General features: G+C 37.2%; 15 protein-coding genes across 20 annotated transcripts; 10 read left to right on the forward strand and 5 right to left on the reverse strand.

The window, feature by feature from the left end:
- The first annotated feature begins 1557 nt into the window (after window positions 1-1557).
- Window positions 1558-7379, forward strand: drc1 (dynein regulatory complex subunit 1 homolog (Chlamydomonas)). 2 transcript variants are annotated; one of them, XM_079375260.1, is made up of 16 exons: window positions 1558-1776; window positions 1910-1997; window positions 2980-3092; window positions 3189-3372; window positions 3453-3590; window positions 3759-3845; window positions 3957-4079; window positions 4206-4345; window positions 4724-4858; window positions 4941-5277; window positions 5945-6034; window positions 6379-6480; window positions 6567-6664; window positions 6747-6899; window positions 7005-7107; window positions 7188-7379. In XM_079375260.1, exons 1-16 carry the CDS (start codon window positions 1646-1648, stop codon window positions 7239-7241), a joined length of 2076 nt encoding a protein of 691 aa, XP_079231386.1. In that variant the 5' UTR covers window positions 1558-1645; the 3' UTR covers window positions 7242-7379. The 2 variants fall into 2 exon arrangements, with proteins under 2 accessions (XP_079231386.1, XP_079231387.1); XM_079375261.1 differs by having other exon boundaries at window positions 6379-6474; window positions 7188-7378.
- A 109-nt stretch (window positions 7380-7488) lies between these two features.
- On the forward strand, window positions 7489-11487 carry LOC306843661 (voltage-gated potassium channel regulatory subunit KCNF1-like). Its single transcript, XM_079375262.1, has 2 exons — window positions 7489-7814; window positions 9815-11487. Exons 1-2 carry the CDS (start codon window positions 7655-7657, stop codon window positions 11176-11178), a joined length of 1524 nt encoding a protein of 507 aa, XP_079231388.1. The 5' UTR covers window positions 7489-7654; the 3' UTR covers window positions 11179-11487.
- A 2190-nt stretch (window positions 11488-13677) lies between these two features.
- LOC306843491 (voltage-gated potassium channel regulatory subunit KCNF1-like) lies at window positions 13678-15150 on the forward strand (the record flags this gene model as incomplete). Its single annotated transcript, XM_079375018.1, has 1 exon — window positions 13678-15150. The coding sequence occupies one exon, from the start codon at window positions 13678-13680 to the stop codon at window positions 15148-15150; it is 1473 nt and encodes a 490-aa protein (XP_079231144.1).
- A 5153-nt stretch (window positions 15151-20303) lies between these two features.
- On the reverse strand, window positions 20304-23595 carry LOC306843443 (uncharacterized protein). The gene is made up of 2 exons (XM_079374959.1): window positions 23161-23595; window positions 20304-22336 (listed from the first exon to the last, which is right to left on the reverse strand). Exons 1-2 carry the CDS (start codon window positions 23495-23497, stop codon window positions 21678-21680), a joined length of 996 nt encoding a protein of 331 aa, XP_079231085.1. The 5' UTR covers window positions 23498-23595; the 3' UTR covers window positions 20304-21677.
- A 40-nt stretch (window positions 23596-23635) lies between these two features.
- On the reverse strand, window positions 23636-53060 carry LOC306843934 (rho-associated protein kinase 2-like). Its single transcript, XM_079375679.1, has 33 exons — window positions 52453-53060; window positions 48820-48901; window positions 48153-48253; window positions 47579-47716; window positions 46437-46697; window positions 45890-46034; window positions 45655-45793; window positions 42790-42881; window positions 39394-39556; window positions 38309-38393; window positions 37821-37909; window positions 37439-37487; window positions 37227-37362; window positions 36706-36797; window positions 35632-35878; window positions 34788-34894; window positions 34493-34652; window positions 33847-34007; window positions 33403-33587; window positions 33094-33163; window positions 32866-32969; window positions 31248-31434; window positions 31019-31112; window positions 30831-30925; window positions 30520-30702; window positions 30249-30420; window positions 28696-28763; window positions 28522-28610; window positions 27846-27924; window positions 27488-27752; window positions 26676-26952; window positions 23934-24755; window positions 23636-23846 (listed from the first exon to the last, which is right to left on the reverse strand). The coding sequence occupies exons 1-32, from the start codon at window positions 52549-52551 to the stop codon at window positions 24752-24754; spliced, it is 4218 nt and encodes a 1405-aa protein (XP_079231805.1). The 5' UTR covers window positions 52552-53060; the 3' UTR covers window positions 23636-23846; window positions 23934-24751.
- Window positions 53061-61536: 8476 nt separating this feature from the next.
- Window positions 61537-75485, forward strand: LOC306844019 (adenylate kinase 9-like). The gene is made up of 37 exons (XM_079375840.1): window positions 61537-61770; window positions 62270-62398; window positions 62637-62700; window positions 62782-62834; window positions 62935-63031; window positions 63222-63334; window positions 63440-63616; window positions 64077-64199; window positions 64286-64360; window positions 64817-64918; window positions 64994-65133; window positions 65215-65537; window positions 65668-65712; window positions 66226-66356; window positions 66436-66580; window positions 66723-66840; window positions 67145-67224; window positions 67624-67674; window positions 67830-68024; window positions 68124-68248; window positions 68501-68704; window positions 68810-69115; window positions 69192-69313; window positions 70173-70392; window positions 70541-70633; window positions 70713-70928; window positions 71081-71299; window positions 71383-71596; window positions 71711-71912; window positions 72006-72152; window positions 73469-73686; window positions 73775-73971; window positions 74050-74219; window positions 74364-74462; window positions 74581-74683; window positions 74892-75006; window positions 75152-75485. The coding sequence occupies exons 2-37, from the start codon at window positions 62279-62281 to the stop codon at window positions 75379-75381; spliced, it is 5352 nt and encodes a 1783-aa protein (XP_079231966.1). The 5' UTR covers window positions 61537-61770; window positions 62270-62278; the 3' UTR covers window positions 75382-75485.
- A 5503-nt stretch (window positions 75486-80988) lies between these two features.
- LOC306844375 (small RNA 2'-O-methyltransferase-like) lies at window positions 80989-83731 on the forward strand. The gene is made up of 6 exons (XM_079376461.1): window positions 80989-81320; window positions 81415-81530; window positions 81704-81838; window positions 81933-82115; window positions 82216-82387; window positions 83057-83731. Exons 1-6 carry the CDS (start codon window positions 81237-81239, stop codon window positions 83540-83542), a joined length of 1176 nt encoding a protein of 391 aa, XP_079232587.1. The 5' UTR covers window positions 80989-81236; the 3' UTR covers window positions 83543-83731.
- Window positions 83562-103536, reverse strand: fam102bb (family with sequence similarity 102 member Bb). 2 transcript variants are annotated; one of them, XM_079376462.1, is made up of 11 exons: window positions 103031-103536; window positions 96915-97035; window positions 96794-96823; window positions 95760-95876; window positions 95099-95145; window positions 94471-94574; window positions 92461-92556; window positions 89062-89266; window positions 88816-88952; window positions 86749-86818; window positions 83562-86304 (listed from the first exon to the last, which is right to left on the reverse strand). In XM_079376462.1, the coding sequence occupies exons 1-11, from the start codon at window positions 103162-103164 to the stop codon at window positions 86262-86264; spliced, it is 1104 nt and encodes a 367-aa protein (XP_079232588.1). In that variant the 5' UTR covers window positions 103165-103536; the 3' UTR covers window positions 83562-86261. The 2 variants fall into 2 exon arrangements, with proteins under 2 accessions (XP_079232588.1, XP_079232589.1); XM_079376463.1 differs by lacking the exon at window positions 92461-92556 and having other exon boundaries at window positions 83734-86304.
- Window positions 103537-105030: 1494 nt separating this feature from the next.
- On the forward strand, window positions 105031-111601 carry LOC306843863 (olfactomedin-like protein 2B). The gene is made up of 8 exons (XM_079375561.1): window positions 105031-105517; window positions 106571-106834; window positions 106955-107062; window positions 107137-107298; window positions 107904-108087; window positions 108372-109376; window positions 110016-110192; window positions 110266-111601. Exons 1-8 carry the CDS (start codon window positions 105362-105364, stop codon window positions 110883-110885), a joined length of 2676 nt encoding a protein of 891 aa, XP_079231687.1. The 5' UTR covers window positions 105031-105361; the 3' UTR covers window positions 110886-111601.
- Window positions 111602-111933: 332 nt separating this feature from the next.
- On the reverse strand, window positions 111934-149159 carry LOC306844269 (cyclic AMP-dependent transcription factor ATF-6 alpha-like). Of its 2 annotated transcripts, none has more exons than XM_079376269.1 (16): window positions 148778-149159; window positions 148056-148135; window positions 147745-147832; window positions 147476-147573; window positions 146066-146192; window positions 145784-145987; window positions 144140-144318; window positions 133801-133986; window positions 132334-132425; window positions 131928-132068; window positions 130267-130377; window positions 129396-129495; window positions 126747-126820; window positions 125599-125710; window positions 121033-121117; window positions 111934-113637 (listed from the first exon to the last, which is right to left on the reverse strand). In XM_079376269.1, the coding sequence occupies exons 1-16, from the start codon at window positions 148866-148868 to the stop codon at window positions 113435-113437; spliced, it is 1971 nt and encodes a 656-aa protein (XP_079232395.1). In that variant the 5' UTR covers window positions 148869-149159; the 3' UTR covers window positions 111934-113434. The 2 variants fall into 2 exon arrangements, with proteins under 2 accessions (XP_079232395.1, XP_079232394.1); XM_079376268.1 differs by having other exon boundaries at window positions 126747-126817; window positions 148778-148999.
- Window positions 149160-157798: 8639 nt separating this feature from the next.
- On the forward strand, window positions 157799-178777 carry LOC306843969 (retinoic acid receptor RXR-gamma-B-like; the record flags this gene model as incomplete). 3 transcript variants are annotated; one of them, XM_079375738.1, is made up of 11 exons in its annotated part: window positions 157799-157935; window positions 159593-159653; window positions 172502-172734; window positions 174285-174429; window positions 174536-174715; window positions 175238-175398; window positions 175542-175671; window positions 177137-177269; window positions 177406-177497; window positions 178020-178125; window positions 178221-178777. In XM_079375738.1, the coding sequence occupies 9 exons, from the start codon at window positions 172552-172554 to the stop codon at window positions 178366-178368; spliced, it is 1278 nt and encodes a 425-aa protein (XP_079231864.1). In that variant the 3' UTR covers window positions 178369-178777. The 3 variants fall into 3 exon arrangements, with proteins under 3 accessions (XP_079231864.1, XP_079231863.1, XP_079231865.1); XM_079375737.1 differs by lacking the exon at window positions 159593-159653; XM_079375739.1 differs by lacking the exons at window positions 157799-157935; window positions 159593-159653 and adding an exon at window positions 161975-162044.
- Window positions 178778-180499: 1722 nt separating this feature from the next.
- lmx1a (LIM homeobox transcription factor 1, alpha) lies at window positions 180500-189493 on the forward strand (the record flags this gene model as incomplete). The annotated part of the gene is made up of 7 exons (XM_079376322.1): window positions 180500-180678; window positions 186232-186449; window positions 187238-187419; window positions 187764-187841; window positions 188164-188248; window positions 189118-189276; window positions 189363-189493. 7 exons carry the CDS (start codon window positions 180500-180502, stop codon window positions 189491-189493), a joined length of 1032 nt encoding a protein of 343 aa, XP_079232448.1.
- Window positions 189494-194088: 4595 nt separating this feature from the next.
- selp (selectin P) lies at window positions 194089-214462 on the reverse strand. Its single transcript, XM_079375019.1, has 26 exons — window positions 214374-214462; window positions 214230-214287; window positions 213751-214137; window positions 213296-213406; window positions 213016-213207; window positions 212744-212935; window positions 212434-212625; window positions 212146-212322; window positions 211839-212024; window positions 211618-211740; window positions 211505-211526; window positions 208443-208716; window positions 201320-201391; window positions 201064-201127; window positions 200588-200956; window positions 199864-199971; window positions 199595-199780; window positions 199314-199502; window positions 198848-199033; window positions 198501-198686; window positions 198203-198391; window positions 197596-197781; window positions 197142-197327; window positions 195384-195569; window positions 194913-195116; window positions 194089-194758 (listed from the first exon to the last, which is right to left on the reverse strand). The coding sequence occupies exons 1-26, from the start codon at window positions 214374-214376 to the stop codon at window positions 194580-194582; spliced, it is 4407 nt and encodes a 1468-aa protein (XP_079231145.1). The 5' UTR covers window positions 214377-214462; the 3' UTR covers window positions 194089-194579.
- Window positions 214463-216654: 2192 nt separating this feature from the next.
- On the forward strand, window positions 216655-219929 carry LOC306843579 (14 kDa phosphohistidine phosphatase). Its single transcript, XM_079375110.1, has 3 exons — window positions 216655-216868; window positions 217202-217326; window positions 217698-219929. Exons 1-3 carry the CDS (start codon window positions 216727-216729, stop codon window positions 217776-217778), a joined length of 348 nt encoding a protein of 115 aa, XP_079231236.1. The 5' UTR covers window positions 216655-216726; the 3' UTR covers window positions 217779-219929.
- Window positions 219930-224949: 5020 nt separating this feature from the next.
- LOC306843493 (zona pellucida sperm-binding protein 3-like) lies at window positions 224950-227707 on the forward strand (the record flags this gene model as incomplete). Its single annotated transcript, XM_079375020.1, has 8 exons — window positions 224950-225501; window positions 225591-225709; window positions 225790-225893; window positions 225975-226152; window positions 226222-226339; window positions 226407-226492; window positions 226560-226648; window positions 227499-227707. 8 exons carry the CDS (start codon window positions 224950-224952, stop codon window positions 227705-227707), a joined length of 1455 nt encoding a protein of 484 aa, XP_079231146.1.
- Between the last annotated feature and the right edge of the window lie 2359 nt (window positions 227708-230066).

Consider the following 230066-nt stretch of genomic DNA (forward strand, 5'->3'; position numbering starts at 1 on the left):
TTTAGCAGATTTTGGCTTAGGTTATTGATTTTGCAGTGAACATCAAGTGTCAATCCAATATCTGTATTGTTTTTTTTAACTAAATCTAAAACTCCTAAAAAGAAAAGAAAAGAAAAACATGGTATAATTGTAATTGCCCATCCAACATGTAATAGCTAAATATTTTATTAATATATCAGCCATATTACAAAGTGACAGATGCATTCATGCCAAAAACAAATACGTAGAGTTTGATTGAATGACTCAACCACCTTTGTTATCATTATCCTCAACAACAACAACTACATGAAAAGTGTTTTCTCCTCCCCTCAAATTAGTTGCATTGTACTGAGTATTGTTTATCTCCATTGCCTGAGACAGACCTTCAACCCATTTTTTGGGTTGTGAAAACCACTAATCCAAAGGCCATTCTTTTATTTTCTAGATGGTAATCCTCTTTATTAAAGTGAAACGCATCCCTAAAAACATGCCTGGATGCACACACACAAATACACGTTACACCGAAAGACAGGAGAACTTTGGTTGATTGATGTACAGTATCTTCTGCTCATAATGCCGATCAGTCAAGCAAAGGTAAAAGTGCACCTTGCTAAAAGTTAAGCCACTAAAATCCCTAAAGTGATTACCATGCCAACACAAGTACTTTAGCCACAGACTGTGTGACTACTTATTCTGCGGTCTTCTCACTTTAGAGGCTAATACTTAAAAGAGCTCCAGAAAAATCTGGCAAAACAGATTTAATGGATGAGCAAAATGTTAATTTGTAGAGCAAGAGAATTAAGCTTGCAGCTATGAAACAAAGAATCAGGTTAAAGTCTCATGCATAGTCTTTTAATTTGATGGCACACTCAGGTGCACAAGTAAAGCTAGACACAAACTAAAAGCTATCAGGAATCGGAGACTGCGAACAAAAAAAGAGAGACACAGAGAGAAAGCCGTAAAGACAGCTTGCCTAAATTATCGCCACATTCAGCTTGTTACACAAACATCACAGCTGCTGCTGCTAAGACATGTAGTACTTTTTGCTGATTTATGTCCCTGCAATTCTTACTGTTTGTTCTTGTTTTCCCCATGACAAAATATATATTTTTTATGTGGCATATACTTATTTGATTCTATCTAAAATATTTTTAAACATATTAAAAATACAATAGCCTATATTTGCCAAATTACATTCAAACATATTCCATAAAACATGTATTTTGTTATTATTATTACCATTTTATATGTATGTATTTATATAGGTATATACATTATATTTAATTCAGTTTTGTATGCATATTTTAATATATGCATTTAAAATATATTATATTATACATATGTTAAATATATTTAAAATACATATATTAAAATAAATTTATGTACAAAACGGAATTAAATATTCATAAATCATAAATACAATAATATTATATTATATATATTATATGATATATAATAATAACTGTACAATATATTTAAATATATGCATTCATCATATCATTTCAGCATGTGGACGGCTCTGTTTTGCTGTCACTGATCTATGATATTGCAGTACCAACACTCGGCCACTTGCGCAGTATCATAGCAACGCTATTGTAAACAAAATTCTCTCGTTCATCGCGCTGTGTTATATTTCTTGGAGTAGTGCTTATTAACGCAACTGAATATGCAGCAACCCGAACCTTTAGCAGGGGAAGAGGCAGATGAATCTGGACCATCTGTTGAGTCTAAAAACCCAGAGGAGAGAATTACCGTCCGTCGCCTCCGCATAGCTGCACGAAATGAGGCCAAAACACGGTAAAACATTCATCTCGAGCTCATTAACGTAGCTCGGTACCTTGTTTCATTAGCTAGGTGAATTAACTTATTCTGGATTTTTATACGCGCAATGACATACTTACATATTGATTTTTTATTGATTTTTTTGCAGTCAAGAGCTTGGCGAAGATTCCCAGGAAAAAGAGGATATTAAAGAAGAGATACGGAAAAGTCAGAAGGAAGTGGAGAAATGTAAAAGGGTCAGTCGTCTGCATTTAATTATATTTTTCAAATGTAACGTCTTGCTTTTATTCCTATACATTATATTATATTATACAGTGTCGGGGAGTAACTGGTTACATGTAAGTTAACTAAATTACAAAATAAATGTAATTGTAATCAGTCACAGTTACTGAGAAACAAATGTGTAATTAAATTACAGTTACTTATGAAAATGTTAACGATTAAGTTACATCTAAATAGTTTTTCACACAAAACCACATGTAGATTTAATTGATTTCTTTCATAAATTGCAGTGACTGCTCTAAAATATGAGATAAAAAATGTTTCAGGAGTTTAGGACATAGAATATGACATATTTGATATCTGTTTTATTTCCTATTTGGGTTTATGTGTATGCTTTTTTTTTATTAAGATTAACAGTTTTTCCAAGCCATTGTTAGATGCTAGTGTTTCCTGTCATAACTATGCAAAGATCTGATTTCAAAAACAGAATCTGAGCTACTAAACTATTTTCTTGTTATGATTTTAAATCTGTATTTAACCTCAGAGTGATCTCAAAGTAAGTCTCATTTTGTTGTGTTTGCGATTTAAAATTAAATGATTATAACATTAATTCAAGTGATTAAGACTTTTGAAAGTCTGACAGTAATCAGTGTTGAATAATACTGTAAGGTTAACCCTGCCTGGTTTACATGTTTGAAAATAATTAACAGTTGAAAACATTAGAAATGTAGAAAAGTAATCAGATGTAATTAGTTACATTAATAAAGTAATTGAAATAGTTATGCTACTTGTTACATTTTAGACAGAGTAACTTGTAATATGTAACCTATTACATTTCCAAAGTAACCTTGCCAAGACTGATATTATATTGTTATGTTATGATAAGAAATATTAGACAAGCAAATACTGTAGTTTTGAAATACTATAGTATTGAATATTGTGCACATAGTGTGTAAGGTAGATCAGGATTTTCACTTTTATCTGCCCTTTTTGCAGCACATGACAAAATTACAAAGTGATGGTCTAGAGTTGGTGACCAACATTCAGGTTGCTGTAGATGCCAGAGAGTCTGACAGGAGAACAGAGCTAGAGGAGACATGTCAACTGAGGTATATCCAATGAAACACTTCCCTCTGTCACTGTAAGTCTTTGTATCTCTGTAAAGTTTGTATTCACACTAAAAATGTATAATTTGATTCTATAAGGAGAGATAAGCTGGAAAACGAGGCCAAGTCCAGCCAGGAAAAGTTTGAAGAGATCACTCGCAAATGGACGGATGCCAAAATGAAACAGACCCCACTGGATCTAAGAGATGCTCTGAACAGCCAGCAACAACTCTGTGAACAGATTGTAGCGGATAAGAATAAACTGATCAGTGAGCTACAGCAGGTGAACTTCAGTCTGCAACAAATACATGCAAAAACATATAGACTACAAATCAAGGGTAAATAAGAGTGTTTTTTGTATAGGAGCTGAAGGCAAGTGATGATCGCTATGTGAAGGACCTGAAAAAACAGGCTAAAGACATAGACCTGCTAATTGAGAGGATGGAAGAACAGATCTCAAGTCTAAAAAAGTCATACCGAGAAGACCTGAAGCAGATTGAGGTGTTGTACTGCCTCCTGTAGGCTGGAGGCCACATACAATTATCATTCCACCCTCATAATATTCTCCTTATATGTTTGGTTTCATAAGAAATGAGCAACTACACTATAAAATGGCATAGCTATGAATGCACACTATTTTTTGTCATTTATTTTCTGTGAACATTAAAGAACTCATTTGATGACGAGAGGAGAACGTTGCTAACAAAACACAGGAAGAAATGGGACCATCAGAGGAAGGAACGAAGCGAGAAAGAGGTACAGTATGTAAAAAAAGTAACACACAAGTTCAAAACACACATTGGATTGAAACCGATTTTCATGTGAATATGTTTGAAACCACTTTGACAACAGCATCTTTCTTTGCAGCTGAAGAACATGTTGCAGGGTTTAAGTCTCCTGGAGGAACATGAGGACTTTCTGCAGAAGCTGAGGGTTCAGAAAGCTGAAGAATACAACATAGACAAAATCAAAATGGATACAGAAGTACAGGTGAATTTGATATGGACTTAATTATGAGAATAACTCTGTACGTACTGCTTCTATGTAATTATATGCTTGAGACGGTAGTGCTATAGGTACAAATAAAAATCTGTATTTGTGTCTGTGTGTGTGTAGAATTTAAGAAAGAAGTTACAAGAGGTGAAGTTCAACTGCCATCTGAATGAAGAAAAACTTGATTACAAATATGAGGTGCTAAAGAAAAGAGAGGAAGAAAACGCCATCTTAAAATCCCAACTGAAGAGGAAAATTATAAGGTATTATAACTTTTACAGATTAGTCTGGGTGCACTACCATTAAAAGTTTAAGGTCAGATTTTTTTAAAGAAATTAATACTTTTATTCAATCAAAATGACTGTTTTCAACATTATAATAATACAAAATATTTCTTAATAACCAAATTAAAATAATTTCTGAAGGATCATGTGACAATGTAGCCTGGCGTAATAGTAAATGGTAATGGTAAAATTCAGCTTTGCCATCATAAGAATATATTACAATTTAAAATGTAAAAAATAGAAAATTGTTATTTTATATTGTTATAATATTTCACAATATCAGTAATCACCCCACTGCAGGAAAACAGTCATGATTCCTGGTGATTTTAAATTTAGAACTGACCTGATTTTTTCCAGAATGCAAGATATTCTAAACAACCTAAAGTCTAAATGCGCCAATCAGGAGAAGCAGTCGAAAGCAGAGGAACAATCACTGAGAAATGACTACGCACGCATCAAACAACAGTACAAAGACATGCAGAAGAAAGCAAGGTGAGTGCACTTACTCTCATCATGACCTAGAAAGACATTCAGACAGCCCCAGGACAAACCTTGTTTTTGTGTATTTGGACAGACACTTTGCAGCGCTGGATGCCGAGCGTTTTGAGAAGATATGGTTGATAAGTGAAGGTGAAGTAAAGGCCCTGGCACACAGGGCGCTGGAGACAGACAGAATAATTCACGAGCAGCAGCTGGGTCTGGCTTGGGTGTCTCCTCTGCTCACCTTCATGGAGCGCTCCGGTCCGATCGAACATAAGACCCTGCGGACGGCCTCACAGGCAGCTGCAGATACCCTGCAAGAGGAAACAGGAGGAGATTCAGTGGAGGAATCTGAGGGTCTCGAGGGCACTGGTAGTGGAGTGAACAGGAGAACGGTGAAGAGAATTCTGGAGCTACTGTGTGATGAATTGGTGAGTGGGTGATCGTGGCTGATTCATTAGTTTGAGATATTTTTAACTGCTTGAAATCTTGAAAAATTGAACATCTTGAAATTGTTCTTGAAAATCTTTCACGTATATTAAATAATATATCATACTCCTAGAATATAGGATCTTATTATGGTGTTAAAGGGGTTTACTGTCTCTCATGTTGTTCCAAACCTGTATGACTTTCATTCTTCTATGGAACACGAAAGAATATATTTTATAATGTTTAAACGATTTTGTCCATATTATGAAAACCAGAGAGGTGTAATGTTGTTTAGACCTATATTTCTTGTGCAAAGTCAATTTTGCTTCACATAAAATGTATCTTATTTTAAGAAACTCTAGACATTTGCACTGAAAAACAAGACTAAATAAAGACAAAAAGGCTGTAGAAGAACATATTTTTTTTAGCCGTGTGATCAGAAGGTACAGTAAAAGTTCTCTTTACTTAATTTTACCTTCATAAAACCTGCAGATACCCTGTAAATAGTTAAAGCAATTGTTTTTCTTTACAAAATCCTCTTAGAAGACAGCAAAAATCCCCTAATAGATAAATCACCATTGTGTATGACAATGAAATTATATCTGCTCTATCATTTCACATTTTCATTTACAAACTCTTGCAATATCTTATTCTATCTCTTTTTTTCAGGGTTTTCTCGTAGACAGTAAACTGCTGAAGCTGGTGTCTCATCTGGAGAAGAATGAGCAGTCCCTTATAAAGCTAGATTGCATTTTCACAGTAAGTACAATTAGACCTGTGGTTCTCAACTGGGGGACAGGATCAACTAGGTGGCCTCAGCAAACTTACACAAGGGCCTCAAATAAGTCTATAAATTGTTTAAATAAAGTGGCATAATTAAGATGCTAAATAAATTCTAAAGTAAAGATGTACAATAAGACATCTTATTTTAATTTTTATTTCAGCAGAAGTTCCAGAGGTACATACCAGCTTAGATAGAAGGGGCTTTGAATGTTATCTTGTACAAAGGGGAAACTTGGGAGTCAAAAAGGTTGAGAACCACTGAAGAACCAGAAAGTCTGATGTCTCAGTTGATTTCTTTTTTTTTTTTTGTATGCACACAGGCAATAGGGATCGAGAATGAGAATGATGTACAAAAAATGGCTGAGTTCTTAATGAATTACAGACAGCATGACCGAGAGCAGAGGGAACTGATGGAGGTAAAGGTATATCCATCACAGCTCAACCTCTCACTATGCCACTCTGGAAACAAAATTAAATATGTTGCATTTCTCTTTTGTGTTTTTATTAGGAAGAGGAAACCACCAACAACCAACCCTCTGACTTTATTCATCATAATGATCTACTAGTGGCTCTGAAAGATTTTACCGCCCAATACTGCAGACCCCAGTCAGTGCACTTGCATTTCAAACCTAAAAGTTTCTGCTGTCATACATATTCCCTAAAATCAACTATTTGTTGTTATGTCCAGTGATCTTCAGGCCTCACGGAAGAGCAGTGTTTTGGGGTTGGATATGAGAGATGACTCTGAAGATACAGTATACTGGGAGAGCATAGCTAATGTCATCCCAGAGTCCAAACTCAAGCTCTGGAGTGCTCTAGATACAGCTCTCAACAAGTATCAGTAAGTGTGCATTTCGTTGTCAATAATTATAGCATACTACACCCAAATTAAAACCTTGATTTAGACTTAGAGAAATTAACATTAACAATGCTGTTTTATTCCCAGTACTGTACTGACTGAAAGGGCTAAGCTTCTGGCAGATACACAGAATGTTCAACAACAGAATACTGAGCTCCGACAGCTGCTGCATCTTTATACAACTTCCAAGGTGACTGACTGAGTGTGTTACCTGATGTTAAAGTTCAGTTTGGCTGTTCTCAAATCATATAACTTGATTTCTCCTGATAGGCCAGTGCTGAGCCAGAGATGCAGCCCACCAGGATGAGGCAGTTCCACAAGTGATATACTTTAGAAAAATAAAATGATGAACAAATCTGTATTTGTGTTCTAAATCATGATAAACATGCATTTTAGGACTGCAATTGAAATTTTCGAGTTTAAGTTAAATTATGGGGATCGAAATAAACCATTTTCAACACAATAATCTGAATACTTTTTTTTTTTAGCTTGTAAGCAGTGCATGGTTTGTGGCAGGTTTTTTTTGTGTGTGTTTTTTTCCAGTGACACAGCACTGCAGTTTCCACTTTTCAACACTAGATGGGGATGTTGCGACAAGCATAACTTCTAGTTAGTTGTCTGTTTTGCACTTATTTATATTTATAATTCGCAATATAAAAATAATTCGTTTATATGTGTGAGTGTAAAAAAGAGATCATAAGGTGATAATAAATAAATTCCCCCCAATCTTCCGCTATATGTTAAATGAATCTCCCGAGTCCCCGACTTCAAAAGATGCAAGCGCAACGGTCAAAGACGTCCGTTTTAGCGCATATTTACACAGAAGAGCTATGGACGAGCAGTGGCATGAAGAGCAGACTTTGAAGACTTTCTTTACAGACTGCAGTCCAAACATAAGTAAGTTTTATCACAAACAAATGACCCTTAAATCTGAACGTGTTCAAACTAAATCACAGTTTTTTTGTTTTAAAACAATAGTAGCATACATTCAGGTTTAGCAAAAAACTGAAGGAACACTTTCAGAACAAAAGCATTGTTTAATAATGTGAGGTTGAGTAAGATGTCACATTATTTTATTATTAGTTAATTGATAAACATATTTCGTTTATTGATCAATAAGACATATTAATATAAACGTTACATATATTAGTAAGTTAATTAGTTTATTCATTAGTGTTTTGCCCAAACAAATGTTCTGATATTTGTCTGTTATGACAAATATTGCATTCTTTCAAGAGCTATCCTGGGCAATAACACTGGAAACTGACCTCAAAAAATTATGCATACCCTTATTAATATTCGCCGATGCACAACTAGCCCCGGTCTTCTATATTTTTTTTATCAGTCAAGGGCATGTTTTTTTAAATGTCCTATCTATCTATCTATCTATCTATCTATATACAGGTGCATCTAAAAAAATTAGAATATCATGAAAAAGTTCATTTTTTGTAAGTTATTTCAAAAAGTGAAACTTTCATATATTCTAGATTCATTGCGTGTAAAGTAAAACATTTCAAAAGTTTTTTTAATTTTAATTTTGATGATTAGAGCTTACAGCTCATGAAAGTCAAAAATCCAGTACCTCAAAATATTAGAATATTTAAATTGGAGTTTCATGAAATGACCATCCCTACAGTATAAATTCTGGGTATCTCTTGTTCTTTGAAACCACAATCAGAAGACTGCTGACTTGGCAATGGTCCAGAAGACAATCATTGACACCCTCCACAAAGAGAGTAAATCACAGGGTCATTACTGAAAGGGGTGGCTGTTCACAAAGTGCTGTATCAAAGTATATTAAATGCAAAGTTGACTGGAAGGAAGAAATTGGGTTGGGAAAGGTGTATGAGCCACAGGGATGACTGCAAGCTTGAGAATACTGTCAAGCAAAGCCGATTCAAACACTTGGGAGAGCTTCACAAAAAGTGGACTGAAGCTGGAGCCAGTGAATCAAGAGTCACTACGCTACTATGTCTTCTGAAACAGAAACAACGTCAGAAGAATCTTACCTGGGCTAAGGAGAAAAGAAACAGGCTGTTGCTCAGTGGTCCAAAGTCCTCTTTTCAGATAAAAGTCAATTTTGCATTTCATTTGGAAATCAAGGTCTGGAGGAAGACTGGAGCGGCACAGAATCCAAGCAGCTTGAAGTCCAGTGTGAAGTTTCCGAAGTCAGTGATGATTTGGGGTGCCGTGACATCTGCTGGTGTTGGTCCATTGTGTTTTATCAAGTCTGCAGCTGTCTACCAGGAGATTTTGGAGCACTTTATGCTTCCATCTGCTGACAAGCTTTATGCAGATGCTGATTTCCTTTTCCAGCAGGACTTTAGCACCTGCCCACAGTGTCAAAACCACTTCCAAGTGGTTTGCTGACCATGATATTACTGTGCTTGATTGGCCAGCCAACATGCCTGACCTGAACCCCATATGGAATCTATGGGATATTTTCAAGAGAAAGATGAGAAACAGTCAATCCAAGAATACAGACGAGCTGAAGGCTCAATAGTGCCTCAGCAGAGCCACAGGCTGATCGCTTCCATGCCACACCTCACTGGTGCTGGAGTTTGTGCTAAAAGAGCTGTACTGTATGTGTGTGTATTTATATATACATAACAAATATGCACATTACACATACATATATTATGTAAAAAAAAAACTTTTATTTTGGATGTGATTAATAGTTTGACAGCACTAATTTTGTGATAGGCTACTGGATTTTTGACTTTCATGAGCTGTAAGCTCTAATCATCAAAAAAAAAAAAAAATACTTTACACGTAATGATTCTAGAATATATGAAAGTTTCTCTTTTTGAAATGTTACAAAAAGAAAAATATTTTTTCATGATATTAAAATTTTTTGAGATGCACCTGTATATATTCATTCATTCATTCATTTTCAGTTGACATGTGGGAGTTCCCAAGGACTCCTTCCTCGGACTGTAACGGCTCAGAGGCGAGTGAGGAGACGGAGATTGCTGTGAATATCGGTGGTGCCAAGCACATTCTCTATGGGGGCGTGCTGAACCGATATCCCGAGACGCGTTTGGCGGAGCTGTTGAACCGAGCCACGGGTTCCACACAAGAAGATCTCTGCGCGCTCTGTGATGACTATGATGACTTAAAGCGAGAGTTTTACTTCGACAGAGATCCAGAGGCCTTCAAATGCATCCTCGAGCTATATTACTACGGAGAGATTCATATTAAGCGAGGAATCTGTCCCATGCGCTTCATAAGAGAGATGGACTATTGGGGTATCAACGTAAAGTATCTGGACGAATGCGGTATAATTAGTTTAAATGAGGTGCAAACCGAGCTGGCAGAAATAGTAGAGATGGTAAAGACCATGCTGGATGACCTGGAGGATGATGCGACGGTGACTAGAGGCCAGAGGTGTCAAGCGTTCCTGTGGAAACTCATGGAGAAACCAGAGTCATCTTTAGCCGCGCGCGTAATCGCAGTGGTGTCTTTCGTGTTCATCTTGCTCTCCTCTGTGGTCATGTGCGTGGGAACCATCCCGGAGCTGCAAGTGAAAGATGCCCAGGGTAACCTCGTGGAACACCCGACCCTTGAGTCCATCGAGATGGCTTGCATCATCTGGTTCACAGTGGAATACATTTTGCGCTTCGTGTCCTCTTCGAACAAACTGTGCTTTGTGTTTTCCTTCATGAATATAGTAGACTTTCTAGCCATCATGCCATTCTATTTAGTGTTGATTCTGGGTGCTGCTCAGATGAAGCTGGCTAATGTGCAACAGGCAGTGCAGGCGGTGCGCATTTTGCGCATTACGCGCATTTTCAAACTCACACGCCACTCAGCAGGTCTGCAAGCTCTCACCATGGTGCTCAAAAGTAGCTTGAGAGAGCTGGGTCTGATGCTCATGTATATGACTGTGGGAATTTTCTTGTTCTCTGCACTGGGGTACACATTGGACCAGAGCCACCCGGAAACCAAGTTCACCAGCATCCCACAGTCCCTCTGGTGGGGTATCATTGCCATGACCACTGTGGGTTATGGAGACATCTATCCTAAAACAACGCTGGGCAGGTGTAATGCCGCTGCAAGTTTCCTGTGTGGAATCGTAGCTATCGCCTTACCAATACACCTGATCATTCACAACTTCATCATGGTTTACAATAAGCAGCGTGTGCTAGAAACCTCTGCAAAGCATGAGATTGCACTCATGGCATTACACATGAAGGATGAAGCGCAGGAGTGTTCGCAGGCTACAAAAATGCCATCACAGGCTTCGGTTGGCAACAGCTAGGCATGGTATAGTGCTGGCGTGTCCACATAACAAAGTGACCTGTATGTCCCGTTACTGATACAGCAAATGCGTCCAAAGACCAACTGTCTACAAATGCAAGACCAACTAGAGAGTGATTCATCAACTTCAAAATAATAAAATACATAGGAAATAAAACCAATCAATAACATCTATTGCTCCTACGGTCATTTGTACTCTATCTATCTATCTATCTATCTATCTATCTATCTATCTATCTATCTATCTATCTATCCAGTGACTATTGTGATCCATCTCTTTCAGTGAATAACGCTGCCGGCTCAGAGCATTAAAAATGAAAAAAAAAAAATTATTTCATGCCAATAATCAAAACTCATATATTTTAAAATGTAAAATCATTATAATGTGATTATTTTAATACCAAATAGTAATTTATTTGTAATCGGTATGACTAAAAAATAAATATTCCAACACTGCTTGAAATTTTATGTTGAAGTTATTGGGATGAAATAAACATTATCGACACTTTAAATAGTGAGAAAATATTTGTATTTAAAATGGACTGATAAAGATAAACATACAAGCATCGTGTGGACGACAAAAGAGAGTCAGGGTATTCCAGTTTGATCACATGGCACAACTTGTTGCCCTGCAGTTCCCACTTTTCAACACTAGAGCGAGATATTTCAACACAAAATTGAGCTGCTGCGTGCTAATACACCATTGGACGACTGCTGTTTGACACAAACGACAAGAATAACTAACTAAAGTGCTTTCTAGTGTGCATTTAGTTGTACTGAGTGGAGAAACCAGTGGTTTACAAAAGAAAAGCTTACGTTTGGTCGAATTTTACATTCGAAACATTTCTATAATTAAAATAATAGGCTTAAAAAACTGTATGAGTATAAAAAGTTTAAGAAAGTGTGAGTGCCATGAGATGTCGTAAGTCTATATTTTTAAATGTACCCCTATCAATATAACCACAGTAAGAGAGTATATGTTTTATGACTACATGAGTTGCAGCCTGTCCCTGGTCCTTCAATCCGAAAACAATTTATGACGCTTCACCCCTCCCATCACGCTTGCTCCATCCCTACACACACACACACACACACACACTGCTCCTGTCACCCGTCTTTACTCATGTTGCGCTCTTTCGGATTTATTCTGCTCTACACGCAGGCATCATGCAGCTGAAGTCAGACGCTTTTTAAGACTTTCTTCACAGGTTTTGATCCAAACATGTAAGTTTGTTTGTTTTTTTAATCACAATTGACCATTTGCATTAGAACATTATTTATAACATGGAGCACTCGACTTTATTAATGCGAACACGACTTAAGCTAGTGTTTGAATAGCCTAATGTATTGAATTCTTAGGTAAAAATGATTTTTCAATATATTAAATAAAACCTCTTTCATCTTAAAGCGAGCAAAAGGAGTTTTGTCCTCTTTCTTGCTCATTTACAAATAGAAAAGAAGAAACAGCTTTCACATGGGGAAGATGTTAAGGGCTGTATCTCAGTAACTAGTCTTAGCAATGGTTTAGGCTATATGTGACCCTGGACCACAAAACCAGTCGCTGGAGTATATTTGTAACAATAGTCAAAATTACATTGTAGGGATCAAAATTATTGATTTTTCTTTTATGCCAAAAATCATTAGGATATTAAGTAAAGATCATGTTCCATGAAGATATTTTGTAAATATCCTACTGTAAATATATCAAAACGTAATTGTTGATTAGCGATATGCATTGCTAAGAACTTCATTTGGACAACTTTAAAGGCAATTTTCTCAATATTTGGATTTTTTTTTTGCACCCTCAGATTCCAGATTTTCAAATGGTTGTATCTCAGCAAAATATTGTCCTATCCTAACAAACCATACATCACTGGAAAGTTTATTTATTTAGCTTTCAGATGATGTATATATCTCAATTTTGGAAAATTGACCCTTATGACTGGTTTCGTGGTCTTGGGTCACATATGTTGGCGCAAAAATCAAAACGTAAATTTGAATTTTTATTAAAATGTTAATATCATGTCTGTATAAATCTGCCCTCAAGAAAAAAAAGCAGGCTATTTTTCAAACGTCATATATGGCCAAGTTGTCACATAGGCTACATTTGAAATGTTATAAATTAAATAGCCTATTACTTACAATATTTTTGTCCACACAATGATATAATATTTAAGTCTCCTTTTACGCTTTTGTTGTCCCAGGATTTACAATAGCATTTTTCATTGTGACTGACAACTTACCCCATTGTGCGCTTCTGTTGGCAAATGTTGTCACAAAAGGTCAGCATGTGTTCAAGGAACGTAGTCTCTTTTTTTCCGGCAAAAAGGAAGCAGATTATGTGGAAATTATGTGGGAGTTTCTAGCCCCGGTCTCTCCTAATATTTATGTAGCCTAGCTACTAGTCGTGGACATGTTGCTTTTTATAACCTATGGTCCTCTAGATTAGAAATGATTCCTATTTTGTTTTTGTTTAAAACTCTGAATTGTTTCAGCTGGCATGTGGGAGTTCCCGAGGACTCGTTACGCGGACTGTAACGGCTCAGAGGCGAGTGAGGAGACGGAGATTGCTGTGAATATTGGTGGTGTCAAGCACATTCTCTATGGGGGCGTGCTGAACCGATATCCCGAGACGCGTTTGGCGGAGCTGTTGAACCGAGCCACGGGTTCCACACAAGAAGATCTCTGCGCGCTCTGTGATGACTATGATGACTTAAAGCGAGAGTTTTACTTCGACAGAGACCCAGAGGCCTTCAAATGCATCCTCGAGCTATATTACTACGGAGAGATTCATATGAAGCGAGGAATCTGTCCCATGTGCTTCATGAGAGAGATGGACTATTGGGGGATCGACGCGGATTATCTGGACGAATGCTGTATAATTAGTTTAAATGAGGTGCAAACCGAGCTGGCAGAAATAGCAGAGAAGGTCAAGACCATCCTGGATGACCTGGAGGATGATGCGACGGTGACTAGAGGCCAGAGGTTTCAAGCGTTCCTGTGGAAACTCATGGAGAAACCAGAGTCATCTTTAGCCGCGCGCGTAATCGCAGTGGTGTCTTTCGCGTTTATCTTGCTCTCCTCTGTGGTCATGTGCGTGGGAACCATCCCGGAGCTGCAAGTGGAAGATGCCCAGGGTAACCTCGTGGAACACCCGACCCTTGAGTCCATCGAGACGGCTTGCATCATCTGGTTCACAGTGGAATACATTTTGCGTTTCCTGTCCTCTTCGAACCAGCTGCGCTTTGTGTTTTCCTTCATGAATATAATAGACTTTCTAGCCATCATGCCATTCTACGTGGTGTTGATTCTTACGCATTTGGGTTCTGCTATCATGGAGCTCGCCAACGTCCAGCAGGCGGTGCAGGCGTTACGCATCATGCGCATAGCGCGCATTTTCAAACTTGCGCGCCATTCAGCAGGTCTGCAAACTCTTACGTTCGCACTCAAAAGCAGCTTGAAAGAGCTGGGTCTGCTGCTCATGTACATGAGCGTGGGGATTTTCCTGTTTTCCGCGCTGGGGTACACATTGGAGCAGAGCCACCCGGAGACCATGTTCACCAGCATCCCACAGTCCTTCTGGTGGGCTATCATTACTATGACCACTGTGGGTTATGGGGACATCTATCCTAAAACAACCCTGGGCAGGTGTAACGCCGCTGTCAGTTTTCTGTGTGGCGTAATAGCTATAGCGTTGCCAATCCACCCGATTATTAACAACTTCGTCATTGTTTACAGTAAGCAGCGTGTGCTAGAAACCGCTGCCAAGCATGAGATCGAACTCATGGCGTTACGCGCGAAGGAGGAAGCGCAGGCGTGTCCGGAGGCTGGAAGAACGGCTTCGGCTGGCAGCAGCTCGGTGTGGGATAGCGCTGCTGTGAGCGCGTCGCAGAGTGACACATATATCCCGTTACTTGGTGATCCAGCAAATATGTCCAAAGGCCAGTCTACCCACAAATGCAAGAACAACTAGAGAGTGGTTTGCGCTTGTCCTCTGTCAATACTTCAGAATAATAAACTAATTCGGAAACAGAAATAATCGATATGAACAGTACACTGTGATTACAGGAAAACGGCTGAACTCGTACACTCTATCTATCTATCTATCTATCTATCTATCTATCTGTCTGTCTGTCTGTCTGTCTGTCTATCTGTCTGTCTGTCTGTCTGTCTGTCTACCTATCTATCTGTCTATCTAATGTTTAAATATGTAGTTTTTGTAAGTCTAACTCAAAAATAAATCGTTTCATGTCAGTAATCAGATCTTCTAGCTTTTAACATAAAATGGCTCTTTATCAGGTTTGTTCACATACATTGTAACTATATGTAAGTGTATGCACTCCCAAGTCTCTTTTCAGAAAATAATTAAATAAAATGGGTTACTAAGGGTCAATGCAACTATCAAAACAACACTTTATCAAGAAACATTAAAGTAAAACAATAAAGTAAATTAAAAGGGTTGATCATAATTGTAAGTAAAATGTATTCAAAAATCATTAAATGAATTTAGGGCAATCATTTAAATCTTACACACATCAAAGGCTTCAAGACTCCTTGTCTCTGAAGACATGTTACAGTAATGGGAATATCTGACTGGTCTCTTAACTGAATGAGCCTGAAGGAAGAAAAATGACTTGGATTTATAGAATCACAACCTAATTTGTATACATTTTTTGTAACATATTTTTTCAATGATCTTTAAAATAAAATGACTAATGTCTTTATTAATTTTCTTTCCATGTTAAACTGTTCTTCTATCTAATTTCTGGTATCAAACAACAGAAAATTGTTTAAATTATCATTATTATTACTATGTAGATTGATCAATAGCAATACTTCAAAACTGTAAAACAAAACCAGTAAATAATATGTGTGTTTTTGCTATGGTGACTGAATGTGCATGCTATGATAGGCCAGTTGATGTCTAAAACCTTGTAGCAATTACAATATGGTGCTTTAGATACATCGGATGATTTAAACAATTCAGTCTGATCTTGTCCTGTAGAGATATCTATGAATTTACCTGTGTATTTTTTTTTTATCTCACCTGCCCATTAAACTTCAGTGTGAACTACCATCCCCCTCTGTGGGAGTTTGAATGATGTGTCACTTGAGGGTTTGAATTTTGCCGCAGTGCTTTGAGCGTCCCTCGGGTGTCAGACACTCATTTGTTGGCTCCAGAAATACATGGGTGGACGTGGGTGTGTTTGTGTGTGGGTGTTATTCATTCTGTCTGAGTGAATTAATGCAATGAATGTGTTTGTGCCCACATGGAAAGATCTTTGTGTTTGTGCGTGTAGGTCTACTGATGGTTGGACACTGAGATATGGCTTAGATCTGGCATGTGGGTGGACAAAAGAGCAACCGGTGCTAATAGCCAGTAATCACTGACCCCACCAACACAACTAAATCAGTATCACGCAACACAAAATGGGGAATACAAGCCACATTTCAGTGTCTACAACATAAACAACAGCGAAATGCACCTCTATAACTTTCACACCATCATGTTGTTGTCCAGCTAAGAAGGAAGCACATGTTCCATGCAGCTGACGGCGTCCAAAATCTCAATTGCACATGGATCAGTATTGAGTTACACACACTACATTGTAACCAGAGCACATAGTCAGCCTCCCTCCCTCCACATCAGACACATTTTGGAATCTCAAAGCCTACCGCTTTTCAGTTCTAAAAATAAGTTTCCCCTCTAGGAGTTCTAGGAGGTAAAATCAGCCATTACACACAAGCCGCTACGTTTCGTACAAATCGTCTGTTTTTCAGAGGTCATCGTGCTTGACCTTTTGAAAGTACACATATTTGTTTTCAAGAGACAAACAGGTGTGAGCTAATAATTTTCCATAGTTTATGTGCTGAGGAGGATAGAATGTGAATAACTGGAATCTAATGAATAAAATGACTGTTTAAATTTGCAGATCCGCTTACAGTAAATGTACCAAGAGGCAAAAGAAGCTGCTGTGATTTAAATGGACTGAGAGAAAGAGACCTTCTTCCACATCAAGAGTAATTTTCAGAGGAAAAAATGGAGGAAAAGCATAATTGCACAACTGATACTTTAAAGTACTGAAGAAGCCCCCTTTTTCTTTTAGAATAAAGCTATTTCTTCACAAAAAGTACTCACCACACTTCTTGGTTAAATCTAGGGAAAAGTAATCACAGTGATCACAACTGACCTTTACTGATGGTGGGAAATTAGGGAAAGAAAATGGGAGAGAAATCTCTGAAAAGCAAAAAATAACAGGCCTATTCACCTTTCATGGGTTTAAACTTTGTTGTTTAAAACGGGGCTTTCAAAATAGGGTCTGAGGATTGAGGGGCCACAGAAGAGTGCTGGGAGGTCATCAGAAAATTTGAGAGAAAAGACAAAGGTTTTTACATAAAGTGTTTTTAAAGCAGTCATATTTAACAAGATTAAGTTTAACTATTTATTGTGCAAAGTGCTTCAGGAAATTGTAAATGTTTCTGTTCAGGTTTATACAAATAAAAATTTGATGTAAAAATATACTTTCAAGTTAAAATATATTTTTGAAAACAATATTTTAATAATTTGCTTTGGCCTTAGTCAAGTGTAAACTTTTTTTGCATGAAAGGGGGTCTCTTGTAAAAGCAGATGAACATATTTGGAGGTCCCTGGCAACAAAAAAGTTTTTCTGAGGTATTTATTTAATTACTTATACATAGAACAATAAATGTCCTTGTCTGGACTCAAACCCAGGTCCTAATCAGCACTACAGCCAGGCATAACACACTACCCCTTTGCCACTTCTCAGCCAATATCAAACCAAGCCATAATTTTTATTCTCAAAACGTTCCTTACCCATGGCATTCATGTGACCGTGAAATAAGCTCTTAAAATATCCAGACCAGCGTGGATTTAGCAAATAGCAACCTTTGACTGAAATCAATGAAAAAAGGAGTTATGCTGAGAGTTAAGTGCAGGTTATTGGAAACATGGCCGGGTGCCACAACCACATTAAAAACACAAGGTACTCAACTATGCTGCTGTGCCACCCTGTTTGGTAAATGAGGATGAAAATGAGAGCATGAAGAAGAATATAAATAAACTGGATGGTGAACGCTTAACTTCCTCTTGACAGACGGCATCAAGTCATAAATAAATGATGCCACTAAGGTTATATGTGCAGAGCTGTCAATATCTCGTCAGTGCATGAAAAAGACACGTGGCTCTCAGGGAGCCATTCCTCACCACCCCATGTCATCTCAGCTGCTGTGAGGAATATCAATCCGGTAGGACTCGCTCCACATTACAGGAAGGGACAGTCACACTATAGTCTACTCACAACAGCAAGGTCATCCTTAGAACAGCATAGCAGGCTAAGATTGAAAAGCCCAGTAAATCCCTGCTCTTAAATCTTATGGCGGCACACTCGGTCTACAATATTCCTGCCCTTCAGTCGCGCAAGACCCCACAAAAGACACAATTTTATTGAAGATATATTTCACACACTGTGCTTACATTATCAGCAGACGCCTAATTAAGGAGATTGGCCATGAGTGGCAGAGCAAGCCGGGTCCAGAGCGGAGCAGGTCCATTACTCTGTATAATTAATTACTGGTATAAAGCAGACGTATCATCATATTTCTCTCAGGATATGGGCAATATTCTGAGCACAATGTTTTTGGCAAAGAGTTCTTAAAGAGTTAGCGTGACCTTTTTGAAGCTTTTTGACTAATGGATCAGTGTTTCAGATAGAAATCTTATTTTACCCACACACCCTTATATGGTAGTTTTTCCACATGATTCTTCAGGAATCATTCAAACCATTTCTTTTTCTTATCAGTGTTGAAGTGAAACATCACTGTTTCTGAAGGATGATGTGACACTGAAGCTTAAGAAGAAAAAAAACCTTTATACATGTCTTAACTGTCACTTTCATCAGTTTAAAACTAAGTATATAGCCTACACACATCTTCCTTCATTAAAAAAAAGTTCAGTAATAGAATCAGAGGTGAAAGATTCCTTTGACTGATTCAAACGAATCAGTTCATAAGAGTCACTTGTTTCTTGAATGGCATCAGAATCACAACAATCACAATGGATTCTTGTGGGACTAATATATATATATATATATATATATATATATATATATATATATATATAGGCAATATTACATCTCATTCAGTACAGACAAACCATTTGATTTAATTGTGCCTTTGAAAATGAAATACTATTAATATAGGCTATGCATGTAAGCAAATGGAGAGTAATTCATTTTGAACAATTCCATTAGCATTAATGCTTTTAGTAACAATTAAGTGGTAGTGTGGAATAGCCTAGAATTAATTATCATACTTTTCTCCTAAAAGAATATATAAAGTTTTATCATTATCATTATATATTATGCCAAATCTCCTATCAATTCAAAATGAATGGTGACAGTAAATTCTGTTTACTGTAACAGCTAAACAATGATATATGATTATTGGCCTTAAAATATTATTGGTCAACTTCAGAGTTGTTCAAGGTCACAAAGCATCTTTGTGAGTCTCTGTGAGCTATTTAAACCTTCTAAAAGGGTTTATTCTGGCTATAAAAGTGCATGAGATTTGTGGCCTGAAATGCATTGTTAAAGACGGTTCAGGTAATGGTCAGTCTCTCAGAGGAATTATCAAAATCATCACGCTGCATTGAACACTGAACCAATCACATCCTTAATGCAATGCAGAAGGTGAAAACAGGGTCAGACACATTCTTTTGCATTTTTGAAGATTTAAAAGTGTAAACTACATAACACTAGATTATTCTTAAGCTATTATCCATAACGTATCCTTTCAACCATGTCAGATCAATTTATTATTGTTTCAGTATTTATTATGGCTTTCTTAATGGGGACTCTACATGCCCATTCATAACTCACCATGCCATTTTCCTGCTTGAATAAATACATTATAGTGCTTTTACAGCAATGTCAATAAAAATGCAGAATCAATTACATTTTGGAAGCCATATATATATATATACATACAGTGCTGCTTGAAAGTTTGTGAAAGAATTTTCTATATTTCTGCATATAAGTCCTGAAAGTAGACAAGAGAACCGAATGAAACAAGTGAGATAAAAATATTTTCTTTGTCATTTATTTATTTAGAAAAATGATCCAGTATTACATATCTGTGCATTGCAAAAGTATGTGAATCTTTGTTTTCAGTATCTGGTGTGACCATTTTGCTGCAGTAACTGAAGGTAAAGTTTCTTGTAAATGCTGATCAGTCCTGCACAATAACATGTAGGAGTTTTAACCCATTCCTTTGTGCAGAACCACTCTGTGATGTTGGTAGGTTTCCTCCTATGAACTGCTTGCTTAGGTCCTTCTACAACATTTTAATTGGATTAAGGTCTGGACTTTGACTCAGCCATTCCAAAACATTAACTTTGTTCTTCTTTAACCATTCTTTGATAGAATGACTTGTGTGCTTGGGGTTGTTGTCTTGCTGCATGACCCACATTCTCTTGAGACTCTGTTCTTAGATGTCCTGACGTTTTCCTTTAGAATTTGCTGGTATAATTCAGAACTCATTGTTCCATCAATGCTGGCAGGCTGTCCTGGCCAAGACGCAGCAAAACAGGCCCAAGCACCACCATGTTTCACAGATGGGATAAGATTCTTAAACTGGAATTCAGTGTGTTCTTTTCTATGAACACAATAGTGTGAAAGTTTGTAAACCCTTTAGAATTTTCTATATTTCGGCATAAATATGATCCAAAACATAATCAGATTTTCACACAAGTCCTGAAATTAGACAAAGATATATATATAGGGGGCAGAAGTTGGAACAAGTACACAATCTGATCATTTCTATCCTCTTTATACTCTCCATGAAAAGGTTTAATTTTCATAAGTAGCCTCCCCTGGAAATGGCCCTTGTACACAGAAGTTATAAATCTGTACAATGCACAAAGGTATTTTACAAAGATACACTAGGGATTTCTGAGGACACATAGCATACATCAAATTGATAGACAAAAAAAGGATATAGACAGATATAGTGAAATTACAGTTTGTAATGTATTAATAAAAGCCGTAACAGACAGAGTTGTGATTTTTTTCTGAAACCACATTTCCCTCAGGACATACAGTATATACCTCTAATTACTTTGATTAGAATTTAGTGCCCTCTGCTGACCAACATCAGGTTTTCATTCTTTAAAAATAGTACCAAACCGGCTTTAAAAGCACAAATTATACTTGGAATAAATTAACCGGAAACTCTCAGTATTTTACTGGATTATTTTTTTCAAAAATATTTGTAAATAGAGATTTTCGAGTTCAACAAACTTTTTTAAAATGAAATAATCCATGTTGAAACATTTACTTTAGGTCTATATGAAATTTAGGTCTATATGTAAAGTTTTTTCTTCAATATTAAGCATAGTACAATCATGAAATATGAATTTCTGATATAAAAAAAAAGTATAGTAAATATTGCATTATCATTTTTTAAGTAAATGATATGATTTTCTTAGTCCTTGATGCCAAGGTCAGTGGCAGCAATTTCAGTGACGTTTCTACCCTTAATGTGTTCAGGTGTTTGACAAGTGATTTTATCATCATGAAAAATTCTTTTTTCATTCATACGCAGCCAATGCCATAGATATGCCAAACTAGAGTTGCAGTGCCATGGATTACCAGACAGCACAGCATGCAAACGTCCATCCAGTATACCTGGAGTTAGGTTTTGCAGATAGTTGTTTCTGAGGTCAAGGAAAACAAGTTCGTCCTGCTTGAGGAAAATTCCAGCAGGCAGGTTCTCCAAACGGTTGCCGCTCAAGAACATCTGGCGAAGGTTTGGATTACCAGTGAATGCTGATGCATCTAAAGACTTTAGTCTGTTGTTTTCCAGATACAGAGCCTCAAGTTTGGGCAGAGAGGTCAGAGCTCCAGGAGTCAGTTCCTTCAGCTGGTTATTTCTTAAGTCTAAGCTCTCGAGATTGTTGAGTCTTTGCAGGAAGGCCACGGGCAGCTGGGAGAATTTGTTAGATGACAAATCTAACCTCTGGAGAGAGTTGTTTACAGGCAGACAGTCAGAATCTATCTCTGAAAGCAGGTTGTCTGAGAGTGTGAGCTCCACAAGAGGAGAATGATGAAACACTCGCGATGGTAAAGCTGTCAGTTTGTTACCTATTAGGATAGGATCATATTATTAACCAATACACATAAACACACATGAACAAGTGTGCTTATTCTGATTCTGCAGTACTTTGAAGAAATCATTTGAGATATTTGTCCAGTGAATTCATCAGATATTCGTTCCATACCGATTCAGTGTAAAAATAAAAATTCTTCATTATTTATTCACCTTCCAGTTGTCCAAAGTTCCAAATACGTATTAATTTTTTTAAATGTTCCCCATTGATTCCCATAGTATTTTTTCCCCATATGGAAATAGATGACTCATTTACTTGTTTAGGTCCTGAATGAGTCAGTGTTTTTGAACTAATAGATTGAGGAAATTATTCAATGACTCGGTTAATTGTTTCATTCTAAAGTCAGCATTTTTTAATTAATCACCAATGTAAATTTAGTGATTCAATGACTCACCATAAAGACTGAATTCAAAATATCATACAGCCATTACTACTTTTAGTATTTCAGAAATAGTAGTGTGTTAGCATACTTTTACAAATTCAGCGATATAACATTGTTTTGCTCATGAATCAGTGAATCAGAATGATTCAGTGGTTTTGAATGAATCAATGAATGATTGGATAACTCACTCAAAAGACACTTGTTTAGCTCCTGATAGAACAAATCCATGATACACATAAAACCATAATTTTGTCACCACCTACTGCGGTAACAAAGTAACCTTTAGAAAAAATCCCTACTATTGATAAGTTCTCACAAATGCACAGCCGGACTGACAGTCTCTATGGGATCCACAGACAAATGGATTAAATCTGAGGACCGTAACTAAGTAAACACTAAACACACAGACTCATTACCTGTAAGGTCAAGCACAAGAAGATTAGACAGCCCCAAAAGCAGATCCGCAGGTAATGTACGCAGCTGGTTTCTGATCAGACTGAGCTGCCTCAGATGGGACAAGATCTTCAGGTCATCAGATGTTATGGAGCTTAAATTGCTGAAGCGGACACTGAGGTCTGTAGTGTTACCTGGGAAGGCCTTGCTGGGTAACTGTTTGAAGTTAACAGACACACAGTTGACTTGGACCTCATCGGAGCTGAAGACAAGTCCGCATTTTCCTGGGTTCGAAACACTCTGCGTATCAGCAAAGCAGCTGAGTAGCACTGCAAGTGTTAGAAAATAATAGCTGTACATATTTATGACAAGACAGAAATAAGATTAAACGAGGATCTTAATAGAGACCTCGATGTCTCAGTCTTGAACTGATTCTGCTTTTATAACCTGAATCACATATCACATTGGTCAACATGCAGTCAAGGATTTTCCAGGTCAACGTTTGGTTTCAATGCTTGTGCAACATTGGACTTTTATTAACCAATTTTTGTGAATCATTTACAACAATGGAAAGAGCATGCTTTTTTAACTCTTTGTAAATGACAATGGCACCATATCTTAAGTAAACATTTTTTCATGTTACTTTTTACAGTGCCTCAGTAAATATCATCTAATATTTTAACATTTAAGTTTCCCACCTGCTTAAATACTGCAATCTATAAAAGCTATATCTTCTTATAAACAAGTAATGATGATTATGCTAATTGAATACATAAATGCAATCTTTCTCCTAGACAAAGCCATTTTGTTTCCTGTATAAATGCCCCAGATGAGTTTTGGATCATCACACATAAGGAGTCAATCAAATAAAGCAAAGATTTTTTATTATCAATTTCACAATGTTTCAACGGTTTGTCAGTGTCAACATGGCAAAATGATGAAACACAGAAAATGTTTGGACCGGAGGTCTTCATGTTCCACTATGCATACAGATTATGTCTAATTTTTGTCACAGCAATTATAAAATGCTAAAATGTGCTACGGATTGCATCATCAGTCTTTAATAATGCATATATTTTGAGCAGATAGTTCTGGCAAACAACTAAGAAATGCTCTTTGAAAAGCAGTTTTCAAAGGTTTTCTTTGATATAATGCATGATAAAATATAATCTGTCACTAAATATTTATCTGTTTTCCTAACAAAAATAGACATGATATTTGAGTATATACTGTAAATTCAGATTATCATGTAATTGCAGAGCCAAAGTAGGCCTATATTCTGTTTCAAACACACACTCTGGCAAACAGTCACACTTACTGACAACTTTGCAAGGAGAACAAAAAGTTAAAAATTATTTAATTAAAAATGTTTTTGAAGAATTGTGTAGTCTACAAAGACATAAAACACTCTTAAAATGGCTTAAAATTTAAACTACACCCTTTAGGTGATTTATGGCTTATTCTGTTTTAAATATTAGACCGCCCCTTCCCCAGTCATTTATACTTGTGGAGTTTGGCACTTGGAAGTCCTGGCATTTGCCAAAATGAACACTATGACATTCTCTGCTTTCATAGTTCCCAGATGGATTATCACCTATCCAACCTTCACCAAGGTTAGCTGAAATTAAAAGAGAAGAGAGAAGTTTCAGGTCAACATAAATTATGGCAGACATTTCACATCCCATTCTCTATTCAACAGCTTCTCCACCACACCATCAGTTTTCAGATCTGCCTCATTCAAACTAAGCCAGACTTTTTTAATTCAGCCAAACTCTTACACACAAACATGCCCACTCATATTAGTGCATCAAACAATATCAAAACTTGCCCTAGTTATAGACCTTCACATTGGAAAAACAAAACTTCTTTAAAACCAAAGCATAAACACACAGACACAAATACATGCTAAGGCACCACTGTGGTTACCCCACAAACTCAACTCCTCAGAAGTCTAATACATCATCATCATCATCATCATCATCCATTTCAACATCAAGAGACCAACCCCAGTCCTTCAGGCCCAACTCAAGCAATCTGGAACAAAGAGGAGTCATTCGGCCTCATGTAAAAATATCAACGGAAAAAATGATGGCCATCCATGTTTAACTGAAGGTATACAGATCAATGCAGTTTTTTGAAAAAGAGTCTTTTCTTTAAATTCTACAAAGATGTGAGAGTGACAGATGCTGCTCTTTATTTACACTTAATTGTAATTATTATAAGATTTTCATTTTTTTGGCAGATATTTGCCCCAAACCCTCATGATATAGTTTTTTCTTCTTCTTGGAAAGTCTGATATTTAATCAGATACTGTGTTAAAAATCCTCAGTTAGAATTCGATGCCAATATTATGGAATTAAAAGAGAGATTACATTGTTAGTGGATGTATTTTTTAGTATTTACACGCAAGCAAAGAAGATCTATTCCGTTTTAGATGCATACAGAGAACAGAACAGACAGCCAAATATCCGAAGGTGATGTTTTAGGGCAGCACAGACAAGCAGAAAACCTGGGCGGTAAGCAGTGATGCAGTGTACTTACATATAAGCACAAGTGGGGAAGGTCAAAGGTCAAAGGTGAACAGGTCAATGAAGTATGATACGGAGCATGGGGCCAGGGCTATAAAAGGTTAGCAGTATAATGTAAGCTACTGAGTACCTGCGCAGCCACATCTAACTTTTTTTTGCCAGGTTAACATATGCAGCATCTACATTTTCCTCAACTGAAGCTGCAGTTCACCCAAAAATGAAAATGCTGACATTATATATTCACTTTCATTTTGTTCCAAACCCGTATGTAATCCCCCCCACCCCCCATGGAAAACAAATAGGGAATTTTTAAGAATTTACACTGCTTTTCTTCCAAAGTGAGCACAACTGCCAAGCTCCAAAAATTGACAAAAAAAGAATCAAAATACTGGAAGTAGTCTATACAAGTTGATTTTTGGGTGATTTTCTCTTTTAATTGAGCAAATGATTGTATTTAAAGCAACTTGCAATTAAGGTTCTATACAAATATAAGGAACAACAACATTAGCAATGCTCCAATCCTCATTCTCGAAAGTTAAGCAGAAGAGTTCAAGCTAGTACAGAAGTGTAAGTAGGAAACAGTAAAGAAGATTTGAATGACTATAGAAAGTGACTTTGTATAAATGAGTAACACATTCAAATGTTCATAGAAACCTGTCAAGGAATGATAAAATATCATCCCCTTTAACACAAAATTGTGGGCTAAAAACTAATGGCATGAGTTTGGACCCTACATAATATAATATTAACGGAACTATAATATATTATTAACAGAAACTGCGAGTGTCAATATAGGTCAATTAATTAATCACAAATCATTTTGCGAATCCAGAAGTTGAATTAATATTAATATCAATTATTATTCAAATAAATCTAATATTATTAAATATATATAATAATTTACCACTGCTTTATAATTCCCCATATTTTAACCTCGTTTGACTGTATGTAACATTATTCTCCCTCAAGACCCTTTGTAAGTAGCTGTTGATCTGTGAAGTGGTTCTCACCTGGTCTTGGGTGAGGGCTGCTGTCGGGTGGAATGCACTTTGACGGCTCCTCTGTGTGAAAGTCTGGGAGATGAATGGGCTGACAGGTGAGGAGAGGGCTGAGGGGAGAGGCCAGGTGGTGATGCCTCGGAGGGAGGAGAAGCTATAGCTATGCTTGAGGAGTGGGCTTTCGGTTTCCGTGGGACCCTCTTGAGTAAGCGGCTGACCCATTTCTGCTGCTCTTCTGTGGAATTGGCCAGCAGCAGTAGCTCTTTTGCTGTAGACATGTCATAGTTCACTGGAGAAAAAACAAACAAAAAAAGTGGCAGTAAAGACATTTATAATGTTAATATAGTATCATGGTTTCTACAAAAATATTAAGCAGCTGTTTTCAGCATTGATAGTAAGAAATGACACTGTAGACTGAAGCAATGGCAGCTAAAAAATTAGCTTTGTTATTACAGATATAAAATGATATTTCACAATATTACAGGTACTATATAGTTTTAATAAAATACATGCAGCCTTGGTATTTAAAAAATCTTATTGACCACAAACTTTTAGTAGTGTAAATAAATAAAGTGTAATAATAATAACATTGATATAAATTTCTTTACATTTTCTTTCATTTCTTTTATTTATGAATATGTGTTTGTAATATTAATAATTAATTATTTATATTATAATCAAATATTTAAAATAAATAATCAAAGGAATTTATGGCATCTTATATATCTTAATTCATAATTCATTACAGTACCAAAAATGCAAAATTCGAATGTGTATAACAAGCTCCAGACGGTTATATAAATCTGAATATGTGACCTCCTGACCTCTGCAAGGAGCTAGGACCTCTTCTTTGAGATCTATGTGGTCTTTATGGCATTTGATTCGGCAGCGTCTGCACTCCAGGGCTGGTGGGGGCTTGAAGACGTGCCACAGAGGCCTTGGACATGCTTCACAGCTAGAGGGGAAGTGGTAAAGCGTAAGCACGAACTCGTGACCTTTGTGTGGGATAAACGATGACCTTTCAGCTGCTGATAAGGCTTCCACAGCAAGCTCCTCTTTCTTACTCTCTCCCTCATTAGCATATAATATCTACAGACAGAACAGAAGAAAAAATTAGGTTTGGTAAGATTAATCTCAAAGAATGATAAAACATTTCCTGGAAGGACAAATTAAGCATGTTACCTGAAAGATGCGTGGGATTTCTCTTGGATCTGCACGGTACACGTCTGTCTGAGTGACAGGTCTCACATGGAAGAGTTTGCTAAGAGGGGAAAAAGAAAGCAAAAAATTCAATGGCCTGGCTAATGTTGTGCAAGAAAGCAGTAAATGTTTAATATATATATATATATATATATATTTGAACTGCATAAAAAAAATTCCCATCCATTTGAATTACTCAGTTTTAATTAATAAACTTAATGTGGTGCATATCTATCAATCATATACAAACATACAATCATATACATGTGTGCATATTTCTATAATAGTGCTAATAAACAATGTTTAAAAAAAATAATAACTAGGTTTATATATTTATCAATAAATCTATCCAATTTGTTTCAATCTCATACATTTTTTAACAATGAACAGATTTAGCTGATTTAAGCAATTTGAATAAATACATTTTACATATTTGATTATTTAAATAAAATCAAATAGATGCAAATTGTTAATAAAAATATTCCATGAATATGCCATGATTTTTTGAGGGCAGTTTCATTTATGTATAAATGACAAATATGTATCACTTTAAGTTTATTAGTTTATGTTAAAATGCCATAATACAAGTTACAACATACATACATACAACTCAAATACATAAATCTTAAATTTAGGCCTAAACATCTTTAAAACTCACTCTATGTCCAGAATCATGAAGGGGCTGGACTGCTCTCTGTCTTGCTCCGAGTCATAAAACAGGATCTTCTTGCTGCTAACCACCACATACTGCAATTTACACAAAGATTGACACACAGATGATCAGAGAGGGTTTGTTGTTGTGACGTATGAGTGTGTATGTTTAAACCTTTACCTTATTTTCCCATCCAAACCGTTTGGTATTCTTGGTAGGCATTGAGAGCCATCCTTCAAGACTAGAATCTGTGGTAAAAGAAAAACAGAAGAGTGTTTAGCAAATTTTATTTAAGATTACAGAGCAACGCAGGTTTTGTCAAACTGAAAATGATCAGGCAGACTCATTTTTCTTCAAGCAATTGGAGGCCTTTAAAAAAACACCTTTCCTAGGTCCAGAATGCAAAACTGTACTGGAAGTCTCTTGGAATAAAAGGGTTTCAGTAGTGTTAATGGTGATCAGTGTGATTATGTGCAAAATTATGTCAAATCTAATGAGCATCACACCATGTTGGAAAATGTCTTTCAAAACATAATGCAGTGGTTCCCAACCTTTCCATCTTATGTATAAACATCAGACGAGAACTGTTGTAGAGGAAATATTTTCTGCTATGAGAATCACAATTATTATTGTAAGTTTTTAATATCTCAGTGTGTTAAGCCATTAATTACAATAAATTAATAAATAAAAAAATAAAAAAAATAATAATAATTTTTGAAACATTCTTAAGTATTATTTAGTTACTGATTTTTTTTTCAAATCCTTAATCTTTTTTAAGTAATTATTTTTATAGGTTAAACAAAGCCAATTGTATAGGTTAAACATGTTTGACAGATTAAATGAAGCAAAAACAAACAAACAATTCCCTGCTTGGGGTATGCGTACACCTGGTTGGGAATCTCTGACCTAGTGAGTTGCCTACCTACAGAGCATTTTTGAATTTCATAGGCTCATTTATGCCCCAAAATGCTGTGATTAGTATTTGAACTCCACACTGAAGGAAGGTAAAGGAGAGCAAGGGGCAGTATGCGTGCTGGTTGTCCATGCAGGGTCACCTGCAGACTCTTGGTCAGTAGGCTTCTCATATGTGAGGGCGGGCCTTTGCCCCCACTCGACTTCCTCATCCTCATCCTCCTCTTCCTCTGAGTCAGAAGGGAACCGAGGAACGATCCGGCATGGCCGGGTATCAATACACACTGACTTGGAGCTTCGTTGGTATGTGAAGGACATAGACTCTGAGGTGTGTGAGTGTGTGATGCGCACTACAGCGGTGAGAGTGGAAAGGAGTGAAAGAAGAATGAAGGAAAAGAAGCAAAAGATGCATAAATTTAGTATGGCATTTTAGTATGCCATTTGAACATTAAAACGAGGGGAAGAAGTGAACAAAAAAGAGATGGAAACTGAGAACAGGTAAGATAAAAACAGTGGCAGTAATGTATTGATTATGTGTTCTAGAGTCAATGGATATTCATGGATAAAATGAAATTAATGAATAGATACAGTAGACAGACAGACAGATTTGCCAGGTGTTTTTAAGTTTTAGAAAGTACAGTGAGTGCTTCTATTTATATTGAATGGTTGGAGGTTGCACAACACATTGTACTGACCAAAATGAATTAAATAGTGGTATAAATGAAACATTTGTGTCTTAAGCCCATCCATAGCATCGATTATGGCATGAATTACCACATTAGGCTGTCCTGTGTTTGAGGGGTCATAACCTGGATAGTTACCTGGATAAGCGTCATCACCCTCCAGGTCGTTGCCGGTGCTGCTGATGCTGGTGGTGTCCAGAGAATGGATGCTGAGAGAAGTGATCTGACAGCGCAGACGCTCAATATCACTGTCTTTACTGTCCAGGGCCATCTGCATCTCCAGTCGCACCTGAGACTCCTCTGCTAACGTCTGCAAACAGAACAACAGATTTATATATCTATGCAGAATAGTGGCTAGGTTCCCAGGTGGTTACATTTCTTTTAAATCTATATATTTAATGTCACTAACAGCCTGCATTTCATTGATTTCCCTCTGGTATTTGATGATGGTGTTGTTGAGTTTATCTTTCTCGGTGCGGAGCTGCGACTGGAGCTGTCTGTTCTCCTTCTCCTTCCTGCGGACGTCAGAGTTGTTGCCTTGCGGTGTTCTGACATCATTCTTCTTCATAACCTCAGCCAGCTTGTTTATAGCCTACAATAAAAACATCTGATATAATTTGCCTGAGACATGCTAATAACACCTAAGCTATGAGAACAATGGAGTAAAATATACATGTATACAGTAGTTATAAAGTCTTGATTCAAATAAGCCAAACACACCTGAATCTTAAGGGTTCGCTCAGACTGGATTTGCTTTTCGAAGGACAGGATCAAAGATTTCGAGTGTTTTTCTTCTTCTCTGGCTTTCTCCAGTTCTGTGTATACACATTTATAAATGTTAATGAATGTTATACCATCAATTCATTCATAATATTATAATATTAACCGACATTCAGCAGTCTACTCACTATGCTGTAGGTGTTTGAGCTGATTGTTGAGCTCTTCTTTCTCATTAGCCAGGTTGCCAACATCCACAGTCATTGTGCGGTTCGATTCCTCCAGCTTGCATTACATAAAATATTTAAAAATGTAATTAATTAATATTAATAAATGTTTATGTTGTGTGCACAGACTAATTATTATTTCTGATCTTTTATTATATATTTATTCATGAATTAAATCCATTCTTATACTCACTGAGCTGATGGTATTGTCCTTTTCGCTGAGTTCCTGCCGGTGTCTGGCAATCATGTCTTTGATCTCCAGCTCCTTCATGATCTTTTCTTTCTCCAGGTCTGAGTATTGCTCCTCAGCAATGGTGCGCGCCAACTCTTCAGAGTCTGCCTTTGTCAGGCTTGCCTCTAGCTGTGTTGCTAATGAGTCCCTACAGAAACATACATCAACCAGTTTGCATATGAACAGGAATTTGGTGTACAAAGATGCAAGCATAGATATTGTTATCTGTTCATTCATTCTATTTGCATCTATTTATTTACCATACTAGCCTTGCACTAATTGATGTGGTTTCACATGCATATGTGACCCTGAACCACAAAACCTAAATCATAAAATAACGGTGAATAAATAAGCTTTCCACTGATGTATGGTTTGTTAGGATAGGACAATATTTGGCCAAGATACAACTATTTGAATATCTGGAATCTGAGGGTGCAAAAAAAATCTAAATATTGAGAAATATCCTCACCACTTTCTACAGGGGCACCATTGAGAGTGTGCTGACCACCTGCATCACTGTCTGATACTGCTGACTGCAAGACCCTACAACGGACAGTGAACACTGCCGCAAAGATCATCGGTGCCCCTTTCCCCTCCATCCAGCAAGGCCTCCAGCATCGTGATAGACCCCACCCACCCCTCCCACAACCTCTTCCAGCTCCTACCATCAGGTAGAAGGTACCGGAGTATCAGCTCGCTCTGTCAGATTGCTCAACAGCTTTTTTCCCCAGGCTGTGAGAGCTCTTAACTCCAATCTCCCTGTCCCCCTCTGACCCCCCACCCACCCAACTCATTAATACAGTTGACAACTTTTCCTAAGTGCAATTCTGAGTGTGCTACACACAGGTGAGTGGGCTATACAAACCACCTGTAGTAATGCACTCATCCCACTATATGCACACTAGACACTTTCTATGAACATTCCCTGCTGCAAAGACTCAATAAGAAAATGTTTACTTGAGCATCGCACTACAAAATAATGTTTACTTGAGCATTGCATTACAAATCTTTTTGCACTATGCGCTGCTTCCCACAAAATCTCTCTTTAATCTGCACAACAATTTAATGTACGAAATATATATACAATTTTTTTTTTTTGCACAATTTCATGTACAGTATATATGTAAAGTTCTTGTACAGTCTCAGTTCGTGTTTGTCTAGGCAACTAGGTATAGTAGTTATAGTATTTATAGTATATGTATAGTCAGATGCTCTATTGTTTTTTTTTGCATTGTTGTATGTTTATCTTATGTTTAACTAGTATGTAGCACCGTGGTCCTGCGAGACACGACATTTCGTTCCACTATATGTCCACACATGTAGCAGAATGACAATAAAGCTCAACTTGACTTGACTTCTAGTGGTTGAAGCAGTTGAAACTACAAGTAAATTGTTAAGAAACATTGTTTTGGTCATTACATGAGTTCTGTGCAGATGTATCTATCAGATGAATCTTGATTACAGGTGATAGTGTCAAACAAAAATAGTCGCGTAGTGCAGTTTATAAAATTAGTCCAGTCATTTTCATATGTCCTGCCACCCTTTTTTAGAAAACAAATACTTGTGTGGAAATACACACCTCTCTTCCTCCAGGTCCTCTATTCTCTGCTGTGCATCTTTGTAGAGTTTAGCCTTTTCATCACTGTCCTCCTTCAGCTCTCGAATCTGAGTCTTATACAGTTTCTGAAATCAAAGAAAAATGTTTCAGTTTAAAACAAATATGGAGGACACAGATACAAAAAAACAATCCAAATACATCCCTCCACACATTCTCTGACAAAATATGTTAAAGCCTGGTCAGACATACTGTGAAGTACTGCTCTGACTCCAACTGATCCTTCAGCTCTTTCAGCTGTTTGTCAGCTTCTTCTCTCTCCCTGTGTGGACAAAGACAGCTTTTTGCATTGCATGCACAATATATGTGTGCTATGTAACATTATGCTTATTAGTGTTTCGTTTTGTAAATTTAGAAAAACAGGATAAAAAAACGATAATCAAGTTTTATTAATCATTCTAATTATATGAGAATAGGGGTGTTCACACCACAACTTGAAAGACAATGACAAAAGAACAATATAATTGAAATATATATCATCCATCATGAAACCTAACTCACCTGCGTAGTTCTTGATTTTGTTTCTCCAGGCTGAGTTTGAGCTCCAGCAGATGGTTGAGCTCTTGTTTGAGCTGTTTCTCTGAGGAGCGCAGGGTGCTGACCTCCTGCCTGTGTACATTGAGATCTGCCTGAAACAGAGTCTTCTTCTGAGTCTCCTGCTGCACACGTATACTCAGCACCTCCACCTGTCATACACACACACACACACACACACACACAAAAGACTGGATTTAATATCTTGGACTCTCCACACACCATGTGATGCATATGTGTAATTTTAAAATGCCTTTCATTTTAAGTTTAAAATGAAGTTTTGTCAAGAAATATGTGCCAAAATTAGTGTTGAAAAGTGTGAAAAATATGTGCAAGTGTTGAAAATATTGGCAAAAAACGCAACATATTACAAAAATATGCCAGACAAGAAGAACAGTCAGATACGTGTACCTCCTCAGTGAGTTTTTCTTTGAGCGAGCGGAGCTCCTGAAGCTCATGTTTGGCTTGCTTGTAGTCACAGTCTAATACTGAGTTTTCCTTCTCCAGCTGCATCAGTCTGTTTTCCAACTGTTGCTTCGCAGATCGTTCTTCCAGCAGCTTATGTTCCATATCTGTCACACAAACACACTCAACATCACCAAACGGCGAACGAGCCACAACAGGTTTATACTACAGACTTTGGAAAGACTTACTCAGCTAGAACAAAAAAAAAATAAAAAAAAATGGAAAAGTCATTTTGGAATGAGGAAAACATTTTTTTCATACAGGGGTAATGTAAGGCACTTCCAAAAGAATCATGTAAATCTTGACAGGCAAGTTTCTGGTGTCAAAGTAAAGATTAAACACATACGTTTATTGTTGCGAGTCTCAAATTCCTTTTGAGTAATAGTTTATATAGTATATAGTGTGTTACAAGATAGTTTTTAAGAGAAGGAATTGAGCACTTTCTCCAGAGTAAATGAATGGGTAACTAAGTTAACCATGATTGTTTTTCTCTCACTCTAAACTGAGCTCCCCTTTTAAAATTTTTTCATTCATAGTGAAATTGGTACATGTTTGTAGAGTTTTTAAATTAGAGGCAACTGTGTAATTTTACCTTTCAGGGCCTCAGACTTGGCCTCCTCAATGGATTGGTTGATTTTGTTGTTGTCAGCCAATCTGGCTTTAGTGGCTTTATGCTCTGCCTCCTCCTGCTCTAGACTCTGCTGAATGGCTTTGAGTTTAAAAGAAAGATCAATCTCCTGCTTGCTCTTCTCCTGTGGGTGAAGGGGACAACATTAATAGGGGCTTCAAAAAATACACATAACCACACACACATCATATGCAGAGAATGTGAGTCATTTAGTCTCTTGCTAAAACACATACGCACACGCACACACACACACACACACCTTTTCCAGGGCAGTAAGATCCTCCTGTAACTGTCTTTTCTCTGCTTCAGCCTTTGATAGAGAACTCTTTATGTGCTTTAACTCATTTTCCAGTCCAGAGACACGGCCTGAAAATGTAAGAAACATAGAAATAAAAATTTAATTGAAATAAAAACAGGCTGACAAAAACACAAGAATGAAGTTGAAGCCAAAGGTCAGGAATTCGGGTTAATAGTAATTTCAAACCTCAACCCATAAAAACCATAAATGGGTGTTTCTTCTATAGGCACATTTGGCCCTGTGGACCTTTAGAATATAAATAGATCATAAAACACTTCAAACTCTTCAAACCTTTTTTTATATTGCTATTATTTTGCGGTGGAAATCATATATTAAATATTGTTAGAATAAAAATGGATAAAACAAATTTAATATTAATACAATAGGAGATAAAAGCACACACAGAAACAAACCTTTAAAATTTAATAGACAAAAATGAGAATACAACACAGAAGAGATATTTGTTGTTTGCCTGTTTTTTTTCTGTCCAGCCACATAACGTCAGCTACCTGCCTCTGACCTTAAAATAACGCTCTATTCATGTTTACACTCGCTGTGGGCAGCTCCACCCCAACACAACAACACTGCCCAGCAGACAAGAGCCTAGTGTGTCCTGCAGCGAGGAGCTGACCACTACACACTCAAACATAAATATTTGCTTTCACTCACTCACACAGACCTGCACACAAATGTGATCCCTAGAATGTAACACAATCTCCTTCTAGGAAGCTTGGTAGATGCTAATTCACAGCTACATCTGTCTGATGAACAGAAACAGGCATAGACACACATGCAATGCACTCACCTTGTAGGTCATCGATGGTCTCTGAGCCGAGGCTTCTCTCTCGCTTCTCCACCTCCAGTGAGGTTTGCAGGCTCAGTCTCTCCTGTTCCAGACCCAGCCGGCTGCTCTCCAGCTGGGCCAGACGCTCCTGAAGCTCCCTGAGAGAGACCTCCAGCTGCTGGGACTGTCTCAATGCCTCGCCCTGGGCCTTCTTCAGCCGCTCGGACTCCTCCACCTCTGCCTGGTGCTTAGCATTCACCTCCTCCAACTAAAGACACATTCATTCAGTATCAGAATCTCATTTATTATATCCTTAAAAACAAAACAAATTTACACAACTGTCTAAAATTTTGGGGTCAGGAAGATTTTTTTGTCATGTTTTAGAAAGAAGTCTCTTGTGCTCTTCAAGGATGCATTTATTTCCAGGATTCTTTGATGAAAAGAAAGTTTAAAAGAACAGCATTTATTTGAAATTAATACATTTACATTTATTCATTTAGCTGACGCTTTTATCCAAAGCGACTTACAATTGCTATATATATATCAGAGGTCGCACGCCTCTGGAGCAACTAGGGGTTAAGTGTCTTGCTCAGGGACACATTGGTGTCTCACAGTGGATTCGAACCCGGGTCTCTCACACCAAAGGCATGTGTCTTATCCACTGCGCCTTGAATAAAATTATTGATTGCTTTAAAAAAAAAAAATACTGACCCCACACTTTTGATCGGTAGTTTAAGCTAAAATGATTTTTGGGCTTCAGAAATGTATATGAATATAAGCAGACTTGAATTCAACAGCATTTTGTTCCATTAGAGGATTTTTTCACTTACTAAAACTTATGAACTTATTAAAAGCTTTTCTTGTAAATATAAAAAAAAAAATTGGCTGTGACAGGAGAAAGTATTTTAACATTGGAAAATTGACTAGCAAAAAGCACAAACCTCAGTAAGTTTCTTTTTTTTTTCTATAGCCATTTTTTGATGCTTTTAATTTGTAGCTGTCCAAAAATCTGATAAAAATGTTGCATCTGGCTATTTGTTAAATAGTTATAGTTCTGAGGTTAATGGTTTGATAAAGTTTTGCTCAGGGACCCACCTGTCTTTCCAGGTGAATGTTTTTCTCGGTGGAGATATGAGAGTTCTGGGTCTTCTTCTTCAGTTCGGCTAGCTGCTCTTTCAGGCTGCTCACTGTAAGAGAGAGAAATGCTAAATATGTTAACATCACAACATCAGCAGAGCAGAACTAATACTTTCTAGATGGGAGAACGTCAGAGACTAGCACTGAGCAAATCACTTTGGTGAATCAAGTATGTCAGCAAAATATTGTCAGTATTAAAGAAACGAAATTCAGAATATTTTGAACTACCAAAAGCTGCACATAAGCTGCATCTAAAGCAGCATGTAATTCAACAAATGTTGAGTAATACTGAAGGTTAAGGTGGGGTAATCCCCCAAGTATAAAGCACATTATGATCGTAATTTTTTTGTAGATCGATCCAATATTGATGCATCAGTGAATCAATATTTTTCCGCTCCTTGTAAATACACAATGTAGTGACTGTTTTTATTTGAATGTCATTGTTGAGGGTCAGTCAAGTGTGTTTCTAATGTTCTCACACTCATTCTCAAGCTGACGCTTTCTGTCTGTTTCTTGGCCAGCCTTTCTTACGCTCGCAGAACGCTGGTGCTTCAATAAAGCTTTCTCTTTCTCCAGTTCCCTCAGAGAGTCTTCCACCGCCTGTCTCGCATTCACCTGCAACAAGAGAGAAACAGTTAGAGGAGCTTGAAGAAAGCTTTTTTTGGGTGAGTGCAATTTAAAACTGTCTTACTTCTTCTTCAAGCTCTTTGGACAACTTCTCTAGCCGCTGATTTGCTGTTCTATTAAGACACAATGCAGATTAAATTTGTTGTAAGTGAAGATATACAGTGTTTTGAACTTTACATACGTATGAATTTGACTTAACAGAATTACAGTGTGGTCCAAAAGTCTGAGTTCACAAAAATGTAATTTAAAGAAAAATTCAACAAAAGAAACACTAAAATTGAAGTATTAATGATACTGTAATATTTCAGAATTTCTATTGAGCGTTCCATTTAAACTACAGTGGAAACATCCTTTTTTAAAAGTTGTATTAAACAAACTAGAAAAAAAATGCAAAAAATAAATATTTTGGCATTTGGATCCCACTGTATGTTTATGAGTATTTGTACCTGCATTTATTTTCCAGTTCCTCCTTTGCTAGCATCTCATGTTTGACTTTTTCTTCCAACTTTTTCAGCCTCTTTTGCAGGTCACTGGACTGGGAATATGCACAAAACACATGTGAAAAGTCAATAAAAAAAAATTATTCCAGTTGTTTTCCCATTCTATTAAAAGCAGCAATTATCTAAAGAATGTGGAGAAACACTCCAATTATGTTGAGTAACAGCACCAAACGGCTGGGGTATATTCTGCTGCAGAGCAAGTCATATAAGCATCTATTTTAGAAATCTAAGTGCTAATTTTGTTCCACCCGCTATTTTAGAGCAATATTCCCCACACTTTTTGCCTTATGTACGCTCACAGCTCTATCAGTAAGACTCAAATACCCCTTTATCAACATCAAACCAGAAATATGTTCCTTTTAATTCGTAGTTTTTATAAATGAGCAATAATTAATATGATAAAAGTCAGTAATAATATTTAAAAATATATGCACCTCTGCCTGGTTTAAATTATGATCCTCATTGACACTATCAGCATTAGATTCCTCTTCTGAACACTTATTGTTTTGGTTTAACAATCTGAAAGAGAGATAGAAAGAGCATTATGGTAAAAGTTCAACTCTTCTCAGCAAGCTTCATCCTTGTTTACTCTGCAGCAACACACTTTGAGGTTTCGTAAATCAATTCAAGTTGAAAAAGACAGTTTGGAGAATAAGTTAGAAAGAGAGAGGGAACAAGAAAGAGAGAGAGAAAATGAAAGAAAATCTCAAAGCGACTATTCAGTCTCCAGCCAATCTCAGCCAGCGGCCCATGTGGCTTCACTCAGCCACACTGGAGAAACTGAGAAAGCGAGGGAGGAAACAGTGAAAGGATAAGGGAAAAAGGAGGGAATTGTGATGGAACAAATACAGCACTCATTCACGGTTACTAAAATCATACAAAAATAGGGTATATCCTGTCTCTATCAATCCATAACAGGAGCTTGCTGTCGTTTTACAGTTCTTTAGTGTTCTTTGAGTCAGCGTGCGTTTTACCTGTGTAAAAGTCAAACAGCGCTACAGTGTCTGAAATATGGACTTTAAACTCTGTCTCAGATTTCACCATTTTCGTTATTTATCTCTTTTCACTGTACATGTTCATTTAGAAAAGATTGAAAATGAAAAATATATTTTTACAGTCATACACACACTTTAAATATTTTTTTTTTTAAATAATTATATCCAGACTTGCACAACAACATGAATATATCATTTTCTAGTTATGCTCAGCTCAAATATAGTTCATATGCTAGAAATAGTTTTGAGTGCAAAATCTTTATCGAGTAATGAACGCCTGTAAAAGTTATGGAAATTCATAGGCCAAAATGTGTTGGAACCCTGTTGGGACTCTTTGAATCCTTTTTCCACACGTCAGTTATATTACATTGCCATATTATGCAACAAACCAATTATGTAAGATGAAATTAAAAATATTTGTAATAACAATATTTTACATTGTAATACAACATTTCACTAGCCACTCTTCCATTGACAGAATCCATCTAGTCACAAACAGACACAAAACACATTTTCAAACTTACTGGTCCTCCCTGAAATACGTGAAGCCCACAAATGGTAACTGATTTCCTGTGAAGGCACGGGGAGGGGCAAAGGTCTCGGTTCCTAACGGATCATCCTTTATATCATCATCAAAGTTACTGGTGTCAATATCACTACTCAGCTCCGGCACCACTGGAGCCATGGCTGAAAGACAGAGAGAGGCAGAGAGAGAGGGGGGGGGGGATATTGTAAAAGATTTGAGCAAAAATAGTGTGTCCTGTTTGAGTGCTTGTGTGTGAGAGAGAGTCTCACAGTGAAAGGCTCAGTGTGTGTAGCACACAAAGCAGACACTGTACTGAAGGGAGGAGTGGCATGTATGACTTGCCAAGCTGGCCGGTGCTTACTCACTACCTACTGTGCTCACATACACTCACGCTCACTTACACATCCAAAACACTCCCTGCCTCTGGAGCGAATGTGCTGAGCACGCTGGGAGAACATGTGTCAAACATCTAATGGGGATGGGCTGCATTCAGACTCTCCACAGTCAAACGAAAACAGACAGAGATGTTGGATCTTTGTGCTTTAAGTTTAGCTTTTGAATTAGGGAGGATTTAATACATACAAGAAAAAAAAGTATTAATTAATTTTATTCATTCCAAACAAACATAAATAGATATTTTGAAAAACAAAATTGGATAAAAAAAATTATTTAAATGGGTTGCATTCATTTTTTTCCCTTTATGAATTGTTATATTTTTACCATTTGGCACACCTACACATTCAAATTGAGCTAATTAATATCTTTTATCTTTTAATATCTTAATAGTTTGATTTTTAATGTCTAGTTTTCCTCATTTTTAGAGTCAATTGTCTGTTTTTAAAAGGATAGTTCACCCAAAAATTTAAATTCTGTTAGTAATTACTCACCCTCATGTTGTTCCAAACCTTCATTCATCTTCGGAACACAAAGTAAGATATTTTTGATGAAATCTGAGAGCTTTCTGACCCTGTACAGACAGCAACGGAGCTGCCATGTTTAAGGCCCAGAAAGGTAGTAAGGACATTGTTAAAATAGTCCATGTGACATCAGTGGTTCAACCATAATGTAAGCTACGTAAAGCTCGTCTGACACAGAAGAGAAGAAATTATTGAATAGTTATTTGAAGTCGTTATTTTTGTTTTCTTTGTGCACAAAAAGTTCTCTCACATGGACTATTTTACCGATGTCCTTACTATCTTTCTGCCCCTGTTGCATTGCTGTCTATGGAGGGTCAGAAAGCTCTCGGATTTCATCAACAATTACAGGTTTGGAATGACATGAGGGTGAGTAATTAATGACAGAATTTTCAATATTGGGTGAACTATCCCTTTAATGCATAAACACAGTACTAAATCAATTAATTCAAGTAATTCAAAATAAATAAATAACTGCCACTGATGGCACCAATCTATAAAAATTCTCAATGTGGAAATCCATTACTGCAATTTCACTGTAGTATAGAGTTGTCTTTCTCTGCACAATGGAACCATCCATGTTTTTTTTCAATATACTGTAAAACCAATTAAGACATAATATCAATAATACAATAAACATCTATTAAACTTATCAAAAATGTACCAAAAAAAAGTATGTCAGCATGTACGCAAGAAAAACAGTCTTGAAGAGAAAATCGAATTGGTTTCTTTCCAACAAAATAAAATCTGTTTTATTTTATTCTGCATTGCAAGAAAAAGAAAGAAAATGATATGTTGATATAGGGCAACACCGCACCATACAGATATTTTGATGCATTTTTTTCCCAGAATGCTCCTTGATAGCACCGCTAATAACAGACTACTGTGGAGGCAGAGAGAAAGCAAATACAGAATGTACATATGGGCATCACTAGAGCGAGGGATAGAGAGAGGAGCAGAAAATGAGTCCAACTCTGTGGTTTTGAGGCTCTTCTCTCATTAGTAACAGTGTACGAGCCAAATGCTGGGTTCCACCCTTACTGAAACCAACCCCATACCCCCATAACCCTGTCCCAAACACCAAACCCCCACCAGGAGCAAATCACAGCACAACACAGCAGAGAGCAATGTTACAGAACAAAACTAAACTAACAAAAATAAAGTACTAATGGCACAAAACAGCAAAACGTGTAACATCACTCTTTGTTGTTTTATCACATCACGTAATTAAAGGGATAGTTTACACAAAGATGAAAATTCTGTCATTAATCACTCACCTTCTTGTTGTTCCAAACCTGTAAGACCTTTGTTCATCTTCGGAAAACATGTTAAGATATTTTTGATGAAATCCGAGAGCTCTCTGACCCTTCAAAGACAGCAACACAACTGAAATGTTCCAAGGTCTAGAAACGTAGTAAGGATATCAGTAAAATAGTCTATGTGCCATCAGGGGTTCAACTGTAATTATACGAAGCTACGAGAATAGTTTCTGTGCCGAAAAGAAAACAAAAATAACGACTTTATTCAACAATTATTCTCCTCCTCATCCCATCTGCTGTGGCACACCGCATGCACTTGCTTACGCTTCATGTAAACAATGCATGCGCATGACAATGTAAGAATCAGAATTGAAGAATTGAGAAGAATTGTGGAATAAAGACTTTTTTTGTCTTTGCGCAAAAAAAGTATTCTCGTAGCTTCGTAAAATTACGGTTGAACGACTGATGTCATATGGACTATTTTACCGATTTCCTTGCTACATTTCTGGACCTGGGAACATTTCCATTGTGTTGCTGTTTTTGAAGGGTCAGAGAGCTCTCGGATTTCATAAAAAATATCTTAATCTGTGTTCCGAAGATGCAAAAAGCTCTTACGGGTTTGGAACGACATGAGGGTGAGTAATTAATGACAGAATTTTCATTTTGGGTGAACTATCCCTTTAAGCTTCATGGAGAAATATACATCAATTAAGCTAAGATAAATTATGGTTAACAAGCCTAACACATCTAAACCAGTTAATTGTTTTAGTTACTGTATTATAGTAAATATAAATCAATAAAACAGTCAGTGGGTAGAAACCACAATAATAAAAAAAGTTTCATCACAAAGTGAATTCCAGACTATGTATGCATGACAGAAATAGCTTTTTCTGAAGCATAGCATGAGGGTGTGAAGTGAATGTTTGCATTTGTCTGGAGAAAAATATGAGCAGCAATTTCATTCAAATTAAAAGCTGTACTTCAAAACGCCATATTCGTAATCTGAGCAGATATGAACGACTCAAGGTATGAACCGATGCAAGACTTCAGTATATACATCTACTGTATACCGTTATCATTCTGCACAAGCATAATGTAATAGTAAGTGAGTAATATTGACTTAATAGTGATAATTACTTAATTGGCTATAATTATCGTGAATGATCACGATTTTCACAAGTCATGATCACAGATCAGCCACACTCACACTCAGAGGCTTACTGTCTCGTATGGTGCCGAAGGTCCACTGATCGTTCTTGAAGAAAGGGTGACATTTTATTTCATCCACTCCAGTCCGGCCAAGCCTCACCTCCCTGAACATAGCAAAACACTGGTCAGCAAACCAAACAGAGAACCACAACCACGCTCACTAAACCGTTAAGTGAGGTTTGTGTGTGTGAGACTGGAACTTCCAACAGCGAGTGGCTGATGGGAAACGGCAGAGCATAGATGAGTTGAGGAGCGAAAGCAACACATGCAGCAACATCCAAAAATAAGGAACGGTCGTTCCCCTCCCATTCCTTGCATCTGGAGTGGAGAGGGGTGCAGCAGTTTGGACTGCCACGTGTGGGACATTCCTGTAACTAGAATGTAAAGGGAGGGATGTGTGTGTGTGTTGTGCTTTTACATGAAAACATAAACCCCTCTCTGGACATTTGATCAGGAATGCTCGTATGTATGTGCATGTGAGAGGGAGGAGAAAAAGAGAGTTATAGGAAAACAGATTGAAGTTGTCAGGCTGAAAGAGTGACCTGGCATTAAAAAGAATTGCAGTAGAAGCATTGGAACATGAAGTTGATGTTTTACCACTGACTGATTTTTGACTATAAAAACCATAAAATGAATAGATGTAGACCTGTACATCATTTTTAAAAAGTTGACTTGAGGTGATTTCATTTTATGTACACTACCATTTCAAAAACTGGGGGTCGATAAGATTATTTATTGTTTGTTAAAGCAGCCTCTTATGCTCTTCAAGGCTGCATTTACTGTATCAATAATAGAGTAATAGTGATCAAAACAGTATTTCTTTTTTCCATTTAAATATATTTTAATAGATTTCTATATTCCAGTCTTTAATGTCACAGGATCCTTCGGGAATAATTTTTAATATGTTGATTTCATATTATTATCATTTACATTTAGTCATTTTGCAGAAGCTTTTATCCAAAGCGACTTACAAATGAGGACAACTGAAGCAATCAAAATCAAAAAAGAGCAATGATATGTAAATGCTATAACAAATGTCATTTAGCTTAACGCAGTACACTTAGCAAGGGTTTTTTTAATAATAAAAAGAAAACAGATAGAATAGAAAAAGAATAGAGCAAGCTAGAGGCCTTTTTTGCTTTTGTTAATTCTATAATAAACAAAAAGAAAACAAATAGATAGAATACAAAAAATTATAATAGCTAGTATTAGTTTTTTAAAAAAGAAAACAAGCAGCTAGTAAATGAAGAGATTGCAAGTCTAAAAGGGACAAGTTTTTTTTTTTTAAAGAATAGAATTATAATAGAGAGTGCTAGATTTAGAGGGTCAAATAAAGATGGAAGAGATGTGTTTTTAGCCAATTCTTGAAGATGGCTAAGGACTACTCGGATTGAGTTGGGCAGGTCATTCCACCAGGAGAGAACATTTTATTTAAAAGTCAGTGAAAGTGATTTTGTGCCTCTTTGGGATGGCACAATAAAGCGACATTCACTCGCAGAATGCAAGCTTCTAAAGGGCACATAAGTCTGAAGTAATGAATTTAGGTAAAGGGGTTCAGAACCAGAGGTGGTTTTGTAGGCAAATTTAATGCCTTGAATTTTATGAGAGCAGCTATTGGTAGCCAGTGCAAATTGATAAACAGAGGTGTGACGTGCGCTCTTTTCGGCTCATTAAAAATGTATCTTGCTGCCGCGTTCTGGATTAATTGTAAAGGTTTGATAGAACAGGCTGTAAGACCTGCCAAGAGAGCATTGCAATAGTCCAGCCTAGACAGAACAATAGATTGAACAAGGAATTGTGAAGCATGTTCCAAAAGAAAGGGCCTGATCTTCTTAATGTTGAATAAAGCAAATCTGCAGGACCGGGCAGTTTTAATGTGGCAATGTGGTCTGCGAAAGTCAGCTGATCATCAATCATAACTCGAAGGTTTCTGGCTGTTTTTGAAGGAGTTATGGTTCAAATGTGCCTAACCGGATGGTGAAATTGTGATGAAACGATGGGTTTGATGGAACCACAAGCAGTCCTGGCAAGGTTGAGCTGAAGGTGATGGTCCCTCACCCAGCAAGAAATGTCTGTTAGACAAGCTGAGATGCAAGCAGCTATTGTCGGATCATCAGGATGGAATGAGAGGAAGAGTTGAGTGTCATCAGCACAGCAGTGATATGAAAAGCCATGTTTCTGAATGACAGAACCTAGTGATGCCATGTAGACAGAGAAGATAAGTCTGAGCCCTGAGGCACCCCAGTAGTTAGATGTTGTGACTTTGACACCTCACCTCTCTAAGATACTTTGAAGGACCTATCTGAGAGGTAAGACTCAAACCACTGGAGTGCAGTTCCTGAGATGCCCTTTGCCAATTGGTTTGACAGGAGTATCTGGTGGTTAGCAGTGTCAAAAGCAGCAGAAAGATCCAGCAAATTAAGTATTATCAATGTTGAAAACGGCTGTGCTGCTTGATATTTGTGTGGAAACTGATACATTTTTCCCCTGGTGGGAACAGGAGGTGTCCTTGCTGAATTAAAAAAAAAGCTGACCCCAATAATACAAACTGATACAAAAAATAATATTAAGTATAACTTATATCATATAATTTCAGTATAGCTATTTTTTATTTTATATAATTACAAACATTTTCATGGTTAAGTTATCTTTTTAATTTTGCAATAAAATTAAGCACCATTTCAACTTGAATGGAATTTTTTTATTCCTATTATTGATAGTCACAATTTATTTATTTTCAGAAAAATCAATATTACCCAATCTCTAGAAATAAATTAATATTTTTACATGCTGCTTTTGATGTCACATCCCATGACAGTAAGTGACTAATTTTTAAAAGAGTTTACTCTGTCCAAACTCTATGTTTCTCTCTCTTACCTGTCCGACAGAAAGGCACAGATGAGGTCTTTGGCCTCATTTGACATTTCAATATCATCTGGGAAAGTTAATCTGTTTTTGTGATCCATGATCTTTCCGTAGGTGCCCACCAGGGACTCTGCATAAAATGGTGTGTCACCTGTCCACATCAACAGAAGAGTAATATATGATTGTAAGAATAGTGAGATGAGATCACAGGATATTGAAGGATACAGATGAAGTTGGTGCTACTCACCCACTAGCAGTTCATAAATGAAAACACCAACAGACCACCAGTCACACTCCCGGCCATAGTAACCTGTTCCTCCTTGAGACATCAAAACCTCTGGGGAAATGTAATCAGGAGTCCCAACGGCAGTGTCACAGCGGACCATACCAGACTAAACACAAATACAGATGCATATACACAAATATAACTATTATTTGCACTGGTTAAACCAATGTTGCTATGTTGTCTGTGCACGCTGGGAAAAATACTCCCTTTAAAATCCATTGACAGGTTATGGTAATTCATGCTGCACTACATGATCTAACCAGAAGATGGCAGCGCTGACATAATTATTACCATAGCATGGGGGATTTATGCAAAAATGCGAAATGCAAAACGTACGGTTTCAACTAGGTTTCTTGTCCTAAAATTGTCTCAATACACTATGATGTGTGACAAACTAATGGCAATCTTGAATACAATGCAATTTTAAACGTAGACTCTTTCTTTCTTTCTACACTCAATTACACAAACACACACATCAAAAGCACCTATCACATAACCCAAAACACACCGAGTCCATCTTCATGCATGTTCCAAAGTCAGCGAGTTTCAGGTGTCCATTGCGGTCGAGCAGCATGTTGTCTGGTTTGATGTCTCTGTGAATGAAGCCCAGAGAATGGATGGCATCCAGTGCCAGCACCACTTCTGCCGTGTAGAATCGAGCCCACTCTTCTGGGATGTCATAGTTGCTGGTCAGAGTCACCAGGTCTCCACCGGGCATGAACTCCATCACCAAATAAAGGTACTTCTCATCTTGAAACGCACAGCAAAGCTATGTGGACAGAGAGAGAGAGAGAGAGAGAGAGAGAGAGAGAGAGAGGTGAACAGGTGTCACAAAACCACCATTTTAGCAGTCACTAACAATACAGTGTAATTTCACAACACGATTCCAATTGCAACACCATTTAATAACATTTATTTATGTAATAATCTATTCTTATATTTCATTTTTTTATAATATTCATTACATTTAAATTATTATACATATTGAAATAAATATTCTAAACATAAAATTAAAAAACAAAAACAAAAATAGACATGTAGTCCAAGTATTTCTCAATTAATTCTTAATCAGGTTTTTCAGAGTAATTATTAATTATTATTTAAGATGACTGTCCATCATAAAGACAGCATTTTGTTAATAATTATCACCAAATCAACATTACGGCAGCAATTATGTTAGGCTTCAAGGTCTAATGAGCAGATCTGACATTTCTTCTCTTGCCTATTTACATTAGGTAGGTCTTTACAACATGTGCAGGTGCATCTTGTGAGGAGCAAGCATTCAAACACAGCCGCCTGTCGGTCAGATAGCACTTGGTTTGCATTTTTTTTTACATTTTATTATCAACTTAGTATCAAGGTATTGGTAATTTTGAAAATTCCTAGAGGTGATTATTTAATCTTTTAACAGTGTCCTTGTATGCACTCTAGAATAGTTTTTTTTTCAGTTTGCCAGATATAGATGAAGTTCTCAAACATACAAAAAAGTACCACACATGCATATCTACAGTGGTGTGAAAAAGTGTTGGCCCCCTTCCTGATTTTTAATATTTTTGCATGTTTGTCACACTTCAATGTTTCAGATCATCAAAAAATCAGGAAGGGGCCAACACTTTTTCACACCACTGTATATATGAAAGGGAATCCCACCTGAACTATCCAAGGACTCTTGGAGAATGCCATAATGTCACGCTCCTCCCAGAAGAAGGCGGAGTCAGAGCGTTTGACCATCTCAAACTTGCTGAGCTGCTTCATGGCATACACTTGTTGGGATGCTTTGTGTCGTACCTACATGCATATATATGCATTAATATCATAAACATCCACATAAACCCTTAATGAAACTGCACATATTCTGCAATGTTATTTAATGCAAACAAGTGTTTAATGTATCTATAACTGACTGTATAAGCAACACATATTGCTCTACCATAGTTAATTATTTATAAAGACTGACTTAAATATTTTAGAGTGACAAGTATCACACTAAAAGAATAAGACAATATGTGTCTATCACAAGGACAAAAGCATGCACACTCTGTGTTATTGTAGGTAAGTAGGAGCAGGCAGAACATGTGCGTACAAGCCTCACTGGCATTAACACACACACACAGACACACAGACAAAACGCTATGCCTGAAGACAAACAGCAGATAACATGGGCAGACTCTCACCTAAACACACACACACACATTCACACACTCTCTAGTACACACTCACTCACCAGCTGCACTGCGCCAAACGCTCCACGACCAATCAGTTTGACTCTGTGAAAATCATCTAGCTTCACCTGTAGTTCCCTGAGGCTACTCACAGACTTTTCATCTAGAGAGATTTTACCATGCATATTACATTAATACATTTTATCATTTAATAATTAACAAACACATGTACATTATGCAAGGTTAAAAAAATTAATCAGGGCACAAAAGCTCCCCAGTTATTTAATTAACATTTTTTATGTAACTATTAAAAAAAGATGTATGTATATACTGTATGTATATATAGTGACTCGTGTTAGGTATTGCCAATATACTATAATGGTGTACTTGCTGAATTACTGTTTTTGCACAATATTTAGTCATTTTACACAATATTTACTTAAAGTAACTAAATGTTTAACTGTAAAGTGTCTATTTCATGTTGGGAAGGCTGACAATAGGATTTGGATGTGTATTGATATATTCATATATTGCTATGACAATATAGCAATATACAGTATGAGCGTTTATCATTTTATATTCCAGAAAAAAAAAATGTTAGCAAGAAGTTACTGAGATAAAGTTCTATAATTACCGACAATATTAATTCATAAAGCTTAATTCAGCAAAATAAATAAAACATTCACATACAATAAATGTTATAATCTTTGCACTTCCAAAGAGACTTACATCTGTTTAAGAAGGAATCTATGTTTTTGTTCTTTCTCAGTGCGGGATGATTTAGATCAAGGGCCAGAGCAGTTACTGAATCCTGCAGAAGACAAGAGCAAAAAGACAAAAAAAAAAAAAACACTTAAAGACATAGTTCTTATCATCTCAAATAAGAGCGATTTCTACAGTTGGCTTTTCTCTTTATTCACCCAGCCAAAAATGACTTCATTACTCTCCTCTAATCCCACATCTAAGCCCACTCTGACACAGTCCTGTTGTGTCATTTAACTTTGGATATAAACCGAAAGAAGAGATTTAAGAGTGGGATTACGCCTGTATAGTCCCCTTACAATGAGAATTAAGCAACTGTATTTTTATAAATGGCTTTAGGAAATTAATGATATGGCACTGAATGATCCTGGAAATTACCTCACATACCCCTCCAAACACACACAGTGACACTGCAGAGCTAAAAATACATAGAAGACACACATATAGCACACACACTGACCCCCACCCCCAACATTCCCAGCCCAAACACTTCCATTTGGCCGAGCCAACATCATAAACTAGCTGGCCCAACATAATAGGTTAATAACAGTGTTTTGCTGCAGCTGGAACAAGAAAAACAGCTAATCCAGGGCTCCACAGTTAGGACAGTTGAAGAGCACAGTGGTAATGTGACAGAGTTTCAACCCATATATGTAATATTTTTTCATAAATTAATTATTTTATTTTATTTTATTCAGCTAGGACACATTAAATTGATCAAAAATTGACAGTAAAGGCACTTAATGCGACAAAAGATTTCTATTTCAAATATATGCTGTGCTTTTGAGCTTTCTATTTATCACAGAATCCTGAAAACAAATCATGGTTTCCAAAAAATATTAGGCTGCAGAACTCTTTTCAACATTGATAATATAAAAAAGATTTTGAGCAGCAAATCCCCATTAGAATGATTTTGGAAGGATCATGTGACACTGAAGACTGGAATAATGGCTGCTGAAAATTCAGCCATCACGGGTATAAATTACAATTTAAAATATATTTAAATAGAAAACAGTTATTTCACAATATTATTAATTTTTCCTGCATTCTTTATGAAATAAATGCAGCTTTGGTGAACGGACTTTAAAAAAAATATGTGATATACCTTCAAAATGTTTAAGTTCGCAAGGTGTGTTATTTGTGAATTCTGTTTCCTTAACACAAACAGTCACTCGCATACAAGCCAAAATGCACACATGCACAATCAACAATGACAGAATCCTGTTTTCCTTGCACCAGGAGTCAGTCCACAATACAGCGTTTAAAAAGCACAAACACACACACAAAGGAAGCTGGAGCCAGCTATCTCTCTCCTCAATTGAAGGATGTGACCTCAGCTTCCTGTATGACATTTCCAATGGTAGCAATGCAGCAGGAAACAATGAGTCTGCATCCAGTATTCTAAATGAAAGATCATTAGTCATGAGACTCATTATAAAAAATGCCCATAGTTTAGTTGTATCACAAATATCACAATAAAGACCACAACTAATATGACTTGAGTACCAGAACGGGGTTGTGATCTCAATATCATGAACTAAAATGGAGCTCTGTCTGACAAGCATGACTTGGAAGAGCATGGGATTGAAGACAGGATTTAATCCTCTGGATAAAAGAGGAATGAAATGCAACTCAACATAGGCGGTGTATATTTTCAACTCTGTAACTGAGAGTTGACTTAGCATGCATGGCTAAGCAGCTGAGGTAGTGAGTGGATGTTTCTAAATAAACGTGCTGTGGAATGAACCAGCAGGGATTTAGTTAGGTCTTTCCCTGGGCCTCCCATAGGCAGAGCATGACAGGGACACACACACACACACACATACACCAAAAATACATCACCCAATACCTCCAGCGTCTGTTCATAGATAGCTATCATTTTCCATCAATGGAACAGTTCAGCATGCAACGCTATTATCTAATTTTCCAACAGAGCAACAGAGTAATAAAAGGGTTTGTCTTTATAAATATTTCTGCCAAATTATTTATTTTAAAACATGTATTAATCATTTTAATTAAAGCTGCACTCAAACTGGCTGATACCGCAGTTGTCTTGGACTTTTACTGTGGATGTAGTATTTTCCAAAACAAAAGTATCCATGTACAATAATATCCTGAATTCATAACATTACTGAATTCAATAATGAAATGCCTTTAACTGAAAATTGAGTGTTTAATCTTATTATTATACATTACTGACACTCTATCCTCCAATTTGATACTGTTAAGTGCTTTGACACAATCTGTATTGTTAAAAGCACTGTATAAATAAAGGTGACTTGATTTGACTTTGGATAAAAGCATATGTGAAATGACTAATAATACCATAGGCAGACAGTTGTGGCCTATTGAACAGTAAAGAAGCAACCAGAGAAAGTAGGGTGTGCCAACTTTTAGTCTTGCTCAAAAATGTAGTTCTTGTCTGGAATGAGGTTTTTTTCTGCTGAGTAGAATGCTCTGTAATAAGGTAAGAGATTTCGGTCTTTGATGGGAAGAGACAATAGGAGCACACATTCTAGACATTCCCACCCTGTAAAGCTTGCTTGACAAGTCCTCACATTTCACCTTAACCCAGTCATTGAATAAACATGTATGGTATCTTCACATTTCATAAAGCTATAGTTACTGACTTAATGATATTCATGTAAAATAAGTGAAGCCTGGTGCTTTAGGCCTGAACAATAATAAAGTGCTGTATTTGGGGAAAATATTACCATGAAAAGACACCAGCATTACTGTGGAGGAGGGCGTGTTGATAACACACTGATCAGAGATAAGACACAGGAACATTACCACAATCCTCTGGTACAAACGTCCACTCATTTGTTTACACCCTCAACATATAATTCAGTTTTGTTTTGTGTTGTACAACCTATATGTGTAGGAAGCTTTCCTGTATTTTCATTATTTTGCTGGGTGGTCTTATTATAACAGAATAAATTAGGCCTATATTAACATTATAACATAAACAAACATAAAATATAAGCAAACTTTGATAAACATTCTTTGCACCAGCCAATGTGGACTATAGGTCATTTAGATAATTAAAAAATAAGTACATTCGACTAGTGTTTTGAAATGTGATTATATTAATTTACTTTACAAATGGACCTTTTTCCCCTTTTTGAAACGAAGGTATCTCTCTAGTTATTTACAGGTACATTCATTTTCTATTATACATGATATTCTGGTATTTATTCTAAAAAAAAAAAAGTTCTTTACATGCTACATATCTTTTCAAAAAATTTATGTAGGCCTACACATATAATAATCATTTTGAATGAACGCATTATTTTTTCCCTGCTATTGCTACTGGAGATGCAAGCTCTTGCTATAACTGTAGTCATTTTTAAACAGTAATTTCATCAACTCATTAATGTTGACAAAATAAATGTCGACAAAAGTTGGTCAAGATGTGTCTAATAATGTTTATAAAATTTTAGAAAGATATAAAACTGCTTCCTTGAGATTTGAATGAATATTGAGTTCATGATCCAAACTTCTGACTAAACAAAACTTCCCAGATATGTATTTTAGTTAGAAGGTCTACAAGACAAACACGCTTCCTTTTGTATAGCATCCCATTACCCATAACCTTACCAGCAAACTCTCCAAATTCAGCGGTGATCGTTGGTCCCTGATGAGTGACTCCAGTATTCTCACCCGCTTTTCTAGTCTCTTTCCTGCTCCGGTCGACATTGCGGCAGCTCGGTGTTGTCAAGGTCCCAGTAGACATCAGATTGAGAGCCGCGATTGAGAGACTTCAAACGTCCGAATCAAACTTGTCACTACCTGTCGTAACTCAACGCGACGCCTCTCGAAGCTCACTGGTTTTGGGTGAAAGAATTCTTCAACCAAAGACTTTATACACGGCATAAATGAACGGAATACAGTAATTTTGTGTCTTGTCCTCCGGTGTAAATGACAGCGGCGTTCCGCGCGCTTGTGCCAGCAGCATAAAATCAAAGGTTAGACGCACGAGTTCAGGAAGCAGAGTGCGTCTCCCGCCCCGGTTCAAAAATCACAGGGGAGAAACCTGCCGCGTACGGTCTGCGTTGAAAAACACACTCACTGTTATTTTAGGGCAAATGAAGCAGAGGGGAGTATGAGTACATGTAGGCTATGTGAATGTGAACGGCGTGTTTCTTTGTTGCAGTGTGTCCCTCCCCTGCGGCCGCTGGAATTCTTCGGATCTTATCTCAGCCATCGCTTTTACCAGCCGAACGACACTCTCTAAATACGATCCCATATACTACTCTAGATATATTTAGACGATTGCATGTATTTATGATGACACGAATGAGCTTATTATAGACGACTTCATGTGCGTGTAATTCAGCACTGAAATTCTGCGTACTGATGATAAAAATTGACAAACATATCTGCGATGACCACGGTGACCATTCATAGCAGGCTATTGTAATAATTTTGATGTAAAAAAAAACAACAATTAAAAACAATTTTTCTGTGTTAACTATTATATTAAGGGGCAACATAACATTTGCTCTATTTCGTTTTTCATATAACAATATAATATTGAAACAGCATGTCATGCATCAGCCCATGATACCTTTGCATTTTTTTTTCTTTTCTGAGATTGTGTGTGTGTGTGTGTGTGTGTTATATATATATATATATATATATATATATATATGTGTGTGTGTGTGTGAGTGTGTGCATGTTTATGTGGTTTATGAGGACACAAATTTGTATAATGACATGGATGACAGAGGTATTACAATATGAAGGTGGTTTATGAGGACACTGCCTATGTCCCCGTAATTCAAAAGGCTTAAAAACATACTAAATGGTGTTTTTTTTATCTAAAAATGCACAGAGTCTCCTGTGAGGGCTAGGTTTAGGTGTAGGGTTGGTGTAGGGCAATAGCACACACAGTTTATTCAGTATAAAAACCATTACGCCTGGAGAGTCCCCATAAACCACAAAAACCAACATGTGTGTGCGTGTGTGTGTATGTTTGTATGTATGTATATACAGTGCCCTCCATAAGTATTGGAACAGTAAAGACAAAATTGCTCTGTTGGCTGTGGAGTCAAGACATTTGCAAATATGATTAAAAGATGAATATGAGACAAAACTACAGAATGTCACATTTTATTATTAGCCGTTTCAACACATATGTTTTACCAAATAAAAAGAACAGCACTTTTAGAGTTCATCCCACTCATTGATGTGAGCATAAGTATCGGGACAGTTGAACATAAGGCAGATATAAAAGATTAAAAGCTATTATTTAGTTGCAGATCCCTTGCGCACAATCACAGCAGTGAGTCTGTGACCCATAGACATCACCAGACTCTTGGTCTCATCCTTTGAAACACTTTTCCCAGCCTTTAATGCAGCCAATCCCAATTGTTGTTTAATTGTTTTGGGGAGTTTCTGCCTTTACTTTCCTCTTCAGCTGGTGAAATTCATGTTCAATCGGATTTAAATCTGGAGATTGACTTGGGCAATCTAAGACTTTCCATTTCTTTGCCCTTATAAATTCCTTGACTGAACTGGCACAGTGTTTTGGGTCATTGTCCTGATGCAATATTAAGCACTTCCCAATGAATCTGGTGGCATTTTCTTGAATATTGGTAGGCAAGATGGTTTTGTACCCTTCCAAATTCATTCTGCTACTGTCATCATAGATTAACCCTTGTGCAACCTTATGGACATTTTAGTTGTTGGTTTTTTTTTGTTTTTGTTTTTATATATATAATTTTGCCTGTGTTAATGCTAACTGCATAGATTTTGGCTCAGGTGTGTATTTTATTGGAATTTTAATATTCCACCCTCATTTCCTTTAATAAATTATTTTACACTAGGTACAAAAAAGTGAAACACTCAGCACCTTTTGGACAAAAATATCCCCATTGTAACCCATTAAAACTGCTAATTTTAATCACAATGCCGTTTAACTGTAAAATGCAATTTTTGTTAATAGGCTTTCATTCTGTTGGCAAGGCATCAAAATTAATTTTTTTACTATTTTTTACCAGATGTTGCCATTTTTTCAGGTTTGGTCTATAAAGGGTCTATAAAGCAAATACTCGCTTTATTCCTGTTTTCTGCTTCTGCATATTATAGAGCCAATTGGATAAATAATGCAGTTATAATTGTGTGGGTGTGTTGGGATGTCAGAGTGTGGTTTGTATGTGTGTCATAAAAAAAAGTGTGTGTGTGTGTGTGCTTGTAATATTTGAGAAAGAAAACTCTACTGTAAATCACAAATCCAAGCACTGTGTGCACCAGCAGAGTGTTGCTGGTATCTAATGGGGAAAATTTGGTACTGTGCCCAAACAAAATCTTACTGAGAGCAAATTTTTGAGATATCAACCTCAACACAACTTGTTTAGATTTATGGCTTTGATTTTCTAGCAGGTTTAGAGTTCAACATGTTTCATATATAAAATATTCATAAAATAACAAAATATTGTTCATAACACATTTGCATAAACTTAAAACTGTATAACTTTTTTTACTTTGTTTTACTTCAACAATAATCTGCCATGGCTCTTAAAATGAGACCAAACATAAGTCTGTGCTCCCAAACTTCCAATTTTTATGACAATTTTATGTTTTTTTGACATGGACATTTTTGTCCACTCTGGACCTAAGTGTAACTTTTTTTTATTGATTCACAAGGGTTAAGTCATCAGTAAAGTTGAGAGAGCCTGTTCCAGAGGCAGCCATGCATGCCCATGCCATGACACCACCTCCACCATGCTTTACAGATGAGGCTGTATGCTTGGGATCATTTGCAGTTCCCTTTTTGTCTCTCCACATTTTTGCTTTCCCATCACTTAGATAAAGGTTCATCTTTGTCTCATCGGTCCATAAACACAGTTTCAAAACTCTTCTGGCTCACCTTTGTGCTTTTTTGCAAACTCTAATCTTACCTTTCTATTTTTGCTGCTGGTCAGAGGTTTGCATCTTGCTGTGTAGCATCTGTAATTCTGTGTCAAAGTCTCCTGAGGACAGTAGATTGTCAGAGCATCACCCCAGCTTTCTGGAAGTTGTTGGTGATTTTACAGACACGTCTTTTAGGGTTCATTTTGTCATCAACTACTGTTTTCTCAGCCGATCAGGTAGTTGTTGGTTGCTGGTGTCGCTGGTGGTTTCCAAACTCTTGATTTCTCCATGCCCTTTATTTTTGCTAGAGCTCTAATTGACTTCCTCTTTTCTTTTAGCATCCAAATTGCTTGCTTTTCTCTCAAAGTTAGCTCCCTCATCTTCATCCTGGTTTGTGCATCATCATCGAATGCAAGATTCAGAATACAGAAGTAATGAATATAACTGATACAACACATTCCCTGCTTTTAATATCTGAAGAATTAATGCAACAGGACACAGCTGATCACTTAGAAAGACCTGTGAGGCAACTGTTCCAATACTTATGACCACATCAGAGAGGGATGAAACTCTAAAAGTGCTGAACTTCTTAGCTGGTAAAACATCTACGTCTTAAATCACCCAATAATAAAATGTGACATTCTGTAGTTTTGTCTCATATTCATCTTTTAATCATATTTGTAAATGTCTTGACTCCACAGCCAACAGAACAATTTTGTCTTTACTGTTCCAATACTTTTGCAGGGCACTATACAGGTCCTTCTCAAAAAATTAGCATATTGTGATAAAGTTAATTATTTTCTGTAATGTACTGATAAACATTAGACTTTCATATATTTTAGATTCATTACAACACAACTGAAGTAGTTCAAGCCTTTTATTGTTTTAATATTGATGATTTTGGCATACAGCTCATGAAAACCCAAAATCTCAAAAAATTAGCATATCATGAAAAGGTTCTCCAAACGAGCTATTAACCTAATCATCTGAATCAACTAATTAACTCTAAACACCTACAAAAGATTCCTGAGGCTTTTAAAAACTCCCAGCCTGGTTCATTACTCAAAACCGCAATCATGGGTAAGACTGCCGACCTGACTGCTGTCCAGAAGGCCATCATTGACACCCTCAAGCAAGAGGGTAAGACACAGAAAGAAATTTCTGAACGAATGGGCTGTTCCCAGAGTGCTGTATCAAGGCACCTCAGTGGGAAGTCTGTGGGAAGGAAAAAGTGTGGCAGAAAACGCAGCACAACGAGAAGAGGTGACCGGACCCTGAGGAAGATTGTGGAGAAGGACCGATTCCAGACCTTGGGGGACCTGCGGAAGCAGTGGACTGAGTCTGGAGTAGAAACATCCAGAGCCACCGTGTACAGGTGTGTGCAGGAAATGGGCTACAGGTGCCGCATTCCCCAGGTCAAGCCACTTTTGAACAGAGAAGCAGCACTGGACTGTTGCTCAGTGGTCCAAAGTACTTTTTTCGGATGAAAGCAAATTTTGCATGTCATTCGGAAATCAAGGTGCCAGAGTCTGGAGGAAGACTGGGGAGAGGGAAATGCCAAAATGCCTGAAGTCCAGTGTCAAGTACCCACAGTCAGTGATGCTGGTGTTGGTCCACTGTGTTTTATCAAGGGCAGGGTCAATGCAGCTAGCTATCAGGAGATTTTGGAGCACTTCATGCTTCCATCTGCTGAAAAGCTTTATGGAGATGAAGATTTCATTTTTCAGCACGACCTGGCACCTGCTCACAGTGCCAAAACCACTGGTAAATGGTTTACTGACCATGGTATTACTGTGCTCAATTGGCCTGCCAACTCTCCTGACCTGAACCCCATAGAGAATCTGTGGGATATTGTGAAGAGAAAGTTGAGAGACGCAAGACCCAACACTCTGGATGAGCTTAAGGCCGCTATCGAAGCATCCTGGGCCTCCATAACGCCACGCGTTATTGAAGCAGTCATTTCTGCAAAAGGATTCCCGACCAAGTATTGAGTGCATAAATGAACATAATGGCCATTCTTTTATTGGTCGGATGAAATATGACGTACGTATATATATGCAGCAATAAATTTATATTTTTTTCTTAAAACCTTCAGTGTTTTGTCCATTTTTGTGTATCAAAATCCATGTGGGGCCCACATTGAAGTGTTGGCTAATATTTCATTAACTTGTTACTCTGTATTATTTGATGAGGCGCCTTTCTGATAAGAAAGACGCATGCTTTAGTTGTGTATATATGTGTAATGAGGGGTCTGAGGCAGAGGGATCCATTTGCAGCTTTATTGATAAGACGGGGTCAAACAGGCAGAGATCAGTCAACAGCGACAGGGGTGTCAGAGATAAATCAGAATCCATAAACGATATCCAGGCTAGAGTCGAGGCAGGCGGCAGACAGGGGAAGTGAACAACAGTCCAGAGATCAGGTCACAAAGGCAGGTAGCAGAGAATCACAGAGTCGCATAAACAGTTCAAGGTCGTAAACGGGAGATCAATAAACAAGGAAAACCATGGTAGCCGGAGCAATACAAGACTTCGCGGTGTGTTGTTGGAGATTGCAGCTTATATGGGCTAACAGTGATTGGAAACACCTGTGCTGCAATCAGTCTCAGGTACAGGGCATTGTGGGAAATGCAGTTCGGTTAATATTCCGGTGATGGTGCCCTCCGGTGGTGTTCAGGGAGGGCCACAGAGGCCGAGTTTGTGACAATATGTATGCAAGTGAAGTGATTTCATATGTGGATGTGCGTGAACTTTTCAGTGTAAACAGAAGGCATGGATCAAGTTCATATGTATGTGCGAGTATTTAGGTGTATATGCATGGATCAAGTTCATTTGTATATGCGAGTATGTATATATATGTGTGTCTGCATGCAGCGAGTTTATGTTTGTGCGTGTGTATGCATGGATCGTGTTTATATGCATTAGCGAGTGTCTATAGGTGTATATGCATGCGTCAAGTTTATATGTAGGCCTATATGCAAGTTATTCACAAGTGTATATGCATTCATTACTAACATAATATGTATTGGTATGGATTTCATATTAGTGTGCATGTGTATTTCATATATATATTTTGAACATCCAATAGTATAGCCTACATGTATATGTGAGTAATTTATAGGTGTATATGCACGTGTTTTATGTATGTATTGATATGCGAAGTTTGTTTTAAATCCTACGTGGCGCCTCAAAAAAAAAGCAAACAGTTAGGTCACCTTTGTCCTCCTCTCTCATGTAGTATAGCCTATGAGCACTATAGTAAAATGGACACGACACCCCTAGTCCGAACGTTCACAGTTATTTATCACTCCGCATTGTCTCAAGTAGGGATGAAGAGACAGACAGCCAGAGACAGGCCAGCCTCCACTTTGAAAAACACGGTCATTCTAGCCGCCACGTTGTTTTGTGGTGCGCGCATATACTAGGCGTTGCGGTAATAGCGTGTAAAAACTCAGTATAAAGGAAAAGCGATCTCTGGCATTCATTTATTAAACCAGTTTCTCTGTCAATAATGAATAAATAAATGAATGAATGAACGAATAAATAAATACATTTTAAATAATACACATTTAAAAAACAGTCTGACAAAATGAAAATGACTTCAAATGTTGAGTAATATTTAATGTACAATTTCCAAATAATATGAAAATAACTGTCTGATGAGAAATAACAAAATAAAAGCCTTTCATTAACTTGCATATTTATCTGTAAATTCACATAGTTATAAAAAGAAAACTCCGTTTCCACAAAAACGTTTCACTTTTGATTAACAGTAGCTACACCACTCCAGAAATTAATTTGCCCAATGCCAGGACAGTCTGATTTCCTATTAGAAAATAAAATTCCTCCAAAATCTCACATATGACCAATTTTGTCTTTGATTTCGGATAGCTCTAAAAAGGAAACTCCCTGTTTCCACAGAACAATTTCAATTCAGATTAATAGTCCACTGCCCCAGGGTGTCACTCATCCAGTTTCAAGACGACCTGATGTTGCATTACAAAATACCCCCCCCCCCCCCCCCCCCCCAAAAACCCTCATATATGACCAGTTTTGTCTTTGATTTTGGATAGCTCTAAAAAGGAAACTCCCTGTTTCCACAGAACAATTTCAATTCAGATTAATAGTCCACTGCCCCAGGGTGTCACTCAACCAGTTATATAGATATACTGTCAGTCAAAAGTAAAACTGTTCTGTCGAAACAGGGAGTCTCATTTTTAGAGATATTCATAATCAGACAAAACTGGTTATATATGAGTTTTTGGAGGGCTTTTATTCTGTAATGCTACATCAGGCCATCCTAAAACTGATTAAGTAACACCGTGGGGTAGTGGGCTGTCAATCTGAATTAAAACTGGTCTGTGGAAACAGGGAGTTTCATTTTTAGAGCTATTCAAAATGTGACAAAACCGGTAGAATATGAGATTTGGAGGGCTTTTATTATTTAATGCAACATCAGATCGTCTTGAAACTGGTTGAGTGACACCCTGGGGCAGTGGACTATTAATCTGAATTGAAAATGGTCCGTGGAAACAGGGACTGTCCATTTTTAGAGCTATTCAAAATTAATGACAAAACTGCTCATATATGAGGTTTTTGTAGGGCTTTTATTATGTAATGCTACATCAGACAGTCCTAAAACTGACTGAGTGGCACCCTGGAGTTGTGAACTACTAATCTGAATTAAAAGTGGTGTGTGGAAACAGGGAGATCTGTTTTAACAAGCTATTACCGCAACGCCTAGTATATGCGCGCATTACAACATAACGTCGCGGCTAGAATGACCGTGTTTTTCAAAGTGGAGGCTGGCCTGACCGCAGTAGCGATTCTAGGTTTATGTTTATCATTGTCATATTATACATTTTGCGTTAAATGTTTTTTAAAAAATGTAGATTTCAAGAATTTTAGTTCGCCCAATACATTAAAAAAAATAAATAAATAAATAAATACTTTGTAATAATAATAATAATATATTATATATATATATATATAAACCATCGTATAATTTGTAATGGTTTTACTGGTTTTAATGAAAAAGTTATTGGTTTTAATGGAAACTGTAATGGTGCCTGTCGGTTTCTGCTGATATTGGTCACCTGCTATTGATGGCTTAAAAAAAACAAACAAACAAAAAAAACACTAAATCCTAATGTAATATGTCCCAAAACACACTACAGGAACCATTACATAATGGTGTTAATGGTTAAAAGTTGATGGTTTGTAATGTTTGTAAGGGTATTAATGAAAATCATTAGAATTTCTGTGATGGTTTCTATTGTTTTTGTCAGCCATGTGTTCTGTGATAATATTTGCCATAAATGCGACAGGATTGCTGTGATATTGTGAAATAATAGTGGCTGTTTGTAGTTGTGGTGGGCCTGTTTGGGAGAAAATGCAGGGCCATTTTTTACTCCCAGTCCGTCTCTGCAGGTAATCTTGAATATAACTGAGTAGATATTTGTCAGACAACGCCCACCTCTTGCACAGTTTTAATGTTAGGAATGAGGAAGCAGTTTGTTGTGTCCTCAGGGTTTAGCTTGTTTAATTAATTTCTATGGACTAAACTAGAGAATCCAGCATTAAATGACTATGATTATTTTTTACTGCTCCTATTAAGTATTTTATTGGGGATAGTTAATAGTTTGTGGCATATTGAGACATATCCAACTGAAATAATGAATAATAATAATAATTTAAATATATATATATATATATATTTTTTTTTTTTTTTTCTTTGTGTCCCTATGATGTAGAGTTAACATTCCAGCGTGTGTGTAAATAAATTGCTAGTTGGGAACGCTTAACACTGACCTCTGGTGGTCCTATTGAATGAGTTCATTTTTAAGCAGATATGAAAACGCTTCTGGAAAATGTCTTGTTAAAAATATTTTAATACAGGATTCTGGGACGCATTTTACAGCTTATACCGGCCCACGTCAACAAAATAAAGAGCTCGTCAAATCCTGTCTGTTCTGTTGTGGGCAGGTTGCCATGACACCGTTCAACAAATGAAGAGCGGATCAGATGGAGGCTACAGTCTGTTGCTGCAGTCACTATTAAAGTGAGTAAAATCAATGAGCTACGAGAGTATTGTCTTTAATTGACGCATCGAAGTATATATGATTAAGTTACAGAAGAACAGAAAATTAAAAAAAAAAATTCACTTGATATTGCGCGCGATAATCAAAACATTATCCCCCGGTTTCACAATCAAGGCTTAAGCCTAACTTAGTCCTAGACTAAAATGTAAATCTGAGCTGTTTCAACTGAAAGAAACTTGCACTGATTGATCATAAAACATATCAGTGCCTTTGTTTTGTCTTTAGATGCACACCAGTAATGTTTTTTTTTTCTAAGGCACGTTTATAAAAATGACTTAAATGTCCTAATTGAACAATGGCCTAATCCTGGTTTAGTCTAAGCCCTGTCTGTGAAACCGAGCCTAGGTTTTATAAAATCTTAATGTCAGTTGATAATTAACGATGATTTGATATTGAACTTTAGAGTTTGACTTCTTGATTAATTGAAATAGATAACAGCTCTGCATTTTTGCTTTACAGTATCATACAATGTCATCCAGTGTCCCTAAAGCGTCCAACTTCCCTTTAGTGGATAAACTTATCGAAGATGAAGCAGAGAGAGAGATTCTGCTCTCTAAACCTACATGTTTTATCATCCTTGGAAAACCAGTGAGTTGTCTTATCTTTTTTTTTTTTAATTCGTTAGGGCTGAATTCAGGTTGATTGGGACACATTTCCCCAGGCATTTCAATGGCAAAATGTGTCCCAATCAACCTAAATTCACCTCAATATTCTTCTGTCAAAACAAACAAATATTATATACATATATATATATATATATATATATATATATATTTATTTATTTAAATTTTATTTTTAAATGTTTTGTGTGATTTTTTTTTTTCAGGGTGTTGGGAAATCTACTCTTGCCAGAAAATTAGCCAAGACTTGGAATTGCATCCTCATTGATGGTAAATGATCAAGTGGCTTTGATGTCACATTGCCATTATTACTTGTGGAGTTTCTGAATATTTCATTTTCACCCCATTTAGATACAGATCTTCTCAACAGCCACATCAGTGATGAGACAGAACAAGGTATACAGGTGTGTATCACTGATGTTTAGTTATTTACATGGTCACAATAGAAATAACTGATTCCCTGAAAAATATTCTAGCTGTTTCATATAAGATATTTTGCTATAGCTCTTTAAGATTCTGGCTGAAGGAAAAGCTGTTCCAGAAGAGATGATGGTCAAGTTAATTGTTGACCGTCTCAAGTCACCTGATGTAGAACATTATGGTAAGTGTATGACACAACGGAAATAACATAACTGAATAAAAATTAGTTAACCAAATAAACAAATTGCTGATATATATATATATATATATATATATATATATATATATATATATATATATATATATATATATATATATATATATATATATATGTGTATTTGTAATGACTTGTCTGAATTGCGGTTGAGCAGGTTATGTTCTGGCCTGTTTGCCATCAATGTCAGAGGAATACCTGAAGATACAGGAACAAATAGACTTGATTAAAAGCCTCAGAATGCCACCAGACTTCATCATCAACATCAAGGTTTTTCATAATCTTAATACCACCTATACTACACTGGATTTTAAGATGCTGACATTGTGTTATTCACTTCACACTTTGTACGGATAAGTGTGTTTATGTGTGCAGTGTGCAGACAGGGACCTGATCCGCAGACTATCAGATGAGCGTCAACATCCAGAGACAGGCCGTGTGTTCCAGAGGGAAAAGTGGGACCCTGATATGAAGAAAGAGTCACTCATGAAAAGCAGCAACAGAGAGAATGAGGAAGAGGAAGAGGAAGAAACAGAAGATCTGGAGGAAGAGGTAATACAACCAGCTTCCTTAACCAGCTTGACCTTCATTGAAAATATTTCTTCTGATAATTCTGCTTCTTTTCAAAATGTTTAACAACAAAAACTGTTAGAAATATTAACTTTACTAACCACAGTTATTGTTGTGATTCCATTCCACACTCTGCAATTAAATTAATATTAAATATAAAAATAAGAGAAATATCACTGAAATATCACTATTTTTATTGTTTAGCTTTTTACTAATGTCAAATTATCATGTGGTCCCATTTTACGTTTGAGAAGGCCCCCAAGTGGGTCCTGCCCTCCCCCCAAATGAGACCAGTATATCACTGCAATGATTTATTTGCCAGACACTTTACCAAAGCACTGTATAAACTATTTACAGTAAGTTTACAACAAAAGTTAAGTTTCATGAATGATTTCAGAACTGCCAAATAATGAAGTTCTGTGCAATTAAAAATCTGTTTAAGATGGAAGAGTTGGAACTCCAGAAAGACATGATCACACAGCTAGTAAGAGTGAGTGAAAATTACCCAGAGAACACCAACAGCAGGATCATGCACTATAAGGACACCATCCTCAAGCCTCTAGAGGTAATGGCATCTATAATATTGCACACTTACAAACTGTACACACTATTATAGAAACAATCAGCATTACGCTTATGTTGGATGTGCAGGATTACATGGCAGACCACAATCCTCCATTTTTGTTTGAGCTGGATGGAAACAAGGATCCAGAGGATCTCTTTGAGGTGGGTGAACTCAGTCAAGCTGTAATGACTAAGGATGGAAACTATAACATTTCAGTAACTGTTCTAATTCTATGAGAATAATTTAGCCCATATCACAACTATAATGATAAAGGCATAGGGGAACTATATTGTTGGAATGAAAAATCTGAAAAGTTGTTGCAAACCTGCATGAATTTCTTTCTTCTGTTGAATATAAAAGAGGATATATTTAATAATGTTGATAGAGTCAACTGTTTGGTTACCCACATTATTAAAAATATCTTCTTTTGTGTTCAAGAAATTCATACAGGTTTGGAACAACTTGAGGGTGAGTAAATGATGACAATTTTCATTTTTGGCTGAACTATAGCTGTAAAATATAATTCTGTCTTGAAATCACTAAATCATTCAAATAATATGATATATAATGTGATGATTTAAACACTAAACTTTACACTTGTCTGTGCATGTCCACAGTCAGTAATGTCTCGTTTGGAGTTCATGGCTGTAAGATGTCCAGCTGTACCTGTGCATTTAATGCCGATAGAGGAAGCAGAGCTTGCTGATCAGATGGACACGGTCAGTTACTGTAAACACACACCTCTCTAGACTGACCTTCATTTTATGTGCCTCTTCACCTTGTCTGTTTTTTAGGAGGAACTGTTTCGGACTCTGTCTTCCTGTAAAAATGTCGCACCAGGCTTTCATTGGCGAAGGAGTCGATGGTCTGGCAACTGTCCGGTGGTGCTCAAAGAGGGCAGGATAGTCAAGGGCAGGCCAGAGTTTGCCGTTGGGTTAGTGAAAACTAATTTATTATAAATAAACTTTTTCATCCCGAGGGGCTGTTTATAAATTCATTCTTTTCTCTCCACCAGCTTCATGGACAAGTTCTATGTCCTGTCATCTCATGAAGCCCTGCAGAAGTTCATGGCAAACCCTCGACGCTACTTGCTGCCACACATGCCTCACTTGCCTTGCAAGGTGTCTGTGATCGGCCCGCCATGCTCAGGAAAGAGCACAATGTGTGCACTGCTAGCTGAGTATTATGGGGCTGTAGTGGTAGATGTTGAAGCGCTGATGCAGCATACACTTGGTATGTTCACAAAAGACATGTTGGACAAAGTGCGTCAAGATGCCACGCTCGCAGGCTTAGAGAAGGTCAGGACCAAGATGCAGCTTGAGGCTACAAATGCATCAGGTTAGAAAACACCAGCTTGGTAAATCTACAAAACAAGCTACATGGCATGATAGAATAATTTCTTAATTTGTTTTTAAATTGGAAAGATATTCTGGGACATCTTTAAGATGGTCTTTCTTCATTTTTGTAGGTAATGTGACAACTAATGAAGGAGAGTCTGGTGAAACTTACACAGGTGAGGTCAATCCACAGACAGCATGGACTTTACACCTCCTCGGTTTCATTGATAACAATGTATGTTCTGTGCTTTAACATATTGTTGACTGGTATCGTTCACTTTATTTTTAGATACACACCCAGTCGGTGAAATACGTGAAAAAAGTATGAAGTTAAATAGTAATCCAGTAGTTAAAGTGTTAAAATACTTAAAATTATAAATACTATTGAATGCACCGTGCTACCATTATTTGTTATTGATAACTAAAACTATAAAAAGGTGTTTTCATTCTATGAAATAAAGCTATACAATAAAATATAAATATCAGATTAAAAACGTAAACTAGATTAAAACTCTAAACCTCTGAAGTACTAAAATTACTAAAACTAAAACAAAAATAAAGCTACATAGAAATATTCAAAACAACGAAACTAATACAAATTACTAATAATTAAACAAATTTAATTATTAAAAAAATATATAAAAATAGCCTAAAAATAGAAAATAACCCTGAATTGGTCATTTTTACAGCAATAGAGATGACAGAAGATCACCCAGATGTTCAAGCTTTTGTGGAGGAAGCAGTGAAGAAAGCAGCAGAGTCTCCAATCACAGCTCCACGGGAGCTTTTTTTGGAGGCCTTTGAGAAGCACATAAGAGAGGTAGACCGCTGAACTTCCTCCTTTAGCTCTCAAACTTACGTAGCATTATTTGTGTTTAAGAGTGCCTGTGGGTTGTTAGATTGAGGCTGAAGATGTTGAACATAAAAGGGGATGGATACTGGACAACATTCCCAGCAGCAGATCACAGCTGATCACTATTGAGGAACTACATAGTGCTGTAACACCAGAAGTCCTATTCTGTCTGAAAGACAATGATGGAGATGGTGAGAAAAAAGACATGCATTTTGATGTATATGTGCACCCATCATTTCTTAGTCTTGATTTTGACATCAAATAATATTTTATGGTTGTTTAGGCCAAGATGTCCACTTAGTTGTGATGGTCACTTGTTGCTATTTATTGAAGGAAGGACTGTACTAACCAGGATGTATGAACGGAATAAAGAACAGATGGATAGAGCTGTGCTGGCCCGCCTACAAAAAGAAAGAAAACTGCAAAAGTCACAAGATATCGATGAGAGACTGTGAGTATGGCTAATATAAGAGCCAAAAAAATTTCAAAAAAGGAGTTCAGAAAATGTTTAATCACTGGAGGAAATCCTTCTGTTTAGCATTTTATTCTAATTTAATAACTTTGCAATTAGAAATATTATGAAACGTTCAGTATGTTCAAAATCCTAGAACTGCTTCCAGGTTTAAATTAGATATTCATTCAGATCAAATTGTATTTAAATGGATCTCTAAAACCGGTGGAGAAAAACAATTACATATTTTAAAATGGTGGTAAGGTTCTGTTTTCAGCAGAGTTTCAGCAGTTTTTCTTTGCAGGAAACACACTGAGGCCTCAAAGAAAGGTTCACAGCCTACTGACACCAAGTCCAAACTAGAGACACTGCATGAGGAGTCAGGTAGTACTCTTTAACATCTCCCAACAACAGATACTTTGCATTCACACTGACAGAAATTAAACTGCTGGAAGTCATCAGTCTGCACATACACTGCGCATACACTTCCATAATAACAAAATGTTACAAAAGTTATTTTTCTTTTTATTTATTATATTTTAACTTTCTATTCATCAAAGAATCAAAAAAATAAATAAAATAAAATTGCATAAGTTTCCACAAAATATTAAGCAGCACTGTTCTCAACATATTAAGAAATATTTCTTGAGCAGCAGAATCAACATGTCAGAATGATTGAAGGATCATGTGACACTGATAACTGGAGTAATGGCTGCTTAAAATCCAGCATTTTTATTTAAATGTTAAAATATGTTTTGGTAAGTAATTTCTATGTATTTGCAGAGAGTTTTGAGAAGTCTGATCATGAAGAAGACAAAACTCTAAACGATGAAGGTTTGTAGTCTTATTGTTTTTTTTATATACTGTATATATCTTTATATTTTTTTTCTTCAGCACTCACTGTTATTTACCTTTACGTGAGTGCCAGTTATAATTTTATGTCTTCATGGTGTTTATTTGTGCATATCTAAATGTATCTGGGCGTGCAGAGATGGTGCTGCCAACGGTGTGGGAAAATGGTTATCCTGACGGCCCAGAGATGGAGGCTTTTAGTGTGCAGCTGAAGCAATTTTTGGCAGATTGGGAAAACATGGAGCACACAATCACCTGCAGCTACGCTATACTGGACATCAGCAACAAAACCCCTCAGGACACACTCCAAGAGATGATTTACCATATGGAGAGTATGTGGAGTGGACTATCTGACTGTTTCAAGCTCTTTCTTTCACTCTAAATTAGCAGCCACTCCATCTCACTCGCTATATCTTTACTTTCTCGCTTAGAGCCATTCAAGTACACAGCTATGAGCATATCTAGTACAGATCTGGAGGAGGAGGAAGAGGCCCTACATGCGCTGACACAGGCTGAGAAACGATATGTTAATGATGAGGAGGAACAAGAATCAGAGGTTGCACCCTTCATTAATGCAGCTCTAATTAAATATCCCGTTTCACTCCCAAATACATCATAAAAGAGATGTAAAATGGACTGTGAATAAAATCCATGCTGATTTTTTATTTTAATTTTAATAAAATTAAATTTTTTCATCAACTCACAAACCCCAGTTTGGAAAACCCTGACTTAGTGTAAAAAAAGTGTAAAAACACCTGTTACTCATTCTCAGAATATCATACCACTCTTTTGTTTATGATGGTCTCAGGAGTATGCCAGGTTTAAGAGGCACCTGGGAGACTCCAAGCATTTTTGTCCAGTGGTGCTGAAGGAGAGGGGTATGCTGCAACCATGTCTGGACGAATATGCTGCAAAGTACAGAGAAAAAGTCTATTATTTCTCAAGCACAGAGGCACAAGAAAAGTTCCTACAGAATCCTGAACTCTACATCTCTAACACACACCTACTAAAGGTATGAGCAGCATTTTATTAAGATAACTGATAAAAACACACAAACATGTTGGCAAGTGGCAACAGACCTCTGACCTTGTTTTGTACTTTTGAACATCACCACCAGCCACCTGCGCTGCGGGTCTTCATGCTAGGAGTGAGAGGCTCTGGGAAGACCACCCATGGGAAGTGGCTTGCAGAGCAGCTGGGAGTCTTTCACATCCAGTTCCGAGAGCGGCTGCAGGAGCTCATCTTACGGAAGACCCAGAAACATGTGTCATATGCAGATGATACTGAACCCGCTGAGGAACCTCCAGAGGAGCTGCAGGGCCTGCTGGAGGCTCAGGCTCAGGGTCAGACCACAGTGTCCCCTCCAGACCAGGATGACAAGCCAGGTGATGAGGATACTGCATCTGATAATCCTGACACAAAGGTAAAAGAGTGATGTTTGTATTTTTGTATTTTGAGGCATTGCTTGCCACTGAATAACTGTAATTGTGTTTTTGTAGGAAGAACAAGCATTGACTGATGATGATGAGGCCATAAAGGCATACCTGCAGGATGGAGATCCTCTCCCACTGGAGATACTGGAAATGGTTTTATTACAGTGGTGGAACCAGGAGCCCTACAAGTAAATGCTCATTCACACAAAAAGGACAAAAAAAAGCATAGCTATAAATAGACTGATAATCGGTTTTACCAAAACTCACACTTTTAAAGAGTTTTCCTTCTTTAATATCTTATCTGCCTATAAATTAAAAAAAAAAACTGTAGCTTAACAATGTAACGAAATGGCCCAAAACAAAGATAAAAATATATATATTTTTTTATATTGTTTATATACTATTATTTAATCATATTTTAAATTATATTTCATTCTCATTTTTTTACTTTTATGTGCTTTGTCATGTCTAGTTTTTCGAATATTTTCTAAAAGTCTTTTAAAAATATTTTTATAAAGCTTTAAATTATTTTTATTTCAGTTTCAGGAACTTAAACTTATTATTGGTACTTAAACTTATTTCAGTCATAACAAACTTAAAAGACTTAGAATGTTAATCATCTAATATTTATACTTTAAGCTTTATTTAAATGATTGAAAATGATTTTTAAAAGTTTCAGTTTTAGTTAATAACACTGATTTAAGAGCATTTAGATCACAAAATATATTTTATAATGGCACAATTAACAATAACAGTAATATATTTACATTTAGTCATTTAGCAGATGCTTTTATCCAAAGCGACTTACAAATGAGATATATTTGTTTTAGATATTATTGTTAAAAGTAGACATAATGCATGTTTTTACTCTTGTAGTCTATTGATACTATGTCAAAAAGCGAAAATAAAAGTAGTCCATATGAATTTCATTCTATATTCAAAGGGAAAATAACAACATGGGTTTGGATGTATGAAGACGACTAAATAATGAAATATAGACACATTTGTAATGTTTTGGCAAAATATTGCTTAAAATTTCTCTCTCAGATCAACAGGGTTTATTCTGGAGGGATTTCCCCAAAACCAAGAGGAAGTGTCCTTCATGGTGGAGCATCACTTGTTTCCAGATGTAGTGGCAATGATGTCGGTAGAGGTTTCTGACATGGTCCGGCGTTTCCTGCCTTCGCGGCTCACACGTTGGAGAGAGAGACGAGACCGCAGGCAAGAACAATTGCGTCTGGTCATTAAGCTGAGGAGGGAACTCAGGGTGAGTGTTTATCCAAAACTTCAGCACTTAGGATAAAAGGTTGTAAAAATCAAAAAGGCAAAATAAACAGCTGATATGTACTGTAAAGCAGGTGAAACTATTTTTGACTAAATATTGCCACAAATTTATGGTCTGTGACAAACTGCAGGAGCGGGCCATCACACAGAGAAGAGCTGAGCTTATGGCTGAACGTGCACCAAAAAAACCTAGCCCACTCACTCTGAAGCCCCTCAAAGAACAGGTCATCGATCACTGTCATTGTGTCTTACTTCGGTGAATGGCTCAGACAGATTCTGACTGGACTTTTGTTGCTCCTTCAGGATGAGGATGATGAGGAGGTGCAAGAAGAATCAGAGGCGATGGACGAAGAGCAGCAGGAATTGGAGGAGATGGAGGCCGTGCTGCTGGAGGAGTTTCCTGCTGTGGATGAAGAGGAGGCAGAGGATGAAGAAACAGAAGCTGGTGCAGAAGAGGGGCTGGAAATGGAGATCAGCCAGAGGTTTGAGAAGGATGACAACAACCTCACCAGTATGATGGTAAGGAGAAGATGTTGAAAGGGCATTTTAGAATCAAATGTATAGGCCATTATGCTATTTAATTCCTAAGGATATTGCCTTTTCTTGTTAGGAAGATTTTAATGCTTTTGTTCAATTAAATTCATTAAAATAAAGTATGGATTGTTTTTTAGGACTTTCTAACAGACAACCAAATCCCCCGTCTGGTTGTAAGTGCAGGCCGCCCGCCTCGGATTGTGAGGTACCAGCTCCTACAGGGAATCAAACCTCTGATGCTTAACAGAGAGTCACTGTTTCAAATGTGCCAGCCAATCAGCTACAGTCTTGCCAGAAGACTCCTGTATAGATCCTTTAAATATCCCAGTGCCTTCGGGTGCTGGGATCCTGTTAAGGTAAGGGCAGATATATAACATTTTCAATGAGTATGAAAATAAAAGCCTAAAACAGCATAAAAATAATATGATATGTTCTGTAGTATGCAGAAGGAGATTTGATCCAGCCTCAGCAGGGCCCTTTCAACACCACCTTCCCAGTCATCCTACAGCAATTCATTTACTTTTTTGCATCCAAGGAGACACGCAACACCTTCATCCTCAACCCAATCAAATATCTTCATCAACCAAAGCCCAACCCTTCCTTTCCCATCAAACTGGCTATCATTGGCCCACCCAAAGCAGGCAAAACCACAGGTCAGTCATTACAAGTGTTAAACTTGTAGTTTTTAGACACTCAAAAATATATAATACCTAAAGAGCAATTGTTTTTGTAGTAGTTAATGGCCTCTTAACTGTGTGGACACTCAGTGGCCCGGGTGTTTGCATGTGAATATGGTCTCGCTCGTCTCTCAATTGGGGATGCAATACGTATGGTGCTCAACAACCAGGCCAAAACTGAGTTGGCTAATCAAGTGCAAAAGCATTTGAACCAGGGCTTGACTGTACCTGATGAACTGGCCATCCAGTGCCTGGAAGTGGCAGTAATGAGCCTGGTCTGCAGCACACGTGGGTGAGGACCACAATTATATCCCAATCAAAGAATGTACTTCTGCAAGAAAAATAACCTATATGTGTGTGTGTCACTATACATTGTGATCCTAAGTTTTGTGTTGGACGGCTTCCCTGTGACCAAGCATCAGGCTGAATCGCTTGAATCCTGCAGCATTATTCCTATGCTAGTGATTGAACTGCAACTGGACACGACAGAAGTGCTGCGGAGAGGCCTGAGCGACAGAGAAAAAAACAGCAGGTCAGACCAGCACAGTTATTTATTTAATTAATTTTTTTAATTTTATATTTTCAGTTTGCTTTTAGTTCATGTTTTAGTAATTTTATGTGCTTTATTTTTTATATATATTTTTAAAATATTTATATAAGTAATTTTAAATATTAAAGGTGGGGTACGTATTTTTTTAAAACACTTAGAAAACTGACTTGTAGCCAATCAGCAGTAAGAAGCGTGTCTACTCATGATACAGAGGAGACAGCGCTTAGTGCACATGATGGACATTAGCCGAGCAATGACAAAAAAACTAAAGAGTAAAACGTCTGCAAACAAAAGGAGGCTTACACCGTGTCTACACCGGTCATGCCATGCTGCATCCAGTGTAGACAGCATCACTGATTATAAGGAGTACTAGTTTTTTGTCGTGCCGCTCGCGTCCGGTGTAGACATGGTGTTACGATAAGGCAAGAAATAGGACCCGTGTAAATATCGGATCAGAGAGAACTCAAGGACCGGGAAGGCCTGTGATCAGACGCAGAGGTTGCTTTGTTTCTTCTTGATAGGTGAATAACATTGGTACTCATTTCTACATTTCTATTTAGCTTTAATTTCTATTTATAACATTTCTATTTAGCTTTAATTTCTATTTATAATTTAGATATTGTTTTAAATTATAATATTTAGATTTCATTTTATTTAATGAAAATTATTTTTAGTACTTTTTGTTAAGAATTTAATAAACAACACTGACCTAAACTTACCTGGGGGGTATTCCAGAAAGTAGGTTATGTGACATACCTGGGCAAGGGTAAGCAAATAAACTCAGCTTTCAGTTCCAAAAACAGAGGTAACTTTCAGAGTATGTAAAAAGTCATAGAAGCTTAATCACTGAACATAACCTAATTAGACTCCAGTGGGTGTGACAGATTGCGCACAATATTATATATTATTATATTAAATGATATATTATTATGATTAAATGATATAGCCTATATATATATATATATATATATATATATATATATATATATAAAATGATTTCACAATGATATGCATTAAGTATGCAAATGGTCTTTGAATGGAAGAAATAAAGAAATAGTATAACACCCTTTTTCTTAGCGTCCGTTTCCATAGCGACTCATCGATTTGCCGCTCTTTTGAGAATGTCTTGCATGTTAACCAGGAACATACTCTGAGTTGAATAATATTACTCTGATGATTTTTTTTTTTTTTTTTTTTACCATGGACAGTGATACAAATTTTGTGGTATTGTGGTCTGGCATATTATGTATATTAAATGCAAATATTCAAAATTTGATCATGGCATCTCTCTCCAGCAGGCCTTACCCAATGCATGACAGCCCCCAGGTCCTAAACATTCGCAACTCTTTCTTCAGACGGGAAGTTGAAGCTCTCAGGCTACACTTTCATCAACAGTATCACAACTGGACTCCCGTTGATGCTCACAAGAGCAAGTGGTGGGTGTGGGAGAAAGTTTTAGATGAGGTTCGCATTAGCTTGAGACACATTCATGATTACCTGGAAAAGATTCACAAAGGTGAGAGCATGCAAATGACGCACAGTTGTCAAACAAGAATCACTAGTATTATACATTCTTCTATGACAGCGTTCTGTCATTCTCACAGGCCAGGCAGCCTGTATAGACAGACTGTGCATTACCCCACAAGAGCTGCAGTCCCGGCTAGGGGAGTTTGGGCAGTACTGTCCAGTTAGCTTAGCGCTTCATCGCCATCTGGTGGACTGTTCACATAATACCTCACTGGAATTGGCTGCAGAGTTCAGGGGCCACTTCTACAAAATGGCCAGCAGGGAATTTCTGGAGGTAAAGGATCAGATGGTCCAGCATCACACAGAAATATTGGTTTAATTCACTCACATCTCTCGTTATGTGTTTAATAAGAGATTTCTGGAGTCCCCGGAACAGTTTGTGGCTCCAGGTTGCCCCTACCCATTACCTCCTCCTCCACTCCTGCCTCATAAACTCAATGCAGGCCAGGTGAAGAGTAGGTTCCCTCAACAGGTGGAGATGAAGGGTTTCTGCCCCGTCACTTATGTGGATGGTCAACAGAGGTACAGCAAAGACACACTACAACACTTCCAGAAAGAATAACCTTAATTTTACTGTAGTCTTGCTCACTCTAATCATTAAGCTACATTTTGAACTTCATTCTAAGTAAAAACACATTCCTGCCACGTTACGCTCTTCACCTGTAGGTATGAGGCCTTGGTGCGTGGAAACACGGAGTATGCTGTTGAGTACCGAAATAAGATCTTTATCTTTGAGAATGCAAAGAAACAAGAAACATTTCTCCAGTGAGTAGTTATTTTGCAGAGGGGATTCCTGATTGGCTAGTGCAACTACTTTGCCATTACAGGAATAAAATACATTTTAAAATAGAAAACACATAATTCACAACAGAACTGTTCTTAGGTCACCTGAGACTTACTGGGACCAGAAACTTCCACATAAACTACCTCCGTTGGAAGATCCGGTCTCACTAACCTCTTTACCGATCCTGGGCTATTTGGAACAAGTAAGAGGGCACTGAAACACAGAATGTGCTGCTTTTGTCTACCTATAAATATTGGTCACATAATTGTGTAACCATCAGTAAATCATGTTTTTAACAAGTGGTAAAATAGTGTTTAAAACTTAGTTTTTTTGGTGGCAATTTATTTATCTTATCTTAACCACAGTTGAGTTTGCTATTATTGTATATGTACGTTTGTTTTCTATTGTAGAGTGTGGCAGTACCTATAATCAAAGCCATGACAGCTGTTGGCCAACTCAAGCCAAAGTTGCCCTTTCTCAGTGTGAAGAAATCTGCTATATTGTACTTGGCTTTTCATCTTAAAGGTGGCCTTGAATGTCTTATTTTAGCTTCCTTTTAGAATAGCTGAAAATTTATTCATTCACTCGTTTGTTCATTCATTTATTCAATGTAGGATATTTTCAGGTCTAAGTAAACACTTGAAATCTTTCTACCTTTCCACCCCTACAGCATTCAACAGCAGGAACACTGACTATGTACGTCAGAAGTACAAAAAGAAACTTCAAAAGTTTGAGGAAAGCTGTGAGCTCATCTCATACCTGAGTACCACCATGAAGACATACAAATCCCCTCACAACCTGCCCCCTGATTTTGCACAGAAGCTGGACAGGTTTCTGGCCCTGGAGAAGTCCACCAAAACAGCCTCGGGTCTGATACAGCTTGGGGAAGTTAGAACGTAACTTCAAATAATAAAAATCCCGGAGTCAGACTAAGCACATCACGATATTTGACAGTATTGGTTGATGTTACAGTAGTAAAATTAATAAATATACATTTTGAGAGGACCTTGTTAACGTGTTCTTTTCATTGGACAATTAAATATATGACTGAGCCCAATAACTACATTTTAATTGATTTTTGTGATGTGTTCTTGTATTGAACGTTTGGTGTTGTTGGTTTTTTTAAATGAAGAACTTATGGATAATGAATAAAAAAACGACTGATAGAAAAACGTCAGATAGATACACTATATTGCCAAAAGTATTGGGTCACCCCCTTCTAATGAACAGGTTTGACTACTTTAGTCATTTCCATGAGTGCAATGTTTAATGTTTTAAGCATATAATGATATTCTAGGGAATTGCGTGCTTCTAATTTTATAGCAACAGTTTGGACAGGACCCTTTTCTATTCTAACCTGACAATGCCTCTGTGTATAAGGTTGTTAGGTTAATATAGTGTAGATACTGCATGAATAAATATGCAGAACGGTTCGTCATCGTTGTGCGCCACTGGCCTCGGTTGCACATCATATGTAATTAGACTACAACTATCTATAATTTAACATAATAGCTACAAGGTGTGCAACATCTGCTCTCTTTCCCCCAGCATAGTTTTGTTTATATGGATATTGAAAGTGGTGGAGAGGCATTTGGCAGACTGTTGTTTGAGGTAAATAGATGTTATGCCTCTTGATAATGTAAGCTGATTTGATAATTGAGTACTTGAGTTATTGTGGAAATGTGTTTCCACTTCATTCTTCTCCACTCTCAAAGTGTTTTAAATATAACCGGTCAGCTGTTTTCAGACTTGTGTCCAAAGACGTGTAAGAATTTTAAGGCCTTGTGCACTGGAGAGGCAGGTTTGTCCAAGAGTAACCTTGAGCTGAGCTATAAGGGCTCAATTTTCCACAGAGTTGTGCCAAATGGCTGGCTGCAGGGTGGAGGTAAGATAACGATAATCATAATTGTAATCTATAATCTATGGCCCAACATTTGAGTGTACAGAGTTTGTGCTACATAAATGTGTTGGTACTTGGTACATACTTTGGTCGTTAAAGTCAGCATGAAATGGAAATTGTGTCTTTTTTTCCCTGCCGTGACATAAGAAAAATGAAAAAATGTAGGCCGGGACCTAATTTTGTAGGCCAGTACCTAATTAACTTGATAATTCTCACAAGATTGCAAGGACATGAAAAAAGTCATGTGTACGGATAAACATTGCAATATTCCATTAAAATAAGAATAGTCAATTATGATGTCATCGTGACTTTAAGGTGTGTGATATACACATTGTTTCTTACATATAAAAAGATACAAAAATTGTTGTATCCAACAACAAGCGTGGCATTCTGGGAATGGCTAATCAAGGTGCTCATAGCAATGGCTTTCAGTTCTACATCACACTGCCGCCAGCCTCCTTCCTGGCTGGACCAAAAATGTGTGGCTTTTGGGTAATGACAGAAAAATAGATTTTATACTGTATATACACAAGAAAGCCCAAGTTATGAGCGCTTGTCTTGATATTTGGCTTTGCATTATTAATGCAGACAACATCCAAAAGGTAAATACCTATTTTACCTTAGGATTTACCTCAGGATTTCAGCATCCTGTTATGCTGCCTTGTCGGATTCGGTTACCCTTCTATATGTCTGTAGCTGTTTATAAAAGAACCAAAATGCTTTTCAGAGTATGAAATAGAGGAGTTTAGGCATTACCAGAGAGGATTTGCAGAACATTAAAGCAATTCTGTGTGAAAAAGAGAGGCAGATCATGGTAACTTATACTGCCTTGTTGGATTTGGTGACCATGCTGTATGTAACTGAATGCTTTCTAAAATACAGAAGAGAGAAATTTTGAAATCTGGAGAACAATAAATGCATTCTGTGTGAAATAATGGGGTGTAATATTTCTGTGACCTGTATGCTTCAAAACAGAGGAGATTAGACATCCCCAGAGTGAATCTGGAGAACATTAAATCCATTCAAATAGTTTCCAATAACTTCTTTTGCTGCTTTCAACTGAATAATGAATTCCACTCATTCAACTGCTGGGGGCTACCAAAGGGCAAAAATACACAAAACAATGTAGTTGCTTTAAGTACGTCCTTATAACAGTGGTTCTCAATTCCAGTCCTGGGGCCCCCCTGCTCTCCACATTTTGCAGGTCTCCCTTATTTAATACACCTGATTGAGATCACCAGGGGCCGTATGTATATAGCCACTCAGAGTAAAATTTTAGTCTTAAGTGTGCCAAAATTCTAAGAATTACATAATTTTACTCCTATACTTAGATTTAAGAATAAGTGTGATTCATAAAGGCTCGGTTTCACAGACAGGGCTTAAACTAAACCAGGATTAGGCCATTGTTCAATTAGGAAATTTAAGTAATTTTTATTAACATGTCATAGAAAAGAACATTACTGGTGTGCATCTCGTGACAAAACGAAGGCACCGATATATTTTAAGAGCAGTCAGTGCAAGTTTCTTTCAGTTAACACTTACACTTTAGTCTGGGACTAGGCTTAAGCCTTGTCTGTGAAACCGGGGGATAGATTCCTAAGTGTTAAGACTAGGTCTCAGCTCCTAAATTATTTAAGAGTGCTGGGGAGGTCTCCTAACCTAGTTAGGGGTAACAAGATGGCAGTACAGTCAAGGAGACCGCGCACTTTCCAAGAACGGTGTTGGAATTCTATGATGACAGGGAGTTGATAAAAATGGTACAGACTTGATCATCAAGGTATTCTTTTTGTTATCGACAGTCAGAAATTCAATAACTCCTCAAACTCTACGAAACAATGCTTTAACTGCAGAACTGAAGGTAATAATGACTCTGCGTTTTTGGCAACTGGAAAAATGCAGCAGTGCACCAGTGATGACTTGAGCCCATCACAGCACTAACCACCCCAAACATAGTAAGGCAGTTCATTGACTTCCCAACTGACCTTCAAACATTACGGCAAAAGCAAGAAGCTTTTATGAGAATTGCAGGCTTCCCCAGAGTTGTTGGAGCCATCGATGGCACTCACGTTCGCATCATTTCTCCAACTGTAAATGAGGCATATGTCAATAGAAAAGGATTCCACAGCATCAATGTTCAAGTTGTGTTTGATGCTGCTTACAATATCCTGGATCTTGTGCCAAAATGGCCAGGGTCAACACATGATTCTCAGGTTCTATCTGAGAGTGGCCTCACTGGGTTATTTGAACAAAATTATGTTCGCCCCAGATGTCATCTGGTGGGTGACACAGGATACCCTTTAAAATGCTGGCTTTTTACCCCGTACAGAAGACCACAAGTTGAACAGCAGCTCAATTATAACAGGTACTGTACAGGACTGAACTTCATGCAATACACCAGTTTTGTTCAATAAGTGCATTCTTGATTTTTTCCTTATAACATGTTTCGCCTTGAAGAGCACACAAAGCAAAAAGAGCTGTGGTGGAGAGAGGAATTGGACAGCTGAAAAGGAGATTCCATGTCCTTCATGGATAGATTAGACAGTCCCCTGAGCGCGCTAGTCGCATTATTATGGCTTGCGGCATTGTGCACAATATTTGCAAAGCTCGAAATATACCACTTCTTGATGATGATGATAACGACGATGACAGTGATGATGATTATGGTAATGACAACAGTATTATCAACCCCACATTACAAAGTGGTTCAAGCAGAGAATCAATAAGGGACTGCTTTGTAAACTTACATTTTGGGTAAGAAAAACTTGTAGACAATAAGTAATAATTAACTAATTTGTGTTCACACACTTATTTACTCAAACATAAGTTCAAACATTGAGCACTTTAATCTCTTCAGTTTTAGTGTAATATTAATTTTGAACTTCCAACAACTTGATTTGTAAATTTTATTTTTTTAAGAGACTCAATGTCATCTTCAGGGGCTTCACTGTGCAAACCCTGTGTCCTCTTCTGGAGGACACAGGAAGACATCCTGAGATGTGGTGCAATGTGGCACGTCAGATGGCCCGGCTCCAGCGTCATCAGCACTACATTCATATGCAGAAAATATTAAAGTGCAAACACGTTTATTCAATCCGATGTGTTATTCAAATTTTTTTTTTAACTAATGTCAATTTAATCAAGAAATTCTTAATTCCCATTAATTTTCTTACCATCTTCGTAACTCCTTTAATTTGAGCAGTGCAGGGTCCAGGGCATCTGCAATGTCACAAATGGAAGGGTTGGCCATTCCCAGTATCTCCTCTACCATTTCCGCAATCTCAGACCGAGGATTACATGGAGGGCCTCAATCTATTGTCCATTCTCTGACAAGAACTCAGCTACTGACCACACAGAAACAATCATTTCATATATATATAAAAAAAAAAAAACGTTTAGTAAAATTAAAATCAACTGCACCTGTGGAATGCATACTTTCCTTGTATCTCTTTGCCAGATGTTGCCAATACATTGTACCACCTTTTCTCAGTCTTCAGCAGACCGGCTGTCCAAGAAAATGCTGCATTTAAAGTCATGGCAATTTTTTACCATGCATTTTTTTTTCTTGTTACAGTTGGACTGAATTTTCCTTTTATGATGTCCTTACATTTAAACACTGATTGGACTAGAACAGGGGTGCCCAACCCTGCTCCTGGTGATCGACTGCCCTGCAAAGTTTAGCTCCAACTCTAATCAAACACACCTGAAGCAACTAATTAAAGTCTTCAGGATCGCGTGAAAATTAAAGGCAGGTGTGTTTGATTAGAGTTGCACAACACTTAAGTCAGCTCTTAATAATCAGTCTTAGACTTTACTGAAAGTTGATTTTAGTCTCTTCATAAAACTCTCCTACTCTTAGATAACTCCTACTTATAACTAAGATTTTTTTTTAAGTCAAAACTTAAGAGCATTTCTGAGAAGTTTTATAGGCCCAGCGCTTTAGTTCAATACGGATCTCAATCTGGACCCATGTTCACAAAACATCTTAAGGCTAAAAGTAGCTCATAACTCGCAGATTTAGGGGAAAAAAATAATGGGCGAGTCAGTCCTAAATTTAGGACTCTTAAGTTTTTGCTCTAAGAGTATTTCACAAAGCATTTTAGCACTAAAACTAGCTCCTAAATCTGTGAAAGTTTAGGAGTAGTGAAGAGAACTAAAGTGAAATTACTTTAGACTGAATCACAAACTATCCTAAAATGGCTGTTGCTGGCAATCTGCCTTGAATGTAAATCTTTTAGAAATAATTGACAATAATGAGCTTTTGAAAAGGTATATCACCTTACTTGTGGGGGTAATATGACTGTTGTAGAACTTGTCAGGGACAGCTTTACTTTAGCCTATTTCCTTATTAACCAGTTGGGCAAGAAGTAACAGCTCCTCTTGCATCCAGTTTGGTTTTCTTTTAAGTTTGCATGTCTTCCTATAAGCCATGATTACTCCACTCTGTTAATTAAAAGGCTGTTTGCATATTCACTAATCGTTTACAAGAAGCATACATATAAGAGGCTGGCAATTAGCTGAACAAACTTGTTTAATTAGACTCTTAGCCTGCATTTTTAAATATTTATTTGAATGTGGCAATTAACATTTTTATTTTTAAACCTTTATTTGAATATGGCAACATAGAAATATTGTAGAATCAGCTAATCAAGGGGTTGGAACTGAAGTCTACAGTAGCAATGTTAATATAATTTAACTAAAATAAATATCTAAATTAACACCGGTCCAGTAATATAACCTCGAATTTGCTTTAAAGGTTGAGTATAGCAAGAGCATCCACCCTGCTCAGCTGACGGTGTCACCTCGAGCATGTGTTTAATGAAGACAGAGCCGAGCAGACCTGACCAAGACAGCCACCATGACCACGCCGTTTTCTCCTCCGCTTTATATGCAGCGATACCAGTTTGTTATCGACTATGTGAAAACCTACCGCCCTAAAAAGGTAAATAAACGTATGAATGACATTTTAAAGTTAAGTCGCGATGGCCTTTGACGCTACGCTTTAACTAGCGTGCTAATCAATAGTTTTTCCACAGGTCATCGATTTCGGATGCGCAGAATGTTGCTTACTAAACAAACTTAAGTTTCATCGCAACGGTATACAGTTACTAGTGGGAGTTGATATCAACGGCGGCGTTCTCCTGAAGAGAATGTAAGTTTGGTATCTCTTACCTGCAGACCTTCCATTGGTGTGTAGCATTGAAATAACAGTGTTATCCCATAAGGCCAACGGTTTATGCTACACAAGGGGGCTCCACGTGCTTTGGCCATATGCAAATCAGGCTTCCTCTGTTCATTCATCTTGTGTGATTTATTTTTTGCCAGGCACACGTTGGCTCCACTTATTAGTGATTATCTACAGCCAAGTGATGGGCCTTTGACCATTGAGTTGTATCAAGGCTCTGTGACAGAAAGAGAGCCCTGCACCAGAGGATTTGATCTTGTGACATGTGTGGAGTTGTAAGTGTGCCACATCTTTACAAATAAACTTAGTTACTTTGAAATTGTATGTTCAACTTGAGTTTTGTCAATGTAAACATCTCTTCCATTTAAGAATCGAACACCTGGAGCTTGTGGAGGTGGCAAGGTTTTCTGAGGTGGTGTTTGGCTACATGGCTCCGGGTGCCGTGATCGTAAGCACACCAAATGTAGAGTTCAACCCACTGCTGCCAGGCCTGAGAGGATTCAGAAACCATGACCACAAGTTTGAATGGACCAGAGCGGAATTTCAAACTTGGTAATTAAATGTTCAATATCTAGTGAAAACACATGGTGATTTAGGATCAGATTTATATAGATGTGTTCATGTTAAAAATAAGTTTTTCTCTCCCTAACAGGGCTCACAATGTGTGTAGAGACCATGGCTACACCGTGCAATTCACAGGAGTTGGAGAAGCTGTTGGCCACTGGAGAGAAGTGGGATTCTGCACCCAGATTGCTGTGTTCCAGAAGAATTTCCATGATTCCATGAGCAATGCTGAACGCTTGGAACCCTCAGTCTATAGACTGGTGTGCAACTTTTTCTTATTAGAAATTCCATATTTGTTTAAAGGTGTCATTGTACTTTTTAAATGCTTATCACTTGTACTAAAACAGTCACAATTTACTAGTGCAGCAAAAGCTTTTTTATAAAAATGTAATTTCGGCATAAAGTTAGCATGAATTGATCCATGCAATTTTTAATTAGGCTAGAATAACTTGTAACTTTATTTTCCAGTGGAATGACCAGTCATTTAGAGCGTTTAAAACCCGCCCCTTTCTTACAATGGAATGCAATCTTGCATTTGAGATATTTCCTCCACCCCAATCAACAACCGATACATTCTTTCTTCCATAATCTGTTTTGCTCCGATGAACACCACAATATAGTAGTTTCAGTACATTGCGACTGTATTATGCAATCTTTGGAAGGATATACAGAGCAAGAGATGCTACATGCAGCCATGAACGGCATTATTGAAAAAGAAAAAAATGTAAGGTGGGGACTTGGTTTTGCCCATTGGTTGATGATTGAAAGTTTGAGGTCAAAATACAAAACATGCACAGACAAATTTTTGAAAATGTTAAACTTTTCTTTTAATGCTGACTTAACAGGTTTAAGCTAAAAAAGTTATTTTTGTCCTAAAACTGGTGATATTTGCACTCATATCTTATCTTTCTTTGCTGTTCCTTTTTTAGATGTACAAAGTAGTGTATCCGAGCCTAAGTGATAACAACATCTACCAGAGAACTTTAGTTAATGAAGTCTTGTATGAGGCACAACACCTGAGACAGGAATGGCTCAGCAGAATGAACATGGATTCCAACAATAATGCACACTTCTGTGCTCCTCCATTAATGGACGTATTCCAGCATGGACTTGAAGGGGGTACACGTGACTGGCAGCCTGTCTACCAGCAAGGCGGCACCATTTGCGTTCCTTTGGCACGTGTGTGGTCCAGTCCCAGAGTGAGAGCACTGTGTGGGAGCATGCAGCGTCTCAGGGAGGAACTGCTGGTGGACTCCCGAGTGAGGATGAGTGCTGATGGAACGGTGCTAAACCTGCCTGCTGCTGATGAAGAGGAGGTGGAGGAAGAAGAGGAAGATGTGAAAGCAGTATCAGGTGTAGCAAACAACGTGGAGGAGGACTGGGACAGGGAGCTCGGGTGTTCCGGAAATGTATAACAGATCCAGAAAACTTTGTAACCAGAATAAAAGAATGCAAGCTGCATTTCTTTATTGCATGTTTTTCTTTTCTGACTGTAATTGTAGCATCAACAGAAAGACATATTTCAATCAAATTGCCAAATCTGTGATCGATGGAGAAGACAATCATTAAACATGTCATTAATAAAAATGCAAATATGTGACACCACCTCTGAAATGCAGTTTTATTTAACAGTGCATGGTACATACTTTACCAGCATCATAACAGAACACATGGCATGGAAGCCACTATTGGTCAAAAGTTAGAACACAACATTGCAAGACAGTCAAAAAAGCAATGTCACTTTTAAACATCAGACACCGTACAATTACAAGGACCAAAAACTTCACAGAAGAGAAAGCCACCATGTTTTTACAACATGTAAAGTACCAGGTTACTTACAGGTTATGTAAGAGTAATTAGGAAACACGGAGGGGAAAAAGTGAATTTTCACACAATTTTAGTATCACTAAAGCTCAAATACATAAAAATAGACTTTCATTTTGGCAGTATATCAATTAAAAAACTAAAAATCAAGTTTAAAGTAACACTCATATTACTGAGTGTCTGATGAAAAGTAATGAAGCTGAAATATCACAGATAACATCTAAATATACTGGTATTTGCAAACATTCACTACGGAGGCCTTAAAGGGACATGATGAAGAACAATATGTGATGGGAGATAAAAAGTATATCTATGTTTTTGTATTTTCTCGCAAAAGTTCCCTTTGAGAAACATTGCGATGAAATGTTTACGTTCCCAGAAGAAACTTTTTCCAAAAAAATATTTGAATTCTCTCAAGACATTTTGCATTTTTTTGCTAAATGATTGCGTTCCTGCAATAAATATTTGCGTTCACTCAAACCTTTCATTTCTAGTGCTTCTTGGGTGAACGCAAAGGTTTTGCAAGTGGACAGTTTCTGTAAGCAATCCAAAACATTTGCTAGAGAACGCAAAAGCACTGATACATAATTTTCCCTCCCATCTCATATCTGTACATATCACCTCGGGTCTTTAGGGGCTCCGTACATTCGCAGTGTGGTGCTTTGATATTTGTGCAGTAATTGCGAAAGATAAAATAATAAACCTGAGACGTATGGCCGAGTTGAATCCAAGCTTCCCATCAGTATTTAGTTTTTTTAGTGTTTGGATATTGACTGACCTGGATCAATCTGATGGAAATAGCAAAGATTACACAAAATGCTTTGGACACATTGAGTAGGTGTGACACCCATGCATTTCTACACTATAACTCTAGACAGTTATGAGATAATCAAGTGCTACAAGATTGAATACACACTCGCTCAACTGCGAATCCTCACACACCCTTAAATCGCAGAGGCTAGTGCATTTATATTAATAAAACAGTGAATGGCTTCTGACAAGATATGGGCATACGGTCACATACAACAAGAGAAGCACTAATGTATCATTTTGATATGCCTTATAGCTGACCTTACAGACAGAGATACCATGAAAATAGTCATTAAAATACCTTCATTTTAGCGATACATCGAGTAACTACAAAAACGTGGATAAAAAAAAAGTTTTTGTAGTGTTATAGAGGGGCTAAGAAGAGCTACACGCCGCTCGAGAGCCTTGTGCTAAATGTTTCAAGCATTACTGAAATTAAATTGAAGTTTTATTGTATTGAAGTTATTGATTAGTATTGAAGTTAAATGCTTCGCTCTGCGCTGCCACGTTACTAATAGCTTGAGAACAGCTTGGCTCATTTTGTCCTCGCATAAAAGCCGATACATTTACATGATGTCATTAATGATGCCAGAGGTGTACTTATCAGATATTCAGCTGCTTGGATTTTAGGTAGCTAATGTGTCTATATATTGAACTGCAAAATCACTTAAGAAGTCCCATTCAACATATAATGCAGCTATAGGAGTTTCATCTACATTTAAGTTCTCAAGCCGAAAGTTGCTTTTGATGAGGAATAAAGAAGAAATACACATTTTCGTGTATGGTTTAACTCGATCAACAGCTCAACCTCAAAACTCCCTACAGTGTTGGAGATACATAGACAGCCCATGTAAAGTCCTTCAATTCAAAGTGCTATTCAAATGAACATTTTTTCAAGTCTGAAAACGGCTCCATCTGTCAAAATGCAGCACGACTTCTCACATGTACAAAGTGAGATGCCGCGGGTGGGTGAGGACGGTGTGATTTCCATTCTGACAGTAATGAGATGACAAAAAAATTTGTAAAGGGGTCACCTTCATCTGCAGAGAGACTATACACATGATACATATTGTAAAAGATGTATACAATCCATCAAATGCTACTGACAGACCCCTAAAATGGCTCACAAACATGTAAACATGGGTAAAAATAAAGAGAGATCTTACTAATACAACAATATGAAATATATATATATTTTTTTCAAAATCAGCAAGGAAAATAGAGAAAAAAAGCTCTTTGATTTTCAATGCGGACCTAATAGGAGACAAACTTTACCTCACAGTGAAACACAGACACCTATAATGTCAGCCTTATACAGAGGAGCTGTCAGTTCTTTATGTAGCCAGCAGAGGACACCATTCCATCGAAAGGATGAAACAGGTTCGTGACAAACACTCCTAGTGTGAGAGGAGACCAACATGTCTGAATCTCTTCGTCCTTTCCTCCTCCCACGAAACAGACTTTGGTTTTTGACACTTTTCCTTCTGGCATCTCCCAACTCTAGCGTTTGATCACCACCTGTTCGTAGGCACCAGCTCCAACCCTGAAAAGAGAAGAAATCAGCATTTACATTCAACACGGTTAATGCACCGATTTACATTTTTATAGAGCGTGGGGGAATACAACTGTTTATTTTGATGTTATTTAAAGAGACAGTAACCCAAATTATTTCCTCACCCTCATGTCATTCCAAACCTGTTTGCCTGACTTGTATGAAATGCAGTAAGAGATGCTCTATATTTCATGTCTTCATCATACAGGCTATTGTATGGCTTTTGAAACACAAGTACATTTATGGTGCCTTCTAGAATATTTTAAAGCTTAACAGACTCAGTCCCCCATTGACTTTCATTACATGGAAAAGAGCAGCTTGGATGTTCTACTAAACATCTCCTTTTGTGCTCCAAGTCAGTCATAAGGGTATGGAATGGCATTTTAGCAAGTAAATGATGACAGCATTTTCATTTTTGGCTGAACTATTCCTCACCTGGCAGGAAGGTGATGGCTACCAAGTGCTGTGCTCCCACCAGGACCCACAAACAAACGCAGACCTTCCTCTGAAACACACACACACACATTTGAAATAGATATCGTCTCCATTCTGCATGCACAAAGTCACGACTCTTCCCTGGGGATACAAAAACCAAATTGGTCCATTTCTAATGAGAGTCTGTCGCCAGGTCATCTAAAAATAATATGAAAACTAATAGGACACACACACACACACACACACACACACAGAGACGTGCTCTGGCACAGAGACACTTCAGTGCACCTACTGAGAAGCAGCAGCTACCTGTAAACATTGATACCAATTAAACAACCTGTTTCTAGCTCTGTGTTTTTTATTTTTGTTTGCTCTCAATGTAAATTCCAAGTCTGCACTGATGCCGATTCGTCACAAGCAAGTTAGTGGCCCAAAATGCAATTTCATAGCAGAAAAAAATTCAGTGTTAGTAATCAGCATGGAAGATGGAATTTATGATATATTATTTGAAAGACAACAATCTGAAAGACTACAATCCCAAGAGACACTGCAAATGATGTATACAAATAACAGCACAATATAAAACAATTGATTTATAGCCATCAGAATTAAAGAAAGACGGAATTTATATTATGGAAATGTAATGACTAACAATATTAAATGTTTAGTAATCGTTAATATGGGAATGAACTTCAATCCCATGAAGCACTGCTGATGTAAACAATTCAAAAAATGGTATGATATAAAACAAATATTTAATCTATAGCCTTTTATTATAAGCATAAAATGAAATATAATTGAGGTTTATTGCAAAATAGACAAAACAGATCGTAAAAAGACTAATTTGATTACATCATTTGCAGTTCTTCACGACAGCTCACACACTGATAAGCTCTTTTGGTGCAGTTCTCATTACTATGGTAACAGCGACTTCTCTGATTGGTGGATTTAAAGTGTTGCCTGCTTCATATATAGCTTTTCACTGGAAATTTGGTCATTTATAGTTTTTTTTAAAAATTAGGTTAAAATTACAGTAATAAGAGGTGGTTAACATTCATAAATTGTTGATCATCAAGCCAATTATTATATTTACTGTTTTTATTATTTATATTATATAGGAATTTAATATAAAGAATATCGGAAGAATATGCCACCCTAATATCGGTATCGGACCCAAAAAACCCTTATCGGCCAGGCTCTAGTATTTTATATCACTTACACTATCTTTTAAATGTTTGGGGTTGCTAAGATTTAATGTTTTTGAAAGAAGTGTCCAATGCTCAGCGAGGTTGCATTTATTTAATCAAAAATTCAGTAAAATTTTGTCTTACTACTGTCAATGTTGAAAACAGTTGTGCTGCTTAATATGTTTGTGGAAACCATTATACATACATTTTTTGAGGATTTTTTGATTAATGGAAATAAAAGCATTTATTTGAAACTTTATAAATGTTACTCATTTACTCTGATGGAAATGTGCTAATAGTACCTTAAAGGAACACTCCACTTTTTTTGAAAATAGGCTCATTTTACAACTCCCCTAGAGTTAACCAGTTGGGTTTTACCGTTTTTGAATCCATTCAGCCGATCTCCGGGTCTGGCGGTAGCACTTTTATCTTAGCTTTGCATAGATCATTGAATCAGATTAGACCATTAGCAATTCGCTCAAAAATGACCAAAGAGTTTCGATAATTTTCCTATTTAAAGCTTGACTCTTCTGTAGTTACATCATGTACGAAGACCGACGGAAAATGAAAAGTTGTGATTTTCTAGGCCGATATGGCTAGGAACTATACTCTCGTTCCAGCGTAATAATCAAGGAACTTTGCTACCGTACCATGGGTGCAGCAGGCGCAATGATATTATGCAGCGCCTGAAAGTAGTCCCCAGCTATATCATAACTAGTTACTTAGCTGGGGACTACTTTCAAGCGCTGCGTAATATCATTACAAAATGGAAAAACTCAACTCAACTCCTAGGGGAATTGTAAAATGAGCCTATTTTCAAAAAAAGTGGAGTGTTCCTTTAAGCAAATTCTGTTAATAAACATGAAGAAGCCATTATTACCTTCAGCGCTGGAATCTAGCAGACTGTGGGTGAAATCCTGGCTTTGAAGAATCTTCTCTACCACATCATCGGCATCCACCCGCGTAGCATCCACCCTTTTCAGCTGAGACTCCATTGAGTCTTGTTTCACTGGGTACCTTGTATATATGAGAAAATAAATCAGATAAATCTACAATCATTTAATATCCTGAACCTAAAGCTCTATAATGAATATAGAGCAGGCAGTGGTAGCAGTGTCTGTCTGACCTGCTGGCAGCTCTGTCAGGGGTTGATGGGTATTCAGGCACAGCAGCACAGACCCCCGGGGCTGTAGGGGGCACTGTGGTTTGGTCACTCTCCTCACTAGGCTCAGGGATGCTGGCAATGCCGGTGGAAGCGCTGCCGATCGAAGTGTTCCTCCTGTGGGAGAACTCCGACAGACTGGAGGAACGTGAGTGACTTGTACTATATCCTGAGAAACAACACAACATTGTTTTCAATTATTATTAGTAATATTATTTTTTTAATGAAGGAAAAAAAGTTGATCAATGCTGGTAATATACAACATGCACTTTAAAAACCTTCAGAAATTAACCAATGAAGGGACATTCAACATCCCCCACCCACACTTGCTATTCAGGTTTCCAGAGCTTTAGAAAGTGATAATGCTAGTATGGGCGGCTACTAAAGGGAATATCCTCCCACACATGTATACCCACATAACAACTCCAGTTTCCAGTCAGAGACAGATATGTGATGAACACTTCTGTTTGCTCTGTGGACTTTAAAACTAACTTTACACTTTGAGAGGATCTAACGCAAAAGGTCAAAGTGAGCAATGTGTAACCCAATTTAAGAGAATAGCTTTAATGAAATAAGGACTGAGTGCTGTCTCCTCTCTGGAAGTACTAGAGGAAATAGTGTTATCAAATTAGATCTGAGACATTTAATCCAGCTATTTTGTGATGCCACCGAATCTTTCTAAAAGACTAATTTCAGATTATTGAATAAAGCAAACAGCACTTTCTATAAAAGGGAACAAAATAGGGCCTGGAATGCTTAAACGTGTCATCTTTTACCATGCCCAGGAAAATGGTCAAAGGAGGTGCTTAAATTGTTGATTGTCAAAAAAGGAGGTCAAGCTTAATATTATATGAACTATTTTATTAATTTTATATGAGGTATTTTACATCACTCCCATTCAAATGTTTGTGGTCAGTTAGATTTTTTGTTTAAAAGAAATTAATACATGTATTCAACAAGGACACATTAAATTGATCATAAGTAAAAGATTTGTGTTTAAATAAATACTGTTCTTTTAAACTTTTATTCATCGGATAACCCTATTACAGTTTCCACAAAAATATTAAGCAGCACAACTGTTTTCAACATTGATAATAATAAGAAATGTTTCTTGAGCACCAAATCAGCATACAGGTACAGGTGCTGGTCATAAAATTAGAATATCATGAAAAAGTTGATTTATTTCAGTAATACCATTCAAAAAGTGAAACTTGTATATTAGATTCATTCATTACACACAGACTGATATATTTCAAATGTTTATTTCCTTTAATTTTGATGATTATAACTGACAACAAATTAAAGTCCCAAATTCAGTATCTCAGAAAATTAGAATATCAATTACGACCAACGCAAAAAAAATTTTTTTTAGAAATGTTGGCCAACTGAAAAGTATGAACATGTACAGCACTCAATATTTAGTTGGGGCTCCTTTGGCCTGGATTACTGCAGCAATGCGGCGTGGCATGGAGTCGATCAGTCTGTGGAACTGCTCAGGTGTTATGAGAGCCCATGTTGCTCTGATAGTGGCCTTCAGCTCTTCTGAATTGTTGGGTCTGGCGTATTGCATCTTCCTCTTCACAATACCCCATAGGTTTTCTATGGGGTTAAGGTCAGGCGAGTTTGCTGGCCAATCAAGAACTGGGATACCATGGTCCTTAAACCAGGTACTGGTAGCTTTGGCAGTGTGTGCAGGTGCCAAGTCCTGTTGGAAAATGAAATCTGCATCTCCATAAAGTTGGTCAGCAGCAGGAAGCATGAAGTGCTCTAAAGCTTCCTGGTAGACAGCTGCGTTGACCTTGGACCTCAGAAAACACAATGGACCAACACCAGCAGATGACATGGCACCCCAAACCAACAATGACTGTGGAGACTTTACACTGGACCTCAAGCAACGTGGATTATGTGCCTCTCCTCTCTTCCTCCAGACTCTGGGACCTTGATTTCCAAAGGAAATGCAAAATTTACTTTCATCAGAGAACATAACTTTGGACCACTCAGCAGCAGTCCAGTCCTTTTTGTCTTTAGTCCAGTCAAGACGCTTCTGACGCTGTCTCTTGTTCAAGAGTGGCTTGACACAAGGAATGCGACAGCTGAAACCCATGTCTTGAATACGTCTGTGCGTGGTGGTTCTTGAAGCACTGACTCCAGCTGCAGTCCACTCTTTGTGAATCTCCCCCACATTTTTGAATGAGTTTTGTTTCACAATCCTCTCCAGGGTGCGGTTATCCCTATTGCTTGTACACTTTTTTTCTACCACATCTTGTCCTTCCCTTCGCCTCTCTATTAATGTGCTTGGACACACAGAGCTCTGTGAACAGCCAGCCTCTTTAGCAATGACCTTTTGTGTTTTGCCCTCCTTGTGCAAGGTGTCAATGGTCGTCTTTTGGACAACTGTCAAGTCAGCAGTCTTCCCCATGATTATGTAGCCTACAGAACTAGACTGAGAGACCATTTAAAGGCTTTTGCAGGTGTTTTGAGTTAATTAGCTGATTAGAGTGTGGCACCAGGTGTCTTCAATATTGAACATTTTCACAATATTCTAATTTTCTGAGATACTGAATTTGGGACTTTCATTAGTTGTCAGTTATAATCATCAAAATTAAAGGAAATAAACATTTGAAATATATCAGTCTGTGTGTAATGAATTAATCTAATATACAAGTTTCACTTTTTGAATGGTATTACTGAAATAAATCAACTTTTTCATGATATTCTAATTTTATGACCAGCACCTGTATATTAAAGACTGGAGTAATTGCTGCTGATAATTCATCAGCAATTTATGCCATCACAGGAATAAATTACATTTTCAAATATATTAAAATAGAAAACATTTATTTTAAATTGTAATAATATTTCAAAAACAAAAACAAAAAAACTTTACTGACCCCAAATCTTTGAACGATAGTGTACATTAAAATTAAAATCAATTAAAATTACAATATTTTTAGGTCAATGCCTCCCCAATGGAGGATACTAATTCAAACATTTCTCACAACAAAAAACATAGGATTTGTGTCCCTAATGCTTTAATCACAGTAATGGGACACCAAACTGTACCATATATGTGGAAAGTGCAAGCTACTGTAACAAAATATAATATGAGATAATGGATTTGCGCACACATTCTCTCTCTCTCTCAGAACAGAGACACGTGACATGCAGCCTACGTGCAAAATTACAAATTCTGTTAATCATCTTGCAATACCACTGCATTGTGTTGACTGACAGCCTGATAATGTTACAGCCAGGGTTACAGACACATTAATCAGGCATGCATTCAAGTCCAGCAAGACAACAGAATCACGTTGACTCACGATTAAGTGACCAGAGAGAAAATAGTGGAAAGGGAAAGCCTACCTGATACTTTGGACTGCTGACTAGCGTAACTGGACGTTCGAGAGTGTCCACACAGCCCGAGCTCATCAGTCAGAGAGCCACACTTCCCTGATGTCTCTGTGGACATAAGGGATTCAGTTCAGTCTTAATTAAACCTGCTCAAGCACTTTATGGAATTCAACGCCAATCTAACCTGTTCCTCTTCTATTTCCAACTTTAAAATACATTATACTGTATATCTAATGTAGCCATGCTTTTGTCCATTGGAGTATTCAGGCATTTAATATGATTTGACTATTTAAATTAGGACTGTTGATTAGAAAACAAATAGATGCATTTTAAGTCCAATATAATTAGAGTGGTTCAGGATCATGTCAACCAGACACTGATCAGACAAATAAGGCATATATAATCGGTAAGTGTAGCTCAGTAGCTCGTTTCAATAAATGTTATATTGAATGCAAATACAAATATATTTAATCTGTGTTGCAACTTTAACCTTTAGCCCTCACAAAAAGAGAAATGTATTATGGATATCAATATGAATGTTGCTCATAGCTGGCAATTTGGAATCTGACAGCAAAATTAAAAATTTTCACAAAGGTGTTGAATTGGTTACAAAAGCTTTTTGATGATTGTAACCCTTAAAACTTCCTTGACAAGCACACTGTTTTATTTCCTGTGTTGGCATATTTCCTGTTAAAACAGGACGTTAGGGCATGACATATTTTTATCTTTCAATCATGATTTGCTATTTGCTATTCTAGTTTACAGCAGATGGTGCATACAGCAGAAGGAGGGATTTTCTCATTCTAGTATGCATGTTATTGTCAAAAAATTTGCATATAAAATATGAATAATTTTGTTATTAACAAAATTTTTGGTCGTTACTCATTTTGGTCTCGTGTGAAAAAGAATGTAAATTTTAAGTATGCTAGCATCAGTGTTGCTATTTTTAACTAAAACTATTAGAAATTGTTCTCAATAATTTAAATAAAGCTAAAAAAACAGAAACGTTGCCTTTGCAACTAACTGAAATTAAATAAGTTCAAACTGAAGTACTAGAATTATTAAAAATAGAAAGAAAAAAAAAGAAATGACAAAATCATGTAACAAAATGACTAAATCTTAAACTAAAATTACAATGAAAACTGAAAATTAATAATAAATAATATAAAAATAACACTGGCTAGTATATGCATGGCCTTAAAACAATTAAAAATACCTATAATATACCACTAACAGACTTCTCAGGTGCTAAAAGACTGGTTGACCATCCTGACCAATCTCTAAATTAGTTTGCTTCATCAAAAGAGTAGCATTTCTCGGCTGAAAACCCATGCTAACTCATATTTAACTTATAAAACTCTTCAAACATGTTCTTCTGAACAAATGGCGATGCTGATTAATTCATCAATCGCCTCTAACACAAAGCCACTTTTGGCATCTTGTCTTTTATTTCATTAATGTTTCAGATTAAATGGCCTAATATGAATATTAATATGCCTTTAATATTGTTCAATTATCGCAAATAAAAATCACTACAGAAGCGGCACTGAGACTAGTAAGCTAATCATATTTTATGAATTGTACGCCTGCTCTACATCATAAGCAGTTAGTCATACTGAATGAATATGAGAGCAAAGTCAAGAGCTGCATACGGTTAAATTATACATTAAAGACTGATGCTTTTGCCGGCCTCTGGACAGAAAAGGCACACAGCATGTATGAGGGCAAAGAAAGGATAAAAGAGAGAGTGGGGGAAGAGAGAGAGAGAGAGAGCACTCTTTCAAGCTCCCGTTAGTTCAGCGGCATCAAATCAAACATACAGTCCTGCACTTTGCTACAAGACTAGATGCAGAATTAATGAGAAGCTTCTCAAAGGGTGTTTGATTTGGACAGTCGATTAGAGTGCCCAACATAAAGATACAAGAAATGCAAACACATTTAAGCACACATAAAGGACAAATGAATATGAAGCTGTGTCTCATTTTTTGATTCCCCGCAAACACTGACCAGTGTGAGGTTTACCTGAGAGACTCAGAAAAGGTTTCTGTGCGTCTCCTCCTTTCCTGTCTTCCAGCAGGCTCTCTGCATCACCCTGAATGCCTATTACCGTTGCGGTGGATGGAGGCCTAATACATGGAGAACACACAATCAAGAATACGGTTTAAATGGATTTGAATAAACAGACTGAAAAATGTTGAATTAAAGAACTAAAGCATCTGAAGCCACCCACTGACGGTGGTCCAAAAGCAGCCCCCAGAATCCCCAAACTACATACTCTCCCCAAACTCCAACCCACACGAATGTTTTTAGCAGGTTTTTGTCTTCACGCACACTGTGTACATGTGTGGGTGGACAGTGTTGGTTTCCAGTATGCAAATCTGTGTTCAAAGCTCTGATTTCCCCAGAGCCCTCATTCACACTCCTTCCCGATCACACACGGGCCGTTTCTGAGAAAATACTATAATAGCAACTTCAAATGTTTAACAGGAAATGGTCTCTGTGGGTCTTAAATCTAAATCTAAAAATGCAGCTATGGTGGTGTAGAGATAAAAAAGGGCCTTATTACAACCCAACTTCAATTCTTTCTGGCTTCAGTAGCATCTCCTACCAAATTATAACACATTCAAAAGCATTTAAAAGTAACACTCACGTTTTGAAACAGGGGTCCCCAGACATCAGCTGTGTGCTGATAATCACCTGCAGGCAAAGACAAATGACAAAAAGAGAGAGACTGAATGTGTATGACACAACATTTTATTTATTTATTTACATTTGCTGAGAATGTGATCATGCAAAATTCACATGCATGTTTTAGATGGTTTTCAGGGCATTGCAAGGCAGTTGCTAAAGTGCTCGGAGTGATTATTAGAGTGATGAACAGAAGTTGCAATAGTCTTTTCTTCTCTATTGTTATGTGTATCTGAATGAAACGCTTCTTGGACAAGAAAAAATGCTGGGGTGGATTTGCTATTTTTCCAGTGGGAACTGATTGAATGACTGTCATTGAATGTCATTGAATGTGATTGAATGTCATTGCATAATGGAGGGGAAGTTATTTTGGGGAAGTTAAGATTATTAGAGTGCACACACACACACAAAACAACAACATGTATAATAAATACTGCAATATTCCATAAAAATAAGAATTGTCGAATTTGATTTCATAGGGATTTTCAGCATGAGTAAGACTAATAGTTACCAAAAGCACCCCTAATAATAGCCACAAATTCAAAACCCAGAATAGAATAGAGAATGAGATATATAAAGAATATCTGAGAAGACCCCGAAAGAAAGTCTGAGCGGTTCTGTACCTTAAGGATGGAGTTGTCCTGTCTAGTGTTCTTGGTGTCATAACCCTCCAGCAGACACCTGCGTGTGGTACTACCCGATCCTGCAAACTCCGCCAGGTTGAGATCAGCAAAGCCCAGCTGTACAGAGAGCCAAAGCAGCACACATTCAGGAAGAAAAAAATATTTTTGCCAGTAGAAAAATCATTTAAAAATAAAAGGCACTGATGCTTTATATTATAATAATAAATAAATAAGATTATTTATTAATAAGGTGAATGCTTTTATGAACAGAAGTGCAATACTCATACACAAACAGAATCACATACAAACACAGTGTTCCAGAGTGATCTATTTTCAGCTGTTCCTTTGCTATCAATATTTCATAATCCTCTACAGAACTGTCTACTTGATGAATTACCAATGCTCTGTGTTAGTTTCTATTCATGAAAGGTAAATTTAGTATATTTCTTCTTTTTTTGCAAGTTGAAGATTTTAGCTTAAAACATCCATGAATGTACATGGAAATATTATTATAATATTTTAGTTTAGCTTTTTTCACTATTTAAAAAACAATGGCCCGGTTTCACAGACAGGGTTTAGCCTAAACCAGGATTAGGCCATAGTTCAATTAAGACATTTTAGTATTTTTTATAAATGTGCCTTAGAAAAAACATTACTGATGTGTATCTTGAGACAAAACAAAGGCACTAATACATTTTTAGATCAGTCAGTGCAAGTTTCTTTCAGTTGAAACAGCTCAGATTTACATTTTAGTCTAGGACTAGGCTTAAGCCTTGTCTGTGAAACCGGGGGAATGTTTATTTAAATAGTCCTGCATAGTGACTAGTATTTTAATCTTTTTAAATTTTCCACAGTCTCTCAATTAACATCATGTTATAAAAACCACATGTAATAATTACAAAACAATTAATAAATGCTTTTTAAAAAATAGTTTTAGATGGCTTAAAGAATGTCACACTTTGCTTTTTGTCAACTACACACAAACAAATTGAATAGTGTTGGTATGTTTCATTCAAAAAAGTAGAAGAAAGTACCTTTGCATACGTTTTTCCCCCTTTCAGTTCCTGTTACATAAAAAACAATTAAATCATTCTGAGTATTTTAACTCCAAACTGTTTACTGTAAACCAAAAAGAGTGCACGAGTGCGTTTGTACCTTTCTGACTGAAACTCGACACACACAGGGGTCAAGGACTCCGGTTCCAGCATTAGCGCTCATTTTACAGGGGAAGGAGAATCTTTTTCTCCAGCGTACACAGTTTGCCTGGACCGTCTCGCTGTGAAATGCAAACATACACTGGGTTGTTAATGCAAGGTATTGCTATAAAGAACACAAACTTGGCTCAAGACTTTAAAACAAATATCCACTCATCCAAAACAGCGTGAACTCTCTCACCCCATCTGATCTGCATTTGCAAAATCCAACAGGGGTGGACAGTTCCTGCAGCATTGCTCCTCAGGGAGATTTGGAAATGATTTCACAACAGATTGAGTCACACAATTCAGCCTCATAGCGAGTTTTAATATTCACTTCAAGTCGACTGCATTAAAAGAGTCTGACTCACATTCTGTGATTAATTGGAGCCTGGAGTCAGAAGGCCACACTGACAACAAGAAAGTTAATTAATTTCCCATCTGAAAATGGACCTCCCTGCGCAGGTGTTCTGCTTGCTAATTAGACAGATGTTTGCAGACAGGGCAGACGAGCAAGGCCCAAAGGACTTTTGTAGAGATACAAGTCTATAAAATGAATTTCAGGGAAATTGTGTTGTTATTATACACATCTAAGACAGTGAACACAACACTGCAAGCATGTCAATTTCAGAATAAAGCGTTTTGTCCCTGTTACAGTCAAAAGACACGGCTAACACAAAGATTGCATGCAAATGCAAGGTTGTGCCCTTTTAAGAACTTAATAAAATATCAATGCTTTGGAGGAGGAAGTGTATCATATTAATAATATTTCACTAAAAGCATATATATTCACTAACGTTCAAAGTTTTGGGATTGTGAATGTTTTTGAAAGAAGTCTCTTATGCTTACCAAAGCTGCATTTATTTGATCAAAAACACAATAAAAACAATATTGTGAAATATATTAAAACAGAAAAGTTATTTTAAAATGTACCTTATTGATGCAATGATAAAGCTGAATATTAAGCAGCCATTATTACTCCAGTCTCTTCAGAAATCATTTAAACATGCTGATACTTTTCTTATTATTATTATCAATGTTGAAAACAGCTATGCTACTTAATATAGGCCTGAATATTGAATATTCCTGAATAAGAGTAATTTAAATAAATAATAAATAAAAATCTTACCACTATAACCTTAAACTCTTGAATGGTAATGCAAGTCAATATTACATTAAATAAATCAACCATAAAAGTGTCAATAAATAAATAACATGTAACTTAAAATTCTTCAAATGGACATTGATGTATTTATTGACAAATACATGTATATTAATGAAATTTAATTAAATGAAAAATTTATTTAATAATACAGCACACATAGTCCTCCGCAGATTCTCCTATTCTATTATGAAGAAAATAATTTGCATTTGATGCATCATTTATATTTTATTAGGGAAAAAAAACAATGCACAACTCATACACTTCATACTCTTTATATAAACACAGAGTCTCTCCTTATTTTCTGTCATCTCCTAATGGTCCACAATGACGTCTTTGGGAAACACAGCCAAAGCAACACATAATCGGGCACCTCCCATCCAGCTGGGGAGATTCCCTACCATAAGGCCTGCGCTTCGTGCCGAGTGAATCACTGGGTGAAAAAACAGCCTCTAATGCATGAACCAGAATAAACCACAGCTGGATGAAACCTTCAAATCTGATTCTGTCACCAAAGCAGCAGAGGCCAGTGACTTCTCTAAACAATGCTAGCATACCAACCAAAAACTATTTTCCTTCCACTAAACATGTGGTGGTTTCTAAGGAAATAAACAGTGTGACAGAGTTTCTTTCATGCTAACAACACAATGACACAAACAAAAGCTTGTTCAGCTGAATTGCAAAGGTTCTAACTCTCAAAATATCACACTTTTTTTATTTGCGATAGATGGGCAAAGGGAATAGAAGCCTGCTGTGTTAATAGAGACCTCAGAGGACTTTAAGTGTTTTAGACTGGTATAAAGCACTAAAAACTTTGCTGACTCATTGTAAACAACCTGCTTTTTGCTTAAATTAAGCTCTTGTCATGCATATAAAAAAAAAAAAAAAAACACTGACAACAAACAAAGATTAAAATCAATTTGAAATGCATTTCGAAAGCCATTTTACTTCCGTAATGAGACAGAGTAAACAGGATAACACAAATTGTAGGATGGAACTTGATACAAGTAGTTAAAATTCTGTTTAATTTGCATGTGTTTAAGCATACCATTCAAGATATTGATATGACATTTTTAAATTGTCATTTTAGAATCTGCAACAGTAGCCAAAAAAATAAAGTCCAAACAGCTGTTTGGCTGCTGGATAACACTATAACCAATGGCTCACATAGTGATGTCTGCCAAACAGTGTTAATTTCGTTGACGAATAATTATCGTCATAATTTTCGTTAACGACAACGAGACGATAACGAACGAAAACTCTTTTTGAATGACAAAAATTATGACGTAAATCTATTGACAGTTTCGTCAACGAATAAAAACGAGACGAAAATGTTAGGGAGGGACGATTTGGGAAGAGATTAATTGAGAATGAATCAGCTGCATAGAAGGTTAGATGTGAATATATGAACTGGCGGAACATAAGCTAAAATACACTTGCTGCACGGCGCGTAAAACCGATATGTGGGAGTAAGAGAAGAGCAGGCATATGGATAAATCTGTTGACCCAAGAGAGAACTCAAATCGGTCCGGTTTTCTGAGCAAAGACACTGAAGCATACACACACAGAAAGCGCGTCTAACAGCACGTGGGTACTCTTTCACGTCGCATGAATGGAGAAATACACACAAAATGATGTCGGAATGTCCGTTTTGACGAGTATTCACGTAAACACAGTTGATTACATCTTAAGTGAACGTAAACAGTAGACAGAACATGTATCAGTACATTGCATCCATTGCATCTGTGCATTCAGTTTTAAAGGGATAGCAGCCTAATTTAGTTGTTATTGTCCGAGTCACTGATGTTAATCAAGCAACAAAAGAAAGACATACAATCACTCCCTGCTCTTGACTGAAAAACTTTAGTAGCCCTAAAGATTAATCTAAATGTATTTATATAAATAAATATGTCTGCTTGAAAGAATTAAGAATATGGTAAAAAGTTGTTATAAAGAATGCATAATTAGCCTATATAACCATTGGTATTTCATTAAAAAGAAGACCATGTTCTTGTTCTTTATGAGAAGTGGTTTATTTAATTTTAACAAAGGCATGTTGTGTGTCACTGCAGTTAAATCGCAGTCTATCATGATAAAACCTTCAAATCAAACCTATATAATGAGTTTGAATATTTTAGAGAAATGCATAATAAATGCACTGTAACTAAACCCATTCGATTTTAGCCGACTAAATTTGCTGTAGATTTAGTCAACTAAAATCTTATGATTTTTACTAAAACTAAAAACAATTCAGATGACTAAAATATGACTAAAACTAAATGGGATTTTAGTCAAAAAAAAACTATGACTAAAACTAAATCAAAATTTGCTGTCAAAATTAACACTGCTGCCAAAAAGGAAAGTTATTTCAAGGCACATCAAGTTGGTCAAATTTCTCCTTAGTGCTCCATTATCAGTCCAAAGTCCTGCTTTCATGCTTCTTCTCACCAACACAAGGGCAGCACTGCAAATGATAATTCCAGGTAATATGACTCCTTTCCTTACCAATATGATTATAGGCAAATTACTGGCAGTGAGACTATAAACGAAAAGCTGCAGACTCATAATTCAGACATACAACCCGAGCAAGGCCAGAGCTCCAATCGATACAGGAGACCTCCATCTTCATAATAACTGCACCACAGGTGAAATTCAGACTTTTGCTTTCTAGCTCTCTCATAATGAATAATGTTTAGCCTCTGACTCTCGGATCTAATAAGCTCCATTGGCTTACTGGAACAATTCAGTATCACAATGACTCATTAATACCTTCCCTACAAAGCACTAATGATGCGAAAACACAAAGGACATAATGAATTCAGCAGCATTAAATACTAATGGTATGCATTACTAGCACAATCTACCATATTTGCACTCATTATCTTCCTGGAAAAATGGCAAAGTACTATTTTTTTAATTGGTCCATCAGACAATTAGTGCAGCATGCATGTGCTAGAGCCATTAGCATCACTGCACTCGCTGGAATAACGAGCTGGTAAACCAATGCTTATGCCAAAATGTGCAACAGGCTTAATATTGTAATAAATAACCATGACAAGTCACCGGTCTTATTTCCGTATTTGGAATATATGCCGTTGCCATGGCAAAGTCGGCTGAGCAAAAGAGCGCAGGAGTGCTTTGGTTCAGTGTGCTCTTTCCTTAGGTTCTCCCACAGGATGTCTGCAATGAAACAGGAGTTCTTCAAAAGGATCACCACAGGCAGATGGAGGCAAACTCAAGTCTGGAGGGAGAATAAACGAACCTTAGACACTCCCTACAAACTGCATAACGGAAGAGAGAAGCACTCATGCAAACCCAAGCTCGATCTTCTAAGCTGCTGTGGTTTTGGTCCGCAGCTCTCTTTCTGTTTGGATGAATAAGCTACTTGCTTATGCATTGTCAGGGAGTTGTTTGAAGGGAATCTGTCATGGTGAAGTTTGACAGCCCACTTTCACTGCCTGACATTAATATTTAACTGTAGGAAGCCTTTGTATTGCGGAGCTCCAAAAAAGAGTGAATGACAAATGTTGCACCAAGACACAGACAAAGAGTTTGTGATGTCTCTACTGAGAGGGAAGAGACATATTTAGAGCTTGGCGAATTCCAATTCTTGATCAGTTTAATAATTAATTTTATTATTATTAATTACTTGTTGCAGCCCTTTTTGCTCTCGGCTGGGTGCTAATGTATAATGTTCAATGCCACGGGGCCTTTTAAAAATTTTGGACTGAGATACTAAAATGGGAATAGAAACATGAGTGAGATAATAGTCTTGAAGCTCAAACAGCACGATGCTAGCAATGCCAAACTCAAGTGTTTGATTCTCAGGGAATGCATGAACTGATAAATACCCTGAATGCTATGTAACTCGCTTTGAATAAAAGCATCTGCCAAATGCATCAATAAATGTAGAATAATTTTGGAAGGTCCAGCAACTGACTGTCACATTTGCACCTCTGATGGCGTCATAAAAGACAGTAATAATCTGTAATACTGCACAGTTCTCTTAACTGCTCCACATCCGCCCCCTCAGACGTGAAACATTAACATCCTGCATGCAGGTCAACCTGTGTGCAGGTCTGAGAACAGCACAGCACATTTACACATCAAACACACACACGTCTACAGTTATAATGTGTGGCCTCAAGTGACTCAGCACAAGAACTCAGCACACAGGATATGCTTAATATTGCAGTTATTGATAAAAGATAAAAAGTGAAAACAGTAAGGAAACTTTAGCCCACTTTTGTAGATTCTTCTAACTAAAAATACATTTTGCCAGTCAAAGTGAAGTTTTAGTGTTACATTTTAACTGTCAGTGTCAGTGAGTTCTTCATCTACACACTGACAAATTTCGAGAGCAATCCACTTATGATTATGCTTTTCTGATCATGCCCTCTGATATACTATAATTACTTACTAATCATTTACACAGATGACATGTCAGCTTTCCAGAGCACTGGGTCATTTCCTCTTATGTAAAAATAAGTCATGTAGGGCATGCATGGTGTACTATTTTGCAAGGTTTTTGACACCTGAAGTTTAGCTGAGGTTTCAATTTGCCTAGATATTATCATGAAATTAATTCATTTGAAGTAAACACCTTTTAACATGAACATTCTAATAACTTGACATGTCACACAAAATGAAAAGCCTCCTTTGGACTTAAATTGAAATAATCAAAACTACAAAAACACAAAAGTGTTGACTTCAACCTTGACTGAAATAATGGACAATTATACATCTTAAAAGACTAATAATCTTTAAGAAACAGACCATTTCATCCAGCAGCTCTATATACGCGCATGTTTTGGTTATGCTTTATTAAAAAGCAATAAAGAATAAAAACCGCCCAGTATCATCCATAGACATAATAATAAACCATCTTAATCCCTCCACATCTCAAGCCTCCTTACCGCGATGACTCCTCCGAGAATCCGCCGTCAAGCAGGCGGACTTTACAGAACAGAACTCCGTTGACGAACGGAACCGACGACAGCTCGTCCAGCTCAAAATCAACTCTGAACTTAAACTTCTTTTTCTTCATCATCTTGACGTCGATTCCCAGCAGTCCTGTTACCGCTCGATAATGCCTTTGGTCATACGCTGTGGAGGAGCATTACTTTTATTTGCTCATTTTTGGTGAACCTCTGTTGTTAGAGCTGATAGCCGTTAGCCACTGCTGGAATCCCCTTTGCTTATAATAGAAAGCTAGCGTTAAGCTAACGATGATGATACAGTCTTAACGGGTTCTTCTGTCATGAACTACATTGTTACAATCAAAAACGGCACTGAAAATGGATATGCTCGTCAGTGGATGTGCAGTCAGCGGGTGAGAGTCTGTTCCGCTCTGCGGAGGCTTGTGTAGTGCTGCTGCTTGCTGTATTATTGTGTGTTGTCGTGTAGTAGTGGAAACACAGGCGACGCTTCTTAAAGGGCCAGTCAACTCATAAAGCTGAAGTGAAGAGGGGGACAAAGGACAGCCCATAGTGCATAATACTTTTAATAAATGAGTTAATGATTGTATATAATCTGTATAGTACACAAAAACAGAAATCATTAGAATGTTCCCGTGTATAATATAAAAACATTGTGATTTAAAGGTACAGCCTACTCATTTTGACGTTACCCTGGATTGCGTGAGAACCAGTTGCTGTCGTTTATAAATTGTTTTGTGACTTTCAGATTCATTTGCCTAAATATTATAAGTAGAGTTATCAAATTCATAATGTTGTATAATAATGCTAATATTATTAGTATGATTATAAATATACAAATGTGCACTTCTATGGGACAATATTTTGATAATTTGTTAAAAATAATAATTTAAATAATTGAAGACAATAAATAAAATGTTGTAACAATAATATTATTACAAGTGTCTTTATTTATAATTTCCATACTTTCATATTGGAGCTTTTTGTTGTAACAGTTTGGTTCATTTGGTTAATGTGAACACAATTTTCTTTTTCTTTGTTTAAGTGACATGGTGTTACTTATTCAGTTACTTGTTTTAGTGACATATCAGTCACACTATACTTAGTTTACTACCACCAGGTCTGGAAGTAAAAAGAGAAAACTTGACCTCACTTGACTTCACTAAGGGCTCCAGAGAGTGGGTTGGTTCTATGTCACGCAGTAACAACAGTAATATGGCGCAACACTGACCACTATTGGTTAATAATATTAATGTAACACCTTGCACTTGCAGACAGTGGCGCCTCCAGGATTTTTTTTATGGGGTGGCCGAAAGGGGCCAGTAAAAATGTTAGGGTGGCACTGGCACAATAATCCAATGGCAGACAATATTTTTTTTCAATGCCATTTTAGGGGTGGCCGTGCCCCCCCCCCCCCCCCCCCCCCCTTTGGAGGCGCCACTGCTTGCAGATAGGAAAAACAACTAACTTGTAGCTACTGCGTATTTGTATTCTTCTGTCTTAACACACACTAGGTGGCGCTGTAACACTTCAACTGCTATACCTAATGTTCTGGTCTAGCTACACTTTTAGGAACAGAAAAAGTTAACCCTATGCACGCATTCAATTCTAAAACGTTTGATTCACACTTCTTGCATAAAATGAACCTATTTACTAAAACGAATTGAAAAAATAATGATATTTGGGTGTTGTTTGGACATTTTTATGTCCAAATGCAAAATTCCCCATAGCAGCTGCGTGCATGACTGCACAGGTAAGCTCCATACTATCAATGTAAATGTTTTTATTAGGCAACAAACACATTTAAGAAATTCCACATAAATAATTTATAGAATTTTAATAAAGTTTATAATAATGAATAACAGCTTTTCTTATGACAGGTATATGTTGATTTTCTTTCTTGCTTACTTTCTCTTTTTTTAATTTTATAGTCTATAGTTATGACTAGTAATAAAAGTTATTTTATATAGTGTGATAGTGTGAGCATTCGCGGCTACGGATGCGTGCGCGCAACATTCAGCGCGCTCCGTGCGTCTCTCCATCCAGCCCCCTCATTTCAGCTCAAATGTCACGTCACTCCTGCTTCTTCTCAAACCAGTTTCACGCTGAGGACCAGGCACCTGCCCTCATCTGGACTTTACCTCTTCTGGACTTTTGCAAAACCTCATCCCGTTTCAGTTATTTCGCCTGGAGGGCAGTGCTAATGGAGATCTGTTTGATGGTTTATCGTTTTTGAAGAGGAAAAAGCCCGATCTGCAAGTACAATCTACAGTGGCATATGTTTTGCGGGATTATATCACACCTTGCACGATGAATGCGATGGGAATCTGGTGCGTTTTATGGCTCGTGGCATTCGCTCTCACTTCAGCCGCTCCGAAATCAAACCAGCGACGTCTGGAGAACACGAATGAACAGAATGACACTTTGCAAGTTGAAAGAGATAATCAAGAAAACATATTAAGTCAGGTAAGAATCTCTTCACCAGCGCTCGATACGATTACATCTGTGGAGCTTCTTTATTAGTAACACTTCATGATAACTTTCATTAATAACTTATTGACAGTCTCTGCATAATGCTTAACATAATGCGTTTCTGAAGTAACTACAAATAGCCTATGAATAGCATATAAAATATGATTTAAAAATATATTTTTCAAATATAGGCCTAGAAGAAGTTTTCAAAGAAAAGCACAAAATGTGCTCCTGAGAAAGCTGGAGCGATCGTATTTTATGATACACAAAATAATAATAATAATAATTACTAACATTATCGCTTCATTGCCCATTTTATATCGCATGCACATCGTAAAACTGTGTTTTGTTTAAAAAATCTTTAAGATCAAGAAAATTCTGTTCACGATTGGAAAACATTGGTTACACTTTATTTGGTAACACTTTATTTTAAGATGTCCTTGTTACACATTACATGTAATTACTATAGTATTAGCACAAAATTCAGCATAATTACATCCGGTGTAACCAAACCCTAATCCTAACCCTAATCTTATAGTAAATATGTTGTTAATTGCTATTTCTCAGTACTAAAATCAAATGTATAATTACACTGCAACAAGGACACCTTAAAATAAAGTGTAACTCTTGTGTTACAGTGTAATTATATATTTAAGTACTGAGTAATATCAGTTAACTGGTAGCTACACATACTTACTATATGGTTAAGGTTAGGATTTTTGTCTTAGGGTTACTTGCATGAAATTATGTATAATTTATTGTTGTTATTTATTATAATGTAACAAGGGCACCTTAAAATAAAGTGTTACCAAAACATTTTTAAAAAGCCTTTTAAAACTGTGTAATTCGCATACGGTTTGAATGCCTAAATTTGTTAATGTTATTAATGAAAGTTACTCAAAAATGTACCAGAAACAAATGATTAGACTTCACAACGTTGGTAGGCTAACTGAAAAACAGTAATGAACATTAAAATGCACATCAATATACAAACAATGCAACAAAGCTGGCTGGCTGGAAAATGCATCCGTCCTCTTTTCTTTGTAGCTGCTGGGTGATTATGACAAAGTGAAAGCGCTTTCGGAAGGCTCTGACTGTGGCTGTAAATGTGTTGTCAGACCTCTGAGTGCGAGCGCGTGCCAGCGGATTCGGGATGGTCACGCGACGCCTCAAGATTTCTACACAGTGGAGACCATCACCTCAGGACCCCACTGCAAATGTGCATGCGTTGCACCTCCGTCGGCTTTAAACCCCTGTGAGGGCGACTTCCGGCTGAAGAAGCTGCAACAGGCTGGGAAAGATAATATCAAGGTGACCAGAACATCTGCAGTTGGATCTCATAGACCAGAATAAGTAAAAAAATTGGCAGGATATGAATGCATAACATTTCCTACCCCTTAAATAAAACCAGCTCTTGCCATGACGTTACAGCTGTCAACTATTCTGGAATTGCTGGAGGGTTCCTTCTATGGCATGGATCTATTGAAATTGCACTCAGTCACCGCAAAGCTTCTTGATCGCATGGACACAATAGAAAAAGTAAGTAGTGTTTTTGTTTGTTTTCTTATCTTATACATGCTAAACATATTATTAATGTGGTTTATTATTGACAGATGGTCTTAAACAACCAGACCGAGGAGAAGTCGAACACAAGCACCTCTCCAAAGCCACAGCCGCCCACATCTTCACCTACAACTCTGTCTCCACAACCGCAGGAGAAGAGGACCAGTCTGAGGGAGCAGAATGACGAGGCAGCTGCTTTTCAGCACATAGAGGTGGGGGGTGCTATTTAAAACAAATGTTGCATTACATAAGTATCATGTCTAATACGTAACAATGGAACAATCCAAACATTATGTTAAGCAATGAAGTGAAATGGCCCTCCTGCTGTGAGCGTTTGTTTATTTACTTAGGATCACTGTCTCAGAGTCAAAAGTGACCTCATGTTGTGAATTGAAACTCTCACTAATTTATCCCACTGTCAACTCTTACATAAGTTGGCACGAAAAGAGCCAAATGACTTGAACTATCAAATATCCAATGCAGATGATCTATATAATAATCAGTTTATTTTTATTTATTTATTTACAGGGGCAATGCACATTAATAAACATAACTTAAAGGGATAGTTCACCAAACAAATGTCATTTTTCACCCTGATGTCATTCCAAACCCGTAAGACTTTGATTAAGATTGATTTTGGATCTTCTAAGTTTTGTTTACCTGGACTTTCAATGAAGGGACAGAAAAATAAGACAGGTCTTATGGGTTTGGAACAATGTGAGGGTGAGTAAATGATGACAGAATTTATTTATTTTTTCTTTATAATATAATATCGCAAAGGCTGCAGTATCACAGTGTCCTCTGATGTACTTAACAGAGTAAATATGAGGAAAAGTTTGTGGGAGATCTTCTGAAGAGCAGCAGATCAGATCTAAACGAGGCCGTTGCAGCTTTGCAAGAACAAGAGCGCCAAGGAAGGGAGAAGCAACCAAAAATAATTGTTAGGGGGATCACATACTATAAATCTGACCCAGTGGATGAGCCAGACACAGAGGAGAACTGTAAGTATACCTTTGATTTCACCATCTACATTCAAAGATCTCAGACAGAGATGGAAAAACACTCTTAAAGTGCGTTTAGAAACTCTTAAAAACACTCTTAAAAATGAAAGTTCTTTATTGGTAACTGTGGTTCCGTGAATAAGCTTTAACATCCATAGAACTTTTCTACTGGAATTTTTTTTTTCAGATTATTAAAATGTTCTTTACCCCAAGATTCTTTTGGGAACCTAAATTGGTTCTTCAATAGCATTGCTGTGAAAGCCCTTTTTCGTTCTTCATTTCAGTAGATGAAAATCACAGTGGTGACAGCCCAATTGATCTCTTTGCCGACGAGCATCTCCTTCATCACAAAGCTCGCCACTTCAGGCCGGTCATCAAGGCGTGGTCTGTCCGACCAAAACCCAAGAGTGAAGTCTCAAAAGTGGGAGATGACCTTCAAACTCCATTTACTGGACTCTTGGGCTCTGCCTTGCCAATTAAAACACCTACTGAACCAATATCCGTTTGGACTCAAACCAGTCGTTCCACCACAGACAACTCAACAGGAGATGAAAGAACCACACCGACACCTGCTGTGATGGATAATTTGAAAGTCACCATCCACAAGGAACATATTATACCTCAAACCATCATCAAAAAAAAGGAGATGAGCAATATGGAGCCCTCAATTCCATCTGTAAGACAAGCTCAAAACATGCTGGTCAGGTCATCCAATCTGGGCCACATAAAAACAAATGAGTCAGTCACAGCAGCTGCTGCTGAAGTGGTGGCTGCAGAGCCAACCCTGATAGAGATCACCACCAACGGGAAAACATCTGTATCTCCTGTGACCGAAAATGGAATTGTTACCAAGGAAAATCTGAAAGAAAATGCTTCAATGCATTCAATGGAGAATTTAACTCAAAGCACATTTAGGAGAACAACACCATTACCAACTCCTCATTCGGACACTTTAACAGTCACAGAAAGCTCATTGGGATCAACTGCTCATACGAGAGCTACTACCACCATTGTGACGTCACCTCGTGTCATTGAAAGCAAGAGAGACTCAGTTACCCACTTACCCAAGATGACACCTAAACAGACATTAACCTCAGTGCCGTCTTTGATGACCACTACAAAAACTACCACAACAACAACTACAACCACAAGCAAACCTGGCAAACGTAAATACAGCATAAGCTGGGATGAGGAGGAAGAGGTAGTGGTAAAAGAGGAAACGGAAAGAATGAAAGCTGTAAAAACTGTGGTTGAAGAGAGTGTGGTAGAGGGACCTCAGAAGAAGCCAGGTATAGCTTTATGATGTTCTTGTTATTATTTATTATGTAATGTATTAAATTTAGTGTTTATTTGTAATAATTTTATTATAAATGTTAAAATAAATGTAAATTAAGTATATGTGTGGGCATACATTTATACAAAATTACTTATTTTGGAATTACTGATTTTTTTTTTTTATATATATATATATAATTGTACTAATTATGAAAGTAAAAAATTAAAATATTAATAAATACAATAAAATAATATATATATTTTCATTCACTCATAAATAGTTGTACCAATTTATGAAAGCAAAACATTTTCCATCATCACTTAAAGGGAGAGTTCACTCAGAAATGAAAATTCTGTCATTAATTACTCACCTGACATTCCAAACCCGTAAGAGCTTTGTTCACATAGCTTCATAAAATTAAGGTTGAACCACTGATGCCACATTCACTATTTTACTATTTTAGTTGTGTTTCTGTCTATGATTTCATCAAAAATATCTTAATTTGTCTTCCGAAGTTGAACAAAGGTCTTACGGGTTTGGAACGACATGCACCGATGATGCTATAAAACTAAAACTGAGTTGAATTCAGAATGTTTGCAAGGTTTGGCACAAAAATGAATAAAACCAACATAATTCTGGGTTTTGTTTGCAGGAATGTGTAAGGACACTTTGGCCACAATCTCAGAGCCCATCACACACAATACATACGGTCGTAATGAGGGCGCTTGGATGAAGGATCCACTGGCTCAAGATGACAAGATCTATGTCACAAACTATTACTATGGCAACAACCTTCTGGAATTCCGCAACATGGATGTCTTCAAACAAGGTATGGCTCTTTTTTCAGATAAACATTATAAATAAGCAATTTTACTGGTTTTGTTTTCTTGCTTTTATTCAAGGTCGCTTCACTAATTCCTACAAGCTGCCTTATAACTGGATCGGCACCGGCCATGTGGTCTACAAGGGTGCTTTCTATTACAACCGTGCATTCTCTCGAGACATTATTAAGTATGACCTGCGGTTGCGTTACGTGGCTGCCTGGACCATGCTGCACGATGCAGTGTTTGATAACGATGACGCGTCCACGTGGAGGTGGAGAGGAAACTCGGACATGGATCTGGCCGTCGACGAAAGCGGACTTTGGGTGATCTACCCAGCGCTGGACGACGAGGGCTTCTTGCAGGAAATGATTGTCTTGAGCCGCCTGAACCCCAATGATCTAAGCATGAAGCGTGAAACCACATGGAGGACCGGGCTTCGACGCAATCACTATGGCAATTGCTTCATCGTATGTGGCGTTCTTTACGCGACAGATAGCTACAATCAGCAGGACACCAATTTGTCCTACGCCTTTGACACCCACACTAACACTCAGGTGATCCCTCACCTGCCTTTCAGCAACAACTGTACTTACATCACTCAGATCGATTACAACCCCAAAGAGAGGGTGTTGTACGCCTGGGATAACGGAAATCAGGTCACTTATAATATTCAGTTTGCATATGTCGACCCACTGTAGACCAGAGCAAGTTTGTCCTTTGCACAAAGTAGAAGAAACCGTAAATGTGTTCAAGTGGATTGTGGATCAGTTCACTCAGCTTTTCTTAACTTCATGTAGTTTAATGTACTTTTTAATATACTATTATATTTTCAAAGTGTAAAAATGGACCCATATTGTTACTTTTATGGAGAAAACAAAGAAAAGCAACTTCGTTAATGGAATTTCTGAACACCAAAACGCTGCAGCTATGTGAGCTTTGCAGTTTGCATTGACGCCCACTTCTTTAGACATTGTTGCTTGCTTTTGCACTATGAAAATGAACCTCTTTATGTTTATAGCTATACCTCTCATAAGGCTGGCAGAAGTTTTGAGGTGTTGTATTCTTAAATCCAGTAGAATACCTTGTATATACTGTAATATAAAAGCTAAAACATGGGATTGATGAATGTAAAAAATACAATTTGTATTTTCATAAACATCTCAAAGCTGTTTTTTTTTTTCAAACTATCACATGCATATGTAAAAACATTTGCCATTGTATCATTTCAGCAAAACAAGAGTAGACAGTGTTTTGGGCACATTTTCAGTGTTATTTTTTGTCATCAATACGTTTGATACATTTTATCAATGTAATCTTTTTATGCACATTTTATTGCAATTTCATTTAATCTTTTAGCACTTAAGAAATTCAAATCTCTGTCAGACTCAGAAAATGGCTGCAATAAAATGAGTTGAAATAAGACATTTGGCTCTGGTTTTCCTTTCATAGTAAAGATGTCAAGTGAAAGTGTTCTCAGCACAGATATTCTTATTGGTCACTTACTGCAGATGAGAGCAAAGTGCTACACTGTAAACCCCTTGATCCACAGAGCTAAATCTGGACAAACAAAACATCTACCATACTTCAACCCTAAAACACTGTTTACCCCAGTCTTTGAAATTACCCATAATCAGTACTTTACAGCGCCTCAGACCCCACATTTACACAAACCTTCAATTTCAGAGAGCAAATTCAGACTGACATAAGACTCTGTCTGCGTCCTAAAAACAAAAGATGCACACAAATCACCCACAACCTGGAGTCCAGTGTTTATTTCTTTGCATTGTTACAAAATAGCTTTCATCGCCATCACTGTGTGAACAAAAAAATCTTTGCAAAATGTAGAAATTAAATATATTAAAAATAAAAATGCTGCCAGAGAGGAAAAAGGGATTTGTAAAAAAAATAAATGAAACATTTCTACTGCGATGCTAAGGACAAAATGTGAAATTTTCTCACTAAATACTAATATATCATACACATTTTGAAAACAAAGCTCCTCCTGAGTTGAGTTTATAAACTGAAATTCAAATTGAGTTTTTTTATTCAGTGAAAGTGACGACAGATTGGAAAGAATAAGCTAATAATCACATTGCTTTCGAATGATAACTGACTACGGCATCCTAAACAGGACAAGAAACAAGTGCACGTCTAAATAGGCTAGAATAATAGAGACGGATACAGTGAACAAGGACAGATGAGGTACAAATTAACATTAATAATCTGTGTCTCTTCTACAACTTCAAATTAACAACCAGTATTGTTAACAACTGTATTCATGTCAAGCACACCTCATTTAAAGTGCAATTAAGCCACTAAGAAAAAATGAAGGCATGAAATACATTAAAATTAACTGACAGATATTTCATAAGACACCCGACCCCAAACTGCCATTTCAATTTGAATTAGTCTAAAATGATTACCCTTCAAAGACCAAGTATAAAGCAGAAGTATTATCTAAATACTTTAAAACACATTTTTTTGGATATACATTTACAGCACACACCTGAAAATTAAATGGAAAATTGGAAAATGGAAAGTCAATTCCACTGACTCAAAAGTGTAAATAATCCATCTTCCTACTCTTCGATTCAATAGCAATGTCACAAAAACAAAAAGCAAAACAAAAACAAAACTTACTGGCAAAGCAGTTTGTTTGAGGATAGTGGTGTTGAAGAATGTCGCTGAATATGACCATTAAATGTGTACCAAACATGCTTGGTACAAATGTTAAACCTTCATAAATATTCATTCAAATTAATTTTATAAACAAAACAAGCACAGTGCAAACAAAAAAACAAAAACAACTCCCTGACAGCTACCACATACAGCATAAAGCCAGATTGCACTTTGGTTTGGGAGATTTGGATGATGAATGTTCCTGTAATTCAGCTGGTAGAGCACAAACAAACTTGAATGTACTTGCATAAAGTGTACATAAATGTAAATGAGAGTTGTTGGTGAAATCAATAGCCTGGAATAAAGTCTGTAATAATATGTATTGAATGGCTCATCAGTATTGCATGGCTTACTTTATGCATTTGGAAGACGTGCCTTCAAGTGGAATTCTTGACTATTGTTGAATATCTTGGTGATTTGTTAGTTGATTACCAAGATCATGGTTGGCCACTCGAATAAGAAGAGTCACAAAAATGAACACAAAATGCTTATGTAACAAAATAGATGATGGTGCAAAAATGGGTATGTATTCATAACAAAACAAGATTGATAAGATAGATAGCTGAGACTAAGAAGAACCCACGAGGACACCGACGGGGGCCGCAGGCTGGTTGTTGTTGGGGGCCGCGTGATAGAAAGAGTCTGTGTCTGTCTGATTGACCCGTAAGATAGGTGGAATAGTAGATGACTTGATGTGGAGTATCCTGGTGTCCATGACTTCACAGTCGATCTGCATCATCACCTCAAAGTCTTTGTCTTTAATTATGCTCTCTGCAGTGAGACAGAAGAGTCATTGTATTAGCACAGAAAATATAAATCATATAAAACCGCACTCAGTGCTCAACTCTGTGAAAGTAACTGTTAAAGAAATGCAGGTGATATGCCGGGTGGCCTGTGGAGGTTAAGAGGCATTTTAGGGGCTTCTTTCACATAAAGGGTTTACCGAGGTCAGTCACACACTGGCCTTTATCTTCACATAGCAGTAAACACAACAGATGATGACTCCACATGAAAGAAAATGGGGTTATGGAAAGGTGCACTACCTTTCAAAAGTTTGAGGTCACTAGGTTTTCTCATTTAATACTTTTATTCAGCGAGATTGCATTAAACTGATTAAACTTGGCATTAAAGAAATGTATAATGTTAAAGGGGTCTTCGGATGCCCATTTTCCACAAGTTGATATGATTCTTTAGGGTTTAAATGAAAAGTCTGTAACATAGTTTGGTTAAAATTTCTCAATGGTAGTGCAAAAAAACACTTTTAACCCTATCAAAAACAGCTCTTGTCAGAGCAAGGCGTTTTGAAGCATTTCCTTTAAATGTTAATGAGCTCTGCTGACCCCGCCCCTCTCTTCCGAGCAGCTCTCTGAGGGACTGTTTACTTTAGCTGCATTCATCATGTTACTTGCTAATTAGCACATAATTAGGAAAGGCGATTTGCAGAGATTCATTAAAAACCCTTATACTCCCTTCTTCTGGAGGTGAAGCTGGATTACGAATGATTCAAGCGAACGTAGATGCATTTCGTAGATTTTGAAGGCACATTCCCTTCAAAAACAAACATAATCCTCTGCGTCTTCAGCAGCTCAGATGTCAAGAGTAAATGACGACTGCTAAATTCATTATTACATTTAACAATAGAACGCCTCAATCGCTTAACCTGAGACATCTTGTCTTCCCCTGCACCGGAGTCGATGCAATGGCAGTCGGACTGTTTACAGCTCACTCAGGGCGGGTCTAAGGTAAGACGGCTTGTCAATCAACCATCGTGGGAGCAGCCTGTGCAGAACTACATCAATCTGACAGGGCTCTCAGAACAGCCTGATTTGAGAAAGGGGATTTTTAACATTATAAGATGGATGTGTACACATACTTCCAACACACATGTTCAAACAACTTGTAAAGTGAATTTTGCATCCGATGACCCCTTTAAGCAATTTTGAAAGATTTCTATTTCAAATAAATCCTGTCCTTTTGAACTTTCTATTCATCAAAGAATCAAGAAAAAAAGATCACAGTTCCCGCAAAAATATTAAGCAGCAACTGTTTTCAACATTGATAATTATAAGAAATATTACTTAAGAAAATCAACATATTAGAATGATTTCTGACACTGAAGACTGGAGTAAAGGCTGCTGAAAATTCATCTTTGCCATAGCAGGAATAAATCCCATTTTAAAATATATTAAAAGTTATTCATAAAATGTAAGAATATGACTGTTTTACTGCATTTTTGATTAAATAAGTACAACCTTTGTGAACATAAAAAAATCTTACCAACTCCAAATGTTTGAACATTTTACTCATTTCTATGATTTTTCCAGGCCTGGAGATCACAATTAATTTTTTTCCCTCTCTATTTCCAGGTTTTCCATGAATGTGGGGATCATAAAACTTTTAAAAGCAACAAAAAAAAATTCAATATTTTGATTTAAAAAAGTAACAAGATCATCAGAAGTATCATACAAGTGTTGATAAGCAATAACACATTTACTCACCAAAATCTGCTGGTACTCGAGTACCAGATTGTGTTCTACAATACGTGAGCAACACAGATCTAGCTTTGGTTTTACTGACACAGTGGGATGCTCCATCATCCTTTATCTCTGGAAGTGAAGGTCAGGCCGTGAGACTTCATTTCCCATGTTTTGACAGACTCATAAAAGTGTATTTTGTAAGGAACCATTAAAAGCATGATGGTTTGCACTCACTACAGATGTTCTACGGTCTAGTTTCTATAAAGGACAGCTTTCTATACTTCAAATACATGCACAGCATATGGGTGGCAGGAAAATAACTTTTACAGCAGACTTGTGCGATTCGCTCCAGCACTGATAAAAACTTTACAGGCTGGAGAGCATCACGGTAAGTCAATCTAAAGCACTTTTCCAGCCCTTACTGGTGAATACATTTACGCATCCTACACTCAATCGTTCCTGACAAGCGCTTCAGCCACACACCCACAATGATGATCTCAAAACCGGTGATTTACAGTAAACCGAACTGTCAGTCTTTCTGACGTGCTCCTAAAACCAAAACCTTCTCTATCTATCTCTAATGCACCACTGAACAGTCAATGTTATGGGTTAAAAGTTTCAATAGCTCACAAAATCTGTATTTTCACAGGTGCCTCAAAAAAACCTCAGCGGTGCTGCAGAAATCAGAGACGATGGGTTACAGTAATCATCTCACTGCAAGCACTAAAATGACACTGAACTGTTGAGCTGTACACGTCATCACATATTAAAATACAATCGTTTCCGTCCTATATATACACTAAGTTTCCAATATGTCAGAAATTTCATTTTCCATTCTCAAAGGCGGCCTTTCGTTAGGTGAATTCCCTTTGGATATGTCTGGTACTGTGCCTGACTTTCCAAACACCATTTAAAATACTGATTAAGGCAACATGTGGACTCAAGGGTAAATTCCCGATGAGGTTGTGGTTGCGAAGCTTTGAGATTCCAGCCAAACTCACTTTCCCCCATAACTGACATTTTAAGATGAATAATTTGCCCAAAAACAAAAAATTTAAGCAAATATAAAATCGAGAACTGAACTCTGATTCGATATGAATCATTCTTCTGTCCAATTCATGAACCTGATGAACCAGGTCATTAATAAAAAGAACCATCTCGTTCACTGATTTGGTTCTCAACACTCATTGATCAGTGGTTCTTGAGTTAACGGCACACTGGAGAGAAAGATTATGAGTAAATAAATATCTTTTCAGACATTTCAGCAAAAAACAAAAAAAAGCTATAGTATGACTTCAAAAGACTTGGAATAAAATGCACAAGTTGTATGTTGTTGTATGTCACTATGATCTAGACAAAAATTCTCTTCGTGTGTCCATTTGGGGTGAGACAGACAAAGTTGTACTTTTTGGCTCAACTTTTCTTTCCTTAATTCGGCTTTTCACTAGGCTTTTGCCTATAAAGCAATGCCTGTGACTGAAGAGTAAAAATGTTCATGATATGACTTCAATGTGTGCAGTTCACAAACAAACAAACAAAGAAAGAAAAGAGAATGATCATCATCATCTCCAACATTCACAAACGATTATAATGCTGACTCAGAACTCCCACAGGGAAGATAGGGAAAGAGAACAGATAATATATGTACTGACACTGCCAGGCACTGCAACAATAGTTTCCAAACCAAACATGAAATTGAAATTGATGGAGAAAAAAAAGTTTTGTTATTCATGTTGTTTTCAAGATAGAAATCAACCACCTTGAAAACACTGATGAATAACAGAAAGGTTTTTCCTCCATCCCTGCAACACGTGGTTGAAAACACCCGACCCCAACACACAAGCTTGAATGTGTAGACTGGAACAGAATCAGCTGGGGGCAATTTCAAAAACTAGACTCCTGTTGTCCAAAAGTTGTTCTCTTAATAAAACCATGTGAAACCCAACTTTGAACATGCATTTTTAAATTAACACAGGATGGAGCCAGAAAAAAAAACTGATGCAGAGTACACCATGCTCGGCCGTCCTCTCAAGAGGGAATACTTGGATTTCGGTTACATAAACAATTTAAGTCTATGATCTTTAAAATATGCCAGGTTTCTTGTTTTCCGTCGAGGTCGTGTGCTAACTGCACAACTAATCGCAGACTATGTGCGTCAATTACAAGATCTAGCTCTTCCCAGACATCGCATTCTCACACAAGCTCACGCACATAGCAACTGGAATGTTTATTCTTGTCATTAAACAACATGAAGCACATGCCCTCATTTTTGGAGAGAATTTTTTTTTTTACCCCTGCTTCCCAATACTCTCTCACAGTTAGACCGGCTGTGGCTCTATCACTGGAACAGTTCGCACACCTGGTGATCGGTCAGAAAGATTTCCAACTGTATTAAAACAGGTTTGCAATCTGACCTCGTGTCTGCGATTAGTCTCATGATTGCATACACTAGAATAGAAATTCAAATAAGCAACAGACATACCTACTAAAAGTTAGGGGCATTTGGCACTACCAAAATCATAATGACTATATTAATTATACTTCTCTCAATATTCACTTTCAAAAAAACCTTTCCCAAAAGCCTGTTCACACTGCAAGGTCAGTATATCACATTTCCCTTCCTGAGTTCAGTATGGGGTAATCTAATCTGATACTTTGACCACATCCAAGAAATTAAAAGAAAGAAATTTAATAATAGAAGGAATGGAACGATTACAGAAATGATTAAACACCCATCGGACGGATGGATGGATGGATGGACGATGCCATTTCTCACGTTCTCCACTCTTCCCTCACACACTTGGACAGCAACAATGGGAATTATGTAAGGCTGCTATTCATTGACTATAGCTCAGCTTTCAACACTATAGTCCCCATCAAGCTGGCATCTAAACTCACAGACCTCGGCCTAAACTCCTCACTCTGTGACTGGATTCAAGACTTCCTCACCGGCAGACCTCAAGTGGTGAAAGTTGGCCAGTTCACCTCAAACTCCATCACTCTGAACATAGGAACCCCACAGGGCTGTGTCCTGAGTCCCCTGCTCTACTCTCTCTACACGCATGACTGCGTGTCCTCTCACAGCTCCACATCCATTGTCAAATTCGCTGATGACACTGTGGTTCTGGGCCTCATCTCCAACAACGATGAGACCGCATACTTGGATGAGGTAGAGAGACTCTCATCATGGTGCCAGGACAACCGTCTCTCTCTGAATGTGGGGAAAACTAAAGAGCTGATCATGGACTTTAGGAAGAGACAGCAGCAGCCCTACTCTCCTCTCAGGATCAGTGGGACCCCTGTGGAGAGGGTGAGCAGCTTCAAGTACCTCGGTGTAAACATCTCCGAGAACCTGACTTGGACTACACACATCCAAACACAGGTTAAGAAAGCCAGGCAAAGACTGTACCATCTGCGACAGCTGAGGAAATTCAGGGTCTCACCAGCAATCCTGAAAACTTTCTATTCAGGGACCATAGAAAGATAGATATTGACTCAGTGCATCTCAGTGTGGTATGGAAACAGCTCCAATCAGGACTGCAAAGCACTACAGAGAGTTGTGCGCTTAGCTGAGCGCATCTCAGGGTCTGCTCTCCCCTCTCTGCAGGACATCTACCTCAAACGCTGCAAAAATAGAGCTGTTAAAATCTTCAAGGACTCTAATCACCCCGGTAACCATCTATTCACTTTGCTTCCATCTGGTAAGCGCTTCCGTAGCCTGAAGGCAAAAACTGAGAGACTTAGGAGGAGCTTCTTCCCCCAGGCCATCAGGCTCCTAAACTCTAACTCGGTGTCATAATATCACTTGACTCCATGTAATATCACCATATCAATAAGTTATTCATAATTGTTCTCCATGTAAATATCATATTACAATAAGCTATTCATAATTTTTCTCTACCTCATATTGCTGCTATTCAAATACCCTGTACAACTTTTTGCACATTATTTTTTGCACATTCCTCTCATTACTATTTGTCAACAACATACTGACCTGCACATTTATATTTATATATATATATATATTTTTTATCTTATCTTTTATTTTATTTTATGTTTTTACTTCTTAATATTTGTATTCTTTATAATTGCACTGTCCTTGGAGCGGACCTGACCTACATTTCACTGCTGGTTATACTCTGTATAATTGTGTATGTGACAAATAAAACTCTTGAATCTTGAGATGTGTATATATATATATATATATATCCTTAAAAGTGAAGCTGCGGGTTCTTTGATCACCCCCTGGAGTACAGGTCATAAACCCCGCCCTCTCCATGTAAACGAATGGGACTAGAGTCATAACAAAAACAAATTACACTTCCAATACAATTTTCCAAAATATGATTTTGGTCATTTAAGGTAGTTGTTATCACGCTGATATATGTTCAATTGTTTGTTTTTGTGGTAAGTTTGATTTTAGCTAATAATTTGATGCTATAAAAACAGGGGGGGGCTTTATGGTTGATTGGGTCTGCGGGAGTTTGATTCCGCGGCTCCACCTCACGACTCTACTGTGCAGACTCTGGCTCCAAAGGACGTCATTTACTCAAGATGGCAGGGGCCATACTGAGATATTTTGGCTTCACTTTTCTATAGTGGAAGGAAGCGGATATTCTGACCCTTGAATCTGATTGGCTGAGAGGAGTGTGACATTCTAGTGATAACAGAACTCTAACTCCACCAAAATTCCACCGTTTGCATCACTCCGCTTGCGGTATTTCTCACAGCGAGTGTCATGGCGGACGCCCAAATCCACTATAATTTTATTATTAATACTGTTTGTGTCAAGGAATGCAGTTTTAAGAGTTTTTATGCAAGAATGTACTTGTTTACAGTTCAAATATGCAGTTTGTTAAAAGATAATTTCCATCACAGCCGTGCCTAGATACAGCCATATCGCACGGCTACTCGTGACACTGCTCATTTATAAACAAACGTGTGTATACACACCATCACATATCATATTTATTATTTCATATTAATATTATACTTTCTATAATTTATTATATAAATACCAATGAATTAATGAATAAATTAACGCACAAACTACATAAATCAATCAGATGCTAGAACTCAATCCAATCACCTGCAGGGCTCATTACTATTATCATTAGCTTTTTTGTACTGGTCCCCTGTCAAGGCTCCGAGCGGAACATTCTCACCCAGCAGTTTTGTAATCAGAGGCTGCAGGCCTGCTGTGAGTGGAGACACCATTCTGGTTTTAAGGACAAGGATCTGACTGTGATCTCATTAGCTCACAGTCATACACTGCAATGGTCTAAGAGCAGGGCAAGTCTGGGCTGTGGTGGTTTTTTGAGTGTAGGATGAGTGTTGAAATGTAAACGGAGATCTATGTTGCCAGCCAAAAGACATGTTTTTTCCAAGTTTAACTACTGTTAACTTGACAAGGCAACTTAAAAAGCAGTGCTCATTGAGTGACATGCTAAAAAAAAAAAAAAAAAAATTATACACTGCATAATACATTCTGTATGAAAGTCATGTACATATGAGTCTTTCATTTCATGAACCGTATTATTGCCACTTACAGCAAAGGATCTAGATTAATACAAGGCCGAAAACAACACTATATAAGCCTAGATTTAATATAAATTTAAGGAATGATGATTATTATTAGCATTAGATGACAGTTCATTAGAAAATTAGATTCACAATTCTTTTCTCTTACCATTGTAATTCATAGCTGGTAGGATCACAGACATCTTGGGGCGGCTGCCTTTGTTGTGGTTGGTGGCGGGAAGGAGGAGGTGATCCTGTAAGCAAAAGAGGAACAGCCATCAGCCAGCCACAAAAACACATGCACGAGAGTTTATTACATTGCTGAGGACATTGTTAAATTTGGTCTGGTCACTGTTTAAGAAGTCTGAAGCATCAATTTGGTTGCTGAAAAAGTCTAATTGTGTTGCACAGTAAGAGTGAGACAGATAAAAAACTTGTAATTTATCTTAATGCTTTTGATCAGAAATACAGTAAAAAATTTAATATTGTGAAATATTGTTACAGTTTGAAATAAGCATTTAAAAAAATACATTACTCCTGTCTTCGATGTTGCACGATTTTTGAGAAATCATTCTAACATGCTGATTTGGTGCCCTAACCTATCTTAATATTAATAGTCAAAGCAGCTGTGCTGTTAAATATTTTTGCTTGAAAACCATTAGACATTTTTCTTCATGTTCTGATGCATATATAATTAACATTTGCTGAAGCAGCCAGTTTCTTTCAGTGCAAGCAAACTGATGCAAAATGCATAATTCATGCATTTTTTCGTCTTCATATAATTCAAAATCCTTATTTTCATTCTTTGATTCCAATTCTTGAGTTGAGCTCCCCATTCATTAAAATTAAAAGAACAAGTTTCTACAGGTTTTATGAAGGCAAATTTAAGATTGAGACCAAGAAAAAAAACAAAAAAAAAAAAAAACAAATTTAAGGAGAAACAAATTATTTTTAAGTGTAAATGTCTAGGGAGTACACAATGAGTTGTTTTAGCAAAACTATTACTTCCAACAGATATAAATGACTTTTTAGCTTAAGGTTTAATACCTGCTCCCGACCAGTAGAATGAACGAATAAGTTAATAATGTTTACTGTACCTTTTGATAACACTACAAAAAAAGTGATGCTGTTATTTAACATTTTGGTCTTGTTTTCCAGTACAACTGTCTAAAGAGTTGCTGATTTGAGTTGTTTCCAGATATTTGTACTGGAACAACATCAAGAACAGAGGGACATCACTATGATTTGTTTTTATTATTTCTTAAGTGTGCGATTAGTCATGATTAAATCACAGGTAGGACTAAGAATGGGGCAAAAACTTAATTCAGTTACATAATTAATTAATACTAGGGATCATAAAACTTTTTTTGGCATTACTACGATTCAAGACCTTTTTAAGGCCTTCATTTGAGGAAGGCTGAATTAAGATTTCTTAAAACCTTTTTAAGACCCACAGAAACCCTGTGGTAAGTAAATGAAGATAAAATGGGGTGTTTTTTGAAGATAAAATTTTGGGTGTCCAGTTCTGTTCCTGATTAAAAAGATGTGCCTGCCACAAAGACGTCCTGAAATTTTACAAAGATTATAACATTTGTGTTACATCTTATTTTGGCTTATTTTCCTCTTCCCCAAACCACTGTGGTTCCCTAGACTAGATTATGACAATGAAGTGTTTTAGGAAGAGCAGTGGCCAAGTTCTTTCTTTGAGTCCAGCAGGTGACCTTGAATATCTCTAAACCCTGTGGGTGCAATTCTAGTGCCGGTGAGAGGAAAGGTGGAAAAAGAGAGTGACAAAGAGTGAAAGGGTAAGTGACTGGAGAATGATATGAGGTATACCAATCTCATTAGATGGATATGAAATTCTTGCCAACTCTAAGTTGTGATAGGCTCAAAGGGAGCTGCAAATAGAGGATATTACGATCGGCTTACATGAGGATGATAAACATCCCATGAGAAACATCCTTAGCGCAGTTTGAAAAAAATATTAAATGAATTTCCTCATTGAGGTTTTGATGTTCTCATTTCTAACTGAAACAATTAACAACCACTTTGCTTTATTTAAAAGAAATTGTTTAAAAATGTTTTACTTACTCGCCCATGTTATTTGAATTAATTATTTTTTATTTTGTACATCAAAAAAAAGGTAGGTGCCAATTTTCATTTTTGGTTGAGCTATCCATTTTTCCTATTCAGAATTTTTTTTGCTGTTTTGAGATAAAGTGTAATTCTAATACTAATATACTGTATTGTACTCCTGAGGGTTTTTTTTCCTTTCTTTTGGACCCCAGGTCCTGTACATGAACAGAGAAAAACGAAAACAAAACTCTTCAGATATTTTATAATTTATATATATATATATATATATATATATATATATATATATATATATTTTTTTTTTTTTATCTGTCTACTACTAAACAATAGGTCATACATTGGAATTTAATGCATTTGAGTTTTAGATGGATAGAATTGCAACATGATGGGTTAGGCTTTGACCTTTTTTAGGTTCTTAAATGGAGGTCAACATCTGAGGAGGTTCTGGTTCAGGGTTGTGAAAGTCTAACTTCCCAAAAGACTGAATAAACAGACTTTAGAGAAACACAAAACAGGGCAGTGTCTGAATATGACTAAACCAATCAAACATCTTCTGGCTCAACTCATCTAAGATGGGGCTTATTTTGTTTGTTTGAGATTAATGAACACTAAAAACAGACAACTTTGATTTTTGAGTCTTTAAATACAGTTTAGTTGGAAAAATATGGGGGGAAAAAAGCAGTTGGCAAAACAGTCCTACAAAAACATCTTTATTTTCTGATTATGAGTCACTGACATTAGTCATTTCTTTGTTTTAGTTTCACAAAAAAAAAAAAAAAAAAAAAAAAAGGAGAAGTGGATACCTGTTTGCCATTACAAAAAAATCATCAGGATGAAAAAGAGAGTGATAAACATTTACTGTCACATCCCATGCAAACCGGTGGAATATTTCATTATGCTAATTTAGCTTTTTCTGCTTTGGGCCACTGCAGTTCGTCTGAATGCGGATACGCCCGTCCACCGTTCCCTTTGTAACAAAAGAGATTTAGGATTCTTTTTCAAATATGTCAGCCAACATTATTCACATCTTTCAAGTGAATAATCAAAAGCAGGTACTGAGAGCATGGAAAAAAAACATTAAACAAAAAGAATAAAGGAAGGAACTGATGAAAGGTGATGTGCAATTAGAAAAAAAAAAAAAAAAGACCAGATTACTACAAATACAGTCTGACTCCAAATGAATGACACCCAGCTTGAGATCATGTACATGTGCACAAAAAAACTGGCCTGAGTCATCTGAATAACTCTTAGCTGACTAAGAGCTCAGCTGACTCTTTTCGCCCATCACAAAGATGAAAACTAGCAGCAAAAAAAAAAAAAAAAAAAAAAAAAAAAAAAAGACTAAAATAAAGTGTTTTAAAGATAAAACAAAACTATAAATGTGCACTAAAATAGCCAAAATCACAGCTCACTTTTTGTATGTGATGTTTAGGGGTTGGTGAATCTGACATTGAAAACACTAATAATAATAATAATAATAATAATAATAATAATAATAATAATGTGCAGCTAAGTGGTTACAGCAAAAACCAAAAATAATTATAATTATTTGCAAAGAACAAACAAAAAGGTTTATTAAGTTGATACAAACAGCCTCAAACAAATCTCTTGCATAGATTTTGATGATTCTCTGCCATGAATCTCAAACTTTGGCAAACCCACTGAGTAATTGTTGTGTTGTGCAGGTCATCTGACATAAAATCTGGGTACCACTGAATCATAAATGCGCTGGGAATGCCAGACTGAGAAGTTTATTGCTAAAATGTAGTAACGCCACATTTGTAGCACATTTCACAGTCAAATTCATAACACAGCTGCAATATTATGACAACTACTGTAAAACTTTGGCTGATGGATCCATTTTATAACAAAACTAAAAATGATCATTTAAAAATATAATTTAAAAATATGGCATGAGACCACTCAAAAGTATTCCTGTGATGGTAAAGCTGAATTTTCAGCAGTCATTACTCCAGTCTTTAGTGCCAAATGATTGTTCTGAAATCATAATAATGTGCTGATTTGCTGCTCAAAAAATGTCTCATATTCAATGTAGGAAAAAATTTTTTTTGTGGAAACTGTGATGAAAAGAAAGTTCAAAAGAACAGCATTTATTTTGCAACATTATACGTCTCTGTCTCTTTAGATCAATTTCATGCATCTTTGTAAAATAAAAGCATTAATTTATTATTGCCCCCAAACCTTTGAATGCTAGTGGACAGCGTAATTAGTGTAATACATTTTATAATATAATTAAATTTGTATTATACTTCATACAGGTGAAAAAAAAACTCTTACAGCACAGATCAGCTTACTAGCTTGCATATACTCATTTGAATATCACAGAGACATGCCAAATACTAGTGAGGTGGCATTACAAGAACCAGAGTGTAATTTAATTTAAACAAGAATGATCGTTTACAAACTGAAAAAAAAAAAATACAGAAGACCTCCCAAGATCTAACACATGCTAGAAGATTCTCTGACATGCCACTAAGGTGGAAGAGTCTCAAGTGTCCCTTTATGATGCTGTGTGGGCTCTAAAACCAATTAAGCACATCCATGTGTGGCCACAGGCCAACAGAAAGCAGATAGACAGATGGAGCGAGAGATAGGCAGATAGATGGGGAGGTCAACTTACCCGGCGGAAAGAGATCACGTAGAATGTGTCCCCTCTTCTGTTGAGTTCATCAAAGAAGTCATTGTAGGTGCGGTGAGGGGCGTAATACACCTGCAGCTCACTGCTGGGAGTCCTGAATACAGGATACAAACACTTCAAACTCTGATTTACATTTGATTGCCACTGATAACAACTGCCTGCGCTTGATCGTAAGAGGATACGTCTGTAAGGTGTAAAAACAGGTGTTTTGGGTTTTTTTTTTTTTTGCAATAAGCCAGGATAGATTTTCCTCAACAGAAGTCAATAGAAATGGTATTCATAATTCATTGTACTGTAATGTGACATTTCCAAGTGACTTGATTTTATACATAGGACTGTGATAGGACTGTGAAAAGTGGGCATTTCAAAATGCAGTTTGCAGTCTTTTTGTGGAGGTCTCTCCTCTTAAAACACACCAGCATCCAATTGCAGGGTGGCTATTTGACTGGTATCAATTTCACAGTCGAGAAAATATTGTGTGTTAACTACTGGCAAAATATTTTATTAAAGACTGCAAGATGTACACCAACAGCCAGAAACAATGATTCAATAGAAACTTGGCTATTGGTTAACACAAACCTGAACATTAGACTGTTAAAAAGTTATTTCAGAGGCATTACAAAGATTATGAATAAAAAAACAAACAAAAAAATTTCTAGGAATAGCATGTACTGATTCTGATGCACAAAAAGATGAGAAAAGAAATCTAATTGTGTGTGGCATAGTTTGAAATACCCATAACCAGACTTGACGACATCTTTGAAAAATAACGTAAAAAAAAAAAAAAAAAAAAAAAAAAAAAAAAAGTTGGAACAGAATTCTGTAGCTCTACACTCTTCAAATGTGCCAAATCTACCACGTACTTTGGCAGATCATGAATTGGGCCTCAAACTTCACTGTGTTGTCTTGTAATACATGGATTCAAATTGTCCTCAGACAATTTCTCAGAATGCACGTTAGTGAACATAACATTTACACAAAGTTTTCAGAAATATTTTCACACATGAGCAAATACCCCATGAAAAAGGCTATACAGCACTTATACAACACTGCAGACTCAAGAACTCAGGGACTAAATAATACAATTCTTGGCCTGAATGATATTGCAGGAAATTCTTCACACAACTTACTTTTCAGAGGAATCGGTGTACTGGATCTGTGTCATGATCTGTGGTACCTCAGCCCGTTTATCTGCTGCTTTCTGCTGGACAAAGCAAATAAAAATGTCACTTGCTTTTACCCATTTAATAAAGCATGCACAGTAAGACACATGGAAATGTGCATGAGCTCATATTCGCTTTTATATCTCTGCACTTGAGCTCCTGTCGTTGTGTGTTATGCTGATAAACAGCATCTCTCTCAGAATTTGTTTAGATCTGTGCTCTGTGTAGACAGTGTACAGAATCTGGGAAACAGCCATCTGTCAACACACTCATCCATCTTCAATCATCCAACATCTCAGCACCCTGGATGACGACAGTATTTACAGAGTGGCTCAATCCTGGTGACGGAAAGCAAACAATGTGGCAGTACCGGTGTATAATAGTGGAAGCAATCTAGTTTTGTTTTCTTTGAGTTGTTTTTGTTGTTCATGGTGAGGACATTATTTCGAAGTTCCTGTTTAAGACCACCAGGTCTTCTGGTCCAGAGATTTTTCCTGACCTGAAGGTCTTTAATGTGGTGGAAAAGCATGGAAGGATTCCAGATTGGGCGATGGGAACCTATCGGTGGAAAATGGCTATCAGTGGATATGTGTGTATGATTGTGTCTGTCAAGGCAGTGCCCAACATAAGGCAGACACTTCAAACACAGAGCAGCCTTTCAAACAATCAGCTTGCTGCACATTATGTTTCTCTAAATCATAACAAGCCGTCTTTCCAACTGCTTTAACTGTTAGTTATCTGATAAAAAATAAAGAAGAAACTAATGCAAACAAATACAGCCTGATTAATTGCTTGCATAAATCGCACAGTTTCACATTAAGTCAGAATGGGGCTAAAAGAAAGGTTTCTGGAACTAGTTTAGTAAAATTATTAATATCGTAACCCAAGCTGGCGAAATTTCTTAAACATTTATGCGATGTTATACCACAGAAAGCAATCACGATAATTTACAGGATAAGGCTCTCTGGAGTAACAGTGAGGTTCTTGCTTAAGTGCACATTGATGATAGATTACGATTTACCCTTTTTAGGTTTTGAACCTCGGTTTCCAAACCAGAGATCTTAAACCACTAAGCTACTCCACCCTCACCCATGCGGCTCTTATATTGTCTCCTAGATTTGTGGCTGTTGGTATAACCTATAAAATTTCAGCAGTCAATATTTTGTATGGCTAGGAAATAAAATACATTTGTGTACACATTTCTTTGTGACTTTTTGACATCTTTTACAACACCTCGTCTCCTCTGACTCCTTTCATGAGTGTAAGCTATCGCTTTGGCTGAACCCAGACAACTAGACAAACAGAAGTAGAGAACTACATTGTGCTGTTGTCAAGGCATTCAGCACTTTCCATCTTTTGTGCAAGAGACGCAATGCAAATAAACTGAATCCATTCATCTTTTCCCACATTGTGATTCCAGCGTTAATACATTTATGCTGCCTGTGTATTGAATAGTCAGACTGAGACATTTTTTAAATGGTATACACTACCAGTCAAAAGTCTGGGGTAGTAAGATTAATTCAATTAATACACACATTTAGCATGACCACAATACTTTATAACGGTATTTACTGTCCCTTTTGTTCAATGTCATTACAGTGTTATAATAGTGTAATAAACTTTATTAATCCAAAAATATTGAAAAAAATATATAGCTTCCACAAAAAGTATAAGCAGCACATTTGTTTTTATTATTGATAATAATAATAATAAATGTTTTTGAACACCAAATCATATCACAATGATTTCTGAAACATCCTGTGACACTGAAGACTACAGAAAAAGCTGCTGAAAATTGTATTATTGTTTTTACTGTATTTCTAATCAAATAAATGCAGACTTGGTGAGCATAACAGACTTCAAAAACTTTCTTTTTTTTTAAATTTACTGACTTCTGATTTTTGAAAGGTAGTGCAATATTATTAACATTAATTTATTATATGAACAGTGGAAACTGTTGACTGATGACTTCTATATAGGGCTTTTAAAGCTTAAACAACAGGAAGGGTTTATACACATTCAAATCAAGTAAAGCTACTGACAGTGGTTCTGAAGAGAATTAGACTGGAAATTACAAATTACAAAAAAAAGAAAAAAAAGAAAGGAAATTAGTCTGAGAGAGAAAAGACAGATTGACTCAACAGACTGGGGCAGGGGGCTGTTTACTTTCCCAAGACTACTGGATTATACTTAGAGTGGGTTAAAAAGGAGTGAAAGAGATGAGCAGTGTGAAAGGGAAGGGTGCAAAGAGAAGGGTCTCGTCCCTATTGTAAACATTTTGAAGATCTATTTAAAGAAAATAAACAGCGTTATATCCTGGTGGTTCTCAGCTGCCTGTATCTGGGTTGGAGGTATGCAACCCAGTGTCTGCACTTGACCCACACCAAAACATGTGTCATGCTGAAGTTGAAAGAGAAAGAAACAAGGCTCTTCAGTCACTGCACTGGACAATGTCAAGACCCCTTGGTGTCCTCTTGTGCACACAAATCTGATGAGGTTTTCAGATTCAATTTTTAGGACAGATTATCCACAATATCAGAAAGAAAACAAAAAAAATAAAGAATGATAAACAATTCAGTTTTAAAGGAGGAGAATATAGAAGTTGTTAGGTCATACCAGGATGGCTCGGCCTCTGTGTTGAGTGTTGCTCATGCGCCGAGTTTTGGTCCGCTCAACCTCGTGACGATGTACCCAGCCCCTCAGCTCATGCGTTATCCTATAGTTACGAAGAGCAGAAACATCATTTCAGATTTCATAAGATGTCATGTGGTAATAAGAAGAATTATGTCATCCAAAACTGTGTAGTTTAGTATAAAAAAAAGGTATGGTCAACAAGAATTTATCTTTGTGGTCTTATGAACTTTTAATGAATGGCTAGACAAATGGATTTGAAATTGCAACCAAACTACATAATAGATGAACAGAAAACACAGAAAAGAATACAAAAAAATACTGTTTGGTGCCTATTAAAGCAATAAGGTCAAAGAAACTGTGTTCCTTAGCTGGTCTATGGTTTCTACATATAAACAAAGCAACAATTTTTTATAATTAAACAACAAAATAATTCAAATCATTTGTGCATGATACTGGTTAATGAGGTTTCAGGTGTGTGTTTATAGAGTATTTTACAACAGCTTCAAACATGACTCAGCCAATCAAGGAGCAGAATTGTTTTATAACAAGCCAATCTAATGGATGTTGGATGATTCAAAGACTGCAACAATTATCTTTTACTTTCATCACAACAGAGCTCAGATGTTTATGTACCAAAGCTGTTGTTTAGAGCTACTGTAATAAAAATTCCTTTTCGGTTCGGTTCAGATCAGACCAGACAGGGCAAATGTGGGGCACTGCGGCCAGATGTTCTGTAATCTAAATCTGAGAAGAACTGGCTTGTCACAGAACTGCCAGATAGTACTAACACTATTAAATATATATTACAACAGCATTTGAATATCAACTGATGTAAAACTTGCTCAGTACTGACTTCATGCACTTGGTCCTGTTGACAGGTGGCCGGCAGGAGGGTGGAGTTCTGAAATACAGGGGATCCTTCACCACCATCAGTGCCTTCTGCTCGGATACCACATCCTCTAACCTATGAGGAAGAGAGAGAATAAAAACAACATTAAAGACAGTAAAGTGTAAGTAACAAAGGAAAGAATTGAAAATGGGGGATCAGAATCTTTATAAGAACGTTTTTACTCTTAACATCTGAAAGAATACTATGTGCAAGCCAAAATAGTTCCTTCTCATCTTGTCTACAGTAAAAGACAAGATCTTTAAAATCAACAATGCCAACAACTTGTGCCAAGTTCATGCTTAGCGCAGGTACAGTGAACCGGTGCTTAAAATAAAGCCAAGACATCATGAACGACAAAATACTAAATCTCCATGATGTAGTCATTTACAGTTCAATGCAATAGGAAACATGTGGCCTCTGAAATGACATCAAGCACTTCTAGCTGGGAATGAGTGACACTAAAGCTCTGGGAAGCTGGATCTATGTCTCACAATCTTTGCTGACATAGAGAAGCTCATCCCACAGAAGAAGGGATGTCTGGATTACTTTGTGGGCTTAAGGCGGCAATAAATTAAAACAGCAGACTAAACTGTTCTTAATATATTCAATGCTCAATAAAAATACTTTACATAGGACAAATCCTGGGCTATTAGAATCACAATCTCTGCACAGCAAACTCAGACTAGGACACGGGCAGCAAATTGAGGATATAACCCTTTAGGAATGTGACACACATTATGCCGATGAATGATACAGGACGAGCAAGAGATTTCACAAGAGATTTTAAAACTCTTGCAGGCGTTTCTGAACACCCTTTGGAAAACCAACATCTGGATCTCAATCTATATGCTTTCATTCATTCTCCACTGCTGAACTACATAATTCCATTTCCTGCTTTGCTCCCCAGATAGCTAAAAAACTAACAATTTCAAACAATGCATCCCTAGGACCTGGAAAAGAAAACTTTAGTCGAGTGTAGGAACGGATGTTAGTGGAAAAAACACAGCAGAAATGGAAACACCAGAGAGTAAAGAACAAGGCAAGGAAATAAAAATTGACCTAAAACTGAGCCTTGTGGAACACCACCTGTTTTAGTCCCCAAAAAAATTCTCACAATCTTAGCAACGCTGGTGATCTTGTCTAGCTCAGGCTCCGGGAGGTTTGAAACAGGAGGAGTGAAGTGACTTAAATTTGACTAGATGCTTGATGAATGTCTTTGAGAAAACACAGATACATGTTTTAAAAGTAATCATGTCTTCAAATGTCCACTTTTTCATGTGGGTTTTCTGAACTGTTATGAGTTTTATTTTGTTGAGGCAATTTTTTTGGACATGAGAAACCAGTATTGCCTTTCAAAACATTGCCCAGGGTAGATAAAATAACAAACTTAGCTAGCTATCCAGTCATAGTATGCAAACTTGTGTGTGGGGCAGAAAAAGAGCCTCGTTCTCTTACTCAGGCATTTGGACAGAGTCACTCAGCACCTGTGCTGACATGTTTTCCAAAACATCAATGGACTCTACAAGATTTGAAACGTAAGGGGTCTCAGGTGTTTCCAGCCAAACACGGAGCATTAAGCATGACTAGTGTTCGTGCAAATGTAGAAAACTACAGAATAGCATTACCTGTTCACAGGGTTAGAGGGATCAGTCTGAGGACTGTCTGACTCGAAGTTTCTCTCCGACTCTGGGGAAAAGCCCAGCAGGTGTCTGCCACTGAACGCAGGGGCAGCAGGAAATGTAGACCCTCTGTCTCCTCCAAGCAGGCTGGGTGGGACAAACAAAAGGAAACAAGTCAGGATATTAAATAAACCTTTATATAACACATTCCTTCTGGTTCCTTCAGAACAGATGCATATGGGTTGTAGTCAGGCTTTAGAAAAGGAATCTTCCAATGGAACCACCAAGTATTCCTTGTCCAAGTACTTCCTTAACAAATTATTTAATATGGACATTAATTTACTAATCTTAAAGTGCAATCATTTTACAATTACAAATTAAAATACAGAAATGGAATGAATAAATTATTTACCTCATTGGACCAATGTTAAAGACCAAGAAGACCATGACCGCCATAAGACACACAGCTCTCCGTTTTGGCGCAGTTGCTTTCAGCACAGAATTCTTAAGAGAAAATAGTGAAGGTTAACATGTCATTTTACAAGAAGTACAAGTTAAAGGGGTCATATGACGTTGGTAACAAGAATATTATTTTGTGTATTTGGTGTAATGCAATTGTTATGCGGTTTAAGGTTCAAAAAAATTTTTCCACACACTGTATATTACTGTTGCTCCTATATGCCCTGCCTTTCTGAAACACACGATTTTTTACAAAGCTCATCGTTCTGAGAAGCGAGGCGTGCTCTGATTGGCCAGCTATCCAGTGTATTGTGATTGGCCGAATACCTCGAGCGTGAGACGGAAAAGTTACGCCCCTTACCGTATTGTGATGCCGTGTCCCGGCGCGACAACACAAAAACATTAAAACCCATTATAAACGAGGCATTTGTTGCATCCAGTGGGGACATAATTACTGATTATAATGACTTACACTGTCTTTTTATGTCGCGTTGCATCGCGCCGCATAAACATTTTTTCATGTCTGCATTTGTGATCAGAGAAACAACAAACAACAAGCACTACACTACACTGCTCAAAACTCGCGTTTGAATCATCAGTGGCAAGTTCTTTAAATAAGAAAACGTACTTACAGGCTGCGATTCAGAAGCACCAGTCTGTCCTTGGAAAGTTGGAATTGCCCCACTTTATAGAAACAGCCTTTGTACAAGCTAGCGTTGTAGGCTACTCTTCCAGGTTCAGGAAATAGTCCTCCATAAAATGCGCTGCACACACTCTAATATTTGGGTTGAACTGTTCTGGAACAGTGTTGTAAATACAACTTAACCACTGATTTCTAGTTGTGTCCTCTTTTGGAAACCCAAACAAAGTACTTTCGCTTTCACAACGAAACACAGCGACTCCAGGACATGGCGCCAGTGGTAGCAACAATACTACAGCGAGAATAATAGTTCCGTCTTCTTTCATTGCGTATACATTTGGGCGGTGTTTTGCAAATCTTTCCACACTGTGACGTAGACATGTGGGGGGGGCGTGTTTGAATGAGCCATTTTAGGAGGGCGTGGACGAGTCTTAACCTTTATAAAGAATATCTCTTTGGTTCTGAGACTTCAGTTTTTGCAACTTCAGGGATCTTATCTATGCACGAACAGCTTTTAACACTCCAAAGAGAAAGGAAAAGTTGAAATCGCATCATATGACCCATTTAAGACATTTTGACTTGAAATGATGAGGTCAACACATTATTAGAAATATTAGAAAATGTAACATGAATGGATAACCGTTTACAATATGGGTCAATAACATGCATTTAGATATGGTAAATTTTCATTTCATGTTGACTTTAAGTGGGTCTGCTAATAATCTAAGATCTTTCTTCAAATTAAAGCCTGCAAAGAGATCAAGGTGGATGGACACCAACCTCACTCATCAGGCCTTCCACTTGTCTTTTCAATGTGCCATTTTCATTCATCAGCTTCTCGTTCTCTGACAGCGCCACCTTCAGACGGGCCTCCAGCGTCAACAAATACTCCTTTTTCTTCTTCCGGGAGAGAGAAGCAGACTCTCTGTTCTTTATCATGCGCTGCTGTCTCCGAGACGCACATGACTGGAAGAAAAAAAATTAGGTGAAAACTAGTAATTACACTAGTCTTTGCTCATGAGCTGTGACACACAGACAAGGAAGTTTGCTGTTGAACTTCTCTTCCATCACACAAATGAGACCTTTGTTTCAGGCATTTTTAGCAGACACAGACCAACCGATCCTGCAGGAAAAACTGTCACAACGACTGTTTGGCAACATGGTTGAGTCATACTAAAGGCTGTTTATAGTGCAAGTAAATTAAAAAAAGTGATTGAGGCTAGGATGTCCGATTTTTTCACTAGTTCTACCTTTTGTCAAGACAAATGGAGCATGGCTGGACATCCATATGTGCCCGTGGCCCCTATCCACACACACTCCACCTAAAGATAATAGCAGACAGGACCATCTGGCATACTGTCCAGTATAGAGGAATGTGAAAAGAGAGACAGACATTATGTCCTATTTTCCATTCAAAGCCATAAGAATGTTTCTGCTGCTCATTACAGGCTGGAATTATAAGTGGAAAAATGAAAAGGAAAAGTATCAGTAAAAATAATGACGGAAATTAAAAGATAAATAATGATAAAATCCATGATACCACCCATAAAACTTAGCTTCATATAGACTACTGTTAAAAAAAAAAAGTTATTTTTCCTTTTTCTTTACTTTTACTCAGCAAGTACAAAAATAATTGATCAAAATTTTCAAAGACATTTGTGTAACACTTTTTTTTTTTTAAGGACCAATTCTCACTATTAACTAGTAGGTTAACTAATGCCTTATTCTTCATGACTATACTCTAGATCCCTTAACCCGACCCCATACCTAAACTTAACAACTACCTTACTAACTGTTAATAAACCGCAAATTAGGAGTTTCCTGAGGGAAAATAGCAGTTATTTTACATTAGTTAATAGTAAATATGTTCTCTAATCTAAAGTGTTACAGACATTTTTAATGTTACAAAAGATTTCTATTTCAAATAAATGCTGTTCTGATAAACTTTTGATTACTCAAAGAATCCTGAAAAAAAAGTCACTGTTTCCACAAAAAAATATTAAGCAGCTGTTTTCACAATATTTTCCAATATCACTGTGTTATTGTTAAGCATAAGCATATTTTTTTATTTTTTTACTATCTCCAAACTTTTGAACAGTACTGTATATATTTTAGTGGTCACTGGAAGTGTTACCTAAAGCTTTGGGTTGAGGGATTTGAACTTTCTTTATTCAAGTATATAGCAGTTGTAATTGGATATCGCTCCAGTGTTAGCCAAAAGCTTAAAAAAACAACTACATTTTCTAGGTACAGACATAACAATGAGTCTGTTTTATTACAAAAAAAAATAAATAAATAAAAGAAACACTTTAAACAAGTGATGAATTTGTGTGCGCTCCACATTAACAACGTTCTGGAACAGGATTAAAACTTTTACCCAATTAAACCTTAATTAAGCTTACATAAGCAGGGTCTGCACATACTCAAACCACCACCCAGACCTGACAAAACTCAGGATTCAGATGCTTGCAGCAGACATGTCTGAGAACAGACCCCACCCTAAAGAAAGGAGAAAGACGAAGGTGCACAAAAGATCTTTACTGAAAGACTAAAGGAAAACCGAGACCACTAGTGGGGTGGGGTTGACCGTTCTCACAGCCAGACCATTTTAAGACTGTGGACTAATAGTCCTGGTGATTAAACCGCTTGGATCTCCATGTGTCTGTTTGTGCTCCCAACTCATGAGAAAGTGCTCCTAAAACCGGGAACCGGGCCACGGCCAGGGCCTGGGAATGAATAACATGTTTGGTTACAAGAGCGTGGGGTGCCATCACCATGGCGATCGAATCGGTTGGGAGGGGAGGAATTGGTGGATGTTGGCACAGATCACCAAAATTCAGCATTACTGGGGATTTGTGTAGAAACAATGTTCATGACATTTCAGTCCCATATATGACTGAGGGAATGTTCTTTTACACAAACCTCAGTATCATCAAACCAAATGTCAAATCACCCAACACTCAGACTAATGGCAGCCACTTGATAAATTACAAATGAGTGACGCGTACAACTTACATTTACATTTATTCATTTAGCTGACGCTTTTATCCAAAGCGACTTACAATTGTTATACATGTCAGAGGTCACACGCCTCTGGAGCAACTAGGGGTTAAGTGTCTTGCTCAGGGACACATTGGTGTCTCACAGTGGATTCGAACCCGGGTCTCTCGCACCAAAGGCATGCGTCTTATCCACTGCGCCATCACCACCACTTAAAGGATTAGCTCACTTTTAAAAAAACTTTTGCTGATAATTTACTCACCCCCATGTCATCCAAGATGTCCATGTCTTTCTTTCTTCAGTCGAAAAGAAATTAAGCTTTTTGATGAAAACATTTCTCCATATAATGAACTTCAATGGGACCCAAACGGTTCAAGGTCCAAATGACAGTTTCAGTGCAGCTTCAAAGGGCTTTAAACGATACCAGACGATGAATAAGGGTCTTATCTAGCAAAACGATAGGTCATTTAAAAAATAAATAAAAAAAGTTTAAGTTTTATAAGCACAAATGCTCACCTTGCTCTCTTCTGTGATGCGCGTTCGAAAAGGTCACGGTTGACTTAGGCGGAAGTACCGAGTCAGTGTTTACAAATGTGCGGAAGGAGGACCATATATACATATTCAAATGTCTTTGTGTCAGTTTATCATTTAAAATGCCCATTTCGTGTGCGTATCCTGGGTGTTTTAATATTAAAAAGCCTACTGACTCGGTACTTCCGCCTACCTCAACCGTGACCTTTTCCACGTAATTGCGTATTACGCGACGTCACGAACGCGCATCACAGAACAGAGCAAGGCGAGCATTTGTGCTTATAAAACTTAAACTTTTTTATTTATTTTTGAAATGACCGATCGTTTCGCTAGATAAGACCCTTATTCATCGTCTGGTATCGTTTAAAGCCCTTTGACTGTCATTTGGACCTTGAACCGTTTGGGTCCCAATGAAGTCCATTATATTGAGAAATGTTTTCATCAAAAACCTTAATTTCTTTTCGACTGAAGAAAGACATGGACATCTTGGATGACATGGGGGTGAGTAAATTATCAGCAAAAGTTTTTTTAAAAGTGAACTAATCCTTTAAGGAACCTTAATAGCAAAGCCAAGTAGGCTCAAAACATGTCAAACCATCTTTTAACCAACCAATTTTACTAAGTCTCTGACACATTCTTGGTGAATTTATTTGTTAGCTCATGGTTATTACCCAAATTCACAAAGCCAATATAGCAGTATTCTACTAAAATGACTGTTGAAACTGAGCTTGAAAGCTGCTTTGTTTGGCATCGCCTTCAGAAATACATCACAGTTTATTTCACCCTAAGGAATCCAGTTTAGGAGAGATGTGCTAAAGTGAGTTACTCGATGCTGAGTGTCATGAGAAAAGAAAAAAAAGATTTTACTATTCATTTCTATGAACTTAGAAAAGTGCTTTGGGGGAAAAAATAATAAATCTAAAAGTCAAATACACTTGCCTGTTTTGTGAATTTTTTAACTTCACCTAGATCAAATAGTCTCTAAATCTGCATTCTGGAGCAATATCCTAGTTTCTAGATGGCATTCACAACAACCTATAATTAAAAGGAACAATTTACAATTTAAAAAGGAACTATAATTAAAGGAACAATTTAAAATTTTAACTCACATGTTGTTCCAAACCCGTATGTTGTTATTTTTCCATTGAACACAAGCACAGAATTTTTACATTATCTTCTCACATATTCTTTCCATACAATGACAGTTCAAAAAATTCTATATTAAAATACCATAAAAGTAGTCCATTTTTGTAGGTCTTGGCTGATATGCAACTATCTGTTATTAGCGGTAAGTAGTTGACATATAACTTTTAGAATTATGGAGTTGCTCAGATCATATTCCTTCCCTATTACTATGTAACTGCTAGTTTAATCAAGGCAGACTATGATTATCTAATATCTAGAGAGAAGAGCGGTCAATGTTAATAACAATTTACTATAACAAAACTTTCTACATTTTCTGACACATGGGCATGGCCAGTGCATTTTTTGAAATTAAATTAATACTTTTAGTCTGCAGTAGTGCATTAATTTGATTGAAACTGACATCAAAAGACATGTATAATGTTACAAAGATTACCATTTCAAATAAATGCTGTTCTTTTGAACTTTCTATTCATCAAAAAGGAGAATGTCTATTCATCCTGAAAAATGTACCACGGTTTTCATAAAAAAACATTAGCCAGCACACCAAATCAGCATATTAGAATGATTTGTGAAGGATTACGAGACCCTGAAGACTGTAGCAATGGCTGCTGAAAATTCAGCTTTGCAATCACATTAATAAATGACATTTTTAAATATATTGAAATAGAAAAGTTATTTTTAGTTGCATTAATTTTTCACAATATTACCGTTTTACTGTATTTGATCAAATTAGCACAGTCTTAACAAATACTCGCCAATTAATCAGTCAGGTAATATATTGGTTTATTAACAGTGTGTAAAGGAAAAGCACAAAGAGTCTCCGCCTACAGTCTTCTGGGGCATGGAAATAAAATCCGCTCGACGCTACACAGACTGTCTTGCCAAAGAACATTAATCTTAAACTGCTATAACAAAGCAGAACATACACTCTGCTACACCGTCATCAGCATTCAGCTGTTTCAAACATCCCACAACGCAATAACTCACAAGCAGCCATACATAAACACAGACACACACACACTCAGACACCTGCCCCACCTGTCAGTTTAGTGTTGAACTGCAATTCCTCCTAAACCCCCTCAAACCCAAAATCTCCTCTGAGGCCAAACCACAAGCAGCCCTAGTTAAACCACAGCTGTGCTAACCCTCCACAAATACACACACACACACACACACACACACACACTCAATAGCTCTCTATGAGCTGTGACAGTTTCAATGGGCCTTCACATTTTACCACTGCACAATCATGACATTTAAGCAGAAAAAAAAAAAGACAGGAATGATAAACATAGACTCTGACCTATTTTTAATCTTAAAAAATAACTTAATGGCATCAAGTGATTGTGTTTTTTGAAGATTACAGTTTCTCCCATGAAACCTGTTGGCTTTTAACCAAGGGATACAATCCACTGAATAAATATTTCTACAAAACAGTTCAACGACAATCCTTACGTCACTGTCGGTGACATGGGTGGGTTGGTGTTATTATTTTAACCATTAATTATATCAGTGTGTGAAAACAAACCCAATCAATCAATCATATATACACACACACACACACACATTTATACACACATTAAAATGTGTACGTATATATGATCCTACAAGCAGGAAAAAAAAAATCCTCATCCTTGAGCCTGATTACATAAGATGTATGAAATGCATAAAAGCATCACTTCATTTTTTCCTTTCTCTCTGCATAGAGTGGCCTGCGTGAGTGTGAGAGTTCATGCATAAGCGCATGTGTGTGTTTGCCACGTAGGAGTGCAATACCCCAACCAAGAGTCTGGAGCTCAGAATAAAGGACAAAAACAGAAGCAGGAGAGAGAGAACATGTGGCTGCGCTCTGCTAAAAAGTGTTGTTGTTTTTTTTTTTCTGAAAGCCGACAGACGTTGAGGCTACAGAGACAAGTCTTTCATCATATTCCCCTTAACGTCAGATCAAACTCAGTCATTGCTTACATACTAAACACATTAGATATTCTTCAACCTATTCACACCTCCAAACATATCATATAAATCGACATTTGAAACTTATTTTGGAGAATGATATTTCTAAAATGACATAAGACGATTTATAATTACAGACTAGAATAAAATCTGAAACCTGCAGAAGTGCGACATGCAAAGAAAATGTGGATTTTACAAGGAAACCACTGGAGACAATAACTGTTACTATAAATGTGTGAAGCTGTTTTGCTTCTCTTTCTGCCCAGACATTCACGACCGAGTCTAAATGACAGCTTGTGTGAACTGAATACATTGAACACTGTGTATTAAAAAAAAAAATTAAAAGAATTAAAAAAAAAAAAAAAAAAAAAAAACAGGCCATGAACTACCACATAAATGTGCATTTCATTCCCATCTGCACATGCATGGGGCTGTTGCACAGCTGATACTAATCGACTAAATAATGATAAAATATGGATCTAACTCAATGTGTCATATTTTAACACTGTTGGAAATAGAAATCACGGGAGGCTGTACCATGGGAGTTTTATATACATGGTCCATTCAGTTGAGCAACACCAGCGAAGTAAATGCTCGTTCATAAAAACTGTGCAACTGTGTGCTTTTAATGGCATGTGCTGAATAATGCTTCCGTGCATGTAATAAAATTAGTTATGGATGGATATCCTGGTGATTTGGAGCAGGCAGCTGCAATGTGATATAGTATCCCCCCCCCAACCAGATGCCTTCAAGGTGCTTCCAATGCTACATAATGACTGCAATGTAAATACTGGACTATAATGATACTATCGCACTAATAAATGCATAAATGCATTCATATGACTCCATTATTAGGGTGTACAATGTAGACAATGTACTGCCCACATAGGTGGGACAATGAATCACACCAGGTACTGACCAGGCAATAAGAATGAAGACGAATTAATGATAATAAAGATGAAACATTATGATAATTAAAATGCATCCCCTAGTGAAAAATAAATATACTAAAATGTATTTGAAATACATTCACGCTAAATATACTACAAATACATTTACATATGTGCTTAATAAAAATACCCTGCAATTGTACTTTTAGAATAATAAACTGCTATACTTACAGTCTGCTAAATTGGAACATCTAACTAATTTGTACTTAATGTACTTTAATTGTGCAGAAGTAGTGCTGAAGTCCAACTAAATTTATACTGAAGTATATCTGATAGCGCTAAAGTGGAACTATTGTTCCACTTGTGTTAATAGATTTGAACTATACTTAGTATGAAATAAATGTATTTTACATATATTTTTTTTTTACTAAAAAGGTCATTATGATACTTGAATTATTTTAATTAAAACATACTGTTGACAAAAAACAATCATGTGAAGAAAAAAAAAAAAAACTACAAGGACACACTAAAAATGTCTAAATACTGATAGTGTGAATATGCAAATACCATAACACTATAAACACATTTTAATATCCTAAACGGTCTTAAAAACATGTAAACCAATAACACGCAAAGCAAGATGACTTCACAATAAAGTAATGTCTTAACAATAGCAACACGTGTAAAAATAATTACAATGTTTATACATGACTACATTCTTGAACATTCATGTCATTTTAGACAGTCACTAAATGAAGCATTGCATTTTTTAACGAAATTTAGTATGCCATGTGTCAAATAATATTACATGATGAAATAGTGACTAAATTTAAGGCACATTTTCATCAAAAAATCAACATCTCACAGTAGATGGTTGACATGGATTAAAACATTTGAAAGGTGTTTTATCTGGCTGACTGATTTCTCACACAACTGTTGTTAAAAAGTCTGATGTTCAGCAGTAATTCTTGACATTACCCAGTGATGTTTACTACATGGCCTGTGTTTATCAGTACTTCTATGGAGGTCTGTTCACTCACTGTTCTCTCCCAATCAATGCCACCCTATCTACAAATGAACCAAACTTATGTACACACAGGTGCTCTGTTTTTTTGAAATTCAGAGAATTTGTAAAGAGCAGGCAGTGAAAGCTGTAATAACCTCTAATGTAGAAAAGACAGCACTAAATGCACAGGAATTTGGGACTAATCCTGAACTCTATTTAATTACTCTAAGGTCAGCTGAATCTACAGTATGTCGGAACAAATACTTTAATGGAAAATAATGAGCTCACTGGGGACTGATGCTAACAGTAAAATCAATAATATTATGAAATATTATTACAATGTAAAATAACTGCTTTCCTTTTTCATATATTTCAAAATGTAATTTAAATTTATTCCTGTGATGGCAAAACTGAATTTGTCATTGGATTCTTCAGAAGTCTACTATTACTGCCAAAGAAAAGGGGTTTTCAACAAGAGCTTCACGACCCCTAGGGAGTCCACAACAGTAGTGCAGGGGGTTCGCCAATTATTGTTTGATATCAAATTATTTTTTGTAAAAAAAGGGATAAAATACAATAAACACATTTATATGGTAGATACGACAACTTAAGATTCTAGTAACTTTTTAAAATGTAAGCATCGTAGAAGTATTTAAATACATCAATATGGTTCTGTTTGTGTTTAAAAGGCAACACTCAATTTGATACAATATGTACTAGGTGTCCCTTCTTTGCCTCTTTATCCAACGTCATCCTTACTATAGCAATACGTGCTCTTCTCACCTAGAGGTCCTAATGTGTGTCTCTCCTATTTCTACAATAACATCCCCTCCTCCTCTCTGTACTATAAACAGAGTCTAATTTGTCGCATCTGGTTAGGGCTTTTCGCTGATGTCAGGACAGCACATATGGAAGAACACATGCTTTTGATTAAGAAACCATTTGATGAGTAAATACTATCAAAGTAAGACCAGATCCATGGTCGTTCAGGTTCCCTCTCTATCTTTTGTGGTCTCCATATTTATTTAGAGTCGCAGTGAGTAATTCACACAACTAGCACTATTAAACTATAACCATTATAATCAAACAGGTTTCCAAATCACCCCATTCTACTGTACGGAATACCGGAAAGCCCCACCCCAAACTCACGCTATTGGTCGAGCCAGTGTTGCCATGTCGAGACACCCAAACAAACAAAGCAATGTGGAAAGTACTGCAGTCACACTTTTTGGGGATGTCAATCAATTTAAATTTTTGGGAGAGGAAATAACACAGCAGCAGCCGTAAAGCTTTGAGCAAATACACTAGAATTAGAGACTGATGCTATACTAAGTATTACTTCCATACTGAAATTGCACATTAAATGTCTAAAGAAAAATTATCTTTTAAAATCACAATTACATGTTACAGTTACAATATAATAGAATTTTTTTCTCAAACTTTGAGAAAAGTTTGAGGGGGGGGGGGTTAAAAACTTATTTGGCAAACATGCCTTACATAGATCAGAGGCAACAAAGACATTTATAATTTTTATAATATTTAAAAAAAACTGCTCTCCAAGTAGAAAGTTATTTGTATATTGCATTATACGTAATATATTGTATTGCATTATTTTATATTGTAATATTTCACAATAATTTAAATGCAGTCTTTGTGAGAGTAAGAGACTTTTAAAAGCAAACAAACATAAAAAATCTTACACCAAACTTTTGAACAATAGAGTAACTAATTATTTAATCATGAATATTAGTGTATATTCACCACAACTTGAGAAAATACTATATTATTAGAAAAGTGGCTGATGTTTTTTTTGTATTTGGGCCCAAGATAAATTATCAGGCCAAAGATGTTCCATAACAAGGTACTACAGATGAGAGCAAGTTTTTGTAGCCATAACTTCACTGACAGCTGATATTTAAAATTCCTCTTGAAGATCATTACAGATAATTCACAATGAGACCATGCAAAAGTTTATTTTTGTATAAATATTTGCAAACACTTCAACGAATGTTTGCATAGAGATTATTATGACTGCAAACCACATTTGCCATCTAAACTACAAGCCAAGGCAAATCATGTCGGCTTGTACATCAGTCCATTGCCATTCAACAAAACTGCTGCTCTTCTGGTCTCGTTATTTTATAGCACATTTGACACCAAAAAACTAATTTTACATCAATACCGCCAAGTCTTTTACTTCCACTGTCAAGCATCTGGCTTTCTGAAAAACCGAATCTTCATAACAGATCTTTCTTGATGCAGATCTGGACCTGGGAGAACTGCACACTAAATTGGGTTACTTTAAAATAAATAAATAAATAACTAGTTGGTGAGTTGCCATAAACGAATTGGCTAAGCAATCTTACAAAACTTTTTAGTGATTGTGCCATCTTAAAACTGCAGCAATGCAAGCTGTCAGCATATTAGCTCTGCTGCTAAAAATATCAAAACTGAGCTTGTTGAACTCTGTTGAACTAGCTGAATGACAGCTGACTGGAACCATATGCAGTGATGATTTAGAAGTCACAAAATACATCAAAAGCATCCTTAACTAATTTAATACCCAGTGTTTTGCGGTCATGCAGAAACTTACATCATCCTCAGGGATGGAATTCTGCAGTGTCATGGCAACCACAGGAGATGCTGTTACCGGTGCAACAGAGACAGACCTGTCCTGAGCCAGTGTTGGCACTGTGACTACATGCGTGGGCACCACCTGAGGCGTCTGAAGCTGGACAACCCGAGTAGGCTGAGATAGCAGCATTCGCTGACCTGCAAGAGAAGCATACACTGTTTATACACGTCACCATTCAAATTCATTAAGAAATGTGTTGAGTCCCACATTTTTCTTCACTACGGATTTTACGAATCACTAATCACAACACTCTGAAAGTAAAGTTTCCACAGCATAAACTGGTATAATAACCATAAGGAGAGAAAAACTGTTTTAATCAAAAAAGGAAACAGTTTTGCTAAGCACCATCCTTAACCCAGAGCCAAACACGTCACCTCCAGGTAACACGGACAAACACAATTTGTCAGGCGTGACGGGCTGCTATTGGTGTTGAGTTAAATGAGAGGAATTTGTGGTGGCTCCCAACCAGGGGTCATTCCAAACGACTTCCATTCTCTCAGCCACCCACTGACTTACCCATCAGTCTCCCAACAAACTACAATTAACCTCGCATCAAAACTCTGCGGTTAGCCAGAAAATAATTACTGTAGCAGAACGCAATCAGTTCAAAGTGCACTTCCACAATCTTTCGCACAGATGGATTCAATACATATATAAGCAGCTTGTGGCAGCGCTCTCTTTTTGCAAAAGGCTCCTGCTGAGAAAATTAGAAAAAAATAAAAATACAAATAGTACACAAATAGTGCTGTGTCATGTACCATTTATAAACCAAACTGCAGGCCTTATTCTAAGAAACAAGTCATACAATTCTCAAAAATTGAATGAGAATTGACTGTTTGGACACACCGGAGTACCAAGTCTCTAGTGTTTCAGAGAAGATGGGTACAGGATAAGATTTCAATTCAGGCTGCTCTTGCCTTCTGCTCCGCTTGTGTTTCCAGAGGTGTGTGAGGTAAATGTTTATACTACGCATGAGGAAATGGATACTGAACCTCGCAGATTCCTGAGAGCCATAGTTTAACACTCAAGACATTAAACAGAGTCAACCATTTCATCAGAGAACTCCGAAATCTTTTTCCTTCTGTGCTCAAAATAAATCAACACTGACTACACCAAGAATTAAAGCACTAATTTAAAGGTACAAATATCTTACATATAGAGAGAGAGAGAGAGAGAGAGAAAATATGTGAATTCCTTGTTAATTACTCTATTTGTACGTTTACATTAGCACATTCATTCTTAGTGTAGTCAAGTTTTGATTTTCACACATTTTGTATATTATGTTGAGTACACACATTATGTGTACTGACATAAAAGGATGCACCAGCAGTTCAAGAATAATACCCGGTCTGCCTGAAGATAGACTTGAAATGAGACGCCCACCAATAGCACAAACAAAAATTGATGCCTTAGTGCCATCTGCTGTTTTTTTGTAAGCATGCAGCAAGGGCTGCAATACAACCTAAAATAAACCACTGATTTCAACTTGTAACAAAAATGTGATCAACAAAAATAATAAAAGTGATCAAACATACCAAGACTTCCTATTACATATCAGACTTTATCAGATTAAAAGTGTGGCAGAATGGGTTTCTTTATTACCTGTAGAGGGTGCTGGTTGAATGGTGACTGGTGGAGGTTTTACTACAGGCAGAACTGTAGTCTGAAGAGGCTGGATGATGATGGTCTTAGTCTGAAGGGATGCTGCAGCATGGGAGATGGGCATCGTGGTAATGAGCGGTTTAGGCTGAATGGAAACCTTGGGGCTAAGCTGAATGGGCCTCTTTGCTGGCTGGAGAGGCTTTGCTGTGTGAACAAATGTATCCTGTTATTACAAATTGAAGACGAATGATTCAAAGAAGGAAATTAATGTACTTCGCCTACCTTTTGACTGAGTGGTCCTCTTGGAAGGCTTCGTCTCAGCAGGTGGCTCAGCAAAGCCGCTTGAGTCAGAGCAGACAGACAGCGGTGAGGGCTGAGAATGCCAGGAGACGGGAGACAGTGCCTCATCCTTAAAAAAGAATATATAAAATAAGAATAAAAATTTGCAGCATGATGCAGGAATATCATGAAATGCCGTCAGTGCCCTTACATAGAAGAAAGGAGAACTGAAAGTGCACTCAAGCATGGGAACACTGGGGTGTGAATCCAGATGGTCAAGAAGTCTACATATTACTTAACTGTTTGCAGACTTTGCACATATCAAACGACTGATCAATAAATGCATAAATACCTACAGAACACCTGTGATACCACCCACTACTACCTCATGTTTTAATGCATATTCAATCATTGCCTTGCTAGTTATAACCAGTCATGTATGTCATGTTTCTTTAAACATGTTAAAAATAGTTGAACTTATAAAATGCATGTAGTCCCCAGCATTTAGTTTAATTCGCCCAACCATCTATTTTCAGAAAGCAATAAGCTGCTTCTTATACGCCCCTTCCTGTACGTGTATGCCCCTTTGCAGGATGTTGCATCATTCAGTAACAACACGTATTAACATTCAGTTTATGTTATGCAAACTATAACAAATATGTCATGTTAAATAACTCACTAACTTTCATCAAAACTGTGAGGTGACGCTGAGATTCTAGTGTTTAGGATTTCACTAAAACAATGTGTATTTGTCAGTGACATTATAGTTCTTTGAAACCTTGAAAGGAACACTACCTGATTTTGAAGAGTCAACACACATCACAAAATAAGACTGGACACTTCTCAATGTGAGACCGATTAATTAGTTTGATGATGTGCTGAGAGCCGATTAAGACATTCATTAACACACTGGAGTCTTAATTAGACACCTAATTCACATGGGTGTATGTGCGCGTCTGCCCTCTTGATCCCTGAACTACAGCAGCTGGCAGGATCAGTGAAGCTCAAACACACTCCATCTGCGCCTCTGACTGATTAAGTCAATAAAGACAAAAAAAAAAAAGAATTTGTGTGCGTGTATTTATAACAAAAAATGAATTAATTAAATAAAATATTGCATTTAAAATTGCATAAAAATTATATTTGATATATCTTAATCATTTTATTATAAGATACTTCAAATGTAATTTTTATAAAATTTTGTGTCTCATTAACTATTACATATATCTTTGCATATCGATACATGTACAAAATAAATTTGTGTGCAGGTTAGTTTCTCTGTGATTGTAAACAGGGTGGAGTCCAATAACACTGGGCATTTTTCAAATTACTTCCTGACAAATAAGATGCTAATTTCAGTGGGTAGAAATACTAAAGGACTGCGTATTTGTTTTGGGGTGGAGTTTGACTCACATGTGTGGAGCACGGTGAGTGGGGCTCCACTGATGCTGGGGAGGACACTGAACTGAGCGTGTGGTTTGGTGACAGTGAGTCCACGGTTACATCACCATCTGTGAGAGCCGATAGAGAGAAAAAGGATAGAAATGCTTTCGTAAATTTTGCTTTGGTAATACTTGAAGCAATTTTCAGAAATATCAAGTTACTTTGAATTTATTGCTGCTATAGACATTTAGGAACATTTGAAAAGATTGTCCAGTCCACTGAAAACTTAAAATTAGTACCTGATCGAGGGCTACCACTTTCTCTCCAGCCATCCGAATTCCATGCTGGGGGCTCAATGTCAAAGTTCAGGTCAGGAACAGAGGTGTCCTAACAGAGAACAGATCCAAAATGCTTAAATTGCTTACATTTTTTCTACAAATCTCTGGTTAAAGCTACGGTCAAACCAAAAACAAAAGCTATAAAAAACTTGTTGGTCATTAAAAGATGCAATCTGATTTTCAAAATGCAATTCGAAAAAAGAAAATTAAACCCATATTTGACAAACATGTATCATATTTTGACAGATTATCTTTGCAGGGGTTTGACTCACATAGCCTACACTTTCCACCAGAGCCTTCAGAAGCTCGTCAGCATCCCCAAGACCTTCCAGCTCATCAAACAAACTGATATCTACACAAGTAAAAGACATTGTTGTGAAATTAAGCATGACCAAAGGCAGAATGATGCAAAACAAAGGAGTAAAGCCAACAAACCAAGTGCTGAAAGCATGAGTGCAAGACATGAAATCAAAAATGTATCAGTGTCACAATCTTCTTTTGAGTTGTGGGTTTGTAACCAGGTCATACTACCTGCCACCATTCACACTTAGGTGTTATGTAACAAGTAATTTGGTTTCAATTCCAGCTTCTTTTATATGTTGACACACTGTAATTTACTAGTATAACCTGTGTATTCACAATACGATATGAACTATACGAATTAATATGAATATAAATAGTATATGAACATGAATACATAAAGTTTAATCCAAAATAAATGTGTAATAATACAAAGTTAAATAAACGAAGTTTATATTTTATCATGTTTATATTTTCGATTCAACTAACGTACATTTTAAAATTGAAGCCTGCGGATCGATGAGTGGGAGACAGGTTCACCAGTCAGTTATCAAAGTTACAGCATACGGAAAATGATTATACATATAAGTCGCTTCATAAAGACACTTTTCTATACAGAATTTGGCGTTTATCGCGAGCAGCACGCGCAGTGATGGGTATTTCTAGAAAGCGTATCTTAGTAAGATAATCTTACCCCACTCTCCATCCTGATCGATGGAAATATCCCCCGCTTCCTTATTCATCATCGATGGATTTACGAAATCTAACATCAAATCTGACGACATTATGACACGAACACATTAGTAAGGATTAAAAGTGAGTCGGATGAGGAACACTAGTTATCGATGAGTTCTGCGTGAAGTTGTACACACTCGCATTTCCCGATTCTGATGAAACTACATAACACTGCAAGTACACGTCTAGTTTCACGGTAACTCTACGGGTGCCGGAGTGGGACACACACAAGCCTTTTTGTAACCGGCTTGTTTTTTCATCTCTACACCGCAAGGTGGTAGTAGCAAAGCAATCTCTGGTAGTAGACAGTCGGTCTTCCAGCAATTTCGCACTCTCGTCTCATTTGGGCGAATCGGTTCATTTGAACAGTTAATTTAAAGAGTCGGTTAAAAAGCCATCAAGTGGATCATTTCCTGTCATGTTTACATTTTCTGAAACGTCTCAGTAAAGCCCCGTTACGGCGCCCCTGTTTATTAAAAACATTTTATACCGTAATTTCATGTGTCCCAGTTCCGTTTGTTGCAGTTATGCTTCAACCAGAACCTAAAGTTAGGCCTAATTTGCATTCAAGTTAAACAAAAAAAAACTCTTTTTGCACGTTCTAACAAAATGTCGTAAACCAACTTTTTTTTTATGCGTGGTGACAAACCTGATATAAACATATTTACAGTGCGTTTTATTTGTAACTTCTGCTCAATTAACTCGCTTTACTCCATATACAGCTCTGCCCAACTGTATAGACACCGTTAGCTGATCAATTGAAAAGATTCGACTCAAAAGAACGATTCATTTGGCAATCCGACATCCTTATTTCGCATTTGACAGGTACGCTATGATGAAATTTAAATGTTAACATTGCGTTTAAGATCTATATTAAAGTGTTCGTGATCGATTTATTTTTATATCAGATCTCGTTTTTTAAACACAAGCTTTACACTGTTAGTTTCGGTTAAAATGACTCGTTTGAATAGCAAAACAATGAGCATGGGCATTTATTAATCACCGTAGCCTATTAGAGATAGTGTGGGCCATTTGCAAATATAGACATGTAATCACTGCTTGAAAGATGACACTTTGACGTGCCGGGCCACAGGATATCCTATTTAAAGCATCAGTGTTGGATAAATGATACAAGAGTTGTAGCTTATTATATATTCACACACACACACACACACACACACTGTAAGAATAATTGTATGCTAATTCTTTATTTGAGTGACAATAGAACACAATAAAACAATTAACAGGCACAGAGGCTGACAATAGGAACTGAACAAAACATGAAATAAAAATATCTAGGAATATTAAAACTGTTTTGTAAAAACCAGGTTGCTTATTCATAGGCTCTTCATATTCCTTGTTAAGTTTCTAAATGTCAGAGCATCAAGTCACACTGGCTGGTTTGAAGATCTGGAACAGGTGTTCATAACTATAATCCTGTTGGTCTTCTCAGGACATTGTCAGCTTAACCTGAGGTGGTCTACAACAATCTCAGCTGGATCTGACCCTCTTACACATATTAGCCAAGGCCTGTTCTTGTGTTTTCAAAAACGTAAACCTAAAAGTTTTATTTGAAATGTAGCCATTGCTTACTAAAAATTAAACAAAACCTTCATAGAATGAGCGTGTGTGGTTCAAGTCAGGTTAAAATAATATTATCTATTTGCTACTCACTGGTTTATGTGAACATAGGTTAGGTTTTATGGCAAAAACAGCCATGTTAAGCACTGTAAAAGTCATTCATTCTGAGTTTTTTAAGGTAAAGCATCCAGTGACAAACTCATTTGAGTAAGAGGGTTTTGAGGCTTTTTCTTTGTTTCATCATGAAGCAGTATGGTCTATTCAGGTTAATTGTGTGTAAACCCACCAGCCCCCTCCCACAAACAGTCTGAGGATTAACAGGTTAAGGTAACACACGTCAAAAACATCCATTTGGAATGGATTAGAGCTTTGATCACCCTGTCTTTATGTTGCCACAGGAACTTGTTGGTTCAAAATTGTGCTTACTGCACCAAACTTAAATCGACAAGCAGGCAAAAAAGCATAACCCAACTGAAAGTTAGTTTGAGAAGCAAAGCAGCGAGTAATGCAATAAAAGCAAATCATATAGTACAATTTTAGAGCTTTCTACTGGAAAACAGCTGAAGAGCGATGTATATCTAAAACTGAAGGATTCCTGACATCACAATTCGATAAAATCACTCCCACTCAATTTCTGTGCTCCAATTACACTTGCATCTCTGTGGGTGTTTTCACTCAAGAGAAAGCAGAGGTTTGAATAAAAAATGGAGGTTAAAGATAGAAAAGAGCAGAAGAGTGTAAGCAGAGAGTAAGACATTTCACAAACATAGCCCTCTGCTCTCTTCGTATTTTGTTAGTGTGATGGATGTGCTCCGAGATTAATGATGTTGAACAAAGTTGTTGAGCATCGTCTCCTCCAAGCGACAACAGAAGAGGATCACTTATCATCTCAGCTTGTGTGAGGGGGATTTGTGGAGGATTTGGAGAACATATGAGTGGACTGTAGAGAAAAAGAACAGACTGGAAGGAGAGTATTTGACATGGGTTACCAGTTTCCTAATAGAAAGACAATTCATAACATGCACGTGTGTCAGAGAGATATGTTACAGTAAAACACACACTGACACAAACTTGTTGGTCTTCATCCTTTGGTTTGTGTGGATGATGTAGAGTTAGCCGGTGGCCTAGGTTTGGTGTGCTGGGGGTGGGACGTGGCTGGGACACATTGTTTGTCTGGATGGGTTTCTGAATACAAAGGGATTACTGCATACGGTTTGGTTCACTGACAGCTCTGACTGTGAGTGTGTTTGTTAGTGTGTAAGAAAGAGTGTGTGGCTGATTAACTTAGAGATAAGGTGGCAAAAGAAACATGATGGAGGTTAAAAGAGGCAGAAAAAATAAAAAACAACAAATTAAATGAAAGGGATAGTCTGTTACGGAAGCAGACTTCACACAAAGGGATAATAATAATAATAATAATAATAATAGGTAAGGTTTATTTACAGATAACCAGGATCCAGGACACAACACTCAGAGAGAACACAAGAGGTAAGTACACAGGCAGGTAGGTAACAGGTAGGTAGCTGAGATAGCATACAGGAGTCCACTTCGTATGAATGAGACCAGATGTCAGAGAGTAGTGAGGTGTGTGGTTTTATTGTGTGGCTTGATGAGGTGCAGATTACGTGCAGGTGTGCTCATTAGAATTCAGGTGAAGGTGCTCATTGTGATTGGCTGGTCTGAGAGCCTGGTCTATCTGTGACATTACCCCCCTCTCCATGGCCCGCTCCAGAGGGCCGAAAACCCCAACGTCGTGGTGATCTCCCCCTTCCTCTGGGAGCTGGACGATCTGGATGAGTAGAATGGAATCCCTCCAGTAGAGTTGGGTCTAAAATGTCATCTCTGGGGACCCATGACCTCTCCTCTGGACCATAATCCTCCCAGTCCACTAGGTACTCCAAGCGACCACCACGGAGCCGGGAGTCCAGGATTTCCGTCACCTTATAGATAGCTCCGTCCTCCAGTATTAGCGGGAGAGGGGGTTCCTCACTTGGACCAGGCTCTGTGGAGGGAGAAACAGGAGAGTGATAAGGTTTCAGGAGTGATACATGAAAGGTAGAATTAATTCTGTATTGTGGGGGTAACTGCAACTGAAAGGTGACCGGGTTGACTTGTTTCAAGATGGTGAAGGGACCAACATATCTGGGACTTAGCTTTTTGAAGGGCAGGCGCATTCTGATGTCTCTCGTTGACAGCCAGACCTTCTGTCCAGTTGATACTGTGGAGCTTCGGACCTGTGAAGGTCTGCTGTCATCTTGCGCCTGCACACTGCTCGCTGGAACTGATGGTGAGCATCGTCCCAGACCCTCTTGCTCTCTCGGAACCAGTAGTTGACCGCAGGCACTTCCGATGGTTCCCCTGACCAAGGGAATAGTGGTGGCTGGTAACCGAGTACGCACTGGAAGGGAGTGAGTCCAGTAGAAGCTTGACGTAAGGAATTCTGGGCGTACTCGACCCAGCCAATGAACTGGTTCCAAGATTCCTGGTGGCTGTGGCAGAAGGTTCGTAGGAAGTGGCCGATTTCCTGGATCTTCCTCTCCGTCTGCCCGTTCGTCTGGGGATGGTAACCAGATGATAGACTCACGGTCACACCTAGGAGTTTAAAAAAGCCTTTCCATACTCTGGAGATAAATTGTGGACCTCAATCAGACACAGTATCTGAAGACGTAATTGAATAACAACTCAGCCATCTCCATGGCTGTGGGTAGGCCTCTAAGGGGAAGGAGTTGACAGGACTTAGAAAACCGGTCAACAATCACCAATACACAAGTATTACCATCAGATGCAGGCAGGTCGGTGATGAAGTCTACTCCTAGATGTGACCATGGACGGTTGGGAACGGGCAGCGGGAGGAGCTTGCCTGCTGGTAAATGGCGAGGGCTCTTGGACATGGTGCATTCCGCGCAGCCCTGGACGAACCTTCTCACATCCCTGGCCATGCTGGGCCACCAGTATCGATCTTTCAGCAGCGAGAGGGTGCTGTTGGTCCCTGGGTGGGTTGGTCTCTGGGACCATACTGCATACCAGGTGGGCAGCCCGGCGAAGTGGCTGTGGAGGCATTGGCAGGAGTATCTGGCTCAGGACTCCACTGAATGGGACAGGCAATGATCTTTTCTAGAATGATTGACTCAGGTTCCTCGTCGTTTTCTTCAGGAGCATGGATACGGGACAGGGCGTCAGCCTTTAAATTTCTCGGTCCTGGACGATACGTGATAGAAAAGTTAAACCGGGTAAAGAAGAGTGCCCAACGGGCCTGGCGGGGATTGAGTCGTTTAGCATCTCGTAGGTATTGCAAGTTTTTATGGTCGGTGAGGACTGTAAAAAGGTGTTGTGCGCCTTCCAGCCAATGCCTCCACTGGAATCTTACATTTATGTTGTTTAATGCCCGGTAATCAATGCAAGGCTGCAAGCCTCCGTCCTTCTTGGCCACGAAGAAAAAACTCGAAGCAGCAGGGGAGGTGGAAGGGCAGATGTAACCTTGCTTAAGATCCTCACTGATATACTCCTCCATGGCCTTCTGTTCAGGAAGTGACGGGGTAGATTTTACCCTTGGGCACTGGCTCACCTGGCAGGAGATCAGTCGCACAGTCCCATGGCCTATGAGGAGGTAATTGGGAGGCCTTCTTCAGGCTGAAGACGTCTCTGAAGGGGGCATAACATGATGGTATGTCAACAGATTGCTTCTCGACTGGACTTTCTATGGACGTAGAATTTACCGGGATCTTCTGAACAGCTCGATTGAGTGGTTGCGGGATTCTAGGAAAACAATCTGGAAAACAGGGAATGCCCCACTTCAGGACCTCCCCGGTGCGCCAATAGATTTGGGGTTCATGTTGTACGAACCACGGGCGCCCGAGTATGATGTCAGTGAGTGCTCCCTCCAGAACCAGTAGGGTGATGCTCTCTTCATGCAACTGACCAAATCTTATTTGAACGGGACCGGCGCTGTATCTGACAGTAGTTTGTCCAATGGGCTTTCCAGTTATCGAGTGGATTTGGTAGATGGTTTGGTTGGCAAAGGTCGAGAGTTTGAGTTGGCGGCAGAGGCTTCCTGAGATTAAGTTCCTGGCGGAACCGGAATCAAGAAGGGCTTGCACTGGAATGGAGACATTAGGGGCAGTAAGCATGACTTCAGCTGTGAGCGGCTTCATATTCTGACTGATGGGCTGGATGACACTCACCAAAAGTCGAGGCGGGCGAACTGGGCATGTAGATCTTATATGCCCACTCTTTCTGCAGTATAGGCATAATCCATCTTTCAGTCGCCTCTGCCGCTCATAATCAGATATATGAGTACGATCCATTTGCATGGATTCATGGGTAGGTTCTGGAGGGAGGCTTGCCTCTGGGTGGCGGAAGGGAGGAGAACAACGGGCTAAGGATGGCTGTTCAGCAAGACAGGATTGCATGCGTGTGGCGCAACGGATAGACTGTTGAACTCTTCAGACCACAGGTGTCATCCAAGCTGGCAAGCTTGTAGTAAATTGGAAAACGAAACTCTTTGGTTACCAACTTTCTTCAGAATATCTTCTTTTGTGTCCAATAAAAAAAGAAAGTCATAGGTTTGGAACAAAGTGAGGATGAGTAAATGACCCAAATTAAATTTTTTGGTGTACTTGGGTGTACCGCCAATAACACCGAAATGATTGAGCAAAGTGTATAAAAATTTATTATTAGCTGACAGTTATGCCACAAGAAACTGAGTGCAACTTGATTTCTTTTCATGTTTAACCCCAAAAAATGGCTTAAAAAGAAAAAACCAATAAGAGCAAAAAGGAGAGGATAACAAATTGCAGGCCTTACACCATGTGCCACCATTAAGCCCACACAAAGAGAGCAGTGACAAATGACCATTTTAACTGTTCGGTTTGACTTTAATAAATTAACATGATCTAATAGACTTAAAAAAAATGGGGTTCAAACAGAAAGCCTTGATTGGTGTGAGATGGGTTGGAAAAAAAGCCATTCATCTTGTTTACCATGGTGTTGTGTTCTTTAATGGGTCATTTACAATGAGGGGACAGAGTATGTGGGGGTTGTGGGATGGGGTGGGCTTATCCTCAAACCTACAGGGAGGGGCCTTGTGAAGTCACTGGTCATCTTGAGCACTAACCCCACACTAGTTCAAGACTGGTGAATGCTGGTGGCTTCTGAATAACCTTCGGAGGTAGTGAGAGCTCACCCTTGTATGACCCCACACTCTGAGAAACAGTCTGGGGGGAATTGCAAGGAGTCTTTGAGCCATCACACTGAATATGAGCAGGCAGACAGACAGATCTCAATCTCAAATATCATTATATTCCTCAAAATACTCATAAATCCAAGGCACTCGAGTAGTGTGAAAAAATTAAACAGCCTTTATTCACAGGCTTTAGAATTTAAAAACAACACATTTGTGCACTGACGCGTTGCGACTAACTCACCTTCATCAGGTTGTCAATTTACAAACACACTCAAGAGTTCATTTAAACAATCAGTTTGTCACCTGACATAGTCACCGGAACAGGTATCAAAGCAACAACGAGAGAATTACTTATCGTAATTATAATCATACCCAATAAATTCAAATCAATTCAAGACACTGTAACAAGTATTAACAAAGTTAATTAATTAAAAAATTAATTAATAATAATAATAATAATAAAGATATATATAGTAATCTCAAAAAATACATCAAGTACAAAGAAATCAATTACAAAAACGGAGAAAAATCCAATTCTCCATTTAAACCTGGAAATTGTGTTGCTTTCAAAATGTAAATACAGAAAGACTCTCTCTGTTGTAACTTTTGTATCCTATCTCCTCTTCTCATTGACCTCGGAATATGCTCTATACCCACTATTTTCAATGTACTGGAGTTACCATGATTCTCTCTATAATTTAAGACCATGGGATATTGAGGATTACAGATTCGTATAGCATTCTTATGTTCTGCTAATCTCAGTTTTAATTTCCTTTTAGTCATCCCTATTTAAAAACAACCACACGGACACTCCTACCTATACACCACAAATGAAGTATTGCAATTTATAAATTAATTTACCTTAAACTTACGGCCTGATTTTACATCAATAAAAATATTTGTCTTAACAATATTCTCACAATGATTTTTTTTTTGCGTAATTTTTAATGTATCATTATATTCCTGTTTGTTTTACTTTAGTTCTTAATCTTGACATAATCCAGGTTTGCATTAACAGTTATTTTAGTGAATGCAAACAAATATACTCAAATATAGTCAACTTAAAATAAACACAATATTTTGCCAATTACATATTGCACAGTTATGTGAACTGCAACATGTGCTCATGACAACTTGTAACTTCTTACATTTTGGCAAGCTGGTGACTAATTTGGACAGTCACATTCATACACTTTTATACCGTCTGCTCACACCCCACTGACGCTTAAGTTTGGACTGTCATACAAAATAAATCATACTTTTTGCTACAAATCACATTGCACAAATTTGTATGAATTTTCCACCTTGTATAATAATTATGTTTTCTTATATTTCACCTTGTATAATAATGATGTTTTCTTATAATGGGTAAATTGCTTAAATTGTACTCTCTGCCTGACTGAAACAACGCTATTCCTTTTGACACACACTGTTAAAAATAAAAGCGTTCAGTTTAAGAAGGAATTTCTACTTGATTTGGGCTGTATTTCCCACAAACATCAAGCCTATAGAAAAACTGATAGCACCAATGGTCTCTATGATCTATTTAGGATTACAATGGTTTTGGGAAACACAGCCCTGATTCTTAGAAATGACTTATGCTGGTGTAACTACATTTAGTCAAATCGATTCAGTCATATTAAATAATATTTTTACACATTTTTAGGTTCCTGCCAAGACATTTTACAGTGTCCAGTTTGGTACTCTTGCTACTGATGGCTGCCTGAATGGTTAAGTATAGCCATTTAAAACCAAGTCTTACAGCGCTTTTGGGAAACACAGCCCTGATTCTTTGAACTTTTTTTAATGTATCTACTTAGTCTTAGTTAATTCAGTCATATTACATATCATTTTATCTGACATTTTTGAGTCCATCTTGATACTGTTAATTTTGATGGTTGAGTGGTTCATTAGCCACTCAAACCAAGGTCTTTGGTTCAGTTAAAATATATTAAAAAATGCAGTGCAAGACACTTTGTTCAAAAGCATCTGTCAAATGCATAGTTGTAAATGTATTCCAAATTGCTGTTTTTTGTTGCATGTGTGCAGGTCAAGTTATAAAGAACACTGTAATACATGTTATTACCATTGTTATACAGCTTGAATGTTTATTCTGTAAAAACACATTGCACACATGCTGAAGTCATCTGCCTGTGTCTTATCTGATTGTTGTCATTGGTGAAACCCCTCCTCCCGCCTCCCCCTGAGCGGGGCCCCGAGCCAGCAGCAGCGCCGCAGAGTGTAGTTCACTCGAGCTGGGGAGAGGAATCGAGAGGGGTCCCGCGCGCCTCCAGGACAAGACCCGACAGTAAACTGACTCCGAATGGATACTCACGATACATATTTACATCTCCGTAAGTCGCCGTCTTTCTTAATTTCCTGTTGCTGCTCTTCTGTGTCATATTTGCACAGTTGCCCTTGTAGTTTGACTTAAATGTGCATGCCGCGAAAGCGTTAAAACAACTTCGCTGATGAACTTCAGACAGATTGTAGTCCTATCAGTCCGCGTGCTTTTGACATCGGTCAGGTAATTTATGTAATCAATCGCCTTCAAAGCACGCCTGTTGTGTCGAAATCGTTATTTATTGCTTTTGAGACGGTTTCCAGATAGACGTTTTCTATCTTTTCCAGCCGGGTATAGCACGTACACTTCACGAATGAGAATGTGTAGGCTTGTATTTCAACGCAAACTTTGTATTTCAACGCTTGCAACTTGTTTCAGGAGTGAGTGCGAATGACATGTTATTCTAAGCAAAGTCAAAGACAACTCTAGCTAATTGTAGTGCTAGTGTTGAGTGTAAGTCATAAGACTCATATAAAGAGTAGCCCTAATTATTAAAGTGCTTGATGCTGTTTATCAAACTAACATGACATTTTGAAGTCAAGTTTTAATTAATTTAATTATTTTTTATTAAAAACTTAACCGGAATCCAATGGATTAGCACATACTTGCATTATGCCCTGTTGGGAAATCCAATTTAAGATATTTGTTTACAAACTGGTTGATCATATTCCCAAAAACATGTTAAGCTAATATGACCCACTGGTAGGTGGTCCAACATGGTTTACCTACTTACACCAGCTAATGACCAGCTTGAAATGTATCTTCCATGTTCCACATCTACTAGTTTAAGATGGATTTTCCTGCAGAGCAAGAATTCAGCCTACTGTACATAAGCTTTAGGGGTAATATCTGATGCATCATGTATTGTGGAAGAACATACCCAATGCAATGTCGTTTTACTCCTGTTCAGTAGTTTCGTAGTATTAATAAGTAGTGTTAAAGCTGTGAATAATATATAGCTTTATTAACGCATGATGCAATAAAAATGGGAACTAACAGTTAATAAATATAGACTTATACTGTAAACATATGATTTATTCATGTGTCACCATGATGTCTGGGTTGCTTTTAGAACCAGACAGACACACTAAGTGTTTTGAACTTTGAACATTAACCAGGTTAACAAGGTTAGATTAATCACAGTTAATCACATTTTTTGCTTTTGTAGTGAACAGCTGTACACATCCAGTTCCTTTTTAATTACATTCACAGTACACTGACTAATGCTTTTGGTAGAAGCAGCTTACATTGCATTTAAGGTATACATTTTATTAGTTCATGCATTTCCTAGGAATTGAACCCATGACATTGGTGTTGCTAGTGCAGAAAACTACAGACATTTTTAATGTCAATGAAGGGATCATTGAGCCTTCGCGCTCAGCTCTTGTAACTATAGGCTTTCTGAGAATTGCCTATAGCTGACAAGATTCCTCAACCTTTAACAATGCAAACCTACTCTTCAAGTCCAAAGACTCATAGACGAGAAAACAGAAAGAACACATGTATTACAGTCAGGCAGGAGTGGCTTTGAGACCTTTGTTATTGTCAGTGGTACACATACTTTCAAACCGCTCACAGTGGTTTCTGTAGATTTCCTATATGTGCTGTAGGCTTTCAACATGTGACTTGCTGTGCAGCTTTGCCCTTACCATCACTTTCATAACTAGGAGAGTCAGAGAAGCCCAACCAGGAGAAACAGAGGATATGAGAAAAGGACTTATTGGAAGGGTGAGTGTATACTTTTCGCAGATGTTAGCCATTATGTTACTCATTAGATGGTCCATATTAAACCCTTTCAGGGTGATACAAAAGCCCTCAACTTTTTATCAGGGTTCTCATCAACCTGTTGTGGTGTATGTATTCATTCCATTAAAATGAAATGTTTATTGAGATTAGTCCTTTTCAGCAGCAGTTTAACAATTCTTACACACAGTCATAAACCTGTGGAGCCGCTGCTGTAGATAAACAAACTAACAGAGATGCTGTTTTAGCCCTTAGCTTCTGTTAACTCCATGTTCTGGATTTATAGTCATTCTGGGGTAAAGTAGACTGGGGCAAGGGTGGAAATCTATTTTGATCTATGGAAGCATTTGTGCCCTGACTGCTTCTCAGAGGACATCCTGCTTTGAAATGTTAGATGTGGACCCCTTACATCACAGTAGTGGGGTTGAACTGTGTTCACATGCTTGTTAACAAGGGCTAAGAGTCACGTCTTTGACCCTCAAAGTCAGCTATATTATACACTAACATTAAGAAGTTGGTAAGATTTTTAAAAGTTATGTTCGTCAAGCATTTATGTGATCAAACATGCAGCAAACAAGCAACAAACTGTTTTCTTTTTGAATATTTTAAAATATAATTTATTCCTGTGATGGCAAAGCTGAATTTGCAGTAGCCATTACTCCAGTCTTCAGAACAACATTTATTGGCTATAGAAATCTTTTGTAACAAAGACTTTACTGTCACTTCTGATTTCCTAGACCTTTGAACGGTAAAGTAGACATATTGAGGCTGAAGGCTTATTATAGATGAAAGATGATAATAACGTTTAATAAACAATTTTTTTAACCTCTATTGACACAGATTTTCTTAAAGGACACATGGTTAGGCTTATCAAAAGGATGAGTTACTGTAAGAGAGATATCAGTGATGTTTTTGTTAGCAAAAGAAATGCGTGAAGATAGAAAACCTAATACAGTTGATTTGGTGATGAGACTCTTAATATCTCTTCAGGAAGCTCCAATTGTGCCAGTCTTCTGTGTGATCGCAACTCTCATTTCATTCTGACTGATCCATGTGGGGCATTGCTTTTATAGGATGACATATTAAAGAGGCTTTTTTAGAGTCACCCTGAAGGCATTCTGTCATGAAGCCAGCTCTCTCTGCTGCTTGGCTGTCTTTCAGTGAAACTGTAATGGCATCAGGATTGATATATTGTATGCTGTTAAGTCATCACTATATTGAAATATCTCAAAGCTTCTTTTTAATCTTTTTCTGCACAATTAATTTGGCTCAAAATCCCCTTGACACTGAGATGAGTTGACCCACATTGATATCTCAGTCAGTAAATAAAAAGTTATTTATCTTCATTATTTATTCTAATATGCTGATTTGCTGCTCTAGAAACATTTCTTCTTATTACCAATGAAATTACCAAAACTGCTTAATATTTTGGTGGAAACTGATACTTTTTTCAGAAGTCTTTGATTAATAAAAATTTCAAAATAACATTTGTTTGTTTTTGCTCACCTTTGATCAATTTAATGAGTCCTTGCTGAATAAAAGTATTAATTTCTGTCTAAAAAATCTCCAAACATTTGATCGGTAGTGTATGTAATGTATAATATAATAATATCATCTTTTATATTTTTTAACTTTTTTCTTTTTTGGTTATTTGGCTTTAACCTCATGATAGTACATTATGCAGCATTGCACAAAAACAAGCTGTGTCTGAAGTTAGAAGTGCATTAGGTAATGAACACACAAGCAGGTGTGTGAGAGGAGGCTGCCAGGCTTGGCTGTAAACTGTGTTTATAGTGTGTGTGGATGTGTGAGAGAGAGCTGTCATTGCTTCACGGCTCTAAGCACTGATGTGTCTATCTTACTCTGATATTGTGGTCAATTATAGAATGTTCTTGATAATCAGATGTACTTTAAATTTACAGTAATCTTAAAATCTGAATCTAAACAAATTGCTTTTTTATTTTGAACTTCACAAACACTCGAGCGCTCTTCATCCCTGGCAGTGCAACAGGTGGCCTGTCAGGGCTGATATATTTAATGACACTCACAGCCTCTGTCTGGGCAGAAGGAGTTTTGTCAAAGCTTTAGAGAGAGGCTGATCTTTGTGGCAGTAAACGGTTTCTGCTGGATTCAATCGTTGATAATCCGAGTAATCCCATAAACAAGCAGACTCCTCCCTGCGGATCCTCCTCCTACGGCCGTCCTGTTTCGCTCATATTCCATCTGTTCCATCAGCGGAGTGAGTCTTTGTTCGGACAGGTGCTCTGCTGTGCCTGGTGAGGTTTGGTCAAGTGGTGCTCGCAGTCATGTGGCATACGGCGGCGTTGCCTCTTCACGGTCAGAGTCACGGCAGAGAGGGCGGTCACTACAGCCACTGTGAGTATCTGATAATAAGATACTCCTGTAATTCTTGCTTGCTGTAAGTTCCCAGGAACAACATTGTAAGGGAAGATGAGACAATTGTGCTGTTGGAAACAACTGGAGAAAAAAAATGGGACTGATTTCAAAATTGTCCATGAATATGCGCATTTTAGTGATGTGTTGGTGTGCCGTGTGGTTCATTGTCATGAGTAAAGAACCTGTTATATCATTTGTTATTTCCAAGCAGGGCAATACACAGCTCACATCCATCTAGAATTGGTGCTGGAATCGTTTTTACATTACCAAATGGAATTGGGAAAATTATTATTTTTAAAAAGGTTACCTGTACTCTTCGTCTGCAGTTGGTTTGACAAATGGATAGTCCCACCCCAAATTCATGCTGGAGACATGAGAGACATAACATTGAATAAATCTGCCAAATCTAACCTATAAAAATACTTTGAGTGGCATATCTAATAGTCAGGTTGATTCAGTTATTTATTTATTTTTTTACAGTGCACATGTTGAAAGTTTGCTGTTAATTTTTTTTTTACTGTATATTTTGTTATACACTACAGTGTTTTTGAAAGTCAATATGTTCACCAAGAATGCATTTATCATTTTTTAAATAAAAGATACAGTAAAAAATAATATTGTAATATTATTATAATTTAAAATGCCATTTTTAAAAAATATTTTAAATATGAATTTATTCCTGTGCTGTTAATGCTGAATTTTCAGCAGTCGTTACTCCAGTCTTCAGTGTCACATAATCCTTCAGAAATCATTTTAATATCCTGTGTTTGTACTTAAGAAGCATTTTTCTAGTATTATTATTATCAGTGTTGAAAACAGTTAATACTAAGCGTAATATTTTTGTGGAAACAGGATTTTTTGATGAATAGAAAGCTCTAAAGAACAGCAAGAAATAGAAATCATTTGTATCTTTGTAAATATTTTTACTGTCAGTTTGAATCAATTTAACGCATCATTGCTTAGTAAAAGATAAAAGTATTTATCTTTTTCCAAAAATGTTAAATATATTATGAAATATATATATGTTGATTTGACACTTTAGACACTTGCTTGGCATGTCAGTTGTACTTTGTGTGTAATTAATCTGTAACCTCTGCTCTCAGCCGTTGGCAGTGAGAGTACTTGGCAAGGCTCTGTCCTCTAATGCTGTTCAGCTGTTATAGATCAGGGTGAGGTGGCACTGGAGTATTGCGGATATTTTAGGAAAGTCTGCTTGGATCAATCTATTTCAGTGTATCCCTTTATATCTCACACACTCGCTGTACTTCACCCCCTCACTTCTTTGCTTCTCTTCTGTTTCTGTCGGGGCGTTTGTGGGTGTGTGTAAATACTTGGACTGACAAGGACAAACTCCCATTTGATCGCACAATAGAAAGCGGTGACGGAAGTTGTCAATGCCGATTGACGGCCACTCTCTGTTGTTCTTTCTCTTTCTGTTTCTATCTTTCTTTAAGAGGTGTCAATATTGACACAACAAATAAAACTTGCACAATTATGACATAGTATGTGAGCCTGCATGGAAATTTGCATGCGTGTCATTCTTCAAACTAATGTTACTTTAATTTACCTTGGAGTACTTCTAGGTGTCTTTAATATACCATATATATGTTGTTTGGGAAATTACAGCACAAACAAACATTACAAGTATGTGGACATGCCTTAACGGGTTCATCTAGGTTTCTTAATTCCAGTGATGACAAATCTTAAAGGGATAGTTCACCTAAAAATTCAATTCTTCTCTCTTGTCTCTGAAAAAGTTCAGTTTCAGGAATTGTTGTCTTGGGTGTTTGCTTGACTGTTAAGCTCAAACACTGTTTTTTTTTGTTGTTGTGTGTTTGTTTTTTGCAACAGGATAGTCTTGTACACCACTGCTTAAGAGTTTGGGTTCAGTAAGATTTTTCTTAATGAAATTGTAATTTTATTTAGCAAGGATACATTAAGTTGATCAAAAGTTACAGTAAACACTTACATTTGTTACAAACAATATTCATAATTTCCACAAAATTAAACCGCACAACTGTTTTCAACATTGATTATATTAAGAAGTGCTTCTTGAGTACTTCAGCTTTGCCATCACTGTAATAAAATAACATTTTGAAATACATTCAAATAAAAAAATTGGAATAATATTTCACAGTATTTCTGTTTTTCCCTTGTAAAGAAATGCAGCCTTGATAAGCATAAGTGACCTTAACCAAAAAATTTTAGCAATCTTATACCAGTGAGTTCATTCAGTCAAAGACAGTTCATACCCATTAAAAACTGACTTTATTCATCTTTTTATTAGTCAGTTTTGCCACATTGTAAGTATATTTGTGCAGCCAGTGAAGACAATGAATGGAGAGACGTGTTGTCTTGACAGTATTCAGCTGCTGCTTTTGAATAGTTTTCACACTCAGTTAGGATTTCAAGTATTCAGAATCTGTTACTTTTAAGTTCATTTTGATAAACAAAATGTCTGAACACAGTTACTTCACAAACTCTTGTGCAATGTTTAGTGGAACAGTCCCTGCTGATCTCTGCTGATTGTTACATTGTGACATTAGCAGGGGTCATCAAATGTAAGATGTCACAAATATTACTCAGGTTTTTTAAACAAGTTCATCCTCAGTGCTTTAGAATATCAGCTGTCATATGATCACGATATGATAGGATGTTTTGAAACTGATTAATGATCCTTCATTTCCTGTTCCAAGTCTTTCTGATGTCCAGTTGTAGACTGTAATGTTTAGTGTATTGTCTGTCCTTATCTTACCTCACTTTTTTGTGTGACTGTAAAGCAATTGTCAGCGTAAGTTATTTTAAATGAGTGATGCATGTGACAAAATGTGCTTGTTTTGAACACAATAATAGAGAGGTTACTACAGGACACGCTCAGAGTTCATTGACTTCATGCCTAGTTCACACAATGATGTCTCTTTACTTGATACTCTATTATTCTTTAGTTTTCACTTCACTCTTACCTTTTCAAACACTGACTTGTTATGCACATACAGCAGCAGCAGCTATAGGCCTATGTCCTTTTTGCAACAGAAGACACACACTCAAAACAAGCCCTACAAAAAAAAAAGACATTTCATCATTAAAAAAAGCACTCAATACTGCCATAAAAAAATCTCAACATATCCCAGACCTCCTAATGCCTGCATGAGTCCTCTACATTTTCACCTCTGTCAGCAATTCTAGGGACATGAGCATGAACATAATGCATTATTAGAGCAGTTCTGATAAGAAAAACATGAGCTTGTGTGTCTTTGTACTTAAGTGTGTGTGTGTGTGTGTGTGTGTGTAGCATAATTAATGCTTATTCATTTAAAGCATGGTGAATGTAAAGTTTAGGTAGTAAAGATAATATTGTCGCCAGCTACATAATTTAATTTAAGTGTGTAGGTTAATTATTCACATATAAATGACAGTGTGTGCTAATAAACTAGTTTATGATATGGTTGATTAAGCGATGTTGGTAACTGAAATGTGAGGTGTGTGTGTGTGTGTGTGTGTGTGTGTGTGTGCACTCCTGGGCTTTGGAGGATTATGGACACATGGCGGTAATCAGGGTTGATTTAATGTCCTGCAGCTCTCTACGGCAGACTGGGATAGAGTGGGACAGTGTCCCATTTCTCCATCACTTCTACACCCTTCCACCTTTTTGTGTCTGTTGTCCTCTCCACAACCCCCGTCTTCTTGACAGGTGGTTGAAAATATTTGTCAGTGATGAGAAGAGGGTGTAGTGTCATTATTTATCAGATGTCAATCAAGTGATTCAAGAGATTTTGTTTAAAATAGGGGGAAATTGGAACCTGTTGTCATAACCACTGTTTATTTCATGCAGTGGGTATGTGTTTGTCTGTGTGGTTCCAGCCAATAATATGCTGCTAAATCTCAAAACTTACTTTTGGGGATGTCCTGTTATTTAGTATTATACACAAACCAGCACAGTCTAGTTTAATGCAAGTTTTTGCATTTTGACTTTTTTTGAAATCACATTCAATATTGTTTTATTCTGAAAATGCTAAATGTTTCTTGCATTGTTTGTAGCTAAAATGAATGAATAATTCTAATAAATAACATGTTATAATTAAAATAAAATCAATAACTGTATGTAATTGTAATTTTCTCTTAGGAGACAACAGCATTTGTTGGGTCAGTGGAACAATATTAACAAACCATCAATTAAAAACAGAAAATTTTTAATATTTTAAATTACTGTATGCAAGACAAAAATAATACAATAAATATAATGAAATATCAAATAAAATAAACATTAAACAGTAGTTTGAGATCTTTCCCTCTTTATATCGTGTCCTTTCAGTCAACATGTTTTACAAGTTAGTGTGTGAAAGGCTTAATGAATTAGGGCCCTGCTGGAGACTCCACACCTCAGCTGACCAGTAATTAACAAAGATTTGAACTATTCCTCTCCAAATACTGTTGGGTTCCAGTTCATGGAACTGATGTCACAGGTCTGCTGTTCATTGAAACTATACACAGCTTTCTCTGTTTTTAGTGTACAGTGTATCCGTGTAAAAATATTGATTGCAGTGTGTTGCATCAAACATGCTATGGCGGTTTATGTATGTGATTGTGCCTGCATTGACCTGTGCGATTTCGTGTGGTCTCTGCTGAACTTGATAGCACTCTACCAAAGGCTGCACTTCGCTCCCAGACAGCTGTACAAAGGTCATGGGCATTGCCGAGAGTCATTGTGAAATCCTGATGAATGTCTGGCACATGGATGTCTCAGAAGAATAAGATCTGAATTATCAGCTAAAGGTTGAAGCAAGTTTTTTATAGACCTTGTGAAATGTAAATCTGCAGAGATAGAGCTGTAGTGACCTTGCCGTATATGGGGTGTCAATTATACTTGTAGTCAAGGTTGAAAGCATATATTGTGGGGGAGCCTTTACATCCTTCTCTACCTCACAAAAACGTTTGTGTTGATTTAATTGTGAAAATTAATTTGCAATATTATGATTTTTTTTCACTGTCAAGTTCAGCTCTGTATAAAGTTGCAATACCAAAGCCATAAACATTCCATGTGATGCCCCTGCTTTCAACCTTAGGGAGTCTGTCTTAAGCATTGGACTTCTGTGGTCTGTTTTAAATGTAATGGATCAGGTGGGACTTTTAAGAATAGGACTACAGTACGACCATGTTTTCGCCGTACCAAAGGCATCTTGGCCATCTGCCACAAAAATTCCCCCTTCAGGACACGCACACACACACACACACACACACACACACACACACACACATATGCAACCATGCAGCTTGGAAGAATACAGCTATTGCAGACTGTTTGTTTATAACATAGCACAGTGTTTAAGTGCTGAAATTGATGATTATGTCTGGTTAATAAACAATAAATCGTGGATTTGGTCAATTTTAAGGAAAAGAAACGGCAAGATAGAGAATTATATTACAAAAGAAGCTAATTTCAGACTCTTATAGTGTGTGTCTCAAACTCAAGGTGCAAAACTCTAACTGGGGCAGTATGCATTAAAAAGGTACTTATTAATACCTAAAATGTAAATATATGTACCTTTAAGTTAATGATATGTACTTTTTAGGGGTAAAGATGTACCCTAGGGTACTGCCCCAGTGACAGCCCTGTACCTGTACTTTCTCATTTAGCAAGTTTATGAAGTGCATGCTACTACATTTCCCATCATTCTCAGCATTAGGAGGATAAAACGTGTATGACTTTACAGATAATGATTTAATGGATTTGTCTTTATTGTTGTATATTATGGTATAGTACTTTAGTTTTAGCTTGACAACCATTTAGTAAAATACAAGACCTAAACAACTATATTAATGCACTATTTTGACTGCTAAACTCCATTGTCCAATGCAGTGACATGGTAGTTTCGTGTATCTTGTAGCACTCTGTTGTCTCTTTCTTCTCATTTACTAAAATAATTTCAGCTCAAAGCAACATTATATGTTCATTTATTTATTTGGTAAGCAACCATATAATAAGGAGGGAATTGTTGGTGGAATTGTTAGCTAAAAATAAACCACTTCAGGGTGACTCAAATCCCCTTCACTTCATGCCGGGCTCTTGATCAGCCTGTCTGGGTTTATTTTGCAATAATACATTAGCAGTAGCCTATATTGAAATATCCTGCCAGAGATAAATAGTTACACTCACTCACTTTGTCAGAAGATCTGACCAAATCATTGATAAAGCTTTTTGTGTTGCATATCTCGATAAAAGCAACTGCTTGAAGTTTAATTTAATTTTAGATGAATTTGATTTGATCTTCATCTTGATGAATGATGAAACAAGGTAACGGATTGCAACACTATCGGTATTGGCAAAAAATTCAACCTTTGCCCTGTGTGTGTCCTTGTACTACGTTAGATTATATGTGTTTGTGCAGGTACAAACTACCATTACCAGGTACTCGTATGTAGCATCAGCTGCAGATTGATTGGTTAAAGCAGCAGGGCTTAATGGATTCTCTTAGTGAAGTGTCCTCTACATTTATGTACTTAAACAGCATATTATTTCAATTTAGGCCTTAATAATGGAGGTAATTGATGTTCTGCAGTCACGTTTCCACAAGTACTTAATGTTCCTGTGGGCACATGCTTACCCTGTTCGCTGATGTCTGTACATGCTGAATACAAACATATGCGTCATGATATATTTATAGAGACCTGTTACACTGACCTGTATGATTGTTTGGTTTATGCATTACAAGTCAAAGATTTGGAATAATTAAGATTTACAATTGTTTTTTTTAAAAACAAAGTCTCTTATGCTCACCAAGGCTGCATACAGTTGGGCAAAAAAGTATTTAGTCAGCCACCAATTGTGCAAGTTCTCCCACTTAAAAAGATGAGAGAGGCCTGCAATTTTCATCATAGGTACACTTCAACTATGAGAGACAGAATGGGGGGAAAGAATCCAGGAAATAACATTGTAGGATGTGTGAATATCAGTCTTCATCTCTGAACTTAAAATTCTAGCATATAGGAAATACTAGCATCAGGGCACTCCACTAATGTTAGCGTTAATATAGTTCGCTGCCAGTAATGGAGGATGTAGGGATGCACCGATACCACTTTTTCCAGTACTCGCCCGATACCGATACTTTAATTTTTGGTACTTGCCGATACCGTGTACCGATACCGATATTTTTATTGTATTTTTACATTTTTTAAATATTGGGTAAAGAAAACAAATATGTAAAATGTTAGTTGATTAACTTCATTTATCAAATAGATACTGTCAAACCAAAATTTATTCAGACACCTTCAACATTTCTCACATTTTATTCGCTATAGTTTAGAAAATGCTAATAAAATATTACAAGAACTCTAAGTTAAACTGTGTCAGAACAAATTTAGCTTGATAATACCTTTCTATCAATCAATCAAAATTATTCAGACAGCTGTTGGTATGACAATATTTACACAACTATCAATACTTTGTCGGGCCACCCTTAGCCTTAATGGCAGCTTGTAGTCTCCTGGGCATGCGGTCAACCAGGTTCATGAAAGCCTGAATTTCAATTTTTTACATTACTTGGTCTGAATAATTTTTGGTCTCACTTTTGTATCAATTTTACTGGTAGTCCACTGTATGAAGAATTTTTGGGTATAATTTGTCACAGTTTACTTTATTTAGCTATCCTCAGTTACTTAAATTAACTATAGTGTCCTGCACCCACTAGTAAAAAAAATAAAAAATAAAAAATGATATCTGGTCTCTGAATATTTTTTGGTTTGACTGTATATCCTTCTGTTATTTTTCACACTTAATTATGCCCATTAAAATGTCATTTACAATTTTTTGTTACTTTCACTGTTAATTTTTTATTTATTTATTTGCTCTATGGTACATCATCTTAAATAGCATTAGAGCTGCTCCATTGCAGCTGCTCAGTGCTGTAACCACGCTTTTTGCTGTAATTATGCAGGGAACCACTCGTTATAAATCAATCATTTTCAGATATAGAATTTATTTATTTTTTCATCTGAAACATTTAGATTTCAAAGCCATATAATTGCAGAAACGCGCATGAAGCAAGGAAAACACGCACAGCGCGCGCACTTATGTGTACCGGAGCAGATGAAAGGGATAATTACAGAACAGCCTAGCGCATTTCACACAGGCTGATAGTTTCACTTGTTTCACTCGTGTTCAATGCTTAAGGTTAAAAATAAATGATGTTTAAAGTGAATGAATGCCCCTATATGTTGTCATATATTTACGATTTAGTTTTAATTCAAATGATGCGTGCTGAGCGAATCAATAAAGATCACACCACAGAAGTGCGCGCGCGCTCTCTCTATCTCTCTCTCCCTACTGTTAAGTAACTTGTGCATTGTTTTACGTACTCGTTTTTGACATTTCCGACCGAAGTACAAACTTTCCAGTGATATCTGTGAGAAAGGGATATTCACTCGACAAGCTCGCGCATCTGCGCCGCCGCGCGCTGGATCCACTCAGCGTGTTTTGCTTATCAGCTTGCTCACATCAGCTATACAGGCATTAATACTGAATGTTTAACATTATATTCATTGCATGTACATTTTTAGACATCCTTAATCTCTATAACTACATTCTGCTGTCTGTTTTTCTGTTGTTGGTGTTTCTTTGTCTGAATATGGCACTGATCACATGCGTGGTATCGGCGTTTAGTATCGGGGGCATTTTAACGAATACGAGTACCAGTACATGAGCTCAGTATCGACCCGATACCAGTATCGGTATCGGTATCGGTGCATCCCTAGATGAAAGAAATGTTCCAGTTCTCGTTTCGGTGTACAAAGCTGAAGTGTGGCCCCATTTGGACTTTTGTGGTAATGTCCGCCCCGGGACCACGGCGCGAGCGCAACCACGGTTCTGCCGCTTACCGTGTCCCGTGTTGAGTAGCCTTTGCGTGGGGTGCGGCGGGCGGTAGAGTTAAACATTCTGAGAATGTTTAACATTTAACATATTTATTTTATTGTTTTACAATTGTTTTGTTTTCTTTAGGAATCCTGAAAGCACTTTATTTTTCATTGATATTAAGGAGATGTAATTGTTTGTTCAGATCAAATGTTATGACATTGTGGCCCGGTTTCACAGACAGGGCTTAGACTAAGCCAGAATTAGGCCATAGTTTAATTAGGACATTTAAGTAATTTTAATAAACATGCTTAGATAAAAACATTACTGGTGTGCATGTTGAGACAAAACAAAGGCACTGATATATTTGATGATCAGTCAGTGCGAGTTTATTTCAGTTGAAACAGCTAAGACTTGCATTTTAGTCTAGGACTAGTCTTAAGCCTTGTCTGTGAAACTGGGGGTGTATGTCACAATTTTAAACTTAAACTGTGAACCTTTAAAGTAGAGTCTATAAATATATATTTTTATCTTTTTATACATTTAAGGGCAGTCGTGGCCTAATGGATAGAGATTTGGATTTGTAACCTGAAGGTCGTGGGTTTGGGTCTCCGGTCTGGCAGGGATTGTAGGTGGGGGGAGTGAATAACCAACACTCTCTCCACCCTCAATACCACGACTGAGGTGAGACCCTTGAGCAAGGCACCGAACCCCCAACTCCTCCCCGGGCGCCGCAGCATTGGTTGCCCACTGCTCCGGGTGTGTGTTCACTACTGTGTGTACACTTGGATGGGATAAATGCAGAGCACAAATTCCGAGTATGGGTCACCATACTTGGCCACACGCCACTTCCCTTTCCCTTCCCCTTTAACTAAAGAATCATGCAAGCACTTGAATATTTGCCCCTTTACTCGTGCGGCACAAAAAGTGGTTCAGTAATGTTGAATGTTATAGGGACTGATTATTGCAAATGCAGATCCCAGTGTGTTCTGCAGTGTGTTGGTTAAACTATTTTTTATTTTTTTGCTAAGGTTTGCATATGGTGGTGTGTTCTTAATGACCGCTTTCCTAAAAAATATATATCCTATTCCTAAAATAAGAAATATCCCAATATATCGCCTTGCTTACAGTATCGCAATGTATCGCAATATATCGTATCGCAACCCCTGTATCGTGATACGTATCATATCGCCAGATTCTTGTCAATACACAGCCCTACTAAAAACATTAATATTATGAAATATTATTACAGTTTAAGAAAACTGTTTTCTAATTCAATATATTTCAAAATGGAATTTATTCCTGTGATGCAAAGTTAAATTTTCATTAGACATTACTCCAGTATTCAGTGTCACATAATTAGATTGTCAAATTAAATTTCATAATATTACTGTATTTTTGATCCATAAATGCAACCTTAATGAGCATAAGAGACTTTATTCAAAAGCATTAAATATCTTAATTAATCTTTTTTTTTTTTTTTACCAGAAGTGTGTCTTTGATCAATGATGTCATCAGCAATCATTTTAGTGCTCAATTTTAATTGCTCCTGTCATGTCTAATATTAATCTCGCTTTTTGTCTCTTCACAGACACTAGTGCTCTTAATTCACCCCCCTCTCAGCCGCTACCCTTGATCTCCATGGTGGGTCATCCGTCCGTCATTAGTTCGCCCCGCCCACTACAGTCGCCCGTGAACACCTTGGGCTCATCCATGAATGGCCTGGCCTCACCCTACTCGGTCATCGGCCCATCTCTGGGTTCACCGTCCGTTTCCTTGCCCTCTATTCCCAGTATGGGCTTTAACACTCTCAGCAGCCCACAGGTAAGATGCTTCCCATAATCCTGTGCTCTCTCGGACTGACACCAGCCAAAGACAATAAGATCTGTCCTGTAAACTCAAATGTTACTTTCTCTCATAAATTAAAATTTGCCTCTTCTCTTGGCAGTAATAGCCTATGTACCATTTAGAGACAAGTGAGGTAAAAAGATGTACCTTTTAGATTTTGTACTTTAAGGTGCCGACCCAGTGACAGCTTTCTACCTTTTTTTTTCTGAGAGTGAGTGGATGCCCTGGTGTTAAAAGAGGTCAGTTTATGTGCATCTGTATGTGTGTCTCATTTCTCCCTGGAGGCCAGAGAAAGCCATTGACTCAATGTTACAGGCTTTTAGTCCAATGAAAGGACATCAATAACTATGAACTTACAGTATATGGGGCAAGTAAGTGAGTGTGTGTTATGAATCATGATAGACATACTAAATGTACTTGAAATTATATTGAAATGAAAAGAAAATGTGTTGAAAATCTTGTAATGCTGGTAGCATGTGGCATTAATTGTGCATGGTGATTCTTACTCAGAAATCCTGTACATGGGTGTTTTTTCAACTTTGGCCTCTTTAATTTAATCCCAGGTGGATTTCAATCTTACCAAAATGAAGGCAAAGTTCCCTCAAAATAAAATTAAATAGCATATATTAGACTTTCTAAAACACTTATATTTATGGTGGGAAAATGGGTTTTTACTTGTTACAACAGAAGGTAAAGAAAAACCAAATAATATCAGACAATGTTGTTGTATTATTCCCAACCATGCTGAAATTTTGTCAAGTTATTAAAAAGTGAGAAAGTTTAATTTTGAAAAGTGTTTAGAGTTCATAAGCGGTTAACTTTGAAATTTGCCATAGCGAAACAAAGGAGTTCAATATTTAAAATGCCATTCCCATCACTATCATTTCTGTCAAAGAATGTTATCAAAACCATTGTTATTTTAATATAATTTATATTTGTACTATCAGCATTATTTTTCAGTTTTTTTTGGGTTTTTTTAAGTTTTAACAATACTGTATCAAACATTTGATATATGGTGGAAATTACAGTGTGAAAAGTGAGTGTATTTTTTACACTCCACAAAAGAAGCATCCATATACAAATATAAATTAACAAACATTTATGCCAGTAATTCACTGAAAATAAGGCTCACTGAATCATATTCCTGATTCGACTTGCTTTCCTTAAGCCTAAGGTATAGCCATGTAGTGCCACCTGCAGACTGAATGCTGCTGTGCAGAAAACAACGTGATGGAAAAATGGTGAATTCTCCTGAGAGGGAGAGACACACAAATCTCCCCTCCCCTTTGAAATGTTATGTCAGCACTCTCACAGCTACTTGTGTAATGGGCTTGCAAGGGTGGAGTATGTTTTTGAGTGTTTTTTTGGGTTTGTGTGTGTGTGTGTGTGTGTGTGTGTGTGTGTGTGTCTGCTGTGCTGGAAGGACACAAACAGTGTGCTGCTGTATTGTGACATAAAGTGTACTCCTGATTACACTATATAAGATGTTTCCGTCTCCTTTCCTCACATCTCTTCCTGTCTCACAGATGAACTGTTTAAATGTGAATAGCTCAGAAGACATCAAACCTCCACCAGGATTGGCGCCGCTGGGCAATATGAGCAGCTATCAGTGCAGCAGCCCTGGATCCCTCTCCAAACACATCTGTGCCATTTGTGGGGACCGATCTTCAGGTACAACAACACAGGGATGTTTAGGTGTTGTATTTTGTTTTGGTTTGGAAGTCAATGCAAGATACATCTCTATCACTTCTGAGGTTCAGTATGGTTGTGTTTGCAGGGAAGCACTATGGTGTTTACAGTTGTGAAGGTTGCAAAGGCTTCTTTAAGAGGACCATCCGAAAAGACCTGACCTACACGTGTCGAGACAGCAAAGAGTGCCTGATTGACAAACGCCAGCGCAACCGCTGCCAATATTGCCGCTACCAGAAGTGCCTGGCCATGGGCATGAAGCGGGAAGGTTTGTGTTTGTGGGTTTTCTGTCCATATTTCAATGATTTTTGAATTGCCTTTAAATTGCTGATTTTGTTTTTGGGTTTTTTTGCTTTGTTTTGTTTGTTTTTTTTGGCTTTGTTTTGTTTTATTTTGCTTTGGTGGTTTGGTTTGGTTTAGTTTGGTGTTTTGTTTCGGTTTGTTTTTTTTGTTTTGTTTTGTGTTTTGTTTTGCGCTTTTTGCAGCCTTTGTGGCCAGAAGAGATTTTATTTTCAACACATATTAATATCATGCTTTAATATTATGCTAAATAACATAAATATTAATATATTATATTTCTATATAACCTTACATTATATTGAATACATTATTTTGTACATTTGTTCTCCTATAATATCTAAAATAAAATATAAAAATAAGTACAATATCTAATATAACAGATAAAAGTTATAAAAATGTGAGATTTCTTAAATCATTTTTAAGTGCGTCATAATCATTAATTACAATGATTTATAATGTACTAATTTCCTTGCTCTGCTGGACCCCACAGCAGTCCAGGAAGAGAGGCAGCGTGGGAAGGAGAAAGGTGATAATGAGGTGGAATCAACGAGCAGTTTTAATGAAGACATGCCTGTGGATAAGATTCTGGATGCAGAACTTGCAGTAGAACCTAAGACTGAGACATACACAGAGAACAGTCCCGGCAACTCAGTAAGACAAAAGACATTGATATTTATTCATAAACAATTTGCACAGTAGATACATGGTGACTTTAGCATTCTTTGAGAAAGTAACAACTCAAATACTCTCTCTCTCTCTCTGTCCTTTTTTGTCCATCTGGTCTCCTTCTCCAGACAAATGACCCAGTCACTAATATCTGCCATGCAGCTGACAAACAACTGTTTACTCTGGTGGAGTGGGCCAAGAGAATACCTCATTTCTCTGATCTGCCTCTGGATGATCAGGTCATTTTGCTTCGAGCAGGTGTGTGACAGTCATACACATGTATAAAACATATGAAGTGAAGTGAAGTGATATACGGCCAAGTATGGTGACCCATACTCGGAATTCGTGCTCTGCATTTAACCCATCCATCGTGCACACACACAGCAGTGAACACACACCGTGAACATACACCCGGAGCAGTGGGCAGCCATTTATGCTGCGGCGCCCGGGGAGCAGTTGGGGGTTCGGTGCCTTGCTCAAGGGCACCTCAGTCGTGGTATTGAGGGTGGAGAGAGCGCTGGACATTCACTCCCCCCACCTACAATCCCTACCGGCCTGAGACTCGAACCCGCAACCTTTGGATTACGAGTCCGACTCTCTAACCATTAGGCCACGTTGAAGGTGTAGATATAGATATAGATATATATATAGATATAGATAAGTTGCTATTAAGAAGCAAGCACTCTACGACAACACTGTCAGGTTCTTCTGTCACCCCCTATAAGAGCTATTTTAGATTATCATTAAATTGATTATCAAAGTTGTTGGATCAGGAAAAACTTGGGAATTGACACAAAATATGATACATTTTAAAGAGCTTGCCTGATTTTATCCATTCGATTGGCTGACTTTGTCTTACAAAGCACAACTATAATGACAAATATAAAACCTATGATACAGGAACCAGTTTCATCAGCATCAAGTCCTTGTGAAATGATATGCAAATAAAAATTATGCAATACTGATAAAATACATATTTGTGTATATATTGAAATCATAACTGAAGTAGTAACAGAGAGGATATTATGGGTGAAATGTGTATTTAAGCAGTGAAAATGCATATTGCACACCTAGGTTTATTGTTTGTTGCTGCTGCTGTTGCCATTTATCACGCCACATGTCATCACAAGTGTTTCTTGTAAAGTGGCATCACAATAATTTATGAACATACATAAAACTACCACCAGTGTTGTGTTAGAATTATTAAATTAGATTTTCATTTTCATTATAGTTTGAATTTTACTACTTAATTTACCTCTGTAATTTTTCCTTATTTTTTAAAAAAATATTTCTATAAAACTTTGAATTATTTGTATTTCTGTTTGTCATTTTAATACTTCAACCTAAATGTCTTTATTTCAGTTAGCTGCCAAGGCAGCAATTATTATTTAAAAAGTATTCTAAGGTTACGCTTTTCATCTAATATTGACGTTTTATTTCATTTCAGCTTTATTTTATTTCAATTTCAAAAATGTTTTTTTTAGTAGTTTTGTCTATCATAACTGCAGGTCAAAGGGTCAGGCAGAACTGTGTTGTTGTGTAAGTGGAATGCTGCCCTCTGCTGGTCAAACACGTCACATGCATTAATGAAGTAGCCACCACAGTACATCACAAAGCCTTGCTAATGAGGAACAATGTTGAATTAAGAGAGGGAGAGATACAAATGTTTTTTTTCCTGCTATTCATGTCATTTATTTTCTTCATGTAATTTTTTCTCTTACAGGATGGAACGAGCTCCTTATTGCTTCATTCTCTCATCGCTCAATCACAGTTAAAGATGGCATCTTGCTGGGCACAGGCCTCCATGTCCACAGGAGCAGTGCTCACAGTGCAGGTGTCGGCTCCATTTTTAACAGGTGACCCTTTCCACCTTCAACACCTCTGGATTAATAAACATTTTTTGTTTGTTTAGGGAATGATCATAAAATATGTAGCTTTATTTTTATTACAACTATTGTATTCAAATGAAAGCTTTGTGTGTTTGTGTGGCAGGGTATTGACTGAGCTGGTGTCTAAAATGAAGGATATGCAGATGGATAAGACAGAACTAGGCTGCCTTAGAGCCATTGTCCTCTTCAACCCTGGTATGTCGCTCATAACCATTTATATACACTTGTCTGCAGCATTGATAAACAAAGTTATTTTAAACTCTGCTATTATTTACATTACATTCCAAATCCCCCCCCCCCCCCCCCCCCCTTTTTATTGGAATGCCTTGGGAATTGACAGATTATAATGATAAACTCTAAATGGACCTTGACTGATTTTTATCTTAAGCACATGTAATATTATATTATATATTTTTTATTACTCAAAGAGATAGTTTAACCCAAAACTTAATATAATGTAATATAATATAATGTTCTATATTATAATAATAGATAAGGAGATACTACGTTTTACCCCACAAAAAACTGTCATTATTGACATTTTCTTTCTTTCATGAAACACAAAATAATACTGTAAAAAAATTTTAAATGCCTTTATGCACTGCAAAATGTAATTACAGTGAATGTGAACTTTAATAGATTAAATGTAAAGACATGTGTAAGTTGTTTTGATAGACTGAGTATATAGTTAATCATGCAGATTGTCTCTTCTCGTAGACGCCAAAGGCTTGTCCAACCCAGTGGAGGTAGAGGCACTGAGGGAGAAAGTTTATGCCTCCCTGGAGACCTACACTAAACAGAAATACCCTGACCAGCCTGGCAGGTACAGTCATGTACATGTTTGTTCAGTAAATACTGATCATATCTGTTGCACATACTCAGTTTCACCTGTTGTCTCCCTCCCTGCCTGCTTTACAGGTTTGCTAAACTTTTGTTGCGCCTTCCTGCCCTCCGATCCATCGGACTCAAGTGTTTGGAGCACCTATTTTTCTTTAAGCTGATTGGAGACACACCCATAGACACTTTCCTAATGGAGATGCTGGAAGCACCCCATCATATCACGTGACACAAGTTCCAACGGACCATTTTTTGTACATATTCTTATGTAATTAATATAATAACGAACTTGTTAGAAGATATTGCAGTATTTTATACCAAGAATATTGCATATTTTATACCAAGCACAAATTATTATTCTTTTAAAAAAAAAATATTGGCAGGGGAACGAGAGGAGCAAGTGTCAAAATATACAGATTAAATAAATTTTACAGGTATGGTTTTGAAAAGAAATGTTTCTGTAAATAGCTAATATCAGGTATTAATTGTGGCAAGACAAATTATATTTTATTCAAGGAATGTTTATCAACCCAAACAATAATTTCTAAAATGAAGTTTAGAATTCTGTTCATTTAAATATTTAAATAATATATCCTTCTTTTGTGTTTTTCTTTTGGAATAAAAAATAATGGAGCAAGTTTTTATTTTCTGTCCTTATTTTACTGCAGCCTTTAACTATTTTCCCTGTAGAACCAGGCCACTGTTTGAGATGTGGTGTTGTCCAATTTAAATATCTCAATCTCAAATAAATGACATTTTAGCAAAACACTGCATCATATACCTTATCTGGTGCAGTGTGTCCCGTCCACTAGATGGCGACATTATACGATTCAAACCATAATTGAACTTTGACATGTGGCTTTCTCATTTTCAGTGTGGAAAGGCTGAGATTGCTCTGAAGCTAAAACAAGTTTGAACTGTCATGTGGGAAAGTAGAGTATAAGATTTCTTGTCCAATATCTTAAAATATTTTTATAAACGTATTTCTAATATATAAAGCTTCATTCTCATTAGCTCAAATCATATAATCTTTATGTAATCTGTGTTTGTTATATGTTTAAGAGCATATTTAATGTTTTTTGAAAACATAAATTGGTCATATAAATCTCTAATCAGTTACAAGTGATTTGTTTTTGTTTCATGTAATGAATTGTTGAAAATTTAAATAAACTAATTTTAGGTAGCCTTATGGTGTGTTCAGGTCATGACACTATAAAATGAACTCCAAACAAATGTTTAGGATATAATTCACTGGTTGCCTGTTTGGCTTGTAATCGCAGAGAACCACATGATGTGCAATCATATTCGTTTAGAAATTACCCTCTTTTTCAGATTCGTTTAATATGTTTATTTGACCTGGCAAAAAGAGTAGCCAGAAAGTTATTGTTTAAGCTTAACCCCATATTTTGTCATATACTAAATTTCAGAACAGCTACTGTTATCCAGTGTGCATAAGAAATTGTGAAAAATGCAATAAACCTAAATATATTAGCACCCCACTGTGAATCTACGTTAAATGTTTTTAATTAGTTTTTTTAATGCACATTTCTATGGACCCCAAGCAGAATCAATATAACATTTTTCAGGGCATGTTTGAACCATCAAGGTCATTTATAATATATTGTATAATAACAATAATAAATGTAATCATTGTTTAATCAGTGGGGGGGGGGGGGGGGGGGGGGGGGGGGGTACTTACTCTCTACCTGATGGGAGGAGAGAGATTGGTGTGTGTGTGTCTGAGAGAGAGCGAGAGAGAGAGAGAGTAAATGACGCACAGGTTTATTTTCATATGGAGCTTTTGTGTGCGTTTACAACTAACATCTAAGCATCTGTCGAAAGGTACACGGAGCGGCAAAAGATATTTTCTCTTCAATGGTAGGTGGCTGTATGTCTAATTCTATAGCATTTTTTTAAGTTTTGGTAAAGTTTTGTCATTTAGCCTACAGTATATTAGAGCCCTTTTGTTGCTGGTCTTGATAAAACATGCTGATATGTGACAGTAATTAATGTTAAGCGCATTACATAATTAAATATGTTAATGACACAAACAAATCTCATTTGCTCACACTGTTTTTCTGCTGGTCTTTATCGTTTTTGTTATTTTATAATGCTCGTGGTTGAATTAATTTTTTTTTTAGTTTTTCAGTATTTATTTGTCCAATTTTAAATGACATTTATCGTTTTTTTATTTTACTTTCACATCTTCTTGGGATAACTACAATTTTAAAAGAATGGCAGCTAAAACAATATATTAGGCTTGGCAATTAATTCTGTAAATTCCACATTAGACAGGTTTTTGTTTAAATACAATCGCATGAAATGAGGTTATGGATTAGAAATGTGTCTTTTTTCCAGACATGTGGAGAAAGAGCGTGTGTGAAGGTTGTAATGAGCTCATCCGGGACAGGTACCTGCTCCGCGTGCAGGACGGACTGTGGCACGAGCGCTGCCTGCACTGCGCATCATGTCGCGAGCCTCTGAAAGACACCTGCTTCCTCCGCAACAAGACACTCTACTGCAAGCGAGACTATCAGAAGTAAGACTCTACTTACTACTGTTTGTGTAAACAGTGATTTCGTTTTATTCAAATTGAATTACTATTTGAAGTTCAACGCGGGAAAGTGTGATGTGAGTCCAAGGTAGTCAGACGTTTGGCCTTCATATTAACTTAATTTTAGTACAAAGGTCTTTATACTGTTGCTTTTTTGTTTTATTGTTTTGCTAATTTCAAATAGTATTTTTCACTGTCTTCGCCATTTATTTATTTATTTTTTAAACTGAATGTTTAAGACAACAAAAATTGTACGAGATTATTGCGAGAAATATGTTCGCCTTTCTCTGTGTATAAAAAAGTACAAATTGACTGCTTGAATTTTGCTCATATTGAAAATGCATTGAGAGTGCAGTGGATTATTTTCCCCTTTGTAAACATTTAGCCTAGAGCTTACAATAAATAACCTATATCAGTTCTATTTCTCAACGAAATTGAGGTGACAGACCTATTTTGACAAAAAGAGAAAGATATTCATTTTATTATAGCCTACTTAATTTAAGCACTGCAACAATCACTTACATTACTCTCCAAAGAACATTTTAATGATAAATGCACAGAAATAATCAATATGTAAATATCTCAGTGGGTACTTCAAAGATAAAGCCAGTAAAATGTTATTGTTAAGGTTTCAGTTCACATATCTTACCACTCTCTAGGAATGATGCAGTAAATCACTTTAAATCTTTTAAATTCCTATTTACATAGCAGATGGTAGTGTTGTTTATTAGCCTCTAATGTTTGGATGTTGCAGGCTGATTTATTTACTTTCTGTTAAATTAATTTTGCAAGGCAAATTTGTGGCTAAATATAATTTTGATTTGATTATTTTTTCTTTGTAACAAATTCTAGTCCTGAAATCTTATATTTGCATGCAATATAAAATTGCACGTGCACTATTCTGTTAGCACATAATTGTATACTTTGTGTTGGTGTTTTGTGAGTGAGAAAGAGACTGTGTGTATTGGGGAACTTGGCACAGAACTACTGAAAGACAAGGTGACTGCAGGAGAAAGGGTCGCGGTGGGCCATGGAATGCGAGGAGGATTTCACACACAAACACACACCGTTAGATCAGCAGTACAGCACTACTGACACACTGTCAAGATGTGTTAAATTAGCAGGACCCATCAGTGTGGCAACAGCAAGCTGGGGACAGCATATGGCCACATCGACACGGTGCACGGACCCCCTACTACCCCCAAAACTCACTCTGATTCTCATTCACACACTCATATGCACATTCTCACCTCCGTAAAAAAAACAGAGTGCGAAAACGACACAGTGCAATGACCCGGAGAATACAAACGAGTGCAGTTATGGACACTATTTGAGTTCTGATCACCATCTAAAAGTCTCAAGTTTAATTTCAATGGCTTATGTATCTATCAAAAAGTTTACATTTTCAACAAATAAGCTCTGATTTCACCAAATCCCATAATACATACTCACATTAGGAGTCTATCAGCCGAAGTAATAAAGATTGAGAAGTGACCACTGTGCTCTTAATAAAAAGGCTGAGGCTGTGTGGAAGATTGGGCCATATGTTCATGGGTAGAATATGAGTGTGTGTGTGTGTTGGGGAGGGGGTATATGTAGAGGGGATCTCTGCATGTGAAGTATGTCAAGGCATCTGGATAGGTTGGTGCCCAGTGGTGCCCCTGCTTGATGCCCATCCGACCGTGAGATATCTGACCTGACCAATTAGCCACATACGCAGTGCTTGGCTGGCACTCCTACCAGTAGCCCGGTGCTTAACTGTGGGCTCAGGGGTGCAGAGTACGCTGACCCAGCACTTACCGACCAGGTTAAGGAGCAGCTTTACTGTAAATGGGTCAGCAGGCAGGCACTTCACTGTTTTATAATGGTGATCAATTTAATTTGGATTTAAAGTGATGCTTAGACTTATAGGACTAGTAACTTAAGTATTAATAGTAGTACTCTCCAGACTTCTTACTATTTTATGATGAGAAGAGTGTATTTCTTTAGTGATTCCTAATTCATTTATTTCTCTCAAATCTTATGTAAGTTTACTTTCTTAAACATTTACAATGTTGTTCAAAAGTTTGGGGTCCATAAGATTTTTTTTTTTTTTAAAGAAGTCTCTTATTCTCAAAAGGGCTGCATTTATTTTATCAAAAAATAAAGTAAAAACAGTAATATAGGGAAGTATTATTAAAAATATATATTTTATTTTATTAGATTAATATATATAATTTATTCCTGTGATACCAAAGCCGATTGGGTAAGCTAAATGGAAAGCAACCATTAGGAGCATAAAATATAATTTACTGTGACCATAATTTATTATTATATTAGGACTATCAAATATTAAAACAATTAATCTAGTGATTTTTTTATAGTTAATATCACATTTTTAAAGATTATTAATAAATTCTAGCATTAAAAAAATGCACTTCTGGCAAACATAGAGTTTGGTGTAATTTTATAAGTTCATTATAGAGAAACGTTTGCCTTCAAAACGAAATGAGAGCTCAGGTGTCTTGTTAAAAGTAGAAAACACCTGTCAAGTGTGTTTTTCACCAGAAACATTTAGAAGTAAATTTTTAATTCAAAAATAAATTATTTCTAATAATGTAAATTTGAATCATATTAATAATAATGTGAAATTATATAGATTGGAATACATTTCTAGTTTAATGCCCAAAAAAGGTTTGAGAAATAGATCCAGGCTCTGTTTCAGCAAGTTGCAATAATATATCAACATAAATGCTTCCAGATTAAAATAGATAAATTTTTTATCTTGTCAATGCAACCATTAACTAAATTGCAACTATGTATACTGTACCTTTATCTACTGTATCTATAATACACAATCATGCAATTGGCATATTCTGCATTCACATACCACAGATGCTCTTGAGTATAATGAGCAGTACTTTTTTTCTGTCTCTCCTACTGAACCCTAAGGAACTCGCAGCGGTTTCCTCAGGAAACCCAGGGCAACACTAATAGTTCTCAACAATGCAAGGCTTTGGGATGTTTCAATTCATACTTATCAGAGGAGGAATTTTTGCTGTCTGCATGTGAACACACTGCAATGCTCCCATGCAACTAGCTGAGATATGCATACCAACAATAACACCTACTGATCTATAGCCAAAAGCTTATAATTGGTACAAATTGTAAAAGAGAAACAGCAGAAAACTTATCTTAATGCGTGAACATACAGTAATCATGACGGTATCATTTAAAGAAACAGAAATAATCAGTATTTCAATACTGTCTGTGCTTGAAATGGAAACCTTGTATCTGATATAAGAGGGATAAAAGGTGATTTGACTTGACTTTTTAGAATTAAAAAGTTTTTAGTATTAAGACACCATAGGCAAATAAGGTAAAATTTTTAACAGATATCAACACTTTCCGGATTTGATTAATCACAGTACAGAAATACATTTTCTGAATTATGTTTAAATTTACAGTTGATGTGATATTTAATTTGAGAAATCTGAGCATTGCATTTGTGTTTATCTTTTTATCAGTCCATAAATCAGAAAATACTGAGAAAAAATACATTTTCACCATGTTTTTAGAAATACAATCAGGCAAATATTATATGAACAAGCCGGTAAAAACCTACTAGAATATTTGGTATCAGTGCTACTTTTTGGCGCATTTTAAGAAAACAACATTTAGAGATATGTATTGTAATTGAAATGTGAAATTGAAAGTATAATAAAATAAATATTTAATGTGTATTTTGTCTTAAAATAGACATTATAGAAGCATAATAACCCATAATATCAAAATTGACTAGTGCATGAAAAACAATTGTTTTGCCTGAGTGTCTTGTATTAAGGAGTATCCTGTCAGCCCAAGTCTGAAGCTGTCACACCTCTAGGGACGATTCTCTCTAAGCCTCCCTGTCATGCTCACCCCAAACCTTAAACTACAGCTCCACTCTCTGCCCCCAACCCCCCCACCCCCCCTCCAGGCGCGGAAATCTCAGGCCAGTTTGACAAACAGAAAATGTGGTGTCTGCCAGGCCAGGACAATGGCAGCGAGGCTCTGGGCCAGCTCCCTCCTTTGTCTGGGTTTGGTTAAGTCGAGTTAAGATCATTCCCTGGACTGGCATTGCCCACCGGGAGGCGTGATTCTTTCCCTCCGTCTGGAGCCATGGCCTGCCGAGCTCCTTTCTCCCCCCTCCCCGGGAGTCCTGCCCCGGACACAGTCGTGGAGCCGGCCGCCTCTGTCTAACCCGCTGAAACCCAGCTGCGGTTGCCAGGCGCTAAGATGCACACTCACCATGCTGGGGGTATGCGTCTGCATGGCTTTTTTTTGGGTGGTGGGGACATGGCAAGTTCTTGTCTCACTCCTTGATGGACGGGGCGACTCAGCAACATTCTTGGAATCTATGATGGTACATCAACATAAAACATTCCGAAAGAACAATATCATTCTTTGTACTCTTCATCAAAAGATTTTAAAGCAACTATGTGTAGTTTGATGTATTCTTGCCACCCTACAGTTAATATTTTGTAAATATATCACTGTCATAATTACAGTACAGCTGTACCGGAGATGGGCTTCGTCCGAAATAGCATACTCTCTGAGTAGGTATTTCTTTTGAATAAGTAAGTTAGAAGCGATCATTAAAAAGTATGTTCTATATAGTATGAATGTGATCCGGATGTACTACATTAGTCATGTTTTCATTGTTATGTGACCTACCAGGGTCAGTTGCGTTGATTCACAGCCGTTCACAAGTCTCCTCTCAGGGTGTAATGGGATAGTAAAGTGTCCATCATATGTGCACTTCAGAATCTCACAGAAAACAGTAGTAGATTGCCTACTGTTTTATGAATACTGTGAATTCGAACATACTACTATGTTCACATACAGTTTTTCTTATATTTCAGATGCAGCCATGGTCTTATTATTGGGAGATAACAAGATCCATGGCTGTACCATTAGAGAAAGCGTAATGGCTGACTAGGATAATGTGTGCCTTGATAACCAATCACATCACGGCCTTGACATCTTTAATTTTTCTGCAAGACTTTCCTTAGAAATTAATGAGAAATACATTAACAAAATTGTCCATGTCTTCTATTTTAAAACCAGTTTAGTTTTTTTCAGTGTAGACACTAAAAATGTATCAATCCAAAACAAATGTTAAACGACATTTAATTAAACGATAGGCTGTTTTTTTCCCCCTCAAAAGCAGTTTATTTTGTATAGTGATGTCTCTACTCCATTTGCATCCATTCAAAAACTTTGGCCTCTGGTCTCCTTCTTTGAGTACCACTAGGCTTTTTTTTACTAACCCTGGAGGCTTGCCTTAAAGCAGCTTTGGCTGTATATGTGCATTTGTTGCTGCCATAAAGCAATCCACCATTTTCACAGAATTTTGTACACACTCACCAAACTCCCAGAACAGACATTTAAAAGGAGAATGTGGAAAGGTAACAGACATTAAAAGTCAGTGTACCATTTGTAACTGATGTTTCATACGTATATACAGTTGCTTTGAGAAATGCATATTAATTTGTTCTTTCTCTCTTTTCCTGTCAGGTTGTTTTTGGTACGGTGTAAGGACTGCGCAGAGGTCATCTCTCCGGCCGAACTGGTGATGCACGCAGGCACTGCGGTTTTCCACCTGCGGTGTTTCTGCTGCTGTGTGTGCGGCTGCAGGCTACAGAAGGGAGACCGCTGTGTGCTCACAGGGGACAGGCTTTTCTGTGCCAGAGACTATCACAACCAACTGGCTAGCCCGACCACCTCTGACTCAGGTATTGTTTGAAAACAATCCTGGTCCTGAAACACCACAGCACTGCTCATTTTGGATGTCTTTCCTCATCTGATACACCGAGTGAGGTCATGGTGCCTCTGCTAATGTTCTGATGATATAAATCAGGTGTGTTAAATAAAGGAGACCTCCAAAATGTTAAGTGCTGGAGTCCTTCAGTACCAGGATTTGACATACAACCACACTGTTTTACACACATTTCACACTTCTACTGGTACACCATACACTCACTGGCACTGCAATGCTTACACTAGATTAAAAATGAAGTATATGTATTAAAATAGTACTAGTAGTAATAAATACAAATAGTAAAAAGTAAAATATTGTTAATAAATTATATGAATAAGGCAGAGTATTATAAAACTAAAAAATAATAAATAATATTAATATATCTGAATATACTGAGAGAAAGAGAGAGAGAGTATGGTAATATAGTATATTTATATAAAATACAAATCTTTTGTGACATTGCAAATGTCTTTACTGTCACTTTTAATCAATTTAATGCATAGTTGCTGATTAAAAATCTTAATTTCTTTAAAAATAAATCCTACTGACCCCAAATTTATGAATAGTAGTATAGATGGCCATTCATAAATCACTATATTCATGGTATTTTAAGATACTTACTGTAAGCCAGTTAAATAATTTTTACTGTTCAAACAGGTAATGGTCGCTTTAGTTTTTTATAGTTTTTATTATTATTATTTCTAGTAATTATCTATTTGCTGTTAGGCATTACATACTGTACCTCTGTTTCCTTAACTACAGGTAAAAGTGAAGATGGTGAGGATGAGGATGATGATGAAGACAACATTAAGACCACAGGGGAGTCTAACACAATAGGAGACATGGAACACAAAAGACCTAAAAGGCCTCGTACCATCCTCACAACACAGCAGAGACGTGCTTTCAAAGCTTCTTTTGAGGTCTCATCCAAACCATGTCGAAAGGTTAGCATTTAAAAAAGAACTTAATATAAAATATTTAAAAATATACAATAATTAAACTTCAGATAAATTTGTCTTGTGTAATAGTTTAAGAATCTCATTAAAGCATTAAGCTTTGTTTTACTTCTATACATTAACCTTTTTCCAAATGTATCTTTTAACATTTGTGAAGGAGGTTTTTGTGTTCTTTTTCGTTTTGTGTTCGCAGCTGTTCTTGACTGCATTGCTGTATCTATCTTTGTTGATCTGATACTCCAGTGTGGGTCAGTTCATCAGTTAGCCTACATGACCCGTAGACCATGAAGGTCACACTATGGCTCTCTCTCTGTCTGTCTCTCTTTTGTAAGGTAAGGGAGACGCTGGCAGCAGAGACAGGATTGAGCGTACGAGTCGTTCAGGTCTGGTTCCAGAACCAAAGAGCCAAGGTAATGTGATGCCCACCGACACAGACAAACACACTCATTGAAAGAGCATCAACTTATGCAATTGATAACAGACCTCTTTCTGCAGTATATGAGCTTGCCAATAAGGAAACAAGCTGTGTTATTGCCTCGTGTAGGAAACTGATGACATATTATGTATAGTTCCCCTTAGATTAGACTTGGATTTCCTTTCAGGGTAGCGCTGTGTGTGTTTTCTGCCTTCCTTCGCATTATAAAGGGATATTCTCTCTTATTAGTTTTTTCATTACTATATGTGAACATGTTTTTATTATGTCAATCTCTTTCACGCTCATTGTCTCTGTAGATGAAAAAACTGGCAAGAAGACAACAGCAACAGAAGCAAAGTGTGTCCCCTCAGGAGAAAAGGGATAGCCAATCACAACACACTGGTATACAAAGTTCACAAAAGTTTCATACTTTGCTTTGGTTATCTTCCTTTTAAACACCACTTAACAAAAATGTCTCATGCTTGTAATTAGCACTATAACTCTGGGTTATGTAAACAATGCCATGCTAGAATCTTACAGCTAGTTGTTTAGTAGCAAACAACCGAAACTGAACAGCTCATGTCTCATTAAATATTCTTAAGCTTTGTACAAAGAAAGCTAACAACCATTGTAGGGACGTTTTGCTAACGTTCCCATTAGGTCATGAAAATGTTATTTCTTCATGTTCGTTTAAAAAAAACAAAAAAAAACAACGTTTCTTGGTTATGCGAATGAATGTTAGATAAAAGAATGGAGAAAAGGAATGTTCAATTGTATCTTTTTTTTCCCCCATTATGTACATTAGGCTACTTTTGGATGTTTTCTTAACATTCTGAAACAAGTAACGTTAGGCTAATAAGTAGGCTAATCATTTTTAAAAGACGTGAGATAATGTCAAACTAAAACAAATGTTCTGTGTTAAGAACGTTTGTTCATAACTTTGTCAAACAGTTGCGAAAAACTCGTTAATTGGGATGACCGTTACGGTGCAAAAAGTTTATTTAGGACAAAGTTGAAGGAACATATAAGCAACTGAGGCGCAAGTTCTATACTGACATGCGAAAATTAAAATTAGGGTTTATGAATGTAAAATATAGAAAAATATATAACTCAGGATTTTGTTAAACCAGGGATTAGAGTGACCTGGGGTTAACAATTGTATGTATGAAAAGACCTTATGTGGCCTAAATTCATCCTTTTTAGCCAAAGATATGTTAACATAACATCTACACTGCACTGAAGTTCTTTTCTTGCCATTTATGTGACCACAGTGCCCTCTTGTGGAGGTCTGCCTGCTGAGCTGGAGTGTGCAGGTTCATATTCTCTTACCCAGCAGAATATCAATCTAGACTCACAGAGCTTCAAGCTGGACCCCTTCAGACAAGGCCTCACCCCTCCTCAGATGCCTGGAGACCACATGCATCCCTATGGTACAGAACACACACGAGCCTCACAAAATACAGTGAAAATGCAGTGACAAATACTCTTTGCCCATCCCATTTCTCTCTCTTCATAGGTTGTGACACACTCTATGACGATACAGACCCTCTGTGTCATTTTGGAGACTGTATGTCATCCAGTGAACCCTCCCTTTTAACACCCATTGACCGGTTGTATTCAATGCAAGATTCATATTTCACCTCTTGAGCATCATTCAGACAGCTTGGGAAAGATACAGCTACTTTGAGGAGAGAGTGCGTGTGTGTATGTATACATGTTTGTGTGTGTGTTCTGCTTTTGCATGTTTTAGGGTAGAAATGGTGGTGAGTGTTGACAATGAAAATGTACTATGATAAAAATGTTCTTTGTGTGCTTTGTATTTATTATTTTATGTGTGTAACTGAATTACAATAAAATGCTTACTGACTGCACAACAATTGTATTTTCAGACACCTGGTATTTGAAATAGCCAAATATCAGGCAAGATTGTTTCTTGATTCATTTGATTTTGTTTTTAACTTGAATTGCCAGGTGCATAGACACTTTAAGTGTAAAATATTAAAATATATTAGTAAAATATTAGTGATAAATCTTTATTCTTGATGTCAGTGCAAAAAGATCTGAAACTGTTGGCTCACTTTGATTCTTTCGGACAGTTCACTCACGCACTGAATCTTTGCAGCAGTTTCTCACACCAAAACAGTAAAAGACCACTGGATGAGGTGGATATTTATCCATAATCCTCAGCAGAAAACAAATGTGGCAAATGTTTTCTTTTGTGTGTCAAAGATTTGAATGACTTTGTGCTGTAGGTAAAGTTGATTTACCGGTGCATCTCAATAAATTAGAATGTCGTGGACATTCTCTATGGGGTTCAGGTCAGGCGAGTTTGCTGGCCAATCAAGCACAGTAACACCATGGTCATTGAACCAGCTTTTGGGACCTTTGGCACTGTGGGCAGGTGTCAAGTCCTGCTGGAAAATGAAATCAGCATCTCCATAAAGCTTGGCAGCAGAAGGAAGCATGAAGTGCTCTAAAATTTCCTGGTAGATGGCTGCGTTGACTGTGGATTTCAGAAAACACAGTGGACCAACACCAGCAGATGACATGGCAGATCATCACTGACTGTGGAAACTTCACACTGGACTTCAAGCAACATGGATTCTGTGACTCTCCACTCTTCCTCCAGACTCTGGGACCTTGATTTCCAAATTAAATGCAAAATTTACTTTCATCTAAAAAGAGGACTTTGGACAACTGAGCAACAGTCCAGTTCTTTTTGTCCACAGCCCAGGTAAGACGCTTCTGACGTTGTCTCTGGTTCAGAAGTGGCTTGGTAGCTTCTCCAGCTTAAGTCCACTCCTTGTGAAGCTCTCACAAGTGTTTGAATCAGCTTTGCTTGACAGTATTCTCAAGCTTGCAGTCATTCCTGTTGCTTGTACACCTTTTCCTACCCAAATTCTTCCTTCCAGTCAACTTTGCATTTAATATGCTTTGATACAGCACTCTGTAAACAGCCACACCTTTCAGTAATGACCCTCTGTGACTTACCCTCTTTGTGGAGGGCGTCAATGTTCGTCTTCTGGATCATTGCCAAGTCAGCAGTCTTCCCCATTATTATGGTTTCAAAGAACAAGAGATACTCTGAATTTATACTGTAGAGATGGTCATTAATTGAAACTCAAATGTAAATATTCTAATATTTTGAGATACTGATTTTTGACTTTCACGAGCTGTAAGCTCTAAAAAAAAATATATATATATATTTTTAAATGTTTTACTTTACATTCAAGGAATCTAAAATCTATGAAAGTTTCACTTTTTGAAAAAACTTACAAGAAAAAATTGTCATTTTCACGACATTCTAATTTATTGAGATGCACCTGTATATCCATTTACATCCAAAACAGCATTTAAAAAAAAAAAAAGTATCAAATGTAGGCACACTTTTGTGACAGAGGTCTGACTCCTGACTCCTGAAGCCCAATTTATTTCTTTAAACTGAAATATTAATTGAAAAATGTACAGTATAATTTTGATTTATCTTGCAGTTTGTCTCTAGAGTGAAATATTTAATATCCACAAATAATCACACATTGTATTGCAGTGTGTGCTAACAACTGGCATTTACCAAACTCAAGGTCATACCTAGTCTAGGCTTTCATCGCCTCGTATCATGATGCATATCTTTATGGCACTTTACCAGAGCCAGATGGTGGTCCACCACAGGGCATAGTATCACCCAGATTAGTATCAAAATACCCATAAATATGGACCACATCCGGTCATGGTCTCTCATGAATAGTGGTTTTTATATTGTGATTTTATCAGATCAAGCCAACCTAAACTCTTGCATTTTTAATCTTTGGGCTTGTATGTGACCACCCATAAAGTCAGAACATTGGGGCTCTCCTTCTGGAATGTACCCATGTTACAGTTTGTCGACTGTAGCAGTTGAGGATGTCAGGTGAAAATGTAAGGCATGCTGCAAAGATAGGAAGCCCTTCATACTGTGCCTCTTTGCCCCAGCAATGAACCCTATTTCTGTCTGTACCAGGTTCACATTTCTAACTCTGATATCAGACCTCCAGATGTAAGAGGCACAAGTCACTGGCTGGAACAATTTAACTGACTGTTCCTGTCATATGGACTTGTCAGGAGAGGTTGCAGAGCAGAGATGAGGTGAACAATTTGTTTTCATGGGCAAATTTTCGTGTAAAAGTTATTCAAATAAATAATGTAACAAATAAATAAATAGCATTTTCTCGTAGAACTGGTACTTGTTCAGAAATGTTTTCATTTACATTGGCGGAAACCTGTAAAATACTTCTACAAGGGCATTGCTTATTGATTCAGTGACCAGTAGTCCGATTCTCGAACCAATGACTCTTATGAACAGATTATTTTTAGTGAATCAAAACACTCTGTGCCACCAGTGTAGTTTGAACATTATATACAATATTTCGGTCAGTCACATCAGGTGTTTTTCATAGGCTATTTTTTACGAATAGAATCACGATAAGAATCACTCTTTTGATCGAATTGGTGAAACGGTCTAGTCAAAAATTCTGAAATTGTTAGCGATTCATTTGATTTGAATCATTGGGACAATTTACGCACGCACTGAATCATTTGCAGTGAATTCTCAGCTTGTGAACGATTCTGTAGACCTACTGCAGGTAAAGGAAATCTATATATCCAGTAACGAGTATCACAAAATGGTAACACATCTTGATGGGGTGCTCCAGTAAAAGGCTAGAAACACCCATGACTCTCATGATCTGATTTATTCATCACAGTGGCCACTGAAAAAAACGGACCCACTTATAGTAGCACAGCAGTTAGTCAATAATAGCGCACAAAACTTTTGCTGCAATCAGTGAACATTTAAAAAATAAATAACTGCATATGAAAGGAATGACTTTTTCTGACTGTATCGGTTTACTGATGTGTGAACGCGTCAATGTATTCCGCACTGGCACGCGCATCTCCGTCTCTCGTGAATTTTATTGGCGCGACCGCGCGAGACTGGCCTTTGGCAAGCCAAGCAGCCGAAAAATAATCAAACGGCTATCATACGGTCACAGCGGGCAGCAATAGCCTCGTTATTATTACGATAGCAGCCAGGAGGCATCCAGTCAGCTGATCAGTTATTTATTACGCATTTGGTGCCAGGATGGGCTGCAGACCCGCTCCTTCTTAAGCGATATAATTGGCGTCACGCTGCGTTAATGCCCGGACAGATGCGACTGGTTAGGCACCCGTGCATCTCTCTCCTTCTGTGCTGAAATGCTGAAGAACTCTGACCATCAGCAGAAATAAATAGAAGGGCCCTGTTATGCATTACATTTGCACATTCCAATCACATATTTCTTAATATATGTGGCCCTGGGCCACAAAACCAGTCATAAGTAGCACGGGGTATATTTGTAGCAATAGCCAAGAATGCACTGCATGGGTCAAAAATATAGATTTTTCTTTTATGCCCACAATTATTGGGAAATTAAGTAAAGATCATATTCCATTAAGATATTTAGTAAATTTCTTAAATATATAAAAACTTAATTTTTGATTAGTAATAAGCATTGCTAAGAATTTCATTTGGACAACTTTAAAGGCGATTTTCTCAATATTTTGATATTTTTTTGCACCCTCAGATTCCAGATTTTCAAATAGTTGTATCTCAACCAAATATTGACATATCCTAACAATGACTGGAAATAATAACCATACATTACTGGAAAGCTTATTTATTCAGCATTTATAAATCTCAATTTCAAAAAATTTACCCTTATGACTGGTTTTGTGGTCCAAGGTCACTTATCGGCTAAATAAGCTCACAATTGAACAAAAATCATTGATTTTACATGTAAATGTAAAAAAAAAAAAACCTTAGACATGTTTTGGCATGTAGAGACCATGGCTATAGAAAATCCTCATAACCTTCTGACCACAAAGCCTCTAGGGGCAACTAAAGGCCAGAGTCTGGATTTTGGGCCTGGGTGACAGTGGGCACAGTGCCCAGAGGCAGCACATTCTGGTCCCGGTGTCCGTTCTGGAGCAGCACATCTAGGGCGATGCTATATGAAACAGTGGATGTGTGAGTGGGTGGAACAGGGTGTTTCTAGCAGTGTTCACACTGTCCCTCTTGCACCTAGTGAGGGTGTCATAAAGATAGAAATTATCCTACTGATATTATATTATTAGCATATGACAATGCTGGAAATTATAAATGCATATTTAAATTGTGCAAATAAATGCATACTAGCCTACTGACGTGGATATTTCAACACAACACCGTTCAGTTCAAATTTTCATTTATTGCAAGCACAAAACAAGATGGAAAATATCAGTTACTTTACTTAAATTTGTATTTTAATTCAATTCAAATGTTGGGTTCAAATTCTCTTCCCATGAAGAGTGAGGGAGACTGTAATTAGCTGCAGTGGAGAATAATACATTATATTAAGATACTGTTAAAACTAACAGTTCAACTTGAAAATTCTGTCATATTTGCCCTCACATTGTTCCAAATCTGTAATTTGTATTTTGAGAAATGTTGGTGCTGGTATCATTGACTTACATTGTATGGACAAACAGAACAATAAGTATCTTATTGTATGTTCCACAGAAGAAATAAAGTCATTCAGATTTGGAACAACGGTTGAACAAGTAAGCTAAACATTTATACCGTTTGCAAGCACTAAATATTAAAATATTACAATGAATGTATGTTGTTAAATACCAGCCAACTAATGTTGTCAAATCCAAAAAAATTGAATTTTTTATTAGTTTAATGGTTTAAAAACGGTGTTGCCAAGTGTGGAACAGGATCATTCAATTTTTTAACTTTTTTGGAGAATTGTCGCATCAACAGAAAAAATAGTCCTCCAAGTAGAAGTAGACCAGCTGAAGAAGTAGCTCCCACAGCTGCATACATCAGCATGCCGGCACTCACTGAGATCGTCTTTGCTAAAACACATAATAGATGATGTAACAAAGTTTTGGTGGCCTTCCATTTTAAGCGCAATTAAAATTCAATATGTGCAATATTAAAGTGCAGTATTTTTCCACTGAATTGATGCACAAATGATGATGGGCTAGGGTTAGAAAGAGCTGGCCTTACCAACACAACTGGGTGGAGAGTTTGTCCAGTACCCACTGGAGGTGCAGGTGAGCTGACTGGTTCCACTGAGCTCCTGGCCCTCGGCACACTGGAACATACACTGAGATCCAAAGCTGAAGCTTCCATGGGGGTGAGAGCACTTCATTGAGGGTGGAGGTCCCACCTCAGGAAGGTGCAAGAGTGAAAGGGGCTCACAGCGAACAGCTGCCATTTCAAAGAGAAACGTACGGAGAGTGTTTAGTGAAGAATGTTTTTTTTTACGTTCCATGATTCTTAATAAGATCAGTTTAGGTCTGATCAAGGCCTTTATATATTAATCAGTGTATAAATAACAGGGGAAGCCCAGCTAAAAAATTTGGTTCCCAGAGCATTCTGAGAACATTAGTTACAAAAATAGAACCTATAGAGAATATACTTTGAATTGGTTCACAACAAATTAACCAAATGCAGCATTTGCCAAGAAATAGATACCAGCACAAGAGGGCATCTCCTGACTCCAGTTCCCAGAGGCAGAGCACTCCATGCCTGGCTCTCCTGTAATCTCAAAGCCAGTCTCACATCCCAGGAAGCATTGTGAGCTGTAGCTAAACAGGGAGTGAGGATGAGAACAATTCACCCAGCCATTTACTGGAGCGGTCAAATGGGGGCACTGTTGAGCTATGGACAAAATAAATAAATGTCAACATTCTGCTTCAATCATTTCGTGACAGGATGTTTTAACTCAGCTATCTCAGTTGATTCTCATTTCATTTTAATCAGGTGACAGATGAATTTGTGATATCACATGTGTGATGTGAAACAGGCACTCCCAAGAGCGATTATCTGAGCAGAAGGGTGGGGTGTCTGTCCACTTCCTCATCTCCAAGCACTCCATTCGGGGTGTGCCATGTAGTTTGAAGCCCGCCTGACAGCTCACTTCACTCACTGTACCGAAGCTGAACTGCCCATTAGGATGAGTGCAGGTTACAGTGCCATGAGAGGGGTTAATTAAGGGGCTGCACTGCCATGCTATTGAACAGAGAATCAAAAGCTCTATGATGTCTTGCACTCTTTTAAAAATAAATAAATTAAATAATTAATTAAAAAAATATATTCCATGTTATTAAAAAGTTCTTCAACTTAAAAAAAAGTTGTTTTAAAAACTGTTCTTTGGTTAACCCACACTGATTCTTTAAAGGGGTCATGAAAGGAGAAATCAAAATTCCCTTGACATATAAGAGGTCATTGTAGCTACTATAAAAACATCCTGCAAGTTTCAGAGCTCAAAACTTTCTCGATAGTCTAAAAACAGTTTATATTGAAGCTAGTCTGCCAAAAAGGCAGCTTGTGGAATGTACCACACTATGATGTAATAGTGTGTCTGAACACCGCCTCTGCAGAAGAAGATCAATGCCTGCTTCTACAACACTGCCTGTTTAGCCCCGCCCACCGATTCACGCATGTATTGGGCAAATGACGAAAGCGGCAAAAGCAGGTCTATGCAGAAACCAAAGGATGAACTTTATTTGATGAACTTTATTCTTAATTAATTTCCAGACCGTGTCCATAAGAACTTGGTCCTTTCTTGGATTCATTTACAAACAAGGCACAATTCGACGCAGGATTTTCGAAAGATTGAAACTAAAAGACGATGCTGTGCCAACAATATTGGATCCGACAGTAATGTTGCAACACACAAGTGTGAGTAACTGGTTTTATTACGTCATCACTATCTGTTATTACAGATCTTTTGATATGTACTATTTATGAGGTTTTTAACTTAAATCACAGCAGCGTCCATCTGTGAAGGATGTAGGCTGTCAAACATTCACAAGTGTTAGCCAATCATAGCAGTCGGCCTTTACTTCCAAGTCTACAATCCGCCATGCTTATTCCAACTGAGCGTTCTTCAAAACAGGACAGAAAACAGCTTATTACTTCTAAATGATGTTTTTTTTAATGTAAAAATCTTTATAACATTATAAGTGGACCTCAAAGAACAGTACAAAATAATAAAAACAAAGGCAGTCGACCCCCTTTATGGCATTTCTGTGAAAACCCTATATTTTTGGAACCTTTATTTTAAGAGTGTACTGTCCATGACATTATACTACATGGAAGATGTCAATGCTAAATCTTTGTCATTTATTTATGTTAGGACAGGATTAAAAAACTTTGTGATACAAATAACTTATCTATGTTTTCTTTAGTCAGACCTAGTTTCAATGAGTATTGAGAGTGTTTGGATACCTTGACAAACAGGAAATTCATTGCTCCATTTCCCTTGTGAGGTGCAGTAGGTAGAATTACTTCCATTTAAAGTAAATCCAGCTCCACACTCCAGCCAGCACAAGGAACCATAGCTGAAATCCCCCAGGTGGTCCTGACAGTGCAGAGAGCCATGCTGAACAGACTCCAGGGCATCACATCTTATAACTGAAATGAAAATAGTGTATGAAAAAAATTAAAATATGTTTGCACACACAAGAATTGTGCATTCCCATTTCCAGTTTATGTAGTGTACCCGTGCACATCACGTTTTTGTCTGCAAATTTCACTTTTAGTGTCTGTGCAATATTAAAACTATCAGTTAAATTACTTTTTTCACTCCCATAACCTGAAATTGTATATGGTGCAATGGTTTAAAGCAAAAATGTAAGGGTTAAAACTGAAGATTGTTTTATTGAAATAGAGTTAAACCTACCTTCGCATGCAGGTGTTGATGCTGACCAGCTGCCATCACTCAAACAAGTGAGTGTGGGTTCTCCTTTCAGAGTGTATCCCTCCTCACAAGTAGTGTTACAAGAAGAACGGAAAGAGAACTTTCCTAGTGGATCAGCACATGTCAGGTGGCTCTTTGCAGGGGTCACGAGAGTGTCACAAGCCACAGCTGAAAATGAAATTACATCTGTTCTTCTAAATCATTTCAAAAATTTTGAAACTCTTAGCCTAATCATGTACAATGTGTGTAGAGAAATATTTTATTATTTATTACATTTATAAGAATAATAAAATAGAATTACAATTATATATTGTATATATTATACCATATATATTGAATATACTAAGCATTCTTTCTTTGTAAAACAGACATTTGTTGCTCAAACAGTAGCAAGTACTGCTTGCAATACCAAGGTCATGGGATTGATTCCCAGGGCATGCATAAACTAATAAAATTGTACATGGATACAGTCATATAAGGGTCTGCTAAAAGCATAATATGTAATATCAAATGGTATAGGTAAACTAATAACATTTCAAATGGTTTAATGCTATTAGGGCAACCAAACTGATATGAACTTATCCCAAACCTGTACAAATGGGGTTGTTGTGTGTCCAGTGCCCAGTATGGTCACAGTGCGTGGAATCTGCACCTTTAAGCAAAAAACCCTCTTCACACTTAAACGCACAGCTGGAGTTGTAGCTATTGGTGGAGAGAGGGTGTGTGCAGGTCATACTTCCATAACTTGGTGCATCAGAGAGTGGCGGACACTGTATAGCTGTGGGAAAACCACAAGCATCATCATCATAAACTGATTTTGTTGGAACTATGACCTGAAGATATGTGCATGTATATGTAAATGTACATGCATTAAAGATGCATGTTACCTTGGCAAACAGCAGGGATGTGACTCCAGTTTCCCTCTTTGGTACAGTGAGTGGAATTTGTACCATTGTGGACAAAACCAAAATCACATTTTAACGAGCAACTGGAGCCATAAGCAAACTCTTCCACAGGGTCATAACACTGCAGCGAGCCATGCTGAACGGGCCTCAGCGGGTCACAGTTTACAACTGCCAAAATAAGAAGAGAGATTATAGACAACTGTGTGTGAATGTAGAAAAGCATTGTTTATGATTCTTTTTTGCAGTGCATTTTCCAAAGCTTGCATTGTGATGGAAATGTATTTACTTACTCAGTATGACACTGAGAAATCATATACGAATTCATGTACCTTCACATGCAGGTGTTGGTGCTGACCAATTGCCATCACTTAGACAAGTGAGTGTAACTTTTCCTCTAAATTTGTATCCCTCATCACAGGAAACATTGCAAGAAGAATGAAAAGAGAATTTTCCCAAAGGATCAGCACATGTCAGATGACCATTTGCAGGAGCCAAGATGTCTTTACAGGTAACCACTATGACAAATACATAAAATATGTATTACTGTCTATTCAAAGTTTTCAAACAGAAAAAAAATAGCTTAAAACATAGGTTTTTACAGTTCATGCACTTCTAGGGTGTGTCTTGGCAGTGTTACCCAACAATACAATGTTTCACAAGAAAGGAAAGGAAGTGCGCTATTCTTTCGCTCTCAGAACTAATAAAACTTTAAATCACATGCATATTCAGTGCACTTGTATGAACCAGCAAACTGCCTGATGATTTAATGAGGACTGTTCTGCAGACGTGCAGTACCTTGGCAAGTGGGAGGTTTGTGTGTCCAGTGCCCAGTCTGGTCACACCATGTTGTATTTGAGCCCTTGAGCTCAAATCCCTCATCACACTTGAACTCACAACTGGAGTTGAAGCTATGAATGGAAAGAGGGTGAGTGCAGTTCATACTCCAATCACCAGGGGCATCAATAATGGGCAGACACTGGACAGCTGTAAGGGTAATATGTTTTTAAAACCTTAAAGGTACATATAAGTATTTGTACTTTTTTTCTGAGGGTGTGGCAACATATTCTGGTCCGTACCCTGACAAACAGGAAGGGCGTTATCCCATTTCCCCGATGCCAGGCAGTGTAGCCTCTGTGGCCCCCCCAGCTTGAACCCTGTGCCACACTGAAACTGGCATGACGAGTTAAAATGAAATGCTCCAAAGATACCATCACACTTCACGAAACCTTGCGGTGGATTTTCAATTGGCGAGCACTGTGCAACTGCAAAAGTGAAAATGGTAACTTCGTTACAAAATGCACACAACAAAGACCAAATATTTAAACTTGGATCGATTCTACAGCACCTTCCTCACAGCGTGGCCCCATGAAACCTGCGTGACATTGACATTCATAGCTCCCAATAGTCTCCACGCACTCAGCATGCTCACTGCAGGATTCATTTAAGCAGGAGGCTGCAAACAAGAAAATAACACGTAATGACCTCAAAGAAGGGCTCAGGATTCAATCAGAACTGGATACATTGTATACTGATTATGCAACAGCGGTTGATGTGCATTAAACTGGAAATGATCTCTCCAAATATACTGCACATCCTTGAAAAGAAATAATTTAAAAAAATCATTATGATGCTTGATATTACAAATGGGTATTTTTTATCATATTGTTTTAATTTATTATTGTATTCATAAACACACTGGTTTGTGGCACAGTTTACAGCACATTTTGTCTATGTAGGCCTACCTATTGCGGATAATGACTCAGAAGTCTCGCATATTCACAGAAAATAGCTTTACTTCCGTGTTGAAAATTGAGTTGGATATTAAACATCTTCAACATTTTTAGGCCAAGATCCACACAAGTATAAATTAAAGTTTATAAGCATGCATATGAAAATATCATATGCCATATGAAAAATATTTACATACTTTTATGACAGTAAAGCCATTAAAATAATCATTATATACCCTATCATATACATTTGTTGTATTTATTACTTTATAATTTAAATTATTTTGAATTTATTTACGGTAAAACTTCACAATATTTCATGCTATAAAGTGTGTTCACCTAAATAACAGACAGTTGCTTTCTTTTTGGTGCACCTCTCATCATTCCACTTGGCTGTTTCTTTGCTCCTCTTAATGTAGATCTCTACACAGTCTTGTCCAGATCCCTTGTTATTTGGTTCATTTTCCGCCCAGTTTGCTGCTTCAGGATCCAAGCGCTTTTTGGTCCCAACCCACGTCCAGTAACCATCAGTCTTCCTAATGCCAATCCAATAGTATGCTTGATTGAAAGGTAGAACTTGGTTGAGGTATTCAACTTCTGCATGGTTTTGAATGGCCACCATATCAGTGAAGTTCTTCTGACACCACTGACGAGCTGTTACCCAGTCCACATTAATGTCTACGCTGTAATGGTAAGTCCAGGCCTTCACTGTTAAGCACAGTTGCATTGCATCAAATCTTAGTTTATAATAATGTATAGTTTTTTTTGTGAACAGTACTTTTACATATACTGTAATAGAGTAGTAAGAAACATACCATTATAAATTCCAGTTATAAGGACAAGATATCCAAATAGTCTAATATGTGCCCACAAAATCATCTGAAGGATTAGAAATGCACATGCATGTTTATTAGGATATTATTTGTATTCACATTTATGCATGTCATCAAATCAAAGGATTCTAGAGGTCCAGATACATTTTAGAGTAGGCTATTCATTGTTTTACTCACACACAAGTAAAATATAATCAATAGCTGTAAATATAAAAAGTAATTCAGTTGTTTATCTTACTGTAATTGCAGTTTCATTTATTCTGAGAGGATCTCTGAGAACACATTCACAGGTTGATGCACTGCATGGGAACTAAACAGTGATAGGAAGTTGTTTAATACTGTCATCAGGGATGGTTTCTTCACTAGGGCAATGCACCACCCAAAATGTGAAAGGGAGGGAGTTCACAGTGTGTTCAAAGTGTGAAAGGCAGGAAGTTCACAGTATGTTAAACTATGTTTCAATATGTGAAAGGGAGGGAGTTCACAGTGGGGAGGGGTGCGGGAGCGGATATGCTTTGATAGTGCTGGGAGATCAAATGAAAACAATAATTATCGTGGTAACACTTTAGAATACTGATCCTTTCTTGATAACTACACAGGAACAAGTCACTAATGCACTAGTAACTACTATTACCTAACAAGAGAAACTATGATTATTGATTTAGTAAGTAATAGCGCTCAGTTAAAACTGGCACTTCACTATTAGCTAATCAATAACTACAATTATATATATATATATATTCTGGAGAACTACTAAGAACTACTGTATACAGGTTCATAATTAATGTGAATTATGCATAATGTATAATTGATTCTAAAATGAAGATCATGGTAACCTAATGACTCAAGAATTATCAAATTATTTTAAAGGAACTACTAACTACTTGGATCAGTATTCTAAAGTGAAAAGCATCATAACTCCCTAATATTGACTGACGATTTTAAGCTTTTGAGACATATGTAAGGTTTTGGTTAGTAATGACTCAGCGGTTTCTCCATTAGGGCGAACGGGCGACGTACCACGGTCTGTGTTTGTTTATCGATCTGGTTAGTGTCGCCGGCTACAAACGCAGGTAAAGTGACGAGTAATGAAGTTGTGCTCAGGTTGTTGTGCTGTGGGATGTGTTTCCCATACATTTATTTATTTTTGGCGACCCGCCACGATATTAAAACTGACCGATTTTCCAAAAGGCTTAGTTGAATAAACATGAGCACGTAATGCACGTTTAAAAATCAAAACGAGGCGCGGGTGTTTTTATATCACTGTATTTCTGAAGGAAGACCGTCTTTAAAAAATGTTCGATGCATGTTATATTCCTGATAAAGCAGCGTTTGTAGGCACAGTAGATGAGTGGAAAAGGTAAGCGTGATGTACAATTTTTGTTTGTTTTGTAAAAAAGTATTACAAGCTGTGAAAAGTGCATTTTCTTGGTGGCTTTTGTACAATGTTTTCTTAGTACCACACACAGCTTACAATCTGTAATGTGCCTGACAATATCTTTTTTTTTTTTTCTGCAAACTGCTAATTTTCTCTCCACGTTATGGATACCGAAGACCATGAGCAGGTAATGTAATTGCATGGCATTGTAATTTTGGTAACACTTTCTATGAGGCCTGTATTTATAATACATTATAAGGGTATTTTAAGGCATTATAATGAATGCATAATACATTATTAAAAAAACTTATGTTATATCATCTTATGAATATTATCATAGTCCCACCTAGAAAATTTTCCACCAGCCACCTGGACTCAAGTGTTACTACATCCTTCTGAAGAAATTACTAATTATTTGGATCAGTATTCTAAAGTGAAGATCACGCCACGGTAACCCACTAGTAATGATTTAAGTGTTACCAAATCTAGCATAATTAATTACTTACCAAAACCTTAAAAGTTTACAATGACTTCAGTAATTACTAGGGAGTTATCACGATCTTCACTTTAGAATACTGATCCAAAAAATTTGTAATTCCTTTAGAAGGATGTAGTAACAAATGAATAATTGCTTTCCAATGCTTTACAACACTCTCAAAATCTTACAATGATTTCAGTCATTACTAGGGAGTTATCATGATCTACACTTTAGAATACTGATCCAAATAATTAGTAATTCCTTCTGAAGAATTTGGTAATACTTGAGTCATTACTAGTGGGTTACCATGACCTTTACTTTAGAAGTAATTGTACGTCATGTATTATTCATATTAATTATGAACCTGTATACAGTAGTTCTTAGGGAGGTATGAAAAAATAATAGTTACTGATTAGTGAACTACCACATTCGACTAAGCACTATTACTTACTAATTCATTAAAAAGAGTTTCTTGTTAGTTACTAGTAGTTACTAGAGTGCTAATATTGCATTACTCATGTGTTCTTGTGTAGTTATTTATTAATGATGGAACGTGATATAATTTTCCTTGATAAAACGATAACAAGAGTTCGCTAAATGTTTGATATTATGCCACAAAAGCAGAACGGAACAACGCTACTCATTCGAGCCGCGTCACACAGACCATTTATCCGCTTGGCTCAAAGTTCAAACGGCAGTGCAGCGCTGCAAGCTTACTAGAGAAGATGCGTTTATGCTGGTTTTTTGATTTGCTGGTGCTTTTTCGATTTGTATGTGTTTTCTGAAGTTGCAGCGCGTTGACCTCTCTCGGCCACCGTACGCAAGCACTAAACTGCGCTGTGAGATCCAGTGTGAAGATCATCTTGAATCCAGCAAAGAAGACCAGAAACAGCGCGCAAATATACAGTCAGAAGGCATTTCAATCTACAAATCACCATCATGTAGCTGCCATGGATTTACTGTAGTAACACGGCACCATGGTATTGTGTCAGAAATGTGAGATATTCATATCAAAGTTTATTATATTATTATTGTAGTGTAGCCTATTAAACATATTGAAGATGTGAAGCATTTATATAGGAGTTTGCAATGGTATGTGGTGTTTATATACATATGGGTATCAGCACTCACTCTGACAGAGGAAATGTTCGCTGGTGATGTCGAGCCTCCTTCAGATCGCCACATTTGACCAATTCAGAATGTTTTTATTTATTTTTAAATCTTTGTTTTGCTCTGTTTAACAATTCTGAATGGATCCTTATATACAGTCAGGTTAAGGCGACTGCTGTAGTGGTCTGTTGGCATCTCCGTGTGGTCCTGTTTGGCATTGCAGTTTGACTTGCAGATGTATTTGAAAATGAAAATGAAAACTTTCCTCAGTGTTTGCTGTTGCACTGTATACATAAATTGTGGATTATGAAAATTAAATATCTAAATATTTAGTTTTAATTAATCTTGAAAAAAGCTTGCAGGAAATATAGATTTGTGGGAATCTTCCTCAGACTTTAACTTGGTAAAACAAGTATCTTTATTTAAAGGTGGGGTGTGTATTTTTTCAAAAATGCTTTAGAAAACTGAGTCGGACCGAGTACTAAAACAAACTTGTAGCCAATCAGCAGTAAGAGGCGTGTCTACTCAAGATGCGAGGAGAGAGCGCTCAGTGCACATGATGGACATTAGCCGAGCGACGACAGAAAGATAGAGATGGCAGATATAAAACAAAAGAGGAAACCGTCTGCAGAACAAAAGAAAGCTTACACCGTGTGTACACCAGACGCCGCGCCACAGCAGCTAAAGTCTGTCTACTCTGGACGCAACAAAAAGAACGATGAAAATCATTTGAAATTTGTGTCAATACGTCATAAATAGAATGCAGCAGCAGTTTACTGTCTGGGATTTGTCATGTCGCGGCACGGCATAATGAGTTCTGCTTTGTTTCACATAACTAATCGTTGCCTGCACTGTAAAAAAAGTTGAGCCAACTTAAAATTTTAAGGCAACAAACTTCAGCAGATTTTTGAGTTTTCTCAACTTGTTTTAAGTTTATACAACAAAAAGTTGAGAATCTCCTACAAAAATAAGTTGAGAGAACTCAAAAATCTGCAAAAAGCTCAACTTTTCTTTTTTTTTTTACAATGTGGGATGTGTACATATGTGTGGGGTGGAGCTATCAAAATAGGGGCAAGACCCTTTTGGTGTAGGGGTGTGTTTGTTTTGATGATTTCAAATATCAGCATTGGCTACCAGAAATCACTTACCCCACCTTTAAATTGTTCAAAGTTTGAATACATTTCCTTTTGTTATACTGTCATATGGGGATGGATGCTAAAATTGTTGGACATGGCTCCCTACCTAAGAAATTTTTACACCAGCTGCCACTGGCTGCCATAAAGGAAAAGCAACACAAGAGTGATTAAGAGGCTGTTATATGCAATACAATACAATAAGAAATAAAATACAATAATTGATGATTTTTAATGTCACAAATTCTACAGCTCATAATGTTTTTATTTTTGTTTAGTTTTTTTGTACAGTAACAATGAACAACATATAGCATTTCTGAACAAAAGATGACAAAGAGATTATTGACTATTTAATATTTGCACAAGCAAAGCTAGAATGAAAAAGAACGAACAGAAGAAGATTTGAGTCAAAACCAGAATAGTACGGTGGCCGAGAAGTGCAAAACAAATCACGATTCTGAAAACAAAATAACAAATTACAAATGCAAATGCAAATCTAAAAAACAAAATAACAATTCAGAAAACACAACAACAATTGCGAAAACATTATAACAAGTAAGAAAACACAACGACAAATCAGACAAACCGGAAGAGGTAGGTATAGTTTGAGACAGCGCCATTGGTTTGGGAATAGATTACTCACCGCTGACTGGACGGGACATCTGTCAATCAAGGTGTACAGGAAGAACGAGAAGAAGAACAGCAGACTGTCATCGTGTTTTTTGACGCGATCGACTTGGGTTCGATCCCGCCTTTTGCCAAACTCAAATCTCGAATCACATCGGAAAGGCATTTATTTTCAATACAAATTAAGGAAATAATCAAAAAGTTGAAAATAAAGTATCAGGTAGTGTTAGGGTAGGAGTAGGGAGGGCTTGTACCAATAAGGTGGCATCCATTTAATAATTTGAATTAAAATTATAATTTACACTCAGTACGTTATTATTGCATATCGTTTTTTTACTACAATATTGAGGTGCAGATAATTGCCACTATTTGCAACAAGTAGTATATATAGCACAAAATCCTGCTATTTTCACTTAATAATACGTTAAGTAAATACGTTAGCTGCTATCGCTATTTGACAGAACTATGTAAAATTTACCGTCACTCCCATTAGCGTTAACACGTTTTTTTTGTATTCTGATTCAAAGGTACATGCATGCATGTATATTTTTAGGCAGCAGCTATTTGCACTGTGTAAACAGCAATAGAGGCTATTTAACTAAGTGCAAATACCTATTTACACTAAGTGAAAATAGCAGGATTTTGTGCTATGTATACTACTGTACTGTATACGACACGCACTCTATCATCTGCACCACTGGAGCTGATGCTTCAGTTGACTCTGCTGTTCTTCTTCTCGTTCTTCCTGTACACTTTGATTGACAGATGTCTCGTCCAGTCAGCGGTAAGTAATCTATTCCTATACCTCTTCCGGTTTGTCTGATTTGTCGTTGTGTTTTCTTACTTGTTATAATGTTTTCGGAATTGCTGTGTTTTCTGAATTGTTATTTTGTTTTTTAGATTTGCATTTGCATTTGTAATTTGTTATTTTGTTTTCAGAATCGTGATTTGTTTTGCACTTCTCGGCCACCATAGAATAGACATCCAGATTAGAAATGTTTATGCTGAACAGAGAGGGCCCTCTAGTGGTGTGTGTTCTGCCTCATATGCTGGATTCACCGTTTCTTGTTGAGTTCTGCAAGAAAACATGGAGGAGTAAGATTTCTGTGAACTGTCCAAACTTAATTTAAAAACATAATTTACCTTAATCTCACTGCATTTTTACCTACAATAAAATAAAAATATAAATATACTTAATACAACATATATTTCTCTTTGCATTAAATTGCTTGAATTTGATACACTTTTCAAAACTTCACAGTATACTCACTCCTACTGCAGTTGGAGCAACAAAATAAACAGCCACAAAACACTGAGATGACAACAGATGCCAAAAGAGCAAACAGAAAATGGACATAACCTGAGGAAAGATATAACAAATCTGTAAATAATTCATTTTATGCCAAAATGTTTTCACTTATAATCAGAATATTGCTGTTGTTTTTTCTAAAATGCATTATGAATCTTTTTTTAAGATTGAAAATGTGTCCTTTCCCTCCATTTTCTTTTCCTGTCTTACATTTCTCCCATTTAAAAAGTAATAAGTTCATTTATTTATTTTTAATTTAACCATGTGCTCAAACATGATTTGGACCAATGTTACTCAAAGCCTCAATATTTTGAATGTAACAGGGTTGGTTTTGAAAGAAATGTGTGTGTGCGTGTGGAAATGATTCATAATTAAATCAGATTATAGATATATGAATTTGTTAAATAAATAACAACATACTCTTATGGAGTTAAAATAACATAGCAGCTTCGTGGTAGTAAAAATAAATATATAGGTATTGTTCCCTGAATATTTCTTGTAAATGCTATCTTAAAAATTAACTAAAATATTCTGAAATTAAATTCCTCAAAAAAAGTAAAGTAAACACCCTTATCATTTCCTAATATTATTGCATGTTGCTCTCATTATACTTTCTATCTGCAGCACACAACTAAAAAAAAAAATCCTCACTTGCACACATTAGTGGAAATGAAGACTCCCACGTGCCATCAGCTCTGCAGGTGAACTCAACAAAACCAAGCAGCAGATGTCCAGGTGGACACTGTACTCTACAGGCAGATCTTGTACTGTCATGTCCTTCAGTGCAGTTCATCAATCCACCACCAAACAAAAGAATGGGAAAACACTTCGCTACAACAGAAAAACGATTCTGATGAGGAAAAAACTCATCTACATCTTGGATAACCTGAGGGTGAGTATATTTTCAGCCAATTTTCATTTTTAGGTTAAATATTCCTTTAAGTAAAGGTTATCATAAAGTTATACATGCAGTATTATATATATACATTTAACATTGTTTTCCCCCCTGCATCAGATCTTACACTTTGCATTTGTCTATCTGTTGAAATAATGTTTGTCCTGACCTGGTTCACACTTTGGCCCAGAGAAAGCAGGTTTACACACACAGGTAAAGCTGTTGACTTGCTCTTTGCAGTCCTCTCTATCAGTGCATGTATCATTTGTACAGTGTGCTGAAAGAAAATGCCTAGATTTATATATATATATATATATATATATATATATATATATATATATATATATATATATATCCTTTCTGAACTATTAAAACACTCAGATTTGTTTTAGACACATAAAGGTTATTCACATAAAAATTTGTGCTCTAACCAGAAATGGATCAACAAATTGAACAAGTGAGACACCTTTCATCTCCAACTCCTTACCTTTTTGGCATAAAGGATACTTTTCCAATTGACAGTTTTCATCGTTCCACTTTCCATCATTGTTTGCGCTGTTGGTGTACAATTCCACACAGTTTTCATTACTCTTGTTGTTGGGCTCATTGAGTGCCCAGTTTTCATATTCCATGGGTTGTCCATTGGCAACCCACGTCCAAGTGCCATTGATCTTCTGCAATCCAGTCCAGTAGTAGGGAGATGATCTTTTTTTCACATTTTCTTTAAGGAATTGTGTTACATTTTCATTGTGGACCATCACAATGTCTGTGTAATGTGTTTGACACCATGATCTTGTCTCAGTCCAGGTCATACTCTTATTGTCTGTCCAGTGATAGGTCCATCCTTCAACACTGACTAAAATGTTGCCCATCAAAAGTTAAAGTTAAATTTATTTCTCAGATTTATTTTATACTAGAAGGATGATGAATGTAGAATTCACTTACCGAATATGAAGCAGAGATGTATCAAAGCTCCTATGTGCACAGATGTCGTTTTAAGCACCACAACACCTCCAGCCTGAACAATAAAAACAGCCATAATTGCTAGTATAAATGAATAGTACTTTTTTAAAGGCATGTATTGAACCAAAAGGTTCAAATGAAATGCAGAGCTTCATAATAGATGCATACCATGGTTCTCTTTAGTCTCCTTTAGACGGAGTCACTTGTCGTTAGTAGAATATTGTTCATCGCAGCTCTAGTTGCGCTTCAACAGTCTGTTCTGCCCTGAAAACTGGGCAAAGTGGGTTTTTCCACCATATATATAAGTCATTAGCATTAAATTGCAGGATGTTTCCTCACAGGTTCAAAAGAATAAACATTATGCAACAACCTGGAAAAGAATGCCACTTTTAGGAAACTGCTTATCTTTTATATGTTCTTTTATCTTTTCGTAAAACGCTGTCTTGCACAAATAGAATGGTGCAGAGGTGATCACTTTAACCTCTGAAAGATATTTCTGTAAAAGCTAACTCACTAAAAATAGATAACACTCCCTGATTATACGCAGCTTCAGGGAATGACACAGTCACAGGATACGTCCAAATGAACATGACCTGGGTCATTTAAACAAAACCTTTCACTGTATTCACAATGCTAATGGATTTATTCACTTAAAGGTGACGAAAGATAAAGAGAACAGAGACTTCATTCCCAGCCTTAATTTAGGTGTTAAGATTCAAATATATGGCCAATCATCCTACAAATGGAACGATCAATCATACTTACTATTTATTTTTTAGTGAAGTGAAGTGACATACTGCCAAGTATGGTGACCCATACTCGGAATTTGTGTTCTGCATTTAACCCATCCAACGTGCACACACACAGCAGTGAACACACACACACACCATGAACACACACCCGGAGCAGTGGGCGGCCATTTATGCTGCAGTTGGGGGTTCAGTGCCTTGCTCAAGGGCACCTCAGTCGTGGTTTTGATGGTGGAGAGAGCGCTGGACATTCACTCCCCCCACCTACAATCCCTGCCGGCCGGGGACTCGAACCCGCAACCTTTGGATAACGAGTCCGACTCTCTAACCATTAGGCCACGACTTCCCCACCACTCTTATGGAGTTGGTGGGGAATTTATACACTGGAGTTTATACACTGGTGTTGAAAAATTATAAGTTTATGCTTTTGAAGTTTTAGGGATTCAGCTGAAAGTAGAAAATGTAATACTCATGATGTCATGAAAGTCAAACTATATTTGTTTACATTTACAAATAGATTAAAGGTGTAGTTCTCCCAAAAATGAACATTTCTAGATTATTTACTTATCCCCAGGCCACATATCTTTCTTTCTTCAGCCTAAGAGAAATGTCCCATCATATGTATTAGTCAAGAGATGCCACTTAGAAATTGCTGGTTAACTTGTATGTTCTTTTATCTTGTCAAATCAACACTTGCACAAAGAGAATGGTGCTGAGATGCACATAATGATTAGATGATTATGACTGAATGATTAGAAGACTACACTCGTCATAAAAAAAGAATACGAATAATTAAATGTGGGTAATTTGTTCAGAAGACACTTTGACCTCTGAAAGGTATTTCTGAAAAAGAGAACTCACTAAAATATATAATAAAACAAACACTTGATGATTATATACAGCTTGAAGGAAAGTAAGTCTGTCACAGGATACGTCCAGATGAACATGACCTGGGCTGTGTTATTTGAACAAAACCTTTCACTTCAATAACAATGCATTATGCACTTGCAGAGTACAGTGACCTCAATTCTAGCCTTTATTTAGGTGTTAAGATTCAAATATACTGCTGATAATTCAGATGGAATGATCAATCACATAAATGCGTATTCATGCTTTGATGTTGAAAAATGCTAAATGTATGTTTTTCATAAAGTTGAAAATGCATTGAAACACCCAAGTCATGCCATTATAAAAGTCACACTTTATTGATTTACATGTAAAAATAGTTTAATAGGACCGATACAGTTTTGGAATAATAAATAGTACAAAAGATGTGTATAATAATAGCACAAAAACAAATACTTTTATACAGTACAGAACAATATGTTCAGTCAAGCAAATCATAAAAGCTTCCGTTAGGAAGTAAAAATCACATTCAGTTAGGACTGTTGCCTAGTATAAAAATAACCAAGTGCCTTAAATCATTTGTGATGACATCAATTTTTATGTCCAGTGAGGCGGTTGTGAGTCCCTTGAAGAAGAATTTAGTTTTTCAATGAATTGTTCACTGGAATAAGTTACATCACTATCGTTACACATACTGGCCTGTATGTGCATGAGGAATATATGCTCACCATATATGCTGTATGCTATTTGATGCTATTTTCCTCTATATGAGACTGTCAACACTGTTCTTATAAGACTGTGGTGGATCCTCAGTATCCAAGGTACTAAAAATTAAATAGACAAAAGCAGATATAGTCCTGTATGTACCAAAAGTTATAAATAATGACAGTAATGATACAAGAAAAATATAACTGCAAAAAAAAGACATATCTCACCTGTTCAGCTCAAAATTGTTAGCTGAAAACAAAAAGACATAATTTAGCATTTCAATTCATTTTCAGTATCTCATTAAAGAATTAGGACAAACTCAGTAGACTGTTTGCCTCACCTTTTCTCCTCAGTCTCTTCAGTATCCAGAGGGCTAAGCCCAGACCGGACATGCTGATAGCACCTGAAACACCAAGAGTCACTTCTGTTGCTTCGAAGAGCGATGCAGAGGGATCAGGATGAGCTGAAAATACAAATAAAAGGAATAAGCCATAGAATGTCTTTCTCACTTCATCAGCCAAATGGCTTATGTGCATCCCACAGTCCTTATCCGCTGTTTACCTAAACACACCGCCACTTCCCCTGACCAGCTCCCATTGTTGTTGCACATCAATATCTCGTTACTGTGGTCTTCAAGTTGGTGGCCTTCATGACAGCTGAAGATGCAGAAGGTGCCAAATGTGGGTTCTTCAGATGAGCAGTTCATATGCCCGTTGACTGGCTCAGAAAGTCGTGGGCAGAGCACTGCTACAGAGTTGAAAAAAGACATTGTGTTTAGTATGATAAAATTCACTTAGGCTAACTTATTTTTTGAATTACAATAAATTAACCTGTGAATTCATAAATTAGTCAAAAGTTTATTGATTACCTTCACAGCGAGGTGGTTCCTGACTCCACTTTGCAGCTTTTGTACAGCTGATCTCTGAAGCTCCCTGGAGGTGGAATCCTTCAGCACAACTGAAGCTGCATTTGCTCCCATAATTAAAGCTGGAAGTGCAGCTCAGCTCTCCATTGACAGGACTGTCAAGGGCTAGGCAGTGAATAACTGTGAGGAAAGGGGAAAATCAGACGGTATTCATGAGAGTTGTTTTCAAGGAGTGATTGTAAAATATTCATCAAATTTCTTTTTGTTTGCACATATATACATGCTACTCACGTTCACATGTTGGTGGTTTGCTTGACCACTCTGTGGTAGAAGTGCATCTTGTCGTACTGGAACCCTTTAGTTCATAACCTTCTTCACAGGAATATTCACACTGAGAGTCATATGAGAAATTTCCATAAGGATGAGTGCACTGGATGCTAGCATGATCTGGTGGGGTCACTTCCACTTGTTTGCATTTTACAACTGAAATTCAGAAAAAGAGGATTATCATTAAACTCCAAAAGCAGAGATGTTAAAGAGCAGAGCTACTGCTGAACTATTGTAATAGAAGTTTTTCTAAGCAAATTTAATCCCCTCTTACTTTCACAAGTGGGTTGTGAATCATTCCAGCGTCCCGTTGCCCCACAGAACAGTGTAGAGGAGCTGGAGTCTCTCAACGTGTATCCTTCTGCACATATAAACTCACAGGTGGATTGGTAGCTGAAGATGCCTATTGGATGCTGACACTGCATTTGGCCTTTCTGTGGTTTTATCAGCTCTGGACATTGAACAACTGCAAAAAGATGTCAAAGTGTTTTAAAAAGCATGAAATCAAATGTGTCATTTTTATTTTAGAATGTAAATTCAACTCACGTTCACATGTTGGTGGTTTGCTTGACCACTCTGTGGTAGAAGTGCATCTTGTCGTTCTGGAACCCTTTAGTTCATAACCTTCTTCACAGGAATATTCACACTGAGAGTCATATGAGAAATTTCCACGAGGATGAGTGCACTGGATGCTAGCATGATCTGTTGGGGTGACGTCCTCTTGTTTGCATTTTACAACTGAAAATCAGAAAACAGGTAACATGGTTACATTTCACACTTTTCATTGGCAACATATTTTAACAGTATTTAGAGAAATATAACCCACCATGTTCACATCGCTCTCCATAGAAACCCCCAAAGCATGAGCATTTATGGCTGTTTATGGTTTCGACACACTCTCCTTGACCACTGACACAGGAGTCATCTTTGCAGGATGCTGAGAAAGAAAAAATGGATAATTACTTACATTATATTTGTTACATTTAAGTTTTATTATTTCAGTTAATGAAATCTTATCAAATCAGATATGCTTTTTGATTACTACAGTTTAATTTACCCATCAAAAAAAATCCAGAAAAATTAAAACATAAAAAAAAATGTAATCTAGAAGTTACAATGTCATCTAAGAGTGCAAATTGTAGTATGTATATGCTTAATCTTTATTGTAATTATGAGACGGTCCTTGGAAAAGTTTTCTCCCCTGTATGGGGTCCCTGGCCCCCAAAAGTTTGTGAACTCCTGTCATAAATAAACTTTAGAATTAGCATAAAGACCACCTACCTGTGTAGCACAGTGCAGTCTTATTCTTTAAGCAGGATTCATCATTCCATTTGCCTTCATCTTTCCCTCTTTTAATGTATATTTCCACACAGTCTTCATTATTCCCTCCATTATTGGGCTCCTGACCTGCCCAGTTCTCAGCTTCCTTGGTAAGTGTCTTATTAGTTCCCACCCAGGTCCAACTGCCATTAATTTTACGAATGCCAATCCAGTAATATCCATTGACTTTTGGAAAGATATTGTTGAGGTGATAAATCTCTTCTTTGTTCTGGATGGCTACCATGTCGGTGTAATGCTGCCTGCACCAGTGTCTTGCAGATTCCCAGTTCATAGTGAAATTTGAGGAATGATATGACCAGCCTTCAGTGCCTCTCCATAAGTTCAGCACTGCAGAATTAAACCATTGCAACTTTGAGTATGTTTACAGGATGCATTTACTCAGTTGAGTTTTTTTACACTAGTATTGTTTGCTTTCTTACCTGAAGAAATAAGAAGAAGGGAAGCCAAAAATTGCGATGGTACTTTGTTTAAGGTGCCCTGAAAAAGAATTATATCAACTGGATGAACATAATAGTTATTGATACTAAAATGATAGAAATATATCATTTAAATTCTTTACGTACCATTGTCAGTGATGTACAGCTATGAAATGGTCCTCTTAATTGTTTTCTCTGTACTTCTCTACTAATATGATGGTTCTGATGCGAGAATCTGGTTTGGTAATCACTCTATTGGGGCATTTATATAGGAGCTCAGCTATGGTTCAGAACTTCCCTTCCCGGATCTACTTGTGACATCAGCCAATAAAAGCAATGTAATTCTAATTTGTGGAAATACCCCTCTCTAACTCTCTTTTTTTACACTCTCAAGGTATTAGTTTGCAAGGAAGTGACCTCTCGGAAAATATTGTAGAGCTTTTGGTGCTGATATGGCCACAGCAGGAGGAAGGCATATTTTCACAGTATATTCAGAAATAGAAATAACACTTTCATTTTTAACACTTTTTTAAAAAATGGTATAAATGCATTTATTTATTTAGTGTGTATACAATTACAACTTTCACTTTTTGGTGTGGAAAAAGTAATCAACAGGGAGATCTAATGGCAGAAACACTCTCATTTCCTGAATATCTTCAGCTCTGTTTATTAAAGGAAAAAGGGATACAATATGGGTCAAGAGGGGATTCACTAGGAATTTTTGCCAGTAATAATATTCCATTGGTGCCTTTACTGTATCTTCCCAGTTACTTGGAAATATAATTAATGGGGATTTTTCTACTCTGTGTTGTAAATGTCATGAAAATATACCATAAAATTTTAAGACAATTAATTAATTTTACAAAATTATATTATTCAAAAGTAAAAAGAACAATAATAATAATACGTATTATAAACTATTACAAGGAACACCCATAAGAATATTCACAATTCAGTTTAAAAGTAAAAATCAAAAGTAAGACAGGAATCATTGTATCAAATTTCTTTTGTTTAAAAGCTGTTATTGTACTTAAGATCCCATAGGTTTCTCGTTTCGAAGTTTGAGTTTTTGCTGCTTGATTTCTGTGTGACCTTGACCCTTTTTGGATGCTACTCCGTTTAATGTGTTTGCACAGTGTTGTAAAAGCTTCCATGTTACCGAAATAGCTGCCATGAGGGCACCGGAAAATGACCAGTGAGCAAAGAAGAGAAAACAATAATAATAAATGTGTGTCAAAATCATTTGTGAGAGTTAACTTATCTAATTGATATAAAACTCATTCAAACATATCCATTTAAAAACAAATCTGATATAAACATCTCCAATGAAGGATGATTATTTCTATTCTTTTTATTCACCTTAATGATCAGAGTGGATTAATTTAATTGCAATGAAATAGTTATCACATCTTAGACTGGGCTAGAAGCAGAATGAATTAATTAATTGATGATGATGCAAATAGCATTTAAAAAAATTTTTGAAAAAAAGGTTGACTTTCTATGTTCAAAAGTACAGCTTGCTAGGAAATGTTGCACTATAAAAAAATCTGTTATCCTACATATGATGTTTATGTTTTTATTTGGGCAAATGTATCTGATAGAAATGATGTCACAACTGAGGGACATTTCCGAGGGAAAAAAACAAAATATTTTTACAATAAATAATTAAAAGGTTAATGATTGTGCTTTGGATTATCATAGTTTTTCAAATGTAGGATAATAAACATTTTTTATTATGATAATATTAGGCTTATAATAAGTTCAGTTCAGTTTTCAGTTTATGACTGAATGTCTGGGTCATGGTTTAAAAAAGAAAATCTATACATAAAAGGCAAAGGAAAAGTAACAATAATTGATAAATTGATAACATCAAAACTTAAATAACCTTTATAACAATAACAAGGCATACAAAACAAACAAACAGACGTTTTTGGTGTTGGTGAAAATGTGCAACATCCTGGTTACTCCTGGTTACTCATCATTTATAGCATTAATTTGGGATTTTTTTTTGTTTATTCTAGATGAACAACATGGAAAAGTTTCCTAAAACAAGAACCACAGGAATTAGGCCTACTAGGCTATTTTGATTAGATACAGTAGCTGATGTGGGCTGAGAGGGGAAGCCTGCAGGTCTGTAGATAGGGAGAGGTTGTGAGAGGGAGATAACAGGCACATTTAATTTTTTTCAAGCTTGACGTAAACTGTATGAAGAACCAGATAATAATAATAATAAAAATGTCTGAATTTATATTTTGTACCTAATTCATTTACTTAATTGATAGTTTCTGCCACGTTCAAAAACAGCTTCCTTTAATTGAAGTTTCTACCAATATTAATTTATTAATTCGCTCATTCGTTCTAATGTAAATCTTTTCTTCGTGCTATTTTCATTACGTATTTCCGGTTTGGAGCGTCTGTTGATATCGCATACTGGCGTGCGTGCGTGCGTGATGACTGTATAAGGTTCGTCTGTCTGTTGCCTGCAGCTGCTCCAGCGAAGATGGCAGACGCGCTGAGCAAAGTGCCCGATGTCGATATTGATCCGGAGGGAAAGTTTAAATACATATTAGTGAACATAAAGGTTAAAGGTGGAACGGAACAAAAAGTGATAGTGAGGGGAACTAAAACTGCGGAGTACCACAGTAAGTGTGCACGCTTTCAAGTGCAATAGCGTGACTGTCTGTCTCTGCAAGCCAGAGAGTTAACTTGATCCATCTCAGACAGCTCAGCAGTATTTCTAAATCAACTGGTAACATCCACTCTGTTCATTGACATTGAGGAAAACATCTAAAGTAACCTGTCAACATAAAAACGTTGGTATAACATTGAATTAATTTTGAGGCTTGATTGAGATGCTATGTTTTGAAGAGGATATAGTTCTAGCTAACTGTTGTCAGTCTCACCAAATCTCAGAATAAACATGATCATGATCATTTCTGGAATGGTTCATTATTCACTCAACTTTTTTTATTCAGATCACATATTTGAAAAAGTGAATCCTGCAATGGAGGCTTTGGGACTGGAGTGTAGTTGTCTTGGTGGTGGCAAGATTGAGCACAACAATGCAGAAAAGAAACTTCGGGTGTTTGGAGAGTCTACGGTAACACCCTTAACCACTATAACAAGCACTTAATATTGTGACATAAGGTTACAACAGGGGTTACATGGACAACAGCAACAACTACAGTATCATAGAGACACAAAAGGTAGAAGTAGGCCTACTATTCAGATATTTATCTTTATTTCAAATAAATTTCATAGGAGATCAGATCACATCTCATAATTATAAGGGGACCCTTTAATATGCTTAAAATAGACCGGATATATAGAGTGAACAAACCGCAGTGCATTAAAATAAGTGTGGGCCTTTCATATCTTTCATACAAATGTTATTTGTTAGACATATTCTTGGTGTTTTGAGTCAAAGCCTGCTTTTAAAGAGATAAGCTCACATTTATTTTCTTTTTCTAGGGATATGGGAAGGCTGACCATGCTCTCACAGTGGAAAAGCTCAAATCTGTCTTCAAAGACTATGAAATCACTATGGAATAAAAGTCTAAATTGATCACTCTAAATTCATGGGCATGAACATTTCTTGAAAGTATACAAATTTATAACACTTCAGCTATACCTCATTTTCATTTGGATTTAATTAAATAAATGTGTACTGATCTGTCAGCAGTGTCAAAGTTGAGGTTAGATAACTGACCTTGATAGCGAGGTCTAACCTGCACAGGAAATCTGCATGTGTTTTGCAGAGTGATAAACATATCCAGTCTCCTGTCTCCATCATGGAATGTGTTGAGATCAGGAACAGATAAAAGAATGTCTGTATGATTCATGGTATGTCTAATTTGCTACTGGAATTCATTGAGAAATTTTGCATTGAGATACAAGCATGCAAATGTGTATGGATTCGCATTTGGTGAGAAAACATTTCACTGAATCAATCACTCTGTTTTCATCATTACAATTAAATTGTAAAGGCCCATTATTGTGTGAAGTCTTACATTTATATAGTTATAGTGCGTATAGTGGGATTTTCAATAGAACCCTTAATGGATCTTATTTTATAGATGGCATGTGTATTGAACAGAAGTGATTTTCCCATCCTGTTTCTTAAGTTGAAACCTTTACCAGTTTCCTCTAGCCTACCCTGAGACCCTGAATATGACCCTCATTGTCTATTACCATTAAGAGGTTAAATGAGAGAGCTTGCACAGCAAAACTATTTTTACACTAAATGGTGTATTCGTTGTTCAATTAAAGTGATCCTAAAAGGTGCCAGTGCCAAGTGTTTTGTTTTTTAGCAGAGGCCTTCTCAAAAAGGAAAAAAGGTTTGATATCATTTTACAGTGTCAATGCCACGGCTTTAGTCATTTAAATTCAAGGCAAGTATTATTTTTATTTAGAACAAAATTGATGTATTAAGGTTGAGCAAGGCAAAGTGCTGTGATTAACTGCGATTTATTTTTCCTGTGAAATTCCCATCTTCCTGTGACATGTTTGGAGTCTATTTGAACATAATGGGGCTGTATTTGGAAGTTCCTGTAGATGTTATCGCCATCATAGCCTTCTGTTAATGGGCTTTTGTTTCCCTTAGCATGTGTCTGGCGCATGTGTTTGCACTTACTGTCAAGGATGTTAAAAGAAAAAATTTCACTTTGAAGCAGAGAGGTGTATAGTTGAACACAATATTGGCAGCCAGTGTATGATATCCAGACAGTATTCTGGTAATTACTTTTATGATTTTAGGAATGTCCAGTCCCTGTTCCTGCACTCACTTACAGGAACCACTGGAGTATCTTCATTCATCTAAATGTAGTCAATCAGTCTTCATTACAAATAAATAAATGATTGAGGAAGTTGAAGATGTGTAGTCATTCAAAGTAACTTTTCGTGGTGGAGACAAGAGCACATCAGACATTAACAATGTAAGAAATATTCATGATATCTCTATCCCAAAGATAACCATCAAAAACTTCAAATAAAACTATATGAAACCAAAAAAAGTGTAATAAAACAAAAACTATATCTTAAAATAAAAGCAACAGAAGCACTCAAATGTTTTCTTTGTTTTTTGATTTACATTTTCTTTGTTTTAGGGGCTTGATGAGTGAACTTCAGTGCAGCTGGGGCATTGATTCTGTGATTAGGTTGGTCCACGGAGCAATTAAGCTTGTTTGGGGGTGGGCGGGGAGAGTATTCATGACACTATAAAATAGTGCTACAACACCTTACTGCTGTGTTGCTGTGTGGTAAGATAGTGGCTGTTATAATGGGGTTTAGGGAATGTGTGTTTGGGCTTTTAGTGCTGGTTGTATTTGATCATGTGTACAGTGCCAGATCTCAGCCTCGAGTGTTTCAGCTAGTGATGGTGAAATGAAGCTTTTCAAAGCACCAAGGCTTTCCCCTCAAGTGTATCGTAAAAAGGTTCATTACTCGAAGCTTTCCAACACTGCGCACACTAACGACATCTTCTGGTCAAAAGGTGAAGGTGATGTAAGTCCCAGATGGCCCATTATTATAATAATCATTATTTTATGTATGTTGTTGGTTGTTTCATGTAATAAATCACTTTCTGCTCTGAAAACCCCAAAAGCAATACAACCAAATTCTTCTAAAATAAAGTTTTTCTGCGTTGATGCAGTACACAGTAGCTTATTAATGTATTCATGAAAGAATTAATAAATGGCATAAATTAACTTGCCCAGAAACAATTTTTTTTTATGAATGTGCTTTGATCAACACATGCAGCCTTATTCAAATAAGCTTTATCCTTATTCCTAAATCTATGGATTCATAAGCAAGGCTCATGTAGGCATATATAATCAAAAGAAAAGGACATTATTGTGAAATGCTTGCGAACTGGTTAGTGAGTGCATGTTTAGCTCTAAATTGTCTCAACATGGAGGATGTGTTGTTATTATAAGGAAGCTGTTGAGAGCAAATTAGCACTCAACCTACAGAAGGAGGTCGTATTAATATATTGAAATTCTTTTCCTGTATTATGTAGGCCTATTAAACATTTTATAATACATTGAATAAGCATAAAATACACATGTAAATGTTTATTCATATTATAGTTCATTATAATTTATTTTAAAATACCATTCTTACTAATAATAATAATTATTGTTATTATTATTATTATTAGCAGCTTATTTTATTTGTTGATACAAGAAAATGCTGCCAGACTTCCGAACGGCCTTTTTTCTTGGCTGGTTCCATGCTGACAATTCAAAAGAGCTCAGTCTCTGTTCTGAGGTGCTTGGCACGCGAAACCTGCGCAAGGGGTTCGAGCTATTTTTGAATCAGATTACGAAGCAGTCACGTGGTTATACACGAAAGTGAAGCTTTGGACGTCACTGATCACGTGGTTATGGCAAAATGAATCAAGCTCCGGTACACTGCTTCACTGCCAGATGTTTCGTATTTTTGATACAAGCTTCGAAGCCTCGGCGCAGAATGTCACATCACTAGTTTCAGCCCTGGGTTCTGACGGAAGAACCTCAAAGGGTTAACTCATCTTAGGGAGCAGTGGAGTCCAATCCAAGGCCCTTATGGAGTTCAGTCTCAGAGGCCCCAGCTGACCCCACTTACTGCAGATCTGGCATCTTCAAGTATTCAGTCCAAACAAGAATTGCGGGGCCCCATCAGGAAGCTGACCTGGAAGTGTGTCTTCTGGCTTTTTAACCATGTGAATTTGCTCGTTGCCGAAGTCCTGCGTATTCAGCAGCTTCTAATTTCCTTCTCTCTTGCAGGTGACTGGCAACGAGCTTGTCTATATCTTTACCCTTGACTACAGACCAACATAATTACAAGGCACTCCAATTGTAAGGTCAAGTGCTGCTACAGTTGGTATTGAATGCCACTACCCCAGGTCAAGTGTTTTCTTTACTTGAATTACTAGTGCAACTTTACAGTTCAATATTTTCGACATGAATGAGTATTTCATTACAGGAGACACAATGTGAGCAGTAATGAACTGCAGCCAGCTTGGATCCCATATGCGTCCACCAAGGTTGCAGAGGACATTCTGGTCTTCTCCCTGAAGATCATGACTGGCTTGCACTTCCTCTTTTTAGTCTAGCATTTTCATATGTATTTGAGCTTCACTTATATTCATTTATTGTGGAGTCTCTTTTCTTTTAAGATGACTGGATGTTTGAGAGGCCTTCAAAGGTGTTCTTCCTGGGTGATATCAAATATTCAGGCGTCTGTGAAGCAGTACAACCATGTTCCCCTTCGTATATTTGTGGACCACTGTGTTGCCACTAGAGGCCCTGACGTAACTCTGCTCCAATGTATTAATTTATTGAAAATCATGGGTAAGAACATGCACAGTTCTCCTACAATTGTGGGGATCAAGATCCTCATGAGACTCTCTGGTGTTTCAGTTGCCTCACTGATGCAAAGTATACAGGCTCTATGTCCAGCTTTCTGCCCAGAGTGCACAATGACAAACTCCAGTTTCAGTTGGAGGCCTTCAGATTCCAACAAGCAGTGGTGCTGTATGTATTTGTTTGTGTGGTGTTTTCAAGTGCGTTTGACGTTTGTTGCATTTTAAGTGGCCTGTCTTTTTGCAGATTTACATAACTTCTAAAAGCAAGTGCAGCTACGGTGCAGGTTGATAAATCATAAGGCTTGTTATTTTAGAGCAAATGGGTGAGTCTGGCTGGATGATGCAACTACACACTATAATGCATCCTCTAGACCAATTTATTTGTTTTAGATGGGTATCTTCTGATGGAAGTAGTGAGGTGTGTGTGTGTGTGTGTGTGTGTGTGTGGCTGCTGTGACGCAAGCTGTGGTTTGAGGACTGATGGCATGTTCCAGGTACACTCTCTGTGACTGAGCCCTAAATCTGAAGGTTTATCCTGGCTTTGTTGACTGGTTTGCTACATTTTATAACAGCAGGTTTCCAGTGGGAGGGAAGAGCCCAAGTTTGCCCCCTCCAGGTCTGGGAGAACCAATGTCAAGCCAAGAATGTGATTTGATTCTTGTAAATAAAGCTTTAAGTACTCACAAATGTCTGGGACTTTCTCATTCTCTTAGGTTTATAAAGTTAAAAAGAAACTGAATTTTAAACTGATAGAATAGAAAACAAATGGCAGCGCATAAACGGAGATCTGTTAGCTAACTGGTTTAAAAAAAACAAGTGACTGAATTATCTAATCATCCCTGTAGTAGAATTTGCTATTACACCTGTGTGCAAGTGTCTTGGAGTTGCCCATCTGCTGTTTCCACTAATCAAGCCACTCTTTAAAGCGTGAGGTTTTATTTCATGTCTTTGCTCTCGTGTTGAGCCATTTTGTCTGTAACCACAAAGTTATTAGATTTCTTCAGTGACTCACTTAATTTCCACTGGAAATTTCAATTTGGCAAGCCATACAAATGCAATTATTGAAGAAAAAAACTTTCCCGTCAGAATTGACTTTTTTTGCTCTATATGAAAGTGAGATCTGGGGAACAAATAACTACAGCCATAAAGATTGGTGCAAATGCCCTTTAGAAGGTCTACATGTAAAGTTCAGCAGAAGCATCCTTCGTGTCCACAGAAACATGCCTAATAACATGTACAGTGGAATTAAGCAGTCTTCCCCAAAATCTAATTATTAAAAAAGTAAATTTCTGGATTCATTTAAACTAGTTCTAAAGATTCTCTACATTTTAAAGCAAAAAATAGTGTTCAAAGTCATCTTTGTGTAATGTGTCAGATCTGACTAACAAAACACTCAATGGCCCGGTTTCACAGACAGGGTGTAGCTTAAGCCAGGACTAGGCCATAGTTCAATTAGGATTTTTAAAGTAATTTTTATAGACATGCTAGGAAAAACATTACTGGTGTGCATCTTGAGACAAAACATGGGCACTGACGTATTTCAAGATCTATCAGTACAAGTTTTTCAGTTAAAAAAGCTCTGACTTAAATTTTAGTCAGGGACTAGGCTTAAGCCTTGTCTGTGAAACCGGGGGTAAATCACCAACCCTGAAAAACCTGGAAGAATCAAAGAAATTATGAATAGAGAGAAAAAGACATACATACAGCATTGGAAAGACCAAAATCATCTGTATTGTTTTTTGAAACTAAACAGAGTACAGTCTGGCTGACTATCTCGTCTCAGTCAAGAATTTAACACAGACATTTACTGACTAGTACAGACTTAGTGACCACCAGCTGGCCATAGGAAGAGGATGAAATAAAAACAAAAGTGGTTACCAGAAGAGCGAATCTGAAACAAATGTAGGTCAGGAGCAGTTGAGACGGAGGAACACTTCCTCCTCCACTGTGAAAAATATACATGCTTAAGAGACTCACTACAGTCAAATACAACAGATTATTCCTGAGTTCCAATCACTCCATGAAAATGACAAATTAGGAATATTACCTGGGGAAGGACCTAATTCCTCTTTAGTATCACATCATATTTATAAATGCCACAAACTGAGAGGTAAAGAGTGAACACATCTGCATTAGTAGTACAATTCATGTTTATATAAATGTAGGCCTATATATTTATAGATGTATTTTATGTATTTTAGTTTTGTTTGTTTCTATTCTGCTATGTACAATACTTTTGCAATAATATGTACCCATTAGGGCATGCCAAAGCAACATGATTTGAGAGAGAGAGCCAACCAACAGCCAAGCCTGTAAAAAACACACTACTTCAAAGGACTTCACACACATTAATGGCATTTATTTAACTGAGGAGTAAAATGTACCATAACTGACAGTAAAAAACTCAAAAGAAAAATATTTTTTCTTGTAAATACTAGATTGGGTGCATCTGTACTGGAAAAGGCAGTCAGTTTCATGAAAGTGGCAGTTTTTGAAGAAAACAGTTCCCTCAGACTTATTTACTTTCCGTAGATGTTTACATTTTAAATAAAAGAGATTTGTTAAGTAAAAAGGAAAACTCGCAGCTGACATCTTTCGGTCCACTTAGAAGGGACGTCTGTTATGTGCTCACTGAGCACACACCTCAGTTTATAACCTCTGCCAGGTTGTTGCATGGGCATCTTTGATATGATATTTTACTGGATTTTTTTTGTGTGCAAGAGTGTAGACTCGTAAGATCAAGTGGAGGCAGGAGGGTGTGAAGCCTGGGGCTGTTCTGTCAGCAAGCACCAATGACTTGAACTTGATGCAAGCCGTGACTGAAAGCCAGTGTGGAGAGATGAGAAACAGTGTGACATGGGCTGTTTTGGGCTCAATGATAACAAGACGTGCTGCTGCATATTGAATTATTTGCGAGGTCTGATTGCACATGATGGAAGTCCAGCCAGAAGTGCATTGCAATAGTCCAGCCTAATGACAAGGCTGTGTTGCATGTTCTGTTAGGAAGGGCCTGATCTTTCTAATGTTGTGTAGTATAAACCTGCATGATTGTGCTGTTTTTGCAATATGATCTTAAAGGTCAGCTGATCATCAAGGATCACCCCAAGATTCCTGGCTGAACATGATGGAATTATCATTGGCGATATGAATTTAGGTCAAACACTGTATATCTTAAAATAGCAACAGAAGCACTAAAATGTTTTTAATTTACATTTTCTTTGTTTTAGGGGCTTGATGAGTGAACTTCAGTGCAGCTGGGGCATTGATTCTGTGATTAGGTTGGTCCACAGAGCAATTAAGCTTGTTTGGGGGTGGGCGGGGGGGGATATTAATGACACTATAAAATAGTGCTACAACACCTTACTGCACTGTGGTAAGATGGTGGCTGTGATAATGGGGTTTAGGGAATGTGTGCTTGGGCTTTTCATGCTGGTTGCATTTGATCATGTGTATAGTGCCAGACTAAAGCCCAGAGTGTTTCAGCCCCGGGTGCTGACGGAAGAACCTCAAAGGGTTGATTCTCTGCTTGGGGAGCAGTGGGAGCCAACCCAAGGTCCTTATGAAGTTCAGTCTCCGAGTCCCCAGCTGGCCCCACTTACAACAGATCTGGCATCTTCAAGTATTCAGTCCAAACAAGAATTGCTGGGCCCTGTCAGGGAGCTGACCTGGAAGTTCCCAAAGGTCCCAGAAGAGCCAGTGCAGCCGGGTTTTAACTTTGAGCTGCAGCAGCCTCAGCCTTCTGACAATGTAGCAGTCCAGTGTTGGGAAAATGGGGTGCATGTGGAAGTGAAGCAGGACTTCTTTGGTACTGGCCATCTGCTTGAGCCCTCTCTTCTCTCTCTAGGGGGCTGTGCTGTAGTGAATGTGGATGCGGCTGCCAGAGTCCTGATCTTTCAATCTGAACTCCATGAGTGTGGTAGTCAGCATGTGGTGTGTCTTCTGGCTTTTTAACCATGTGAATTTGCTCGTTGCAGTAGTCCTGCATATTCAGCAGCTTCTAATTTCCTTCTCTCTTGCAGGTGACTGACAGTGAGCTTGTCTATATCTTTACCCTTGACCATAGACCAGCAGAATTGCAAGGCACTCCAATTGTAAGGTCCAGTGCTGCTACAGTTGGTATTGAATGCCACTACCCCAGGTCAAGTGTTTTCTTTACTTGAATTACTAGTGCAACTTCACAATTCAATCTTCTGGACATGAATTAGTATTTCGTTACAGGAGACACAATGTGAGCAGTAGTGAACTGCAGCCAGCTTGGATCCCATATGCGTCCACCAAGGTTTCAGAGGACATTCTAGTCTTCTCCTTGAAGATCATGACTGGTTTGTATTTCCTCTTTATATTAGTAATACTTTAATCATTGAGTTTTACTTATAGTGTGTGTGTGCCCCCCCCTTTTAAAGACGACTGGATGTTTGAAAGGCCTTCGAACACTTTCTTCCTGGGCAACACCTTAAATATTCAGGCATCTGTGAAGCAGTACAACCACGTTCCCCTTCGTATATTTGTGGACAACTGTGTTGCCACTACAGGCCCTGATGTGAATTCCACTCCAATGTATTTGTTTATTGAAAATCATGGGTAAGAACATCTACGGAGTTCTTATACTAGTGTAAATCAAGATTCTCATGAGACTCTCTGGCGTTTCAGTTGTTTCACTGATGCGAAGTATACAGGCTCCATGTCCAACTTCCTGCCCAGAGTGCATGATGACAAACTCCGGTTTCAGTTGGAGGCCTTCAGGTTCCAAAAAGAAAGCAGTGGTGCTGTATGTACTTGTTTGTGGAGTTTCAAGTGCGTTTGAAGTTTGTTGCATAAGTGGTCTCTCCTTGCAGATATACATCACTTGTCTTCTAAAAGCAAGTGCAGCTACAGTGCAGGTTGACGAAAATCATAAGGCTTGTTCTTTTAAAGCAAATGGGTGAGTCTGGTGGATGATGCAACTGCACTCTGTATAGATGCATCCTCTAGACAAATTTTGTTTTTAGATGGGTACCTTCTGATGGCGGTGGGGAGGTGTGTGACTGCTGTGACACAAGCTGTGGGTTGAGGACTGATGGTGTGTTCAAAGTTCCAGGTACACTTTGCATGTGATTTTTGAGCACCAAATTTGAAGGTTTGGCCTGGCTTTGACTGCTTTCCTCTATTTCACAATAGGTTTCCAGTGGGAGGGACGAGCCCAAGTTGGCCCTCTTCAGGTCTGGGAGAACCAACATAAAGCCAAAACTGTGATTTGATTCCTTTTTTTTTTAAATAAAGATATTTAAGTACTGATGGTTGGGGTTTTTTTTTTTTTTTTTTTTTTTTTTTTTAAATATCCAGAGTGACTTGCAGTTGAGGAAAACAAGTGATTAATCATAGCAATAAACAAGTGCCTGCTATACAAATTCAATCACCGTTCAAAAATGCAAGCTTGGACCGGAAGACCTTAAAGGAAAATTTGTTTTGTTTTTTTTCCCAAAAATTCAGCTAGTTCGGTATAGGTCATTCTGCCAGTAAGAAACAACGAAAGAATGTCCTTGAGATTGTGTGCCTTGTGACGAGACCACAAGGCGTCACTCACTTACTGACTGCAGGCTTTTGGTGTAGACTTTTAAGAGCAAGTGGAGGTAGGAGGGTGTGGAGCCTGTTGCTGTTCTGTCAACAAGCACCAACGACTTGAATTTGATGCGTGCTGTGACTGGAGGCCAGTACAGAGAGATGAGCTGTGTGACATGGGCTGTCTTTGGTTCAATGACCAGATGTGCAGCTGAATTTTGAATCATTTGCAGAAGTCTGATTGCACATGACCGAAGTCTAGCCAGAAGAGCACTGCAATAGTCCAGCCTAGAAATGAGGCTGTGTTGTATGTTCTGTTAGGAAGAGCCTGATCTTTCTAATGTTTAGTGTAAACCTGCATGATTGTGTTTCTGCAATAATGTTTAAAGGTCAACTGACCATCAGGGCATCACCAGGATTCCTGGCCGATCATGATGGGATTATCGTTGATGAGCCTAGCTGGATGGTAAACTGTACTGATGGGGAGGCTGAGAAGATGAGAAGCTCCGTCTTTGAGCTACAGGTGAGGCTCTTTTATCCTGAGATGTCCATCAGTTTGCCTGAGATCTGTGCAGGTACCGTTGGATCATCTGATTGAAATGAGAGGTAGAGCTGCATGTCATCAGCATAGCAGTGGTAGGAAAAACCGTGTACCTGTATGATGGGTCCCAGTGATGTAGTGTATAGAGAAAAGGAGGGGGTCCAAGAACTGACTCTCTCCTCCCCAAGCAACTCTGAAGGACCTACCTTGAGATAAGGTTTAAACCATGAAGTGCATCTCCGGTGATGCTTAGTGATGAGAAGGTGGACCGAAGAATTTGATGATTAACAGTGTCAAAAGCATAAAATAAATCTTGCAGAATGGGAACTGATGATTTGGACTCCGTTCTTGCAATCCATAGGGATTCAGTGACTGACAGAAAGGGGGATTCAGTTGAATGGGCACTTTTAAATCCAGATTGGTTATTTTCCAGCAGGTTGTTCTGTTAAAGGAAAGTGGAAACTTGGTCACAACACATTTTGATTTTGCAAAGTAAGTTGTTTTGCTTTCAACAAGTCGTTTGTTCCTTTGTCACGTAACATGAAAGCAGCAATAGATACAGAAATTGGTTAATAATTCCCAACCTTCCTTGCAAACAAGTGCATGGTTGTTTCCTTACTCTTGCAATTAGGCTACGTAATGTTTTTTCTCGAATTTTATTAGAGCTTTTTATTTTTTTTAATAAATTTGTGAATTTCTGTAGTGGTTCTTTTCCATAATTGAATGTGGTAATGAGTTGATTAACGCTTAACTTTATCTGTATGATGGGGAAAATCACTTTGATAATTCCTAAATATATATATATATATATATATATATATATATTTAAAAAAAGGAAGATGCTGATTTGTTTAAAACATTCTTGTATGTAGAATGATGAGGTAAATACTATTTAGTGGACAAATATGCCCCCTCAACACACAAGTATACTCTATTTTTAACAGGAGCGCCAAGAGGACATAAAGTGGAAGTTTGTAAGGGACATTGGTCCAGCATGGTGCTGGATACAAAGTCACCATGAGTTATTCTGTGGGGAGGTGAAAGGGCCTGCTTTACTCCAGATGGATGGTAAAAATCAACAGAATGCCATCAAAAACTACCTTTAGTTGAATCGGATGAGCAAGCGATGTCTTTTTATTCATCTCTCAGGACCTGAAGTGGGACATTCACATTGACTCCATTGTCAGGAAGGCCCAGCAGAGGTTGTACTTCCTTCACCAGCTGAGGAAGTTCAACCTGCCACAGGAGCTGCTGAAACAGTTCTACTCCGCCATCATTGAATCCATCCTCTGCACTTCAATAACTGTCTGGTTCAGCTCAGCTACCAAATCTGACCTCAGAAGACTACGGAGGGTAGTCCGGACTGCTGAGCGATTCATTGGTACAACCCTCCCCACTCTCCAAGAACTGTACTCATCCAGAGTGAGAAAAAGGGCTGGTAAAATCACTCTGGACCCCTCAAATCCAGCACACTCCCTCTTTGAACAGTTGCTGTCTGGTCGACGCTACAGAGCTCTGAGCACCAGAACGGCCAGACACAGAAACAGTTTCTTCCCTCAGGCCATCTACCTCTCAAACAGTTAAATGTTCTCTCCACTGTGCAATAAAACATGTGCAATACCCAACTATCCATACTTATATTTATTATACATATGTTTTTGATTTAATATCATGCATCTATCCACATTCTCTTGCATAATTTGTATATAGCGCCTTGTCCTTTTGTCTAGTGTGTATTGTTTTCACAAAATTATTTTTAATCACTTGTTTATTTCGTTATCTGAATTCTTAGTATCCAGAGGAGCTGGACATATTCATAACAAATTGTGTTGCTGAACAAGGCTTGAAAGTCCATGCCATGTTTCTGTGAATAATCTAACAAGGCAAGGAATCTCTCTATGTAGCTTATGTATGTATGTGTACTGCATTTCAAGAACTGTTTATCTGATCATTCAGCTGTTCATTTATGATATCTGGAACATATCTCTTATAGAACACATATTTGTTTTGTAAAATTTTCAAAATTTTGTAAAATAATAAATATAAAAATACCCAGTGAAGCAAGGGATGTCTGTTTATTCATCTTTAAATATGTGGAGGACCTGGACACACTTCATCTAAAGTTTTGTTGACGAACAAGGCCTGAATGTCAATGCTATGTTACTTGTTATAATCTATCAAAGCAAGCAATCTCTATTTAGCATATGTATGTGCGGCCTACTGCATATGGAGAACTGTCAATCCTATCATTCAAATGTTAACACTTTATGATAAGTGGAACACATCTTTAGAAAATTAAATGACGATTATAAATGAATAAAAATGTGTTGTGACTTTTACAAGAACAAAATCTAATTGTCCCCTTTAAATTTGATAAATCTAAAAGGTCTTAGGTAGTTTAAAATCGATCATAATA

Source organism: Barbus barbus, assembly GCF_936440315.1.
Source record: "Barbus barbus genome assembly, chromosome: 24".
In the NCBI taxonomy this organism is placed as follows: Eukaryota; Metazoa; Chordata; class Actinopteri; order Cypriniformes; family Cyprinidae; genus Barbus; species Barbus barbus.

Coding starts and splice junctions, on each gene's coding strand:
- drc1 (XM_079375260.1), top strand. CDS start 1,646: ATGCAGCAACCCGAACCTTTAGCAGGGGAAGAGGCAGATGAATCTGGA. Junction 3,846..3,956: donor AGGAACGAAGCGAGAAAGAG/GTACAGTATGTA, acceptor CTTTCTTTGCAG/CTGAAGAACATGTTGCAGGG. Junction 7,108..7,187: donor ATCTTTATACAACTTCCAAG/GTGACTGACTGA, acceptor TTCTCCTGATAG/GCCAGTGCTGAGCCAGAGAT.
- LOC306843661 (XM_079375262.1), top strand. CDS start 7,655: ATGTTAAATGAATCTCCCGAGTCCCCGACTTCAAAAGATGCAAGCGCA. Junction 7,815..9,814: donor AGACTGCAGTCCAAACATAA/GTAAGTTTTATC, acceptor ATTCATTTTCAG/TTGACATGTGGGAGTTCCCA.
- LOC306843443 (XM_079374959.1), bottom strand. CDS start 23,497: ATGTACAGCTATTATTTTCTAACACTTGCAGTGCTACTCAGCTGCTTT. Junction 22,337..23,160: donor TCTTGTGCTTGACCTTACAG/GTAATGAGTCTG, acceptor CTATCCTAATAG/GTAACAAACTGACAGCTTTA.
- LOC306843934 (XM_079375679.1), bottom strand. CDS start 52,551: ATGTCGACCGGAGCAGGAAAGAGACTAGAAAAGCGGGTGAGAATACTG. Junction 48,254..48,819: donor AGATTCCTTCTTAAACAGAT/GTAAGTCTCTTT, acceptor AAATCTCTCTAG/ATGAAAAGTCTGTGAGTAGC. Junction 34,653..34,787: donor ATCTTACTGCCCTGGAAAAG/GTGTGTGTGTGT, acceptor CTTCACCCACAG/GAGAAGAGCAAGCAGGAGAT.
- LOC306844019 (XM_079375840.1), top strand. CDS start 62,279: ATGTCATCCAGTGTCCCTAAAGCGTCCAACTTCCCTTTAGTGGATAAA. Junction 63,032..63,221: donor ACCTGATGTAGAACATTATG/GTAAGTGTATGA, acceptor GCGGTTGAGCAG/GTTATGTTCTGGCCTGTTTG. Junction 65,713..66,225: donor GTCTGGTGAAACTTACACAG/GTGAGGTCAATC, acceptor TCATTTTTACAG/CAATAGAGATGACAGAAGAT.
- LOC306844375 (XM_079376461.1), top strand. CDS start 81,237: ATGACCACGCCGTTTTCTCCTCCGCTTTATATGCAGCGATACCAGTTT. Junction 81,531..81,703: donor GGCGTTCTCCTGAAGAGAAT/GTAAGTTTGGTA, acceptor ATTTTTTGCCAG/GCACACGTTGGCTCCACTTA. Junction 82,388..83,056: donor AACCCTCAGTCTATAGACTG/GTGTGCAACTTT, acceptor TTCCTTTTTTAG/ATGTACAAAGTAGTGTATCC.
- fam102bb (XM_079376462.1), bottom strand. CDS start 103,164: ATGATGAAGAAAAAGAAGTTTAAGTTCAGAGTTGATTTTGAGCTGGAC. Junction 97,036..103,030: donor TTCTCGGAGGAGTCATCGCG/GTAAGGAGGCTT, acceptor TGCATTTCACAG/CGAGACGGTCCAGGCAAACT. Junction 94,575..95,098: donor GGGGACCCCTGTTTCAAAAC/GTGAGTGTTACT, acceptor TCCATGTATTAG/GCCTCCATCCACCGCAACGG.
- LOC306843863 (XM_079375561.1), top strand. CDS start 105,362: ATGAATGCGATGGGAATCTGGTGCGTTTTATGGCTCGTGGCATTCGCT. Junction 107,299..107,903: donor CTGCTTTTCAGCACATAGAG/GTGGGGGGTGCT, acceptor TGTACTTAACAG/AGTAAATATGAGGAAAAGTT. Junction 110,193..110,265: donor CATGGATGTCTTCAAACAAG/GTATGGCTCTTT, acceptor CTTTTATTCAAG/GTCGCTTCACTAATTCCTAC.
- LOC306844269 (XM_079376269.1), bottom strand. CDS start 148,868: ATGTCGTCAGATTTGATGTTAGATTTCGTAAATCCATCGATGATGAAT. Junction 146,193..147,475: donor ACTCACCGTGCTCCACACAT/GTGAGTCAAACT, acceptor TTCTTTTTTAAG/GATGAGGCACTGTCTCCCGT. Junction 121,118..125,598: donor ACGTGATCTCTTTCCGCCGG/GTAAGTTGACCT, acceptor TTTTGCTTACAG/GATCACCTCCTCCTTCCCGC.
- selp (XM_079375019.1), bottom strand. Junction 208,717..211,504: donor AACAATTTTGAGCTGAACAG/GTGAGATATGTC, acceptor TGTGAAAAAAAG/ATCATCTCCCTACTACTGGA. Junction 198,392..198,500: donor CATCCCTGCTGTTTGCCAAG/GTAACATGCATC, acceptor GTTTTCCCACAG/CTATACAGTGTCCGCCACTC.
- LOC306843579 (XM_079375110.1), top strand. CDS start 216,727: ATGGCAGACGCGCTGAGCAAAGTGCCCGATGTCGATATTGATCCGGAG. Junction 216,869..217,201: donor TAAAACTGCGGAGTACCACA/GTAAGTGTGCAC, acceptor TTTTTTATTCAG/ATCACATATTTGAAAAAGTG. Junction 217,327..217,697: donor GGGTGTTTGGAGAGTCTACG/GTAACACCCTTA, acceptor TTCTTTTTCTAG/GGATATGGGAAGGCTGACCA.